This window comes from Colletotrichum costaricense (genome assembly GCF_030867565.1).
Source record: "Colletotrichum costaricense strain IMI 309622 chromosome Unknown Scaffold_5.1, whole genome shotgun sequence".
Lineage (NCBI taxonomy): Eukaryota > Fungi > Ascomycota > Sordariomycetes > Glomerellales > Glomerellaceae > Colletotrichum > Colletotrichum costaricense.
This window is the reverse complement of record NW_026848234.1, coordinates 2,193-215,873: the sequence shown is the minus strand read 5'-3', so window position 1 is coordinate 215,873 and position 213,681 is coordinate 2,193. Positions and strand designations below refer to the sequence as shown.

At 51.0% G+C, this 213,681-nt stretch overlaps 67 protein-coding genes across 67 annotated transcripts, besides 1 other annotated feature; 30 read left to right on the top strand and 37 right to left on the bottom strand.

The window, feature by feature from the left end:
* Positions 1-2,910: 2,910 nt before the first annotated feature.
* On the top strand, positions 2,911-4,795 carry CCOS01_05179 (FAD binding domain-containing protein; the record flags this gene model as incomplete). Its single annotated transcript, XM_060453359.1, has 4 exons — positions 2,911-3,108; positions 3,172-3,595; positions 3,734-3,795; positions 3,842-4,795. The coding sequence occupies 4 exons, from the start codon at positions 2,911-2,913 to the stop codon at positions 4,793-4,795; spliced, it is 1,638 nt and encodes a 545-aa protein (XP_060315131.1).
* Positions 4,796-5,037: 242 nt separating this feature from the next.
* On the bottom strand, positions 5,038-6,273 carry CCOS01_05178 (uncharacterized protein; the record flags this gene model as incomplete). Its single annotated transcript, XM_060453358.1, has 3 exons — positions 5,038-5,472; positions 5,531-5,763; positions 5,823-6,273. The coding sequence occupies 3 exons, from the start codon at positions 6,271-6,273 to the stop codon at positions 5,038-5,040; spliced, it is 1,119 nt and encodes a 372-aa protein (XP_060315130.1).
* A 533-nt stretch (positions 6,274-6,806) lies between these two features.
* On the bottom strand, positions 6,807-8,505 carry CCOS01_05177 (uncharacterized protein; the record flags this gene model as incomplete). Its single annotated transcript, XM_060453357.1, has 3 exons — positions 6,807-7,284; positions 7,337-7,384; positions 7,442-8,505. 3 exons carry the CDS (start codon positions 8,503-8,505, stop codon positions 6,807-6,809), a joined length of 1,590 nt encoding a protein of 529 aa, XP_060315129.1.
* Positions 8,506-8,894: 389 nt separating this feature from the next.
* CCOS01_05176 (uncharacterized protein) lies at positions 8,895-9,444 on the bottom strand (the record flags this gene model as incomplete). Its single annotated transcript, XM_060453356.1, has 2 exons — positions 8,895-9,077; positions 9,139-9,444. Coding segments are annotated over 2 exons (489 nt in total), but the record flags the coding sequence as incomplete, so codon positions are not given.
* Positions 9,445-9,955: 511 nt separating this feature from the next.
* On the bottom strand, positions 9,956-11,704 carry CCOS01_05175 (uncharacterized protein; the record flags this gene model as incomplete). Its single annotated transcript, XM_060453355.1, has 6 exons — positions 9,956-10,078; positions 10,143-10,364; positions 10,419-10,588; positions 10,645-10,992; positions 11,053-11,259; positions 11,311-11,704. 6 exons carry the CDS (start codon positions 11,702-11,704, stop codon positions 9,956-9,958), a joined length of 1,464 nt encoding a protein of 487 aa, XP_060315127.1.
* Positions 11,705-12,606: 902 nt separating this feature from the next.
* On the top strand, positions 12,607-13,625 carry CCOS01_05174 (3-oxoacyl-(acyl-carrier-protein) reductase; the record flags this gene model as incomplete). Its single annotated transcript, XM_060453354.1, has 3 exons — positions 12,607-12,686; positions 12,778-13,230; positions 13,298-13,625. 3 exons carry the CDS (start codon positions 12,607-12,609, stop codon positions 13,623-13,625), a joined length of 861 nt encoding a protein of 286 aa, XP_060315126.1.
* A 108-nt stretch (positions 13,626-13,733) lies between these two features.
* CCOS01_05173 (uncharacterized protein) lies at positions 13,734-15,233 on the bottom strand (the record flags this gene model as incomplete). The annotated part of the gene is made up of 1 exon (XM_060453353.1): positions 13,734-15,233. One exon carries the CDS (start codon positions 15,231-15,233, stop codon positions 13,734-13,736), a length of 1,500 nt encoding a protein of 499 aa, XP_060315125.1.
* Positions 15,234-15,958: 725 nt separating this feature from the next.
* Positions 15,959-17,412, bottom strand: CCOS01_05172 (uncharacterized protein; the record flags this gene model as incomplete). Its single annotated transcript, XM_060453352.1, has 2 exons — positions 15,959-16,791; positions 16,848-17,412. The coding sequence occupies 2 exons, from the start codon at positions 17,410-17,412 to the stop codon at positions 15,959-15,961; spliced, it is 1,398 nt and encodes a 465-aa protein (XP_060315124.1).
* Positions 17,413-17,951: 539 nt separating this feature from the next.
* Positions 17,952-18,983, bottom strand: CCOS01_05171 (uncharacterized protein; the record flags this gene model as incomplete). Its single annotated transcript, XM_060453351.1, has 1 exon — positions 17,952-18,983. One exon carries the CDS (start codon positions 18,981-18,983, stop codon positions 17,952-17,954), a length of 1,032 nt encoding a protein of 343 aa, XP_060315123.1.
* Positions 18,984-19,591: 608 nt separating this feature from the next.
* Positions 19,592-20,789, bottom strand: CCOS01_05170 (uncharacterized protein; the record flags this gene model as incomplete). Its single annotated transcript, XM_060453350.1, has 2 exons — positions 19,592-20,503; positions 20,565-20,789. The coding sequence occupies 2 exons, from the start codon at positions 20,787-20,789 to the stop codon at positions 19,592-19,594; spliced, it is 1,137 nt and encodes a 378-aa protein (XP_060315122.1).
* A 2,144-nt stretch (positions 20,790-22,933) lies between these two features.
* CCOS01_05169 (uncharacterized protein) lies at positions 22,934-23,155 on the top strand (the record flags this gene model as incomplete). The annotated part of the gene is made up of 1 exon (XM_060453349.1): positions 22,934-23,155. The coding sequence occupies one exon, from the start codon at positions 22,934-22,936 to the stop codon at positions 23,153-23,155; it is 222 nt and encodes a 73-aa protein (XP_060315121.1).
* Positions 23,156-23,552: 397 nt separating this feature from the next.
* On the top strand, positions 23,553-26,746 carry CCOS01_05168 (BZIP family transcription factor; the record flags this gene model as incomplete). Its single annotated transcript, XM_060453348.1, has 4 exons — positions 23,553-23,555; positions 23,656-24,864; positions 24,991-26,596; positions 26,655-26,746. 4 exons carry the CDS (start codon positions 23,553-23,555, stop codon positions 26,744-26,746), a joined length of 2,910 nt encoding a protein of 969 aa, XP_060315120.1.
* Positions 26,747-27,221: 475 nt separating this feature from the next.
* On the bottom strand, positions 27,222-28,502 carry CCOS01_05167 (uncharacterized protein; the record flags this gene model as incomplete). The annotated part of the gene is made up of 3 exons (XM_060453347.1): positions 27,222-27,436; positions 27,494-27,911; positions 27,993-28,502. 3 exons carry the CDS (start codon positions 28,500-28,502, stop codon positions 27,222-27,224), a joined length of 1,143 nt encoding a protein of 380 aa, XP_060315119.1.
* A 1,356-nt stretch (positions 28,503-29,858) lies between these two features.
* Positions 29,859-29,945: a sequence feature (Short protein (CCOS01_05166, KAK1530063.1) was converted to a misc_feature.).
* A 471-nt stretch (positions 29,946-30,416) lies between these two features.
* On the top strand, positions 30,417-31,728 carry CCOS01_05165 (acid phosphatase; the record flags this gene model as incomplete). The annotated part of the gene is made up of 3 exons (XM_060453346.1): positions 30,417-30,456; positions 30,511-31,337; positions 31,414-31,728. 3 exons carry the CDS (start codon positions 30,417-30,419, stop codon positions 31,726-31,728), a joined length of 1,182 nt encoding a protein of 393 aa, XP_060315118.1.
* Positions 31,729-32,571: 843 nt separating this feature from the next.
* On the top strand, positions 32,572-35,841 carry CCOS01_05164 (dihydroxyacid dehydratase; the record flags this gene model as incomplete). The annotated part of the gene is made up of 1 exon (XM_060453345.1): positions 32,572-35,841. The coding sequence occupies one exon, from the start codon at positions 32,572-32,574 to the stop codon at positions 35,839-35,841; it is 3,270 nt and encodes a 1,089-aa protein (XP_060315117.1).
* Positions 35,842-36,423: 582 nt separating this feature from the next.
* On the top strand, positions 36,424-38,617 carry CCOS01_05163 (uncharacterized protein; the record flags this gene model as incomplete). The annotated part of the gene is made up of 2 exons (XM_060453344.1): positions 36,424-37,222; positions 37,287-38,617. 2 exons carry the CDS (start codon positions 36,424-36,426, stop codon positions 38,615-38,617), a joined length of 2,130 nt encoding a protein of 709 aa, XP_060315116.1.
* A 963-nt stretch (positions 38,618-39,580) lies between these two features.
* On the bottom strand, positions 39,581-40,921 carry CCOS01_05162 (fungal Zn binuclear cluster domain-containing protein; the record flags this gene model as incomplete). Its single annotated transcript, XM_060453343.1, has 2 exons — positions 39,581-40,765; positions 40,871-40,921. The coding sequence occupies 2 exons, from the start codon at positions 40,919-40,921 to the stop codon at positions 39,581-39,583; spliced, it is 1,236 nt and encodes a 411-aa protein (XP_060315115.1).
* Positions 40,922-43,865: 2,944 nt separating this feature from the next.
* CCOS01_05161 (uncharacterized protein) lies at positions 43,866-44,891 on the top strand (the record flags this gene model as incomplete). The annotated part of the gene is made up of 3 exons (XM_060453342.1): positions 43,866-44,013; positions 44,073-44,321; positions 44,380-44,891. The coding sequence occupies 3 exons, from the start codon at positions 43,866-43,868 to the stop codon at positions 44,889-44,891; spliced, it is 909 nt and encodes a 302-aa protein (XP_060315114.1).
* A 3,586-nt stretch (positions 44,892-48,477) lies between these two features.
* On the bottom strand, positions 48,478-50,773 carry CCOS01_05160 (uncharacterized protein; the record flags this gene model as incomplete). The annotated part of the gene is made up of 3 exons (XM_060453341.1): positions 48,478-48,567; positions 48,757-50,089; positions 50,166-50,773. The coding sequence occupies 3 exons, from the start codon at positions 50,771-50,773 to the stop codon at positions 48,478-48,480; spliced, it is 2,031 nt and encodes a 676-aa protein (XP_060315113.1).
* Positions 50,774-51,519: 746 nt separating this feature from the next.
* CCOS01_05159 (uncharacterized protein) lies at positions 51,520-56,257 on the top strand (the record flags this gene model as incomplete). Its single annotated transcript, XM_060453340.1, has 3 exons — positions 51,520-51,822; positions 51,887-54,283; positions 54,356-56,257. The coding sequence occupies 3 exons, from the start codon at positions 51,520-51,522 to the stop codon at positions 56,255-56,257; spliced, it is 4,602 nt and encodes a 1,533-aa protein (XP_060315112.1).
* Positions 56,258-56,457: 200 nt separating this feature from the next.
* On the bottom strand, positions 56,458-58,881 carry CCOS01_05158 (fungalysin metallopeptidase; the record flags this gene model as incomplete). Its single annotated transcript, XM_060453339.1, has 4 exons — positions 56,458-56,644; positions 56,698-58,064; positions 58,124-58,534; positions 58,777-58,881. The coding sequence occupies 4 exons, from the start codon at positions 58,879-58,881 to the stop codon at positions 56,458-56,460; spliced, it is 2,070 nt and encodes a 689-aa protein (XP_060315111.1).
* Positions 58,882-61,085: 2,204 nt separating this feature from the next.
* On the bottom strand, positions 61,086-76,050 carry CCOS01_05157 (amino acid adenylation domain-containing protein; the record flags this gene model as incomplete). The annotated part of the gene is made up of 6 exons (XM_060453338.1): positions 61,086-61,220; positions 61,280-69,542; positions 69,598-69,668; positions 69,735-71,842; positions 71,896-75,017; positions 75,068-76,050. 6 exons carry the CDS (start codon positions 76,048-76,050, stop codon positions 61,086-61,088), a joined length of 14,682 nt encoding a protein of 4,893 aa, XP_060315110.1.
* Positions 76,051-79,288: 3,238 nt separating this feature from the next.
* Positions 79,289-79,585, bottom strand: CCOS01_05156 (uncharacterized protein; the record flags this gene model as incomplete). Its single annotated transcript, XM_060453337.1, has 1 exon — positions 79,289-79,585. A coding segment is annotated over one exon (297 nt), but the record flags the coding sequence as incomplete, so codon positions are not given.
* Positions 79,586-82,543: 2,958 nt separating this feature from the next.
* On the top strand, positions 82,544-82,819 carry CCOS01_05155 (uncharacterized protein; the record flags this gene model as incomplete). Its single annotated transcript, XM_060453336.1, has 1 exon — positions 82,544-82,819. A coding segment is annotated over one exon (276 nt), but the record flags the coding sequence as incomplete, so codon positions are not given.
* Positions 82,820-83,100: 281 nt separating this feature from the next.
* On the bottom strand, positions 83,101-83,296 carry CCOS01_05154 (uncharacterized protein; the record flags this gene model as incomplete). The annotated part of the gene is made up of 2 exons (XM_060453335.1): positions 83,101-83,173; positions 83,214-83,296. 2 exons carry the CDS (start codon positions 83,294-83,296, stop codon positions 83,101-83,103), a joined length of 156 nt encoding a protein of 51 aa, XP_060315107.1.
* A 1,119-nt stretch (positions 83,297-84,415) lies between these two features.
* CCOS01_05153 (L-ornithine 5-monooxygenase) lies at positions 84,416-86,155 on the top strand (the record flags this gene model as incomplete). Its single annotated transcript, XM_060453334.1, has 2 exons — positions 84,416-85,972; positions 86,057-86,155. 2 exons carry the CDS (start codon positions 84,416-84,418, stop codon positions 86,153-86,155), a joined length of 1,656 nt encoding a protein of 551 aa, XP_060315106.1.
* Positions 86,156-86,504: 349 nt separating this feature from the next.
* On the bottom strand, positions 86,505-89,208 carry CCOS01_05152 (fungal specific transcription factor domain-containing protein; the record flags this gene model as incomplete). The annotated part of the gene is made up of 4 exons (XM_060453333.1): positions 86,505-87,179; positions 87,352-87,610; positions 87,729-88,904; positions 89,096-89,208. The coding sequence occupies 4 exons, from the start codon at positions 89,206-89,208 to the stop codon at positions 86,505-86,507; spliced, it is 2,223 nt and encodes a 740-aa protein (XP_060315105.1).
* Positions 89,209-93,859: 4,651 nt separating this feature from the next.
* Positions 93,860-95,507, top strand: CCOS01_05151 (NUDIX domain-containing protein; the record flags this gene model as incomplete). The annotated part of the gene is made up of 2 exons (XM_060453332.1): positions 93,860-93,984; positions 94,064-95,507. The coding sequence occupies 2 exons, from the start codon at positions 93,860-93,862 to the stop codon at positions 95,505-95,507; spliced, it is 1,569 nt and encodes a 522-aa protein (XP_060315104.1).
* Positions 95,508-95,539: 32 nt separating this feature from the next.
* On the bottom strand, positions 95,540-97,517 carry CCOS01_05150 (major facilitator superfamily transporter; the record flags this gene model as incomplete). The annotated part of the gene is made up of 8 exons (XM_060453331.1): positions 95,540-95,838; positions 95,913-96,085; positions 96,139-96,206; positions 96,269-96,663; positions 96,725-96,889; positions 96,944-96,992; positions 97,059-97,201; positions 97,277-97,517. 8 exons carry the CDS (start codon positions 97,515-97,517, stop codon positions 95,540-95,542), a joined length of 1,533 nt encoding a protein of 510 aa, XP_060315103.1.
* A 5,041-nt stretch (positions 97,518-102,558) lies between these two features.
* On the bottom strand, positions 102,559-103,486 carry CCOS01_05149 (uncharacterized protein; the record flags this gene model as incomplete). The annotated part of the gene is made up of 3 exons (XM_060453330.1): positions 102,559-102,969; positions 103,032-103,390; positions 103,444-103,486. 3 exons carry the CDS (start codon positions 103,484-103,486, stop codon positions 102,559-102,561), a joined length of 813 nt encoding a protein of 270 aa, XP_060315102.1.
* A 908-nt stretch (positions 103,487-104,394) lies between these two features.
* CCOS01_05148 (WW domain-containing protein) lies at positions 104,395-106,095 on the bottom strand (the record flags this gene model as incomplete). Its single annotated transcript, XM_060453329.1, has 1 exon — positions 104,395-106,095. The coding sequence occupies one exon, from the start codon at positions 106,093-106,095 to the stop codon at positions 104,395-104,397; it is 1,701 nt and encodes a 566-aa protein (XP_060315101.1).
* A 510-nt stretch (positions 106,096-106,605) lies between these two features.
* Positions 106,606-107,713, top strand: CCOS01_05147 (PAP2 superfamily protein; the record flags this gene model as incomplete). The annotated part of the gene is made up of 4 exons (XM_060453328.1): positions 106,606-106,677; positions 106,746-106,802; positions 106,861-106,954; positions 107,013-107,713. The coding sequence occupies 4 exons, from the start codon at positions 106,606-106,608 to the stop codon at positions 107,711-107,713; spliced, it is 924 nt and encodes a 307-aa protein (XP_060315100.1).
* Positions 107,714-108,056: 343 nt separating this feature from the next.
* Positions 108,057-109,007, bottom strand: CCOS01_05146 (proteasome A-type and B-type; the record flags this gene model as incomplete). The annotated part of the gene is made up of 4 exons (XM_060453327.1): positions 108,057-108,184; positions 108,245-108,663; positions 108,721-108,905; positions 108,984-109,007. The coding sequence occupies 4 exons, from the start codon at positions 109,005-109,007 to the stop codon at positions 108,057-108,059; spliced, it is 756 nt and encodes a 251-aa protein (XP_060315099.1).
* A 1,140-nt stretch (positions 109,008-110,147) lies between these two features.
* CCOS01_05145 (SPOC domain-containing protein) lies at positions 110,148-112,699 on the top strand (the record flags this gene model as incomplete). Its single annotated transcript, XM_060453326.1, has 2 exons — positions 110,148-110,839; positions 110,908-112,699. The coding sequence occupies 2 exons, from the start codon at positions 110,148-110,150 to the stop codon at positions 112,697-112,699; spliced, it is 2,484 nt and encodes an 827-aa protein (XP_060315098.1).
* Positions 112,700-114,018: 1,319 nt separating this feature from the next.
* Positions 114,019-114,445, top strand: CCOS01_05144 (uncharacterized protein; the record flags this gene model as incomplete). The annotated part of the gene is made up of 2 exons (XM_060453325.1): positions 114,019-114,191; positions 114,397-114,445. The coding sequence occupies 2 exons, from the start codon at positions 114,019-114,021 to the stop codon at positions 114,443-114,445; spliced, it is 222 nt and encodes a 73-aa protein (XP_060315097.1).
* Positions 114,446-114,706: 261 nt separating this feature from the next.
* Positions 114,707-115,578, bottom strand: CCOS01_05143 (uncharacterized protein; the record flags this gene model as incomplete). The annotated part of the gene is made up of 3 exons (XM_060453324.1): positions 114,707-115,033; positions 115,085-115,261; positions 115,321-115,578. The coding sequence occupies 3 exons, from the start codon at positions 115,576-115,578 to the stop codon at positions 114,707-114,709; spliced, it is 762 nt and encodes a 253-aa protein (XP_060315096.1).
* Positions 115,579-116,151: 573 nt separating this feature from the next.
* On the top strand, positions 116,152-117,207 carry CCOS01_05142 (uncharacterized protein; the record flags this gene model as incomplete). Its single annotated transcript, XM_060453323.1, has 1 exon — positions 116,152-117,207. The coding sequence occupies one exon, from the start codon at positions 116,152-116,154 to the stop codon at positions 117,205-117,207; it is 1,056 nt and encodes a 351-aa protein (XP_060315095.1).
* A 327-nt stretch (positions 117,208-117,534) lies between these two features.
* CCOS01_05141 (uncharacterized protein) lies at positions 117,535-118,425 on the bottom strand (the record flags this gene model as incomplete). The annotated part of the gene is made up of 1 exon (XM_060453322.1): positions 117,535-118,425. One exon carries the CDS (start codon positions 118,423-118,425, stop codon positions 117,535-117,537), a length of 891 nt encoding a protein of 296 aa, XP_060315094.1.
* Positions 118,426-119,656: 1,231 nt separating this feature from the next.
* CCOS01_05140 (uncharacterized protein) lies at positions 119,657-120,284 on the top strand (the record flags this gene model as incomplete). The annotated part of the gene is made up of 3 exons (XM_060453321.1): positions 119,657-119,710; positions 119,774-119,919; positions 120,005-120,284. The coding sequence occupies 3 exons, from the start codon at positions 119,657-119,659 to the stop codon at positions 120,282-120,284; spliced, it is 480 nt and encodes a 159-aa protein (XP_060315093.1).
* A 753-nt stretch (positions 120,285-121,037) lies between these two features.
* CCOS01_05139 (uncharacterized protein) lies at positions 121,038-121,244 on the bottom strand (the record flags this gene model as incomplete). Its single annotated transcript, XM_060453320.1, has 1 exon — positions 121,038-121,244. One exon carries the CDS (start codon positions 121,242-121,244, stop codon positions 121,038-121,040), a length of 207 nt encoding a protein of 68 aa, XP_060315092.1.
* Positions 121,245-122,874: 1,630 nt separating this feature from the next.
* On the bottom strand, positions 122,875-123,207 carry CCOS01_05138 (uncharacterized protein; the record flags this gene model as incomplete). Its single annotated transcript, XM_060453319.1, has 1 exon — positions 122,875-123,207. The coding sequence occupies one exon, from the start codon at positions 123,205-123,207 to the stop codon at positions 122,875-122,877; it is 333 nt and encodes a 110-aa protein (XP_060315091.1).
* A 3,447-nt stretch (positions 123,208-126,654) lies between these two features.
* On the top strand, positions 126,655-127,319 carry CCOS01_05137 (uncharacterized protein; the record flags this gene model as incomplete). The annotated part of the gene is made up of 3 exons (XM_060453318.1): positions 126,655-126,824; positions 126,899-127,069; positions 127,211-127,319. Coding segments are annotated over 3 exons (450 nt in total), but the record flags the coding sequence as incomplete, so codon positions are not given.
* A 1,619-nt stretch (positions 127,320-128,938) lies between these two features.
* CCOS01_05136 (uncharacterized protein) lies at positions 128,939-129,359 on the bottom strand (the record flags this gene model as incomplete). Its single annotated transcript, XM_060453317.1, has 2 exons — positions 128,939-129,260; positions 129,307-129,359. The coding sequence occupies 2 exons, from the start codon at positions 129,357-129,359 to the stop codon at positions 128,939-128,941; spliced, it is 375 nt and encodes a 124-aa protein (XP_060315089.1).
* A 2,329-nt stretch (positions 129,360-131,688) lies between these two features.
* CCOS01_05135 (F-box domain-containing protein) lies at positions 131,689-132,731 on the top strand (the record flags this gene model as incomplete). The annotated part of the gene is made up of 2 exons (XM_060453316.1): positions 131,689-132,072; positions 132,222-132,731. The coding sequence occupies 2 exons, from the start codon at positions 131,689-131,691 to the stop codon at positions 132,729-132,731; spliced, it is 894 nt and encodes a 297-aa protein (XP_060315088.1).
* Positions 132,732-133,130: 399 nt separating this feature from the next.
* Positions 133,131-133,713, bottom strand: CCOS01_05134 (uncharacterized protein; the record flags this gene model as incomplete). Its single annotated transcript, XM_060453315.1, has 2 exons — positions 133,131-133,460; positions 133,534-133,713. The coding sequence occupies 2 exons, from the start codon at positions 133,711-133,713 to the stop codon at positions 133,131-133,133; spliced, it is 510 nt and encodes a 169-aa protein (XP_060315087.1).
* Positions 133,714-137,056: 3,343 nt separating this feature from the next.
* On the bottom strand, positions 137,057-140,292 carry CCOS01_05133 (eukaryotic membrane protein family; the record flags this gene model as incomplete). The annotated part of the gene is made up of 3 exons (XM_060453314.1): positions 137,057-137,728; positions 137,790-138,443; positions 138,490-140,292. The coding sequence occupies 3 exons, from the start codon at positions 140,290-140,292 to the stop codon at positions 137,057-137,059; spliced, it is 3,129 nt and encodes a 1,042-aa protein (XP_060315086.1).
* A 1,711-nt stretch (positions 140,293-142,003) lies between these two features.
* Positions 142,004-143,065, top strand: CCOS01_05132 (dienelactone hydrolase; the record flags this gene model as incomplete). Its single annotated transcript, XM_060453313.1, has 3 exons — positions 142,004-142,053; positions 142,285-142,672; positions 142,745-143,065. 3 exons carry the CDS (start codon positions 142,004-142,006, stop codon positions 143,063-143,065), a joined length of 759 nt encoding a protein of 252 aa, XP_060315085.1.
* Positions 143,066-143,241: 176 nt separating this feature from the next.
* Positions 143,242-145,258, bottom strand: CCOS01_05131 (choline dehydrogenase; the record flags this gene model as incomplete). The annotated part of the gene is made up of 4 exons (XM_060453312.1): positions 143,242-144,571; positions 144,626-144,674; positions 144,727-145,119; positions 145,174-145,258. The coding sequence occupies 4 exons, from the start codon at positions 145,256-145,258 to the stop codon at positions 143,242-143,244; spliced, it is 1,857 nt and encodes a 618-aa protein (XP_060315084.1).
* A 1,235-nt stretch (positions 145,259-146,493) lies between these two features.
* CCOS01_05130 (uncharacterized protein) lies at positions 146,494-146,694 on the bottom strand (the record flags this gene model as incomplete). The annotated part of the gene is made up of 1 exon (XM_060453311.1): positions 146,494-146,694. The coding sequence occupies one exon, from the start codon at positions 146,692-146,694 to the stop codon at positions 146,494-146,496; it is 201 nt and encodes a 66-aa protein (XP_060315083.1).
* A 502-nt stretch (positions 146,695-147,196) lies between these two features.
* Positions 147,197-149,334, top strand: CCOS01_05129 (modin; the record flags this gene model as incomplete). The annotated part of the gene is made up of 2 exons (XM_060453310.1): positions 147,197-148,328; positions 148,385-149,334. 2 exons carry the CDS (start codon positions 147,197-147,199, stop codon positions 149,332-149,334), a joined length of 2,082 nt encoding a protein of 693 aa, XP_060315082.1.
* Positions 149,335-151,461: 2,127 nt separating this feature from the next.
* CCOS01_05128 (uncharacterized protein) lies at positions 151,462-151,863 on the top strand (the record flags this gene model as incomplete). The annotated part of the gene is made up of 1 exon (XM_060453309.1): positions 151,462-151,863. The coding sequence occupies one exon, from the start codon at positions 151,462-151,464 to the stop codon at positions 151,861-151,863; it is 402 nt and encodes a 133-aa protein (XP_060315081.1).
* A 2,395-nt stretch (positions 151,864-154,258) lies between these two features.
* CCOS01_05127 (WD domain-containing protein) lies at positions 154,259-157,523 on the top strand (the record flags this gene model as incomplete). Its single annotated transcript, XM_060453308.1, has 3 exons — positions 154,259-154,615; positions 154,725-157,361; positions 157,416-157,523. The coding sequence occupies 3 exons, from the start codon at positions 154,259-154,261 to the stop codon at positions 157,521-157,523; spliced, it is 3,102 nt and encodes a 1,033-aa protein (XP_060315080.1).
* A 641-nt stretch (positions 157,524-158,164) lies between these two features.
* CCOS01_05126 (uncharacterized protein) lies at positions 158,165-160,696 on the bottom strand (the record flags this gene model as incomplete). The annotated part of the gene is made up of 1 exon (XM_060453307.1): positions 158,165-160,696. The coding sequence occupies one exon, from the start codon at positions 160,694-160,696 to the stop codon at positions 158,165-158,167; it is 2,532 nt and encodes an 843-aa protein (XP_060315079.1).
* A 2,141-nt stretch (positions 160,697-162,837) lies between these two features.
* On the bottom strand, positions 162,838-164,740 carry CCOS01_05125 (uncharacterized protein; the record flags this gene model as incomplete). Its single annotated transcript, XM_060453306.1, has 2 exons — positions 162,838-164,481; positions 164,684-164,740. 2 exons carry the CDS (start codon positions 164,738-164,740, stop codon positions 162,838-162,840), a joined length of 1,701 nt encoding a protein of 566 aa, XP_060315078.1.
* Positions 164,741-168,417: 3,677 nt separating this feature from the next.
* On the top strand, positions 168,418-169,654 carry CCOS01_05124 (uncharacterized protein; the record flags this gene model as incomplete). Its single annotated transcript, XM_060453305.1, has 3 exons — positions 168,418-168,514; positions 168,856-169,279; positions 169,426-169,654. The coding sequence occupies 3 exons, from the start codon at positions 168,418-168,420 to the stop codon at positions 169,652-169,654; spliced, it is 750 nt and encodes a 249-aa protein (XP_060315077.1).
* Positions 169,655-169,864: 210 nt separating this feature from the next.
* On the top strand, positions 169,865-170,047 carry CCOS01_05123 (uncharacterized protein; the record flags this gene model as incomplete). Its single annotated transcript, XM_060453304.1, has 1 exon — positions 169,865-170,047. The coding sequence occupies one exon, from the start codon at positions 169,865-169,867 to the stop codon at positions 170,045-170,047; it is 183 nt and encodes a 60-aa protein (XP_060315076.1).
* A 260-nt stretch (positions 170,048-170,307) lies between these two features.
* Positions 170,308-171,033, bottom strand: CCOS01_05122 (short-chain dehydrogenase; the record flags this gene model as incomplete). Its single annotated transcript, XM_060453303.1, has 1 exon — positions 170,308-171,033. One exon carries the CDS (start codon positions 171,031-171,033, stop codon positions 170,308-170,310), a length of 726 nt encoding a protein of 241 aa, XP_060315075.1.
* A 2,395-nt stretch (positions 171,034-173,428) lies between these two features.
* On the top strand, positions 173,429-174,707 carry CCOS01_05121 (uncharacterized protein; the record flags this gene model as incomplete). Its single annotated transcript, XM_060453302.1, has 3 exons — positions 173,429-173,527; positions 173,583-173,632; positions 173,735-174,707. The coding sequence occupies 3 exons, from the start codon at positions 173,429-173,431 to the stop codon at positions 174,705-174,707; spliced, it is 1,122 nt and encodes a 373-aa protein (XP_060315074.1).
* A 1,354-nt stretch (positions 174,708-176,061) lies between these two features.
* On the bottom strand, positions 176,062-177,320 carry CCOS01_05120 (cytochrome P450; the record flags this gene model as incomplete). Its single annotated transcript, XM_060453301.1, has 4 exons — positions 176,062-176,079; positions 176,162-176,752; positions 176,821-177,017; positions 177,110-177,320. The coding sequence occupies 4 exons, from the start codon at positions 177,318-177,320 to the stop codon at positions 176,062-176,064; spliced, it is 1,017 nt and encodes a 338-aa protein (XP_060315073.1).
* Positions 177,321-180,126: 2,806 nt separating this feature from the next.
* On the top strand, positions 180,127-181,069 carry CCOS01_05119 (metalloprotease; the record flags this gene model as incomplete). Its single annotated transcript, XM_060453300.1, has 3 exons — positions 180,127-180,718; positions 180,771-180,933; positions 180,988-181,069. The coding sequence occupies 3 exons, from the start codon at positions 180,127-180,129 to the stop codon at positions 181,067-181,069; spliced, it is 837 nt and encodes a 278-aa protein (XP_060315072.1).
* A 614-nt stretch (positions 181,070-181,683) lies between these two features.
* On the bottom strand, positions 181,684-181,930 carry CCOS01_05118 (uncharacterized protein; the record flags this gene model as incomplete). The annotated part of the gene is made up of 2 exons (XM_060453299.1): positions 181,684-181,723; positions 181,791-181,930. 2 exons carry the CDS (start codon positions 181,928-181,930, stop codon positions 181,684-181,686), a joined length of 180 nt encoding a protein of 59 aa, XP_060315071.1.
* Positions 181,931-183,887: 1,957 nt separating this feature from the next.
* On the top strand, positions 183,888-184,861 carry CCOS01_05117 (uncharacterized protein; the record flags this gene model as incomplete). Its single annotated transcript, XM_060453298.1, has 2 exons — positions 183,888-184,059; positions 184,275-184,861. The coding sequence occupies 2 exons, from the start codon at positions 183,888-183,890 to the stop codon at positions 184,859-184,861; spliced, it is 759 nt and encodes a 252-aa protein (XP_060315070.1).
* An 834-nt stretch (positions 184,862-185,695) lies between these two features.
* On the bottom strand, positions 185,696-186,004 carry CCOS01_05116 (uncharacterized protein; the record flags this gene model as incomplete). The annotated part of the gene is made up of 2 exons (XM_060453297.1): positions 185,696-185,844; positions 185,902-186,004. 2 exons carry the CDS (start codon positions 186,002-186,004, stop codon positions 185,696-185,698), a joined length of 252 nt encoding a protein of 83 aa, XP_060315069.1.
* Positions 186,005-187,276: 1,272 nt separating this feature from the next.
* Positions 187,277-194,958, bottom strand: CCOS01_05115 (mycocerosic acid synthase; the record flags this gene model as incomplete). Its single annotated transcript, XM_060453296.1, has 8 exons — positions 187,277-188,155; positions 188,214-192,601; positions 192,663-192,878; positions 192,937-193,350; positions 193,408-193,995; positions 194,068-194,254; positions 194,315-194,728; positions 194,785-194,958. 8 exons carry the CDS (start codon positions 194,956-194,958, stop codon positions 187,277-187,279), a joined length of 7,260 nt encoding a protein of 2,419 aa, XP_060315068.1.
* Positions 194,959-198,333: 3,375 nt separating this feature from the next.
* On the top strand, positions 198,334-200,005 carry CCOS01_05114 (uncharacterized protein; the record flags this gene model as incomplete). The annotated part of the gene is made up of 2 exons (XM_060453295.1): positions 198,334-198,833; positions 198,922-200,005. 2 exons carry the CDS (start codon positions 198,334-198,336, stop codon positions 200,003-200,005), a joined length of 1,584 nt encoding a protein of 527 aa, XP_060315067.1.
* A 422-nt stretch (positions 200,006-200,427) lies between these two features.
* Positions 200,428-202,119, bottom strand: CCOS01_05113 (uncharacterized protein; the record flags this gene model as incomplete). The annotated part of the gene is made up of 4 exons (XM_060453294.1): positions 200,428-200,644; positions 200,794-201,436; positions 201,507-201,920; positions 202,005-202,119. The coding sequence occupies 4 exons, from the start codon at positions 202,117-202,119 to the stop codon at positions 200,428-200,430; spliced, it is 1,389 nt and encodes a 462-aa protein (XP_060315066.1).
* Positions 202,120-202,630: 511 nt separating this feature from the next.
* Positions 202,631-206,919, top strand: CCOS01_05112 (aflatoxin B1 aldehyde reductase member 2; the record flags this gene model as incomplete). Its single annotated transcript, XM_060453293.1, has 6 exons — positions 202,631-203,211; positions 203,267-203,327; positions 203,385-203,633; positions 206,041-206,136; positions 206,198-206,455; positions 206,506-206,919. 6 exons carry the CDS (start codon positions 202,631-202,633, stop codon positions 206,917-206,919), a joined length of 1,659 nt encoding a protein of 552 aa, XP_060315065.1.
* Positions 206,920-213,681: the final 6,762 nt, after the last annotated feature.

Here is a 213,681-nt window from a genome sequence, read left to right as displayed (position 1 = left end):
CACTCGAACCACCAGACCCCAAAGCTTCCCACGTCCTTCAGCTGCTGCTATCCCAGTTCGTTTGCCCGGATCCTCGTTATTGCGATTTCTGATGCACCGAGAGATGCAGAGCCGCCCAATATCGGTCGGAGTCCCTTGGTCTTCAGTCCGATTCTAACCCGCTCAACCGCCCGAGCGTGCCGCCGTGCCGTCCAAGCCCGCCCGTTTACCTCTCGGAGTCTCTGCCACGACGCCCTTTCCCGCTTGTGCCTAGATGCCCAGATGCTTAGCCTGCGGGATGGACGATTGCTGGAGTCTTTTGCCCGGCTTGCAGATCAACGACGCATCGGTCACGCTTGCAGTGGAGGAACCCGCGCTGAGGCCCTACTCGCACGCAATCCAGATGGGTCCACGGCACCCAAATCAGCACTGCAAGAGGCACTGTAAACAGACGATCAGCGATGCGATGACAGGGATCATCTCTGTTTTCGGCCCCCTTTTTTCTCTTGTTCCTGTCTCTGCAACCTGGCTGCCGTCACTGATGATCCGGGGAAGCTGCTGGGAAAGCTATCTTGGTTCCTAGTCGATGCATACACTGAGACACAGTCGAATTGCTTAGGCACTCCTTCGACCACAAGCCTCAAGAATCGAGCCTCTATTTAGACCGTCGTCGACATATTCAATCTTCCACCATCTTCACTGACCACCCTCAGCCCTTCACGAGATCAAAAGCTCACCGTTCAAGCAACTAGCCCCGGCCCAGGGCGGGGAAGCTCCCCATAGTTTCTGCGCCTCCATGCATAGTGAACTGTCCTGGCTGGATCTGGGTCCAGCATGGCGTCACCTGGCACTTGGCCGGATCACCACTTCGGTTTTTGGGCAAAGACAACCTAATGACCTAATAAGCCTAGAAGCGCCATCGAGACATTCTTCCCTAAAGCGAGACACGCTACCCCAACCGCGTTGACAACTTCCGCCATCCCGCCCTCAACACCACGCCAATCACCATCTAGACAACTCCCTGTCCCGTGCGACTCCGCCGCCACGTCTGGCAATGCTTGGCCTCATGACCCGCCGAATATTGACCGCCAACGTCACCTTGTGTGAAGTTGAAGGGGGGCCAAGTAGCCAGGAAAGGTTGGGCAAGGCGCATCACGCGGGATCCATTCCATGGTTTTCAGACGATGCATCCTCCATGTCACAAGAGACGCGTCTGACAGCTGCCAATGAGTCAGGACGGTTCAACGTTGAGGCTTCGCACGGGTGGTCGCCACGAAGGCTGGAATGCCTTAGTGCGATCCCAATTTCGACGCCTCCCCCAGATTCTCCCACCGCTATTGGCTTGCTCCGGACATCTACCGGCTCTGTTCCAGGTGAGGTTATGAAGAGGTCCTAGTCATGATTGTAGTTTGTCTGTCCAATCGATCCTCCGATGTTCGGTCCGGCGAAGGGATGGCATGCCGCTTCGACATCTCCGACGACTGATGTCGGATGGCTTGTCGTCCTCAAACAGAAGAACATCACGTCAGAGCCGACGATACTTCTTGGCCAGTTTCTAATGATAAAAGCCACAGGATGATCGTGTGTGCTGCCAACTTCACACACGAGCGAAATAACGAACACCCTTTTTCACCACCCGAAATTCAGCATTCTATCTCAAGCGAGATCGCAGTGCTATGCTACTCCCCCAGCTGGACGACGGGGGTTATCGATGCCTTTGGCCAACCATCAATGACACCATAGATGCTCAGATGATGTCGAGCAGAATATGCTGGCTTCTCTAGTGGTACTGCGGACAGAGTTATGGCAGACGATCAGTCGTAACTCATTATGTGTATTGTATCCCACAGTCACGCTCCATCGGTCTCGTAAGCAGATACCTTCATGTATATGCTTGAATGCTAAATGCTCGCAGAGTCGAAAGAACTAGCCACTTTCATTGTATCTATGAACTATCGAGACTTCCTCCCAGCTCTGCTATACTGCTCGCATGACTTCTTCATATGGGCTTAGTTCAGTGACTGAGGATCCGTGACAGCCCATCGATTTCATACAAGGGTGTCAAGCGACACAAACGCGAGGTCTCACGTACATCCTCGTCAGCCTCGTGCTTGACAAAACTGGCGCATCAATAGGATTGGACTTCTTGCTTCTCGCACGCCCCAAATCCCTCTTATGGATGGTTGGCCGCTGATGCAAGTTGTATTTCATCCGCAAGAATGGAGGCAAGTTTCTGCTAGCGTAACTCTGACCAGTGTCAGCGATAAGAACAGTCGCATTTTCTCTGCTTTATCAACTGGATGCTTTCGGGTTTCTGTTTCTTCACGATCACACCTGCAGCGACATGGGTAATAGCGAAAAGGGCCCCCATGTATCTTGGCTCTGCATCTGTTAGCCGAGGTAGGGATGCTCTGTAACCTGTTGAGAAGCACCTCCGAAGATTCGACCACCCACCAACGACAACGATACGATTCGTTGCGAACGACAGGCAATAACACGCGAAGGAACATATCACCAAACATGGTTCATTTTATTGCTTACGTATGGCGCCTTGCAGCCTGATATTCTGCCATTCTCAATCAACTGAACGACAACATCAGCGCCCAGCCGTGAAGCAATGCCTTAATGCCTCCTCCGTGGCTGCTTACTCTCGGTCAAGGCTGAATTTGATAGGACCATGGGACTTCTGCAGGCGTCCCTTGCAGCGAGGAATGGGGGTTCGCCAGTATCGTACATGCGGTGAGATTGCAGATGATAATTCTGCAGTCAGCACGAGCTGCCTGCATGCTGCTCACGGCTTGACCGCGAACCGGTTATAAAGTCGCAGCTTGACCCGTTCAATAAAATCATAACTGTGTTTCGTGCCATCGATATCCCCGGTTCGCGCTGGAATTTGTCTCCAAGTCATCGAGGCGACGTTTAAACGAAGTCATGTTAAGTCCTAGGCTTTTTGCGACGGCTGCCTTCGCAGCTGGCCACGTTGTTCACGCCCTCGCAGCTGACATCAGCTCGACGGAGCCTGCCAACTTCAATGTTGTAGACGCACTTCATGGGCTAGGCATTGTCATTTCTGAGATTCCAAACCTGACCGGCTTCAACAAGAGGTCGGAAATAGGCTGCTCCGCTGCGGTGAGTCGTCTACCCTCCGCAACGCCACTTCCAAGGTGACTGACGTTTGGTTCTCTGTTGTAGTGTGGCACTTTGAAATTTGTCTATGGCGATGATGCTGTCGAAACGAGAAATGAACCTGCATACACTGAGTTCGTCAGCTCATACTGGTCTGGGAACCAAGCCCAGGTCAGCCCTTATTGTGTCTTCAAGCCGTCGAAGCCAGAGCAAGTATCTGTCGTGGTTCTACTGTCCCGTCTCACGCAGTGCCCATTCGCTGCCAAAAGCGGTGGCCACGCCGCAATGGCTGGTGCGTCCAACTCTCAGGACGGGATCACGATCTCATTCCAGAACATGAAGAGCATCGCGCTGTCTGCTGACAAGAAGATTGCTTCGATCCAACCTGGCAATATCTGGGGCGACGTCTACCGCGAGCTCACAAAGTCTGACTTGAATGTCATCGGTGGTCGGATATACGACATCGGTGTTGGTGGACTGACTACTGGAGGTACGTTCCCGATCAAGACACTCCAAGCCGGGACATGCATCTTTTGTGAGCTTGAACAAGGACTCTCGCGGTCTCCTTGAGGCATACGCCTGGCACAACGCGTCGATCGTAGAACGCCATGAGCTAATGCAATCATAGGTGGCATATCCTACTTCTCTAACCTCCACGGCTGGGCTTGTGATAATGTCGAGAGCTACGATGTAAGTTCACTGGGGAGAGACCCTGAGCACTAGCTGATTTTAACAGGTCGTCACTGCTACCGGTGCTATCATCCGAGCATCAGCCAACCAGTTCCCGGACCTGTACTGGGCCCTACGTGGCGGCGGCAACAACTTTGGCCTCGTAGTCAGCTTCAACCTCCGGACCATCTCGCTCCCAGGCGGTAAGATGTGGGGTGGTTCCCGTACCTATCTCCAAGACTCGTTCCCTGCGCTCTCTGAGGCTTACGCCAACTTTATTGCGAACGCGGAAAAGGACCCGAAGGCTGGCTTGTGGCACGTATACGCCTACTTCAACGGCACCAAACTCTCCCTCCCGACGCTGTATTATGCCGAGCCGGATGGCGGCGAGGCCGAAATCTTTTCCGAATGGAACGCTATTCCCGCCATTTCGGACACGACGCAGAACCGCATAATTGCTGACTGGGCTGCGGAAGGAGCTCAGGGTTCACCGCCGGGACCGCGGGAGATTTATTCCGTCATTAGCAGCAAGGCCGACAAGGGACTTGTTGATGCCGCTCAGGAAATCTACTTTGAGGAGGTTCTTGCCGTAACGGACCTGCCTGGCATTCTTCCCACTTTGGTGTTCCAGGGCATCACCATTCCGATGTTGAAGCACATGCAGCAGAACGGGGGCAACGCACTGGGCCTCAATGTCGAAGACGGCCCGTTCTACATCATTCTCCTCTCCATAATGTGGAGTAACGAAGAGGACGACGACAAGATTTACTCTTTTGCCTCAACAGTTATGGAAAGAATCAACGATGAAGCCAAGGCGCGGGGGCTGGAGAACGACTACATCTACATGAATTACGCCGCACAGTTCCAGGATGTTGTCAGTGGATACGGTGCGGATAATAAGGCTAAGCTCAAGAGCATCGCGAAGAAGTATGATCCCAAGGAGGTGTTCCAGAAACTGCAGCCTGGGTACTTCAAGCTGGATCGCGCCCCGGTGCCGGGTTCCAAGTACTTCAACTGGTAGAAACCTTCAGACATGAGATGAAGGTCCAATCCCTTCGTACAAGAAATTGAATAGAGTCTTGCCGCACATGCAGCTTTCTTCATTCGTCGGCCATGGACAAGCTAGTGTCTATCCACAGGGCGGATAATGACAATCCTCTCACTGAGATAATGTAAAGCAAAGATGATCTATAGCTGTTCTAACATGGTCGCCACTGTTCGAACCTCCCTCCATAAGCATAAGATGCTAATGGTATACCATTCTCAACGAGATTCTTGAAACGTCTGGAAAGTCATATTTGAATCCGACCGTTTCCGCAGAATCTTGAGCATCCACGGCGGGGCCCTATCCCGAAGACTCCCACCCCGAACCCTCCGCTCGAGAAGCCACTGCACCGTCATCGTAGCCATGGCGCAGTTCCACACAAACGAAACAATCATGCCCAGAGAGAATAGGAGCGACGAAGAGAGCGTATTCGTTCCGCAAATCGTCATGATGCCGAAGTCGTCGATGCCGTCGGGAAGGGCGAAGCCCGAGATGAGCAGGATGGCTTGGCAGACGAGGAAGTCGAGGGCGTTGAAGAATTTCAGGCGGCGGTACATGTAGAAGGTGAGATCTGGGCGGGAGCTGAGTCTCTTTTGGTAGAGGTAGAGGGGAACTGATATTGTGGCAAGGCCGATGGTAATGTAACCGATGATCTAGAAAAGGATCAGCGTCAGCTTCTGACTTGCAAGCGTTCAAGGAGGAATAGCTTACTCCGTGCTCTGTTCTTGCGTGATCAGAGGTTCCCATTGCGATTATGCCGGTGACTAGTCCCGCGATGGACAGGGGAGCGAAGAGGAGGACCGTGAAGATTGTCTGCCATCGTTCCAACTTTCGTTTCGTGGGCTCCTGAAGTGCGCGATCGATCATGATGCATAAGTTGGGCGCTGAAGCCAGTACCAGAATGACGGGATAACAGAAGAAAAACGCCGCAGTCATGCATACAACTAGAGCCTGTCAGATACATGGTATGATAGACTTCAGGGGGTGAAATGAGGCAACCCACGATGCACATAGGTCAATAACACAAAGTCATCCTCGTCGACCCCGTTAACCTTGTAAGAGTCATCTGAGAAGTCAATAGAGAAGGCGTTCCCTTTTGACGTAACGTTGAGTCGTATACAAGTCGGTATCGTGACGTTGAGCACGGGGTTAGCTGAGATGTTTCTCTGTAGTAGTTCGTGTAGTCCTGCTACACCCTTGATGATCCAGCAGTGATCAGTCGTTGATAAGTCGTTAAAATGCTCTTGCAGGAAGTCGGTTATGTAAAGTTCATCCCAGGGGCTAAAGGGGCAGTCTCGCCGTATGGGAACTATCGTGTCGTTGATTTGCCGACGCTGCAGTTGTACGCTTCGGGCCAGGTCTGGGTCCTCGGAGGTGCCATCTGAAGATGGCCTAGCATCTGCAAGTCCGATGCCAAAGAGAAGTATGCTAAACAACATCATGCCTGAATACATGATCTGACGGTGGTTCGACGATAGAGAAAAAGCAGACGAGGCTTCCCTCATAAAGTCTCTGAGGCAGTAGTGAATGTGACAACCTCCTCCACGGAGCCGTCGGCAGTCCTTTTCAGCGGAGGCTCTCCCGGCCGTTCCCAGAATGATGAAAACTGCGAGGCTACATCTCAGGGGCTTTGTACGGCAGAATTTTCCCCGTTGTGAGGCTTGACCAGTGATTTAAGGTTTCGTCTCATTGTGCGACGAAGTCGGACTCATCGCACACTCGGATCCGGTGGAGACTCGGGGGCCCGCGGAGGTGCTGGGGTTGCAGGGCCACCCTTGCTAGCGCGATCCATACTCTGTAGTCTATCTGTACGGCAGCGAAAAATGAACTATCAGGATATTTGGGTACTGACTTAGAGCGATTCATTTCCGTAGATATCTGCTCTATCAAGCTAGGGACTGTACAGACGCGTACTTGCTGCGCCACTGTGCTGCCCTAATCGCAAAGGTCCCGAAGATACCAGAGGCGTACCTAGATACCCGAAACATCAGAAGTCGAAGCAATCCGTCACGCCGTCGATGCCAAGCTCGCTCAAAAACAAGCCGCTTACATGAGAAGATGAGGGAAATAAGATAGGGGCCCTCGTGCTGTTCTCGGTTCTGGGCGAGTTGCTTCTCTCTTCGTCATCATCTCTTGCAGCCTTCGAGCAGTCCACATCGCGCGAAAGCGTCAAGCCGAATGGTAGAGCGACTGCTGGCGATGGTTGGCCTGGAAACTTTGGTATATCCTGCATTAACTCGGGAAATTGGGCAAAGAAATCTGGTGCCATTGTCCAAGATCGCAAGTCGTGGATCTTCTCTTTGAAGAGAGGCGAGAGACCGTATGTTCCCAGTTGCATATTCCTGATATAGCAGTCTCGAAAGTCGTACGGCCACACTATTCGCAAATGTTCTTTGAACATGTGCCAGAACAAATTGCTACAGTACCGGTGTGGCGCAATGGCAAACCGGTACCTTAAGGCTGGCCTGCATCTATAAGTCAGCATCATACCCTTTGCTAAGAATCGAGCCAACTTACCAGGCAAAGTAATCAGCTGATGGATCATGAGTAATTTCCTGCAGAGGCCTTCATAGGTTTAGCCCATGACCACATTGAGGGCTCAACAATATGCATTGCACTTACGATTTCAGATACCACATTGGTACGACTGCAGACCTCACCAATGTCGGATCCGCATATGCCCTCATAAGAAGATGGATTATGAACAGAACGGCCAAACGTTCCGCTTGTCCACATGCTGAGAAGCAAAGTTCATCGAGTTGGCGAACTTTTCTCCATAAAGGCGTCATCCTGCCTGTGTGCGCCAAGCTATCCCAGCCATGAAGCACAGCGTGGACAGGAACATCCTCGACTGTCTCTCCTTCCATTCGTATTGAAGCGTCGGGGAGAGCAAATGGCTCTTGAAGAATTTCGTTACCCGCTTTCCAGTTATTGCAACTGACTTGTGAACCATCCGAGAGTCGTCGAAGTCTGTTGGTTGACGAGCAGTGACATTTCGATGCAATTCGGCGAGTTTCTGTTGTGAACTGCTGACTTTTTCTTGATGTGGATGTGTCGAGTGATACGCCTCTCATTTGTGGCTCACTCATGTTTTTCGATGGTGCGGGTGTTGTGAAGTCTGGCTGAAACATTGAGTCACCCAAAATTTGGTTGATATCAAGAGAAGATTCGTCCATGAAACTGTCCATGTCATCCCCCATTTCTTTCTCCGGGACCTCATCGGCGGAGCTATCGAAGACAGGGACTGATGAATATGCTGGAGACGTTGATGATTCCGGGCTCGGATGTTTCGGCGGAACCTCTTTAGCTGATGGCGGCTTCGACAGAGAAGCCACGTCGCAAATCATCCCCGTTGAGCCCCATGATTCAGCCTCTTTGACATGATCGTTGAACAAAGAAGAAGTCGTTTTGAGACATCTCATGAGTTTGTTCCTCTGTTCAGTCACCCTTGACAACTCTGCCATGAGCGATGCTGTAGTAGCGGTGTCATCTTGCTGGCTCAACTTCGCGACCAAGCTCTCGAGCTGAGCTATTCGGTTCTTCGTCTTTTCTCGAGCAACTCTTTGGGCTTTGCGATCGTATTCTCTCTTCTTGAGCCTCTGAGATGTTGCAGCAGTCTGTGAAGTCCGCCCGGGTGATCGAGCAGCCGTATCTTGTGTGCAAGAAGTTGTAGGCGTGCTAGTCATTTCGACCTGTTTCTGAGTATTGAAGCTGAGTGTCATGCAGTGAGTATGCGACAAATTGAAGTTCGCCTGTTACTCAGCAGACGAAGAAGTCGCATGAAATGGTGGGTTCGGGGTGACGTGGGTGGGGTTTGTCCGACGAGTTGTGATGAGAATGCGGGGGAACAAAGATGTTAGAGGCAAATGACCTCGGATCCTCGGTAGCACGCGGTACGAGATGGTTTCCTTTTTGAAACTAATTAAATAACCAGCCACTCATTTCACTAGAACGATCGAGTAGTCACGAACTCCCTCACGCACCAGGTCTATGGTGGTATTTGTACTCAGGGGATCGTCTGCGGGGCCCCGGACTAAAGGATGATCTACATAAAGTAGGTTTATAGTCTAATTAGCTAGGCCTTGCTCTGGGTTCTTCTTCTCAGGTAAAAGTAGTATGTCCCAGAGTGCTGAAGTTCCTTGTTGTCCATAGCACCGATCACAGTGTTTTCATCCACATAACGGAATGCGTCAATGATGGGGAACTTGTCATAAACCATTGCCGCAGTCACAACACCCCTGAACTTAACCTCTCGAACCTGATATCTCTCTTAGCTATACCTTCGATAACAAGTAATTGCCCAATCTAGATGCACTCACCCGCGCGTGGCCGTAGTCAGAAAACCACGTTCGTTTGCCATCTTCTTCGTATCGCATGATTGGATCTACATCATCGACGGACCGGAAGTCTTTACCCGCCCATTTGAAGTTGCGAAGCTGCAAATGCGTGGAATGTCCAGTATCGAAGCTGCCTCCTTCCCACTGGCCAACCAGCAGCTCTGGAGCGACAGGCTTCAGCTGATCGTAGACGCTTGCGATAGTGGCCTCCTCTACATGGCCCTCGATCTTGGCGAGTTCCGCAAATTGCTGTTCGGGTCTACATGATTGGTGAGAATTTGTCAATGTCTAGTTAGGCTGGGGTCTAAGCGCAAACGTTGAAGTCATTATAAAAGTTGTCGTTTGAAAGGAGATGCGGTTCCGATTCTTTTGAGAATGATGCTTGGTTCAGTGTTCCAAGTCAAACCGCTGCGTATCATCAGTCATATTTATGCAACGAAACCAACATCATTTCGCTCCTCGGGGTTCGTGGCGCCACTGGGGACTTAACATCTACAAAGTCGTGAGCCGAGGGTGCGAGTCAAAAGCCCGTCCCCACCCCTGACTCGACTCTGCATGTCACACTTGAAGCGATTCAGTAGAGCACTACTCAGTGATTCACAGCAGAGAGCTCTCACTCCGTATGTGTTCATCGTGTAGTTATTCTTGCGCCTCACAATACTCCTTCGCACTATGAGGAATTTCAATTTGTGGACTTACGTGCACGAAATTTCGATCATGGGGCTTGGACGAAGTAGGGTATCAGTCCTACCTAGATCGAAATAAAGATCAACTCAATTTGAGAAAGACTCAATTCTCTTCACAGACAACATGATTGCTTGAAATTGCCCGAGGAAGCTACCTGGAAAAACGATTGAAAGCGCTTTTTAGGATCGTAAAGACGCCGCAACTCCACCAACTTCTCATAATGCTCCCGGTATACCTATCGAATCATCAGAGAAAATATTTTGAACCAAGAAACTCAGAGATCAGCTGAAATTACTCACCCCTTTCACGTCGTGGTAAGATGGCTCGAGGCCAGCAGGATTGACCTCCGCCCGAGTTCCTAGGCCCAAAACTTGACCAGGCGCATCGTTGGAGATTTGACGAATGATTTTCTCCTGCTCCTCTGTGCCATTCCCCGGACAGCTTATGATGAAAAGCAACAGGTGGTTCAGGTTGTTGGACCGAGGCCATGCAACCTCTGCGGTACCGCCAATTGGGGGTCGCTGTAAGTCGACTTATCAGTAGGAGGACAATGACGAGATGGAATGAGAACCTACAAGCAACAAGAACTCGAAGATCACTGAAGACATGTCGTGAATAGTCTGGTCTAGCTTCGCTATGTTGTCATAGACTTCAATCGCTCGCGCGATTGTGACACGATCCAAGTCGGACACTGCCATTGGCGCGTAGAGCGTCTTCATTGTGCCTCGCATGACATTTGCATTTCCTTGTATGGGAATCGTGTTAACGTGGTATTCTCTGGAAAACATAAGAGCGTCTTACTCTGCATGTCGAGAACGCCTTTCATGTTGGTCACTCTTGTTTGGTCGATTGCCCCGGGCTTTTCAAGAATCCAACCGAAGGTAGCTCGACCATGCTCCTCACCCAAGGCGTCGTACAAGTGGAAGATTACCGTGTCACCCAGATCGGGCTCAGGCTTCTCCAGAACGGTATGCAAGAGTTGCTGTGGCATCAAGTACATGAAGTAGTTGACCTTCGGATGGGGCGTAGAGTGATTGAACTTGACCACCTCATCAATCATCTGCGCTAAGAGGTGACGAGGTAGGAGCACAATGCCCGACCAGATTTCAGTTGGATACGGATGCGCCCGAAGAAGAACTTTGGTAATGACTGGTTTTCTGTTAGCTGAGATGATCACAAGTCTCAAGACGAGCTAGGACTTGTACTTACTACCAAAGCCGCCGCCGCCGCCGCGTAGGGACCAGAGAAGACCCGGCTCCTGAGATGCCATGACAACAGTGCCATCAAACTTGACTACTTCTGCATCAAGGAAGTTGATAGGATCGCTGATGCCGCCGTACTCGGAGGACATCCAGGAAAGGCCGCCATTGAGGATAGATCCCGTGACTCCGATGCTAGGTGTACGGGCTGCAGGAACTGGGTCTAGTTAGCTTGGATAGTGCTGTGGGTTACACACAACTGTATCACCTGAGTAATCGGGGTCAACTTGTTCCATGAACCCTACTACTTCTTCCCAAGTTGCACTCGCACCAACCGTAGCAATCTTCTTGGTCGAGTCATATTCCAGGCTCTTGAAGCTCAGCATGCTAACGATCACGTCTTTGGCGGAAGGCGATTTGAATCCATGACCGCGGATTGCAAATTCCAAGCTTGAGGAGTACAAAAACCGCACGATAGAGGACAGCTCTTCGATGGTGCTTGGAATGAGAACCACCGACGGGTAAAGCTGCTTCTGAATGGCAAACGGCTCCGAGTGAAGCTTGTATGACGGATCATCCGGTGTGATGACTGACCCCTGGCTCAAATTCTGGGTCAGAGGCTGCAATGCAGCGAGCGTTGATGATTGAGTTTCATGAGACATGGTAGTGTTGGCAATGGAGGATGATGCTTGATAATCTTCAAGTCGAATGGGGGGATATCGTTCTCTTTTGATACGAAGAACCGGGAAACTATATATACAAGTCTGATGTCATGCAAAAACTTGCATCAATTAGATAGTACCAAAGCTTTTCCCTTTCGCGTCTCGGTTTTAAGCCTAAGATGCCCCGGGTGGAACACGACAGGGAAGATCTTTGGGAGAATGACATCTGCACAGTCTATTCGAGCGTCCAATGTTTTGGGTCCTTAAGGTGTATGAATCTAATATGATGTTTTTATTCGCTAGGGTGACGAGAACCCGATGGGGGTGTCCGTACAGCGTCGACGGGGTCTCGGATTACAATGGAAAGACTTGGATTTTGGAACAAGTGTTGCCGCTACGGGGATTGCGGAATCATCACGCTATTCTACCTAGTATCTCAGATCCAATGGAGAGATTTTGCCGTCTTTGGTGTACTATAACTTGGGTAGTGAACTTACGATGGCTCGGCTCAATTGTTTATTGAAGTCCGTGACGGCCCGATTCGGCTACTAAGCGGAACGGACGTCATCAGACGAACCACGAGTAGATGTAAATACAAATCTGCAAAATAGTCAGCAATCATGCTACGTAGCCCCATAGATGAATTTTGGAGCTCTTGCATTATGAGCCGTTGAGTGGTTCTCTCGCGACTTCGTTGTCCGCTGGAATAGCGAAGAAGGTTGTCGGATTTGTAAGTGTCAGATAGTCAACTGCTCTGTTTGTAAGCTGTCTTGGAATGCTAAGGCCAAGAAATCTATAATTATGGTTCTATTGGTACCTGAAGGCATCTTTGTCCTCCGAAAAGTATTCGTCAGGTATCACAGCACCGAAGCTCCACCCAACCAAACATAAGAGTTGCCAAGATGAGCACCACAGCGCCCCAAACTAGCAAGGAGATGATTCTCCTCCCTCAGGATCTCCGAGGTCAGAATGCCCTGGTAACGTAAGCTTCAGTGCCCTCTTGTGATTCGTTTTTATGAGTCATTGCGGATTTACCTATGGACGGCCTAGGAGGTTGCTAATGATGGCGACAGAGGTGCTTCCCGCGGTATTGGCCGCGCCATAGCTATTCACCTTGCCAGTCGCGGAGCAAACGTTCTTGGTACCTGTGCAACCACTAAATCACTCAACCTATTCGAATCTCTCGAAAAGACCGTTCAACAGGGATACCACCCGAGTCAGTTCGACGCCCCAAGAGTCACGGGACTGGTTGCCAACCTTCTTTCGCCAGACTTGGCCGAGACGATTGCCAACAAAGTCCAGGATGAGTTCGATGGCAAACTCAACATCATTATCAACAACGCAACCCACTTTGAGGCGCGGCCAGTCCGTCAGCTTGATGCTGAATTCATCCAGAGGGTCTTGCTAGGCAATGTACAGTCTTTGGCGCTGACGATGGACGTGCTTCTCAGACGAGACTACATCCAGCCGGAATCCCGCGTTGTCAATATCTCAAGCGATTGGGCTCGTACCGCAGCAGCATCGTAGTAAGTCACAGTCAAATAAGAAGACCTTGGCGATCTCGGATTCCTGTGTTGATGTTAACTTTACAAGTGCCATGTTGTACGCATCGACCAAATCAGCAATGGAATCTCTGACCCGATCTTGGGCGGATATTTTGAGCCAGGACACAACGACGCTGGGAACTACGGTGAACTCCCTCTCAGTGGGTGGTACGGCGACTGATGCGCTCACTGGGAGTGCGCCGCCGGACATGCGCGAAGCCGCATTGAAGGTTCTGAGCGAGGGAAAATCAATCCATAACGGAGTCGGACTTCCAGATGATGTTGCCAAAGTCGTGGGTCTAGTCGTAAGCGATGCGGCGCGCTGGATCAATGGAAGTGTCATTGCAGCCAATGGCGGCTCAGTCAAGATTTTATAAAGCTAGTAGCCTGGAAGCTGTTTACTGGCTACGGAGCGTAGCATTACAACGAAGCTATGCTTCATAGATGAAATTAGACTGATAGAAGAATGAACAGATGCTCTGCCACTACCAAGAATTGACACGGAGCATGTCATCGACGATGGCACTGGCAGGAATGTCGAGTACCTTGAGCTGAAGGTCAAAGAAGAGGTTTCCATGATGTTTTGCCACCCCCTCCCATCCATTCAAAACATCCTGACACAGCTTCAAATCCCATGATGCACCGTGAGAGATCTCGACTGTGTGACCTGATACTTCGTAACGGAACAGAATCGCTTGATTCTTCCAGGTCTTCCACAGTTCCATGACCTTGAGATTTGGCAAGTGCATTGCGGCCGCAGCAGCTCGTTGAAGTAGACCTTGAGTGTATGCCTCGTCGAGAGTTGAATCGAGGAGGGGAGACGTGAGAGCTACCGCTTCGAGAGATGACCAGCGGTCGAAACACTCCACCATCGGCGGCATGGATAATTGAATAACTTCATCGAGGAAATGCGCGGCGTCGAGAACATTCTGAGAGCTGAAAGAAACTAGGCGAGAGCATCCCAGTACAGCCGCCCGAGCAATATCGCGGTTAGGACCGGGCTCTTCGGAAGGCCCATGTAAGTTGTCATGCCGAGCCTCCCATAACTTGACTCTCTTTACAGTAGGTGGAAGACTTTCAAGTAGAGCCACATTTGCCTTGTCTCTCCGGGATCTGTCTATTTGGTCAATGCCCCGCCAAGGTTCGTACTCAATGGTTTCCAGATTATCCAAGCTCAGAAGAAGAAAACGAATGGCGTCTGCTGATAGACTTCGATAGCATACGTCTGTAACGCTGAACTTTTTGACTACTGGAACCCTCGGAACCACAGGGCACCCAGTTTCAGCCAAGCTTGTCAAGCTCGACGTGGGGGTTGCATTTTCAAAGTCGAGCAGATTTCCCATGAGACGCTTCCGTGCTCCCAAGAGGTCAGCGGGCTCAAGATTATCATAGGGTTCATCGGGATCATCATCCCCCTTGAATGGGTGGTAATCGTCCTCGGGCGAGTCGGCAAAGAAGTGAAGGTGAATGCCGAAGTGATCTTCGTCGCCGTAGCCTAGTTGCCATTTCGAAAGCGTTCTAAGAAGTGACTTGAAGTGCTTGTCAAAAATCTCATTGTTGTGCAATATCTCTTCGTCGTCCTCTTCCTTGCAGAACTCTTCGGAAGTATATGTCGCTAAGGACACATGGAGCCAGATCTGACTGACGTACATCTGACGACGAGGACCGACGAAGTCTCTGAGTTTGTCTATATCGTGGAGCCGCTCAAGTTTTAGATTCTTGAAGTTGCGCTCCTCGAAAAATGTTTGCCATTCTGCAGAAACGGAGGCTAGACGGCTTTTCTCCTGCGGCGTGTCTTTGGACTGCATCGCAAAGATGATCCCGAGGATCATTAATCGAATCTCTTGCGGAAAGATACTCCATCTGGATGAGGGCCCTCTTTTCTCGTGTTCTCTGGGGCTGTTAAGGTCTTGTGACTGCTCGAGTTCAAGTGCAGGCGTTTGAAACGGCTTATCCAGCACGGGATGCTGGGCGTTGTTATTCATTCTATCGGGCCAAGGAATTTTTCAAAATGGTAGTTTGGCAAAACTGGAACATTGATTAGCTTCAATCAAAATTGTGATGTTGCTCAAGATTTGGATAAACTTACAAGATATCTGTGGCGATCGTCGAGGCGGAATGCGTGATCTGAAGTTCTAGGGCGATCGAAGGCTGGCCCTGGTATTCGAAGAAATGGTGATAGTCGTTGGATCAGCGGTACCCGTTGCACAATATTTTGCTTGCAGTCGTCAACAATCCGTAAGGATGCGGGACTCGATCGTTACGTATGAGGTCAAGCAGCCTGATTCATAGAAAAAACAGTGCCTGTAGCAGCAAGTATCGCATCGGGGAGATGGCTTTCCAATCCAATATTGTTGCGGCTGATGGATTGAGTGGTGTACCAGCTGTCTGCGGCGCGTTTGTCACTCGCACTGTAGCTCGGAGTGGTGATGGCGATTGATGACGTGGATGTAATGGAGGGAGATAAAATACACAAGGGCCTGCTCAAGAAGAAAGCCTGGAAGAATAAGCCTTGTTGTGCGCCAATGTAAAGCTGGTAGGCAGGCGCAGCCGCGAGGACGGGATCACCACTGATCGGGAAGGAAGGACATGGAGATTCACTGGACGTCGACTGCTGCCATCGTTGTCTTCACTTTTGAGTCAAACTCAATTCTCAAGTAAAATGAGGCTAATGTGTGTAAGCGCATTGAGTAAAAGTAGAAGAGATTCTTCACTTCAACCCGTGGAAAATCTCTGGCTTTGTGCTTCTTAATCTGTCATGAATGCCGCCGCGGCCACGAGAAGGAGTAGTGCCACCGGAAGAGCCACCGCGGCCGGCTGAAGAGCTGGAACCGGAAGTGCCTCCTCGGTCCTTCGCTTGGGGAGAAGCGCCAGGGTTGGACGGTTGACGTCCGATCGATGTCACCTCGAGTCTCTTGACGAACTTGGCCGGAAGGTTTCCCAGCTCATTCTTCTTGCCCAGCTTCGTCATGATGGTGCTACTGAAAGACAAGTACATGCTTGAGAAATCTTTCCACATGGTCTCGATGTAATCGTCTCCTGAATTCGGCCGGGGACAGTAGTGATTGGTCTCGATGAACGCCTTGACTGCCTTGTTAATGCCCGCGTCATCCATGGTCATATCATGGCAGTCATCGAAGTCAATCATCCACAATGAGGTGACTCTTCGGCCAAAGTCAGGGGGTTTGTGCGTCAGAAGTTCGTACGTGCTGGTCATTGGCTTCAGGGCCAATATATCGACAAGACGGTAGTCAGTGCGAACAACCTGCTCCGCCACTGGAGAACTTCCGATGACGAACTCAACATCGTTGCCGTCAATCTTGGCGACCCAGTGCATAACGGCAAGAGCATGAGCCATCCCCAGATACAGGTCGGCTGGCTTCATTTCCAGGTCCTTGATCTGGTTGGCGTGAAGCTTGAAGTTTCGCAGAGAGAAGAACTGGCCGCCCGTACCATACTTGATGCGGCCGAGATACGGCCGCACTAAGCTTTCTTGTTGGCCTCGCTCTTCATCAACTGCTCTCGTCCTTGAGGCGGACAGAACTTCTCAATTAGACAGTGACGAACGGGCTTCGGAAGAGGGAAGATCCTTTCCATACAGAGAATGTGATTGGGCTCGCGGGGGAATCCAGATATATCTGGAAACAGTTCAAGATTCTCCTCCCAAAAGCTGTGGGAGGTCGGCGTGGCAAACCAGAAACATCTTGGAATTTCAACCTGTCCAGGATAAAACTTAAGCGAATTGAACGCGGTCTCAATTCGCTTGTGCATGATGTAGTTATTCCACAACTTATCATCCTGCTTCGTGAGAGGCAGCTTGTAGGCGAACGTGGTGCCGGGATGCTCGAACACTTTGCCGATGGAGCCGGTACCGATCTCCCGGAAGTTTGCAGCAACGCCAACTGCTGCTTGCTGACGCTTCGCAAAAGACGAAGCCGTGGAGATTGTTGACTTGGTTGAAAGCATTCGCTTAAGACAGAACTCGATTGTTTCTCCTTGAGTTTCAGCTTCAAGCCTTTCTTCTAGGTGAAGGTTAGCTATAATGGCCTGCTCCAAGGAGACAGCTCTCGAAGAAGCCGCAGTATCGTCCGACTGATTCTGTGCACGACGCTTCTTGAAGGCCTTAGGTAGGCGGGAAGAGCCTTGTATCGAAGTATCGTCCATCTTCGCGAAGGGGGTTGAGGTGATCCCAAGTTATCTGAGTCGATAAAACTGCAGCCAGTGCTGCGTAACTACTGACAAAGTGCTATATCTCAGTAAGTAGGAGAACCTGGCAACTGATGGTGGAATAACGAATCAGAATCAGCGACAACCACCTGAGAATATAGTCCATCCTTTAAGTACATAGAAATCTGGCGAAGTACGCCGGTAAAGGCGTCATGGTGAAGAGAGAACCGCATGCAAAGAAGTCAAACTTCTTGAAGTTTTCTTTCAGCAACTTTGATTCCTCAACTCTGTGCTTGGTTCAGCCTAAGAACCGCAGGTTGGTTGCAGAATCATTGATGAGCCAACCTTGCAATGATTCTGCAACGGAATGTTTGTCGTCACGTAGTGTGTGATAGGCAGTGTGTAGCCAACAGAAAGAAAACTTGGAAACGGCAAACAAATTCTATCCAACACCTGGAGTACTAGAGGCAGTAAATACTTACTGAATCTCTGGATTCACACACGACTATGCTGCTAGGTTCTCCCAGCCCATCCGACTAGAAATCTGTTCCCTTGGTGAACCTTCCCTTTGTCTCCTCGATACACTCCATCAATCTCAGCGGCAGCCGACGCAAATCCTCCTCTTCGCCCTCCAAAATTCGCTCACTAGCCATCAGGAAGTGAGTCCGGAAGGCAGTCCAGAGTTCCTGATCCTTTGCGTTGTTGCTGCCAGGTCGCGGATAGTAAGGGTCGTTCCGCCAAAAGCTTCTACAAGCTTGCTTGATTCCGTTGTCGTCCATTGCCATCATCCTGCAACAATCAAAGTCCAGGATCCACATAGCATGAGAGCCAAACTCATCTGAATGGAAGCCTACAGGACCCAAGCTTGATGTCGTGGGGGCTTCGCATGGTGGCGATTGGCAAGTCCTTGGGTTCGCAAGCACAAACTCAACGTCATTGGCATCGACTTTTGCGGACCAGTGCAGGAATGCGAGAGCCTTTGCCATTGCTACGGCGTACCCTTCAAGATCCAGGTTGAGAGTCTCCATCTGATCGGCGTGGAGTGGGAAGTTCCTCAGACTGAAGAATCTAAGTCTAGGTCTATCTTGATTGGTGTCTGTATTCCGAAGCTTTCTGCGCCCCAAGTAAGGTCGAGCGAGACAGTGGCTATTGGTCGGGCTGTCGGCAATCTCATCCGCATCCACGTTTGGGTGAAACTTATGGGCCAACAGCTTGCGAACATCGCGAGATAGTGGCGGAATCTTCTCGCTGATGAGTGCGTTGCAACCCGTGTATCCCGCAGGAAATCTAGGGAGCATTTGATCCCAGGCAGTCGCATCGTGTTTGAGGAAGCCTTCACAGTGAGGCACATTGAGGTGGACTCTATTGGTACTATCCAAGCTCCGGATAATGTGGCGATGCATCGTGTGTTCGTTTGCGATGGAACGACCTGGGCCGCCATCCTCGCGCTTGATAGCGAGGTTGCCCGCGGACCACACAGAGCCACAGAAGCCCTTGCCGATGGCTTCAAGTGGCAGCGTCGAGTGCGCGATTGTGAACTCGAACGTGTGAGGTGTTTGCTCGTCCATGTTTGCGTCAAGACTGGTTAGATTAGTGGTTGTAATGTCTGTGTACTGTGTGTTCTTTCTGTGTGGAACACTCTTAGAGGGGGGAGAGGAACGACCGGGGGGAAGAGTTGTCTTTATAGGTAAACCCATGGATATAGTTATGGCTGAAGCCTACCCGTTGCCTACCTGCAGACGCCCAGATTTGTGGTTAAGCCTACCCTTTGAGTTGTGTGACTCAAACATTTCATCGGTACCCTTTAGTTCGCAAACTTCTTTGAAGTTGAAGGCTGAACCTAAGTCGTGTGGCTCTGGGCCGACTAGGCATCAAGGTGAGGGGTTTCTCCTATAACCACTTTGGCGAGCGATGTGGCTGACTACGGTGTACAACAGGATTGATAGACGAAAACGCCTCAGTGAAGGCTCAAGAGAAGAAATCTCATATTGGGAAAAGAGCGAAGAGGCAAGGGGGTCCATTGAAGATGGATTGTGCGCCCTTTGACATGGCTTTAACATGGTACCGATGTCGCGTAGCCATCATATGCCGCACCATTCTGTATTGGTATCATGGGGAATGTCTAAAGGTATAGTACAGTATCAATACAAACTGGTTTCTTCCAGGGGAAAGCGACTTAAACCTGGATGGGAGCAGGATTGAGGCCGACAAAATTGCTCTTTCGCGCTTTGTCCTGCCGTACCGCCCTGCGTTCAAATCTGTCCTGGCCGCCCTTCTTGCGCTTTGCGACCCGTCTCTGTTTCTTCTTATATGGTGTGTCAATCATCCACTTATAGCCCTTTTCCCGGTAATACTCATTGTCTTCCTCCAACGCCTTCTTTTCCGCCTCGCGGATGGCTAGAAACGCCCTTGCTCTCGCAGACTGATCCGCCGCATCGTCGCTCAGTCTCCTGCTGGCATCATCAAATGTAGCAGCTACACTGCTGGTGTAACTCTCTTCAAAGACATAGGGCTCGACAGTCCCTACCCTTTCGTAACTTGGTTTTTCAACCCAGTCAGGAAGGTCTGCAAGGGGCTGCTCGATTCTCTGCCGCAACCTGACCAGCCTTTCCACCACCCTCTTTTGAGATTTGATCTCGGTCTGGAGATGCCCATCCCACTGGTCCTCTTCCTTCGCAAACTGCTGTTCATCGCGCATCGAGCCGAGCAGATGTTCCATGTTCTTAATCTTGTATTTGTTCTTCTTCTGGACATAGTCGCATACGGAGCGGTGCTGCGGCTTGCCCTGGCGTAGAAAGACGACGCCATGTGCGGTCACTGCGACGTTAGGGACGTGCCGTATGCCGGAGAGGTCCCCGCGAGGCACAGGGTGGCGCTCGGAGATGTAGACGGGTGGTTCGTCGAGGGGGGAAATGCGCTTGAGGAGGGGTGGCCATTTGGGCTTTGGACGCTCGATTTTCGGCGGTGGCGGTGGTGGTTTGCCTGCTTCTGATCTTGCATCACGAAGGCTCTTTTCGCGGAGGTACGTAAGGATTTCGGAGTGCTCTTTTGACGATGGGGTCTGGGCGCCTTTGAAGAGGTTGAGAAACTTGAATTGGAGTACTGTCAGTACTAGAAGGCGCTGCGAGCAAAGTACAGGAGTATCGCACCTTGTACCCCTTCGATAGCGCAGCAAGAACAAGACGGTAGCTCGCTTCCGTCTGATTGCGCTTGAAGCCTTTCTTCACGAGCCGTGGCAGCGGGTTCTCGACACCCTTGCGGAGTACATCGTTGGGGAGTGGCACGGCGCGAGCCTCGCGGACGAGAGCACGATATAAGGCGATTGCGGCGATACGATGGCGGGAGTTCTGAGCTGGTACGAAGTGAGATGGCATCCTCGCGGAAAAGGAGGCGTCATTCCCCCGAGCTTCGGTCACATTGCTGGTGTTGGTGAAGCTTGAGCTTTGCGATCGTTATGTTCTGGAGGGGAGATGCATTGACAAATGGGTGTCTTATCTAATCGGCTCTTATCGATTCTTATCGAGGTTTACCTCAACTCAGGTACCTAAGGTAAGGTAGGTAGGTACCTTAGGTAGGTGCTTACTGTGCAGTAGGTACCTTATCTTACACCATAATTTACTGCTGGATAATACCAGAGCAAGACATTGATGTTGGCAAGATCCCTGTCAAATCATGAACAAATGCGATCACTGCTTTCCGATTCTCAAAGCAAAGATTACTTTGCTTGTTTTCGAGTCAAGCTGTTGTCCAAAGGTATCAAACCTGGCCACGTCGGTCGAATCAAATTTGGCCTCTGTCGTCGGAATCTGAAATGGCCTAGGTACCTAGGTAGATGAGGTAAGTATCTTACACGGTTAGGGTAAGGTACTTACATAGTAGGCGGGTTTTCGGATATTCTTTACGACTCTTCGAATGGTCATGAATCCCGACGCTCTATTAGCTGGACGGGAGCGCACCATCATGGAAGCCGCCGACGTACCCAGAAAGTTGCGCGGCCGAGACACCGGCCGCATACATCTATTTGGCTGAGATGATCGGTGTGTCGGTCTAGACGAGGCGGGTGGCTGACCCCTCGCGAACCACCCGAAAGGGCCGCAGTGACACGATCTCGCTGGTGTTTGACAGAATCCAGATCGGACACGCGCGGGGGTTGCCACACCCATGCTCCGTATTCGCGGTCATAATGATGAACTTGTCGCACGCTCTCCAGAACCCTGAAAACCCCTTGGGGGTCACTCCCGGGGCTGCAGACAAAGAAGGGGTCCGACAAGGATATGGGGGACGGACCGAATGGACCGTCTCTGGCCCAGGGCATGCCTACCAGCAAACCTCCTCCTTCTCTTCTCCATCTCGCTACCTTATGCCCAGCTCCCAACTATCATCAGTCCTCGAACGGTATCCTGTCTGCCTATCTTCGAGTACTTAGCTTCTAGCTCGACATGATTTTCAGCAAGCATTGGCTTGCTTTCTCAAGGTCCTGAAACCGAAAGAGGTGGAATATCACAGAAACCCAACCGCGAACAACTCTCTCAATGAAGAAGCCGTTATTTGAGTCCCTCCGGTCGAAGGAGATGCTGTGACGATCCCACATCAACCTTTAGCTGAGCCGAGATCATGAGGCTGTTGCCAATGCGAGATGGCCCAATCAATCCCGAATAATGCATGCGCCACTGCGTGCACACCACGCGTCGGCGCTTTACACCCACGTTTTGTGGTTTTTGTCAGTAATGGTAATGCAGGCTCCCAATGGTACAGGCTTGACGATCTCTCAAATTCACCCGCCAAGTTTTACCCTACCAAACAAAGCCTTCCGAGCGCCGTTTCGTCAGTGGTTCTTTGAGAAAAGGGGACAACCTCTCTCATGTTGAAAGCGGTGGTTTCTTTTTTGCTTTTTCGTCCTCATCCTACTTGACGTCTTCAGGGATGCAAAAACCTCCGGTCGGGATTATGGCGTGAGTTGATGGCGATCGTTGCCCCTCATGGAGTGAGCATGCCCCAAGAGTGAGGCTGGCAGGCGGAATACATATTCACAGGCGACCATGGTTGTAATGGATCTCGACCTGCTTCTCTGCCGTTGCTCCCCGGCCCAATCGAATGGCTTGTCAGCTGGGTACGGGTTTTAATCACTTGCAGTTTCACACGTTAGACCAGCTCGCCGGGATCTCGAACTGACATAATCCGGGTCGAGAACTCGAGGTTGGCCACCGAAGCATCACCCATGCCATGCTACCGCATTCTCGTCACTTCTTACCCGGTCGAGGCCGCGATGTTTCCTTACAGATGTGGTTTTGGCCATCCTTCACCTGCATACGTGCAGCACGCCCAGCTGCGAACCGCAGATCTCTCACACTCTAGTTCCCTTCCACGGGGTCCGCGAGGAAAATAAGGCTCACCAAAAGGCCTCTCGATTCCTTCTCGCCCCAGTCCCGCGATCCAATCATGCAGCTCTTGGCCGTCTTATTCCCTGCTTCGCGGCATTCTTCATTGTTCTCTCTCTCCGAAAGGCCCTGGCATTTCAATGACAATCCAACACACTCAACTTGCCTCACCCACAAGGCTGGCCTGGCCACAGCTGATCACCCTGTCCCACGGTGTCACCCGTATCCTTGGATTGGGGAACGAGTCGGTGTTCTACCCTCAAGGCGGGAGACTTTACCCACACCATGACCATGGCGGGCCGTGTACTCCAACGCCTCTTCACTTCTTGCTTTTTATCCTTGGTGGGTTTCGTCAGTGTTGACAAGAAGTGGCGCCAAACTGTCTTTCTTAAATCAAGTACGATCCGCCTCAGACACAACCAGACTGTGAACGTGTCATGGACATGTCTAATTTGTCTCGTCAAAGGTCGAACTGTATTGGAGAGGACTAGTCTTCTGATCTTTACCGGTCGTACCTCTATCAAAGCACCATCCACTTGTAACTTCAAGCTGTTCGATTAGCCGCAATCTGGCCAACTACGTTTTTGTAAACTTGGAGCCCCATTTGAACGGTTTTAAGTGGCTCCTTTACACATTTACCTTTTTAATCTCGTTCTGCTACCTTCTTTTGGGCCCGCCTCTACCCGGGATTTACGAGTGTTGTTGTTAAGCTCTGCATGGCTGACGGTGCCTGGCCACAGGTCCCCGGAGCCCGGCGCAATGGTGAGGCTATCTTACCCTAACAATATTCTAGGCTTATTCGGTGTACCACACTCACAAACTCGTGTATACCGAGATTGGAGGCGTTAGTCGGCATCTTTAGAGTTTATGGATCCACATCACTACCGGCGCACCCACTTTCTACTCGGCGGATATGAGTAATCATTCCCGTCCCAGCGGCCTCGATACGCCGTCCGATACGGCAGACGACCTCGACGAATCTCCTCCCTTCCGACAGACCCATCACGCAAGCGGGTCTCGTGAGCAAGGTAGACACGGCTTTTCAACTTTCTCTCGACTGCTTCCCCAACGACCTTTGGCAAGTCGTCGCTCACAAGTTATTGATCAGCAACAAGAGAAAGACTGCTCCGCTGGCGTCAGTGTCCCCAACTATCCGGGCCCGTTAATAGCAGTATCCCTCGAAGAACGTGGTTCAACCGGCGCCGAATCTACTGTCCTTTACTCAGCATCCCGCCCACCTCTCTTCTCTCACCCTTCATATACACATGCGCGCCCGCACCTGACGCAAAATCACCAGCAACTGAATGCAGAGGAACACTATGATCGTAATTTTCAAGATCAGGAGTACTTGACAATCTTTTACGAACCCCAACAACACTATCGCGTGCCCCATAATCACCAGTCCCCGCAAGACTTGAGCCAACAGCATCAATATCAGCACCAAGTATTTCCACATCCTTCGCCGGCGGACTCTATACAGTCAGCCTCCCTCGCTTCGTCTTCTCCCGACACGGCGTCTTTACTCTGCCATCCACACGACCCACGGCTTCTCCAGGCCCAGCTTCAAGCACCCACCGAAAGCGGCTTTACATCATTTGCTTACGTAGACCCCGAACTGCCCCCAAATCCTGGCGAACTAGCCCCGATCCATTTTTCGGGCCTAGAATCCGCACATCTCGCCCCGGAGCGCCCTGTGGATTTCTCTTTGTCTAGACCTGTGGCGGTACCCGCCCACCCATTCTATCACAACCACCTCAGCGACGACTTTCTTCAACATCGCCAGACTGGGGTCCTTCAATACCCCGGCGACTACCCGGCACCATTCATGCAGAACTCCGGGCTGTCCATTCTCAACGCCGAATCTTTCGACGATGGTATGTCGGGCTTTCGCGCACCAAGAAGCCTACCTCCTGGGGGGAAGCCTGCTGCCGACACCAGTGAGGAGGCAAAACGATCCTCCAAGAAACGATCAAAGACTCAGTCTGTAGAGGTTGTAGAACTAGACGAGGAGGAAAAGAAGCGGTCAAGGGGGAGACCACGCCTAGACACCAATGATGAGACCGCGAAAGACGTAAGTTGGCGAATGACTCCTGATCTTACCCCCCTTTTGCAGCTTTGCCACGGAAACTTGTTCGCATGTTATTGCCTTCCTTATCTTACACATGCTCCCTTAGTCGACCCCTTCTAACCATAGCAGCGTCGTCGAACACAAATTCGGCTCGCTCAAAGAGCCTACCGCAACCGCAAGGAGACAGCGATCCAATCGCTCGAGAAGAAAGTTGACGAGTTGAGGCGCACCAATGAAGAAATGAGCAAGGAGTTCATGAAACTCTACGACTTCGCCGTTAGTAAAGGCATGCACGAAAGCACACCCGAATTTGGTAGACAACTGCAAGCTACGACAGAAAAGTTTGTCTCTTTGGCGCGGAAGACGAGCGAGGAGCCAGAAAAGGAAGGCGACGTGCTTCCAAGCCAGGAAAATGATGGAGACGTCGAGGAAGTTGGCGGCCCTGCCGGTGGGCAAGAAAGGGGCAGCGAAAAGTCACCATCTGCCGAAATTGCTAAGCCGATTGAGCAAGTCATATACGATGTTTTGTCAAGCGAGCAGCCGCAACAGCATCAGCTACAGTCAACACCTCGGACACTTGCGATGACTGCGGTGCATACAACATCTTGGGCGCCCGATAGTCAGTCACACATGCCGCACTCGACACTATCCCAAGCCCCAATGGGCTACGAGATTGTGACGGAACCGACGCCGGATAATGCTAGTTTCCCATTCGGTATGTCCTACGAGCATAGTCTGGACCAACCAGGCACTTTCGATCTACTCGCCAACCAACCCTTTTCTGATTCCCTATTCAATATTCTCTCTTCACCGACCTCCTATGCCCACCAGGAGCGGACGTTTGGGCGGCGTCTGCAACGATCGACTCTAGAAAAGGCTTACACGTTGCTCCGCATGCCCAACCCGCCGAGCAGCCTCATCAACAGCGCTTTCGGTTTCAGTTTACTTTTCGAGCCCAAAGAGAGGATCATGGAGCGGATCGCTAACCGTCTCAGTGTCAACCAACGGGAAACAATGTTCAACTGGAAGTTTCCATTTTTACACCTAGGGGGCGGGGGAACGTGGTTCGACGAGATGAATGACTTGGATGAGATGGCGTACCCGAGCGGCCATAAACAGAGAAATCCGGTGGGGAATCAGGGGACGGCCGAGCCGTATCGGCAAAAGGTCGACTCACTCTATGGCATGGGGCCGTGGGATGCGGCGACGGAAGAGATGCGAGACCTCAGAGTGGAGCGCGCCGCTGCGAGACTTCGAATGAACGTCCCTGGCCTGCAAGGCGACTTTTACGATGCGGACGAGGTTGAATGGGTTCTTCGGAGACGAGGAGTCGATATCCCCGCCGCTGCGGATTTCGTCACGGCAGAGATCGATCCTGCAGACTTTTCAGATGAGACCGCGGTTGCTGGACGTGCTCACGGTAGCGGACTCGATAGTAACGGCAGCAGCATTAACAACGCCTCCGATATCTTGAGCAGTTACGGAACGGGCCCTGGGGACGCCGCTGCCAGGCAATGGCTCGGGCAGACTCTGAAGCCGACAAGGCCGTCTGATGTCCACTTGGGCGATACGCGGTCCGTCGGGCAGTCTAGCGACGCGGCGTCTAGTCAGATGCCCCTGGACCCGAGCCTTGCGGGCGATATGTTTGGGCTGGAGAGCACCTCTACCAACCAGACCGTAACGCCCGGGTCAAAGCGGAGGGCGGTGACGATCAATGTTGGAGTGCTCGTTCAAGGTATGTGCCCATAGTCATCTCTACGATTCTGGTACAACAATGCTAACATCAACTCTAGAAATCGGATTGAAATCGGTCTGCCTGGGACGATCACCAGGGATCCGGCCGAGAGACTTGAATGTTGCATTTTGGGCATCGCTGACCACGTGAAAAAAACGGCGGGCTTGATATTACTTGACTTCGAGAGGGGCGTATCATTGGGTATTAGACCGTGCCGGTACCAGAACGGCCAAACGCCTCGAATGGCTCATAGTTGATTCTTTTCTTTTGTTGGTTCATGAAATTCATGTTAAGATTGTGTCTCGAGGGGTACCCCAAAGAAGGGAAAAGACACTTTCTTATCTAGCGGTTGGCGCCTCGTACAAATGGGTTCACAAAACTATATGTTGTATTGTGGTAGTAGCCATTATGGAGGCTCTATCTAAGGCTTCGAGCTTATGGAGTAGAATTGAAGTTGGTTATAGTTCCTACGACACTTTTCTCGCCGGCACGAAATTGTTGCTTTCCCAAACTGCCTCATAACATCCGAACAGAAGATCTGGAATTATGTACTCGGGGATGAAGTTAAATTTAATGACTGGAAGAACATAAGTTTTTCTGTAAGGCGCGTGAAAATTACCCAACCTCACTTGGAAAAGGTTACTTTGATCACCTGGATCCTGTTGTTGTTCGTGAAAGAGATGACGAGCGTCTTGCCTGTGGGGTCCAGATACGGATGAGCGACGCCAGCGTAGACGAGCCCGCCATCAATGGCCTGAGCCTGGAAGATCTTGATGTCCGGCGTCCAGGGGCCCTCGAGTTTTGTAGCAGTGCGCAAGAAGACGGTGCCGCCACCGATGCCTTTCACAAAGTCAGTCGTAGGCCTGCATGTCAGAAACCACAGTATTAGAAACATACCAAGGTGAACAAAGATATAACACTTAAAGTGCTCATTCCACACAATCTGCCCCTGTCCCGTGCCCCACACAGTCGCCGTCTCGGAATTGAACGTCGTCAAGACGTCAGACTTCCACCCCTGCTGGCGGCCCCAGTAGTACTCATAGTTGCTCACGTTGAACGCCTGGCTGGCGTTGACCCGCGCGAGGTAGACGTAGCTGCTCTGGCCCCAGTCGGTGATTGTGGTCGGCGGGCCGCCCCAGGCGTAAATGTACTCGGAGCACGGGTCGCGGAAGGCGGCGATGTCGCCGTACCGGGGCGTGGTTTTGGCATCCCACCAGTAGCCGCGGTCGCCGTAGCGTTTGGTCACGGTGGGGGTTCCGAACAGGACGTCTACTTTGGCGATGCCCGCGCCTACTAGGCCATCTGCGTTTTGGTTCTGGGGAGTTTTGTGTAAGTCTTGTGCAGACTCTCTTTTGGGCTCTGGTTTCTAGCTTCCTGGAGGGGGATGATGACTTACAACTAGGTAAAAGACGGCCCCGGTGCGCGTCTCAGCATTAGTCTCGACCAGACTCGTCCCGCCGAAGCCGGTATCAACTTTTTCTCCCCACGACGAATTGAAGGGGATGAACTGCTTCTGGCGCCCATTCTCTCCCAGGTTGAGATCGTGCACGATCAGCGGGTTCTTCGTCATGACAGACACGGCGTCGCGCACCATACCGTGGAACCCGGGCGTGTCCTTTTCGGGATCCGTGACACCAGCATCGCACCAGAGCACATCACCCCAAACGGCGTACCATTTTCCTGCGATAGAGCCGGTGAAGCCTAGATCGCGGTGGGAGCAGCTGTTGTCGGCGTGCTGGAAACCTAGGTACTCCACTTTTGGGTTCACGATGGGGTTCGTGCCGATGGGGAGTGTGCTATCCATTCCTGCGGTGAACACTTGGAGGGGGTTTGCATGGGCGAGGTTGGTGCCGATGGCTAGAAGGGCCGTGGCCAGGGGTAGAAGGTGAGGGGTCGGGGCATGCATTTTGAGGGGAAGTGGGTGTCGATCTTTGGGGTTGCAGTTGACCTCGGCGCAGGAGAAGGTCGATGGAGGGGGATGGGCGATGCTTGTGATTGCTCGGTGTGGCTCGGTGAGGGTGTCGAGAGAAAGGAGTGTGAATGCCAGAATCGATCTGGCTGTTTGGAAATGATTGTGGGATGTAATTGGTACCTTATGTAAAGAATTAAAACCTCTTAAAGACAGTAGAGGAATGAAGGGATGGCGATGCTAGAGATCGCCTTGAGTTGAGGTGAAGACGTGATGATAACGGACGGCAAAGGGTAGTAATAAATACGTACTGGGAAGGTAGGTCCGGTACCGCGATGGCAGTTGAGCAGGCCAACGCCGAATCAGAGTGCCTAGAGATATCGACAAGCGCTTGGCCCCCTGGTTCCATGGTTGAGTTGACATGGAACGATGGATGGATGGACGGGTGATAGGCCCATCATGGTGCTGCAGGCCGGAGGGAACCACGGGCGGTCGGACTGCAGATGCACAACGCCGGAGGTGCGCCACGGCGCCGTGCGGTGGGGCCGGGCCTGGCCGGTACATTGCAGAGGGAGCGAAAGGAAGCACGGGGTGGTTTACATAAGTTGGCAGTGGACCAGTGGCCGAAACATTCTAGATTCTGGGCGGCCGGGTGTGGCTTCGCGGATGTGAGATTGAGGTGCCCTGAGGCTAATTTTGCTGCCTTGGATGGAATCGTGGCTTTCATGCGATGATGACATGGAAATGGAGCTTGGCGGTTACGTTCGTCCTTGATGTCGAGGCATTAGTCAGAGAATGGCTGATTGACGAGGAGCTGAATGACTATTGACTGGCGCGAAGGTACATTGTTGTTGTTTTCTGTCAAAATAGGATGGAAAGTGTTCCACCACGCCATCATGTCTTCATGCTCATGACGGCGCTTATCCATTAGTATCTCATCAAGACTCTTGCTGCATCGATTCGAATGACAAGTGTGAGTGAACATGAAGGTGAGTGAGTGAACATGAGGGTGAGTGAGTGAGAGGGCAGATTCCCGCCGCGAATTGGAGATAACAAGGTACCGTCACATTTCAATTATGTTTCCATGTCGCTCTTGGGAAGAAATACAGTTAATGGTAAGTCCAAGGCGTCTCTAAGTACCCAAGTGAAGTCTATGGCATTTCAGCCTCTCTACCTCAGTGTACACACTCACTCAGCATTGAACTCGGATTGGTCTGTCAAGGTCGTTGCGAAAATAAGAAGCGGCCGACGATGAGACACTACAAGCAGATCTGGACTTTACACGCTCATTTAACTCAACGTGAGAGCTACAATACAGATTCTGTCGCAATCGATGGCGAGAGCCCACGTGGATCATCTCAACGACGTTCTCATGTGCAGGGAAGCTTCAGGGAAGATGAGATGAGCTCCCAGGCACATGCTCGCCCTCAAGCCCGCCATTGGCCGACCCCTCCTTAGGCCTGCCAAGTTGGGAAGCTGTTTCCTCCAAGCAATGTGCGGGGCACAGCGGACAACGGCTTCCGGTGGTGGGGCATCTCTCATTCCGGTGCGTCCGTTTCTCCTCTGTCCTCTACTGCGTACGTCTGTCATCTGCCGTCTGCCGTTCGACCTTGTTAGTCTTGGTCTGCATCCTGTCACTCATATAACCTTTTCAGAGCTGGTCCTTCACTCAAATCCACGTGCCCTGACTTGACCCGGTTGGCTGGCACCACCGGGTGAACCCTATGCTTCACACATTACCGTCACGTCCATCGAGAGGCTTGAACGGAGCTCTCGGTCGCTCTTGGCGATCTCGAATGCAACCTTGTTCTGTATATAAGCATGAGCTCTCCTTACAATCCCCTCAATCTTTGCCTTTACTTCCTGTGCGTAGTTGTTGCTGTTGTTCTCCTCATCTCACCCCTCGTCGCCATGTCGCCTATGTCAAGCCTGGCCCTCAAGGCTGCTCTCCGTGCGTTACACCCTTTCTGGGCTCTCCTCACATACAGATTCTGACCGTGACTAGTGCTCCCTCTCGTGAGCGCCGCTTCATGCAGCAATGAGTCCTACACCCACAATGGCCTCACCTGGTCCCGTGGCATCCGGATGAACCAGGTCCAGGTCGTAGGCACGCACAACTCGTACCATCGCGAGGCGCCGCTTGAGGAGCACCCAACCCAGGCGAAGATGCTTCCCAACGTCCAGAACTACTACTACTCCCACCCGTCCCTTGATATACAGCTCAAGTACCAGTCCATCCGCAACCTTGAGCTCGACATCTTTGCCGACCCTGAGGGAGGCCACTACGCCACGCCCCTCATCCGCAAGCTTGCGAACCTCTCCACGACTCCAGACCCCGATCTCCTCGCTCCAGGAATCAAAGTCCTCCATGTTGCCGACGCAGACTATCACCCTACCTGCAAGACATTCATCGGGTGCTTGAGTATCGTCAAGAAGTGGAGCCAGGCGCACCCGGACCATGTCCCCATCCCCTTCATGATCGAGTTTAAGACCTCCGAAGCCGCCTTCGCAGCAATCGGCGGTGCGTCTCAGATCCCCTGGAACGATACGGCACTTCTCAAGGGCCTCGATGATGAGATCCGTAGTGTCTTTGCGCCCGAAGACCTTGTTACCCCGGACGACATCCGTAGGGGCAACTTGACGCTGGAGCAGTCTGTCTTGCAGTATGGGTGGCCTGACTTGGAGAGTGCCCGTGGTCGTGTGCTGTTCCTGATGGACAACGGACCCGTCAACCCAATTCGTGACTCTTACACCGAGGGCCGACCTAACCTTGAAGGCCGTATTCTCTTCACAAACTCCGCGCCCGGAAACTCTGACTGTGCGTTCCAAAAGGTTTGGTGTCCATCAACCCTTCTGAACCGAGGGTGTTCTTGATAAGAAGTGAGTCTTACTGACAACTTTCAATCAGCTCAATGACCCCACTGGCACCGAACAGGCCAACATCCAGGCGCAGGTCAAGGCGGGCTACTGGGTCCGCACACGCGCCGACATCCCGCTCGATACGCTGCTGTCCAACGACACGACGGGGATGCGTGAGGATGCGTTCTCCAGCGGTGCGCAGATCGTGTCGACCGATTTCCAGGCCTACGGCATGAGCAGCCGCTGGAACGTCGACTATGCCGTTCGCTTCGAAGGTGGTGCGGCGGTGCGATGCAACCCCATCAATGGGCCCGCCCATTGCGCGAACGAGGCGTTGGAGCCGGTTTCGTATGTCCGCAACTAGATAAACTTAGCTTCAATGTAAGTGAGACAAGGTCATTTCGAATAGTGTAATGATAATAGCATAATGAAGCAATTTTGAAGGGCTGTTATACACGGACGCTATCAATTGACTGTGGGTGGAATTGAAGAAGCTCCCCCAGCTTTTGAGCGATTTCTTCCTATCAACCAGTGCCGATTGATGCGAAAATGCCTTTTATTCTGCCTTCCCCCCAAAAAGATGTGGAATTGTCCAATCAAAACGAACTTGAATGCTTATATCTCGACCAAAGTACCATCGTTGAGGCGAAGCGCGCGGTAAGGGCTGACATGAGCGGCCGCCCCCAGCCACTTTGCGGGGGAAGAACTGAGAGCTAATTGCCAACGGGCAAGCTTTATGGGCTGAGCCACAACAATTCGGCCAACGCTGCTTCAAAGAAATGCAACAACAACTCGTCCAGTGCAGAAATTGGATCAACATCCAAGGCATCTACCATGGACTCGACCGTTGACTCAGCCGGCAAGAGTCCGCAAACCCGTGAGACGAATACGGCGAATGACGCAGGATCGGCCCTATCGTCTGACCGTTCCAACTTCCTGAGGTGAATTCCCGTCATCCAACACCGCGGCGGACCTACTGGCGGCGTGAGTCAACGCATCCCCCAATTGGCCTCATCTTCCCCTTCTTCCTTCTCACTGCCTGCAATACCTCAATTCTTCTATATAAACACGGAAAACACTCTCGATATGTTCCCAGCCATTTGATTCTTCATGCTCAAGTTGCACCTCGTCTCCCATTCTTGGAGTCTTCGCAAACAAGACGCCATAGAACGGGACAGTCTACGGACAACGACCAGCACCGCCCAGCATGGCTACCACCGACCACTATGATCTCTTGATATTGACGGACGCCACGGCGTCCATGAGCAGCTATCTGCAAGCTCTCAACAAGTCACTCCCCGAAATCATTCGTATATCAGCTTTGACCGACTGCTTCGACCGGATCGGAGTCATGGCCTACCGCGACTACTCCGCCTCCATGTTGACGGAGTGGTCGGGATGGTACTCAGCAAACTCAACCGCCGACGATACAATCACACAGGGCCAGCTGCTTCAAAAGGCCAGTCATATCAAGGCGGACTCTGGTCCTTACAGGCTGGATTGGCCCGAGGCTGCAAAGACTGGACTTGCCAGAGCCTACAGCATCATGCGTCCCGAGGCCACCACCATCATCATCCTCTACGCCGACGCTCCTCCTCACATCCCGGGAACGTCGTCCAAGTACAGAACCACCGAGATCGAGAACCTCTCCAAGCCTGACTCATTCTACGGCTGTGGAAAGTACTTTACCGATTGGATTGCCGGCGCCAAGATTCTCCGAGACGGCGAGAAGAAGGCCAAGGTCTTCTCCGTCATCCAGGGCGGCATCGATGACACCGTCGCCCCCTTCACCTTCCTCTCACACATCACGGGGGGAGTGAGCTTCAAGCTCGATAACCGACACAACGTTCCCACATCGGTCGCTATCTCGGAGTTGACCACCGGCATCCTGATGGCCTGGATGGGTGTAGGAAAGGAAGGCGGAGCAGCATCCGGCCAGCGTACCTACGCCGAAGCTTGTCAGTATCGAACGGCCTCCAGCATCGAGGACATCGTAAATGAAGAGGACGAGGCCCTTGAGTCGTACTTTGTCATCGCCAAACATATGGAGCAAACTGTCGTGAACAACATCCAGTCAACACCTACCAAGCTTGATGAACTGCGGACTGTCGTCGAAGCCCGGATAACGCCCCTTTTGGACTTTTCGAAGAGATACAAAGCTGATGAGGTCTACCGCAGCTTTGTCGTTGGCCAACTCGAAACTTTGATCGCAGCTGATGTTGGCACCATTGCCATCAACCCTGTATTCGGTAGTCTATGGCGAGCCGTCTGCAACGATCGCGACAACCCGGCTCGCGATGGTCTCATCCAGGCATTCGGGTACGCCGTCGACCGCATCCCCGAGCCTGAGAAGAAGGCTCGGATGAAAGCTTGGCTCGAAGAGTCCTACGACTACGCAGCTGAAATCTCGGAAGCCATCGGCAAGGTGCCTGAACACCAGAGATACCCCTGCGTGTTTCTCGATCCCACTGAGCAATTCCAGGCCTCCACAGATGACAAGGATGAAGACTCAAACGCTGATAAGCGTGAAGTCACAGACTTTACACGAGAGGAACTTTTGGAGATTGGTCGCTCTTGCGACAACCGTATTCTCCGGAGGCTCGGTAGAGTCCTCACACGATTGACCTATGTGGCCCGCGAAGAGGACCTGCCAGCTCACATTAGAGCCGACCCTAGTGTCGCCAGGATCCCTATGGTCCTCTCGTCTGTCGAGTATCAGCGAAAGTTTTGGAAGATTCTTTTACATCTCATACTTCCTGGGACCATGTTGGCCGCTCGCCCAGCCGCCCTGCTTGCAGCCCTTGCCCTACGCTTGGGCATCCGGCCCCTCACAGCCACCGCAGACAGGGAACTACTCACATTCACCACGAAGTGGAACAACTTGGACATCCCTGAGACCTGGAATGCCAGCTGCCTCTCGCTGCTTCTAGATGCCAACAAGGATTACGAGAGACGCGTCGCTCAAGGCATAACACAGCGTCCAGCGCCAGAAGCCTGTATTCTTCTTCAGAGCGATCAACATCTTTTTGAGACTCTGGTAGACTACAAACTCCTTGAGTTGAACCTCAACACAACCCTACAGGCCAAGATTGGATGGCACCCTGACAAGTCTAAGGTATCTCTTGGGCCCCTTGTCATATGCAGAAGATGCGAGTTTCCCCGCTCAGTCACTATAATGGGGCCGGATAATGTCTGTGGCCTCTGTCCTAAGAGCAACAAGTGTGACTGCAAGGTCTGTGAGACTGTCCCGGATCAAGAGGCCCGTCGCTGCAACAACGTGACCCGTGGCGATACCGAAGAGACGGAGGCAACGTGGGTCGAATGTTTCTCGCCAACATGCCGTGCTCAGTACGTCGTTTATAATCCTCAGGCTCTGAACGTACGGGCCAAATGCTACTACTGCCGACACCATGGATCCGTCGCGGCAAAGTACAAGATCCCGCGCGAAGCTCCCTGTGTCGACTGTTCCAAGTGTCGAAACAGGGTCATCTGGCCCGAGACATACCGTCCTTCCGACCTTGATCTTTCGGCCTTCAAGTGCCCCGCCTGTACAGCCAACAGAGTTACTGTCATCGATTTCGAAACCTCAGCCAAGACACTCAGCGGCGAGAACGGCGTCTCGTGGCTCCTGCGCAACGACGATTCGGCGATCAAGGACCCCTTCAACGGCCGTTCTCTGTTCTATACCATTTCTCAAGTAGAAGAATCGAACCGGGACTCGCTGGCAAAGAATGTTGAGATCATTCCAGTGGTTCAGCAGCAATCACAGCTCACGATTCGCGGCAAGGCTATCCAAAACCAGGACGACATTCTCGAGTCCCTTCGCAAGTGGGTGAAATCTCGGCGTACTGAGGCTGGAGTCTGCAGTTTATGCTTCTCCAACATCCGGAAGACCGATCTTCGAAACGCATGTGGTCGCTCCGGCTGCCATCAGCAGATCTGCAACGGGTGTATGAAGGATTGGTATGGGCTCAATGTCCGTGGAAGATTGCTCAACCTCGCAGCTCTCTCCTGCCCCTTCTGCCGCCGACAGCCGACCGTCAAGACTGTCTCCAACTTTGGTATATCTCACATCGGCGACCTGCAGACCGCGGCCACGGACAAAGAGTGGATATACGGCTGGTGCAGAGACTGCGGCTTTGCTAAGAAGTATGCTGAGCGGGTATGCGCTGTCGGCGCACCCGAAGTTTCGAACTGGTCATGTGATGAGTGCAAGGAGATTCAGATGGAGGGTGCCCAGAGGCTGAAGGTTCGCAACTGTCCCGGCTGCGGTACAGTTACGGAGAAGATGGGCGGATGTGACCATATCACATGCACCGTCCCGGGTTGCAATGCTCATTGGTGCTTCGCCTGCGGCGAGAACGTCGGCGAAGAGGACATCTACGATCACATGAGCGATGCTCACGGAGGTATGTGGGGAGGTTATCACGCGGATGAGGACGATTATGACTACGGTTACGACAATGAGTTCGATTAGGGGGACCAGGTTATGTATAATTTCACCGTCGCCTAAGATGATCTGGGCAAGACTCGTCTTGTTAGAATCGGGATAGAGTTCGCAGGGCTTCGTTCAAATTATGCTCTCTTAGGCTGGGTCTCTTCTTACTCGTTTGTGTTTGGTGTAGGGATAACAGCAGGGAGTTTTAGATTGGCAGAGCTTGGGGAGTGTGTTTCTGCTAATGATACTGGTGAAGTAGCGTATGAGGTTCGTAATTATGAACAAGTGTTTTGTTTTCTTACAAAGTCTTGAAAACTTTGAGGAATCGTAAGTCCACAGGGAATCGTCTTCGTGAATTCATGGAACAAGTGAGGTCGTGTGACGTCGGCTCGGTGCATCATTCGCGCGAGTTGAGGTTGTTTAGGAAATACCCCGCAGTCCGCTGGATTTCATCCGCACCATCAAGGCGGCCGATGTATTTTCTTGAAGCAAAGACCGGGGCGTGACTCGTAGATAGAACTCGTTCGACCTTCATCGACACGAAGAGTTGCAGGCTTTCATTTGACGCTAGGGAATCAATCGCATCCACTCTTTGGAAGACTCGCAGGTCGCCGATACAACATGCCTTCTCTGCCCGGTTTCTCAGACAACCCCTTTCGCACCCGCGCCGACCTCGTGCGCGCAGCGACAACTTTGATACGACCGTTGAAGCAGCACAGGTCTCCCCAGGAGGCGCGTATCAAGCTTGCGACCAACACAGCCGCGGGGTTCGATGAGGTTGCGGCACAGTTGGAAGGGTTCGCGAGACCGTTATGGGTTATCGCGGATCTCTTGAATGACGTCGAAAACGGCGGCGAGGGCGAAGAACTCGCGGGCTTGGATCTGGAGTCTTGGGCTCGGGGGATCGTGGCGGGGACAGATCCGAATTCAGAGGAGTATTGGGGGGATGTGAGTGATATCGATCAGCGGATGGTAGAGATGGAGTCCATCGCCTTTGCGATGCTTGTTGCGCCTGGCCCGTTTCTTTCGGCATGTGACGATGAGGCGAAGGAGAGACTCAGGGTTTGGCTGAGGCGGATTAATGGGAAGAGGATGCCTAAGAATAATTGGCTTTGGTTCAGAGTGTTTGTTAACCTGGCGTTGGTGAGGGCACTTGGGGTGTCAGTTGAGCAGGCTAGATCAATCATGGTCGGGGACCTGAAGGTTTTGGATACGTTTTATATGGGAGAGGGGTGGTCTAGTGATGGAGCCTGGGGTAAGGACAGGAAACAGGCGGATTATTACTCGGGCAGCTTTGCGATTCAGTTTGCGCAGTTGTTGTATGTGCGGTTCGCTGTTGGGGATGAGGAGAGGGTTGAGAAGTATAAGGTGCATGCCAAGGAGTTTGCATCGAGCTTCTGGAGGTATTTTGACACGAATGGTGAGTCTTTTGGTTTGATTCCTTGTCACTGAGATCTGAAAAGGAAGCTGACGACAAAGAAAAGGGGCCGCGATACCGTTTGGTCGAAGTCTAACATACCGCTTTGCTTTTGCTGCATTCTGGTCCGCCGCAGCAACCGCTAGCGTGGGTCTCGCACCTCCTCTCGACGATCCTGGAGTAGTCAAGGGACTGTTATTACGACATCTCCGATGGTGGGCAAAAACACCGGACATGTTTAACACGGACGGGACGTTGAGCATCGGGTTCACGTATCCCAACATGTATCTCAGCGAGGATTATAACTCGCCGCAGTCGGTGTACTGGTGCCTCAAGAGCTTCGTCATCTTAGGTCTATCTAAGGATCACGCCTTTTGGAGGTGCGAGGAGAAGCCACACCCTCTCCAAGACGTCAAGCCCCTGGGTACTGCAATGGAAAGGAGGCAGTTGGACCCGGGACGGGTGAGAGTCATCTGGCCGCCGCGGCATATACTCTGCAACGGGACAGAACACCATTTCTTACTTTCCTCGGGCCAGATGACGAAGAAGAGCTTCAAGGGACGGGAGGCAAAGTATGGCAAGTTTGCGTACTCGTCGACTTTCGGGTTTAGTGTCCCCACGGGATCACTGCTTTCGCAGATGGCGCCAGATAGTACACTGGCTGCTAGTATCGATGATGGCGAGACTTGGTGCGTAAGATGGGAACCAACTGAGGTCAGGATCGAGCTTGTGTCGGTGTCGTTTTCTGGCGTGTACAACGAGGTGCCATCCTTAGTCAGTGTCTGGAAACCATGGAAGTGGCTTGATTTGGAGGTTGAAACGGCACTAGTGCCCGTCGTGGAGAGCTTTCCCGGGTGGCACGTACGGATTCATAAGGTCCGTTGGAATCCCAAGGGGGAAATCCCGTCATGGGTTGGGAGTGTGCAGCTCGTTGATGGAGGGTTCGCCATCGATTCACATACAGCAATGGGGAAGTTTCTTCCGAAGAAGTCTGCTCACGAAGCGGATCAGCAGTGTTACACTGAGGACATTGACAGGTGTCTTGTCTACTCCTCAGCCGGGGCGAGCGGCATCTCTGATATCATCGTCGAAGGGAAAGGGCTGCGGCGAGACGTCGATCGAGGCGCGTGGGTGTTGAGACCGGATCCCAATACCAACCTGATCGTGCAGAGGTCGTTCATTCCTGTTGTCAATCATCAATTTAGCCTTCGACAGGGTAATGAGGAAGGAAACGGGGCAGCAGTAGACTCGCTCTGGATGGCTTCTGGTGTGTTTGCTGTCAGTGCTACAGCTGGGCTCGAGGCGGAGAAGATAAGAGCGATGTGGGAAAGGAGACTCCGGGTGTCTTTCAACCAGGAAGAAGGCGCTAGATGGATGATCCGAGCTCTTGAACATTGAGCGGCTTTGGATACCATCAGGCTGACAGCAACTGAGAGATCCAGTTCAAGAGAGAGTGGCAGATTTACTTCTGATCTCGTAGCGACAGGATTGAGAGGAATTCATTCCGCACTCGCGACATGGAGATTGTCGCACTTTCTAAGATTCATGCTACTCAAAGTACCAAGTCAATATCATGACTCCGCCACTCAGTAATCACGGCATGTCCTGGTGAGTGCGTCTTCTCAGAAGTCCTGTGGCGTTTAGCCAAGTGCCCGATGTAGCGTTACGGACTTACGGCACAGCCTGTGCGCTACGGGCGTTCTAGGCCAAGAACCTGGAAAACATCCCTGTGAACGACGGATTCATGTCCCATTGTCTCTCCTCTCACCCAAGGTCAAGTATTTGTCAGAGGCGAAGCTCGTCGTGGTCAGCACGTAGCTCGAATAGTAACAAGCATAGCTGAGTCTATCGTGTTGTGTCACTTACACGACTCAAGAGCTATACGCGGAGCGAAACCGATGCCGTCATCCGGAGCGGACGGCCCGCGCAGATCATCAGAAAAGTCTGTTCAGTATTGAATTTGGTGTTCATCGCACCTAGATAGCTGAAAAAACGTCGACAGGTCACAAACTTTGGACCTCGCTTTACTCCGTACAAGGTTTCAACCAAGTTTCCCTCTGGGGCTCCAGTTTCTCCAACCCGCGAAGTCCCCGCCGAAGCCGTGAACTCCAAATAACCTTTTCGCTCTCCGCGCCTGTCCGCGCTTGTCCGCGCATCCGCCGATTCCGGCTGCCTTGGCCATGTCTTCCCGTCCTAATCCAGTAACGCCCCAGCCCTTGTTAACGAAAGATGAAATCGGCTCTCTGTCAAGCGACTGCTGTCCGTAAAGATGTTCCCGTTGCGAGACGACTGACGGTCTCGGTATCATCTATAGCGTGTATCAAGTGGAAAAATAGAAGAAAGAAAGATTAAAACAACAGACTAGAGAACAGCGGGCATAGCGTGTGCCATGCGATCTAGTTGTACTTCGTAACCGCCAACTCCTATAATTTCCACGGGCCAAGCCACCAAGTCTGCCCATGGAGTTGCAGCCAAGTGCTGCGAGATGAGCGAGATCAAAGACCGGGCCCATCCGTTCAGGAACCAGCAAAACGGCTCTGCCATGTGGACGATGACGCAGTAGTGCGCCAACACCACCATAGCCGCCGGATGCCGCCGACGCAACATGTCCAGGTAGTCGCTAGTCATGAGGATGGGCCAGAGGAACACGGCGCGGAACTCGACAGGTGCCGACATGGCATTGAAGGTAGAGACCTTGGCAATGCACTCGCTCAAGGCAATCACCGCGTTAGTGATGGCATATTTCCCCTCGTGCTCGACTAGACCAATCTCCGCGAGCCTGGAGCTTAGGCGAGGAAGCCGTTCGAAGAGCGGTTGTAGAGTAGCCTCCACAGTGGACGGTGTGGTATCGCCGGACCCGCGGATGAAGATTTCTCGTAGTGGGCCCTTGCGCAGATCCTCGTCGGAGGCACGCAGGATCATGCTCATCCCGTCGGTGAGGGTAAAGATATCGAGCATACTATCGATCGGGGAGAAGGAAGGGTTGTATTTCTCGTAGCTCGGGTAGGTAGCAAAGGCGCTCAAGGTAAGAAAGATGGAGGAGGCGAAAAGGGCGTGGCAGTTCGTCGAGGAGATCGTGCCGAGGAGAGTCCCTCTCATCCCGTTGATAGCGTCATTCTGGTGCTGGGCAGCCTGCATGAGGTAGGCATGGCGGCAGTCTGGCTGAAGGTAGGCCAAGTGGTAGGCTGAGAAAGCGAGAATTTGATGAAGGAGGAAAGGGTAGGAGAGCGCCTCTCTCGGGACGTCGTATTGGAGAGTCTTCTGGGCCAAGGAGGAGTGCGAAAAGGTTCGATAAGACACCGAAGTATAATGGTGCATAAGCTCGAGATCAGAGATCCATCCGCTAGCCGTCTCTGTCTTATTGAGGTCGGTCAGGAACCTCGAGAAGTAAGGAAACGGGTCAGACTGCGACGAAGGCGAAGTTTGGCCTCCTCCGCCGGAGCTAGACGCGCTCTGTTGGCCCCCGAGTGATCCGGTGGCAGACTGTGGCGAGAGAGAAGCAGGAGACTGCGCGCTTGACCGGCGTCTCAGTGCCGATGCCGAGCCCTAAGAAACCCCAACGGCGCGTTAGTTTGCGAAAACGAGGCCCTCCCCAACACCAATAAGGCTGGTGAGGGGGGGCAAAACTGGGGGTTAGGGGAGGAAGCTTACGCGCGAACCCGACCTCTTGGTACGTTGCCCTGGCGGCGGCAGGTGAGCCATGGACTGAGAGGACGCGCCTGTTGGCGCTCCCGCGTTTTCGAGACTACATGGCAAGCCATGGCGTACACAAGCGCTGCAAGGCTTGTTCTCGTCACACTGCGTGGGGTTCATACTCGTTAGTCTCGGCCGAATGTACACAGCGCAGTGTTGAATGTGATAGAATGGAGAGGCCAGATGAAGATCAACGACTTCATCACTGGGACTTGGACTCTGATGACATACTTTGACTCTTCTCTCCTTGCATCTCAAGCACCCATTGCGTGATTTCCTGTAACCCAGTCGCTTCATTGTGATGTTGTGGCTATTGCTGCAGAGGATTCAAGACCAAGAAAACACATCGAGGCCTGATAGAGCAAGCACCCGAGAACGAAGACGGTAACGAGGTAGGGAGGAACAAGGTCCAGTAAATAAGGATGAGCCGGTGGGGTGAGGTATCTTTGCGGATCGAAGTGTGTTCCCTCTGTTTATACAGAGCAGGCCGAGGAAACCGCTGCAGTCGGCGACCCGCGGCCAAGCTGTGGGAAGTTATTCTTATGTTGAGCCTTGTTGAACGTTGTTGCGCATCCCGGCCGAGCGAGCCTAGGGCCGATGTAGAAGTCGACGGGTGCGCCCAGGATTTTCGTCCGATCTAAGGTGACCGGGGTGTAGGGGACAGGACAAGGGAACGGGGAGAACGGATACAATCAGGCACGAATAACGCGGTACTGCCGCATCATTGTCTTCTGAAGAGCGAAGCAGCGGTACGTTTCTATGTATCTGTAGATATGGATAGAATATCTGCGGGAATGCCAAGCCTCGAGTCTGCCCTTCGCACATCAACAATGAAATTCAACCCCGCCAGGACTGGGGTCCAGCTGGTGTTTAACCCAGTTACAGGATGTGTAGTGCGAAGCAGAACAAGGTAGAGGGATGTTGAAGAATCGTCAAGGGCAAAAATGGGAAGAGAAAGAAAAGAGAATGTAGAAGAGTGAAGCTTACTAGGTTCCTTGGTATCTTCGCGGTGTTTAGGGGGGGGAAAGTGACGGTGTCAGCAATGCGGAACTGAGTCGTGCCAAGACCTCCGGCGTGCGGGCGGAGATACCGCACTCTGGCCCCAGTTTACCGTACGGATACAGTAAACGTGTGAATATTTCCTCAAGAAGAAGAAGAAGAAGCTATGTTACTTTGTGTACATGTGTCCGCGGGAGGAGCGGCGGTTGCAGTCGGTATGGGCTAAGCCTTGTGTGCATGCGTCAGTGTGGGGATGCCCATCCATTACACACTTGACATCACCCCCGAGTTAGTTGTTCGGTCTTGACAACATCTAGTGCACCGTCTTCAACGTGGCACTCCCAGGCGCATTGACAGCCTTGCATGTGCTGGCTGAGAATAGAACCAGTGAAACGGCGTCTTTGGGATGTGCGACCGGCGACGGAATGGGACGAAAGGTTCACGGACGTTGGAGAGGGAGGGGACGATGGGGACCAGAAGGAAAGGTGGTGGGTTGGGGGCTCAAAGGCAACAGAAAGAATAGACGCGAATCGCCAAGACTTTGGGTAAGAGGTTGTGTGTCTGGTAGAAAGCTTTTCATGAATCCCCTCACTCGGTGAAAACACCATGGTTGAACGAGCCAAGGCCTGTTGTCGTCAGTTGACACTCTCATCCCTTTTCGCCAAGGCCTGGCTCAGCCTAATGAGTACATGTAGCATCTAAGCCTCAATCTTGCGTCGCCGGATCGCCGGCCTCTTCCAAGGTTCCATTCCCTTTCCCGCGCCCACAAGTTGCAACATTTAGAGTTATCAGGTCCTTCAGGCTTCAGGAAACGCCGTAAAAAGTCTCAAGCCGGCGGAGGCCAGCCAAGATGGGCAAGAATGAGATGGAAAAAGTGACAGGGAAACATCGGGCTACGGCAGGGTCTTGGCAGATACTCTGGTGCGTGCTGTGCCTCCCGTGGAATCCGTGGGTATTGGGTGACCGGGGGAGAAAAGCCACGACCGCGCCGCGGTCCATCTCCTTCAGATGAAGACAACCCCCGACCAGTCGCCGGCCGTATAGACCAGTCGGCGATTGGCTTGGCGAGGGTCGCCGACCAATTGTTATGGAGTCCGAAAACGAGGCTGCTCCACGCCTTTAACTGGGATCATGTCTCGTACGTCGTCGGGGAAAGACTTCTACTATCCCCTCAACCCCATCATGAGGTGTATCGATCTGATTATTCCAGTTAGTGGGCCTGATGCGATCTCACTCTAGGCCTAACTCTGACTAGCAATCCATACTGACTTTCTGGTAATGAGGTCCCTGAACCGATGCCGCAAGCTGCAACACCTGTCAATCTACGGATACTCGGCGCTAATGGCACAAGCCTCTTTAACGTAATCTAACTAGACTCTATGCGAATCCTTACAGAGGACTCATAGCTGATGGAAAAATGGGATTTCGTAAAGAACACATGCCTACTCCGTACTCCGTAGCGTAACGTGGGACTATGTCTTCCGGGCGACATAGAATGCCCGGTGCTTACATTACTCATATTATGAAACCCGGTGGTGGACTAGTCACGAAACCCGTCGCTGGCGACATAATGAGGCCGATAGCACAGCTCCCCTCGTTTTCTCTTCTCGTTCTCGTTTCAGGGTTCGTATATCGTATTCTGCGTATGAGGTACGGTTCGAGGCGAAGCAGAGATAGCTTCGTTTTGCCGTCAGCTTCAAGATTCGTAGATGCAGCGATAGGAGAAGCGAAAGCTGACTAGCATGGAGTTTGATATATCCAAGATGGCGGGTTTGGTGCTTAAAGACGTGCACATCTCGTCTAGAAATAGGGAACATGAAGAAGAAACAATGCCATCAATTATAACAAGTCTTAGCCTACTTCAACCGTCGAAGACTTCATTAATCTTCGCCTCTGGTATTTTTCGAAACCTTCACCTTCAGGTTGAAAGATCTCGCCCCGCACAGATCACAAGATGGCCAACGACTACTACAAGTACGACCCTTCGCTTCCTGCGGCAATCATCTTCACAGTCTGCTTCGGTCTGTCCGCAATTGGCCATGCCTTTCAGATCGTGAAGACGCGAACATGGTACTTCATCCCATTCTTCATCGGTTGTCTTGGTAAGAATTTGAAGTGCGCCCCTGCTTTTCTGGCATCACTAATACGTCTTACTTTGCAGTTGAGATCATCGGTTATGCTGCACGCGCGATCAATGCTACCGAGACCCCTAATTGGTCAAGAGGTCCATACATCATCCAAGCTCTACTGTTGCTTCTTGGACCTCCTTTCTATGCAGCATCAATCTACATGATTTTCGGACGATTGATTACACTGCTTGATGCCGAGAAACACTCGCTCATTCGAGTCAAGTGGATTACCAAGCTGTTTCTCCTTGGTGACATCATATCGATTGCCGCTCAAGCTATTGGTGAGAGATGAAGACTGCCTTGATGTATGAAACCTTAACGGCTAACGACTTCTCTGAGGTGGCGGCTCTCTTGCGGGTGCTGATAGGAAGGCGCAGAGAGATCGCGGGCAGATGATCATCATCATCGGCTTGGCCATTCAGATTGCCTTTTTCGGGGTTTTCATGATTGTGACCGTCTTGTTCCATTATCGTATCAAGCGTGTACCCACCTCGAGGAGCTTATCGGTCTCAACCCCTTGGCCAAAGCTACTGATGGTTCTCTATGGAACAAGCTTGCTCATCATGGTCCGATCCCTCTTCCGAGTTATTGAGTATGTCATGGGAGAAGATGGGGAACTTCAGTCGAAGGAGGTGTACCTTTACATCTTTGATGCCCTAATGATGCTGATTGTGTCGGGGGTTTTCAACTGGTTCCACCCTTCCCGGATTATCAACAAGTCACATGGCGAGATCGTTCCCAACTCGGACTCCGAGAATCAGCTCGGGAACTATTCTATGGATTACCGAGGGGGCGTGCGCAACGACAATGTTTCTCATACAACCGAGACAAGCCACTACTTGCGCAAGTAAGGCTTCTTCCAATCATCAGACGTAATAGACCTCCACTTCTGCGAGCTGATGAGATTCATCAGATTGGCTTCACGAGAAATGTGACGGGATTAATGGTGGATGGCAACATCCTCTCGGTCATCATGGGTTGGGGGAGTTTCATACCTAGACAGAGCTGAGATTCCCTGGAAAGGGAGCTGCTTGGTTTCATTTTGTTTCCGCATTGTTGAGGTCGTTCTGGTCACATCAACTTTCGATTGATCTACATAGAGATTGCATGTTAACTAGAGTATGTATTGAAGAAGTATTTGCATTTACCTTGCTAATCCTACACCCGACTTATTTCATGGTGTAATTGTTGGGTGATGTGACAAGAAACCCCCGATCTACCCAAATCCTAGCAAGCCGTCTTACTCCACCTGTTTCTTGGGGATTATCAACATGGGATGACGGTCTGGACCGCTTCGGGCCAGTGCCGGTGGCAGCTGTTCGACATGGAATAGTGAACTTTGCTCTCTCGGAGCACTATGAAAAAGAGCTCGATTATCCCCGACTTGGCATGTCAGCTCCCAATAGTTGTTTGGAGACAATGGACGTCGGACTACATACTGGGCCCTCATATTGTGTGACTTGGCATGCCAAGTATGCTCAAAGCTGCGAAAGACCCTGAGTGTTGCGGTTGTTGCTTCACCTGGATCGACAGTTGATCACTCTGCGTCAGGAAGCTTCCCGCGTGCTTATTGCTACTGGGATCATAGCTCCTCACGGCTTGGCCAACAGCTTGGTTCTGAGAAAGCTGAAGTTATGGTTGAGGAAGCTGCTCGCGATCTGCCGAATTACTAGCCCAATAAATGCATCTCACCTCCTTTGACATGCCGTGAGTCTCAGGGATGAACCTATCACGGAAGTAGACTCTTACATCTCTCGCTATGCTACAAAGCTGCCAATGAAACGTTAGACAGAACAGCTTGCTCGCCATGTTCTTCCTCGTGAAACTGCCAGTTCAGCATCGCTTGTTTATTAATAGCAGTAAGTACTGTGAGGGCATTCGGAACGGGCCGTTAAGCTTTCGAAGGTGAAACAGCCAACGGGGTGGACCCTAGAATGACGTTGCATGCCTGAAAGGCCAAGCCACCGAATAACCTAATTCCTTTGCTGGCCTCACACCAAGACAATGTGACTAATGCTGCCCGAGACCTTGAGAATGAAGACGAACCATGCTGGTGGGATGAGGCTACTATGTATGTAGGGCACTAAGGTAGAGATGCATTCGGGCCTCGATAAGACACCGCCCGGACGTGACTTCCGCTCCGTCGGAACCGATTGCAACGGAACTCCAACTTTACTATGTGCTCTCTATGTACCCACCCTTCATCGGCACATCTGAGCCGGGATAATGGCACACGGAACGTGGCGCAGGACTGACAGCTCTGACCAAGGGCCCCTTGGATTCCGCCTTGGAGAGCACTCGAAAAGTCGCCGCCCCCAAATTTGCCAAGACTTGCCATCTATCTAATTTTACACCAAAATGTTTGATTTCCCCGCAGCTGAGCGTGTAAGATTAAAAGCAGGCTCGCCTCTTCATCACATGAAGCCAACCGCCGCCGATTGTCACATCACGATGTCTTGGCATTTTTGATGCTTCTTGGCCCTCGCGCCGATTTCCCGATCAACTGACTGCGAAAGGCAAAGAGGCGCTTGGCTTGGCGCTCGCCACGTCGTTAGATTTTGCCTTTCCATGGGCTCAATCAAAGCTACAATCGCGGCTATTATCAGTCTTTCTAGGCGCTGTTTCGATTATCGTAGAAAGTTGCTGCCAAGACCATTTTGACTTGGCCACGCCAGGCCTTCAATCACAACTCACAACCTGGCAATTGACTTGGACTATTGAAGTCAGCGCGTGTAGATCAGCAACGTATATGTCATGAGATTTCTTGGCGACAAGATGAGATGTGCTAGTCAAGGCAGATTTTCAACTGAGGCAGACTACACTACGAGCCTGCTGCCTCGGCGCCGCGTGTGCAACATCTTCAGGCGGTCACCAACATGTGAGAGCCTCATGTGAGAACGTCGGGCTAGGGCAAAAGACATCGAGGTCATCCGAGGTCGACGAACCCGATGTGTGATCTGCCACGTTGCGATCGGAACCCGCCTCTGAGTACTCCTTAGCATGTTGGCTTGTTTTACTGCGAGGCTGAGAACACTTGAGTCTACTGTCTATTATCTATTGTCGATGGAGAGGCCAGCTTCTTCAATGAGCTATTAGCCAATCCCTAGCGGTCACCCAACACATCGAGGCGCGGATGTAAGCATTGTGAAAGAGATACTGAATTTACGGTCGTCTAACAGGCTAATAACGCCTTCCTAGGACGTTGTTGACAACTCCTGCTATTATGGAACAAGCACCATGCCGTCAATGATTGAATTGATAAGATACCAAGCAGTATCTTAAGTTGTTATTTAATTTCACAATCCTGGTGCTTACGTGCAGCACAATGCCTAGGTACTAACCTGAGAACAGAGGAACAAGTGACAGTGGAAAGAGTTGGCAATTGCAAGTTAATGATGAGATCATGAGCACTCCTGAAGGCAAGGGGTATGTAGTATCTACAGCGCAGATAGAGTCAACGGGTGTTGAGAAAGTCAATGGTGTTCAGCTTCACCCTTACCGGCAATAACCTTACTGCTAGCTTGCGCATGATCCTGATACAATCTGAGTATCTCCCTACAAGACTTACATGATCTTCGCATCTGAAGCTTTCGTATTCAAGCGAAAGGTCTTATGGAGTCGTCTGGCGCGATCAGGATGTCTCCATGTCTGTACAAGACTAGAAGTTACATGTACCTAGAGTGATTTCTGGAACCTGGATCAGTCAAGCAGATTTGTTGATTACCATATCATCACTAGTTCCTCAAAGGCTATCATGATCTTCAATGAGCCATTTAAGGTATGGTCAGGAGTTAGGATCACGGTATTACTGTCAGTAAGTATATGATCATTACTCTACGCGCTATTAGTGCCTGATCGAGTCCATACTCTAGACCGACCTGCGGATCATTGGTCCAATTAGTCTAAAGTCTTAGTAAGGCTTCCCGAGAATTACATCCAGGACGAGTCAAGAAAAGCACTATCTGAGACTCACCATCTCCAGTGTCACATGGACAGTCTTGAGAGCAATTTAACACGATTTCCTTAGGCAGAATTAGCCGTACGCATGGTAAACACCGATTCGCGACAAGAGTAACCGTTTTCGTCAGATTTATGCTTCTCGTTTTCGTTCTCGTGGTCCGCCATACTTGCGATCGTGCGCTCTTTCAACCACTTAAAGCACGAGGCAGGCCTCGGTCTTTTGTTGATCCATTGTCTAGGTACTAAGGATACTAAAGACAGTACCTCCGTGCTCTCCGTTGCAAAATGACGATCAAATGACTCTCGCGTCAGATATGGTTCAAATTTTGACTTCAACGGACTCTTGCCGACCAGGCTTCCCGAGCTAGCGAAGCACTTACAACAATAACTAGCTAGAGCACAGATTACTCACACCAAGCCGAAGAACGATCAGGAATACCATGGAATGAGCTCAAATTTCTAAAATGTAGCAGGACACTAATGGTTTCTGGTGTCGCTCAGTCTCAGTTCCGGACCCATCGGCGAGTCTAAAAATCGGACCTTAACACGATCAGCATGCGCGTCCATCTGCGAAATACCATCCGCAGCTCTTAGCCTCTCCCGAGATTCCGCATCGAGTCCATGGGCTAGCCCTGCCAGTGAACTTCCTCTCCAGGCAGGCAGTCCCAGCCGTCTTGTTTCGATAATGGAGAACAGGCAGAACAAACAACCGGCCAGTAATGCTGCCATTGGAAGAGACAGAAACCCCCAACGTACGCGGATATGAACCACCCATTGCAGCGTCTTGCCCTCCAAGGGCTCCTCTTCCAGAGAGAGATCACGTATGTACTTTGTCAAACCAGCTGCGGCTGCCTCAAACATTGCCGTGAAATTTTGGGATGCCCCTAAGCTTGTGATTACGTTAGGCTGTTGTTGTAGAACCTGAGGTGATCGACGTAGCGGCGGGTATACGAGCTGCTTCTTGCTCAGAGGGCTAGGTCGACGGGCGAATTGATTCGCGAATGCTCCAGTGATGCTTCCAGCCGCGTTTTGTGAGATATTGAATCGCAAGCTGTTTTCTGTGTTTAGACCGGTGGCGGCACGATACTCTTCCGGCGAAATCAACAGTTGGAGGTCGGTTCGGTTGAAGTCTGACTTGTCGTAGTTCAAAGTGTAATTCGTGTACTCGTTGTATGCCTTCGAGAGCTCAGATTCATGATGATTCAAGGAGAGAAAGGAATCAAGGTTCCTGTTCACATAGGAACCCAAAATAGTCTCCTCTAGAGCACCTTGCTTGATCGTGGTTTGGTACACATTGGCACAGAAGTACAGAGCGCATTCATGTGCTACGATGGTCGCGTCGTCCCATGCCTGCTTGCTTTCCCTGAAGTCGCTGCTGGACTTCATCATTGCAAAGGATATTATGAGGGACTTCATGTCGCGGAAGCTGATTGTTTCTGTTGGCTGGGTTGTTGCTTTTGCTGTCAATTCTGTGTTTATAATCGTCTCATTGTCTTCCCTCAAGGCCGCTACGGCCGCTCCATCAATGTTTGATATGTTCATACCGAGCGCCGGGATCTCGTACTTGATGTAGCCAGCCGTCATGTTGGGTATCAGATGTATTGAACCTGACGAGATGAAGTTTACCATTGTGAGACTCTCATCTTCAGCCTTCATCAAGTTGGCTCTGCCGGTCGATTTGACAATGTTCTTCGAGATGTCGCTGCATGAGCTGCACGTTGCTAAAGATGTGTAAGGGGCCCAGGTGCAGTTGCCTGAGGGGCAAGTGAACGCCACATTCTGGCTTTCAGCGGAATTGAGACTCGAGAAACCAGCCCACATTGCGGCGAGAGCACCAAAGTCATACTGGGAAAACATTGAGATGCCAGTGATTGCTTCTCCTGGAAAGTCGGGCACCGTCAGTGCGACTGCAGCTCCTGAGATGCTGATATGAGAGCCGATGTCAAGTCTATCAGTCTTTCCGATCGTTGCCTTGGCGATAGGATCTGAAAAAGATATTTCTTCGCCCTCGAAGTCAATTATAGCCTGTAAAAATGGCTCGAAGCCCACCAAAATGACTGTCGATAATGCCCCGAGCGCAATCCAGTGTCTGAGGTGAATGATGTGTTAGTGCAAGTTCCTTGAGGCTTGCCAAGTAGTTAAACGGAAATGATGTCCAAACCTACCTTAGCTTCGACCACCATAGGAGCCTGACGCTTCCCCAAGGACCACGGCTAGCTTCTTCGAAACGATCGAAGACCATGATTGTATCATCTCGTTTTCTATACCAGTTCCACTTTCCTTGACTGATGCATGCGCTCACAGCGAATGCCAGTGTTGCTCTTGATGTGGCTCCAAGAATTGACACCACGGTATTGAAGGAAAAGCGAAACGACCAAGATGCCAGGGGTTTGTCGTTATAGAGAGGGAGGAGGATGGCAATAGCGACGAGAGCCGAAATGCTGAGTGAGACTGCGAGAACCTCAAGTATCCAGTGATACTGACTTGTAGGCAAAATAGTAGTCGCCTTTCTCAAAAGATTTCGGCTAGATGTTTGGCTCGCATGCTCCATCATCATATTTTCGTCGGGATCTGTGGACGACGTCGACTTTAGATGTAGGAGCGGCTTTGTCTTGATGCGAGGCGGGTTTCGCGAGCCGTAAAGCCCATCAGTCGCCTCGTCGCTGATGAATAGCTGCTCCATAGGGGCGTGATATCCTGTAGACGCATCATCTTGATCCAACTCTAACGAGCCTATCTGTTGGACTGGTAAAGGTCGGTGATATGTAGACATCGTGTAATCGTGCAAGCACCAAATGTTCCCCCCCATACAATGGCACAGAGACAATTAAGCTTACAGAGAATGGGAGTTGTAGCTAAATAATAATAGTCAGAGAATGGTGGGAGATCTGCATGTCTAAAATTAAAACCTAGTTTAAGCCCAGGTACCTCTCAGCCACGATGCACGAGTGGCATGCAAGTGCTGTGCGCTGTGACGTTTCCTAACAAAGATACACCATTTGTGTGGTTCAATTTAGACAGCGACCACTAGAAAAACCAAGGCCGCCCCCAGAGACATAGGTTGTACTCCGCAGTCTCACAAGCAGAGTAAGACGTAAGAGACACTGGCTCGCTAGCGTGAGATCGACAGTCCTGCAGGCTGTAGCTGAATTGACTGGCCATCTTGCCCCTGAAGCTCATGTTCCTCAGACATGTCTCTCAGCGCAAAGGGTTGTGGTGGCACTTGGGAAACATGCTGCCTAAATACAATCAGCATCCCACTGTGACCGAATCTGACGGCGGCCAATAAAGCGGATTTCTGCAGACAGGGGTCATCGGGGAATGGATGGCAGCGTGGCATCGTAAGCGCTAATGATATGCAGCTAGATTATGGGTTTACGAATTTACTTTTCCGCTCCCTATTGTCACTTGACTCCATTTGGTGCTCGCTCCTTAAATTGGTGGACGGCTATCCTCCTCACGTCCGAGGCCAATCGTACAAGTCTTTCTTTGTTTGTATCAATAGTTGCAGGGACAACAATGACGGCCACGACAGAGAAGACCACGGTGGTCGTCCTCGCGACAACCGAGAAGAATGCCGCCGACGATGAAGTCAGTCAGATATGGCTCGAAGTACAGAACAGAGTCATCCGTATGGCTGGAGGAGACCCATCGAAGATCGACAAACAACTTGATATTGATGGAGTTATGCGATATCTGGAAGAGACTCAAGCAGCGGATCAGAAAGCAGCCGACAAACACGGCACTGTCAAGAAAGCGTTCAACAGAACTTTGAATTGCATCTCCAAAGTTGGAGGTATCATTGCTGATGGCGCTTCGTATGTAAGATTCTCTATTGGTATTCTGACTGAGATGATTCGTGCTAATCGGCGTGTTTCTTGTTTAGGCCTTCGCCCCGGCAAACACTTGTTTCAACGCTCTCACGTTTGTGATTGGGGCATGGCAGTCATACTCGGCGGTTTTCGAGAGTCTCGCGGAACTGCTTGAGAAATGTGCCCAATTTCTTGAGCGTCTACCATACTATGGTGGTATGGATGCGTCTCTGAGAAAGGTGGCTTGCTGTCAACTCAAACTTTTCATCGACGTCTGCGATCGCACTCTTCAGCTCAAGCCGAAAAGACGCAAGATCGAGATGTTTTTTCGCCAACTTTTCCTGGACGACGACTTCATCAAGGACCTCCTCGGTCAGATGGAGAACCTGACCGCCAGAGAGCATAGGCTCGTTTCTGCCCAGTCACTCAAGGCTGGCCAAGACGCTGCCAAAGCTTCCAAAGAGAGTGTCGTCAAACTTGACACTCTCATTGAGAGCAATGTGGCGCAGAAGCAAGACAAGTTGGATCAGCACTTCAAAAGCAAGGTCCAAGAAGTTTTCTTCGGCAAGAACGCAAAAGACTTCGACACATGGGATGCCGCGTTACGCAAGAATAAGAGCTTGCTTCTCAATGGCACCGGTGAATGGTTGGACGATGATACCCTATTCACCTCGTGGATGACTGGCAGTAACGAAGCAAGTCCGATCCTTGGGATCGAGGGTGGGGAAGGTTCTGGAAAGACACTCCTGGCAACTCATATCATCAGTCGACTACAGAAACACAGACTATCGAACAGTGTGAAGGCCAGATCGGCGATTGCGTACTACTTTCTCGAGGAAGATTCAAAGGACAACTCCAAGGCCACATTCAAGAAGAAGCATGTCGCCGAAGTGGTGTCGAAAGGTGTCTTGTGGCAGTTGGCTCAGATGGAGCTTCCGTACCTCAAGTCCATTGCTGGACTCTGTGACAAGGTGAACACCGAAGATCCATCGGATATCTGGAATAAACTATTGCTGGAGAACGAAGACCGCCGAGGCATCGAGAGCACGTTCTTCATCGTCATAGACGGACTGGGCGACAATATCAATGGGCTCGCTGGTCTTTTACAGAGAATTTCGGCAGACGCATCTCGTCTACGCACGCGTGTGATCATTACGGGCAACCAACATAGCTTCGACGTGCTTGAGGAAGCGGGTGACATGAGAGTCACCAGAATGAAACTCGGTTTCCGGAACTCGATTGACATTGAGCTATACATCATAGCCAGGATGGACGCAATGGAAACTTTGAATGACGCCAGTCGAGCTGGCGTTGCCGAGACTAGAACGATGATTCTATCAAGGCTCACATTTGCGACCTCCGGCGACTACTATATTACGAACTCTGCACTAAGCACCATTGAGGGTGTTGACTCCTTGTCCGAGATTGAACAATGCCTGAACGAAGTTGGCAGCGCCAGACCCAACCAGATTCTTGCTGACATCAAAAAGCTCAACATGACGCTCAAATCGGCCGAGATTGATGAAGTCAATGAAATCATCGTATGGGTGAAATGGGCAAGGAGATGGATGTCTCCTCTACAGCTGGAAGCTGCCATACGTTTGAACACAAATTTGGAGGCATCCGGTCAGATCTCACTTCGATCTTTGGAGTCTAAGATCCGGGAAAAGTATTCTCTGTTGTTCAAGATTGAAGATAACTGGGACATCTCTTTCAGTGCGGAAGAGATAGGGGATATTATACCTGTAAAAAGGTATCAGTCAAGTGGCACAGACTACGGCAGCGAAGAGCAGATTTCGCCGGCGGAGATCAAAATCGTCAAACATTACCTATCAACGGTCTGCCCATCAGATGTCTACGACAAATTTGGGTTCGAAGAGTTCTTTGCTCAAAAATTAGAACGCAAGACCAAGTACATCTGCCAGGACCCCGATAATGCTCATCTCATTCTCGCGATGAGGTGCCTGCACGGCATATTGGATGGGCAGACTAACATGACACCTGGGGCAGTCAAGTTCCGGACCTACGCAACAGATTGGCTGTTCGATCACTTGGAAGAGACTGACCTCTCCCGAGCTGACCGCAATCTCAAAGCGGAAGCCGGAGAACTTTTGGCCCGCCTGTTCACGGAGGAACCTGCCATCAAAACTCTCCTTGCAAGAGACTATGGCCCTGATAGGGATGCGTTGTGCGTAATAAGCGATGTCTTAATGCCTGGGAACTGGAGAACTTGGGTTTTCTCAAATAGGGGCGCATATCTTATGAGCAAGTGGTCCGACGATTCAATGGTTATGTCGAAGCTTCGCGACCGAGAGGATGCACCAAGCACGCTGGGCAATTTCAATGGCATTGGTGGGACGAGCTGGTACGAAGCGGCAGCAAGAGTGATTGTTAAGGAGTTGCTCGAGGTAACTCATTATCAAAACACCATGGCGGATGCGTTCAGTTTGCTTTTTGGGCTCGTTAAACGGGTAAGAACTCGCAACCTTACGAGGGATCTCGAGCCAGAAGTCATCAGGAAAGAAGAAGGCTAACGTTCGCAGTTGGAGCAACGCGAAAAGGACCCTATGGCTGCCACACAGTCCGGAATTGACGACGATGAAATCTTCCGACCTACTATGACCGAATTTGACACGGTAGAGACATGGGCGAAGGAAGAACTTGGCATTGAAGAGAATGATGCACACTGGGAGGCGCAAATGGCGAGGTTACTATACTACATCGAGATGCCGAAATATGAGTGCGAGAAGAGAGCCCGGAGAGCGGTCAAACTTAATCCTGATGATTGGTTCGCTGCTTACAACCTGACCCGCTCATTCGACGAGGATCGTGACGCCGAGGCGATCTCGGTTCTCGAAAGCATCGTTGAGAAAGTTTCGAATCGTCCTCCCGGCACACTCAACCAGTACGATCGGGAGTCATTTGCGGGTGTACTAGAAACCTTGGGCGATCGTTATTGGAACATGCCCGACAATTCCGGTACGGAAAAGGCATTTCATAGTTACCTGCAGGCCTTGGACCAAACTCAAGACCCTGCAGCCGGGAGCTACCGCCAATTCATCGCGAACAAGCTTGGACAACGCAGGGAATGGAAACTCATTATCGAGTTCTGCGAGAAGCTCCATTCATTCACATTCGGTGGCATGAATCTGGCCAGCAAAATCCTTGGCGACGGAACCGCGTACAACACTGGGGAGTTCTGGTACGCGATGTGGAACGCTTGCTATCGTACCGAGCGCTGGGATTTGCTCGCGGAGATGTGGAGAGGCATCAACAAAAAGTCCAGTGACCAAGAAAGAGACCCGTACTGGAATAACTACACAAATATGTGGTACGCTATCGGGTTGTTCCGTCGGCCTGGTCACGAGGACGAAGGTGTGATGATGTTGGAGGGTATCTTCAAGGAGAACTGTGTCATTGAGCGAGTACCAGTACCGTTCATGCAATTCGATGTCGCTTCTACTCTTCTAGTCGCGTACAACAACAAAGCTTTCGCTGAAAATACCTCCGCCGATACAAGAAAAATCTACGCCAATAAGACAGAGGGTTTGCTCAAAGGCTTAGATGAAGGTTTTCCAATGCCTGATCTCTGCCTACTCCAGCTAGCCCGATTCTTTCACCTAGACGGAAAGCAAGACCGCGCCAGAGACCTTGTTGCCAATTTCACGGCTCAAAGACTCGAGATGCTCTCCGACGAAGATGTCAGCAATGACTACGATTCGTTCCGCGATCTGGCTCTCTTATTCATCGCGTTCATCGATGAAGCTCACATAATCGCATGCTGGGAGATGATGGCTGTGTCAAGATTTGCTGAACAAGCAGAGTATGAACGCAAGATGGAGGAATGGCGCAAGCAAGAGAAGCGACAGATCCGTCTAGAGGATGCAGCCGCTGCAAAGAGAAAAGCCATCGAACTGCCGACGACCGATCAGATGACCGAGTGTCCGAAGAAAGAGAGCCCAAAGGACGGCACAGAAGAGACGGCAGTGGAAGGAGAAGAGAAAGAGCCCGGAGAAGCGACAACAAAGGAGCTGTCAGAGGAAATGGACGAGGCCGAAATCAAGCCCTGGCTCGATATGCCGGAGATGCTCGATAATTCGATCTTCATCTGCTCTGAGCAATGTGGGTTCAAGACCAATATCCCCACTGGGATTTGGCTCTGTACAACTTGTATCGTTGGCCCTAGCCTCTGCAATTCATGCTACACAGATATTGAGACCAATGGAGTCAGGGACATAACATGCGGGAAGGATCACAAGTTTTTCCAACTGCCTCCGTCCAGTAGAGACTCGATCGAAGAGATTCCGGTTGGTTATATCAGAGTTGGCGGCGAGCTTGTCGCCCTTGAGGCGTGGAAAGCAACAGTACATGCCAAATACGGACCGAATGTAGAGAAGATAGCCGTGGCGGACGAGAGATATGATGAGCAGAAGGAAGAGGAATAGAATAGCAGAGCGAGAAGGAGGAGAGAGTATAGGATGGGTAGGAGGAAGAGTGGGACAAATATTGCGAGGAAGAAGGGGGGTATCGTTTCGTAGTGCTCAATATCACGCTGCGCGTTACTTTACAGTTGTTGAGTTTAGTCTCGTTACACATTACACTAATTCTGGTATCTACGCTATCAAATTTGAACATGATTCTTCCTCTAGCAAACGCCAGTGGGGATAGTGAAGCCATCGCGACGGGCAGAAGAGCTGTAGACAGCATCGGAGCCCAGACCACGCTTGGCGAAGGCGGTCCAGAGCTCGCACAGGTTGGATCCGCCAGTGAGAGCCTTGTCGGCGTCGAGGATGGCATCACGAGCTTGGATGAAGTTGGGAGAGCAGGGTTGCCTGGTCTTGTTAGTCTATTGACCGGAACGAGTGGCAGTAATGGGGATACATACAGAGCCATACCGTCGAGGACAAGCTTCAGGGTCAAGTACTTGCCATCGGTGGGGACACCGTTGGCGTCGAACTCGGGCTTGGGGCCGTCGTTCTTGCCGTGCTTGTCGATGAGGTTCCAGAGGACCTCGTACAAAGTGGTGGCCCAGGTCTCACCGATGCGGTGGACGCTGGTGAGGCCGTTAATGGTGGAGTAGGTGTTGGGGGTGGTAGTCATGGAGGTAGAGTAGAGAACGGTGCGGATACCGGCAGGGTTGTTATAGACCCAGGCGCCCATGGCGTAGTCGGTAGCACGGGTGTCGGTGGGCTTAAGACGGATGGCCGTGGCGAAGAAGTCACCCCAGCCCTCACCCATACCACCGGACTCGACGGCGTTCAGGCAGTTGGAGTTGGCGGGACCACCGGTCAAGCGGGTGGACAGACCGTGGGTGTATTCGTGGATGACGACGCCGGCCTCGAAGCTGCAGTCGCGGCGGGGAGTCGACTGGGTCCAGAGGTACATGCGCATGCGGCCGTTGGTGCCATCGGGAGGAGTAAGGAAATTGGCATTGTTGGTTCCGGAACCATCCTGGGCGAAGAGGACGACAAAATCGTTGCCGGCACCGCCCTTGCCCTGGTTGTTGATCTGGAAGTTACCAGCAGCCTCGGTGAAGCCGAGCGTGTACAGCAGGTCGTGGTAGTGGTTGGCGGTGTAGTAGAGCTGGGTGATGGAGGCATCGATGTAGGCGGATGGGGTGGTCAAGCTGGTGGAGTACTCGTAGTCGAAGTTGTACGAGGTGCTGGTCGGGCGGTAGTTGGTAAGGTAAGCAGTGCCACCGCTGGGGTTGGACTGAGCAATGCCGTTGTTGCCACGGGTGGTGGTGTAGTTGGCAGAGCCGTCGCTGTGCCAGGTCAACGGCGAGGCAGAGAGATCCCAGGGGTCGGTGACTAGAACGCGGTCGCCCTCGGTGGGATCGTTGACACCCCACGGGTAGACGCGGTAGTTGGCAAGATCGGAGACGTAGTCGACAACACCCTGAACCTTGGAGCCGGTGGCGGCATCGACATAGGTCAACAGCCAGTTCTCAGAGATGTCGGTCTCAACACGCCAGGACAGGGAGAGAGTCCCATCGGCCTGGATGAAGTAGACAAGCTTAGCCTCGGGGTCGGAAACAGCACCAGAGGTTCCCTTGATGGCATAAACCTCCGTGCCCTCCTTAGCCTCAGCAGTAGCAGAAGTAGCCTCAACGGGGAGCTGGAGAACATCCTTGGCACCGTTGAGAGCGGCAACGGGGTCCTTGAAGTCACGCTTCGTCAGGGGGCTGGCCTCGGGGAGGTCACCCTTGAAGAAGTTGTTGCCGTAAGAGAAGACCTTTCCATCCTTGCCAATCTAGATAGAACATGTCAGTCGAGTGATACCTGCACCAAAGCAAAGGAAGTGTGTCTTACGTTGACGTTGAAGTCGGCGTTGTCAATATCAAGACCGTGAACAGTCTGCTTGAAGTTGACGTGGCCAATGCCGTTGGTTCCAACATAGTTGTCACCAACAACACGGAACTCAGCGTTGGGCGCAAGCTTCTTGACGAGCTCGGTGGCGGTGTCGACGTAGTTGGCACGCTTCAGGAGCGCAATGGGCGGGGTTGCCTCCGTCTGGGTAGCGTTGGTGTAAGAGCCAAGCTGGGGAAGACGGAAGGCCTCGATATCGACGCCGCGGCGGCCGATGTTGTGGCTGGTGGCCGGGTGGGCAAAGACCTGCGAGGTCGGGCCCAGAAGGCCGATGAGGGCCAAGCTCTTCATGGAGCGATACATGGCGGGAAGGATGAGAGAGGTGCGGGAGAGGAGGGAACGAGGGGCTGGGGACTTGAGAGTGCCTAACGAGCTCCTTTCAAAACATCGAAATCGAGGGAATCATGATCGATTTAAGTATCTCATGATCTTTGAGGCTCTAAGGGAGCTACCGTTGAACTTGAAGGGGTCGGCCTTCGTGTATCCCCTCGTGCCCCTCAACGCAGCCAAGGAGCTTCCTCTTCGGAGTTGCATGTTACCGAGTGCCCTGCTGCAGAGGCTGAGTTGCAATCAAGCAGTAAGACCAGGCAGGATACGATATGGGGCCTCATGATCGCTAGCTCTTGGTCAAAAGGACCACTCCACGAGACAATTGGGGCTCTATCCGGGAGGTTGTTGGCGATACGGGGTCCACGATACATGGCGAGCGCGACTCGATATGCTTGCGTGATCCGCCAGTGGTCCGGGGGCCGCATCTCCAATACCAAAGCTCGCGTTTATCGGATCTCTTCGTGAGAGAAGAGGGAAGGTCGTTTTCTTGCCATCCTTGATACTAGGCAGCGGGAGGGTTACATTAATGCTTCGTTTGCGCCGTTGGCGTCTTGGCGACGGCTTAGCTTGCAGTTGTTTCTTGGCGATATGGGGGATTCGGCACTGAGCAGCAGGTGTTCGGGTTGAATTTCTCCATGCTCTCTGCGAAGCCAGAGCGCCACCGTTCTAGAAATGTGCAACGGCGTAGACAAGACCGAACTTCAAGGGTCCAAGGATATTGGATGAACTATTCATCATTGGCAGGTGGTTAGTAAGCTTCTCCTCCAACGTACAATCAATGCGGCTCAGAGATGGACGTCAAACTAACTAAAAGATAGAAACGAAAGCTTAAGCATAAACCGACTCGTGGTCATGCACAGCGTTGCACCGCGGGGGGGCCTCTCTCATCGCGTGCCTCTCACAAGCGCGGTGAGCGCAAAGGGCTCTATCACGTAACGAATAAACTCTGCAAATCATGTCGGAGAAAGGCCCCGCAGAGCCCGCAACGGGATCGATACCTTAAACTGCAGTTCAATGTGCGCCGCTAGCAGATATTCTCCAGGAAACTAACCATGGTCCTTTTGTCTGGTCGAGTCAGACTCAATACCGCTCTTTTTCAGGAACCGCCGTTGATGCAACGCTTAGCTTAGGTAGGTGAGATTGGGAATGGATTAAGAACGAGTGGCTTGCGATTTTCCCCCGACTCTCCGAGTGACTCGCTATGACCAAAATAACTAACGCTTGCTGTACTCTGAGTGAGTGGGGGATGAGGGGAAACATGATCCCGGGCCTGTCAGCAATCGAACAATTATGTTGTCATGACAAGACCTCAGCTGCCAACTCTGGTCAATTCTGCATCACATCTCAACGCAGAAGGTCGGAAGCGCAAGGCAGACAAGATATCCGTACATTGTAACAAATTAACATGCTGTAGCAAAAGAACTTGTTCGTCGCAAGGGGTCAATAAGCTTCCATTCGCCAAAATAATCACTACGAATAGAGGAGGTAGTAATCTCAAAGCTTTACGCCTTGCCCGTGTCACTTTCTTCATGGAGGAGCACATGGCCAGAGCTTGCTGCACAATGGCGGATACGGGAATGGGAAAATCGGGCAGATGAAGTGATCATCCCGCCGGCTGAGACATTTCGCCATTCTGGTTCATTCTTCTGTATTCGTACGAGATACGAGATATCGATTATCAACAGACTCGACTTTCTCAATCCTCCAGACCTACCATTTGCTACAGCGTTCAACCCCAAAGTTGACGGAGTCCAATGGACCAACTCTTCCCCCCGGTCCGCGTGATGGTCTCGGCAGATGATGCCTGTATTCCCTGTCAGCATTAACCGCAGACCTGCCTGTTCGGGGATCGCTCCGCTAGTGCAATGGGACGACCTTATCGATCTGGTCTTCATATCCGGGCGTGCCTTGCATGGACCACCGCTCGAACCCCCAAAATCCCCTATTCCCGCATCAGCGCAGTGAGGCAACTTTCGGCTACCTGACTTGGGCAAGTGGAAGAAGGAGAATGTCAGGCTGTCAGCGCACCAGTCGGGGTTAAGACGACTAATGACACTTTCTGCTTAAAGAAGGCTACAGGATTCGTAGACTGCCATTCGACTAACGTGGTACCAAGCCATTAGCCAACAGTCGCCAAGAGGCTTAGACACTCGCTGTTGGTGTGAATCCGAACTCCTTCAAGAAGGCGGTTCGACGTGTCGCGGGAAGGCTCAGCCACTCAGCTGAGCGGTTCGGTCCATGCCGAAGTGATCCATGATGCGTTGATTAAATGACAGCTTGGGTGCAACGTATTGGGTGGTACGTGAAGTGTTGCTTGCGATCACGACGACACGGCTTGGCATTAGAGATGAAGCCATCGTATCCTGAAAAGGCACGTTGGAGATGGAAAAGGTAAATGTTTGGGTTGCTTACGATTGCACAAAACAATGTCATGCGAATAATTCTTCAAATAAGAGGTAATAACCCCCAATAATCCCGTTGGCAATTACCATCCTAGCAGAAAGCAAAGCAAAACTATACGTATCAAATAGCACATGAAATCTGGATGTACAAGACCTAACGCCCCTATCGAACCTTACAAATCCTTCAGTAAACCACCGAGTAGTCCAATCAACCCTTCGGCAGTATCTTCAGACACCTTCGTCGATGCTCCGAAGACTCCGATGTCCATTGCACCCGCATTGATCGAGGCTTCAACATCGAGTGCGTCCTGTAAAACGTTAGATACTATGTTTTGTGATTAAGTTCTAGCCAAATGGGGGCACATACTGGAAAGACGTCTTTGACCGCATTGTTCTTCAGCCAGCGTACGGAACACTCTTCGGCATCATTGCTGCTGCTGCTGCTGGCTTCATCTGTCTCGCCGAGATTGTGAATTGGCTCCAGCGAAACGTTGCCGATCTCCGGCATCTCACTGCTGTCTTCACCGAGGTGGAGGAAGTTGACAAAACAATCGATCTCGAGCCCAGTCCAATCCTTGATCTCCCAAAGTCCGACACCTGCATGAGAAGAAATGTGATGCAAGTCCTCTTGAACATACTTGGCAATCTGGAGGATGTCAAGATCTGCTGTCAGAGACACCTTGAGCGGCACCAAGTTGAGCGTGGGGAACGTGCTGGCCAATTCCTTGGTCGATGATCTGTTAGCATAGTAGATACCAAAGACAATGTCTCTCGTTCCCTGACTTCTGAACTTTTGCAGTGCTTTTGCTGTGGCGGCGAAGAAAAGCGCCGGTAGTCCAACGCCGGCTTGGGCAGAACGTTTCTGGAGACGGCCAACTTCCGGGACAACCGAGCGTTTGAGAAGAGCAACTCGGCTCAATGAGACAGACTGATTTGCGTGACCATCGCTCGTCGACTGGTCAACACCGTTCAGATACTTGGACCAGAACGCCTTATTGTTCTGCTTGACTTCAGTCGCATGGCTCGAAGCAAGGAATGCCCTCCATGAACCCAGATCAACTACTATATCAGAAGCTTCAGACTGAATTGTTGCCTGCAACTTCTGCATGAGAGCCGGCAAGCTGAAGCCGTCGTAAAGAGAATGGTGAATACGTAACTTCAGTGCCCACGACTCGTTGTCTTCTTGCTTCGTACTGAGTTGCACTTGCGGGTAGCATTGTCTTGTTTCCGCGGTTGAACGTTGTCCATCAATGACAATCCGCTTGTGGGGTCCGTCAATATCAGTCTGCAGTATGATCTGGACGAAGGGCAGTGATCTTTCGCCAGTAGCGACCAAGCAAGTTCGGAGAATTGGCTCAGAGTCCACCACAGCAGCCCATGCTGACTGCAGTTGGTCAATCTTGACAGACCCCTTGAGGCGATAAAAGAATTCGGGATAGAAAACACGACCATTTGCGTTCTGCCACGCGGAGACCATGTAGACTTGCATCGGGAGTGGTGCCAAAATATCCTCGACACACGACTCGGACAAGGCAGCACTGGAAAGCAGCGCTTGCGTGTTGATAGAAGTGGGTAGCTTGTATCTGGATGCAATACCCTGCGTTTCTGGTGCAGCATCAAAACTGGTGGGAGTAGCTTGGGCATGCCGGGCCATCTCCTTGATTGAGCTGGAAGTTAAGAGCGCGCGAACGCCAAGGTTGATACCCTCTTTGCGCAGAAGCGCCGCCACTTTGATGGCGCTGATAGAGTCTAGACCCAGGTTGTAAAGGGTGTGGTTTTTGCTGATTGACTGGACTTCTACATTCGCTGCTCGCGAGAGTACTCTTCGTATAGCGCTCTCATCTGGTGTCCACTCAGTATCATCTCCAGATGGCCTCGTTGTTGGCGTCGATCCCGAAGACGAGGGCGTCGTTGCTTTGGAGTGGAATTTTGGCAGTTGACAGATAGAAACCTGGTCACCCTCAAAGCGGAGAAGATTGTCTTCAGGTGTATTGACAATGAACATCAAAGATCTGTCAAGCTGATGAAGTAGCTGCTGCGTCATCTTTTCAGACACAAAGGCATTCTGTCCAGCAATGCGCCAAACAAGTGTATTGGGGGTGACCTCCAACTCAGCACAGACAGCGAAGTCGGTTGCGGAAGACCCCTGAATAGACTTCATGATCTGGACGTCGTCTGGTCCTGAGTTGGGGCTCTTCTGGAGGATGAAAAGAGTGTTGAAGAGACGCCCGCCCGCAGCGCTCTGGGCTTTTCGCAGAGGGTAGTTCTGGAACTCCGTGATATCGCTCATCGTCTCTTGAAGGTAGCGCAAGAAGCTCGTAGTAGAGCCGTGGAGGAAGCAACGGACTGCTACAGTGTTCATTGTCGGGAACATCAGAGCTTGCGATTGTTCAGAGTCTCGGCCAGCAAGAACCACACCGAAAGTGACCTCAAGAGACTGGATCAGAGTCGCAACTACCGATGCCCAACACGCTTGACCCAAAACCTGCAAGCTGACAGCATAACGCTTGCAGAATGCAGTAACTTGTTCCTGCTTGATGCTAGAGATAGCTTCCGTACGGTGAGTGACGTCCCTTGATAGATCGTCAGAAGATTGCCTCTTGGGCAGCACAGACGGCTGAGTGTTTGCGAGATATTGAGACCAAAACTTTCTTGACTGGTCAGTTGGTGTTTTTATCAGGTTTCGCAGGAACGGCTCAGTTGGCGGGCGATCAACCGACTGGCCTCGATAGGCGGCAGCAATGTCTTGGTGTAGCAAGGCCAATGACCAGCCATCGTACAGAGCATGTGAAATCGATAGAATGAGCAGAGACCTCGAGCCCGTAGATAGGAGGGATAATTGAAGTAAGTTGCCTTGCCCGTTCGCGGCTTGTGCAGTCTCCTTGTGGTGTTGGATGATGGTCTGCGGCTCGTTCTGACCATTTGCTTCATACTTGCACAAGGCCAGTAAGCAAGAATCTGGCTTTAACACAACCTGAGCAAAAGTCTGCTTCACGTCCGGATCCTCAATCTGGACGAAAACGGTTCGCAGTATTGGTGAGCGTTCCACGGTCTGCTTCCAGGCCCTTTCAAATCTGTCAAGGTCTAGTCCATCGGCCAGCTCCAAGATGTCATGATTGAAGTACTGGAGAAAGTCTGACTGTAGCATGTCTCCCATCATAGACTCCTGCAGAGGGGTAGGAGGCAAGACAGCCTCCACGTTGTCTAGGTTGAATTGAGTTGCTTCCACTGCTCTCCATAAGTGACGCTTGAGCTCATCGAAGCCCGACTGGCAATCGACCTCAGTTTCAGTTGCCTTCTTATCCTTCAAAATTTTGGACATCGCAGCGATCGTTTGCGCACGCATAAGTTGAGATAAAGTGAGCTCATAGCCGATGTGTTTGAGTCTTGCGGAGAGCTTGACGAGATCAATGCTGTCAAGACCTAATTGAAGCAGCGCCATGTTCTCTGTGATGCTGTCTTCGGAAGCACCAGCCAGGGCGGCAATCTCCTTCCTCAAAGCCAAGGCAGTTGAGTTCCACTCAAAATCTGACAGGCTCAAGTCGAGCTGGTAACCTTTCGAGATCTCCCCATCAACGGACTCCGGTCTTGAAGTCAGTGGTGTGCGGGGAGATGCCGCTGTTGAAGCCTCCCTGGAAGGATTCGCGGTAACAGGCAAGGAATGAGTGGCCCTGGATGTCACGTCGACCATGGCGTCATCAATCTCTTCAAACAAAGAGCTCATCGTCAATTCGTCGGCTACATCTCTGTGCGCGACAATCTGGATGCGCAACTGGCCGTCTGGGGTCGCGGATGCTTCGAAGGCCAGGGGGTAGTCAGAAACACTGTAGTCGTCCATGACGGACCACATGCCAGATGGCTCTGTGGATGGAGGTGTCTGGATCTGGAACACGAACAGATTCTCGAAGATGGGACGGCCTCTAGACTTTGTGCACCATTTTTGAATGTTGCGTAGCGGCACGTGCTGGAATTGCAGCACGGAAGTGTTGAACTCATGACATTTCTGGATAAGGGATAACCAAGTGTCACCCTCTTTGAGGCCAGCATAGAATAATAGTGTGTTGAACAACGGGCCGATGGTATTCTCAATCTGTTCCAGATCAATAGAACGGCCAGAAACAATGACTCCAGTAGCAGCGTTGCCTGGAAAGTGCTTTTTGATGACAGAGGTCCATAGTGCAAGCACAACCGACTGCAGGGTGACGTTCAGAGATCTACGCAACGTCTCCAGATTGCGTGCCGAGTAAGTCTTGGTCTTTGTGATGATACCAGCAGCATCTTCTGAGCGCAACCTAGGAAGGGTATCGAAGGAGCAGTCACTCAGATGCTCAACCCAGAACTGGCGGCTAGAATCGTAATTTGCCAAAGGACCATGAGCGAGGGTGTCCAGAAAAGATGGAGGTGTCTCGTGTTCTTGGTTCAAATACTCAGCAGACACCCATCGAAGCATGGATTCGAAGCTTGAGCCGTCGTACAGCGCATGGAAGATGTGAACAACAAGGACAGTCTCCTCGCCCAATTGAGTAACAATCAGCTCCAGAGGATTTGAAACATTCCTGCTGTTCTGATGTATTAGGTCTGGAAGAGCACTGGAGAGTAGTGACTCGAGCTCGGCGGGGCTACGATCACGGAAATCTTTCCATGAGAGCTGAGATGACTTGACTGCGACTTGAGCAAAACCAGCAGGTGTTTGGATGAAGCTAGTTCGTAAGATCGCATGCGCTTTCACCATGTTCTCACAGGCGCTCTTGAGCTTGGCAATGGATACTGCTGGCGCAAGCTTGAGGCGGAACGCAGTGAAGTAGGCACCTTCGTCCTGATCTGACATGAAGCGCGAAAGCATTCCTTCTTGAAGAGGCGTGCATGGTGCAACGTACTCGATGTCTCGATCATCCGTCAATCCAAGCTCTTGGACGGCCAAGGACCGGTATCTGTGTTCAAATGCGTGAATGAGCTGGCGTGCCTCTTGGACACCACTGCTTTCATTCGAAGACTGACTCTCTTGCAGAGTTTCGGCCAGATCTCCCAGACCTGGGTTTCGAAGAACGACCTGGGGCGACGCTCCAATAAGACCATTCTTGCGCAACTGGCGTGACAACCTTAGGGCTGAGATAGAGTCCACGCCGAGGTCAAAAATATTGCTCGATAGAGATATGTTCGTGTCATCTCCCAGGAACTCTCTCGTCGTTGATAGGACCAGGCGCTGAGTGTCATTGACTGGCTCAGAAGCTGCGCTTGAAGACGGTGACAGTCGCACCAATTTCTCAGGGGTGAGCGTGCGGAAAAGTTGGTTGAGCTGCTTGATGTCTGCCTTATTGTTTGGAGAAAGAGGTATTCTTGGAACCTGGAAGATGTATGAAGGAACCATGTATCCCGGTAGAGTGTCTCTGCAGGCTTTCCGGACAGAACGGACGAGGGCTGCGGTATCTGTTCCACTCAAGACCTGCAGTTCGTTCTTCGAAGCACTCGTTGACTTGCAGCTGAAAAACGTGACCAAGAGATCCTTGTCGAGACTGCCGTGCTTGGTCACCAAAGTAGCGACATCGCTAACCTGACGAACCCGAGTTCGAATCGAGTGGTTAATCTCCCCTATTTCCAGGCGTTGACCTCTCAGCTTGACTTGGTCATCAGCACGGCCAAGGAAGTCAAAACAGCCATCGTGTAGTACTCTGACCAGGTCTCCGGTGCGGTAGACACGTTCACCATGTCTTTCCAGGAAGGGGAATCGTTCCTGAGTCAATTGCGGTCGCTTCAAATAACCCTTGCCAACAAGTTTTCCGGAAACACAGAGCTCTCCAACACCGCCTTTCATGACCGGAATGTCCGTGCCTGGATGCAACACGTATGATCCAACGTTGTCGAACTGTTTGCCAATATTCAATGCCCTGCCGTTCTGTGGTACACGTTGATACATGGTGACCCCGATTGTTGCCTCAGTCGGACCATATGCGTTGTAGATCACACCAATAGGGCCCCAAACATCAAGAATTTCCTGTTTGAGAGCCTCTCCTCCAGTGATGAAGACTCCTCTTGACAGACTTGGGACCTCAACTGGATCAAGAAGACGAGCCAAGCTAGGCGTCAAGTCAATGTGCGTAATGCCGAGGCGCTGAATCGTACCGGCAAGGTCGTCAAGAATCAGATCTCTAGGCGCTCCGACCAGAGTCATCCCCACCGACCAACTCCAGTACTGTTCTAAAACAGACACATCGAAGTGGAACGATGCGAACTGCAACCATTTGGACGTCTCATCCCAGTGTCCATCAAACAGCCTCTGGAATGCCTTCATGGCCTGGACTGCGTTCTCGTGAGTTATCTCGCATCCTTTGGGTGTCCCAGTGGTGCCAGAGGTGTACAGACAATAAGAATTGTCTTGCACGCTCAAACCTTTTGGGGGATTGAATTGTCTTGGCTGGTGACTCAGTGCAGTGTCGTCTATATGAATGATAGGCTGCTCGACGGCAAAGTCGATATCAACATTAGTCAATAATACCAAAGCGCCAGAGTCTTTGAGAATGAATTCCTTTCTCGCTTTGGGAGCCGACGGGTCCAAGGCTAGAAAAGCGCAGCCTGATTTGAGAATTCCAAGAATCGCAAAGCAGGCCTCCGGGCACTTATCAAAGTGGATTGCGATAGTCTCGCCGACTTTTGCGTGAGGTAACAAAACATGCGCGACCTGGTTTCCCTTCTCATTGAGTTCCCGGAAAGACCATTGTCTAGAGATAGGAGTTTCGCCATTGAAACCGGTCACAAATTCCAGGGCAATCTTGTCAGGATGAGTCTCAGCCTTGGTCTCGACAAAGCTGTGGAGGAAAGGTTCGTTGGAATGAATCGTAGGCTCCAGGGGAGGTATGATGGAGAAAATCGACGGATCAGTGGTCCATAGGTCATCTGCTGTCTGCTCGGGGCACTGGACGAGATGCCTTAGCACTGCGTCGAATTGGTCCAGCAAATGAATTGCTTGAGTCTTGGGCAAAATATCGGTTTTGAAGGACAGACGCAGTTGGATCTTGCCTTCGGGAAGCGGTTCGACTTCAAACGAAACTGAATAATCCAAGTTGCCCTCATCGCTGACAACTTCCCATGGGAAACCGGGAGCGTCGTCAGTTGGCATTCGTTGATACACAAGTAGGGTATCAAATACTCTCGTGTTTGGATATCCAAGCCATCTCTGAACTTGTGCCAAAGGGGCATTCTGATGCTTCAGAAGCTGATTGTTGTAGTCAAGCATCTGTTGAACAAGCTCAGAATTTGATGATCTATTGTGCGCGATGACAGGCAGAGTAGTGATGCATGGGAGAACGATGTTCTTTGTCTCATCGCTCAGGCGACCAGACAAGACGATGCCGAACACTACATCTTCTTCGCCTAGATATGCGGACAAGATACGAGTCCAGGTGGCTTGCAGGACACCCTGAATTGATACACCGAGCCTCTTCGCGTTTGCGGACAGTTGGGTGAAGTCCACACTGGAAAATCTCTTTACAACCATCGATTCCGGAGACTTTTCCGTCAGGGGCGTCAAGGTAGGGAAACGGTTGACGACAACTTGAGCAGTCTTTTGCTTCCAAAAAGTTTCTGCTTCACTAGTATCAAGAGAAGCCTGAAGGATTTCCGAGAGACCATTCTCAATAGACAAGTGTTGGACCATGGGTCTTCCGGAGATGTATGATGACAGATCCCGAAGAAGCAGCTGCAATGAGTATGCATCATAGAGCGCATGGTGAATAATCAGATGCATTGTCACGCCCGAGGTCGCCGCTTCGAGAGCTAAGGCCCAAGGGGGTTGCTCCATTGAGCTCAAAATTTCGTGCGCAGTGTCTAGTTTCCACTTTGTGACACTGAACGACTCGGGTGCATTATTGTAAACCGTGAGACGAAGGTGGCAGCGTGTGGACGGGATCTGCACCATTGCAAAAGAGGCATCTCGATGTTGTGTGGAGATGAACCCTGTCCTCAGGATCTCATGGTGGTCGAGCAAAGCAGTCCACGCCTTCTGAAGTAAATCAACGGAAATGTCTTCGTTGAGCGCAAAAGACATGTAATTGAGGTAGTCTTTACCCTCTGACTGGATGAAGTCGTTCAGCATAGCGGATTGTAAAGGCGAACATGGTAGGATCTTGTCGAATTCACCAGCCGAAGAGTCCCTGACTTCTCGGTCGAATTTCGTAAAGTTATATTGACGGGTATTTTGCGCGGGTACAACGTGTAGTCGAGTGGCCAGTCTCGCACAAGTAGGGAATTCGATGACATCCAAGGCAGACAACCCCAGACCTCTCTTGCGCATCATGGTTGCAAGTTGTACTGCATTGATGCTGTCAAGGCCTAGCTGGAAGATGGTTGTGTTTCTGCGAATGTTTGAGGCTGGAACCTGCGAGAGCTCGGAGATGATCGATCGGAGCTGGTCTTCATCTTGGCTCCACTCTTCGGTGACGGAAGCTACGTCTGCGTCTGATTTCTCAGTTGTCTCTGAAATCTTATCGACTTTGAGACGTTCAAGGGCCCGCCTTGTCCCTGGCGCCAAATGATCTCGCGTAGGAATACTGGAAGCAGGGTGGGTCGCTATGTGCTGAGCAACAAACAAAAACGTGTCGAGCAGTGCAACGGCTGCTTCTTCTGTCATGAAAGGACTACACTTGAGGTTAGTCCCCCCTTCTTTATGCCAGCTGACGGTCCGGAACATACCTGTTAGAGTGAAGTGTAACGATCATTAGGTCACGGACCGGAGACGGGACCAATTCGCAAACGAGAGGTACCTGTACATTTTTCATTAGCTCTTTCTTCCCTCGCAAAACTTCGATCATCCAAAAATTAAGACTTACATCCATGGTTCCATTATCCTCAACTAGTTCCCAAATACCAGAAGAACGATCTGGTTTCGGTTGCTGAAGGAGGAGAAGAGAGTCAAATAGCTGTCTACCACTCTTCGAAACCTGGCTTTGAATTGAACGCAAGGGGGTAAACTGATGCTCCAATAGACGAGGATTGATGTTCTGGAATGTCTTGAGAAGCGCCGCGCTTTCCGTTGATAGGGGGACTTCAACTCTGACAGGCAAAGTATTGAAACAGGGAGCGACTAAACGGTCAATGCCATCCACTGCCAAAGCCCTGCCGCTCATGACATTTCCAAAGCAAATATCTGACTCCTCATATACCAGAGTCAGAAATACAGACCATGCTGTTTGGAAGTAGGATAGCACTGAAACACCCAAAGTCTTGCACATAGCTTGCATTTGGCCGAGGGACATGACAAGCGGCTTCGACGTGACAATAGTCGTGGATGATCCAGGAAGTTGAGAGCCCCCAGCTGAGAGAATGTGCTGAGTGGGCTTGAAGGCTTCGAAGTGGCTCTTCCAGAAACTGCTTGTTCCGTCGGGTGATTGAAGAATCTCTGCAAGAACAGGCTCGTACTCCAATGGAGCCGGGAGAGTCTTGCCGGCTGCGAGCAGCTCAACCTCCGCAAGAAGTGCCTCCATTGCCACGCCGTCATAAAGAGCATGGTGGCATGCAAATGAGAGATAGACATCTCCTGCTACCCTGAGGATAGCGAGTGAAAGTGGTGGGATTTTTGAGTCCACTGCACCGGGCAACCCTTCCACGTGTTGACTGGCTGCTTCTTCTAGACTGTCTACCTCGATCAGGCCCCACGTCATGGGCACAGAGTATAACACAACTTGCGCAACGGCACGTTTTGAGTCTCTAGTCGACACAAAACAGGTCCGAAGAATGCCATGCCGGTGGTGCATATGCTCCCAGTGCCCCTTCATGTCTGTATCAGGAATATGTAGTCTGAAGATCATCTGGTTTGAGTAGGATGACCCCGTCGTTGACGAAAGCATGGCCTCTTGAAGCGGGGTGCACGGTAGAACTGAAGAAACCTGTTTTCCCTCTTTCGCGAAGTCTCGCTTTACTTCGTTAACGAATTCCCGAGGTAACGGCGTGGAGACACTAGAAATTGTGCTTGAGGAGGTAATTGGTGTATTGGCAAGTATCTCCTGGGCCAAGCGAGCTATGCAGCCTGTCCGAAGGATCATCGAAACCGGCACCCTTCGGCTGAAAGAAGCTTGTAGAGACCTAGCGAGTGAAATTGCGAATATAGAGTCTAGCCCAAGAGCAGAAAAAGGCTGCCATCGAGCAATTTCACTTGCAGCTACATTGGTTGTCTGGGACACCGCCGCTCTGATTGTTCGTTCCTCATCAGACCAGAACTTTTCATCTTCCTTCTGCTGGAGAGAGCCTGCAGCGCGGCCGACGTAGTTCCGGTCTAAGCCGCGGAAAATTGCTTGAAGCCTGGCTTTGTCGACCTTGCCACTAGACGTCAACGGCACAGAACTTATTGGGACCAGGTAGCTCGGGACCATGTAGGCGGGTACGCGTGATCTAAGGAGGCTGAAAAGGGTGTTGTTTGCTTGGAACAGTCCTTCGTCGATAGGCAAAGTCCTAAAGTCAGCATGGGATTGTTGCGCGGGTACATAGAACACAGCTAATTGAGACGCGGTTGTAGTTGCGTTGCTGACGATGACTACTGCGCTTGACGTAGCAATGCTTGAATTCGTGAGGATGCTGCCAATTTCGCCAGTGTCAATCCGCTGTCCGCGTAGTTTAAGTTGGTCATCCATTCGTCCAAGTACCATCAAAGATCCATCTGCAAGCATCCGTCCCATGTCGCCTGATCGGTAGATTCTACCGAACTGCGGGTGCTCGAGGAACTTGGACTCAGTGAGACTCTTCATCCCTAGATAGCCAGCTGCAACTTGGTCTCCTCCAAAGCAGAGCTCGCCGACACAGCCAATGGGAACTGCTGCGTTCGCTGTAGAGCCGAGAACAAAGGTTGAAGTGTTGTCAAATGAGAACCCAAGGTGGTCGATGAAGTCTCCAGGCTTCATCCTCTTGACGGTGCAAATGTTTGTGGTTTCAGCTGGGCCATATCCTATAAAAGTGATTAGCTCAAGGTCAAAGCCTTCAAAGCAGTGTGAAGCATACCTTGATATAGGAAGCCGGTCCATTTCTCTGCAACATGTGCAGTCATGGGTTCGCCGGCAGTAGCGAGGAAATTAACTGCGGGCACATTGCGAGGGTTGACTAAAGACGCAACCGTCGGGGTCATGCTGAGATGAGTGCATCCCAAAAACTGGATGGCACGCTCCAAGTCCCCAAAAAGGGTATCGTTGGTACCAGAGCACAAACATGCTCCAACCTTCCAAGTAAAGAAAATCTCAAAGACTGAGACATCAAACGCCTGTGAACATGCTTGCAGGAAACGAGAAGCGTTGCTATGGGGGTATATCCTGGACAAAACATCCAGGTTGCTCATGATGTTCTTCTGTGTGACTACCACGCCCTTGGGTGTGCCTGTGGTTCCAGACGTATAGATGACATACGCTGGTCGCGAAGGGTCTGCCGACAGGCTCAAATTATTCTCCGTGGTGCCAGCCGAGTCGATTGACAGGGCGTCCACAAATTGACAATTGGAGAGATCGTCTAAAGTTGATGAGACGCCCGCATCGGCAACACAGACTGTAACCTCTGCTTGCGTCAAAATGAGCCGGATTCTGTCATTCGGGGTGGTAGGCAGGAGAGGCAAGTATGCGCAGCCAGCCTTAAGAATACCCAGGATGGCGGCATACAAGCAGATTGATTTTTCCATAATTATGCCCACAATGTCGCCCTCTCTCGCGCCTAGCTTATGAAGATGCCTCGCGATCTTGTTAGCCGAGGTATTCAGGCTACTGTACGATATGGTGTCAAAATCTCCTTCGTCAAGAGATCTTGCGAATCGGATGGCTGTGGCATCGGGTGTGACAATTGCTGTGTGCTCAAACATTGCCGCTAGGTCCGGGACCGTGGAGAGAGTTGCAGGATGGACGTTGAAGATGGAAGTGAGCCCTGGGGACAGTGATTTTCCGATAGTTTCCACTTGGCTTTGAGGCTCTAGTATCAGGTGTGAAACCACCGAGTCCAATTGTTCCATCAAAATCTTGGCGTGTTCTGTGGTAAATGCGGAGGTGTGGTATGTCAGGCGACAAACCAAGCTCTCGGCGGAAGGCTCAACTTCAACCAGAAGGCTGGTCTCTAGAAAGTCCTGATGAGATATTTCCCGAACATGACCATGTTTTGCTTGCTGACTGTAGAGAGACTCTTGGTAGACGAACAGCACATCGAAGAGGGCATCTCCGAGGTTCACGCCTGCGATTCTCTTGATGTCTGCCAACGGTAACACGCCGTGTTGTAGCGCGCCACGGTTCATACCCTGGATGTGGCGAACGAGGTCGACAATTGTCGCAATCCCGGCGAAGTTGACTCTCAAAGGCGTTGTCATGATACAAGGTCCCATGATGCGCTCAATGCTAGTTACCGGAATGGTCCTGCCTGACGAGACTGAGCCAATTACAACATCCGTCTGTCCTTGCAACCCGGCCCAAAGCCATAACGTAGCAGCTTGAAAGAAAACTTGAGGGTGGCATTGAAGCCGTGTTGCGGTCTCCTCTAGGGCGCTTTGCGAAATGTGCATCGCTCTAACTGCAGTCTGAGTCTCGACGGTATCAGCAGGGCGACCCATTAGACGCGGTAGATTATGTCGTTGCCAACCAAGCAGATGATCCGCCCAGAATTCACGCGCCTCATCCATGCGGCCTCTGTTAGCAGGTTCCGCGTAAAATCTGGAAACGTCTTGGAACTGCGGTCTGATTTCGGGTATTCCACCGTCGGCTATTGTGGAAAAGTCTTTGATCAACATGTCGGCTGACCATCCGTCGTAGAGGGCGTGATGCATATGGAAGAGCACAGTTGGCCCAAGACCTTGTTGACTTTCCAGAATTTGGACTCTGAGAGGACGCAGGTAATTCTCATCAGAAGCTAGACAATAACTCTCGCCCAGTTGGGGGACAACTTGAACAGAAGACTGAGGAAGCTTTCTGTAGACGATTTGTGCGAACTTATCATCACACAATACGAACCCTGACCGTAAGATCTCATTGTTCTGTGCAATCTCGTACGTCCACTGCAAAATTTCCTCCGTCGTAGTCTTTGCCGGAAATCCAAGCTTGATCCAGTTGCAATAGGCCTGTGGATTGACATTGGTCTCTGCTAGCATTGAGTTTTGCAGAGGTGTGCACATTTGAAAGCGTGCGATGTCGTCTCTCAGGGAAGTCAGGTCCGCTCGTTGCTCCAGCACCTGGTCGATGTGTATCTCACAGGGATCCTTGAGGCCGAGCACGCGGTCTTCTTGGTCTGCTGTCGAGGTTGATCCCGATGCTTGTACAGAGGTGAACAGGGCTGAAAGAGTCTTAGAACTGAGGATGTCCGTTGCTGATGTTCGAAAACCGCCTTCCCGTAAAGCTGAAGCAAGTCTGATAGCCTTCAGAGAATCAATGCCTAGGGATGCAGGCGAAGCCGACGGAGAAATTTGAGAATCAAGAAAGTTTGATACAATTGACAAAACTTCCTGTTCTAGTGGGCTGGCCGCTTCGAAGTGGCCTTTGGGTTGCGATGGTGTCGGTATCGTCGTTGTATACTCGTTCTTGAGTTGTTTCCGGTCCACTTTGCCTGAGGGCAACCTTGGGAAGCATGTCTTGATGACGATGTCACCGGGGACCATGAAAGACGGGAGCCATGTACGGCAAGTGTTGAGAATGTCTTCCACATAGTCACCCGGGGTAAATCCTTCATCAATGGCGCAAAAAGCAACTAGAATCCCACCGAGGACCATGGCAACAGCACTGTGGCAACCGGTGGTCCGCATTGCCGCTTGCTCCACTTCGCCGAGCTCAATTCTCTGGCCGCGCAGCTTGACTTGCCCGTCTGATATCCTCCCAAGGCAATCCATAGTTCCATCTGAATTTACAATGGCTTTGTCTCCGGTGCGGTAAACGCGGCCGTAAGGAGTGTCGATAAATGCCGCATCCGTCTGTTCTTGCCTGTTGAGATAACCGTTGGCGAGTTGATATCCTCCTACGACAAGCTCCCCGAGTTCCCCCTTCGGAAGTATGCTGAAGTTGAAAGGGGCGCCGTCTTCGGGGATAGCGACGACAAAGCACGAGACTGAATCCAGAGGAAATCCGATATTCGAAGAAGAACAAGCCGTAGGGTATCTTGGTCTAAGTGTGCTACGAAGCGTTAGTTTTCACGGCGCCAATACAGACATGCAATGACTTACCAGTGAATTGCAGCCTCGGTTGGGCCATACATGCCCCATAGCATGCTGTCCGAAACGTCGCCGCCGCCAAACTCGCGAATAACGGACTCTGTCAACATCTCACCAATCGTCAGAAGGAGCTTTAGACAAGGAGCGTTCTGACGCGAGCGAAGGAGACTGCCAGCGACTGTAGGCGTCAACTCGCATGCATCGACCTGCAAAGTCCTGATGACATCAGGAAGATCGTTAAGCATGCGACCACGATCGCACGTAACTAGTGTTGATCCACGAAGAAGAGGGAAGAAGATTTCGAATACTGATACATCGAACGTCGGCGAGGCAAATTGAAGGAAGCGCCTGAATCTGGGAATATGCCGATCATGGGCGAGAAGACTCTGTGTTGCAGCGTCGTGCGAGACTCCGACGCCTTTTGGCGTGCCGGTTGACCCAGAAGTGTACATGACATAGGAAAGATGTTGAGGCTCAACATGCCTGATTGGGAGACTCGGCGATGAATTCGGATCATCAGTGACCTCTTCGTCGACGACTAAGACAACCCTCTCTGGATCGTCTCGGGGGATCTTTGATGCCAAGTCCCGTGTGACAAGAACAACTTTCGCCGATACGTCTTGAAGAATGAATCTGACTCTCTCGGGAGGTGCATCTAGATGCAAAGGGCAAAAAGCACCGCCGACTTTGAGGATAGCCAGCATCGCGATATAGAGATGTGAGCATTGGGGGATGAGTATCGGTATAACAAAATCATCCGACACGGAGGATATCGCAGCCAAACGAGAGATCCGAGCTGCTAGGGCATCCGCGGCATTATGGAACTGAGCGTAGGAGAGAGTCGACTCTTCTCCATGGCTATTGAGTGAGTGAATCGCTGGCAGCGATTCATCTGATGTAAGCTGCACAAGCTGGTGAAGGAGGCGAGGTCCCGGGGCCCGAGTTGGATGAGGATTTAGGATAGAGAGCTGAGGCTCCAGCTCAGCGTCGGTCATGTTGGCCTCGTCGTCTTTCAACAAGAAAAGATGCTATTCCCAAAGTGATGAGAAATTCTCAGTAGCTCTTCTACAAAGCTATGGGAAGTGGTTCGATGCACAAAGCCCTTGGTAAACCATAGCATTACAAAGGGTATCCAGGTATTAGTCGGGGCCCTCTTTTCAACGGGAAGGGCACGACGGTCAATGCGCCCGAGTCCAGATCAAGATGGACCTGCAGCTAGAGGTCCAAGAGACCACGCGCTGGGACAGGTCTTCGTCCAATAAGACAAGTGATGATTCACAGATCCGGTCATGTAACGGCGTGGTTCCTCAGTTGGGTGCTGGGCAACATGCCATGGGGGTAATGCGAGGGGTTGACACGGGGTCGGCTGCAGGTCTCTTGGCCTGTAAGATTGCAGCAATTACTCAGCCTGTGGGAAACGTCGAGCGATTCTGCAGCACAATCCAGAAAGGTCGCCAGAGCTTCGTGTGTCGATGATGAAATATGGAATCGTTCATTCGTGGATGATGACGGCGTGTTGGCGCGAGCTGCCTAGCTCAAGACGGCTCGGCCCTGTGCGTAGGGCTATCTGTGACCTGTGCGTATGTCGGGCGTGTGACAACTCCCGGTGCGACGGTAGACTGACAAGGAGATACCGGAGATGAGGAGCGCTGCAGAATAAAGAGATGGATTGTTGGTAATCTATGTACCACTGCTTGTCTCTGTGTATGGGCGTATATGCGTGTGTGTGCGTACCTATGTGCGTGTGTGTCCGCTGGCTGAAGAGCTTTATCAGAAGCGCAGACTAGACAAGCTACCGCGCTTGCAGCACACAAAGGAAACGACCAAGAGACTCCCCCGCCCACCCCCAGCGGATCCTGATGTGGCTGACGGGGGGCAGCGTCAGGTGTGTTGGTCGCTTTGGGCGGCTTACACACAAGTTCCTGGTCACCATCCGTAAGCTTGAATGGTTATGACTTGTGAGATATTCATCCCACGCTCCTCTCCAGGTTTGTGGCAGGATGGACAGGTTTGAGGCCAGGCATCGGCCCTCCAAATAACTGAAAGGGAGGACCCAGATGACGGGGGGCATTTCCGGCGCTTATGGCGTCATGGCTTAATGGAGCTCGCCGCGCTGCCCGAGGGCGAAAAGCCGCTCTTTGCTACGATTTAAGCTTCGACGGCCCGTTCAGTGCTCTCTGGCTGCCTCAACTTGGACGGCGTTTACTCGGATGTGTAACGTAAGACCGGAAGTCTGCAGACACGACTACCGCTGCAGTGGCGAGCCTGCACGGCATGCCGATGGCCGGCAGCCTTATCCGATCTTGTGGTCAGGCAAAGCTCTTGACAGCTGCTGTGCACTACGGAACCCGTTGTTCGACATGCATCCCCGTCCGCATTTGAATCAAGCGGGAGTCATGTTGCCGCTTCCGAGGAACTGGTTCTGGCGGGAAAAACGGGTTTCGAGCTTGGCCGGCCGGCGGCCGTCTCCGGTCAGAAACGTCGAAGCCTCATGGCTTGTAGCTGCTCATGTATCACGCTTCACTTCCAACAATCCACGACGGAACTTCCAACGTCGGATGAAGGCACGGCAGGCTCGGATTAAACATGTGCTGGGGTTCTGCAGAGATGCACAAGCATGGCGCGAGATCTGACGGCGCATCCAGAACAGGCCATTTTCCCCCAGACGCCACGCCATGATCCGCGTCGATGCTCGGCCATGTTCGCGGCTGCTGGCCGATCTCGTCTGACTGCCGGACAACGGTTTCTACAAGCGGCAAACTCTCCGGGCACTTGCCTCTGGAATTCGTCAAGAGGGCGGTACGGAGGACGATGGCGCGGGGCTCTTTTGGGGAACCACTCAACCACCATATCACTGGTGACTGGCCGAGACGACAAGATGGTGGTGGGAAGAAGGCATCTGGCTGGTCAGATTTTGTCCACACATAGTGGTTTTATCTGGATCGCTTCGTCTGGTGTGGTATCCACAGGTAGGCATGAGCCGGCGGGATGGTATGTACTGTGATCAGGAAGCATATGTTATTAATTAGGTTCGTTCCATATGCGCGCTCAGGCAAGTCGGAGCAACAAGCTGCAATAGTGGCCTAGTATGTTTGTGTCTCGATCTTTGGATGCGACAGATGGATTTGGAGAAAGACCCTGGCCAAACATAGGCGCCAGAAAGAGAGGCCAATGGAGAAAGAGTTGCCATCTGGCCGTGGGGTCACTGCCAGTCTGTCACAGGTTTGCGGTCGTGTCACGTCCCTGGCCCGTCTGCGCGGAGGGGCGATGTATCGCTGCAAGAGCCAAAGACGCGAAGTGTGGCCCAGATGTGGGGGTAGACTGAGTCGAAGGCAGTACGTAATTCGGCATCGGAAAAGAACGGCCAGTGCCTTTGAAGACCGGATTAGAGGGAAAGGAGATATCCTACTCAGGGCCTGCAAGAAGGTCTCAAGAGGCCAGCGCTGAAGTGAGTACGCGTCCATCGATGGTGAGGACAGGGTGAGGCAGTCTCGAGAATGCGGTCAAAAACTGGCGGTGGTCAGCATACTGATCTTGGGAATGTCCTGGGAGGCAACGGTTGGGGTTCAGGTTCGAAAGAGTCAGAAGGAGCCGGTCAGACGTCACAGGAGGCTGTCTGGATTCTGCAGCTTGGTGGGCATCCAGCGTTCAGGTCCCAGCGGCGATGCCCCAATACCCGTCGTATCCCTCCTTCGGAAACATGGCGACTCGGCGGGCTAGGGGATGGGACGGACACTTGGATGATGTCGGTGGAGGTCCCCAGCGCGTCGTGGTGGATGGATTGGACGGGCCCAGGGAAGAGAAAGTGTGGGTGGATAGGTGGATGAATGCCGCAGGACACGGCGAAAGGAAGTCCAGGTTGACTTCCTACTCAGGTATGGACTGGATGGTATTCTCGGGTGCGAGAGAGGCGGCGGGATTGAGCCATACCCGGTGGTTCTTGGTCGGCAGTCAGCGGTGTTTGTGGTATTGAAGAACTGAGGTTGGAACCTTGGTATTCCGCATACCTCAAGATGGCGAGAGTCTGTCTGAGTGAGGAGTAGCTGCTCTGGTGCAGAGTGAAAGCGAGGCATAATGACTAAGTGTAAAGTCGGTTATGCAGTGTGCGTGCGAGATGCCCCGTCAGGCTGGGGAATACCTAAGATACCTATCCGTACGAATACTCCGTACTCCTGGCGTATTCCGTACCGTACCTACCTACACAAGAATAAGAACAAGAACAAGAAGGCACAATCATGCAGAACTGCTGAATAGACTAAGGTGCCTGGTGAATGCTGCGGGCGAGTGTCGGCAGGCGGGCGGGTGGGAATCCATGTGAAGAGATTTTCCCACCTTCCCTGTCTTGACACTTCTTGCCCGGTTCAGACGATTTCGGAGGGACATCCCAGAGTGACTTCCTGCTTTCCCAGTTCCCACCCAAGGTACTCCGTAGCACGGTAGGTATCTTCTCTGGTTTGGCGAGTGCTCCTGCTGGCTACTGCTGCTCCTGCTCGGGGTTGCTTGTTGTCGGGTCCCCGTTTGCCCCGACGGCACTTTCCCATTCGCAGCCAACTGCGGTCGGGTAAGGTACGACTCGCAAGTCTGCACCTGCGGGCCTGCTCAGATTCGTGGTGACCTCGGAGAAGTGAGGTAACGTACCCAAGTTAAGGTACATGTGCATCCAGCGTGCCATGGAACGCCCACCTCGTGCTCATGCCCATGCCGCTTGTCGAATTTTTCTTCAGGTGCCGTTCCCCTGCCTGCCTGTCACTGTCTGCCTGCCTGCCCGCTGCCCCCTCCCTGCGTCCGTCGTTTCTTGTCATTGTCACTACCCTACTTTGGAGAGGTAGTTTACTGTGTACGGATACATACCAGGTAGTCGACGGATACCCGTGCTTAATTTACCACTCACAGATGCAGGAAAAGGCTGTGGATGATCGCCAGTGGGTGCGTGGTGGGTTTGACGCTAAATACGCCATGGATTTTGCGGATTCCTCATCCATGGGGTGGCTCTCAAGTCCCGTCCTGGCAGGGAAAAAGCCTCGTCAGGACCAGGGCTTAGGTTCATCGAGGGTCGGACGGGGGCCATCGTGGCATCGTCACTGGGCCCAATACAGCAGGTACGTACGCCTTACCTAATTAGACCCGGATCTTATCAGATTTAGATAATCAGATCATCAGATAACTCGGGCAAAATGATGCCAACCGCGCCAAAAATTCCCGCAAAGCCAGCAAAACCGCACAACCACCTACCTTACCTTACACTCAGCACACCCACCTAATGTGCCAATCTTGAATGAGGTGGTCCCGTCCCAGGCTAAAAACCCCACTGCCGCAAACTCCGACGAGGCGACATATCCTCGGTTGACTGCTCTCAGCCATTCGTCTCTTTCTTCCCCTTCCTCTCGATTTTTTTTTTTTTTCTTTTTTCCCCCCCCGTTTCCAATTCTCTGTGCGGCTCATTGGCATATCGTGCCACAAATCTAATACACTTCCCAGCCGCTGCAAAGCCATGAATCACCTCAACGCTCGCCAATGGATCCGGGGGGCTCTTGCGAGAAACCTCCAGTGTTTCCCCATATTCCCATCGCCCACGTTGTCGCCCGCAAATCTGGCTGTCCAGAGCTGCCCAATCTCCGCCTCGACTCCGGTCTCCGGCCCGCGTTCTTCGTGATACGCCGGAACAGGATGTTGCCTTCCCGCTTCGCTTACCCGTACTTGACGTTGTGCACTACATCCTGAAAGAGGCAAATTGATAGTCCTCTAGCAAACTAGCTAGGTATCACCATGCTGTGGGTGGCTGTCTCCCCCAAGAACAGAGTCTTCACGTTAATGATAGTGGCTGTAAGTCACTGCATGCTGTGTGGCATGGATAGCTCCAGGAGAGAGAGGTACGTACTGCAACGGATTCTTTCCACATCTTGTCAGATTAGATCCATCACCAAGTGCGTCTTGGAAGGGAGGCAAAGTACCTCATTCTGCATAATGCCAGGGCTCACACTACTGCGAGTGTGAGTATTCATTCATTCATTCACTCTCTCCTCTGCGCTAAGGCAAGGTCCTCTCCCAATACTACGCAATGGGCTTATGGATGCATTCTAATAGCCTCGTACTCTGTACAAGTGCGCATCTCCAGTCCTCGGGGTTGATGCCGACACACCCTCCGGGGCCCAGCAATGGCACACCTTGGAACCTCAATCCCGAGGTCTTCTCGTGAACCCCCCGGTCTCACTGCCCGCTCTCGGAGCAAAGCTTTGCACCATCTCAATCGCCCGACTCATGTTTTCTTGGTGATCCTGCCGCCTCCACAGCGCGCATTGGATCGCATGTGCCCCGGTTTTTCCACATTCCACAACCCGTCAAGTCTCTAGGTGACCATCTGCGACACAACCTGCATCTTGGCTCCCTTCTTTTCGAGCTTCGAGACTTGTTCGACAGACACGCCGCAGCCCTGTGGTACAGATCAATTGAATGAACAAGAAGCCGGTTTGCAAAAGAATACCTTGAGTAGGGAAGAACTTTTGACAATGGTACGCCGTTCTTGCCTAGGATGGTCCTCCAACCTGTAACAGTTTCGCGCATAAGGTGACTTCCGGGGCACCTAAAGTTGATTGTCCTTTCTTTCATGTTCCATTCCCAAAAAAAGAGAAGCCTTCACCGATACATGAGTTTCCATGATTCTACCTTACCTCAGTGCAAGGAGGGATAGAACAGACCAGGCAGGTAAGGTAAGGTAAGGTATACGTACTCAGTAGACACTTCCAAATAAAACAACTAAAAGTTCCAGGTTTTGCGTGTACGAATACGTAGGCATACGTACCTGAGGCATGCAGCTAGAAAAGACACAGGTACCGTGGAGGTACGTATGGAAGGTTCGCGACGTCAGGAAGGCGGCATAGGCCCGTTCTTAGCCTCCCTCCCTCCTACCTGGGACGGCCTTGAACCGAAGGAAGGAAGGAGGGACCTGAGAGATTTGATCTTATCAGATCCGAAGATAACCCCGAAATCGCATCATGACCCCTCCCCCGACTCCACTTGGTCGTGCAAACTGTTCATCATCGATTTTTTTCTCTCCTCTTGACCTGTCATCGTCTCACCCCTCCCTCCCTGTTCACTAACGCATTTTTTTTTTTGTATGTACTTCGTCCCCTTCGCTTCCCACATCTTCGTCTCTCCTGCATCTAGGTCCCCCGTCCGATTTCTGCATCGCGACCAATTTGGAGTGGGTCTTACTGGCACCATCGATCTGCAACATCTAGGAAAGCGTCGCCGACAAGTTTCTCGTAAACCGACGGCTTTGGCCTGGCCTACTGCACGGAGCATGGCTACTTTGCCCGTGAAGTTTCTTCAAGCCACGCCTCGATGTCATCGCCCTTGTCCGGCGGCTTCTAGTCTCAACGGCCAGTGCCCGAGCAACCCAAGTACTTCACCGACGTGAAGCATTCCAGTACACGAAAGAGACTCGAGACAATATCATAACAAGAGAGATAACAAATACTATATGACGAACAGACAAGCTCTCGGCGAGGCGAGGACTCGAAAAAGTCCCAGATACCAGGAATTACGGTTGAAATCGGACAGAAGAAAAGCATCGATCGATACCTTGATTGCCTCAGACAAGCATCAGCTGAGCCTTTCCAGGGTCCAGTCAACGTCGTTGTCATCCCCGCGTTGGGAAAACTGTTCGTTCGTCGGGTCGCCTATGGTCCATCGTCGTCGCTAGGCGCTCGCTTTAACGCTCAACCCGTCGTCAGGCCTTCAATCGCTTCGGTATTTTCATTCTAGCTTCTGTGCCTCCGGTCCATCCCTCCCGTCCGCTCCACTCCTGTGGCCCGGCACATGCAAACGAGCCAGCGACGCCAAGGCGTGCGACCGCCGCTCGCCGCCGCTGATGCTGGACACCATCTCAGACGGATTGGTTCAATGGTTATGGGGTCCTGTTCTTCATTGCTTTTTCCGTCCTCGTGCAATCGACAATGCAGTGCTGCTCTCGACCTTACCTTAATCTTCTCCGTCAACCGAAGCGCATTTCCCACTCTTGTCTGTGTGTACATACATACAACCCTTCATTGCACCCATCCATCATCCACTCGCCCACTCAAGAAGTTCCTCCATTCACCAAAGGACCACTTACACCACCTACAAGTATGTACGGACACAAAGTACCATGGACATGAACTTGGCATGGGTTCCAGTCTGCGAGACCCAGACCAAGACCCAGGACCCAGACCCTCCCAGGGCATCCCTTACTAGCGAGCCCATCTCTGGAGTCAGCCCGTTGCGACTCTGTCCCTGGCCCTAACCCCTGGATGTGGAAAGGCGTCCGTTGTGGATGGCTTCTTGCTTTGAGCCGAGCTGGCGCTTCACTCTTTGCGCCCACGAGGTACGCCAATACCTATGGCAACCACCTATACTACTCCGTACCGTCACTACCCACGGCATTCTGCGCAGCTCTTCTCCCAAGAGAGATGGGCCAGCCAGGGTCCTGTCCTGTCCTCTATAGGCTTTCTCCGGCAGAATGACAGGATCGCGGCATCGACGTTGCCCCATTCGCGCGAAGAACCGAATGTTGCAATTTGAGTAGGCTCCTCCAAATACGTCTAGTCCCTAGCCTCTGGGGCGTGTAACCAAACGATAATGTACAGAGTACGGATACCCCCTACCCAGTCCCAATCTCCATCTGCTCGTTCGTGAGCTCCGAGGCGAGGGTCCAGCGGTCCAGCTTCGAACTTGTCGGTCGATCACGCCGCCTCAATGGGACGCGGGCATCCATCGACGTCTGCCCGTTTTGCATATTAGCCCCTCGGTGCCCCTCCTCTCCTTCCCATGCGTCTCTTGATTCTTCTTCACCAGCTCCCATTTCTCTCCTCAAGCCTTCTCTCAACCGCCCATTCAACCGGTGGCCCAGCTTCATTATACCCAAAGGCTTCAACCAGATACGCCACTCTTTGAGAGTCGATGACGAACAGTGTGGCTTGAGACTACTTTGGATCAATCACAAGGAAAACGCCAGGATTAGACGAAAAAAAAAAGTTCTAACCACTCCCAAAAATACCCCGCGTAGTTTCGCACCCGCATCCCACTTTTACACCGGGCTTTTATTCAAACCGTCTCAAAATCGAAAAGTAACGCCCTCAAGGTCAGTTGATGTGCTCCCACTCTTCCGAAAGAGTGAGATTTCAAAGGTCATGAAGCTGATGGTTTTAAAGCCCCTGCTCTTCCCGCTCAGTTGCATTGTCACTGGCACATTGATCGACCCATTCGCTCGTCAAATAATACCCCCAGCCGCTGTTTGCGACTTGTCTATATACCCAGCACACGCATACTTACACCAAACCACGTAATTTGAAACCCCCACCACCACCACCACTACCTATCACCATGTCTCCTCACTGCGACTCGCCGACCAACGGCTCCGATGCCGGCAGCGGCTTTTCTTCCTACAATGGTAACGGCAATGGCTACGCCAACGGCAACGGAGCCGCCTACCAGAACGGCAACGGTGTGAATGGCCACCAGAACGGTGCCTCCCGCATCCAAAAGTCCCAGTACCTCCAGCCCACCGACCACAGCGATATCCACGACCTCATCTGCGTTGGCTTCGGCCCCGCCAGTTTGTCTGTTGCCGTCTCCATGCACGACTTCCAGGAGGCCGGCCGCCAGCTCACTCCCGGCTCAGCTGCCGCCAAGGTGCTCTTCCTCGAGAAGCAGCCGGCCTTCGCATGGCACCCGGGCATGCTTCTTTCCGGCGCCCGCATGCAAATCTCCTTCATCAAGGACATGGCCTCCCTGCGCAACCCTCGTTCTCAGTTCACCTTCCTCAACTACCTCCACAGCAACGACCGCCTAGTTGAATTCACCAACCTGGACACTTTCCTGCCCGCCCGCGCCGAGTACGAGGACTACCTGCGCTGGTGTGCTCGCCACTTTGACGATGTTGTTGAGTACGGCCGTGAGGTTGTCTCCGTCTCCCCCGACCCTCAGACTGCTGGCAGCATCAAGACCTGGACCGTCAAGTCCCGCAACATCAAGACCGGCCAGGTCAGCTCCTACCAGACCCGCAACGTCCTGATCGCCAACGGCGGCCAGCCGCGCATCCCCAAGGTCATGCCCGCCAACCACCCGAAGATCATCCACTCCTCCCAGTACGCCCAGCTCGTGCCGCAGCTTCTCAAGGACAACTCGAGACCCTACAGAGTCGCCGTCATCGGTGCCGGCCAGTCTGCTGCCGAGATCTTCCGCGACGTCCAGCGCGCGTACCCTAACGCCAAGACGTGGATGGTGATGCGCTCCGAGTTCCTCAAGCCCGCTGACGACTCGCCGTTTGTCAACTCCATTTTCAACCCCTCTTACGTCGACGAGCTGTACCCCAAGTCTCAAAGCTACCGCCGCTCTCTCATCAAGGAGGCCAAGGCGACCAATTACGGCGTCGTGAGACTCCAGCTCATCGAGGCCCTGTACGAGATGCTTTACCACCAGAAGCGCACCCTCGGCTACGACGAGCGCAAGTGGCCCCACCGTATGCTCTTCGGCCGTGACATCACTCAGGTCACCGAGAGCAAGGAGACCGACCGCCTGCAGATCCACGTCCGCCGCCTCGAGGACGCCGCCGGCGACAGCCTTGAGGATGGCTTCGTCAACCAGCTGCCCGGTGACGAGGTCCTCGACGTCGATCTGATTGTTGCGGCGACTGGATACCAGCGCAACGCCCACATCGACATGCTCCGCGACAGCTGGAACCTGCTTCCTGAGATCACCCCCGCCGGCAATGCCAGCGAGCGCGAGCTTGTTGATGGATGGGAAATTGCCGGCCCTGACGCGACCTCGGGATCGAGGAAGCTTGAGGTTGGACGCGACTACCGTGTGCGATATGCCCCTGGCGCTGTGGCGCCTGATGCTGGTGTTTTCTTGCAGGGATGCTGCGAAGCGACCCACGGAGTAAGTTGAACCCCGCCAACTCATTTTTCCCTCATCACCCCATTACATCTGGGACATTGTGACTGACGAGCTTCCTCCCAACAGCTGAGTGATACCCTGTTGTCAATTCTCGCCGTGAGATCGGCCGAGGTTGTCGACTCCATCTTCCCCTCTGCTCCGAGGGCCAAGACCGTTTCCAACTAGACGTGATTTTTTAGCGACTTTATTCTTATTAGAGAGAGGGATGGGAAAGACATTTCATGAGTCTCTTTTGGATTGGCCATTGGCATGGGACATGTGTACCTGATGACATCTCTTTGTGTATGTGCCCTTGGGCAGGGTTCTTTCTCAACATCTCTTCGGAACTTGTGAAGAACTAAAAAAGACATGGCGCGGAGTTTTATCTGTTTTTAATTTTTCACACGAATTCCATTATTCCTGCTTCAATAAATCTTCAACTCTTTTTTTCCCCCCTCTCGAGACGTCACTGATCCCCATCCAGAGAAACTGCTCTTACATTTATGTGATATCTGGCTCTTGTTTATATGATGGTTTATATGGAATAGTTATTACTGTACAATTGCGCGTCGTTGTGTTCAACCCAAGCCACAAGTTCTTCATATATCGGGCCATCCTCCGTCGTCATGGGATATAATAATACATGGCTTGGGCCGGGCGGGAAGGTTTGATGCTGAGAATATGATGTGGATGGCGTGTTGATGCTGCTGCTAACGTTCGTTACGTCGTCCGACGTTAGGCCAGGGGTAGAAGGACCTCCACTGACACCACCAGCGCGGGCGGTATAGACAGCTTGGCTGTCCAGTCGCAACCGCTGAACTATAGACTGGAGGTCTTTCAGGACGGTAGCGCAGTCCCGAGCGTAGTTGCTTTCTGTCTTGGCCTCTTCTTCAAAGACGCTGATGGCAAAGTTGACGTTGATGTCGTCGGGCTCCGTGGCTGGCGAGAAGACGAGAAGCTCTTCCAGCATGAGAATAATGGCGGCGTTGAATATGTAGTGCAACCCTGCTTGCAAAAACTTGCGAGTGCCACCGTTGAGACGCATCAGCCAACGAGCGAGGTACAAGTTTGCATGCGCCGCCTTTGAGCAGGAGCTTATGCGGTCTGCGTGGTGTGAGAATTCCCAACGACGGTCTGAGGTGATGTAGCGCTCGGCAAAGGTCTTTTTAACAGCAGCGAAGAAGATGGGGCGGACGACAAGGATGAGAAGCTGCAGATTCGGGAAGACTTTGAGTTAGTACGGGGTTGCGACTGTCCTCTATATTCCCAGACTGGGAGAGGGGTGTCATGAGGTGGTAGGAGGGGGAAACGTATAACCCCATCCTTATTCGGAGACGCAACGCAAGGATGGAAAGGAAGGCGGTGGGGCAAATCAAGCTTACCTGGTTGTATGCCATATGCAGGAGACAGCATGAGGGATCGCTACTTGGATGAGACGTAGACATTTGCAGGGTGGGCGGCAGTGATGACTGCCAGCTCCCGAGCAACTGCAGCGCTCGGTCGATGTGCCGCGCCGCACCTCCGGGACCACGATCCCAGGGGGCGACTCTATACGTGTTGCAGACAATGTGGCCCGAAATGCGGGCCAGCTCGACGTGGGCTCGAAGGCCGGCTGCAGGGGGTAAAGATCCTGGCTTTTCACTACACGGGGGTTGACCATTGCGTTAGACGAGTGCCTTATTGCTTCGACGGGAATCCATCATCGGAGATCTCCGTCAAGTAGGATGCCAGAGGACTGGGACAGGGAAAGGGAACTTACAGATCATCGCAAGGCAGTGGTAGCCGGATAGCATCGTCCATGATAATGGGAGGACGGCCCATAAGACAGCTCAACCAGCGATCGAGAATATAAAGAGTCCAGAAAACGCGTTTCCCACGCTCGTCGACCCAGCCACGGTGGGCGCCGTGCATAATGGATATATGCATGGCATTGCTTACGTAGACGTAGGCTGCATCGCGGCGGTTCATCTCGATAAGGTAGAAGCCCATCAGTGCTAGAACAGCAACGTCGCTGATGGTATACCGGGTGATATCGAGAGGGTTACCTAGGAGAAGGCGGGCGCGGGCGAAGTAAATCTGGCTCAAATCTTTTGGGACCAGCATCGAACTCGCCGTGGTATTGGCTTGACAGGCGACGGCAAAGGCGGTATGGTAGAATGCAAGATGACGATAGTTGTCGGAGACGACCTGTTGAGAGGTCCCGGACGGAAACACCTCGGGCTTCACGTCGCCAGACACGGTGGGCGCTGGCGGTGGTTGGCTGAGATCGCCCCACCAGTAGATGCCGCCGCACGGGAATTCGCTGTTGCCGTCTTGGATGAAGTTTCGGAGGTCGGCAAGCATACCAGCCATTTCGTCCCGAGAAGGCAGTGAAAGAGGGTCCACGTTCGACTCAACCTCAATCGGACGAGAGTCGTATGTCTGATAACTGCCAAGGGAAGAAAGAAATGTCAAACCGCTAGTTGGCGTCGGTGACAGCCATTGCGGGTTGTAAGCAAGTGGCAAGACGGTGGACATGAACTCCTTGAGGTAGTCAAGGAATGTTGCGCCAGAGGTCTCGCCAAGAAAACGGGCTCTTCCATCCTGGTCGTGCAGTGTGCGTCCATCAGCGGTCTCAGCGACAATCTCGTTACTGGCTTCCCCGTAAGAATCATGGGGCTCTGGGGGTGTAAGGGACGGAGCCGAGCCGGCACGAGACCCCTTCACGTCGACATCCTGTTGCAACAGTTGCCGTCTCGCAACGTCGTCGGGTACGGCAATCTGCAGAGCCCGTTCTGCAATCTCAAGCTTCCTCCTCAGATCATCTAGATCGTTCCGAGCCACGGAGACTTTCTCGATCACGGTGGGATACTGGCATTCTCGTGATGAGCTGCGGCATTGGCGGCACGGTCTCTCACCGGAGCATTTGATGCGGCGGACATTGCAGCTATTGCACCTGTGGAAGAAGTTCAGTACGTTGATTGTAGGGTAAAAATGAGACAGCGATGAGAGTAACATGTGCTGGGTAAGAAATGCTGCTTAACGGAGGGAACGTGGTTGGTAGGAAAGAAGGACGAATGTATACAGCGAATCAAAGGCTAAGAACAGTAGAAGATGAAGATATTAGTAATTCCACAAGCGACTTACGCTGTTGCAACACGCTTCCGTTGCTCTGGCGCTACCTTGTGCCGTCGCGGGTTGACAGGCAAACGAGATGCACGGCTGGAGTTTTCGATTTGTTCTGGCTGCTGCTGCTGCATCCTGGTTCTGCGGGAGAGTGAGGCCGCATGTCACCGCTCCGCCGGACCTCAAGTTCGGAGTTGGATATGAGAGGCGAAATGTGCGAAGTGCGGTATTGCAGGCTAGTGAGGTTTTGGTGAGGTGTCGCCGTCGGTCAAGGATGAAAGGTAGGCTTGTCGTCGGTGATGGTGATGGTGACGGTGACGGACACGGCGATGGATCTGGACCGGTTGGTAGCTCAGTGTACCCCGGAAATCGGTAGCCAGGCAGCGGCAGATATGTCCCGTCCGAGTTCGAGACTTCCGGTGGGATTGGAGAGTGGGCGCTAGGGCCTTGGAGGCGAAGGGAATCAAGGGAGTGACGCTTAAGGGGGTGAGACTTGTTGGTCTATGGTGTGCGTGCTAGATGGTTTGATAGTGGGCGGCTGTATCCGAAGTGCGTTTGCGGGTGAAGGTCAAGGCACTAGGTCGACATTCTTTGGTCCTTGGGGATTCTTTTCAGGCGGACGTTGGCGACCAGAAGCAGTTGAACCGGATTGATGTGTGGAACGTTAGATTTACTCGCTGGGAAGATGTCCCGGAAGGATGTTGACATGGACATGGCGTGGAGAATGGAGATTTTTGAACAGCCGTTGTGGTCGCGAGACGAGGAAAAGGGTCCAGTGGTGGTCCGGGAAGGGAGGACGAGCCTGAGGAGGTGGAGGGGAGGGGAGGGTGGTAGCATTTTGGGGACCGGAAGTGGCTCCGCGTTAGTCATTTGCATGTGACGATGCCCACTTCCTTAACAGCATCGTTCCCTGCGCGACCTTCCAAAGACCTTGGAGCTTCCCAAAGCCCCAGGGATGCGCTGAGCGGGTGCGTGCCTACCCGACCAGGTCATGGAAGGTCAAGCAAACACCGACCAAACCAACCTGGCGGGTAATGAATTATTAAGGTAAGGCGCCATAATTAGTTGCCTTCCTTCCTTCCTGGGCGCCGCACACTCACAGACTTCACAGTCCACTCGCCCACTCTCACACAATCACTCACTCACTCACTCACTCGCACACTTACTCACCCTCACTTTCACTCCCATGCCCATGCTCACTCGTTCTCACACTCACACGCAATCCACGGGTCCATCATCGAGCTGAAGCAGAAAAACTGCGAGGAAAGGCACACTCTAGCGACCCCTTCCTCCCCTCCCCTCCCCACCCCTCTCAAGCGCTGCTGTGAGGTGCGCTTGACGAACCTGCAAGTCTCCCTGCTTAAATCACACATCTGGGTAGTCACAAGTGATTGCCATGCTGTACACGCGCGCGTTGACGGAGCATCTCTTCCCCTCCTCTTTTCTCCTCCTGGGCTCCTCCTCCTCCCCGGTCATGTTTCGACCCCCAAGGATTCGGGGACCGTTGATCATTGATTCGAACCCCTGACAACCGGCCTGGGCTGTGTGCCTAACGTACCCGGGGCCTTAGCTTGCCCTGCCCCGAGACGAGAGAAGAGGGCGAGGAGGACACTTCATGTCCAAGCCTTGCTTTGCCTTGCTAAGCCTGCTTAACGGTAGATTCTGTGCTGCAACAATCCCAACCGTTCACTGTCCAGTACGGTACCCCGAGTCCAGCCGCCAGTAAACATGGATCGGAAGCCCCAAAAACGGCTTAGGAGGGCGCCACTAACGTCCCGTCTTACGTCGCCATTGACTCGTTTCACGGCCCACGCGGGAGACGGGAGGCGGGAGGCGGGATGAGCTTGGGGCACATCTTCGCCGATAGCCAAATCAACTCCCGTCCGTTGCTCATCTCGATTCTCATCCCAGGCGTGCCAGGTTATTCACTATACATCCAAGATATTCATTTTAATCAACTCACATCTCATCTACATACCCGTCGTATCCACGTCCCATACCCTGCCTCTCAAAAACATGCACCTGCAGATACTCAGCGGCTACCATACCCCGACAAACTTGCCAGGAATCCTCGCTTAGGCACGGATAGACCACTTAATTGACCTGTCAGAGACGTCCAACCTGCACAATCGTGACCTCGGCCGATTGCTTTCGGATCGGTGGAGAAATATGCCCACCAAGCCCCCGGCACACCGCGATGATTGTCGCTGCAACTTTTTCATACCGGCCAGTCTCACTTATTAGGTCTCACACGGCTCGCAGTGAAAGGGAAGAAATACCTAGATATGCACAAATTGACATGCAGCCTCATGGTTCACTACCTACGAGCTAGGCGCTCACTGCCCTCCTAATTTGGTCCACGCGCCGGGATATTCACTCATTGCGGCGGAACGGCTCGTCTTGGCGCTCCATCCCTGTGTTCCTCTTATGGCCTTCGCCCGGAGAAGTTTGCGTCTTTCATGCCTCAATATTTCACCAAGCACCCGGGGTCTTTCCTACGCCAGCCACTCATCCCACTGCCTTGCCTCTTAGGCTCATGTTTTTGAGCCACATGATTCAAATCGTAGCTGAGAGTCTGGTGATGGCGATTTAAACTTCATTAGACTTGTCCCACTCAACCCATAGGTCAACGACGACTTCCACCCGCCGTGGAGGTCGTTGAGAATGCCTCAACGAATCGGCATAGCAAATCTTACATTCTGTGAAGCGCCCCCGCGGTCAGATGAAGGGCCAAAGGAATAGCTTGTTGGTTTGCAATCTCCTCTTGTGGCACATTTCCCGCCGGTTACCCTGCAGCGTCTACAGATACCAACACGACTGACGGGGGCCGAAGCTTTCGTCGCGCGTGGCCCCCAGATGATTGTCTCTGTCCTCAGGCAAGCGCAAGTCAGACGCCACTTCACGTTGCTATTATATCACATTATAGCTGGTGAGTCCTAGCTCATGTCCGGCCAGTGTGGTGAGAGCTCATCTCCTCGTATCGCCGGTCGTGGAATTTTTTCCCGTGATTGCTGATGATCCTGGTTCGGCTTCGTCCGACACCACCATGCTCGTACGGAGTACATTCTTCATAAGATAAGTATGTAATCACGTTGCCCGGGGTCCCAGTTGCGCCTTGATAAACATAAACTTTGGAAAAGTTGGTCATGTGCGGAGGGAGCTCCGGTCCGCGAACCCTTTGGCATAAAGCCGACCTCTCTCCAGAGAAGGGGTGTCACAGACATGAGTATGAAGAACTTCTCTCGCATATTACGTACAGAGAACTCGTTCTAATTTATGAAATTCTGCCAGCACTAATTGTTATGACGGCTGCCTCACTCATTGCGCGTTCCCTATGGTCGCGGATCGGCCGATTCATCGGATTCGAGACAGCCGGCTTGCCCGTTAGAACAACCATGTCCGCTATTTGCGATTGCGCCAGCCTTGCACTGCCAGCAGCACCGCTAAATGCAATCTATGTGTGCTCTGATCTTTGTTCAGTACGCATCTTAGGCTTATTGAGGCAGCGACTGCATTGTTCAAGCCTCAGCCGATACGAACCTCACTGCCACGTTGCTCAGTAATGAGCGTTTGGGGCCCCCTGCCAATGCATCAAGGCCGGCACCCGATGCAAATACCTTCCTAGCCACCGGCTGCTGTCTACTTGGCATGCGGTTCTTAAGGCTGAACGTCACATGCAGCTGGTCGCGCCAGGACTGATGCTCACATGAGCAACGCCAGAAGTGGCGGTCACGGCCCGGTCGGATAAGAGGCCCCTCGCGGCTTCCTTCTATCGTCAGCTGTTCTCTCACGGTTTTGCATTGAGTTCACTACAAGAACACTATCTAGATAATCTGGGATTTGGTGGCCATTGGGTTTCCTATGAGTTCCAAAGCATCCTTTTCTCCGAGGCTGGTGAAATCGGCCATCTCATGTATTGAGCGAAAGGTCTCAAGGTTCATCGGTCACCTCTCAGGGTCCCATTTCGTTGGGTCTCAAAGCATTGCCAATCTTTCCAGACACTATCAATTCAGAAACGAAGGGGTTTGTCAATCGGGGGTGTACCCTTCGGAGCTTACCTGGAAGTGAATGCCAACGAGTCTGCACCCGTCAGCGACTGGAACTCGTGATGATCGCCTTCTGACAATTTCGAGTCCATCTAAAGGATCAGAAGATGCATTCGACTCATTTCCGTACTTTCTGGCGGCAATCGCCGAGACCTCATACGGCCTACCATCACCTGTCTTGTCCGCTGTGCCCTTCTCTCATCGCTAAGCCCAATCTTCACGATCTAAGTGACGAATGTGACTACTTAGAAGGTGTCACAAGAATGAGATGATTCCATAGATAGCCATTCTTGATTCCAAGTATCGAGTCAAAGTCTCTGAACTTGAGTATCGTATGGCCCTCGTAGAGGTCTTAATAAAGTGAGTGAGATGTCGCTTGAGTAGGCTGGGGCTCCATGATCTTGCCCTGAGCATCGTAAATAACACGCAGCCAATTAGTGAACATTGACTACTCTTTGCGTCTCTTCACCTCACACACGCCTATGCCATAGAAATAACACCATTCACTATCGATGCGGAAGACCAAGGGTCAATTCTCGCTCAGCTGGGACCCCGCGTGAAAAAGTATGGAACTGTGCTGCCGGCTGTCACCAGCTGCGATTCTTGTCATGTTTTCCTCCTCGTGATGACCTCATTCTCTTGGTCACGTCCTACCAGTACAAGGTTCACATGAGGTCCGCAACAGCCGCAGAAGGCCACTTGTGAAGCAGATTTTCTCTCAGAAGCCAGACTTCATCTGATGGAACCATCAAAAAAGACCATGGTTCGCCGCGCAGTCGTCTCATCCTTTATCTTCAAGTTCCCGCCCAATCGGGGGCCGCAGGTCGCTCTATTCCGGAGAAGTGACAGCGTGCGAACTTATCCGTGAGCTCATGCCCCAACCTTCACAAATACAGGTTGCGATGACGCTTGTATATCTATGCGACTGACTAGAATTCTGAAGCAATCATCTCGCGCCGGTATCGGGCAGCATAGAGCAGGACGACCCCTCACCCCTGGATGCTGCCTGGAGAGAGATCCGCGAAGAGACAACGCTTACGCCTGCGACCTTAACGTTACTCCGCCAGGGGAAGGATTACGTCTTCGCCGACAAGAGGATTGGCCGCGAGTGGACTATCCATCCCTTCGCCTTCCGCCTCAAGTCCCACGAGGATGAGTCCCGCATTCAGATCGATTGGGAGCATAAGGGGTTCCAGTGGTTCGACCCCCACGAGGTCCGCGACGTCGATGAATTTGGTGGCGTGCCACGACTTGCCGAGAGTCTAAGACGCATCTGGTTCGAGATTGAACTCGGCGAGAGGAGAGGAAAGCTTCTAAGTGAGGGGCTGCTCGCGTTGCAGAAGGATCACCAAAGCGGAGCGCGGCAGCTGGCGGGCAAGGCGCTTCAGGTTCTTCTTTCCGTAATTGGGGAGAAGGCCAGCGCAGAGAAAGATGGCTCTGTGGAAAAGTGGTGGCGCAATGCTCGACTCGCCGCTTGGCATCTCTGGAAGAATGGCAGAGAGAGCATGGGAGCCGCAATTCTGAACAACATTGTGCGATCGCTGTCCGTCATAGAGAAGGAGGTACAGCAGGCCAAGGATGCAAACGTCTCCCAGGCCTTCCTTGACTCCGTGACAAAGAAGGTAGGCGATTTTGCAACATCGAGGGACTCTTCTATCGATGGCATCTCGAAATCCTTTGAGGCTTCCTTACGAACACATCACGGCTCCGGTCAGCCCATCCGGATTCTCACGTTATCGTCGAGTTCCACCATCCTCGAGTGTCTTAAGAGGGCTATCGCAGGCCTAGACTCATCATTTGATATCCGCGTACTCGAGTCTCGTCCCTTGTTTGAGGGGGTTTCAATGGCGTCTAGCCTGGTCAACCACCTCCAAGAGTCAGGGCAAAGGGAGAAGAGAGTCAACGTCTCAATCTATACCGACGCCGCCGCCGCAATCGCTAGTAAGGAAGTGGACATGGTCCTCATCGGTGCGGATATCATTGACGGATATGGGACAACGAGCAACAAGACAGGCTCACTACCAGCAATTCTCTCTGCTAAGCACAGCTCACCTCAAGCTAAGGTATTCGTTCTGGCTGAAAGTGAGAAGATTCTGCCGTATGATCCACCTGGTTTCGAAGAGAACGATGTCAATGAGGTCGCTGCTTCATGGAAGCACAGCTACTTGGCACAACAGGATACCTCGAAGGCCATCGATAGCTCGCTTGGGGCAGGGTCTGGCGAGGAAATGGTAAAAGCGAATGTCAGGAACGTGTACTTTGAATGGGTACCATCAGGTCTCATCGACGGATACATGCTCGAGGACGGGGAGAAGAGCTCGACTGATATCTCGGACATCGCCGAGCGGATACGCCGCGAAGCAGATGCGTTCTTCTCTGATGTTTAGGTACAACGTGGTTGTTCCGTAACCTATCATGCTCAAAGACCATATATGAACGTCCACTTCTTGTCAGCGTAACGCGTGTTGTCCAGCCGCTCTCTCTCGATCTCATCTGCAGTCTTTTGTCTCATGATTTCCAACTTTCTTCGGTTGACCGCGGCGAGAGTCAATCTATACGAAAGGTATCCAAGTAACGAGACTGCAACGAACCCTAGGGTTACGTAAAATGGGATCTTGTAGCCTGGCTTGTAGCGATCGCGGTATAGCTGCGCACCGATGACGCCTGACAGATTCCCGAAACCGTTGAGACCGAGGATAAGGGAGCGTTTTCCGGGTTCTATGTGAGAGAAGTCAGCAATGTTCCCTGATACTCCGCTTGCATCTAGTCGCCTAGCCATCTCCGTTGCTTACCTGGGGTATTCCCGCTCAACCACGCGACTGTTAATGGAGCAGCAACGTAACTACCGAGAAGAAGAACGCATAGCGCAGCGTACTTCCCGCCGTTCGATTCGACAGTAACGGTAGCTACCAGGCCTACAACGGCAATGACGATGCCCCCCAAGATGTGATAACCTCGTTCCTTGCTTGAAAGATATCAGATCTAAACATGGCCCTATCGAGGCTTCTAGGGACCTACCGATAATCGGAGCTGAGGGTAAAGAGGTATAATCCAAGCGCACCACACGCGTATGGAGGAACAGACATCTGCACAATCTCTGTCAGTCTTTCTGTACGCTCTTGTCTCTTAGATTTACTCCTCTTCTTACCAAATTTGCTTGAATTGATGAATATCCCAACCCTTGCACAACTAGTGGTAGAAAGACGGAGAAAGCCTGCCCGGGGACGCTGGCGCAAATGTTGAATACCAGAACATACCAAAACTTCCAATCTCTCACAGTCTCAATGAAGTCCCGTTGGGTCAGACGATCTGTCTCTACTCCATGGGCGTCATAGGCATGCTCGGTAAATGAAACGCTGTCGGCTTTGATCCTATCTGCAGCAAAGCGTCGTTCTTCATGGGTCAGAAACCATGCCGAGCCGGGACCTGTCGGGAGGAAGACCCAGGCGATGAGACCGAAAAGAATCGTCAGCGTCCCTTCAATGATGAAGAGGTATTGCCAATTTTTCAGAGGTCCATCTCTGAGGTGGAAAACACCGTATGCTGTCCCCATGTCAGCATTCTCCCAAGGGTACGAATGCATGTCTGATGTTCGCGGTTTTACCAATTGCCCCGGAAAATGCGCCAGCCACAGCATATTGTCCGTAGAATAAGCCAACTCTCACAGCAAGATCGTATCGGCAGTAAAAGAAAGAGAGGTAAGCGACTGCAGTCGGGTAGAAGCCAGCTTCGAAGGCGCCTATCAGGAGGCGAGTGGCGATCAAAGAACCTGAAGAACAGATTAAGCTCAGAGAACGTGCAAGACTCTTTGAAGAGAACGAACCTCTGCCCCTGATGAAGGCCTGACAGATGGTCACGAATCCCCATCCAAGCTTTGTGGGGGGTCAGCATGGATTCATTTATCTTGTTGGCGTGGCGCTTGGACGAAACCTCCTTACCATCATAATCGGGATCCAGTACTTAGCCCCAAGCCATCGGCCAACAGCCGCAGAGGGAGGCTGAAACAAAACGAAAGTAATGAAAAACAGAGACACGGCGAGGTTTAGATCGTCCGGCGCGGCGCCAATGTCGTTTGTAAATCCTGCTTCAGCTGTTAGTATTGTACGACATCGATGAACTTAGGCACACAGCTAGCCAAGCGTAAAGTATTCGTGACCTTGGGTCTGAGCGTTTCCCACGTTGCCCCTATCCAGACCGTTGAATAGGTACAACAGAGACAACAGCGGGAGAAGAGCAATGTCTAATTTTCTGTTCACTCGCCGGTCCATCGCAGTCTTGTCGACACTGTGGACGTCATCATTTCCGTCGTGATCTCGCAAAGGTTTAGCCACTGAGATGAATGATCTGGAGGCTACCCCCTCAGTTTCGGCGCTCTGCGATTGGCGGTTGATTTTCATTTTTTCCCCTTCCTTTTCAAAATTTTCCCGGCGTGTTGGTCCTTGTCTTCCGAGGAATTGGTCTAGCAACTTGCTTTGGAAACCCCGGCATCCGGCATTGCGCTTCGACTTTCTTATATGGAGCGCTCTCATCGATAATCTGGCCGGTAAAAGTGCCGATCTGGCACGGTGAAGCTAGTTTGGCAGATTCTGAGCCTCATTAGTCTGTTCTGGTATGATTGAGCGATGATTTGCTGCCATGGTAGTAGGCACAGGTGGCAGCTGCAGTCATTCACTTCCGCTCCGGCCGTAAATTAGGGGCCAATAAGCTTGACCAGCAAGTAAATACACGAATGGTAGAAAGTGGGTGGTGCCATTGACAAAAGAAGAGTAAGCCAGGTCAGTGTATGCCGTTGGCGTTGACGTTATCTTATTTTTTCTTCGTCTTGAGTGGAGGGAATGTGAGCGATTCTAGGAGTGGAATGGGGCCCTCCTTGTCCACCACGCTTGTCAACTCCGGGTTCCGGTCTCCCGCATCGCGTCAGTCGATGCCCGTTTTCCGAGGTTGACGGCCAGCCCTCTCTATTCTTCATACAGCACTTATCATCCCACCAATCTCCTTGACCCTGTCATCTTTGATCTACCAAGGATCTTGGCTCTTGCACGAGGCGGCCAGGTGTGTTTTCGGCCCCCAGCGGCACCTAGCGAGGACTGGAACCAGAACCCCAGCTCCGAAAGAGGGCATTAGGTTCACAGGATGTTTTCACTTCAGACTCTCAACGGGCTAGGCCCAGACCGTTCTAGGGATAGTGGGACAGGGAGCGAGGGGAACCCAGGAAAAGGCAACGATGGATACTTTGGTAAGTGGAGGATCACATCAGTTCAAAATTTGGCATTCATGGGTCAGGGTAGTGCTGGGACAGAGCGGGAGTTTCGTGGTTTAATAACTCAAAGTTCGACTGGTTGAGATGAAGATAGGGGATGGGAGGGGTAGCGGGGATATTTCGATCAATAAATTCATTCAGAAGGAAGGATGATCCGCACCTAGCCGTCATACACAGGGGCTCGTTGGTTCTAGTGGGCAGTGGACTGGCTCAAGATGTGGAAAGTTTCCAGGGTCACAATTCGATGCGTGGGCACAAGAAGTCAGGTGGTATCATCTGTATGCATGCTGAGCGGCATGCGGGCATGTCTAGACAAGCGGACCCAACCCACACACGAGCTGACAGTGCTAATGTGCAGCACAAGATCCATTGCGGTGCCGACGGCCTGGGTCTAGAGGAACTTGGTGTGATGTCGCACAGAGACGGTCAGCCCTGTTCTCTGTCCCAGATCCTAGCTTGTCGATTGGCGCTGCTCTGGGGTGTCTCACTCATATTTCCTAGGCTTGGTGGCTTCGTCTAGCTCACGATCTAAGCCAAGTGCCAAGGGAGGCATTGTCTCCTCCAGGCTAAAAGCGAAACGCGTTTTCGTCCCTCCCGGGTGAGGTACCCAGGTCATTTGATTTCACGATGGACTTAAGGTAGGAAAAAACTGAAATGCTTCGGAGGTCTCAGGATGAACACACTAGTCGCTTGACAGACTCCTCCCTTGGGTCTTTCTCTGCAATATCTGACCCGATACGCAGCCGCGTTGCGGAAAGCATGCTTTCAGCTCAGCTATGAGAGGGAGCCACGGGTACCGGCCCCGGATCTCGACTAATCTCGCTCAAACGCCCTGCGTTCATTCTTCTGGACCGAGGTAAAAGTGTGGTCAAAGAGTCGAGTTCTTAACTTCTTTCATCCAGGCTGACAAAAGGGCGCAAAGAGCAGTCTCATTTTGAACAACATGAATCTCCATGCTGATTGCTTCAAGGTTCTTATCTTCTTCTTTTCCATTTCTCAGAGAATCATTACTATCTTTTCGAGCCAAGTCGTATGATCCGTCTTTTATGTCGCGTTGGTTGAGTAACACACGTGTCATGAAGTCCACCCCGTCAACGATCCACGCGGTATGTATAGAGTATTGATCTCTCCTCGAATAACATTCATCAACCCCTGAGAGAAGTCCTCCCCTTGTCCAAAAAAGCGAGAGCGCCCCATGTTCGGAAGGCCGGGTCTTGTTGGTTGGGGCTGTTGGAACTGTGTAACCTCGGCCTCCTGAACGCAATGCACCGGGATGTCGGGGTTGTTCCGATACCCTGACAAGACGGAGACAAAATCCTGTTTTGGCAGGATGGCAGACACGAGAGTCGTTCCTGTTGGTTTTCCATGTACATTGACGCAATATCTTTCTTGGTTACTTCAGCAAGAACCAAGTATCCCCCATCGTGTGTTCCCATTTTTGGATCTGTAGGTCCAGTTCTTTTTTATTGTGATTTTTTGCGGCTTGCGCGGCGTAACACGTACAGATCTCAAGATAGTGCGTTGGTCATACAGCCATGACGCATATCATCAAGTTAAAATCTACTTATCTGTTGAAAGACGGGCCACCCCTTCACATTATGTTTCCCAGGTTTTGCACATCATGTCGCAAGCGCTTTTCTCCCATTCTTGCCATCTCTTACGTGTGCCCTTTTGCGTGGCTTGGTCCACCCAGCCTACGCTGTCCACAATATCAGCGGATTGACGTCGAAACAAAGACTGGCTCCTTCCATAATCGGAATCTCAACATATTTCTATTCCAGAGAAACTAGCTTGGCATTGAGCGAAATTAAGCCCCAGAAATGCATGGGTTCTCTGAGCTAGATGGCCAGTAATTTGCGCTTGGAAGGTGCTTAGGGTTGTGAGAAACACTCTTCCGGATCGAAACTGAGCACTCAGCCCGTGGCCTCCCCGAATTTCAGCGCGCTGCCTTTTACACCTCTGTCCGCCATTCGAGAAAGGTTTTGTTGTTTCAATTTGCCTCTACCCTTTTACCTTCACTTCAGTTTTGAGAAATCTCTTTTCTGGCCAAGAGAAGACGAAATGGAAGAATCGTTCATCATAATGAAGTCAGATTGATTTAATTCAATGTGGTCTTCAATACAGCGATGTTGTAGTAGCTCTACGTACAAGCTGGTCTAATTTCAACTTGGCCTCTGAGGTGCATCCTTTCTTGTCTCTCCTGGATTGGTTATTTGGGCAGCTCCGCAACAAGGTCCACGAGGCACTTTCTAGCAGAGACAAAAAAGTCCTGATTCTTCGTGTGCCCTTTGTTTGGCCCGTACTTGCAACATCTTTGGTGATTCCTGCCTCGAATGATTCTTGGCGTATCTCGATACGGTTCTATGATGACAAGAAAATATACGATTGAGCGGCGCATCGACTTGAAAGTCCTCTTGCCTCAAATACATCCCGTTGCCTCCCAATGTTTTCACAGAAAACTGCACCTGGGCTCCTGCCCGGACCCCAACTCGACCAAAGGCACTAACTATGTATTGGCACACCAGTTTGCGTCAATTTAGGGCACTTCTTCTCCTTTTTCTCTCTCCCCTGATCCATGTTCTTTTTACTTTGCCTCGCCGTTGTAGCGTCACATTCAAAAAGTTACTGTGATGCCCTACTTTGGACAATGACTCTTTGGAGAAATACTCGCTCTCATTTTCCCCGAGGGGGCATTCGAAGATGAAAGCTCTTGTTCTTGGAGGCCAGGCTTCCGTCTATTGAGTTTACGTTTAAGGGGTTCCCGATGAGGCGAGAGCAACGAAGTTCTAGGACTTCGGCCTCCCACTGTGACTTCCCAGATTCGGCATGCCGGCCACCTGAGTGCTCTAAGCACTGCCGAGAGATCGAACAGACACTCGGTTTTGTCTTCGACGGTCATTCGAGACCATTGAATCTTCGTGCAGCTTTCAAAAGTTGACTGAAAGTAATGCAAAAGTTGAATCAGGAGAGACCCCTCACCCTCACGCCTTCGGTAATTTCAAAATTGTTCAGATTTGTTGAAATACTCAAGTTTGCCATTCCATCCACGATTATGGCTGTAGGCGACAGAACACATCAACTTCCAGGCACTCTGATAATCCGATATAAGATGTCGACAAGTCGATTAAAGAGCCTCATGCCTTGTTTTTTTGTTTAACAGTTGCTCTACGGGGTGAAGTTTTACGTCCTAAGTCCTTGAGGGGATCATTCTATTCACTTGGTAGAAGGATGATTCTCCCAACTTCAATTAGGCTTCCGTTGTACCTACCCTCGTTTTGCTTTCAAATATTGAGTATCTCAGATGTTTTTGTGTGGGTGTTTTCAGATGTTAATGAAATCCGCCTAGTTGTAGCATTATGACAATTGGGCAAGAACTTCTCCTTGCAACAGTCCCGATCACCACCAAGTGAGGCATGATGCAGTTGTAAGGAAGGTATAGCGTGCATCACTGTACTCCAAGCTGCACCATGTCCCGGTGTCTTGGATAGGAAACTGTATATTGCAAAGTTCTTCAAGGACTTGATGTGCGAAATGATCTCGAGCCCTCTGTTGTAGATGCTCATTGCGGTTGGAATCGACGATCATCCTCGAAAGGAACATACTTACCAGCATTTTCCAATTGAAGTCTATTCAACGGCGCGTGTCACGGTACCAGCAACTTGTAAACATCCAAAAGCCGCGCATTTCATTCTCATACCGTGCCTAGCGACGCTTCCCAGTCGTTTCTGACACGACTATCTTCATTGTACATTACCCAAAGCTTTAGCCACATTGGTCTAAGTGGATTGGTGGTCTGTTGCCTTGGAGCATTCCCATAGACAAGGGCTATGCCACCATTTACATAATCTGTGATACCAGAAAGGTCTTGTTCAGATTCCATGTGATCCCACAAGGCGACAGCGTAAGGCCGAGAAGGTTGAAGGTAGCGTTAGGAGTTGAAGACTTGTAGTCACAAGATAGTCGGCCAGTTCCAAAGGCAACTTCTGGCATGTGATATGCATACTCTCTGTCAAGATAAAGACATTCGAAACGCCAGTCCTTTGCTTTCTCGCCAACTACAAAAAAAGTTCGCTTCGGTAGCTCGTCCGATCGCCACCATGAGTCAACCTGCTGCGACCGATGTGGCACGTTTATCCTAAATAGGTTTCTCATAACTCATAAACCGTCAGTTCAGCCATTCAAATCTTCGGGTCCGAATCCGACGAGCCCCGGCTTCCGCTGTTGCGACCATGGGACCGTTTCCTGAGCTTGTGTTCCTCGACGACCACCACGGCCGGTTGGCGGCTGCGACGGCTCTCGCTGATAACCGAGACGAAGATCCATGTAATGCCAAATACGGCAGCGAGAATGGCGTAGGCGATCTTGAACTCTTTGGGAGAGTTAGAGATGTATAGGCCAAGACCGCCGTTGATGATGCCGAGCGGAATGAGGAGGCGGCCAATGATCAGGTGGATGTGTGACCAGATTTGACGGATGCCGTACCTCTTGAATTGAACATGATGGATGTAGCCGAAAATAGGTTGAAAGAAGAAGATGGCCAGGAGGACAAGGCCGATAATTGGGTGGAAGTTAATGGTGCTGATCTCATACTAACGGAATGCATTAGCGGGAAACCCTCGGGATATTTGACGCAGAGCGGATTGTAATTTACCAAACTTGTTCCACCAAATGTGACTTGCTGCGTCAACTTGATACCCAGTGCGGCAGCAGCGATGTAGAGAACGAAGCCGGCCATCTGGATGAGACCGTGGATAAGCCAGCTGAAGCGTCCGGGAATGATCCTCATGGCGATCGAGCCGATGGGAAACACGATGACGAAGGCGATTGTTCCTAATATGCCGTGGATTCTTCTTGTGTGCATCGCCTCCTGAATGTTGAAGCCGACAAAATTGTTGAAGTTTCCTCCGAAACCGTTGCCGCCGTTGCCATTTCCAAACCCATTTCCGTTGCCGTTGCCGTTGCCATTGCCAGGGAAATTTCCGGGAAATTGTTGCGCTAGTACCATCGAAGCTGAGTCCCTCGTCAGTCATGTTCGTCTAGACGAATAACTATTCGCTACTTACCCAAGGCGATGACGCCAAATACTGTGAGTGTTGTTGCGCCCATGATGTGTGTAATTGCGCTGACGTATTGGTTCGAAAAGCAGACACTCGGAACACCAAAGTCAGCGAAACGAACAGAGGAATGGCTTATACTAAAAGACACGAGGCCGGGCCCTCAAGGAAAAGTCCAAGGGCGGCTGTCATTCAGGACACTAATTGACATGGCATTATGCTCCATCGCCTGGTACTTCGTCTGACAACGGAGTGCGCTTGGGGATGTGCGAGCACGGTCAGCCTGCTGTGACCGAGATGACCGACGTGGCCGACGAGCCAATGGGCGCGCCGCCGATTTTCAGTCGATCCTGCGCACGAACACACCAGATGGTGTCATTAGTGCCGTGGCAGGAACAGCGAGAGGTATCAATCCGAACTGATTTCCCACGAGTCTCAAAGTATGTTTCTGCTCGCGGTAAAAAGGGATGGCGGAGCAGGGAATGACGCTGAAGTGTGGCTGGGTGGTCAAGCAACTAGATCATGGTGTTTCGACCGCAGACCGCAGGCAGCACGTTCCTACGATGACTGCGCTGACTGTATTGTGAAGCATCAGGAGCATGAAGGAGTAAAGAGTTTCAACTCAACCCATGGATGATGGTTCCGTCCAAGACTGTTGGTCTGCATCCGTTGGGAGGTCTGCATGACGCGTCTGCGAGGCTCGAGTCAAGTTGGATATGATGAGAGGCTTGGATGGTGAGAAAGACCTCATTGTGGTCGTGCATGAAACCCGGTTCCTGCAGCAGTCGGCGGAGCGATACATCAACGGGCTGACTGCGTTGTTAGTGCCAAGACCGGGCTATTGCAGGACGACCCTATCACAAGAGACACGAAAGATTGACGTTGATTTTAAAAAGCACGCCGTCTGGTTTGCTGGAATTCCAAGTCTGTCTATTATCAGTCAACCCAGCCACGTTGATTTTATGCATCAGGCTGATCGTTCTTCTGGGCACTGGCCAGCTGGCTCTGTAAACCTCGCTTGCCAACCTGCATTGCTCGTTCGATTTCACGCTCTTCCTCTCGAAGTCGGGCCTTGCCCATTTCGAGGCTTCGCTGCTGTCTCCTCTTTTGCTCTGCGACCTTTTCTTCGTGCTCATGCAGTGCCTTTTCTCTCCGATCTCTAGCTTCCCGAGCCTTGCGCGTCGCTTCATCCTCTTGCTCGGCCGCGTCACCCTCTGGAGGTGGTCCCAGAGTCTGTATGTAGGTCGCGATCATAGGATCCCGCACTTGTGGCTGCAGAGAGATGTATCTGATGTCGACGAGCAGCTGCGGTGGTAGGTGCGACATGTTCGTTTTGTTGTTCAGTGCAGAAAGTGGCAGTGACTTCAGAAGCGTGGCGAGATCTGCCTTGAGTGTGGCTTGGGGCATTTTGAGACGGTTGATGTGTTCGCGATACCACTTCTCACGGTCCTTGTCTTTGATGTAGGGGTCCGTCATGGATGGTTCTTTCCGATGTTTCCTCTTGAACTCTTGCCAAAAGAGCTTGGGTGACGCTTTCTCCTGCAGTAGCGTCATGTACGGTATCCGCGGATCCTTCTTCTCTTCTTTGGCCCGACGTTCCTTGATTTCCTTGATCTTGTCCTTGGTCCACTCCGACCAGGTCTCCTTGCGTGCCTTCATCGTATTGAGAATTGTGTATCTCGGATCCTCAATGATATGTCCATCCTCAATCAGTTTCTCCCACGTGCTGTAGGGACTGATGTTGAAGTCTTCTAGTAAATCTCGGAACAACGCGGCGGCGTCTTCTTGTGAGAACTCGACCCCCTCTGCACCTTCAGGCCACTCGTCCATATTCCCGTCGTCATATTCTCCGGGGTCTAGTCCGTAGGCATCGCCCATTGCTTGCAGTTGAAATGCGATGTCCGCTTCGCTGAATTCTACAGGCGCGTCATCGGCCGGATCTTCTGTACGCTGGCGCTTGGAAGCAGGTCCGTCCTCCCCATCTTGGTCCTCTACTTCGTCATCCGTAACCTCAACCTCCTCGTACTCTGAGCTGTCCTCGTTGTTGTCGTAGGTCGTGGGTTCCGTAGCATCTAGTGTTGGTCGAGCTTGGGCTGTCGGTGGTCCCTCCTTGTCTGTCTCTGCGACACTTCTGATCCCAGCTTTCTCGCGGATTCTGGCCTTGTCCACCTCCAAGATACCAGCCGTAAGCTTTTCTGGAATGCGCCAGTAGCTAGCATTTTTCTCGGGATTATAGACAAAGCGGCGCCCGTACTTTGTGTCGACTAGTAACCAGGGCTCGCATCCGGGGATCGGCACCTTAGATTTCGGTTTGTCCACCGGCTCGGGACGCGGGCGTACATCCCTACCTCCCCTGCCTCCGTGACCGAAACCTCCTCGCTGAGGCAGAGGCTGGTTTTGCGCATTGTATTGTGCAAGATATGCGTTTGCGACGTTGGGATCGGAGAGTTGGGGAACGGTCTGATATTGGAAGAAGCTCGTCGAAGCCGTTGAAGGTGCAGCAGCAGCGTCCGGGGCACTGGGTCTTGTGTATGTCGATTCTTGTGTTTGGCTGTTGTGGTAGTACTTATGTCCGCTTGGCGCAGTGTGCTCTGTCCATCCGGGAAGCAGAGGAAGAGGTGTCGCAGTATTTGCGGTCGGCTTGTACGTTGACTTGAGCATACTGAGCAAGGTTAAGAAATGGTGCGCTCGTAGTGTCTGTGATGCTAACCGTCAGATCACGATCACGATAAAGTTGTTGATTTTCGGGGGCGTTGATGCAAGGAGCGGAATTGAGACGGAGAATCTTCGGGCATCCGATAAGATAAGGCAGCTTCCAGAGGTTCCCGCGTCTGCAGCCAGCTCGGGACCTAAAGCGTCACAGCTCACGAGCTCGAATCCCCCAATCAAAACGCCACATACACCGGAAGACATTTAAGGTGGAAGGCTCGCCCTAGGGACAATTGGCCGGAGGATCTGCATGTTGATCAAGTGACTGCGGCTAGTCGTTGGCGCTTGTTCAACTTTCATTGTCTGCCGTCGCTCCTTTTGATTCTTATAGACTCGGCTCACGTTGGGTGTTTGAGCTCTCTCATCACTACCGCTCCCTCGATCAACACCCACCGTCGCAGCAAGAAGTCGTCGATGTTTCAAGCAGCCTTTCGTGCAACTCGACGACGGTGACTGCTCAAGATGGCCCCAGCCCGTCGGGACAGTGGTTCAAGCGGAAATGCTGTCGCATCCGCATTCACCAGGTTTTGGAAGGTAGCGTACTCGCTCGGGTTCTTCTCATACAAGCAAGGCTGCGAGATCGTCTGACAGAGTACCTGTAGAGAACTCATGCGCCAGACTACCTCGGATTTGCGATTCTCCTTACTGGGTGGGTCGTGGTAGGTTCTTCACGATGCATGTTCATGGCATAGCTCCCAGTGCTGATGACTTCTTTAGATGCTGTTATTTATTGAGCCATTCCACCGCATGTTCTTCATCAACGATCTGCATATCTCATACCCTCATGCCGAGGTCGAGCGCGTACCTGTTTGTTAGTGCACAGATGGAGCCTTGGAGCCTTCTTGAGAATATGACTGATACCTTCTTAGACATGAACTTTGTATACGCCCTCTTCATACCGCTGGGCGTGTTGGTTGCGTATAATGTTGTCACAAAAGCATCGCCTCACAAGCACGAGGTCACCTACCTGTCCTTTGCCATCGCCATCATCATGGGCTCCTTTCTCACGGACCTCGTCAAGAATACTGTCGGCCGACCGCGTCCCGATTTGTTGGCCAGATGTAAGCCGGCGACTGGCACCAAGCCTGACGTGCTTGTTACCATCGATGTCTGCACTGAGACTGCGCACCATCTCCTCCATGATGGTTGGCGGTCCTTCCCGTCGGGCCATTCGTCTTTCTCTTTCTCTGGACTTGGCTTCTTGAGCTTATTCTTGGCTGGCCAGCTGCACATTTTCCGACACAACAGTGGAGGCCGAGACCTTAGCCGCGCCCTCATTTGCCTTCTGCCGCTGCTGGGGGCTGCGCTCATCGCCATCAGCCGGTGTGAGGACTATAGACACGACGTATATGATGTTTCCGTGGGCTCTTTGCTTGGTTACGTGGTTGCGTACTGGAGTTATCGACGACACTGGCCGAAGTTGACCGCCAAGGAATGTCATGAACCCCATCCATATCCTGGATCGGACCCCAAGACTGGGTGGAACCGCCTGCGAGACGAGGAGGAAGCTGGGGACTCGCGACCCGACGTAGGCTACGAGATGACCCAGCTAAATAGCCAGAGACACTAATCACTGTCAGTAGGGTCCTTCATAGAGTACGAATGCAACAAACCAACCACCGACTTAGCCATCTACACACGTAAGACTAATCACTACATTGTTTCTCGTGTTTACTGCATTCTTGCCTTGCTTTCTTCTGCTTCATCTTGAGCCTGGTTTATCACCTCTGCATTACATGCCATTATAGAGCTCACCCTGGGAAACCGCAGCATCGCATTTGCATCTTGGCAGCAACCTATCAGGGTTTTGGGGGTCTGAGATTCTGGAAATTTGGGGGCATCAATTCTATTGGTACATCAGGGTTAAGGGCAATCATCACGCCCCATCTATGTTTTTGAATTCATCCATGCCATTATTTGTCCTCCGTGGACTCGTCCTTTGCCAAATCATGCTCCTTCAGCAATTCCTTGATCTCCTCTGCGGTCCAGAGTCTGTGGTAGATCTTGCCGTCGCTCGTCTGGCCAACGGTGGCGAATTCGACTGTTTACATTCGGTTAGTATTAATTCGCAGATCGAAGGGGGGCCATGGCAATAACGTACGCTTCTCCGCGCTCAGCTTCGTTGAGTCCATGGTCTTGCTAAGAACCTTGACCGCCATGCCACAAGCCTCCTTGAGAGTGCAATCTTCCTTGTAGTCCTGCTTCAACAAGCTCTCTGCGCTAGCTCTGTTGGCACCGACAGCCGTCGCCTTCCATCCGCCGTAGTTGCCTGAAGGGTTGCTCTGGTACAGCTGGAACTGTCTACGAGGGTCCCATCCGGCGTAGATGAAGGAGACGCCAAACGGTCTCAGACCACCGTGTTGTGTGTATCCTTGCTTCAGATCGCATAGTCTCCGGACGAGCTGCTCGCATGGAATGTCTTCGTTGTAGGTGAGGAGGTATCTTTGGGCGGCCTGACGGGCATAGTTGATGAGGATGTTGGCGTCAGCCGTCATACCTGCAACGGCGGCAAGCATGTTGCTAGGAGGCAAGAGCGTTAGAGTCTAGAGATATAGTGCTGAGCCCACAACTACGTACTCGTTGACGATGTACAGCTTCTCCGCAGAAGTGTCTTGCTCCAACAGCTTCGAAGTCACCTTGCGCTCGGCGGCCAAAACGATGCCATCCTTGGCGAGGATGCCAATGGCAGTTCCAGCGTGAGAGATAGCCTCAAGGGCATATTCAACCTGGTAGAGACGGCCCTCGGGGGAGAAGATTGTTGTCTAACACAAAGTGTGAGCTTGCTGCCCTACTAGGATGGAGGGGACGTAGAGCAAGGGAAGAGCGGGGAGGGACCTTACGCGGGAATCGTATCTGCGTGACATGATGGGCGAGCAATCGAGTTGCACTTGACTGTGACTGAGGATTCGATTGCGGTACTGATCTCGTTTGTGAAGCCGACGATCGGATTCGTGTGAAGTTGCGGCAAGATGGTTTGTTGGTCGTCTGCAGGGAAGGCTACGACTTTAGGTGCAGCTCGATGAGGCAAGCTCCAGGCAATCGACGCACGCGTTAGCTCCTTGCGCTGCTAGCCAGCCTGGGGGAGCAACCGGGGGAGGGCTGAGCCGCTGAGGTAAGGATGGTCCGAGCTTTTGCCGGGAGGCTCTTACCTCATCGTTTTGCTTTCCCACCTCAGACGGGGGCCAGAGGTTCTCTCTCCCCTATCTCACCGAAAATAGGTAATCAGGCATCAAGGCCACAACAATGCATCCCCCGCCTCCCCGGCATCCGTGCACTTCTCACCGAGCGATGGGCCCAAGATCGTGGTTAACGACGCTTACCTAATGACAGGATGTGGAGGCGGTTCGGCATTTTCCCTCCAACCTCGCGCCGTTTTATCGCAGCGCACCGCACCGCAACCCACTCCATCACCTCCACCTTTGCGCAAGCTCCCTTCTGCTCCTCTCCCACACAACCCAAAAAGCGGCACGCGAACATCGCTCCCACCACGATCGACCTTGATTTCGTTGTCGCAAACTGTGTCGCGCGACGTTATACTTCTTATCTGTGTTGGAACTCACTCGAGAGGGACGATTGGAAGGGTTCCCGCGCGGTCTGCGCTCTTCGCATCAAGCCTGTGGTGTCGCGCGCGTATCTTGGATGGGTCACATATCATAGTCTTTTTTTTTTCCTCTGCTCTGCCGTAAAATCCAATGCATGCTTGAGAAAGACAGAGGACACCGGACCTTCCTGAATCGACAACTGGAGTAGATCCCGTACCTTCCCCCAAAGGTGCACCCTCGCGCTCCTTCCCAACAAAGGGAGACGGACGTTTGAACGCTTCCACCTCTCCTTCCTGCCACCGCTGGCAACAAAGCCATTATGTCTGGTAAGTGTCGCAACCACCTTCACGCTGCCCCGCAGCCAGCCACCCCTCGTCTTTCCCCCCAAAAACATACACACAAGCACAAGCACGCACACATACCTTACACTGCCGCATTCTTTACCAACAAGATCTAACCAGTATGGTTCGTAAAGGAGAACCGGAGCCTCGCCGCTCTGTGCGCGCAACCAAAGGTCAGCATACAAAGGCCTTCGACGACCAACCTATCGAACCGCCCAAGAAACGAGGAAGGAAGAAGAAGCAAGAGGAGGAACCAGAAGAAGAGATTATCCGCTGCGTCTGCGGCGCAACTGAGCAGGATGGCGACTCAGAGGAGCCTTGGATCGCTTGCGACAAATGCACGGCATGGCAGCACAACGTTTGCATGGGTATGAGTGTCTTTACGGAAGATCTCCCTAAAAACTACTACTGTGAGCAATGTGCTCCTCAGGATCACAAGGAATTACTGGCTCTCATGGAGCAAGGCGAGCGCCCGTGGGAGTCTCGCCGCAAGGCTTACGAAGACGAACAGAACGAGAAGAAGAAGAAAAAGAAGAAGGGCGGCAGAGCTGGAAAGCGCGCCAGCGACCCCAAAGAAGAGTTGTCGCAAGACACGAGGAGTAACAAGGCCGAGGATTCACCCGCTCCCTCAGAACCCGCCAAGGAGAAGAAGGACAAGAAGGACGCCGCATCCAAGGCCGCCACTGGCAAGCGCAAGACGCGAGAGGAGACTGGAGAAAAGGAAGCAAAGGCAAGCCTTCTGTCTTCCCGAAGCCTCGCGCGAAGCATTGCTAACTCTACGCTTTCTAGACGCCTGCGCCAAAGCAACGCAAAGTCTCGGATCCAGAAGCATCCCCTGTCGTCAATTACACCGCACCGGCCGACCTAGATGCAAAGGTCAGCGATCTCCCCGAGGATCGCAAGGGACCCGCCCAACTCCTGCAAAAGGCTGTCGGCGGCAGCCTCACTGCTGGTGTCAAGGACAAGACCATCAGTCTCCCAAAAGACACCACTATTGCAGCTAAAGCGGAGCGTATGGCACTCGAGATTGAACGCGCGGTTCACGATGCACACCCGGACCGGAGCCAGTACGCAATGCAGGCGCGGATCCTATATGCGAATATGAAGCTGAACGGCGACTTGACCAAACGCTTATTGAAGCGCACTCTGTCGCCAACTATGCTAGCCACAATGTCTGCCGACGAGCTGGCTACCAAGGAGAGGCAGGAGGCCAACGCTCAGCTGAAGGCCATCTCTGAGAAGCAGTCGATCCTTATCACCGAAGATGGTCCTCGTATGAGGAGAACACACAAAGGCGAAGAGATCGTCGAGAACGAGTCCTTCCATCAGAATGACGAACGCAGGTCTTTCATAAGACGACCAAGTGGCCGAGAGGGGCAGGCTGGCATCAAATCCGACGGAGAATCGCACTATGAGAACTCAGTGGAGCTTCCTGCCCATGCTGGTCTACACATCGATACCCGTGGAGCCCGACACTCTCCCAAGCATCCCGACTTCGACATCAACAAGGTTTACGCAACCGTCAAATCTCCCACGGGCACACACAATCGCCGGCCGTCGGCGCCAAACCATGGCCCCGGTGTTGACGCAGACGTGGATAGACTTCTGCAGGAAGAGACGGACTCTCCACCCTATTCGCCAACTGATGAGACAGATCCTGATGTCATTTGGCGTGGCCACTTGGTAATGAGCTCGATTGCCGACTTCCCGGCTGCCGCCAGGTTTGTTGGTGGCGCCAACCTCTCTACCACCATTGCATTGCCCTGGACCAGGCTCATCCCAAAGAAACTCACGGTTGCCGGACGCATAGACGAACAGAAGGCGATAGAGTATCTCTGCGGCTTGCGCTACGCTGACCAGACCGACATTGTCGTCGTGGCAATAACGCCGTCGTCCGAGGTTTATAGACGGGAGTTCCAGGCCCTCATTGACTATTTCGTCTCGAAAAAGCGCTACGCTGTTGTTGGAGATAAGGGCGTGGGCAATGTGAGGGACACCTACTTGGTTCCTGTCCTTCCGGGGGACAGCAACATGCCAGAGTTCATGCTCAACTTTTCGGATAACCTTGTCCCTCAGAAGAGGACGGAGCCTATGCTATTGGCTGTCTTCGTGTACCGCAATACCCCCAGACAGCCTCAGTTGGGCGGCACCACATCTCAATCACCCGTCACCAATGTGCCAACTCCCCCACAGAGCGGCGTCCCTCCACGACACCCCTCGATATCTGGCCCGGCATTCTCGCCAACGGTTGCCCAGGGCCCCTTCCAGCAACCGGGCCATCCTGTTGGCAACACTGCCCACACTTTACAGGAATATCCAGCACAAGGGGCACATCAGGCTGTTCCGTCTAACCAGCCTCCCACGGGCTATACGGCCGCTCGCGGCGCTGAACTCGAAAATCAACAACGTCAACAACAAGGCCAGGCGCTGGCACAAGAAGTTCTGGGCCCTTTGATCAACAGTCCTACGATGAAGTTCTTGCTGCCTCAAGCCTACCAGATGTCGCGGACAGAGTGGGAGGTCGTTCGAGGCATCTTGGAGAGAGACCTGCGGGCGCGAAATGACCTGACCCATCTAAGCCTCCTGTTGGAGAAACAACCGCCAGCTGCTAAGGGCAGCGATATTGCCTCTCCGGCTCCGCAAGGCGCGCAGGGGGTTGCGCCATCGGCGTGATCATGGGTTGTTATTGGATGGGCAAACCAGTAAAGTTTGCTTGCAAAAGCGTATATCCTCTCATTCGCGGTACATAGGTAGCTGTTTATTGGGTTTCACGCGAGGTCTTGGGACTGAGAGACGGAGATACCGCTCCCTCGTAGGGGGCATTTGGGCCTTTGCTAAATGGGGATTTGCTATGGAGTTCATTGTCTAGCTGTATTGAAATAGGGCAATCAAAGCTATTCTCTCATGTTCCTTTTGTGTAGCTGTATCGTGATTTGGTTTAGTAGCTGTTGTCGGCAACAATCAGTCTTAGTCTAAAGTCGACCTTTGTTCGCAAGAGCTGTTGGAAGAAGGACATTGATCCTGGCCGACTACTTTGTCCTCCCTCTCTATCGTACAGATAGATACTACTGTATAGTTGAGTTCTTTATGGATAATTAGGCTTCTCCTAGCTTCATATTCACGTTTCCCGGAACACGGCAATTCGTTGATTCTTGGCCTTTGTGGTGGAACTCGGTCAAAGCGATGCCGCCAACGAGTCCAAAGGGCAAACTAAACTCGCCAAGATCTCTCATCTCGGTCATTTCCAGTGCTGGGTCTGTCGCGAGTCAACAGCCCGGGCTGTCATCCTCTGCGACCCATTAAAGTGCTGAAACGGCTGTCAACAGGCAGTAAGTCAGAGACAGCACTTGCTTTTTTCGACGGGAACCAATCCCCCACCTCCCGTCCGGTTTATCTACCTATCTTCCACCGTCGGGTGCATTCAGTGTACAACGAATAGTAAGACGGCAAACACTCCTACCTATACTTAACGGCACAGCAAGGTAGGTATCGGGAACACACCCCGGCCCCGGGAGCCCGGTTCGCACTGCCACTGGTTGGCTGAGCAGGCCAACGAATCGAAGACGGTTCAGCCACAGCATTTTGCCGGGTTTATGCCTTGCACCCCACCACGCCATGACGACAACCTTGCTGGATTTAGAAACACGGGAAGCATTGGGTTGAGGGGGCATGGGGGGTGGTGCATTTTATTTAAGGCTGGCTGAGACTGGGTCTGGACCGCCTTTTCCCTTTGTGAGAGTAGACATCCATTGTTCAATCTAAAACTGCTTGAACCGTTTCAACCTTCTTTCGACATCTAAGCTCAACTGTTCATCAGTCCAACCGTTGCTTCAGTTGCTACGTAGTCATCTGTAAGTATCTGTAGGAGAGCTCCAGCCGTGACGTCACATGCGTATCTATCTGAGCAACAGTCAAGATCTTTAGCAACTAACAACAACGTAGGATTCCCATCTACACACTACCAAGCTCTTCCATCACCAACCACAATCACAATGGCTTGCGGCTCAGCTTCCTCCGGCCTTATCAACCGCAACGGCCCCGGCAGCGCCGCCACTTCCATCATCGACAGCATCGTCAAGCCCGCCGAGGCCACGGGCGGCAAGACGAAGTGCATCGAGTGCGACGGATACGAGTGCTGCTGCATCCCCATTCCCTGCACCGTCATGTAAAGGGGATTCCGCTGTGGCAGGTGAGAAGTACAATTTGGCTTGGATTTGGGGCCTTCCTGGGGGGCGGAATGTAGCGACGCTGTGGAGGATTGATACCGTTTGTTGCTTTTGATATCTTTGACGCTGGTGCTATACGAGTTTAGCATGAATTCATGATTTGCCTTTGTGGCTATTCTATCGTCTACGTCGTTGACTCCAAAGCTGTTTGCCCCTTGCAAACCCCGTGAAGAGCACCTACGTCGTCGTCTGATTCAATATCATGTTGCGGGACCATCTCCTTCTGCATTGCCTTGTCTTGTCGACGCCCGTTTCTCGTGGCTCATCCCTAGTCTAGTCGGGTATGAAATTGGGTATCAATGCTTGCCGAAAACACTACGAAACTTTTGCTCATCACCGCCGCCACCACTCTGCCGACCAATCCGTGTATTCAAACCCCAGGATGCTCAAAGACCCGTGGAAAGAGGGCCCTCAAGCTATCTTCACATGTAGCAGCTGATATGTCATTCCCTTGCTAAAGGAACAAAGCATCCGCCTCTCCCCATACTTCTTGTTCTCTTGTCTTGGCAAAAGTCTCCGCTTCTTTACTAGTCAGCTCGCCGTCAACGACTGAGCTGATGATATCCGGTACTTTCGGTGTATCAATGCTTCCTAAGCCCTCGAGAACTCGCTTGGCCGTGTCAACCTGTGCTCGAATCGCAGCTGTTTCCGCTCTGGTACGATCGAGATTGGATTGCATCAGCGCAATGGCCGATTCGCGAGCTTGATGGGGTCGATATTCGTTCAGGACGTGGTGGAAGTTGATGAAGATGGTGCGCAAATCTTCAATTTTCGCAGCAGCCTTCGACTGGTTAGTTTGAGGGGAAACGGGGAAAGGCCGCGGTTCACTTACGTCGTCTGGCACCGTAGCCATGACGGCAACGAGCTCGAGAAAGTTAAGCAGCAGAGACTTGGCCATTTTCTTGAGCTCGAATGCTCGATCGAGATGCTTTCCGTCCTTCTCCTCCGAATGCGCCGGTACCAATCGCTTGATTTCACCTTCCTCGAGAGAAGGAAGCTTATCGTCGAGCTACGCGGATCATCAGCGTCCCCGGTTCAAATCAACCGTCACGAGCCGAAAAGACATACCGTATAGTTTCCGCCCAAGACTTTCCATGTTCCTGCTGGCGGCTCAGCCGGAGGTTGGAGATTCATGAGGCTTTCGGGAACATCTGGTATGCGGGCTGGCAAGTTCTTGACAGCAACGCCATCCTTTTCTGCTTGCGCTTTTCGCAGCTCTTCTATCCTGGCGACGTTTTCCGGGGTAAAGTCTCTCCAGAACGGCGGCGGGTTGGGGAACGTCGAGGCCAGCGCATTTTGCGATGGCTCTTCCGGATTGTCGGCCATGCGTATGGCGAGGGTATCGTCGCTGAGAGCCGCTGGATAATCTCAGGTCGGTTAAGGGTTGCAATCGTTCCCTAGTTGTTCGTGTGATGATATTCCTGGAGTGTATTTGTCTCGGTAGCGTCGAAATGGTGGAATGTGGGTGAGAGTTTAATGCAACTACGAATTGCGCGACGGGACCTTGAAGGCACGGACAGCTGAAGATCGGCCTTGTCGAGGCAGCAGGAGTCAGGCCCGTCAGCAAGGTCGGTTGGAAAGCTATGGGCACCCGGGGTAGCGTCGGCAGGCCTTTCGCGCTCTGCTAACCCCGCTGTGCTTGAATCGAACTGGCGCCAACTTTGCCCACCTGGCACCTACACCTTGTCACCTCCACTTTCCAGGCCAGAGCAAAGGTACGGCTTCGCTACCACGCTACGTCGTTTGCGTTGCTTCCATTCAAATCTTAGCCCGAATACAAGTTCGCCCGGCTTTCCGACTTTCGACGCCTCCTCGCCATTGAGCATAGTCCTCGCCATATCTGAATCTGCGGAGCATCCGCGCACATTTAGGTATCGTCAAAACGCGTTCATACCTGCCATGGCCGACGTACGATCCCTCCTCCGTCAACAACGTGCTGCCAGACGAATCGAGCATCCTCACGCCGCCTACTCTGATGCGGGCAAGCTCCTCTGCACCCTCTGCCACGAGGCGATCAAGTCTGAGTCTCTTTGGGACAGCCATATCCGTGGATCCGGGCATACGGCCAAGGTCAAGGTGGTGCAACAAGCGTCCACGGGCGCGAGCGGATCGGCGGCCGCGAACGGAGTCTCCTCAAACAAGCGGAAACACGACTCGGATGAGGACATGGAAGATGACGACGCAGCCGATGCGGTGCGGAAGAAGCGAAGCAAGGGGAATATGGGCACTCCTGCTCGCCTGTCCGCTGGCGAGTCAGACCACGATCGCAAGGACGTGACACTCACACCACCTTCGCTGAACCGCCGAACGTCCACCACACCAGTACAGGGGGTGGAGATTCAGATGCCGTCGCGCCCGCATACTCCTGCGCATAGAGATGCGACTTCTTCAAATTCGACACCCATTGTGCAGCCCGTCGGTCCCTCGCCATTGATCCCACAAGAGGAGTTGCCGACGAAGCCGGTCACTGCTGGCCCGGCAACACAACAGAATGGCACGACTGGGAAGACTGCTGGAGGAACTGTTGACGAGGACGAGTGGGCAGCGTTCGAGGCCGATATTGCTGCGACAACAGCACCGTATTCGGAGGACGCCGTCATTGCTGCACCAGCCATGACGGCTGAGGAGACTGCAGCAGCAGCGAAGACAGAGGAGGAGGAACAAGCAAAACGACGTCTGCTTGCGGAGAAAGACCTACTTGATGAGAAAGAGGAGGCTACTCGGGCACTGGAAACGGAGTTTGAGGATATGGAGGAGCTTGAGGCTCGGGTTCGGAGATTAAAGGAAAAGCGGGAGGCTTTGAGGAAGCAGAGCTTTACGGGCACCACTGCGCCTGTCGAAAAGCCGGCTGAAGCCAGTGGCAAAGAAAATGTGGAAGTCAATGACGACGAGGAAGAGGATGACGAAGACGACGAGGACGAGGACGATTTCATGGGCTTCCGATACCGCTCATGACAATCGCCTTGTTCAGTCGAGCGTTCTTTTGTCTTTATTCCAAGCCCCCGATCATTTTACAATGGGAACCCCAGACGTTTTATGTTGTATAAATACTGTAATTTTACACTTTCACTTCTGGTTAGTAAATTCAACGTCCCCAGGCAATCCCTTTCAGTCACTTATACATCTCAAAGCTTGACATAAACATCTTGATATTATTGAAATCCTTCCTAACTACAGTAGACATTACTTTTTCACCATTAACACCCTTACTAAGGGAGAAATATGTCGTCCCCATAAACTTCCATCGATACATCACAACCGAAACCCATGCAGGCAATCAAACTACCAGGCGGCCAATGCTGTTGGCGCGCGAGGCTTGTGTACAGGAGCTGTGCCGGTCTGGTAGACAGTCGCGGTAACCGTATTATAGACGGTAACGAGAGCCACAGAGACGGAGCAGACCGAGTAGGTCGGCAAAGCGTTATCGGTTGTCGTGCCCGTCGCCGTTGCGGTTGCCGTGGCCGTGGCAGTGAGAGTAACGGCGGAGTCGCTGGGGACATCGGTCGGCTTGACGCACTTGCTGCCGTTCCAGTGGTTGCAGTGGTGGGCTGAAGTCGGGTTGGAACCATTGCCATTGTCATCATCATCGCCGCCGTCGCCGCCATCACCGCCGTGTGGAGGCTTGTTGGTCGGCTTACCGCCGTTCGAGCCGGTGTGCGTTGCCGTTGCCGTTGCAGAGGCGGAAACCGAGTCTGTCTGGGTGGCTTGCTCATCGTCATCATGGCCCGGTGCAGTCGTCTCAGAGCCCCCATGGCCAGTGCGCGTCTTCGTCTTGGTGTGTTCGTGGTCTCCGGGCGGCTTGGTCTTGGTAGTTGCTGAGCCATCAGGGCCTTCGCTGATGACTTCGGTGCAGGTGACGGTGACTTGTTCCTGCTCCTCGGCGGTCTTGGTCTTGGTAACGTGGACGGTTCGGGTCTCGGTCTGAGTTACTGGTTGGCGCGTGACTGTGAGGGTAGCCGTGACGGTCTCCTGGACGAAAGAAGCGGAAGCGGTCTGGTAGACTGTGGAATGGGCGGTCTCGGTCTTGGTGATGACGCTCAGTGTGCCCTCCGGCAGACAGGGACAGGTGTTGGGGTTTGGCGGCGTTCGTGCTCTCAGGTTATCGGGGCGGGCCGCCGCGATTGTCGCCAAGGAGAGGACTGACAAAGTCAGGAAGCTACGTTGATGGACCATGGTGACGACGGTTCCCTGGTACTTGAACAGATCAATCGAGAATATGAGAAGTAGAGAAGCTCGGAGAGTATTTGCTATTGCTGGTGGGAGTGGGAAGCTGAGCAGTGTAAATGTGTTAGCTGAAGCTGATGATCAAGAAACACATCATCTTGTCTGGAAAGATGGCAGAGTTATATGCTCGTCATCTATACTGCGCGAGTATCTATTAGACAGTTTGCTTGCTGTAAGGCTTCTGGTGAACTTCAGGTTTGCGCTGCTGCCGTAGGAATGTCGTTTCCCTGTATTGCGACTTATTGCTCCACGAAGAACAATAGAGCCTGCCGAGGGTACGGAAAACCGGAGACAACTGCCTCTACAAATCTTTGGAGGGGGTTTCCATATTGTATAGCATTTCCCATGGCCATGAAGCCGTCTTCCGCTTGGATGGTCTTCAACCGAAAATGGACTGTGATCATGCCGTATTTGGCGATGAAGGGGGTTTCCCAAGTCAATAGTCCGCAGTTGAGCCCGGTTTTAGGGACCAGGGAGATGTGAGGAGGGAAAGAAGTGACACAGGGCTCAATATTGACGTCTGTGTCCCCAAGGGAGAGAGCTCTTGACTTCAACCCTTTCGCTGATAAGATAATCCGTCAAGCGTAAGCTTTGCGCGAGTCAAAAAGCAATGAAAGCCATTGGATATCATGCATTATGCGGTGGATACGCCGCAAAGATGTCGGGCAGGACGCATCACAACTGCGACGGAACGAATTGCCCCCATTGGGTGTTCGGCGATTACCCGTGGAATTTAAGTGAGGAAGAAGCCGCCAGGTCGGGTCAGTGCAAGGTCCAGGTTTCGAACACACTGCCGGGTCCTCCAGCTTTTTTTTCGTCCCAAAACACCAGAAAACCGCTGCGTGGAGCTCGGGCCTGGCCGTCCCGTCCCGCTGTGGGGAAATCTCGCGGACAAGATGATATTCCGGCACCGAGTCCGACCGCCTGCCGGAATGAGAACGTCATTCCATCGTCGCAATCTTACGCTTTCTGCCACCAGCATCATAATCCAAACACGCGCCATCAACCAGACCCTCACGCCATCGTCTTGCCAAACACTGCTTGGTAGCAAAGCTCCGTCCACTCTTTTATGCTATCTTAGTTCTGATATTCACCGCCCACGACCGGCACTGGCCTCAAGATTTGCCGAGGGCAGCGCATCGCACGACTAGGGACCGACCCGCCGATTTCTCGATTCGCGATGGGCATTTGTGCGTCATGCCTCGGGCGGGGAAACAAGGACGTCTATGACGAGGTGGGTGACGTTGCGGGCTGGCGCACTCGCAGCGTAGCATGCAGCGGCTGACGGGCTTTCCAGGACGAGGAATCGCGACTTCTCTACGACGATCCAAACAATGTGCACTACGGCAGCTTCGGAGAGCAGAGTGTTAATGGACAGGAGGACCCGATGGAGGTGCAGCGAGAGACTGAGGCTCTGCAGCGAGTCGTAGCGAAAACGTCCGAGTACGTACTGACTCTCGACCCAAGCTCCGGGACGGCGGGCTTGTTCTCGTGTCAGGACCGGGAGTGCTAACATCGGACTTCCTAGCAATATGGTCGACATCTTCGAGATTGCCCCGCAGGATCACGCACATCGCTCTGCGCCGACTACATTTGCGTATGCGGGGCAAGAAGCCCGCATCGTGCGGTACCAGCATCTCCTTTCAAAGCTGGCGTCCAAGGACGACGCCCCAACCGGTGTTCAAGTGGATTGGCTTCCCCAGGAAGATGACACCATCGAAATGCGACACGGCGTACCAGCAGTCAAGACCGAGTTGGACAAGCCCCTTGTCGGTACATTCGCCGATGCAGCAGCGGCAATGGCTTGAAACTCTTGGTCATGAATCATTCTCCTGGTTTCTGCCCACCCGAGCTCACGGGCAGGGCGGCTAGGCTATGCTCCTTATTCTTGCGCTGTCTTTCTATCGAACATTCGTATTGGTCGACGCATGGTCAGGGTCCCGTCGGATTACGGCAACATGGGACGGAATGGCATGGAGTGACGACATCTTTTTCTCTTTTCCCTCGATACCCCTCCAAACACAGTTCGCAGACACACGCTTCTCGAAATTCCACCCACACAAAATCAGAGCAAGCACAATCGCACAACCGAGAAGCATCCACATTCACTCACATATCGCATTTTCTGTTTGTTTGTTTTTCTCCCCCTTCTTCCATTTTCTATTTCAAAACCCTGTACTTGGTTCGAAACCCTTGTATAAAACGTCTGGGCAACAACGAGGTTATGAGAAAGGTGGACACGATGGGCCCCAAAGACCACGAATTATCCGTAATCAATGAAAAATTCCCTCCATCCCACTTTGGAGCCCCCCTGGTTCGTACCATGGCGGGCCAATGACTGTGTCTCGAATATTCTTCAGCGGCAGGCCATGGGTTGCCTAGTCCATTGAAAGATGGCCACGTGCACCTCCGGCTGATGTTTACCTTTTCTAGTGTGGACCCTTTGGCAAGGAATGTTGCATCCTAGTTCGGGCCATGTTTGGAAGCGACACCTTTAGCTTGGATTTCGGCCGACCTTTCGGGGCGGACGAGCACATCAACACTGGACAGGAGGGAAGCATTTAGAGGCTCATATTAAGACTCTGATGCCCGCCATTCAGGGTTGTGCGGGAGTCTGTGCGGTTCCCGTGGCTCATTGGCGGAGACGAGTCCAAGAAATGGTACCTTGAATGTGAAGTGGGATGGACGGCATAAGGAGGGGTGGTGTGCTGCGGCCAGATGGGGCGGCCTCCCAGTCCCATCTCATGAAGCCCGACACAACCCACCATTCTTCTCGTCCCTCTTCTGTCCCCAGTCTCTCCTACGCCAAGCCCTTCTTTCTGCTCCTCCCGCTCCTCCCACCACTTTGGCCTCAGGTCAGATGACAGGTACGCTTGTCAGTGTGCTGTGCTTACAGGGACCCTGGGGAGGGGCACTCGCGGGAGTCTTTGAGGGGGCTCATCCCAAAGCCGCGGGGTCTCGCCTCACTTGCTAGACAGCGACACGTGAGAACGGATGACGTGCCTTGAGGAACATAAACTTTACAAGCTCGCTATAGAAACACGAAATAACAAAAGGAGCAGGAGCGAAGAGGGGCTGGATGTTTGCTTGAGGGCCGCTGCTCGTCGTACCTGTGCTGTACCTAGACCAGATCGACGCAATACCGCCTCCTGTCCCTTCGCCATCGACTATCGCGTGCCACTCTCATTCGCCGGCAGAGTCTGCTTTCTGCAACTTACTTACCTGATAAGCACGCCAAAAACCTGCTGGATGGGCAGCCGTGCAGGAAGGAAAAAGTGGGAGAGCTTTTCTTCATCAATCCCTCCTTAGTCATGTGTGCCCTGGAGAAGGAAGCATGACTGCCACGCTTGGCGTTGCCATCATTCGGCTCCCAAAATTCAATAGTCTCTAGGTCCGAGCCGTTCGAGCTGGGCTTGCCAAAATGCGTGTCTGTATGGCCAAGGCCTTTTAGGCAGGGGACAGAAGAGTCAATTCGAAATGACGGAAGGGACTCCGAGGACAGCTTGAGATGAGCATACGAACTAAGCAAGGTGCTGCTGAGGGGCCCATCATTCGAGTCCCTGTCGCCGTCTAAGCGGCGGACCAGGTTCGCGACGAAGCATCCTACACGAAGCGGTCTCTTGCGGGCACCAAACGCACACAACACTTTGACTGCCAACAAGGGCTGAAATTAAGTATATCGAGATGCTCTCCGGGTGAAGAAATAAAACTGTACAGGATCCTGTAGCCTCCGGTCTGGGAAATTTAAACCTTCGCCCGCCCAACCTGAGCAGAAGTGACCATGAATAAAGTGAAGAAGAGGAAGAAGAAGAAAAAGAAAGAAGAACAAAAGAGACCAAAAATGATGCAGAATCAGCGAATGAACGGCCGTTACGTGGTTCAACTTGGAAATTCCCCCCAAAGCCAGGGTCCGACAGGAAACCTCTCCAGTCCCGCAGTGTGTCAAAGACTTGCTTGTCGCTTTTCCCTCAATCTTTCTTCGTCAATCGATTTTCCGCACCATTGTTTCCGCGCACATTCCATTCCGTTTCGTCATATCGTCGTCCCCTCTAGATGCGAGGGAGGCTCGAGAGCCACTGATAGTAGAAGCCAAGTCAGCAAACGACAGTCCTGTAGCTGTGGCACACACACACTCTCGCAGCATGCACACACACCACACCCCCGACTCGGCTTACCCCTGAGCAGCAAATCCGCCACTCCCACCATGCCGCACAAAACAGGTCCAGCAAACGAGGGGCATTCGTTTATGGAGAAAAATTCGGAGAGGGAGGTGAGGGGAAAAGGGAAGAGCCGAACCAAAGAAAAAAAAAAGTTGCAACATACCCATATAGGAGCCCCTCCATGGACCATGATCAAATCGTCCAGCAGCAAAGCAGCAGCCAGGCAGTAGACGATCCATCAGGCCAACAGATTCACCCGTGTCCAATGCTGATTGTTCATTTCTTGGATCTGGCGGTTGACTTCCTGAATCTCGAGGTTTGTCCGCTCGATCGTCGCCTTGCGATTCCCTTCGCGGCACCACCGAGCGACGTCTCCTTGCATTTTGGTTAACCGACGATATTTCTTGTCCATATCGTAGCACAGCTTGCATCGGTCCTCGTTTGTGATGGTTTCGTACACCAGCTTCAGTCCGCATGTTTCGCCCGTTCGGTACTCTTTGTTGCATTGCTGTTTGAACTGACCCCATCTCCAATATCCGCAGGACCAACGTGTTTGATAAAAGTAACACATTGTTCCTCTTGATTCTCGATCACCCCCTAAGGTCTTCTTCTTCTCTCTTGTCTCTTTCTTTTCTTCTTCCCTTCCGGTTGTCTCTTTCCTCTCTTTCGGTATTTTCTTTTTCGATGTTGTTTGTCCCCGTCCCCTGGCGGGCCGGTCCGTCTGGCTAGCTAGAGAAGGCAACTAGCTTGTCGATGCGTAATGTGGTGGAGAATAGAATGGAGGAGACAAGGAGGAAGAGGAGGAGCGGTGGCAGCAGAACCAAGAGAGGAGTAGAAGTGGTTCGTTTCGTTTCGGGGGTTTCGGGTAGGATATGAAGTCACGGATGCCAGGTTTGGTACTGGACTGTTCAGACTCTGTTCAGCCAGACAAAAGGTTTGTTAGCCATCTTTTATTTATGTTTTTTTTTTTCCTGTTCTCTCATTCCCATCTTTGCAAGTTGGCCGCCCCCCTTCTTTCCTTGCCCCCTCCCCCTACAACATGCAATACCATGCTGTACACAATGATGCTTCTTTGGTCACTTGTGTCCAATGATGGTCCATCTTCTTCAGGGATAGCCTTTTTGGCTTGGGGGCTTTTTACCATGGGGGTAAAATGCGTGGGATGAACAGAAATTGAATGCCATGGACCATGGTAAAGGAGGGGCGTGTGAAAAGAAAATCCAAAAGAAAATGGTTCAAAACGGAACTGACCAGGCAGACTGTAGTATTATTGAGAAATGGCCGCAGCAGTCGCAGCAGTAGACAGCAGCAAGAATCCAGCCAGCTACAAGTGGCAGTGGTGTGCCTGGCAGCCCGTTTCGGCAGAGACAAAGGATGTCGTTCGCAACCGCGATCGAGAAGTCTCTTTTTTTTGGCTGTTCGGCGCAATGGCCGTTGGGCAGCAGTGGTCTCTTTTTGCTGGCCCGGCTCGGGGGTGTGGGTAACGGGGGTACGTTTTCTCGATGTTGCTTGACCGGAAATACACCAAGGTGAGGTTGTTCGTTCCTTTTTTGGCCGTTTCGAGGTTTAACAGTTTTTTGATACTCGTTTTCTGATTTTCCCCGGCAGCGATGTTTCCGTATCAGGCGTATACAAAGCGGATTTCGACATCGATGTACCTGTGAAAACGCTTTTTTCTTGCAGGTTCTTGTCTCATAGTAGCATGTTTTTAGTCTGAGGGGCAACTGAGCTAACTTATACTTTGTCAAATAGTTCGAGGTCGTTGATTGGGACCCGCACGATGTGTTGTCACGACTGGCACACATAATGCCTCCATACAGATACAATTCACCACACTGCGCTACACTACACACGTACGTTCGCGCATGTATACCTACATGATGCATATTCAACAGGCCGCCGCCATGGCCATGTTCAACTTGTTTTCTATTCGAGGCGTGGGAGCAATCATCAATTGTCCACTAGCCGCTGCCTCCACTTACACAACGCTCGTGTCCAAAAGAACGACGACGACCGACCCATACCGGCTTAATCGACTTTGATACTTCTCAGAAAAGCGGAAATGACGTACATTACATCTGTCAACTTTCATGGTGGGTATCATGGCTTTCCAAATTCCGTCTCGGATCCGCCCCGTATGGTACATCGAGTCTCGTCGCCGAGATCTTCGTCGTTATTCCCCTGTCGATGATACGAACCTTGAAACGCATATATTAGCCTGTCACCCGCCAGCTTGCATCTCGAGGCTGAGGCTGGCGGTCATCGGAGGATATCTGCTTGCCACGTTTATCGTAGCTTCGAAAATGTCCTCGCAGGGCCCAGGGGACCTTGCTCGACGCTTTGCACTCCACTCTTCAGCATTGGAGATGTTCTGATATGTTACGACTTGCAAGGGGGCATGGAATTGAGAACAACAATCTAGCCTGGCTCCAAATATGAACGATGCAGGGAATGAAGAATGCCTCGAAATTGGTGTGGGTGGACATGATGAGGCGTTGGTAGGAGAAACACAAAATGAACGCCTATTGTGTGCCTGAGCTGCCAAATTTCAGGTACGAATTGGGGTGGCATATCTCCTCCATCTTTCTCTGTATCATTAGCCATTCATTTCAGTGTTCAAGCAGCTGCCCGCCTCTCACCTTCGTCCTGTGTGGTACATTCGTTCATCAGGCGCGATTCCTTTATCCTACCGCAAAATCATTCCTCTTTCCTGTGGCTCAATGCCCAGTTGGTGTTCTTCCCTGGCCCCTTGGATGTGACAGTCACAAACATAAGGCGGAATTTCTCCACTTTCAACGAGCTTTTCTTGTATGTATGTGGACGGATATGATGCTGCAGAAGACTTGCAGATTTCATCTCCCAGGTAAAACCTTGAACAGCACCCTTGGGGGTTCTTTGAAGTGGGTGTTCCCGCTACGGGCTGCGACCTGCAAGTATTAGAGCGACGGGGTGGTATCTAGCCTCCCGCTCAAGGTAAGGCTGTCTTCTGCCCGCTCTGCTTGCGGCCGCTGTGGGGTTCTCTATTTCATACGTGCTTAATCCCTGATTGCGGTTTTGTTTCTTGTTTCCTTGCACACGGGCCATGGTTCGTCCCGCCAGCAAGAGATAATTGTCAGCTTGACGTGGAGGGTAGGGATATTTGGCCATTTCCCCTGGAGGGGCCTTGGCAAAGGAGGGGAGGATGGATGGTAGCCGGCATGAACCATCGAGCCATTGTCTATTTTCTGCGGCATTCCTTTGGAAACTATTGGCTCCCCCACACTACTGGCATATGGATAGAGAATTATGGTGAAGGCCGTGTCTAAGGTCGGAAGGCAAGGGCTTTTCAACGGCGCCAGGGTCGGTTGACCGAGGGCCGCTCCGTGAGACCACCTGGGCATTGCCTGCCGCACATAATGGAACGTCATCGAGGTGACATGGATGCAAGGTTGACATTTTCATCGCCACCTTCCTATCCCCTACTTCCGTCGCCGCCGGTCTACTTGAGCCTAAACACGCCCGAGAACGCTAATAAGTACACTTGAAAACCCCAGACGAGACACAATGATTAAGGCAGGAGAACTGTCATTGCAACCTCAGGGACCCTTGCAGCCACTTGGGCAGGGACAGGCAAAGAAACCCCGGACAAGGCCAGCTCAACATGCAGGCGACATCGATCTCAACATGTCAGGAAGAAAGCCTTGTCACTCAGGGCCAGACCTCTCTGAGCCGGATGCCCGTTTCCTGAGTCCGTCGACCTGGTCATTGACGAATAATCGGTCGTCTCATCCACCCCTGTCTTGTATGGTCTGCTTCTATGGAGGGGGAAGGGGGGGGGGGGGTGGTTGATTATGTCTCGCCTTATGATGTAGGTCTTATGCTACCCCCCAGTGGTAGGCTAAACCAGCTCACCGGCCATGCGGGCTAATAACCGTCTAGGTGTACCGTCGAAGAGATTGAGAAAGTCCGCAGACCCATCCCCTCACATGAACTATCTGGCTTGTCCGAATACGGACGGCCCGTTTGCTTCGTCTACTAGATACCCTTGGATTACGGCGGACCTTGCGACGAGCAAGTTGAGAACGGTCCTCACGAAGGCCTTCGGGCGTTGGTTAGGGCCCTGGGCAGGACAACGTGGCGGCCGGCTGCTGGCCATGGCCGATGTTCCACACTACATTGCGTTCGATCTGCATCAGAGCCCCAACGAAGGTGCATGTGCCTAGACCCAAGCTACGTTAAAGGTATCTCCTGATGAGAGGCATTGTACTCACTCCCTCTTCTAGTTTGGGCTGGCAATGTGCGTCGGTTGCCGATCAAAGATGCAGCATCACGGCTCCAGTCCGCCCCTTCACCTATTTCACCTTAGTGGGTGACGTGTGGCTTGCCGAGTCCACCGGACGAAGTTCCCCGGTGACACCTCATTCACCAGATGTAGCTCTTGTTACAGTCCGCAGGTAACGATTAATCAGTGTTGACTCTCATTGGAATAAACGGCACCGCCTATTCCTTCAACCGAGTCTGTCCCTTGACTTACTCGATGACTTGCTCGCGAACGTTGTCAGCAACTGACGCGGGCTTCCTATGATTGGGTCTAGGCTAGAAAAGAACCGCGCTTGCAGTGGTTTGTCCAATCTACTCGAGCTGCAACAATCAAAACGAGGCTCCGGTGCTCTGTGCAGGTTGGGGGCAAATCACCGAGTTTGATCGAGCCTCCTCCCACTTGGCTTGGCACACATGACAGATGAAAGTTGAGTGGTCGAGCGGGGCCACGAACACCTCTCCCGACATTGACACACCTCCTGCAACTGTTCAAGGTTCACAAGTAGGGAGTCCCTTGTGAAAGACGGCGATGCGCTGTCAACTAGAAGACCGTTTATGGAAAGGCTTGCGTTCGTGTACATCAAAAGGCTCGAAAGACTACAGCGGAGAATGCCACCATTACATAGACACGGCCGTTATTTGACTGGGAACAATAGCTGAACGACCAGCCGCGCCACTCGAGACTGACCTGGTCACGACTGCCGCCGGCGAGGGCATCATACTTTGTCAGGGGGAGGAGGGTGGCTGTAAAGAGGGGAGGCCAGAGATGCGGCCAGTCCATTCTCGAGGCCGGGTGATCCGTGTTCGGCGCCGAGACGACTGTCGGTGAGGTTGTCGCTCTCGCGCGGGCACGTCGTGAACCGTAACCTTGAGTGGGAGCTGATGGGCAAACGGGACGGCCCGTTTGCCGTAGGAAGGATGTTGAGCACGTCCTCACCTCGGATGTTCTAACGGTGGAAAAGCTCTCTACACGAAGCGAGGTAGCACTGGAAAAACTCCACTAAGAGTGCTTTAAACCGTCTACCTATCATGAGCTGTTGGGGTGTTGCAACTAAGGAACACCTCTAGACCTTGATTTTGACAGGACGAAGCTAAAGAAACACGAAGCATTAAGGCCAATGATTATCCCGGGCTTCCAGGAGACGCCTGCAGGCCACCCGAACTCTTGGGATTTTGCGAATCATGCGCTGAAGAAACGATGCACCGTTATTTGCTACGTGATTGGGTGCATCTGGTGAAAAGAGACGACAAATAAAGGCCAATGACGGGCAGAAGAAACGCACGTCAGCACGCTACTCGTGGTTGCCACGAGACGGTAGGGCACGAACGTGTAGACAAGCTGAAAGCCTACTTTGGTGGAGAAGCTGTGATCAGCTGCATTGCGTTCCAGGACCAGCAATGATTCCGACATGGACTTCCACGGGATTCCTTGTCTGCTGGCCCTGCTACGTCGATGCTCGATTGAGGGGCACCGGGAAAGAAGGCAATCTGCCAATGAGTGGGACACCAAACGGGAACAGACGACGTTGAGACAAACGAAGTATTTCGATGTGACCAGGATGCGCTTGACGTTGGTCGCCTAGGACAGACGCGTTTCTGTTGCAGCCGCAAGGAAGGCCACCCAAGAGCGTGATTGGACGAGGCCAAATTCGAATTGGTTGGGCCGGGAAAATCGGTCTCACCACCACATCAGGAGCCAAAATCCTTCTGACAGTACGCGGTCTGCCTCAATTACCAGACATCTCGAAAGACAGCGCGGTTCAAGCACGGGGCCGAGGCCAAAACTAACAATGCAGACGGATGGTGGCAGAATCTGGTGTCCGTGTCGTGGGAAAAGCCGCTTGGCTGCTGATTCCTGCCCGATGCCAATGCGAGAGCCCATCTTGCTCGTTCATGCCGTGTGACGGGGTGTGATTGATATCGTTCGATGCATTTCGAACTCCGGCTGGTTGATGACAACGAAGGCGTTGACAAGGCGTAGTCAAGACTGCAGCCTCGTTCATCTAGGGGCTGCATACTGTATGCCGTTTGCTGTATGCTTTGACCGGTTCGTAAGAAGCCTGCCCTTGCAGGTTTGATGGCGGTTCCCTGCGGCATGCAGCAGGTGGTACAGTTATGCCTAGAATAGATGCGCCAGGGTCTGCGTTGTCCATTGTCGTTGCAACTGCTAAGATGGCGGGAACCGGGGGTAGCTGCGGGCGTCCGTTGCGGGTGGGTTCGAGGGCACAGAATGGAAGGTCTTGACAGCAGTTCGTGGAGAATCCAGCTGTACAAGGGCAAGGTGAAAGGCAGGTGAAGTAGCCAGGGTCAGGGCTCTTGCTCAGGCTGTAGCAGATATCAGTCGGTTGAAGCCCAAAGCTCGATGTGTCAAAGTAAGGCACCTTGGAGAGCATGGGTAGAAGCGAGCTTCTCTGTTCGGATCATTCTGTGTCTTGGGGATGATCATGAACAGGTGCAAGTCGTGCCGGCCCGTTATGAGGCCAGGTCCAGGTTGTCCGTGAACACGGCCTAGCCCTTATTCAGGGGTTCTTGGTAAGAAACTAGGCCGGTACCGCTGGCGGCTTAGGGTAGGATGTGGGATAACGATTTTGCTTCCGACTTGAAAGCAAGTAGTTGAGCCTCTAAGCTGAGACGCGTTCGTTGGAATTGTCCAATTAATCAAGGCAGTTGTCCGGTGAGTGAATGGCAGGGCGTTGGGTTGTGGCTTGACGACGGGTGTGGATGTTGGACGTTGGAAGGCAAGGAGGAAAGCGCCGGTGGAAAGCGTAGACCCGGAGCTGTTTGAAAAGTGGGTCTCTCGGAGCAAGGGGTGTCACAGCCGACTGCATCAAATGCAGTCGGATGATGGCCATTTGGTGGCCCATTGGCGGTGTTGGGTGACTGCCCCATTTCGGCTAGATCTTTTGACAGAAGGCACTACCCGTGGCGACCGGCACGAGGAATGAGGTGGCCGAAATCTGCGGAGAGAAGAGAGACGGGGAAGCTAAAAGCCCCTCCCGTGAGCTTCCTCTTTCTGTAGATCTCTGGAATCCCAAGCCCACCTGGGTGATGAAGGTATCTAGGTATCTGAGGTAGGTACCTTACTTTCCCCCATTTCATTCTTGCTAAGGGACGGATAAGGTACCTTTAATTTTCCAAAGAAGCTGACTTCCTGCCTCAGTACTCCGCACCTCAAGGCACCTATACCCCAAGGTACCTTATCTTGAGCTACAGAAGAAGCGACTGAGATTTTGGATTGATATTGAGATACCTAAGCCTGAAGGATACGCGGTGGCGGCGTTAGCGTCCGCTCCAATTCAGCGCCGGTTTCTATTTTCAACGTCTTCTTTGTGGAAAATAAGGTGCCTTATGCAACGTGGACACAATGATTAAACGATTGAGGAGAACGCATCGGAGCTGTTGTGCTGGGGAGAGTCGATGGTGGCTTGGGAAAGTGCGTGTTCGTTCCGGCGCTAGGTACAGTGCCAGCTCCTGCCGTTTGATGAAGAAGCACCTTGAGCTCCTGCCGATTACCTATCAAGAGGCATCGTTGCGCACTGTGAGTCGCACCTGCCGCCAATACCCCTGTTCCTGGTTTCTGCCTGGACCGTGTGACGCAGCCTGGAACGATGGAGGCGCAAGCTGTATCCGTACAGTACCTTACCTAGTTAGATGCACCAACCTTAAGGTGAAGGTGCGTCAGGCCCCATTCCTTCCCCTCCATACTGTCACGCTCCTTCCCAGTTCAATGCCCGTCGTCAACGCGTCTGCAGCCTCAGTATCAACCGCATGCTCATGATTCAAGTTTCCGCCGGATGAAAGGTGCGCCTGTCAACTCACTCATCATCAACCTTCGTCATCGGCCTCAACTCTGGCCTCGACTTTGACCGCGAATTAGACCCCATCTCCTCGGCCCGCCAGCTCGCTTGACCACTGTCTCTTCTCCGTATCCTACTTACCCGAGCACCCCTCATCCGTCCCGATCATCCCTTCCTCGCGCCTTTGCTTCGCATTCTATCTTTGCCCGATGGTTCCCCCGATCTTTGCCAGCATCGAATAGGACAGTCGATCCCGAGTGGACGCGTTAAGCATTTCGTCGCATTACTCTTGAGCTGGAGTCTTCATGCTCCTCTCGTCACATCAACGAGACTAGTTCCGCGCCGCGGATTTCCTCCAAGCGTTAAGTCTGCCGGTCGCTGGCCGGGCCTCCAACGACCAGTCTCTCCACGGCACGCGCGCGCAAAGCGCAAAAACATCTACTTACCCGACCTTTTCTGTTTCACTTTGACGCGCGCGGTACTCTCCTCGACTCGTCTAATCTTCTCGACTTCAGCGCATCTTTCTCTGTTCCCATCCTACTATCCACACAAGGTTACCAACCTATCGCGAGGCTTGCCGTGCCATGGTACCCAGCATATCTGCCCATGGTCTCATCTGAAGCACTTGGCTCTATCCCGCACTCCCTCATAGCGACCTCGTCGGTCCCCGCGCCCCTTCCTTGCTTCCTACGCAACTTATCCACGCAATTTCGTGCTTAGCGCCTACCCGGGCTCCGGACCATACTCCGAACCGAAGAATTCCCATTTCATTATTACTCCGAAGTAACGGGCAACCACCTTATTGACCACGACTGGACTTGAACAGCTACTCCAGCTGTACCAACCGTTCGTACAGCTCCCTATCTTTGTCTCATCTGTGCTTGTGCTCTTTGGAGACCAGAACAATTCAATTGGTGTCATCACCATCTCGTCGCTTGCAGGCGACTGACTCAGCCATGGACGCAATGCACGACGAGATGGCCCCAGATCAGCTCCTCTCTTCGACCCGCCAGCTTGCTATATCACATTCTTCTCCCGCATTGTCTGTACCCGCCGGCGATCATGGCCCGGGCTACGCCGTTTCCTCCACTCAGCTCGACTCCACGTATCCGGCGGTCACTGATGTCCGACCATGGCCCCAAGCAGCCGATGGGGTTCGTGACGATGATTACTACTACCATCATCACGAACAGTACCTTCTCGAGGCCTCGTCAGCGTCTTGTCTGGCGTTGTTTCGGCCTCCATATCAGCCTACAGGCGCCATTTCAGAAATTCCAAACGAGATCATGCTGCACATCCTTGGCTATTTGGATGTGAATGATCTCTTGTCAACTTCGAGGGTAGGCGTTCCCCACACACAAGTGACTGTCTATTCTCTTTTGCCTTGGAACTCACTCGCTTCATCCTCCCTTATGCGAAATTCCCACCTGTGCTTGCTGTCCCCTCCGTTGACCGACCCCGTTGTTGCTGAACTCTGCTGATGACATAGACCAATCATCACCTGCGTCACCTGTCCCTCTCGCCTATTCTCCATCACTATCGGCTCCGTCACACGCGTGCCATCCTGCCGCCGTTGTTATCTTCCCCTTCCCGCCCTTCTCTAGCGGAGCTCATCGCCCGCTCCATCTTTCTGAATCACACATCGGTCGTCTCGCGACGCCTTGCTCGCTCTCTGGTCTCCATCCGACTGTCCCGCCGACTGGCCTCGCGGCCCTCGGCCGAAGCCCTCGTCAAGCGGGCTGTGCTCCCGCCGGAATGTGTCCCCGGAATGAGTTTGGTGCAAGTCGCGCCCGCTCTCGTTGCGAAGCGCCGCGCTATTGAAAAGGAGAAGGTCAAGGATGGCTTGAGAAAGTGGGTAGAGGGCGTGTGGAAGGGCGAGGTACGTCAGCGAGAAGAGGGTATCAAGAAGTGGGAGGAGACCAAGGGCGTGGGTAGGGTCTGGCGGCTCCGACGATTCTGGGAGCGTGTGTCGAGGGGCGACGGTGCCGATCTCCGGTAGGCCAGTGAGGCACTCTGTACGACTCTAAACTGAACTGGGTATCGAATTGGGCATTGAGTTGCGGCTCTGGGAGCCGCCAACGGCGTTACTGGGCAAGGATCACGATGTATTCATAATGTCGGTCATAATGAGCCAAATGTGCACTAGCAAGCAACTGTGAATTCCGTTGCCGTCTGTCTGTCTTCGCGCAATGTGGCACCTTTGCATGTCACTATGGAACACACATAGGATAGCATCCTGTCCTAGGTTGCGAAAAGTTGTGGATGTAATAGTCGTCAGGTTTGTTAATGCTACAAGTAATCATAATCCACCGCGCTCAGCCGTCCTACAAACCAGTCTGGCCAACAAAGCAGTGCGAAGCACCGGCCTCGATAAGTATTCCCTTATGAATCTTATACCTTAATCCGACCGTTTGCTCGTTTCAAGAATAATAGCAATAATGCAAAGAATGCCTACGAGGACAGAAGCCCAGAAAGAACAGAGCGAGACGTAGTAGATTGTACGGATTCGACTGTCGATTCTCTTTTGGAAGATAGGGTCAAAAAGGCCGTCTTCGGAGGGATACGTGGTCTTTGGGGGTTTCTTCCAAAGTGAAAAAAATCCAAAAGTTAGCAAATTGTCGATACAGAATGCAAACGGTAGCAGGATTGCACTCACTTCGATAGAAGGCTTGGGAGACACAACGGGGCGGCGATTACACTCGGGGCATTGATGATGAGGGCCGGCGCACTGTAAATTGCCATCGTCAGCGAGTCTGCTCTGGAAATCATTGACGGATCGAGAGTCCCGCGATCGTGCATACCTCGTCGCAAAAGACATGGCCGCACCCGAGGGGTTGGCAGAAGGAAGCGCGACATTGTCTGCACTGGTGGGCGGGTGCTACACCAGGAGACGCTGAGCCTGATGCCGGAGTCGACGTCGGTGTTCTTGGCTCCGTCCCGGCAGCCGAGACATTGGTGTCATTCGCAGCAGCAGCAGCCATTGTGAGCTTGTGATAGCCGTAGTCTAGCGACGGGTGATGGGTCTGGCTGTTCGATTTTCCAGATGGAGCAACACGTTGATAAACGGAAAGACGACGGCGTTCGCGTGAAAGAAATTGCTCTCAAGATGAATTATCTCAGTGGCGGCCGGCGCGGAAAAGAGAAGATTTGGAGAACGATGTCTGGGGTTTGGCTGCTACCGGAAGGGAATAAGGACAGAGCTGTGATGAGATGATTGATGCCATGTAGTTCGGAGATTGGGACATCATGTTAGCACTCAAGACTCGAACCTGCCAACTGCCATCCATGGAGGTGTAAAAGATGGAAGGAAGGAATTACAGAGGTACATAATGATGCTAGGTACCTAGGTAGCTCCCAAAACTGACATGAACCCAGCCTGATGTTTCTGCTTGACGAGCAGGTGCATACTTCAAGGAGGACCGGTGTGTGCTGCGGTGTTGCTGACGTGCCACGAAAACCTGAAGCACTAACTCAGTCCCAGAAGGATGCCCCTGAACCTTCTCGTAAATGCTTCCTGAGAATCAAGCGTCACGGCCGCTTCTGAATGATGGCACCTTCCCAAGGAAAACCTGCCCCTGATGTTGTGGAAGGTACTCATCGCGACAAGGAAGATTCCGTGTTCAATGACTCTCGAGGCTATTTCTACCTACCTAGGTACCTTCAACATTCCAGATCTTGCCCGAGCAGTCATTTAATGACGGGAATTGGAGGTAAGCGGACGTCAAGTCAGTTTTCCTTTTACGAAAGAGTTGGAAATGCGTCAGTATCACCGCTAACCAACATGATGCCGAACATCCACCTCACATACTCGTTTTCAAGTTGCGGATGCCATTGACGGGCAATTACGAGCATTTGGAGACCCAAATTCCTCTAAGAAACATGAAGTCGTCTTATTTACTATAGCGGTTGAGCACTGAGCGCGGAAGGATTGGTCGACACCCTACAGGAGATCGCCGCCAGCAACTCACTCCAAACTTTGCGCGCCACAGTGCATGATCATTCCCAGGGCGACTTTCAGTCTCCTTGGTCCGGCTATCCCAATACTTTATAAAGCACCATATAGCGAATTAGCTGCATCTCAACCTTTTGTAACTACGTGCGAATACACTTTCCGAATATTTGACACGCCATGGACCTACGGGAGAAAGTGGAATGGACAAACTAGCCCAGAAGCCTAGGTATTTGCGACCTCTACGGGCCCGAAAGACAGCCTGAGTAGACATTTTAGGGTCAGTGATAGGAATTCCGCTTGATTTTTGCAATGCAGAAGCACCTCAAGTCTGACTTACACCTACATCTCTTATCCTACCAGGCGCCGAGACACTACACATCGTCTGCAAGACTGCAACACGAGTTTTCCATCAGGTCCGTATTAACGGACACTGATTTCAGTACCTCTTACGTATCCAAACGATCAGTTGCACCGTCTGACTTGGTGTGGGGCACCAGATCTTCAACAACTTACTTTTGCGTCAGGGGTATGTCGTCTGGCTGCCCAGTGCAGATAATGATATCGCCGAAATTATGCCCTCCGTTCTGCTTTCTTTTTCTAATTTTTCATCCGCTGCAGATATGTAAGATGACCGAGAATGAAGTGCCGCAGGACGAGTCAGACGTACAAGGTGATAGCTAATTCGATCACTTCTGCACGTGTACGGTCCACGGATCGAAGTCACCTCGGACATAGTGGCAGTGTTCTGCCTGCGTAATCTCCTCAAGCCTGTGATAAAAGTTTCCACCTACACACCATCTTCTGGAGGCAGTACGCAAGTCGGCTCTGCCGAAAACCCAAACAGAAGACCGGTCATACTATTTCGGAACACTCTAGAGCCTAGACAAACTTTGTTGTGTTCGACTGCTGTCGTCTTTGGGGCCGAAATCAGTCTCAGATAGGGGCTACTTAGTTGTGCAGGTAGGTATCTAGCCAAAGCTAAGGGACATTACCGGGGCCGAAAGCACGGGTTCACACCTCACCCTTCGACCCACGCGTTCCCAACGGCCGTATGTATCTGCGGCGGAGGGAGACTTCTGTCACGTCGTCAAGCCTTGCAGCCCGCTGCACCCTGTACCCCTTATCTTCAGTTCCATACTAGTGGCTTTGGCTAGAAATGTAGGGCCTCATAACTCGCTCAGATACTCAGCCTTGTTGATTTAGTATAGAATTGTGCACAACTGTGCCTAGCCATACAGTATTCGAGTTTATTCCCATGGCAATATGTGTAATCGATCTTGGACCCATCTCCAAGCTACGGAGATTCTGCGCTAGCGAAAAAGGAAGTCGAGTTTCGAGCCCATAATGTACTCTTTGATGTTCGCTTTCGAATGCGAGGTTTTCAAGTCTAATCGCAGCGTCCGTCATAAATGTTATAGGGCGGCATGTAGTCCTCATGCCAAAATAGTACATAGGATATTCATACCCTTCTTCATCATCATCATTAAAATAATAATAATAATAATGATAATACACATGCCAGTCAGCACGCCGAGTGTCTCTCAGTCAAAGTCATGCCGAAACATGTATGGAAATGGTGGATATGTTTGCTTTTGAGAAGTCTCTTTCAGCTTTGGAAAAGGAGGTGTGTATCACATGCTGGATGAATTCGCAATGCACCCAGAATACCTCGTATACTTATATCCCCAACTTTGAAAGGAGATTCTCAAAGTAGAAGTAAAATATCAAAAAACATAGAGAACTTTGCATCTCATGCCATCCGTAGAACGTGGTTTGACTCGGATTCCTCGTCGTTCACTAAGGTAAGTCATCAGACAGCTACAACTCAAATAAATACTCATCACTCTCCCCACTATCCTCATTATTAAGTCATATTTTCCAAAGAAAGTAGCCTTTGATAAGCAAGACGAACTTTTCTCGGCAATTGGTTCTTGATGCCTCGTCTAGGTCCGTATTATTTGGCGAGCATTCGATGTCTCATTTGGCATACTAATACTTGACTCAGGTGAACATAAAGGTCTCAAAAATTCTTCAGCACATTTTTTAGTACTCGCCAAGAGTCATGGTATACATGGGAACATTAATAACCTGGAGCTTGGGGATGATCTTTGTGTAAGCTCGAAGCGGTTCCATCTGAGCAAGTAGGGTGTCAAACTGGGAATCCCCTTGGGTCGTTGTTATAATAGGTAGAGCCAATAGCCACGGTTCACGACACTGCCTTGGCGAATGGAAGAGACACGCGGCAGCCTCATATTTGAAAAACGTATCAATTCCCAGTATCAGAAAAGCAAGGGAAGCGAAGCGTTTTCTGAGGTGCCCTGGGCTCCCCTATGCAACGCTACACGATAGATGCTAGACGCCAGAAAACTCCATCACCAAATCCTCTTTGCGACCATTTCGTACCGTTGAACTCCGTTATAGTCGCCTTGTTGTGGCCTTTCCGGTTTCTGAACCCTTCCCTTGCCCCCCTTCAGGCCCTCCTTGTCATCAGCGTGAATCCATCTTCGTCGGTCTTCCGTGACCTCGATCTGACCGTAACCTCCAACTCTCTTCCCGGTAGCATCATAGACCTCGCGCTCCTCCTGACCAGTTGCCACCATGTGCTCCTTATGCTTCATCCTGGCGTACCTGTTTCGGGAGTATCGCAGCAGAACCATGCCCAGTAGCAGCTTGACAATAAGAAGGACCAAGAAGGCGATGAAGAAGACGACAATCATGGTAACTGCCGCAATTACATCGTCACTAGTCCACGTCCACCATGCTCTGCTCTGGACACTTGGCTCTCCGTAAGGATAACCGTAAACGGCCCGGCCTAAGGCATCCCTAAGTAATGTGTCGAGACGGTCCAGCGCTGCCACCATTGCTGGCGACGAGGGTGTCGCAGACTCGACGGATAGGGATGTCTGAGTTGACTCTGCGATGGGCGTAGCTATACGTGTCGAAAGAAACATGTGATACGTTTGGACAGAGGCTCGAATGAACAGGCACGACAGCGGGATGACAGCCAGACCAAGTCGTCTCGTCAGCGAAGGAGAGACAAATGCCTACAAGAAAAATTAGTCTCCAGCAACGAAATGGAAAAGGACCTCTTCCGGAGTTGCTTACATTAGTGTAGTAGTCCTTGCACAAGATGTCGAGGATGCGGCTGTAGAATGTCGGCTTGATGTTATTGAACTTGTTTACGTAGGCGTGTTTGATCGTGTCGACCAGCATCTCACTGCCAATGACAATGAGAAAGGGGGACAGCACCTCGCCAGACCAAACCCAAGACGGAAGAATCGTGAAGCTGAACGGCAGGATTGAAGGGCTGTGAAGAGGCATAGCGCCAGAACCTCCCAGGTCGCTGTTTTCGGACCCTGCCCCAGGTACGGAGAGCCCACCAACCTCCACAATATTGCGCATGCCGATAATGAACAGCATGATCCAGAGTTGGAAGCGCTCCACAATGTCCGCACAAGTCAGCTGGAACAGGTTGTCTTTTTCGAATCTCTTGAACACTGTGCTCTTGATCTCAACGAATTGGTTGGAGATCATGAGAGTCAACAGAGCATTTGAATAGGAGTTGACAGCCACATTCAGCGTGATGACTTGGTAGTAGAGCGCCACAGAATGGATGACATTGTAAATCAGTGCGAGTCCGAACATACCCAGCGGAAGAAGCACCTTGGACCGACCGGAGCTATTTCTAGACAATGTTTCGGAGCTGAAAAGACACTCAAATATGTCCTGACCAAGCGCTGAAAGGAGGCGATCCCCGACCTAGCTAGATTAGCGACAATTTCTCCAATGCTAAGAAGGAACTTACCTCGAGGACGTTGTAGATGACATAGAGCTTGATGCCATCCTGTGCTCGAATGAAGTGATACATTCGGCTAGCGTCCAGCTTCATGAGGAATAGCGAGCTGAAAAGAATTACGGCGCCTTGTAAGAGATCCGCCTTGTGAAAGGAAGACAGATTAGAGGGTATCGATTTCGTCCTACGATGTCGATGCACTCTAGAGGCAGAAGGGTGTGGAGGGTGATGGCTCGAAGGTCCATTCATCTTATGAGTGATATGCCCGTTCCCATTCAATCTGACCTCATGTTCAATGACTCCATTGCCGTTCGCTTTGACATCTGAGTCGACATGGACAGCTGGGATGTTGTCAGGGAACCTCATATCCGTGGCTGGGGTAGATGATCTGCGCCCCGGCGGCCGACTCTGGCTTCTGTCGCGGCTGACAAGGTGGTCGTTGTCTCCTTTTTGAGCGGATAGCGCACTTCTTGCCCTAGGTCTCCGTGCTCTGGCCCATACTCTGCCCAGCCCGTACCAAACGAAACCAACCATGAACCGTGCCTCCTTGATAGCCATATAGCCCCACCATCTGAACAATACCCCGAGGGCAATGGTAAATCTCATGGGCAGGATCGTAAAGTTATAGAGCCAGGCATCGAGACATGCCAGAGCTCCGAAATAGAGCGTTCTCTCCAGAAACGTCGGCAGTAGTAGAACATTTTTGAGTCTTTCCCATTTGACGACGTAGGACTCATAGGGTATGTCGTTGGTGTGCGAGTGGTGTATGTACAGAGGGCTCGGTCGTTGGGCTGCTAGTTCCAACTGAAGGTGCGTGGGTATAGACATAGGCGGGAGGGGTATCGAAGGAGGGAGGGGCGATGGCGGAAAAGGGTCATTTCGCTGTGACTTTGTTGGCGGCGGTACTTGGAGCTGCGGTGGTGGTTGTTTGTTCAGACTTGTCGGCAGAGGGTTGATTGCGTTGAAGTGGCTGGTGGCATCAAGGTTGAGAGGCGGTGGCCTGGCAACAGAGTAGAAGGAATTTCGGCGGGGCGACGTGGTTTGTGACTGTGATTGTCGTCGATTCGTGGGAGGCGTCGAGAGCGTTCTGCCTGAGACAGGTCGTCTTGGCTCGTCTTGATATCGCGACCTATTTCCGCCGTCCGTCACGGGGCCGTTTCGTCGCAGAGAGTCGGGCTGACTGAGTATCGACTGTCGAATTGCCTCGAGCTGATCTGCGAGAGGAGAGCGAACCAGCTGTTCTTGACCGTCAGGGGTTTGGTCGGGAACTACTGCGACAGGGAGAGCTTCGGGGGCGGTGAGTTGTTGTATCCCTGCGACAGATAATCTCCTAACATTATCGTGGCTTTGATTCTTCTTCATGGATGCGGAGCTCGATCCGGCCCTGGCCCTTGACTTTGGTGCCACGTCGTCCTTATTCTCAGCCTCCTTCTTCTCGGTAGCAGTCGCAGGCTCGGACGTGGACGAAGAGTTGGACGATTCTTGCTTCTCGGGCTTACTATGCGTGGATGAGGCATCGGAAGACTGTTCCTCATCGGAGTGGCCACCGGGAATGGTAGGGAGGGTCGAGGTAGGGGGTGCGCTCGCAGACACGTTTGGTAAGGGAGGGAGAGGTATGTGCGACACTTTGATATCGTTCTCGGCATTCGGAATGCCCTCGTCGTACGCCGCATTTTCGGGAGCGAAAGTAGGCATAGGCGGGAACACCTCGACCGGGTCTATGGGCAAGACATCGGGGCGTGCAGAAGTCTCGTCATGGTTGTAATGGTTGTCGTCGTCGGCCCCTCGATCATTGTGGTGTTCGCTCGCCGCCATTCCCAAACCCTTCACTGTCTTTTTTGGATGGGAGGTATCGCCGCCATTCGCACACGGATATGGAGGCTGTGATTGGTACCGTGGAACGCAAAGGACTCTATGAATTGCAGATTGGAAGGAAACGTAATGCGCCAGGGTTTTCTAGGCACGTTTTGCGATAGCATCTGGCGCAGCGAGTGGTTCAAGCAATTAGCTCTGCAGTCTGCAGTTCTTCAGGTCGCGTGGGGGGGAAATGTTGCCGAGCGGGCGATCTCCAGGAACGGCTGGATTGGTGACCGGACAGGGAAACCTGGCGGCACAGCGCGGCAGAAGACAATGAGACCGCTGTGGAGACGCTAAACTGGGTCTCTAAACGCGCATGGTCCAGTGGACTCGGGACGGAGACGGAGGGGAGGCATCATGGCAGTGACGTACTGGGATGGGACGTGCGCTCGCTTTCGATTTGCGGTGAGTTTTTGGGATCAAAGGTGTGACTAAACCATCTGTCGCAAGGTGTGTTCACCGAAGTATCAGTATTGTTCTCTGAGGTTGTTCACCACTCGGCTACTCTATCAAGTTATCCAACTATTCATTCAGAGTCCCAAAATTCTGCCGAGATGATTCTTCATGGATCCGAGGTTCTCCAGCACCTACAAGATTGTCGATATTGCATATGTCCAGTAAAACATGCAAACGACCTTCATCTCGGGTCGTCACCAGAAGAGACGCCTTTCACGACAAGAATATGATGGATTTGGCTGGGATTTCTGGCCATTAAAGGGATATTTGGTGCGAAGACCAGTTGCTAGATTTCTCAATGTGCCGAGGGAAGAGACTGAGGTAAGGTATCCGTAAATTGCGATGTTCGGGTTTAACCCCGGCCGTTGAAGACATCAGGTGTCGGGCCGCACACCGAATCGGCAAATCACCCTAAGAAAGACGAGGGCGATTTCCCGACCATGGCATCCACCACCCGCACCCGTCGGGCCCAAATCACTTTGCGCCGGGACCATTTACCGGCACTGTTCTGTGTCCATGATAGTACGATTCTGTGAAAAGTATGAGAAGAAGACCAAGACCAGAATCAAGGTACCTGGACGTTCCACCACCTTAATTCCGCTACTGCCGCCGCTCAGATTGCCGTTTCGGAACCGCACCGCTCGACTCCTTGGATTCCAAAACTCCATGGACTAGCAAGACTAGGAGCACGACGGGAGGGCATTCGGCTTATGTCCAGCTAAAAACCGAGTCACCGCAGCTCGGCGAAGTGGGGGCTGAGAGAGACCGGCACCGGTGCCCGAAAGAGTTTGTGTTTTCATCAGGGTGGCATTTTGTCTCATCGAGAGGGGGGGGGGGGGGCACAGCGTCCGAGTTACCAGTTGAATCTTCCTCTTGATGGATCGGAACGGATCTCGGCCCACCCAAAGTAAGGAAAGGAGGTACGAGTAGTCTCCGTTTTGGAGATCCAGTTGCTTGGGTGCTTGGTAATTCCTCACGTCAACGGGCCCAACTTGTCCAAACCCCCCCCCCCCCCCGGCGCTGAACATCCGTGGGCCCCTCCAAGGTCAATGACGCCCCTCCCACGTCCTGCTTGAGCTTCAGACTCTTTAAGGTCGATGGGGCCCTCTTCTTCGTCCGACCCTGCCATCCGTCTCTCCCGTCCTCTGTGATATCGTCTTCTTACAAACATCAAGTACTTACACTTATAAACTCAAGAAAATCAACAGTCAACATGGCATCCAACCCTCCCGGACAATGCTGCACCGTCGGTGTCAAGCACGAGTAAGACACCCCAAGATCCCATTGAGCGACACACACTGCGTAAAGAGCTACCCCGCCCCCCACTCTTCCAAAGCTTGATTGAGTGAATCCTGCCTGCACCTGTCACCAAGAAACCCGTTCCAAAGTCCCAAACAGCAGCCTTATGGCATGTCTGTCGGCTGATGTGATACGCCAATCTCTCAATTACTCGCACAATAAGAGTTCTCGCTAATCGCTTTCCGACCAACATAGAGGCACTCCTCAGGGCAAGAAGATCACCGTCGCCGGCAAGTATGAGGGCTACCTCGCCGAGGCTCCTGCCGACAAGGCACACAAGAACACCGGTCTTCTCTACGTTGCCGACGTCTTTGGCATCTGGAATAACTCCCAGCTGCTTGCCGATCAGTTCGCTGCTAATGGCTACACCACCTTGATCGTTGACCTCTTCAACAAGGACCAGCTTTCTGTCCCCATGCCTGCTGGCTTTGACGTTATGAAGTGGATCGCCGAGGGCAGCGATGGCAAGAACCCCCATAACAAGGAGGCCATCGACCCCATCATTGTCGATTCCCTCAAGTACATGCAGACCGAGCTCGGTCTCACCAACATCGGTGGTCTCGGCTACTGCTTTGGCGCCAAGGTATGCTTCTCCCCTACCCTCCCTGTTCTGTAGCTGCTACGACCGTCGGTTTCTGACATGATCACTTGACAGTACGTTGTCCGCCACTACAAGGACGGCATCAAGGTCGGCTTCGTGGCACACCCTAGCTTCGTCGACGAGGATGAGCTCGCCGCCATCACCGGCCCCTTCTCCATCGCCGCCGCCGAAACGGACAGCATCTTCCCCGCCGAAAAGCGTCACAAGTCCGAGGAGATTCTGCAAAAGACCGGCCTGGCATACCAGATCAACTTGTACTCTGGCGTCGAGCACGGCTTTGCTGTCCGCTGCGACGTGAGCAAGAAGGTTCAAAAGTATGCAAAGGAGCAAGCCTTTTACCAAGCTGTCGCTTGGTTCGATGAGCACCTTTTGTGACTAGCGGTTAGCCGTGAGGGAGAAGCCAAGTTATGAATGATGGGCGCCGCAGCTGATACCAGAACGATGGGCGGCGGGTTTAAGAATACCAATTGATTATTGCGCGATATGATGTCGTTCCACACCTTGATATCTCGGTCTCCTGAATGCTCTTAAGCTCTTAAACAATGACCGCATCAAGCCCTCTCGGCCCAGTCTCGCTTGATAAAGTCGGCACATCGCTCTGCCACCATATAAGTTGGCGCTACAGTGTGAGCACTCGTCACCTTTGGGAAAACGCTTGCATCAGCAACGCGCAAGTTTCGGAACCCGTGGACCTTCAAATTCTGGCCGACCACACCTTTATCGACCACGGTACCCATGCGGCACGTTGAAGTTGCGTGGTAGATGTTGACCAAACGCTCCCTGATGTAAGCGTCAATCTGTTCATCCGTCACATCCCGCCACCCACCTTCGACCGTACCGGCCTTGACTCCGGGGGCGAGATGCCAGGTAGCGTTGAAGGGGTACTGTGTCTGACGGAAGCGCTCTACAAAGCTCATCGAGAAACGAGCGGCCTTGCGCGCTGCCGCCCAGTCGCGGGGATCTGTGATGTAGTGATGGAACACTTTGGGATGCGCCAGAGGATCTGAAGACGCGAGCTCGATTCTACCCCTAGAGAATGGCTGCACTAGTGTTGTCTGGAATGCGCAGTACCCCTTGCCCTTCTCATAGTCATACGAAGCATTAGTGAACAGGAGCTCAATATCAGGTACGTTCTCAGGCCTTAGCGCATCCGTGTTGTCGTGTTTCTCGTCGATGCCATTTCCGTGGTGTCTCACAGTCATTGTGGTCTCGTCAACGGTGCTTGTGTGAAACCAAGCACACAATCTGGTTCCAGAAGTCGCCAATAAGCCAGTCTTGAAGAAGAGAAAGAGGACAAAGTGCCAAATGCCAATAAGTGGACTGAACAACCGGAGATATGAATCGATGAGACGGGTGCGGAAGGCGATGCCGAAAGTTATGTGATCTTGAAGGTCAGCACCAACTCCCGGCATATCTCGCACGAGTGGGATGTTGTGTTTTTCAAGATGTTTCTTTGGTCCTATACCGCTGCGAAGAGTCAGCGACGATCGAACGTGCTGGAGGGTCTCAGAGAAATGATACCTCAACATCAGAAGCTGCGGTGAGAAGTGAGTTCCACAACAAACGATGACCTCTCTCTCGGCCTTCACGAAGCATTGCCTGACAGGGCTCTTGTCAAGATGATCCAAAATGTGAACACCCGTTACTTCTGTCCCATCGTCGTTCGTCTGAAGCTTTGTGGCTACAACACCAGTGCAGAGTGTGAGTCTCTCCCTTCGCTCATCAGCCGTTGACTTTGGAAGGTAAGCTGCCAATGAAGAATGACGATAGCCAAACTTGTCTATCATGATGTCGGTCGTGAAGAGGCCCATGGCCGGGGCATTTGGGTTATTGCCGTCATTCTGGACAGGGAGGTTCATGTCGCCTGCAGCTTTTTGGATGCTGTTCGAGGCACAAGTTAGCAAGGATTTGGGGAATGCGGTCACTACAACATACTATTGGTCTATCGGGAAGTTCAAGGGATTCTGTCGAAGGTAGAGCGGCCCTATCTAAAGTCAGCTCGATCTTGAGAGGAAGAATTGGATGACACCAAATACCTTCATGACCGCGGTAGGGAGCATCGGGGTGGCAAGCAGCGTTCTCAATCTTCCTGAAGTATGGCTCGCACTTATCCCAGCTCCATTCATCATTACCAAGCGCAGCCCATTGGTTGTAGTTACCCGGCGCGCCGCGCGTGAGCATCAGCCCGTTGACTCTGGTGGCGCCGCCGAGTGCTTGAGTATTGAATGTCCGAGTCTTGCACCCCGTCCATCGCTCGTCGGGCTCAGACCAGAATGTCTCGATCTGAGAACCCTTGCCGTCGCTCGCATTCCCAACGATAGGAATACGATCAAGCCAATTGTCCTTCACCTTGCCTTTGCAGACAACGAGGACGCTGGTGCTTGGGTCTTCGCTCAGTCGGGAGGCGAGGGCGCATGCTGCTGTACCGCCTGCGTAATGTCAACTTGGGGGGACTTGGCCTCCTCGCCAACAACGACACCTACCGCCTACGATAACATAGTCAAAGGTTTTCCCGTCGACGTCAACCGCTTTGCGCTCCGGATAAGAACGAGAAAAAGGCCAGGCCATGGTTACCTGATTGAAAGAAGCGTTATGGGACGATTTGGAAAACGGACTGGACTGTCCTGACGAGTAAGAGACCTCATTCGAACTATCTACTCCGAGTAGTATCTTGGGGGCTGCTGTCAGATGAGGGGTTCCTTCTTATATTTTCGAAGGATCATCACTCGTCTTAAATCCATAGACTAGTCTTACACCAAGGATCAATCGCAATCTACAGGAACACCAGAAAGTGCGATCTCTCCAATCGCTGGCTGATCCTTCGCCGGCTAAGGCAACGCAGGCACTTGTTTAAACCTTGGCTTCCGTTACCTACTCACACGGCGGTCCCGGGAACTCATGTTAGAAGGAAGAACAAGAGGATATCTAGAGGACAAGGACAAGAGTCTGAGACCTTTTCATCATGGGCGATATTTCTATGAGAACCCCTCTTCATTCATTTGCGGCCCCCAGTGACCCCGGATCTGTGGCATCTCAGCATCAGCTCACCGCCAGCAATACTTTCATGCCAACCGACTTTGCATGCTGTAGCACACCAATGTCGACCAACTATCATCAGAGAAAGACCAATACCGATAGGCAGGCCGCAGGAACGGCCAAGAATGCGTGCGAGTCGAACGGTCCACGTTCAACAGCAGTGAAACTTGGCTGCTTGTCGATTGACATCGGAAGCACTCAATGGTGCCCCACTGCCTCCACTACCCAAGGTACTTTACTGTGTATGGCTTGTCACTAAACAATAAGACACTCAAGTATCCGTAACCTGAGGTAAGGATGAGTTCGGATACCTAACAGGGTGTTACGAGGATCAGATGGAAACTCCCATTGACTTTGAATTGACTCGTCTATTCGATTAAGGTACCTTACTGGGGGCATTGGCGGGGAAGAGGGAAAATAAGCACTGAAAACAGGGCACGACTCGTCTTTTTCGTGCCTGCCGTTTCTCATTCTGGGGTTCCTACCTTACTGTGTAGGCCGAGGTGCTCTTTCCTTCCATTTGCACCGACCAGTGGTTCGAAGTTCGAACGGCGGCCCGCTCCTAGCCTCAGTGATGGAGGAAGGCGCAAGACGCGAGCTTAGCCACGCTGTTCGCGCTCTTTTTGAACGTCTGCACTGCACTGCCCCCAGAATGGACGATAGTCACCTAAGCTTCATCAGTCGATGATTTCCCCCTCCCACAACGACGTCGCCCATCTTCCACGTCAACATACATCGCATCGCCTTGCCTTACATCTGCATCTCCATCAACAACAGCGGAGCCACCACCGTCCTCGTCCCCAGAATCCCGCTGCCTGTTGCACAGCAAAGTAGCGCAGTATCAGCCACGAGCTAGCAACTGATAGGGCTATTGGGAAAGACATGGGTGTAAATGCTGACACAGGGGAGGGGTTGGGTTGGGAATGGGGCCGGGCCGGTATAAGCAGGCAGGCAATCAACGATTCCATGATTGGAGATGGCTGGTGAGACGAGCTGAAGCTGCTATGGAGTACCAAGTACTGGGGCGAGCATTCGCTTCTCGACACTGACCTGGCCTGGTCGTACATCCCATGGCATCCCACCTGCACTCTTCTTCCGTTTCCCGGTCGCGGCTGTGCCGCCATCGCGCGCTAGCCAAACGTGCAGCCTCGTCCTGTCTCGTCGACATTCTTTTTCGACTTCGACTCGACACACGTCACGGCTCCCTTCTGCCGCGTTTCTCCTCCTGAGCTGAGCCTGCTTGTCTGCTCCAAACTCGGGTTGCCTCACGCCACCCATGGCTTCCTTCAATTTCATCAAATCTGCCCCCATGACCGACGTAGACCGCTCTTGAGCACCTCGATACCACCCACATCCGAGAGAGCACCAAGTCCCGAGCACCATTAGCTGTGCAGCTCCGAATAGCCAATTCGCAAGGCTCGGTAAACAACGGCAAACAGAAGTCCATAACGAACCCATTGGTCCGAGACAATGGCCATGGAGGGCATGAGCGAAGCACAGTTCAACCAGACTCTTCAGCAGATTAACGACAATATCAACGACGACGACAAAGAATTGTTTGTTGCCATTGTCGCTCTCGTCATCTCCATCGTCGCCTTGCTTGCATCCCTCCTGCAGGTCGCACAACAATATTTCGCTTCCGCCGCTGGCTATTCAAGTTGTGGCAGCAAGGTGATAGGAAAATGGTCCGAATCCAAGCAGCGCAAAATCAAGTTCACCGAGTTCCGATTCGAGGTCCTTTTCGAAGCTCCCGTTATTTTCCTATGCCCTCCGACTAATAAGAAGGGCCCCGTCAAAGACGAGCCCATTATATTCATCGACGGCTCGGAAAAGAGCTTGCTGGACAGCCGGTCCGAACTTCAAGATCAGAAGGATGTTTCCGACAAGGAGCTTGCGAAACAGTCAGTCCATACGGCTGACAATGAGCGAGCTTCGTGGGTGGCGCTCCTCTCTGCCCTGCAAAAAATGGAACATGAATCTAGGGAATGGCAAGAAAGACAATACACCGAAAAAGTCTACCAAAAGCCACCCAAAGGATCTGACCAGCTCGAGAGCCAGGAAAACGTTGCCAGCGTCCTTAAAGAAGTCAGTGACAAGTATACTCTAACGGTCGCCATTCAGAAGAAGCGTAGGAGCTGGGATACGATGCCCACCAACGTCAAGAAGCCATACGCCACAACGACGTGGTGCCATATGGTCGAAATGCTGGCCATGCTCGGCGTTTACTGGGTCGAATTCAATAGGACCAACGATAGATACCGTGCAGAAGGCAATGGCTACACCATCACGGGGGAGAAGGTCAGCGATCTTGGTATCATGTTCACATTCCAGGTTTATGGACGCAGTCGATTTGAGAACAACCGTGTCATACCCGTGGACGAGACCAAGGAGCTTTGCTTTGGCTTTCTCCCAACTATTTACCGGGCGACGTCGGACAATCGACGTTTGAAGTTTCCCAACGATGAGCCCCGCGACCTGTCGACCCTTAACTTCGCCAGTAACCATGAAATCGCTGAAACGCTGGTTTTGATCGGCTGTAATACCAATACCGTCAACTACTTTTCCACCACATCGACAGCCAGGGTTGGCCATTTGTTTCCTGGTAAGCTGAGGTCGTACAGTTCTTACTGTTTCCCAGCGCTAACATTTTCCTGGCAGTTGCTTTCGAGATCGTAGGCATGCTTGGACGTACACTCCACATTGAGAAAAGCGCATTCCGTTTACTTCCCAATCCTACTCACTATCGATGGGATACGAAAAACTTCTCCTTAACCAAACTACTGGAAGCGTACACCATGCAAATGAATAAACTCAAGTCGGATCAGCCAACTCCTAGCCTTGTCGGCAGAGCCATTCGGAGGAACATCCGAAAGATTAACGGGCTGATCAAGACGCACACTGCCGCCTCTGGCAACTGGTTGAGCCTGCCCCTCATGGATGCTCTGCACGAGGCTCTTGACGACACCGATGAGATTTTGACGGCAAGGGCGAAGGTATCTCGGCCAACAGCGCCTCCACGGGTCGACTCAATGATGACCGCAAAGCCCTCGGTTTTTGAGGGCAACCCTGAAGGCGCAGTTGAGAGCGCACGACGTGAGATGGTGCAAGATGTGTTACGCAGTCATATTCAAGAGGTCCTAGGAGGGTTCAACGAGAAGCCGGAAAAGACGGCACCGAAACCTACAGGTACCGCCGCCACAATGGAAAACAGAGTGAGAAGTCAGCTTCGATTTGAGGATATCGATGCGGCACCACCAGAACTAAAGCAAGAGAAACTCATGGAGGTTTACTTCCGCTTGGTGCGGAGAAAGGTCATCGAAGTGTCTCGAGAATCGTCAGATAGGCGCGAGCAGCCTACTGTGGGCTTTGGCGGTCTCAAAAAACGGAACCAAACCAACTTCAGTACCCGGACCGTCGAGACAATAGACGATGAAGAACCAATACTGCTGCACGAGTTGGGCGAGGAGCACGTCACCCACGAGGATATCTGGTGCACTCTCGTTTTCCGGATGATTTGTTGGCTCATGCTACACGATTTCCACAAGAAAGATGTCCAGGTATCGAAGAGCGAACTTTTGGGCAGCCGCTTGCCGGTATATATCTCATAGTCGAAAGATATGACGAGGAGGATGACGATCATTTCAAGCATTTTGGAAGAAAGAAATTGCATTAATAGGATATGGATGGATATGGACGAATTATGAGCATGAGAGCGAGTAGTTTGATGTCCCCCGAAAGCCCCAATTGGAGCTAGACATGAAACAACTTCGGTCTTCAGGGTAGCTTACGAATGATGACAATGACAATCAAACGATTATCTTAAAAATCAGAAATCTCCTGTGTGAGAAGACGGGAGTTTAGGCCCGTACGCTCTGGCTGAGAAGGGCTGGCGGCAGCAACGCTTATACCTGTCAGCGCTTCGTCAACTTGTCATGCGATTGATCCCCTGACCAAGGTCTGGGACAAGAGTCTGGAAGGTTGGCCTGGACAGAGCCAGCCGGCCGATGGGCTAGTGAATTCATGGAGAGGCAACCCGAGGCCCGGGAACGATGATGGAGCCCGACTGAGGGATGCGGAGCCCGTCACTGGCTTGTCACCGAGGCTCCAAGCGACCTTTTTGCGATTCCAGAACTCTAGCACGGTACTCCATCAACGCCTAGCGGCCCAGAAAGTTCCCAAGCTGCAAAGTGATTGCAGTCCTCACATTCCAAGGTCCTCTGGGCGTACCGGTACTCATGGGACCGGGGACGCGCGAGAGCGCTAGGCCGGATGAGGGCGAACGGCGGCAAACAGGGGGGAAAGAACCTTGGTTCGGCAAGAGTGGAGAAGCCTACGATTGGGAGCCTGTATCCGTAAAGGAGCATGGTTCACCGAGGCTCTGGGAAGACGATACCTACCTAGCTGGCCATGCTGCCGAATCGTGAAATGCTTCGAGGACTATTTGTTATCCTTTGCCTCAAAATACTAGCCGAGAGATACGTGGGATGAGCGTATGTGATGTGTATGGGGACCCAAGATTGATACGAATGCTAATAGCACAGCACAGCGCCTTGACACTGTAGGGGCTCTTGATGTCACGTAGTGGAACCTGTAGTCCGCCAGAACGACTTCATCGACGTGTTCCGTATTCAATTCCTTAACGTTGGAAAGCAATGTTACATGCGATGCTTCGGCTTCCCTGGGCGCACGCACGCTTAAGGTGAGGTGCTGCACTCACTCAATGCGAGAAGGATGCGCGGGGAAGGGCATTTGACTTTATCGGTGCATATTCAAGACGGAAGCAGACGGATGAGGCCAGTGGTTTGATGCAGGCCGCAGCTCACCATGGTTGTTGGTCTCTCTAGACGCCGGTTAGTGTGATGTCGTCCAATGCCTCGCAGCGCAGAAGACGCATCTGTGCGGCGGCTTTCAGGGCTGGGTGCGAGCCAACGAGCCTCGCGAACGAGTCTGGTGTTTGCTGGTTATTTCATCCATGGTTGGCAGACATGGCTCAGACAATGGCTCTGTCGGTTCGTAAGTGGCTTGCTGCTGGCGTCCTTCTTCTCCCCGTTCTCGAGGCGTGTGTGTCAGCGGCTTTGCAACGGAATGTCTTGGGCGTTGGTCCCTTGATTAAGAGAGAAAAATGCGTCTATAGGGTGGTGACTCTGGCGAGAGTGCTGCGCGCTTGAAGCACTTCTCGGGGTTGGGGGTCCAATTGCATTCTCGAAACAGAATCGCGGTGTGGGAGGGCGGTATGAGACGAGACACTGCTTCACGGGCGACGACGGATAACGCGTTTACAGAGTCTGTATTACCAGAGGGTGCGTGAGTACTAGTTAGGTATACGCGACCAGCCTATTCATGGTCCCCTTGGCGTGAGATCAGCGGATGATGGGCAGGCGAAGCAGTTTACATAGAACCTTTGGTACGGTAGGCGAATGTGCAACCCTGCGACGTGGTGGCAGCGTGCCACTGCCCAAGTTGACGCGAGAATTGGACGAGCCCAACGTGAATGTCACTGGGGAACCGTGGCCGCCGTGACTGGCACGACTGGCATCTGCGAGAATGTGACTGGGGACCATGGTGAGTGCAGTGCAGGGAAGGGAAGGGGAACTAGGGCCAGCCGCCAGCGGACCGAGGGATTGGGTTTGACATGGTCCTGAGTTCGGCCGGCAACGGCCATGACAAGGGGAACAATTCACAGTGACGACTGAGGACTGGCAGCGGCAGAGGGCCTTGGTCTGGTGTTTGTTGGAATGGAGATTGATCATTGTATGCTCGGAGGTCTCTTGCTGGCTGACCTCGTCTCAAAGGCAGCAAAAAGAGTCGAGAACCAAGACAGGGAATTCCAGCCATTCTGCCGATGGCGTACAAACAAGGAACCTGAGGTGAGAGACCTGTCCGAGAATAGACAGAGACAAAGACGGCATCTGCATAGGTATGTAAGCGCAACAACATTGGTAGACAAGCCATGGGCGCAGCAACAGCCAAGATTCAGGACCAACAAGAGCAACGAAACCGCTTGCGAAGTTATGGATAGCAACTTGCCTAGCTTTGTGCTTCTGAGGCAATCGTTCCAGAAGCAGGAGCAATATCTGTCTACCTTACTTACCTTACCTGGCTGCCTTCCATCGCTCCGAACATATCGTCAAGTCTAAGATGCGTGAAGTAAGGTGAGATGGATGACAAACAATCTGTTGCGATGCTGAGTGCCTTGTACGCTTGAAACACCGGGTCAAATACCTCTTCAACTAACAGGGGAGGGGGGCCCCGCTTGATCGAATTAGAAGGGCTCCATCAATGGTTGCAGTCAATCATGTACTGTCGTTACAGAAGGTACTGCAGACTGCACACCTCCCTCCAAAGGCTAAGAGTCAGGTGACCGAGGCAGCAAGGCTCAAGGCAGCCAGGTACCTATGTACGCTTGCCGGTCGCTGAGGTCGACCATCAAGCGAATCTAGAAAGAGAGCACAGGCTCCAGAATCCCACTTTTCCTCACTTTGACCAGACCTGGAGCGCACGTGTTGCTTCTCCACTTTGCCATGGGACAGGTACGGAGTACTCCGTACCTTTGGCGTGGACATCTGCTGTGTATCCGTTAGACTAGATGGTGGACGAAAGTAATCCAGGGTTGGTAATCCAAACATTTGAGGCCAACATACTTCGAAGAAACAAGCAAAGCAGAGCAGAGACAGAGAAAGCAAGAACATGCCCCTATTTCAGTGTTGGCTGGTGATTTTGGCTGGACAAGGTCAGGCAGGTATGAAACCCTGGGTTGCTCGCTGTAGCCGCTCCCGAACCAACACACCGGCCAAGTGGCCCAGTGACGCTCGTCGTCCTGAGTGAGTGGAGGCCACTAAAGGAGGAGCCTGGCAAGCCTGGAACTTGGAAGCAAGGAGCGATCGAACCAAAGTACCTTTTCTGCCAGCTGTCCACCTCAAGATACCTCTCTCTTACTACATATCTAAGGATAGGCACTTTGATGCGAGCTGCGAGCGGACCACAAACCCGCAACGAAAAAAGATTCTGTTTTTATTTCTTTTCCTTGCTGCCATTCCGCCATCTCATTTCATCTTGTCGCTTGAGCGTTGCCCGCCTGCCTGATCCACTTTCCATGCTTAAGAGTCTAGACTCGAGATCCGGACGGCACCTACCTAGCCTGCTTGTGCCTGCTAGGTATTGATGAATCAATCGAGTCTGTTCTCGTTCAGTCGAGATTCCCGACATTGGGCCCTTGTTCTATGCTCTCATTGCCTCGATAACCTGTCGCCCACCCAGCGCTACGCTCAAGTCTCAAAGGAGAGGAGAGGCTGCTTTGATATCATCTACCTCGAATTATGACAAAGACGCAAACAAGCCCGGACCCAAGCCTGACCTGATCCACATAAGAAAGTAAGAAAGGCGAAGACGCCTTCTTCCCTCTTGTTTTCCCTCGCCGCTTTCACTATCTCGTTGCTTGAAGCCAACTTTATTCCCCGCAGCTTGGAAACCTTCCATTCTCTCCCACAATCCTTCCAGGTTACGTCTTTGGCACCTACTCGACATTCTTCCATGCCCGGCATTTTGCTGTGCGAACAATTGATAGAACCCTTCTTCATTCCTGCCTGTCACCATTTACCGCTCCCGAGGTAACTTGGCGGCGGGAGTATCTTTCCTCGATACTCCGTACATTACCTACCTACCTTAGTACCCAGCTTAACTTCCCTGACGTCCGGCCGCCGACAGTCGTCTCACCGCGTTATTGACCGACGCCTGCTTTTTCGGCTTGCCTTGCATCGCCCCCGTCTTTCCTTCCACTGCGGCATTGCTTCTGCGCTTTCATTCCATTCCGATCCGTTGCGGTGTGAGCAGCGGGCTTCTGTTGTGCCGTGCACCTACTAATTGGGTACCGTATTGCTTTACTCAAGGCCTCCCAAGGTTGGGTACCTACTTTGAGTAGATACTGAGAGTGGTACCTTATATTTGGTGTTTTGTAGGCGAATCTACAAGTACCTCCCGCCAGGTACTTTTTCTTCAGGGGTGCCCATCCACCTGGGGGCAGGCAGTGAAAACCTGGAACGAACCTCCCCGTGCTGTTTCTCCTCCGCGGTACTGAGGTACCTTCCATTACCTTCATTGCCCCCCAAAACCGACAAGGACCACGCCGCATCACCAACGAGTCGCTCTTTCCGCCGTGGCCCGCGACACCCTATCCGTACGTACCTAAAGTTCCCAAGGCTCCTGCCCGCCCTCACACCCTCGCGGTTCGCCCTCCCCTCCCGCCTTGGTTGTCCACGGTGCTGCCACCAAAAAAACTCCACCTCCACATCCACAGTACCCGCACCCGTAAGCCGTGCCTGCAACCTGCGACCTGCGACCGTAATCCCGCCCGCCACCTTCGAAATCCCCAACCCTCACTCACACCCGATTCCGATCCCAAACCTTACATTTCCTCTCCTCTTCGACACCTCCCCTCTCTTTTCCGACACTCTCACGACAAACACTCCTCGCCTCACATCGCATCTTGCAGCAGTCGAGATTTCGAACTAGACCGCATACCACGCGAGAGGCAATATGACGCCCTCGCCCGGTCCTCAGATCAATACCACGGAGGTGAGGCGGCCTCGTTCTAGCCAGACCGTCTCCTTCTCTGTCGACGAAGGCAATAATTCTATTCACGGATCCGACTCGACAAGCCTCCAGTTGGCCGTTTCTGAGTGCATAGAAACCACAACTACAACCACTACCACCACCACTAAGCGCACCTTTCCACCCGTCTACCTGCGCGAAGTTCGTCCTCTCCATGAACTCGACTCTAAGGAGTATCCTCTCGCCTCGAATCCTCTACCCCCCGAACTCGCGAACTTCTCTTTCAGTGTCTCTGGCTCTTCTTCCGATGGCACGGTCGACAACCCTTTTGCTGCCAAAACAGTAAGCCCCCTCACGACTTCCCACCCCGTCTATCTTTTTTCTTCCTTTTTTTCTTTGCTCTTCTCCTTTCCTTGCCATCCATCGCATTTGCTGACAATGTCTATCTCAGCAGCGCAAAGCACCGATCGCAGCCGAAAGGCAGCCAGCAGGCCTCCTGAAAGATGACGAGTCGAGTCAAGAGCCCCCAAGACGCACATCAAAGTCGCCCTCAGATGCCAGCCAAAGAAAGTCTCGTCGTTCGAATCCCCGCGAAGCATCGCCGTCCTACAACGCGTCGCCAGTCCTGCCTTCGAGACCCTCCAGGAACCCCAGACCCACTGGGCTCTCCATACCCGAGGATGCTTCGCAACGTCTTAGACGCCAACTCACGAGGGGCAGACCGTCCGGCTACCTGGCCACTCCAGATACCTCCGAAGTCGCTGGTGCAAGCTCAGAGCGTGTGACGCGACCCCGATCCCTTCACCCTCACCGCTCCAGTCATACTCCCCCAGAGTCGGGACCGAGTCAAACGAACTTGCAGGAAGCGGCCAGCCCCATCGGAAGCGATGCACTCACTGTCTTCAGCAGTAACGTTGCCACTCCGCCCATCACCGACGCTGACCCTGAGCCATTTGTTGATACCGACGAGTCGCTCCAACAATCTCTCAGAGCCGTTGGCCACAGACCCTCCATCGATGCCGTGGCTGCACAGGATGCAAGCCTACCTAGTCCGAGACTTTCGCCTACCCTGGCAGCCGCTCAACTGAATTCGAGAGACTCCGATGACGAAGATGGAGAGTCACCCCAGAGCAGTGCTGTTGCCCGACGAAATGTCAGCTTCCGCAACCAGGCCTGGCTGCATGAATCACAGACGACCGAGGAGGGCGGCTACGCTTCCGACATGTCCATCGTTGTGGATGACAGCTCCTTCCAAGCGGACGACCTCGACGCCCACACCGCCATGCTCGACACCCGCAACATGATGGAAAGATTCGATGCCATGCCCAACGAGATGAAGAGCTTTTTGATGTATAATCTTCTCCGCCGATGCCCGAGAAAAACCCTTCGTCTTGTAGCCGATGTCGTCACCCCTGCGCTGAAGTGCGACTTCTTCAAACAGCTTCCTCTCGAGTTGAGCTTCCACGTCTTGTCGTTCCTCGATCACCGCGACTTGTGTCGAGCTGCGCAGGTCTCCAAGCATTGGCGAAATATCGTGGACACGAACGAAACTGGGTGGAAGGAGCTGTTCGATCGCGATGGTTTCACACTGCCTCCGGGTGAACTCGACAAGGCCATTATCCAGGGCTGGGGTTGGCAAGATCCCGTTGGAGTCACTGGGGCCGAGGTTGACTTGCGACCTCTGAGCAGACTGGACTCGGCCGACAACGAACTCACCAAATCCGTTGTCAAGACCGATTCGACGAGCAGGCTTCGCAGTTCCAAGCGAAAGAGGGCTCTCAACTTATCTAGCGCCGATAGATCGAAGCGTAGAGCTAGCGGCCAGGATGTAGCCCGGCTGGATGCGATACAGTCCGAGGTGAAGCAACACAAGTCCGAGGGACCACTTTCAGCAGCCAACGCGGCGGCCGCTGCTGTGCCCAATCCCAAGACCAGCATCCCGGGACTCCAGAAGTTGCATCTGTTCAAGTCCCTTTACCGACGCCATTACATGATTCGGCAAAGTTGGACGAGCGGCAAAGTCAAGCCTGGACACGTTGCTTTTGCTGCCCACCCCCGCCATGTCATAACATGCCTGCAATTCGATGAAGACAAAATCATCACCGGTAGCGACGATACCTTGATTCATGTCTACGACACCAACACCGGAAAGCTGCGGAAGAAGCTCGAAGGCCACGAAGGCGGTGTCTGGGCCTTGCAATACGAAGGGAACATGCTCGTCTCTGGATCTACCGATCGATCTGTTCGTGTCTGGGATATCGAGAAGGGCCTTTGCACACAGGTCTTCTATGGACACACTAGTACCGTTCGATGCCTGCAGATCCTTATGCCTACTGAGAACGGGAAGGGCCACGATGGAAAACCCATCATGATGCCGCCAAAGCCGCTCATCATTACGGGGTCCCGTGACAGTCAGCTTCGTGTCTGGCGCCTGCCTGAGGTCGGCTCTCGCAGATACATCCAGACTGGCCCTCCAGCCAATGATGCCGACTGTCCCTACTTCATCCGAACGCTTTCTGGACACACGCATTCTGTGCGTGCCATTTCTGCACACGGTGACACCCTCGTCAGTGGTAGCTACGACAGTACTGTCCGCGTCTGGCGGATCAGCACCGGCGAGTCTCTGCACGTTCTGCATGGTCACTCCCAGAAGGTCTACAGCGTCGTACTCGACCACGAACGTAATCGTTGTATTTCAGGGTCCATGGACTCTCTGGTGAAGATTTGGGACCTGAACACCGGCGCTTGTCTCCACACCCTAGAAGGCCACAGCTTACTCGTCGGACTGCTCGACTTACGGGACGAAAGACTCGTGTCAGCTGCTGCCGACAGCACCCTTCGCATTTGGGACCCAGAGAATGGCAAATGCAAGAATGTACTCACAGCCCATACTGGCGCAATTACATGTTTCCAGCATGATGGCCGAAAGGTCATTTCTGGAAGCGAGAAGACGGTCAAGATGTGGGACATTCGTACTGGCGAGTGTGTTCAAGATCTCTTGACCGACCTGAGCGGTGTTTGGCAGGTCAAGTTCGACCAGAGGCGTTGTGTTGCAGCTGTTCAGCGAGACAGCTTGACCTATGTCGAGGTAAGTTTCACCCTTAGAGATTCATCAGACAATTTGCTAACCAACACATGATAGATTCTCGACTTCGGCGCTGTCCGTGATGGCAAACCTCTCTCCGAGCTTGGCGAACGCAAGCTCCTCAACGAGCCAGAAGTCCGCGCCCTTTTGGCCGAAGACTTATAATGACGAAGGAATATCAAGATAGGACAACAGGAGTTTTCACGAACAAGCATATTACGACGGGCAAAACAGCATCCACCAAGGGGGAAACCGCATGATGGCATAATGACATTGGTAGGGCGGGGTTGGATGGGCTTCTTCTACCCTCACATTCTCGGAGTTTTTAACGGCCACAGGCGGGGCTTGAAAACAAAAAAGGCGGGCGTTTGCATGATTTCTGGGCCGCGCAGAGCGCATATACCACTTCACTGTATGGGATAATGTAGATATCAGGCAAAAGCCGCACGAAATGAAACGGTTCATGGTACATCAATTATCACATAGTGGTTCGCGTCTTTTTCTTGCAGTAGACAGTTTATACATTGTGATTATGAGCCCATTCAACGCTACACTTGACACAGAAAGACAACTGTGGAGGACTCTCTAGCCTGTGCTTTAGCCCTTCTTTCCCGTGCTTTTGTCCGTCTCTTGTTCTCTGTCGCATTGCTCATTACAAAGACTGAATAAAGTCATTCATTCTTGTCCTTTTATGTGGATTTTCAACAGCAAAGAAGCACGAAGTAACAAAAACAAACGCTAAATCAAGCATGGACTACGCTCACGGCACAGCCTGGATATCTAGATAGTAAAAGAAGCACTAGATCTTACGGTTGACCACTCAGTTTAGACCACCTCCGATTGAACGGCCCCCTTTGAAAGGGACTACCCAACCTCGATGGTGTCCGGCCCGAGTCGTCACGTTGCTCACGCTCCCTCTGCGGTTGCTTGACGTCTCCCTCCAGCCCGAACCCGTACGTCTCGACGCCTCCCGCGTGCGGATCCTTGGGTACGAGGCCGTAGCCGACCTTGGCGCCGGCGACGGGTCGATGGTCGCTGTTGGGCGTCGTTGCCCAAGGGAGCTTCTCGAGGCCCGGGCCGCGGGTTGCCGCGACGATGCTGCTGAAGCGCGTATTGCGGACGAGGCCCTCTTCGCGGACGGCGGCAAGACCAAAGGCCACGCCAACGATGGCGAGGAGTATAGCGACGGAGTAGACGGCCCAGAGGTCGCGGGCGTGGTACTTGTAGCGGAGGTCGGTCCGCTCGCGGGTGCAGGGGTAGGTGTGGTTGTCACCGAGACGGGTGCCCGTCTTCTCGCTCGTGTCGTTGGCCCAGACGACGGCGAGGAGGCGTGGCTGAGAGAACATGGAGATGAGGATGTCTTCGTAGAGGCTCTGGACCTGGAACATAAAGTCCTTGACGACGAGGTAGTTGTGCTGGTCGAGGATGCGCGTTTGCAGGATTTTGGTGTTGGCGTCGGTGTTGGGTTGGAAGATTGTCCCGTTGATGTATTGGCGGAATTGGTATCCGATGGAGTGGTATGCCATCGTTCTACGGTAACGAGCCACGTCCTGCGGGAAGATGTAGTTCGATTCCGGGGTGCCTGTGGTGTTGTCCGCTGTTCCATCTTGAGCGTCGACGCCGGGGAGGTAGCGGGTATCGACGATGCGGTCGAAGAACGTTCGCTTCCGGACAGTGGTCTTTTGAGTGAGACCCGTGTAGTTGAAGTCGACCTCATACTCCGTCTCACGATGCTCGCAGCCAAACACCTTTGGGGTGTAGGCCGTTTGCCATTCGGGTAAGGTGGGGTCCATCGGCTGGGGATCGGATGGCTCGTCGACCTCAGCGATGCCGAACCAGAGCACCGGCTCCACACGGAGCGCGCCGAGGTTTTGCGGATATGGCGGTGGCGTGTTGATGACGCCTGCGGAGCCAGTGTCGTTCATCTGAGGGTTCTGGTACTCGCCAGCGGTGGCATGAGCAATGTAGGTATGATTGCCCACCGGGGCAAGCATGCTCATGTTGAAGGGCATCTCGGCGCCGTTGAGCTTCTTCGGTGTCGACCCGACGCCGCTGGCAAGCTCTTCGCACTTGTATCCGGGGCCCTTGAACTGAATGGTGAATGAACAGTTCCAGCCCATGCCGCAAACATCAAGACTTGCATTCGTCCGCGAGAGCGGTTTCTTGCCTAGAATTGCTGAAGTAGATATCTCCTCGAATTGCCAGCTCGTTCCGATCCAATAGTCAAAGAAGTCTTCGCTGGACTGATTCAAGGTAGTTGTGTTCCATAAGGAAGTGGAAAGCTCAAAAAGGTTGTTAATCTTCGTCCCTGTACGAAAGTCATTGGTTTCTTCTTGAGCAAAGTTGAGAGTGCGAATGGATGGGCACGTCGTGGTCTGGCGTGTCGTCGCAGGTTGAGCAGTTAGAGTGTCTGAGGTGAGAACCACGACAAGAGGGGTACACCACACATAGATGGCCAAGATCATGGCGATCCTAGCTTGGCGGAAGACTTCAATGTTGAAAATGGCAGTCATATCTTCCGCCGCGGCAAAGAGCGAATCCACGGCAGCGAGGGTGAGCATCTTTCGGCGGACCGTCATCCATACTCTTTGTCGGAAGGCTAGGATCACAGCCGATCCAAGACTTGCCTTGCTGAGGAATGACAATGCAGCGCCGTAGCGCAGCATGCGAATCTGGCCGTTGGCCTCTGTTCCGTCAAGGCCGGCATAGAAAAAATGGTGGCCGAGGGCAAATGCAATCCCGGCGAAGAGGAAAAAATACATATTCCATGACGGGTGCCAGTACTTGTTGAAAAGCCGAATTTGCTCCGGGGGATAATACATCGACTGCGGTCGATTAGGCGGAGGACCATGCCACGGTGGTGAGAGTAGACCAGTTGCCGAGGACTGAGAATCGACTCGAGCGCTTCTATGTCGTTTTGGTGGAAGCCCTCCAGTAGAAAGTCCGCCCGTATACGGCGTGCTTAGGCTGGAGTAAGAGGCAGAATAGTTTGAATACTCGTGCCCATCCATTTGTAATGGCGCCGGCCTCGGTCGCTGAGAAGACGCATTATTTCCGCTCGCCGGTGCTGGGAAATACGCTGCGGCGCCGGCAGCTCGTTCGGAAAAGGACGGTTGTGGTGATTTGGCGGAAGGCGTCGGTGGGCTTCTTCCGAAAGGCCCGTACGGGCTGCCGATGGGTGCCGGCGTTGTTGGAGTCTGTGGCCCGTTGATCGGCTTCCGAGCAAATTGGCGAGTGGGATGCCACTCAGCCGACGGCGTCATCTGAATATCATTTTGATCTTGAATGTCCCTTTCCCGCAGGCCTAGCCCTTCGTCGCCGGGTTTGCCCTCCATCATGGCTGGTTAACCCAGGCGGATGAGGCCCAGGGATAGAAGATGATGTGGTGTTGGTGGTGGTTTGAGGGAATGCGACAACCAGACAGTGACGTTAGTCGGCGTGGCACAAAGCCTTGGCTATTGGGTGGTCGCACTAGGCACATTTGACGATTGAAATCGCCAGCGAGGTCAATCTGAAAGATCGCAGAAGTTGGATCCTCTGAGTCTCAACAACTTGTTGGGCTGGATGGCTAAGTTGTGTGGATTGCCATTCGAAGTATTCTGGGCAAGCGACATCCAACGAGGAGGGAGGGCACCGCTGCTGAAGAACAAAATCTCTGGAGAACAATAGAGTGAGAGGGGAAGTACGAATTGAGGGGAATTAATGAGAGAAAGACAACTGATAAGACAGCTTGCATGTTGTCTCGTAAGGCTTGCGGAAACACAGCTACCAACACTTGCCGGAGGTGATGGATGCATGTGGCTCCTCCCGCCCTCCATCTCCGGACGTACGAATAACGAACAAGGGGAGGGGCGATGCGACTTGCGTCGAGCTGCACTTGACTTTACGAATACCTTGCCTGGTCACTACTTTGGGGCTGGCCACTGCAGCCAAGTTGGCTCAGCTCGAGGTGATGGCGCACCACTGGCGTTCCCGACCAACATTGGGGGTAACTGATGTGCGTGATTGGTGATGGCTGCATGTGGCGGCCGGGATATGTCTCGAGAGAAACCCGGGAGCCTTGTTGGTCCCTTCATATTCTGACATCTGGGCTTGACCATATGCTGCTGCCTTTGATCGCCTTTGCAACCGTGAATGGCTCTGTTTGATGAGGTGGGACGAGGTTCTCCGTCATCATCTAGACGCAGCTGAGGTTACATTCCCCTTCTCATCGGGAGGATTCAAAGAGTTTTCCATGGGTGACACCGCCTCGTGGGGCCGAAGAGGATGACAGTGAGATGAGAGATGGGACGTAAGTTGTGGTAGTTCCAACGCAACCTGCAGGGTTGATGATGAGGTGAGATGACGGAAAATGAGAGTTTGGGGGCTGTGACTGAGTCTGCGTCGTTTCCCACACCAACGGACACTGAGCTATTGAAGGATGCCTCCTCGTGGACAGTATCAAGCGAAGGAGGATGCTCTCGAATTCAAGGGTCGAGGATTTCAGACATTTTGAAAAAGTCTCAGTGTCCATACACTCAAGGTAGTCATCCGACCATGAAGCAAGATATCTTGCCAACTTCCATACCCTGGCCACCCAAGTATACGGTTGATGGTAACCTTGTGGATAGGTTATAGCCAAATTCAGCATGAGAACTAGGTAGCATAGGCCCGTCCGCCACCGGGGTTGGGTGAAGAACGACATGAGTGACCGACGCAAAGTGGGCAACGGCTGTGCGATATGAGAATCCCGAGAATTGTGTGCCGCCGCTGCTGCGATACCCAAGGGCGGCGTTCAGTTGGTCAAGGGGACTGACAACATAAAGCTGACATGCATCTTCAGCGTGCCATCTCGTACCCGGAAGAGACCGTTGTGTTTTTTGGCTTTTCTAGTCCTCCTGTAACTCAGGTGCCACCCTTCGCTGGTGAGCCTTGCGCCGTTCAGCTGACGAAAAAACTTGCTTTTGGCAGTCTGACTTTGTTTCCGATCTCGTCCATCTCCGGTTCAGCCCTACGCCTCTTCGCTGCTCCCGGCCACAACTGCGACAGCATCAAAGTATGCCATGCCTCTCCCACTATATTAGCGGAGACTAGATCGATTGAGCTTCTTCAATTTGCTGACTGACAATTACCGTATGCGACTGGCATCGTTCGCTTTTCATAACGCCGTCCCTGCACGTAGCCCGCCCAGTGCGATGGAAATTCGAGTACAGAAAATATGTTTCTTGCGTGTAAATTGCGATACTATCTACTGTTCTGAAATAGAAAAGTTTTGATCGCTCAAAGATGATGTAACAATAATCGTCAGTATGTTTCCCTCTTGGATGAATAATGTATTCCCGACAACAATGCAAAGTGAGGGCCGATTCTAAGCCGCGTCCTCCCTTATGCGTACCAATTATAATCCCAACTCCGTCCAGGCTGGGAAACCGCCCAAGCCATATGCATCATTTCCATTCTTCATTGTCCTCATCTGCAGCGTCTTCTTCATGGTCACATCCTAGAACACCAGAGCAGAAACCCTTTCATCTCTATCTCTGTGCTCCTTCTCCTTCTTCTTGAACAGGGACTTGAGCATGTTGTTTTTCTTGGGTCGGAGAACCGCTTCGATAGCCTCGTCTTCCTTCTGGCGACTGCCGTCCTCAATTGCTAGTGTCGGCGCGCGTGTACTGCGCTTGGAAGTAGAGCTGCGGTGACTTCGGTGGCTGCTGGCGACACTCTCGGCGTCTCTTTCAGATCTCGCAGCCTCGGACCTTGCAACACTGCTCTTGCGTTCGGGCACCTCGGACTCGCGGATGCTGCGATGCGACCTGGATGAGTGGTGCGACCTCTCCGACCTCTCCGTCCTCGAGCTGCGGTGCGTCTTGGAACTGCGTTGTGTCCGGAAACTCCGCTCAGTACGGGTGTCGTCTCCAAGCATCGAACGCGCGGCCTCAGGGCTGATGAGCTCCATATCAACACTCTCATCATCACCTGCAGGGGCGATCCCGCGGCGCCAACTCTCGATGGAGCTAAGCTCCTCGTCAAGTCGAGGATCAAGAACATATGCCTCGTCGTAGGCAACGCTCCCCTCGCGGACGCTCCCTTCCCGCACGCTCCCCTCCCGTGGCTGCTGGTAGGGGTCATACTGGTCGTACTGGTCGTACTGATCGTGCTGTGCATACTCGATGGCCTGTGGTGCGGGTTGTGCCTCGAAGGCCATTGCGTTGGCGATAGCTGCCTGTTTCTGGGCCTGGGCGTCCTTTATCTGCTTCACAATTTTCCACCCGCCGAACATGACTACCGTGAGGCCGATACTTGCACCGGCGGCAATGAGAAATTGAGGCGATGCCAAAAGCGCAAACACGGCCGGCGAGCCTCCCTTGATCACAGATAAGAAGGCAGGCGACATTTGTTTCAAGAGCGTGGACAATTCCGCTAGCGTCAAGGCAACAGCGGCGGCGGCATCGGGATTTCCTTGCAGATGAGCGATGGTAGCGGTCGCGGAGTGGTGTGCGCATTTGGCTTCGTCGAGGAGTCCCTCGACCCTGGAGATGAGTGTCTTAGCCTCCTTCTCCTTGGTCAGGGGATCCAGATCAGTGCGATCCTTCAGATCGGGAGGAATGTTGCCGTATGCGAGGTCCATATCGATTTCCTTCTCTTTGCGACCCTTGGGTATAACAGGCGCGGACATGGTACGGGGAACCATGGATCCACGGATTGTTGCCGAGTCTGCGAGACTGTCGCTGCAAGACGGGGCGGTGGTGTAATGCGGCAAGGTCGGGCGGCTCAAAGCCACATCGCGGGGAGCCGTTTCGGCATAAGGAGTACGGTATGCAGAGGGAGGCGCTCTTGATGGCGTGACGCTGGAGACTTCGGAATGTGTCTTGAGGTTATTCTCGGTCAGAGCAGGTCTCGAACGTGGATAGTACTCGACATCGCGGTGGCTTGACTGGGAGCGTCTCGATCGATGACTTCTCCTGGAGCTGGCGACAGAGCGGCCATCGTCGTGCGAGTAGCGGCGATCAAAGGCTTCGGGAGGGAGATCGCGAGAAGTATCAAAGGTCTGGGCGCGCTTCAGAACCTCCCGGTCGGCCTTGATGGCCGCCTTTTTCTCCTGGTAGGAAGCCTTGGCTTCTTTGAAGATACCGGCCAGGTGTTTTCCCTGCAGAAGCGAAGATGATACGTCAGCTATTGGGCTTCATCGCTCGGCTGAGAGTTGTAGTGCGTATGCATTGTTTGCATGTCGAATGTTGTTGCGCGCAGTTCTGACGGCCGAATTCAAGGGCTGGATCGAGTGGGCATGGAGTCTGATGAGGGGCGGTGGGGGGGAATGCAACGGGTGTGAGCCAGAGAAAGAGACTTACGGTACTTATAATCTTGCCCGAATTGTTGATGATAGTGACTGTCTGCGTGAGGGCCATGATGATATATCTCAGTTCACCTGCTCGGCGTCTTTCACCGAGCAAGTGATGTGTATGTGTGAGAGAGTGTGCGAGTGCGTCAAGGCAGAGGAAGAGTGTGTGAGAGACACACACACAGGCGGTGACCTAGTATGGTGGTGTTGGTGCGGGCGGTACTAGTCGATTTTGAAGCTTTCCCTTCTTTTAAGTGACGACAGGCTCCAGGGTACTACGAGACGGGCTTGGCTTGGCCAAGAAGGTTCCGTCAGGACTCTGAGAGGAAGAGGGAGGCTGGTCTCAGAGGGAGCCCAGTCCACCGCCAAAATTGAACCCGTCTTGTTCGTTGTCGCGGGGAGCCACTTGAAGGGCACTCGGGGCACTTCTGGGCGCTTTTGGGGGCAGGGTCCCTCGCTGTTGACGATGCGGTGAAGGAAAGGAGGCCCCTAACAATACTCCACCGTCACAGTTCCAAACGGAAGCGAGTACCGACTTGGGTGACAAGGGGTGGAGGACACCGAGGACGGGTTTGCAAATCGGCCCCCACAAAGTCACAGAAACGGGTCAAGACTCAAGACCCCCCCCAGAGATGCTGTGGCACTCGTGGCAGTGGCACTGAGAAGATCGCGGTCCGTGGGAGGTTTAGCCGTTGATGTTAAAGTGGACGACGAACAACGGCTGGCAGCCGGACAAAAGCGATGTGGGGATACAGAGGCTGGGAAACGTCCAGGTCTCTTTCTTGCCTGGTATCTGTAGAGGGGACGTCGATGGAGATGTTCTGTCGTTTTCTGTCAACGGTATGGGAGATTCCGATATGACGGTGTGAGATGCAGGTGAGCGTTTGGTATGTGTTTGTACGGATATCCCGGTCTCTCTCTCTTTCTTTCTCTCACTTGCGATGCGTAGTGAGATGGAATGCGAGGCCACGATATGTTGGCTGATATGAGAGGAAAAGAGCGGGGAGGGTAGGGAGGGAGGTCGCAAGAGAAATCGAGAAACGGGGGACGATGCGGCATGAGAGGGGCTCTTCGACATGAAATACAACGGCGGACAGCATCGGCTCACAATTACACGCCATGACTGGTTTCCAATCTTTGGGAAAACATTGGAGGTGAGCCAGTGAGAAGGTAGAAGCCAAATGCCCAGCCGAATTAATGAGTGAAAGCCCAGTGATGGGAGCGCAAGTCTGCCCCTTTCGCACCTATGTCTACGGATAGAATACCCTGCTTCTCATCACGGTCGCATTCGCAGTCCCAGTCAGTCACGGTGACAAGTCCACGTCTTCTTTTTTCGTCACACTCCCTGAAAACCGGGAGGGAAAAAAACCACCCCCTCCCCTGTCTTCATAGGGGCGACAAGGCCAGCCCAGGCCGCTCAGGGTGAGGCGACATCCCGGCGATTGGCAGCGGAAGAAGCTCTGAGCGCCTTTTTTGTGCATTTGGGCCTCGTTGCAGGTTGCAACTTGCAGCTGGCCATTCCAAAGGAGACAAGACGGATGGAATGGGGATGGAACAGGCCAAACGGAAAGGGTGATTCGTGACTTTGGGAGCTGAGAGCCTGAGACTAGCCGGGGCCGGTCGGATGAGGAGCCACCTAAGTCACTGAACGCTCCCAGGCCTCCCAGTCTGATCCTCGATCTGTCTACTCCGTACATTCAAGTAGGTAGCGTCAAGTTTTTAACCTCTCACACCAAGAACGCGTGGGAGGGGGAGCGGGGAGAGAAAACTGTCAGCTCGGCCAGGCCCACCTCTCTCCCTCGTCTCGTCTCTCACCAGTTATCCGTGAGCTGAGCTCTCACCTCGCGTCTCTCACTCAGACTCAGTCACTCTCACAGTCTCACCTCAACCACAGGCCTTGTCCCTGCCCATCTTCTCTCCGGCTTCTTTCCGCCTTTCCGATCCTTCATCCCCTGGGGCCCAGGGGCGGATAACGTGCCTGGAAGTGGCTCCCTTTCTCTCCGCCTTTCCAGCTCCCTTCCTTCTTTCCAGCCCTCCTCACCGCATCGCAGCCAACAACCGGTCAAGGACCGTACAAGCTTGAAGTGAACTGTGAGGGCCGCTGCTCTTACTCCAAATCGCAATGCTCATTCTTGATCCCCGGTCAATCCTAACCTCCGATGCTGCCTCTCTTCAGTCACGCCATTACAATGTTTTAATGTTCCTCTTCTTGTTCCCGAGTCACGCCAGTCCTGCTTTTGATGTCTGTCCTTGCCACGATGCTGCTGCTTCAGCTTGCTGTTGCATGACGCACGCACGATGAGGCTGTACAGCTTCACTTTCAAATGGCCCCAGTCTTCCCATTTGATGTTCCTGTATTGCTACCCAGCACCGACACAACGTTCCTGACGTCGTTTGTCCAACACCGACAGCTTGGCCGAGAGCCGTTAGCCGCTATTCGTCGTCATGGTGGATTGACATGAACATAAAAATGTGACTTTCTGACAGAGCACTCCGTACTATCTGCCTTGCGTATGAGGGTCTGGACGGGCGGGTGATTGCAGGGCTCCAGATCGGTCAAGTCTCCTCACTATGAGTGAGCTCACATTGATACATCGGTGACTCTGTACGTTTTGCCCCAAACAGCAAAAGAACGTCGTCTTTTCGGGTTGCCGCTTCCGACGGGGCCCTCAACTTACTCGCACTCGGGCAATGCAGTTTTACAGAATCCGTGCCACTGTACTTAAGTATTCATCTGTCTAACAATCACCTATCACCGTCCGAGGCCAATGTGCCCTCATCTGCGGCTCTTCCCATTGGGTTCTACTTGCCCCTGTCAATCCTTACTCTCGTCAACACCATCAAGTGCAGCCGCCGATCCTGCCACACACTTCTCGGGCTCTTCTACCACCCCCATTGGGCTGCCATGCACCTCTTGACATTCGTGCGCTCCAAGCTTCGAAACAGTGCTTCCACCCGTGGTCTCGGTCATGGCAGATCGCCTTCCCGCCGCCCGGTGCTCCCGTCAATCTGGCTGCTCAGAAAGCGACACGACAGTAGGTGGCGACTGTCACTCCGGGCTCTAGCGCACTGTTGAACTCAAACCGCTCCTTGGCTTTGACCCAGGGTCCCGCCTTGAAGCAATCCGTGTGACTGAGTTACTTGGCAATTTTCTAGACTATCGTCGGCTGTCTCGCTTATCGCTTTATTTGGACCCCATACATAGCTCACCCCTCTAAGCGATGGATAGACACTTTTGTCCCTTGGCACTTGTTCGTCGCGCTTTTAGACCATGATATCTTTACTGAGACCCATCACCTCATGCTATCAGTCGAGGTCGCCTGGCTTATGTCAAAATCAAGCCATACCCAGCCTCTTTGCTTTACGGCGTTGGTTCGGTGTACGGATACTGTGGAGACGGAAGCTTCCCGCACTGCCCTAGTAGTGATATTATCGAGGTTCACCGAGATTCTCACCATGAAAGATAATTTTGAGGCTGCGACGACAATTATTCGCATATCAGGTGCTACAGATTGAAGAATTGGTGTGACATCTGATTGGGCTTCTCGACCCGGAATTTGAGCTTATCTCCGCAGGATCTTTGTCGGGTCAGTCTCCAAGCTAGTTGCTGACAAAAGAACTGCTTGAATTTATTGGAGTCATTCCGTCAAGGAAATAACTGTCTAAAACCCATAGTTGACTAGATCAGCCCGTGTCTATAGAGCTCCAAGCGAGAACAGTACTCATCAGGTGTGTTGACCAAACATGAGCGGCTCTGAATTTCTTGACACAATCTTTCCGACGAACAGCCTATCAGCTGGCGTGTTCTTCTGTGGGATATGTAGCAAGCCCTTCAACCAAGGTCTGTCTTCAGCTACTGCGTCTGCCTCTTATTTCAACGTGAGAACTAACTCAACATCCCCAAATTAGAGACTGCACTGAAGCGACATGTGTCTTACTGTCGACGAACAAAAGACCGACTCCGAAGCCGACCGAAGCCTTGTCGAGAATGCAGCGCAGCCAAACATAAGTGTAGCTTACAAGCCCGCTGTACGCGTTGCACAAAGAAAGGATTAGACTGCATCTACGCAGAAAACAGAAGTCAAGGGCCGACAGCCAGCACAGAGGCCCTTAGCGCACAAGTTTGGGCGCCGAGTCTTCTGGGCTTGGATCCAGCTAATCCTGAGTCTACTTTCATACCAGAGGCTTCGACTTTTGATCATCAAGTACAATGGGATGCATTCTCGCAAATAGTTGAGCTGCCGGATGAAGTCGCTTTTGGCCACTTCCCTCTGGCGGAACCTGGACTTGGTCACATAACCGAGGACCTGATGGTCGGTGACACCGATTTGTCTCCATCACCAGAACCATACCGGCAGATACTGCCACATTCGATGAACTTTGGCAGGCGCGTGATATCAAACACATCTGGGATCGTCTTTCCACTTCAATTCATCAAAGAACCAAAGCCGGCGGCGAATGGCAGTGCGAACATGATCAAACGGGCACTGCGCTCATATCCTGAAATGATGCTGCGAAGGTCAACATTCCCTCCCTTCATACACCAATATCAGGACAAGAGCCATCTTCCCGAGCCACTAGCAAACTGTATGGGCATTGCGATTTTGTTCGTATCTCGAAACCCAGACACTAGTTCGTTCTTATGGCAATCAATTCGAAAAGAGCAGGACAGAAACCTCAGCGAAGTTGGAATAGTGCACTCCACCCTGCCAGATGACTTGAGAATGCTGACTTCTCTCAACAGATGGTTAGATATAGCAAAAGAGATATCTTCGCCTCAATACAAGCAGAGCTGATATATATCATCATGCGTGTCGTTGCCGGCGGTGGAAGCACTCTTGTAGACCGTGACTACAACACCCACATGCTGTTGGCTTATGAGGTATCTTCTGCTACCGAAGATTATGAGTTCTTGATGGAACGCGTCGCAGCTGACAATATTTGGCTAGGCGCTTTGGAAACAGTTCATGGCCTTGACTGATACACCATGCAGTGTAAAGTCTAAGAGTTCGATTTCATGGGAAGATTGGATCTTAGACGAGTCCCGAATAAGGTAAGTAGATTTCGGTTCCATTCTGAAATCAATGTTAAACGAACTGACAAGAAGACGCGCCAGAATTGCTTGCGTGTGGTTCTTGGTAGCGCAAGTAGCCACCGTTAAGGTAGGCATATCTTGCGGCGTTCTTGACACATGGAGAGAATTGACACTACCATGTCACAAAGTACAATGGGGTGCTACAACGCCAGAATCATGGGACGAAGAAACAAAAGCGTTGAGAAGTCTTCCCAAGCGGGGTCAGGATCTGGCATACTTTGGGGAGCTTCTGGAAAGTCATCAACATGCCAACGATGCAGTTCATGCAGAAACGCTTGATAGATGGAATTCAGGAGTCGATAACATCGGGTTGCTCCTGAATTTAGTGACGGCGATGATGTAAATTAAGAGACTAATACGTAAGATGAGCATCATAGATTGTACTACTGGTTTCGCGTGTATTCTAGGACGCGCGGTCTGGTCGGTGTCTCATGCAATTAAAATCGAGAAGGCTAGAACAGGTCCAAGGCTGCCATTCGCGTTCCCTCTTTCCACTGAGGCGGCCTAAACCGATACACTGATGAGCCCGAACACCTTTTCTACCACGCGAGCGGACCCTCCCTGTTAGAGAACGTGCCAGTCGGTCCACCCGGACTTGCAATTGCCAACTCCACAATTCTTTCCGCACCAACAGAAGTCGGTGCTCCGGCGTCCATCCATCCAGTTAGTTTCGTTCTGACCAAGCCGGGGCAAACAGCATTTGAAGCCCCGCCAACATCCTTGAGAATACGGGCATAGTTGGCAGCCAAGATGTTGACAGCTGCCTTGCTGCCATCGTATGCTTTGTAGTCGACGTTGTAGAAGGGCGTACTCTCGTCCAAAGTCGACTCCAGAGAACCCATCTGGGACGACACGAAGATGATGCGCGGGTACTCAGATTTGCGTAAGAGAGGAAGAGCTGCTTCACTTAGAACGGCTGTTCCGAAGACGTTGGTTTCATAGGTCTTTCTGAAAAGATCTCGAGTGGAGCTAAAAGAATCGGGGTATGTATCGATCAAAATGCCTGCATTATTGATGAGGACATCAAGTTTTCCGTGAGTCTTCTGAATGGACTCGATGGCCTTGAAGATCGATTCGTCAGAGGTAATATCGAGCTGAATAGAAGAAACTGAGCAGTTCTCGGTTTTGAGAGATTCGGCGAGCCTAGAGCCATACTCGAGATTGCGAGATCCTATGATAACATGAAAGCCCGGGATTCTGGCGAGCTGTTGAACGACAGCCTCACCAATGCCGGTGTTACCTCCAGTGACGAGAGCGATGGACATCTTGAAGAAGGGGGTTTCAAAGTCAGGTGAAGTAAAGTAGTCTGAGTGATGTTTTGTAATAGTGATAAGAAAATGCGTGTGCTGGATATGACTTACTCCAAATTTCAAGATGTAATAAGCAGGCAAGGAAATATCTCACTTTATATGATCTCCAGTAGTGTCTTGTATTGAATAGTCACAGATTAGAAAGCCGCTTATTGACCGAGAGTGGCTCAAAGAGAACCGCATTCTCATTCCGTGCAAAGAGCGTGTAATTGGGCCAATTTCGCCGCCCGCTGAACATCCAAATTGGGCGGGGAGAGGTGAGTCCCGGCCAATTTCGCCGGTGTATTGAGTCTTAGTAGGGTACCTAGTCAGGTAAGGCCTACCCTGCGTAACAGACCAAGGCCAGATTTGGAGAAGGCAGTAAAACATCATTGAATTCAGAAGGATGTACGCGACTGAAAATCTAGCCTAAGAAAATGAAGTGTTACGGTGGAGAGCAGCCATATGATATGTTGAGAGCAGGACCGAGAAGTGCAAAACTCGTCGTCAACTGGGTAGGTAGGTACCCAAGGTGGGCACCACCTACCAATGCGTTCGATGAATTGTAGTGATCCATAGTTCCACTGACTATCTGCGGCGTCAACTCGTCTTGGTTGCTTACCAGCTAGTGAAGTTTAGGAGTCCTATGGCATCAATGGGGGTACATCGACATGTATTACCTGAATCATTAAATACGTTTGTCTCAAGCTTAGCGTAGTTAGGTTGTCAGGGCATCGAGACCTGCAGCATCGGCAATGAGTTTTTCTACACATCCAAATACTACATGTCCATATCAAAGGGGAAAATTGATGTGTTATTTCCACGAGGAAAGAGCGATGAAGCAATGTTTCTTTGAGCGTTATTGTTGTCCCGGCTTCCAGGCAAAGCTACGTGCGAAATACCAAAAGTAAGTAGTGCCCCGCCCTTTAAAAGGTGTTTGGGCAACCCTGTAGTCTCCGAACCCCGTAAATTACTCTCTTCTGCCTGTCCACGTACGAGATACCAACAGTTTGGCACGATGTCTATTCAACTGCGACAGTGAACTGGGCAAGAAACATTGACGTAGTAAAACTGGCATAGTTGGCAGGACAATATAGCCAGGGAACACGATTTAGCCTCGGGGGATTCTTTCAATGGCCGTGCCACAGACCGACCAGGTGACCTGAACGAATACCTGACTTTAGTCACTATCCACCTCAACTTGCATTTAACACACAGACAGAGAGCAGCTATGGCCGCCAACCCAATGGCGCAGTAGATAAGGCACACGAGCAATGTTGTGTCGGTCAGTAAGTTCATTCTGGCTTCCTAGAATGCGACCGGCGCGTGAAATTTCCTACAATCACTGTGGTGGTGTGCACCTTGCATCTGTGTAAGTCTACATGTACTTGCTAAGTACCCTGATAATTGGGTCTACGTCCTGAGCTTATCAAGTAACCTTCATAGAAAGATCTGAAATCCAGTACAGATTTTATCATGTGAGAACTGATCGAATTTCATGATAGACGGAAGCAATCAGGAACATTGTGTTTAGTCTTGTACAGTTACCTAGTTGGCTGCACGGTAAATCGGGCATCCGAGCAGAATTCACGTCGGAAGTAGTCCTAAAGTTCGCCAACAGAGCATGCTACTTAGCGTGACTAAGTAAAGTATTGAGACCTAGTGGCCATTGAGTATTTGATGGCATGCAAGAGAAACACGAGGTCTAACACCACGGCAGGCTGAGATTGACAAATGTTAGCATTGCCACAAATGGTGTGACAGGCACTGACATTTCGTTAATGGGATGAGACGTCCATGCAAGGGCGCATTTTCAGGTTCGACAAGGGAAGTCAAAGAGGCGCATGTGTTCATAGCTTTAGCCCCAAGGGATGAAGAAATTTGTAAAGCACTTCAGATGAACGCTTCTCCATCTTAAAAGAGTTTGCCGACTCACCTTGACTGCTGTCTGGGGCCAGGGACGGACCCTTCGCCCACACCAAAACTGTCGTCGGAATTTTGATACCTTGCACGGCCACTGATTTAATAAGAATGCGGGACACTCTCCGGTCAAACGATTCTTGAGACGTTTGGAAGGTACGCCTCGAGTCTTTGAGGGTGAGGACAGCACATGTTGACACCGAAGACTGCCTCGGCTTTGAAGCAGGTAGAAAATTGGGTTTTGCTCTTCAGCTGGTGAATGAGATGACCTGCAGGAGGAAATCTGAAGCCATGGCTCTTCGTCTATAAAATTCGGGAAGCACCCCTAATGCGACCTTTTCGTGTTCGCAAACCGTCACACAAAGCTACCAGCCTCTTCCAGAACTCAAAGGGGACTATACACATTCTTTCTGCAAATCCATATCAAGTACAACTCCATCACTAGTTCACCATGCGTGCGCTTGCTGTTGTAACGTCTGCTCTGTTGGCCACATATGTCTCAGCACAGCAAGGGGCAGTCTGCTTCGATGACTTGGACTGTTTGCTCTCAGTAAGAAACCTCCAAGGGACCAATCAAGATCAGTATATTGACTGACTTCATGGAGGGAGGACAAAATGCCAAATGCGTGAGGGCACAGGCTGGCGGTATCACAGGGTGAGTACTTTAGGATTACAGTCTGGCCACGTCCCACGACAAAACAAGACGTCAAGGCATGCACTACATTTGTATTAGGACATTAAACTTACCTGGCTCTAGGAATTGCGCTGGTGGTAAGGCTGCCGGAGCCGCTGGCGCCGCAGCGGGAGCGGGAGCGGGAGCTGCCCAGCCTGCTGGCCAGCAAGCCGCTGCCGCCGACCCCATCGGCTCTTTGTTGGGAGGGCTTACGGGTAAGAAAGCTACAGGGAAGACTACTGGCGGTGCTGTAGCACCGGCAAAGGCGAAAACTGCCAAGAAAGCAAAAGCTCCAGCATTAGGGGCTCGGCAAGCTGCTGCTCCCGCAGCATCTGCGGCTCCTGCCGCCGACCCTATTGGAGCCGTGCTCGGAACGGCAGCAGGCCTGCTGAAAGGAAAGGGAGGTCAACCGGCTGGCGCTGCTGCCCCAGCTGGGTCTCAAGCCGCTGACCCGATCGGGCAAGTCTTGGGAACCGCCGCCGGAGTTCTCAAGGGTAAAGGAGCCCCTGCAGCCGGAGCTGCCGCTCCCGCAGGACAACAGGCAAACCCCCTTAACGCCGTACTTGGAGCTGCAGCAGGAGTATTAAAAGGAAAAGGAGGCGCTCAGCCAGCTGCTGCAGCTCCCGCAGCAGGCGTGGCAGCTCCTCCGGCAGCCGCAGCTCCCGCAGCACCCGCTCCATCGAAACCGGCAGCTGCGGCTCCGGCCCCGCCAGCAGCTTCTAAGCCCGCTGGTTCCACTCCCGCCGCTCCTCCAGCTGCCGCCCCGCCTGCCGGAGGAAAGCCGAACTCTGCACCCGCCCCACCCGCTGCAGCTCCGGCAGCTCCAGCCGCTGGGAAGCCCGCCCCTCCGCCCGCCGCAGCTCCCGCGGCCCCAGCTGCAAGCAAACCCGCCCCTCCACCTGCTGCAGCCCCCCCAAAGACTCCAGCTGAGGGAAAACCGGCCAAGCCTCCTGCTGTTGCTCCTCCGCCAGCCCCTGCCGGTGGAAAGCCAGTTCCAGCTGCTCCCGCCGCGCCGGCAGCACCTGCAGGCAAGCTTATTCGCCGCGTCGAGTTCTAGAGTCAGCGGCAACTTTATTTGGAATTTGGAGCACGTCTTTCTTTCTTTTACCCCACTGTTTGACTTTTACACACTGGTGTGAGAAAGCAAATAGCGCGGGAACTGCCAGCAAAACTAGGTAGACTACAATACATGGCCTGCAATGGGCATTGAACTTGGCAAAAAGAGGCCACATACTTGCGGTATCTCGAACATTTTGCGCAAAATCAGGGCCCCTCAAAATGTAACATCAAGTCATCTCACAATCTCGAATTTCTAAGCCCACTTGTATTGCACGGGGGCGAATCTCTTTCTCTTTCAAATTGTGATATCAAGCGACGTCTTAAGCGTAAGCCCACCACACAATTGAATTCTTTTGGCTCGGAATCTTGAGAAATTCTCATTCGATTTTGAAAACATCGCATTGAGCCCCTGCCTCCCCCTCCCTTGTAGCAAGCGAATCGTCACATGATATCGTCAGTTCCGAGTAGACTCAACTGAGGTGTGCAGCGTGTAACAATGCGTTCTCGTTTCCTCATTACGTAGTCTAAAGTTTGTACGGCATGAAGAGGAGTCTCCTTTTAGCCTGTCTAAGGATTTAACATGTATTGTGTTTCATTCCTGAAAACCAGACGCAATCGGACGATAGACATCGCAACGACGATATAGCAAAGTCATCACAGTATTAATCTAATCGTTCTCATTCAAGCAACCTTCTGCAGAACAAATAGATTATCTGCGTCATGGCCAAATCTGAAACATCTGTAATGACAGGCAGACTTGAGGATCTCATTGAGAAACACGATAGACCGAGGAAATACTCAGACAGTAACCGCATATTTGAAAATTCTTTTTTTCCTTGGAGCCACCGTCAGTGGTCATGCCCTTTCCGTTACTTGAACCCACATATCCGAAATCACGAATAGCCCCATGCAATTCTTTGCCCGCCATGGACGCGCAGGATCATTCGACGCTAGTTCGAAATTGCGCAACAACTTGACAAAGTCAATACTGTAACTTCACAGCCGAAAGAACAACGACGTGCTCCAGAGTCTGCAACGCACCTCGAAAATAGTTTTAGAAAGTTCCATCTGAGCCACGGGCCTCCCGAGACACATGAACTTACCGTGACCAAAAATCAGGTCATTAGTTTGGATCATTGATGCGAGCTTGTCCGGGTCTGTCTCAAACCATCTCTCTGGTCGGAATGCCTTAGAGTCGACGCCGTATGTTACTTGACTTCGATGCATGGCATACCCAGAATAGCCCACACAAACACCACCAGGTAAAAGATAAGTTTCCCCTTTCACTTCAATAGCATCACCTCCAGGGGGAACATCTCGAGAAAAGATATTGAGAACCGGCGGTCGGATTCTCAGAGACTCTCGGATGACTGCTTGCAGGTACGGCAGCTTCTTCGCTTGGCCAAGAGTTATAATTCCCTCGCCGAGTTTTGGGGCATTCCCAACACGTACTGCCTCGTCAATTTCATGCTGTAGTTTGGCATAAACCCTGGGATTGGTCATGATTTGCAAGAGTGTCCCTCGTATGGCAGCTGCGGTCGTATCCGATCCGGCGATAATCTGCTCCAGTGCCTCAGTCTTCAGCTCATCGCCATTTAGCCCATGGCGTATGAATGATGCAAGCATGTCCGACCTTTCGTCCGTTGGCTTTTCAGTGCGTTCGTCAACATAGCGGAAGCATGCTGCGATCATTTTACCAAAACCGTTCTGGTCAGTAGGTGAAGGAGCTATGAATTTGCCAATGACAGGTGACTGAGCCATCCAGCTAATGCCGATAGCACAAGCCACACTAATAGCAGACAAGCCCTCCTCAGTAGATTTCAGGTAGTCATCCACATCACTGTCAGTCCGCAGCATGCCGAACGCTTTCCCAAGCCCGACAGAACTGATTACATCGAGAGTAAAGTACTGTATCTTTTTGGCCAAATCCATTGGTGTGACTTTGCTGTCAGTTGAAAGATATTTGGATCTCATGAGCCCGAGAAGCTCCTCAAGGCGTTGATCAATCGTAGGTTCGAGGTCTAGATTCTCTCTGCCGGAGTACTGGTTACCAAGGATCAGATTAGCCGTGCTGTTTGGCCAGAAAATTGTGATTACTCATGATATCATACCCCCGGCGCCATTTGCTTCCTTCTCTTTTCGTGTTTCTCATTGTCCGTTTGAGAGAATACGTTGTCACGCTGGTACTCAATTCGACAAGCGTGATAATACCAATCGGAGCGCTTGTATCCAGGATGTCTATTGACATGGGCCCAAACTTCAGGAGAAGAGGTCACCAAAATTCCCGGAGCGATGCGGGCAATGAGACCTTTGAGAGAGTTAGCTTCCAGGAAGTGATGTGCATTATCAATGTATATGCGATCGTCAGTCAATAGGTGAGCTGGAAGTAGTTGTGCGTACCATATCTTTCATTTATATCGGCGTACCACTCGTGGCAATTGGGGCTAATGATTGCCTTGCTGTGAGGCCAGTGTGTGAGGCCACTCCACCAAGGACCGCCAAGATGTCGAAGTTTGACATAAAGCGCGGCCCTCCGGACGACGCACCAGCAAAGCAAGAAGGCAAGAGCTGGCGCGGCAGCTTTGCTAAGGAGAGTGCCGAAGATACCCATCGCGATTTCCAGAAGATTGTTGATGAGTTGGGCCAAACGTACAATGCAGTCAAAGTTATACTCCTGACAAAAGTAAAAGATTTTGTATCCCCGCACTTTGGGAAACAGAGGCAATATGTTGCATTGCCAAAGGTGCTTTCCAACGCCCCAATCACACCCTGGACATATCCAAGCAACCCACCTCCAACGCCTTGCCCTCTTGCCATTCGATCGCTTGCATGCAGATGATGCATTATTAGTAAGACTAGAAATAGATTTATGGCACGTCGTTAGAAACTTTCCCCCTCGCTTTTAAGAAATGCTGCCGGGAAACCGCGCGCTACTTGTTCAACCTGCCAACTCGTTCTTGAATAGAAAAGATAAAAGTTTAAGCTCCTGAGCAGCGGTAAGTTTGCACTATCTGCAATAAGCCAAAGAGGGCCGTATGTTGACTGTTGAGACACTAATGAAAGCTGCTGATAATGCTGATGTTCAGAAAAGATTACATACATCTCTTATAAATTATGAATGAGAACTTGGGACTTGAAAGGAGTTCGAAAGGTAACATGTAAAGTGGGTAGAGATCGCCAAGAGCTGATTGCCCAGATGAGGGAGTTGAAGAATCTTACAAGGAGTGGAAGCTATTCAAGGGGGAAAAGAAAGAAAGAAATCAGTAATAAGATCTTCTAACATGGCTGATTTCGATTTGGTGTAATGAGCTTCTATATGAGTGACTAGCACTCAAATAAATAATAATAGAACTAAGTTGAAAGAAGTATGATGATTATTGATTGCTTGGTATGTGAGTAGGAATCATCCCCCAAAGTCCAATTGCTAATGTGTGGGCGATGGTGCGACTATGCCAAAGGCTTCCGCCGAAATTTACGCTTTATATGCAATTCTTCCGTCTTTACTGTTATTTCAGTAAAGTGTAAACTATCGTTATTGATTTCACCCACTACGTCCATGTGAATAAGATGTCGTAAGACGATCGTCATATATCAGCTAAGTGTAAAGATACTCTAAGTACTTAGGTGAACTAGAGGGACCAGGACATTTGCTGATATGAATAGTAAGTGAACGTAGATTTGAGTATATTGAACTAGCCAGGAAGAAGTAATGAAATCACACCCTAGATCGTTCTTTAATCCGACATTATGAACTTTCGCCCAGCAAAGCTCAATGACGTCCCACAAGTACATATTGCGGACAGCGGATAGTTTGGGGTGTTCATGCCTTTGCAAAGGTATCGACAGAGTGGACAAAGTCCCATGAAGTTGCTCAGTGGTTGGAGGAAGGGCAAGGGGCAGAGGGTTAACACGACTACTAGTGGTATGATAATGATTGTGACTCTGGAGCATAACTGCTATTACATATTGCGCGAACAGATGATTTTGCCACCGAGGCACGATACCCTACTGCCTGCCTTATAATCTTCAAATGAGAAACATTGATGAATTGACCACTTGAGCAACAGTGCAAGAGCATCTTTCTACCTATGAGAACCCATTTCAAAGTTGACAGATGAAGTACCCACCAGATTTAGTTATCTCGCGAACAACTACGCGCAACCTTCTGAATCAGTCCTGACTGCGAGGTGCAGTGTCATATTTGAACAGCACCAGGTAGAGGCGATTCTCTCTTATATGATAGCTTTTCACCGTGGTCAATTTTTTGGCTTCCCGCGCAGTCTCAAGTCTTAGCTGTGTTGGTTACAAAAGCATTTGAGTAATCAGAAGATGGAACATTGGGAGAAAGAGAATTGATCTACCTCACGGTCCTCACCGAGGTGATGGATGGTTAGAGCCGAGCCATAGCTCGATCACCGAATGGTGGACGTAATGGGCCATAACAGATAAGACGGCGGTCGGAAAACAATTGCAGCGGGCGGAATTCAGCGGGACTTAGCGGGAGGAACAATCGGCAGATCGAGATACCCCCGGAGATGTGGGGACATAGGCGGTGCTCAACTCCCGGGATGTGGGCGGAGCAGCGCGGGGTTTTTCGAAGGATTTCCTCGCATCCGGGGTGGAACAGACGTCAAATTAAGGAAGGTAACATCCTCGTTGGTCGGCAACGCCCGATACTCATAAATATAAGCTTGAATCGGCCAATCCCCATCGTAAGAAAGAACAATGGTAGTCAACCGCCAAGGCTGCCAAGAGAGCCAAGAGCTGGCAGTGGGAACTGCAATGACCGCAATTGAGCCCAGCTTTACGCGTTGTCCGCCAATGATTTGTTCACGATTGGCGTAAGAGGCAACTCGATCAACGGCATCTGCTAGGTTCAATCACACCGTTGCACAAGATACGAACGGGACTCAGGACTTGGTGCCTTTCTTGGCTACAGTCACCGTCTTGGCATTGCCTGTTAGATGGCGAAATCCGCAATTCATCTTGGCAACTCGAGATATGCCGCCCAACCGGCTTATCACGCAAGGCCGTTTGGTCCTGTCGTCAATTTCAACGGTCTGCAACTGGACAAACTCAGCAGGTGGCTAACTTCTGAGCATGAATCAACATTCCAGTGATGGAGCCACATTCGAGACCACTAGCCAAAAGAGCGTTGAACAGTCCCCAGTTGACGTACGACGAGCCTGGCCATGATGTTGCTAGACTTTCGGTCTCTTCCATTTGAGGAAGGTTGAAGTCGAGATACTCAGTCGCTCGTGATATGAACCTTGGGAAGGTATGTGAACTCAACAGCAGACAGTAGACGGCAAAGAACTTATATAAAGTGTCGAAACATCAGCCATCAAGGTGTTCTTTCATCCTCATCCCACCCCAGCCAAGCCAAATCCAGTCAGGTGTCCGGTCTCTTTTTCAATATGCAGTTCAAGACTCTCTTCGTCTCCGCCCTTGCGGCCGCCTCCACTGCTCTTGCCCAGCGTTCCTGCGGCACCCCTTCCCCCACGGAAGAGCAGATTGAGGTTGCTCAGCGCCTTCAGCTTAAGGAGGACAACGCTCGCGTCGAGGGTAACGCTACTCGCCTTGCTCCCATAACGGTCAATGTCTACTGGCACGTCATTGCCACTTCCAACTCGGTCAGCGGTGGTTACCTTACCCAGGCCACCCTGAATGCTCAGTTGGATGTCCTCAACGAGGCTTACGCTCCTCACGATGTCTCTTTCGCCCAGGCCGGTGTCGACTGGACCATCAACAGCCAGTGGGCTTCCGACAGCGCCGAGCTCGCCATGAAGAGATCGCTCCGCAAGGGCACCTACGCCGATCTGAACGTCTACTTCCTCCCCGGTACCCCCTACCTCGGATACGCCTACTTCCCCCAGACTGTTACCACCGGTTCCTCTGCTTTCTACTACGACGGTGTTGTCATCCGCTCTACTTCTGTCCCCGGCGGTAGCCTGCCCCAGTACAACCTTGGTCACACTGCCACCCACGAGGTTGGCCACTGGCTTGGACGTAAGGTTTTCCAACTCTGGCAGATATTGAATGAAGCTGACTTCCCCATTAGTCTACCACACCTTCGAGGGATACCAGTGCGGCGGTAACGGTGACTACGTCTCTGATACCCCCTTCGAGGCTGAGGAGGCCTACAACTGCGAGATTGGCCGTGACACCTGCCCCACTCTGGCTGGCACCGACCCTGTCACCAACTACATGGACTACTCTGACGAGTAAGCTTCTATCTATACGATCGATGATGAACCTCCATGCTGACTACTACATAGTGACTGCTTCACCCACTTCACGGATGGCCAGGAGACTCGCATGCACAGCTACTGGGACACCTACCGCGCTTCTTACCAGTAAATGGTTAAGTCGGTAATGTCAAGCCACTGATGCAGCTAGCATCATTGTTGCGTCTCGAGTCGAAAACATCAGCTTGGCCAGATCAATCGATGTCAAGGGAAGACTCCGCCAACGTGATACCGGTCGTCGGATAAGAATCAACTGGGAGAAGAAGATGAGGTGCAATTCCAGTACATACTTTACTACTTAAAATCAAGTGTATATCCATTATGAACTCTGTCAGAAGCAAAGTTTGCCTTGCCAAGTGAACGCCCTGCCTAGGTGTATTGCCTGTAAACACGTGCAAGTTCAGAAGGACGGTATTGCCCACTTTGGAACGCCCAGTTCAGATTCCAATTGCCTTGTTCCACCCCGAGTTCTCTCATTGAGGTGAATATTTCATCAGCACACCCCCTCTGTTCCTGAGCCCATTCCCTGTTACCCGTCTCACGAGACCAGTAGGCCATCATGCGTCGGATCTGTAAGGCCCTTGTTTGGCAATCCCGATCGCCGTTTCGCAGCTTCTCGGCGAGAGGAGTTAGACAACCATGCTAGAGGTCAATGTTTCCCTTCTCCTTATCAATCCTTGCCAGTAGCTTGGAGGCAAGCACGAAGCCATATGCCCCCCCCCCCCCCTAACCCCCATTGTGGAACGGGCCCCAGTTCCTCAGATCTCTGACAAAGGTCAGAAGCCAACTGATATGTCAAGGTGATATTATGCCCATGATAGTACGCAACGTACATGTACTCAGTCAGAAAGAAAATTGTACGCTCATCAGAAGACCCAAACTCAGTTCCGGAGCGGGCCACGAGGGTCCCGTAATTCGGCAATACATTATCAGCAAGCGCTGCGGGCCAGTATCTCATAAATCGAGCGACCATGATGAGAACCACTGGATGCGATCCGCCGGGTAGCTTTGGAAATGAGTCCGTGTAGAACTTAAAGACCCGTTGATTAGCTAGCTTCATTCTATCGAGCGAGAAGACGCGTAACGAGTTGAGACAGTCTACCATCATACTGGATCCTTTGCGAATGATGAAGAGTCCTGCTAAGCTGGAAATTACATGGCGGACCAGGTGATCGTTTTGAGGTTTAAGACGTGTGGATGGAAGGCCCACTTTCTTATTCTCGATACGGTATGAAATTCCTCGCAAGTATAGTATGATCCTCCATAGGTAGATCAACATCCAGGGATCCTCCTGTTGTGCAAGCTGGTCGATGCTTTTGAAAATGTTCAGAAGAGTTGTTTGACAGTTCTTCTGTGTGCCATTTCCCTGACTGATCAAAGTTGAAGCGCCATGGCATTGATCGGCAATCGCTTTCCATTCTGTCGAGTTGTCCTCATGACCCTGTGGGGGCGTCAAACCAAATGAGTTCACTTTCCATCCAGATGAAGTCTCTCCTGGACGGCTCTGATCGAAGAGGCCCATGAGATACTTGCCTATCGAATAGAGCGTGCAGGCCAAAGCTTTCAGCTCTGCAGTTGGCCAGTCCAGCACCAGATCATGCGTACGCCATGAGAATGCGGCCCCCGATTGGTAATCTGCTAGTATCCGGCCGGGGCTTTGCCCCAGCCCATCGTCGTCGCTTGACGAGTGGCGTATTCAGACCGTCCATGCGACTTTGAGGTTGACTCGATGATTCATGATTGAAAACATGCCATTCCTTGAGCTTTTTCTTGTACATGGAGTTTCTACGGTCACAAATTAAAATGAGTCAACAACTCTGAATAGATGGAGGAGATTGACCGACGAAGCGTCGAAGCCAAACACCACATGCATACACCCCTCAACCATACTCAACGGCCAGTTTCCAAGAATATAAAGAGAAACGATGATCTCTTTTTTTGCATCCCACTCTGCAATAGTATACTTGGGTTGCTTGGTCACTTGAGGCTTACTCCTCGTGCGCGTGACAGCGGACGTCGCCTGTTCATCGTGTGCATTTAGCGACATGTTGAGCTACGTAGAAGTGAGCCGATGATTATGGGAGAAGGTGAATTTCAATGTAAGGCTTCTTGCCTGGAATTTTGTAGCCTTGCAACAAGAATAGATGACGGAAGAAGGAGAGTTGAAGGCATCCCCCGATGGATAGCGGGAAGAGGGGAAGGCGGGCGTCGTAATCGTAAATAGGATGGCAGGCAAATATGTTGGCGTGGAAAGGCATCAACGTCATCGTGTCTAACGCTGCATGCGTTTGACTGATCACTGTATCGAGGCCATGAGGAAATACCTCGTAGCTAGCTGCTATGGGATTGCGTGAAAAGCTCCAGGCTCCTCATAAATTGAAGTATGACACACAGCTAAGAACTTAACTCCGCGATTAGTCCACCTTGCATTAAAATTCCTCAGAGTGATTGGCTAACCTTGCATGAAAGTGCCTTGCAGGGTGATTGGCTTAGAAATTGGTTGTGTTTGTGACAAGCCGCATTGTGGCACTTTCTTACGACCTAATGAGTGCTCGAAGCCGATCATCTGGGGATAGATAGCGTAGTACAATAGTAATTAGGTGACAGATGGCTCCACGCTGTTTTACCCGAGTCGAAAGTGCTCCTGAGCTTTGAAATAGTGTGTCTGGGGGAGGAACACGTCTGGATACCTTAGCGGAGGAGGGACTATTCCAAAGGATGAGGAAGTATATGGGTATGAGTAAGCGCGATGTTCTCGAGAGGGAGAGCAGCCCCTTTCCTAACGATTCTTCCATCAAACAACTTCCGAGATACTCTTTGATATTGATGGGCCGCCTAAGGTCTGGCAACTCCATTCTTATACAGTCAGAGCTGAGTGCATGTTCGGTCCATGGTCCAATCCTTTTCAGCAACATCGAAGCTTGGCCATCATGTATTGGAATCGGTCTGAAACTGATGTGCTGTCTACTGCCACCGATCTGACGACTTCTTTCGATAACATTGGCGACGATTTCAACCGTGAAGTCAATGCGTTATTCGACTTAATCAAAGTCGACATGAAGAAGTTCAAGAAGTCCTCTGAGGGATTTAAACGGGCATTGGGTAGGCCCCAGGCAGCAAGAGACCGAGCCTTTGTGGTCGTTTGTGGTCAACGCGATGCAACTCGGCTCAACAAGAAGTTGAAAAGCGAAGAGGCATCCTCTGAAATTCTGGCAAAAGAGATTCTGGATTGGTGAGTCGACTCAAATCCCCTTTCAATAGCTCGTGTTCGTCGCGTCTCCTTCAACAGGATTTCTGACCCTCTATCACCATGAAAGGAACTTCAAAGATGATTGTGGCCACCGACATTACACTTGAATATGAGCTCCGAGTTCTTGGAAACATGGACGAGATACGAGAACTCGTGCTGGTCGTCAGCAGTCAGTTCGATGACGTAAACTTCAAGATACCACTCAATGTTAAGTTGCTAATGGTGCTGCGGGCCGAGACTTGCTTCAGTACAGGCGGCCAACTTTGCATCAATGGAAGTTCGACATTCAGAGACACTAAGCTTGACGACTGGCAATCTATACCACACAAGGGTAGGTTGTTCTTCGGCCCTGATGTTGGAATCCCTATCGATCCAAGAGGTGAATGTTGGACAAAGGCTAAAAGGACCTTCGAACGGGACTTCACCGATGACGAAAAGAAAAAGCTGCGAAGACAGTTCGAGAAGATGAGAAGTCAGCCTATGGAGGGTAACGGATGGCTGAAAGAGTGGAAAGGCATAATTGCTTCCGTTATGGGCGTACTTGCCGGTGGCTCGAAGCTGGTGGCCGCCATCACGGCTTCGTACCTATTTCCTATTTCCAATAGACAACCGTTCTCTTTTACTTACGTCGATGCCCCTATGGTGACTATATGACAAAGTTCAAACATTTAGTTACCATCTATATTACAACGACTACTCAAAACATTTGCATTATGTTATCTCTTTCCTCGCCTCTAATGCTTTAAGCTGTTCCAACCGCATACATGTAGCAAGGTGCAGCCTAATACCAGAATAGTATCAGGCCACGCGCCCCCAGGCGCTGCGGCCAGGCAGCCTTAGAGATTGTCCTGAACCCAGATTAAAAAGCAGGGCTGCAATCAAGCTGCTTGTGAATACTGATCTGCAAAAGTATCTGATTACCTAATGACCGGACTAGAATATACGGCCCCCGTGCAAGCTACCTTAGGATAGTGATTGAGGGTATTAGGGATAGAACCGAAGTACCTCGGGTTGGGACATAGATATAGGTTTGTTTATCCTTAAACCCAAGGTCATAGCGGACTCTCCAAGACATCTGTCTTAAGATGTCACAAAAAGCGGGCCCACTCAATGTGGGCAGCATTAACCACATCCATATCTCGTGACATAAGACGACTACATTCTTCAATAAGTAGATGTGTACGATATAATTAAGAATACTCCTCCATCTATTGATAATCTAGCAATTTTTATTCGTGACTGGCAAGGTAAACCTCTTGTGGAGTGGCTCGTGAAGTACTTAAAAAGACCTTGTTTCCTTCCTCATAGTAAACAAATACCCGCCAAGTCCGCCGAGGCATATCATATGATCGGCAGCGTTCTCGTATCAAGTAGTTGTATATTTAGAACCTAATTGGTTTGCCAAAATACCACAAAAATACCGGATTCAGAAGTAATCCCCAGCCTTATCTTATGGCAATCCCGCTTATCTCGACACGTAGTAGCTGTCTAGAGGCACGTGGGGTTGGATGATGCACCAGGAGCACGAGACACGCAACGGTTATCACCGCATTTGGGGACGTAGCTACAAGCAACTGGTGCAGGGCCGCAGCAGTCGCTGCTCTTATTGCATTTGGCTAACTCTGCCTCGCATCGCTCTGTATCTCATTGAGTCAATAATAACGTAGCGCGGATTCAGTGAGGGTTTCACTGACTTTCGACTACGAAAAGATTACCGTCGTCATTATTAGAGGTAGGTGGCACTGCGGCAACCAGGGTGGCGAAGGCTAGAAGAGCGATCTTTAGAGTCGAAGGCATCTTAATAGTGTCAAGGGGGGTAGTATTGAATGATTGCTTGCAGGATAGTAAAGAAGCACGATAACAAGGTAACACATAGGGATTGTACACGAACGTATTTATTGAGGTATATGTAGTTGACCGAGATTTGTTTGACCGGAGTGCTCGGTAACTCTCAATTAATTACTTTAATCCTATTGTCAAGTGAAGTGGGTTATCGAGCAACCTAAGCCACCAAACCAAGGCTGACTTTAACTTCGGTGTTACCGAATTCTTGAGTTCAAGCTGGAATAGGTCGTCTGAAAACTTCTTATATTAAAGCAATTCATTCATCTCCCCAAGCCCACTACTTAAGCTTATCCCGTCGGTCGTGGGCCAACGTCAGTACAAATCAGTACAAACTCCTCCAGTTTTTCTCCAGCTCGGAGACAATCCTCGATTTTTAGTCTGCGGGAACAAGGAATATCAAGTCGGATTATCTTATAGTTCGCTCAATTCCCTCACGGAGATACGTACCTTGGTACTGACGTCGACCCGAGACCGGTGGGATACGGGACGACCGGAGACTTAACCTTTAGCTTAATGTTGTACGTAGCCATATATAGGATGCTATGTCGATAATCTTGTGCCGTGCGTCTAAGTCTATCCGTGGCGCCCTGACTGGAGCCGGAGCAGCGATACGTCTAGGTAGAAGCTCACCTGCCCAGGTACTTTCCACGTCTATGGTGCCGTGCTCCCCTCGCCCCCCGTACAGTCTGCTGCCATCGTCGACTACACTAGTAGCAGCGCAGCCAGATCAACAACGCTATAGAGTATGTCCAACAGCTAGTCCGTAGTGACCCTTGCGCGCCAATACAGAACGCGGTCGCCTACCCAGTCAACTACGCCGTTAGCAGCCTTAGGGGCTCCGGACGTACGGGTAATAAACCTCTGCTCCATACCCAGGACATAACCAAAAAGACTCCGTACATCGTCGGCCTCGAATACGACCAGAATAATGCCGTCTCTCGACACATGCCTTATACACAACAAGCATACGTGCAGCTTAGATAATGGCTGAGTACTTTGCCGTGTAGTCCGGAATATCCCCCTAGCCACCGCGAATAAATCTATTTTTCTTTTTTGCATCTCAGTATTCTTTAATAATTGCCTGAAGCTTTGAGCAATTTATGCTCTTATGGTACATTGCGCCTAGTGATTGATTATTTCCGTCTATCTATATATTTGATTCTGGTTAGCTAGTAACAAAGTCCCTTTTACCAAAACGACTGCTGCCTTTAAGGACAAACAGGCTTACTTCCCAGTAGCATTGTGCCGAAACCTTGAAGTTGCTGCGGCCTTTCCGGCAAGCTGTTTGATGCCCTGCCCGCCAGTAATGTCAAAGACTGAAATGTCCGCGCCAACCTCCTTGGTCATCCATACTCGAAGTTCTACAGCCACTAAAGAATCTACACCATACGAATTCAAGGGCTTTGAGGGGTCAAGATCTGCCAGCTCGTAACTGAGAATCTTGGCCAATTGTCCCAGCAAAGCATCAAGCACGGCTTCCTCAGCATCTTCCAGGGACTCGGCGGCAGCGATGAGATCGCCAACTGAGCGCTTAGCAGAGCTTTGCTTGCCGGGCATGGAACCGCCATTGTGAGCGCCGTGAAGAACTAAGTGGTTATACATCGGCTCATGCTGCCATTTAGGCTGTTCAGCGCCCTCATCCGCCGAGTATTTGGGCAACCAGAGCCTGGGAATGACTTGAGCACCCTTTACCTTGAGCTCTGCGCTCTCGGACCTGGGGCGACAGTGATAATCCAGCGCATTGACAAGCTCTTCCACAGACATGCTAGCCCAGCCGATCGAAAGAAGATACTCCCTCAACATTGGTCTCGCAGCGACCATACCAGCATCGGTCAACACTGGGGCGTCGAGGGCGATTACGTTGTGGCCTTGAGATGACAAGAAGCGCGCCATGGCGTCTTGGTACGAGTTGCCCGCGCTATAATTCGCTTGGCCGTTGTTGCCGGTGACGCTGGTGAGAGACGACAACATGACGAAGAAGTCGAGTGTTGAATCGTCGTTTTTAGTGGCAATGAGGACTTCCCACAAGTTCCTACTTCCCGCTACCTTGACGTTGACTGCTGCATTCCACTCCTCGAGGGTCATTTCAGCGAAGACGTTGTCCTATCAAGAGGTATTAGTAGTGTCGGCGAGAAATGCTGCCAGAGGGACGATTACTTACACTGAGAACCGTAGAAGCCTGGATGCATCCACGCACTGGCGGCAGATAAGATAGCGCCGAAGTGATGGCCTGCTCAAGTTCCTTCTTATCGGTAATATCACAACAAGGAGCAACAACCTTGATGCCATCGCTTTGAAGACTTCTGATGAGATCCTTGGCAGCTTCGTCGTCGGGCCCCTTTCGTGAAGTAATGACAAGATTGCGCGCGCCCTGGCTAACCATCCAACGGATAATTTCCAGGCCAAGACCACCAAAGCCGCCAGAGATAATGTAGGTAGCATCCGACGCGAACTTGGCACGGGGTCTCCGTGGCTCAACCACTCGGACCAGGTCCTCAGAGTGGAACTCAATGAGAATCTTTCCAATGTGCTTGCCAGACTGCATCAACCGCATGGCATCTTGGATCTTGGAAATGGGGTATTTCGTGATTGGTGTGGGACGCTCGAGATTGCGGCCAACGACACTGTCCATGGCGCGTGCAAAGAGCCCATCTAGTCGTTCCGGGTCCGTTTGTCGCATGTAATTCAACTCAAGGGACTCAAACCTCACGCCTCGGGCAAAGGTACCCATAGAGATACGAGATCTGGACTCAATATCGGCCAGACCAATCTCGGCAAAGCATCCAAACGGCGCAACAATCTCCCAGGTGGCACGAAGCGTGTCACCGGAAAGACTGTTGATGACAATGTCGACTCCCCGGCCTCCAGTCAATCTCTGAATGCCATCCTTGAAGGTCAGATCACGGCTCGAGAAGATGTGATCTCGAGGTATCTGATATGTCTCCTCGAGAAAGTCTCGCTTCGCGATGCTGCCAACTGTTGCAAAGATCTCAACACCCTCACGTTTAGCCATCTGAATGGCAGCTTGACCAACACCGCCAGCCGCCGCATGAACCAGCAAGCTAGGCTTCTGGACGCGTCTCACCCGCTTCTCTAGTTCTCCAATGTCGTAGAGACAGGCATATGCCGTTGTGTACACAATGGGAATGACCGCGGCTTCGGCAAAGGAATGGTCTTCGGGTACCTTGGCCAGAGTGCCCTCAGCACCTCTGCCGTACGTAGAATATGCACCGTTAAAAGTGAAGCCAAACACACGATCGCCAGGCTTGAAGCGCGTTACTCCCGAGCCGACTCGGGTGACGATTCCCGCGGCCTCGAGACCCACAGGTGTCTCTTGGATCTTTCCGAGCATGACGGCCAAGTCCTTGAAGTTGACGGCAGTAGCCATAGTCTGAAATTCGACCTCGAGGTTGTCTAGGGGAGTAGTGTGCAGGTGGTCGTTGGCGAAATGGAGCGAACTCAATAGACCAACGGTTTGGACCTGAAGTCGTAGTGGTCGACTCGGATTCGCGCCAAAAGCAGCCTCAGATGTGTCGCCAGCAAAAGCCTGCTTGATGTGCCTAGTGATTGTGGAGACCTCGACGAGGCGTGGAACAGTGACCAGGCCATCGGCAACCCTGTACATGGTTTCCACAGAACCCTTGCTGCTCGAAAGGTGTGCGTCTACTATGGCGACCCTGTCTGAGATGACGCCGTTGCTCTCTTGTGGATCGAAGGTGAGAGTGACAAACTGAAGTTCGGGTTTCTCCAATCGGATACTCGCAGCAAAGCCGTTGACGAGGGCGGTGTCTGGAGAGAACTCTTTGTTGACCCAGAGCAGGCGCTTTCCAGTAATCATGACTTTCATAGCCCTCAGGATCTCGTTGTTGGCTGAAACAAGTAGAGGCGTGTCCAGTTCCGTAAGTACGATACAGGTGCTCTGAGAGATCTCTTCCTTAGACGCTGCTTCTGTGAGCTGAGCGTATTGTGGGATCGTAGCGGTCTTGACCGACAAGCCCTTTGACTGCAAAGAGGATGCCAGCTCCTCAGCCACGTCGCGCTGGACTGGCGAAGAGAGATCTCCTACGATATAGTAGTTTCCAGATGGCGGTTCAATATCAGTTCCATGAGACGACGGGGTGCTCGCTACTAGGGTGGTCGTCACCAAGACTGATGAACCCTGATCACAAAGCACCGCGTCGATGCTAGCAAGCCCGGTCTCGCCAAGATACTCGCCCCAGCTCCTTGCCACGATCGGACTGCTCGCCGCCGTCAAGATGAACTTACCACCAGGTCTCACGAGACTGAGGCACATGTTTAAGAACCCATCGATGAGCGTATTGGGTATCAAAGACACCGGTACAAGTAAAAGATCATATGACGCCAAATCGAAGCCCTGGGAAGTTGGATCCTCCGTGATATCAAAAGTCTTATATCGCACATAATCTTCCGAAATGGGCTTCTTTGATTCATCCACCAAGGAAGACGAAGTTGCGGCAAAGTCATACTGCGCGCAACGCCGAGACAACGTGGACAGAATATCTCCCGTGAAAGAAGAAGCTTGTTTGTTAATGTCGAGGAACTTCATCGAAGGATTCTTGTGAGCCAGGACACTGAGATACTTCTGGAACCCTCCAGGCCCCGAAAAAGCTCTCTCTGTCTGTTCTGTATCGAGGAACTCGGGATCCAGAGCCCAATCGATGCTCCATGCTCTGTGTCTAGGGTCCTGCTCTGAAATCGAGTCGTCATTGTTTCCGTCAATCTCTGTCACAATACATCCCGAAACTCGAATCATGGGCGTTTTTGAAACGGAATCGACAGCGGTGCAGGACATGTGATGTTTCTTGCGGCCGTGGGCTACAGAGTCCGCAATAACGAGATAGCCATCTTCCGAGTGCTCCGCAGTAGAAACCCAAAGTTCTTCCATGAAAGACAAGACAATGGCGTTTTTTTGCTTATGGGAAGGGTTGGAAACGAGTGGCACCAGGCATGCTTGAAGCGCACCATCCAACGTCGTAGGGTGAATCAAGTGCGGTTGCAAGTAGCCGCAAGGTGTCAGAGCCTTCAGGAGAGGTGTCGTAGGTTTGACTCTGGCCAGGGTGACGCCGGCTTCATGGTCAACAATGGCGTGCTCAAGGGTCTGGAAGGTTGGGCCGAAGACCAAGCCGACATTCTCCCAAGACTTATAAATCTTTTCAGACGAAACACGCCGCGTGAAGTTACGCAGACTCCGGTCAATCCTGGCTTCGCAATGAGCCTTAAAAGCACGCTCTTCGAGACCGCCATCAACAGCCGTAGGCGCCTCGTCGTATTCCACGAGAACTTGACCGCAGCAATGCTCCCGCCATTCGTCATCATCCTGGGCTGTGCAGACCTGGAACTCGCGCCACGCTGAAGGCTTGGTCTCCATGGCAGCTTGCTTAACAGGGCGGAGATAGAGGTGGGACTCGACGCCCAAAGCACCCTCTGGAACTTGCAAGGCCGAATGGAAAGAGACTTCGCGGAACCGGATGCCTTTTATCGGCTTTCCTGGGTTCGAACGCTCCGACAGTTGCTTGCAGCCCTCGATGGCCATAACAAGCATACCGGCAGCAGGATACAGCACAGATCCCGAGATGGTGTGGTGTTCCACCCATGGATTCTCAGACAGACGGATCCAGTTGCGCCAGATGGCATCATGCTTTCCATCCCAATCGTTGACTGGCGCTCCAAGTAGCTCGTGTCGTGGGTACGGCCGGAAGCGGAAATTTCTGCTTAGTCGGCATTCGTTCCAATACTCTCGCGTGTGGTTGAAAGGGTACCGAGGGAGGTCAATCATCATTGACGGCTGGGCACCGAGGGTGTAGTTGACCTTGAGCAAGTCAATTTGAATGCCGCGAGAGAACAACGATCCAATTGCTCCCATGAGAACCTCCAAGTCAGAGTCGCCCCGTTTGAGCAGGTGGTGGTACTTCACACTACTGTTGACCCTGACATCCTGGATAATATTTCGGAGAGGGCCCCGCAAAGCGCAATGAGGACCAACTTCAACAATGTCTGTAATGAGCTGGGATGAACCACCATCGCCCTTGAGACTGTTAAGAGCTTGAAGCATGGTCGTCACGGATTCATTGAACCGCACCGGGGAGGTTAGATTTTTGGTCCAGTAGTTCGCGTCTTGCAACTTAGCATGTTGTATCTGTATCCCGTATGCTGACGAGAAGAAAAGCACGTCGGAAGAATGGTTCGCGGGGGAACTTGGAGGCCGGATCCTTCCGATACACTCGACGTACTCTTGCGAAATGGGTTCCAGGAATCTCGAATGGTATGCCATTTCTACTGCAAGCTTCCGCGCAAAGATCTTGTCCTCGTTGAGCTTGTCGATGAGTGCCTCAACCTCTGCAACACTACCACTCACAGTGTGGCTAGTATTACTGTTCATGCAAGCGACGGTAAGCGTTCCGGCAGATTCGAGCCCGGACTGGTTGAGTCGGTCAATAGCCTCCAAGGTCTTGTCCAGAGTCAATCCGACTGCAGCCATCGTGCCCTTCGGTTGCGTTGGAGAGTTTGCCAATCTAGCAGAGAGTTTTCCTGTGGTGAGGTCGATTAGCTACATGCTATATTGGTTCATTGCAAAAATGCTGCCACCTACCCCTCCAATACGCGATACGCCAAGCACACTCCATAGAGATAGCACCCGCACAGTACGCGGCCGCGATCTCGCCCGAGGAGTGGCCGACAACAGCATCAACTCTGAGTCCCCAATCGCGGAGAAGCTCAACCAAAGCAACCTGCAGAGCCGTGCACAAAGTCTGCGAATACTCGGCGCCGCTGATGAGAGACATGTTGGAAATCTTAGAAAGCTCGTCTGTCGTTCAACGTTAGTTCGACTTGTGACTGACGGAAAGACTTGGGAGAAAACTCACCGATGACAGACCACTGACATCCCAAGGTCTTCATATACGCATCGGCGCACTCAAGACTCGTTCTATAAGGCTCATAGGACATGAGACCGTTGCCCATCTGGGCCCACTGCGCTCCCTGACCGGTGAACACGAGAGCGACGCCGGGCTGGGAAACAACGCGAGTTGCTCGTGGGCCCTGAGATAGCGCATGTTTCAGTTCCACGGAAGAGTTGGCGACAACTGCGGTGCGCCAGTTGAAGGTAGACCTCTTCGCCGCTAGAGTGTAGCTGAGATTGTAGAGAGGTTCCGTCATGTTCGGCAGATAATCCTTGTAGGCAGCGGAGAGTCGGGCGATACCATCGTGATCATGGCTGCTAAAGACAAACAGCTGGGGATGGTATAGAGTTCCATTGATGACCGGAGGTGCTTGGCTTGCTGGTATTATACTTCAGTATTTGTATTTTGGATCACCAAAAGGGAAGTTAGCCTTACGAGTTGTCATTGGCAGCCGGGGTACCTCAATAGTACGGTGGGGCGCGGCGTGTCCATGCTCCCTTAGGAAATGAAGCGCATCTTCCAGCACAACGTGGGCATTGGTGCCCGAAACTCCAAAAGAGTTGATCGAGACTCTGCGAACGCCTCTCTTGGTCTTGGGCCAGGGAATCGAGGTAGTTGGAAACTCAAGATGCCATCCGACCGGGATCTTGTGGTTTCTTTCCTGAAACCACGCGTTCGCTGGAATGATACCTCTCTCCACGCACAAGACGCCTTTGATGAAAGACGCAATGCCCGAGTTGCCTTCAGTATGGCCAATGTTGCTCTTCAGGGCGCCGATGTACAGAGGCTCTTTCGCCGATCGATACCGCGTGAACATCTCACTAATGGCAGCAGCCTCTGTTGGATCGCCAACATTCGTACCCGTTCCATGAGCCTCAAAGAAGCGTGTGTCTGAGGGGTCAAGCTTGGCTTGCTCATAAGTCAATCGCATGATCTCAGCCTGGGCCTCCTTGGCAGGTGCTGTAAGACCAGGAGAGTGTCCATCATGGTTGCACCCGGTATTGCGAATAACGGCGCGAATTGCTAGCGAAACCGCACGTGTCAGAATTTTCAAGTCGCGCTCAACTTTCTGGCAACTAGAAAGGGTGTACTTACTGTCTCCGTCCCGTAGAGCATCGGACATCCTTTTCAGGACGACAGCTGCGATGCCTTCACCTCTCCCGTATCCGTTTGCCCTGCTGTCAAAACTGTAAGATGTACTAGATGGGTCCAGAACACCAAGACCATTCAGCTCCAAGCCCATCTCAGGGGAAAGCAACACATTTGTGCCACAGGCAATGGCCTTTCGCGATCCGTATCAGCATAAGTTGGGAGGGAGGAAGCTATGAGATCTGGCACTGACGATGTTACAGTCGCGTGATTTCAAGCCAATGACAGCTTGATGAAGGGCAACCATGCTGCTCGAACAAGCAGTGTCAACACTCAGGGCTGGACCTCGGAGATCATAGAACCATGATACACGCCCAGCTAGGGTACTGGCAATGGTGCCACACGCCGTGTATGTCATGGGAGTGTCCACGTCCTTGATCAAGAGATCTCGGTAGTCCCACATGAACGCTCCCGCATAGACGCCAGTGGGCGAGCCCTGCATGTCAGACATGGTGTACCCAGCGTTTTCCATCGCTGTGTAGACGCATTCAAGCAGCATTCGCTGCTGCGGGTCCAGATTCGCAGCCTCTGCTGGAGTCATGGCGAAGAATGGTGCATCAAACGCCTTCACGTTGGCTTGCATGAAATGCCCTTCTTTTCCGCCGATCTGTTTTCGTGTCAATCAAGCTTGAGATAATCAGAGAGAAATGCTGGCTATCTTACAACTCCATCTCTGTGATTATCGGGGTGCCAGAATGCTTCCGCGTTGTAGCGATCTGCAGGAACAGGAGCTCGCGCAGATCTTCCGGCAATCAAAAAATCAAAGAACTTCTCGACGCTGTCTCCATCGCATGGAAGCTTGGCATCCAGGCCAATGACGGCAATAGGCTCAGCCATGGTTTCTGACAGGGAAGAGAAGACGAAGTCGGATTGTTGTTAGCGAGTTGGGAGTGAGTATTGTTCACTACCTTACCTTAACAAGAATTCGAACTCAACGGCAATGACCTTAAACGACTAGAACCTTGTAACACAAAGGATTAAGGGCTGCTTTCTTAATGAAGGAATACATATACATATATATAGACATGTGTCTGGATATATGCTGTTTGGACTCTAACAGAAGACTGGCTAGATGTTGCCCAATCCCTCATCATGCTTATCCACGTCGCACTTTTGTTGTGGTGAGCCCATTTCCTGAATGCCCAGAATTCGGACAATGCAGGGAGGCTTGTTCCCCATTAACAATAACTCACTGGAACCTTGCGAAGAATCCCCGAGTTCTAGGGAACTTTTGTTTCCTGGGCATCGGAGGCCGCGGACACGACACTGCGTTCCGAGCGTTTGCGTGATCTTTACTGGAGGGCACACTCTGTATGAGTCAAAGCATCATCCGGGCGAGAAGGGGTAAAAATACGGTCGCAAGTATAGAGCAGGTCGCAAATAAAGCTAATAACGTCAAGAAGAAAGTTACAAAAGTACAAATGAAAGACTTATATCGTGCTTGTATTGAGATAATACTAGTACGAGCCAGATAGTGGACGTAGTTATAAACCTATCACATTACAGCAAGACTAGAAATAATATGTATGGGATCCCGCTCGGACACCCTGTTGAAGGATTAAGCCACTCCGAATATCATACGATTGAGTCCTTTGGATATGGCTTGGTGTTGTAGTCGCAGTTCTACACTCACCTGGGAGCAAATGATTTGGCTGGTACATAGTAAGTACTAACGAACATCCGATCTAAGCGGAGGTGTACAATGATCTTAGCTGCACTTTATGTTTGGTAGTGAGGTTTTCAGCCTTCCGCCATCTTTGTTTACACAATTCATTTTCAAGCACTCTCAGTGATTGCCAGGACGTGAGCAAGCCAGAACAGGGTTTGCATGTTGCAACTATGATGGTAGATGTTTCATCATCCCGTAGTTGCTGCTCGGCATTGTGAACGCGGCAGCAATTCTGTCGTAGTCCTCTGTCGTATTCGACCCTAGAGACAAACATTGTTCTAGTTCGATTTTGTGCTAAGACGACACTTTTGTGGGGCACCGAAGCAGTCGTGAAAGTAAAAGCTTAAACAGGCTAGCGTCGCAGATAAGGAATAGTATATGACCTTACATGCTGACTTGACATCATGTCCTTACATCATGACCGTACATTGTGTAGCCTCATTGAGACACAATTACCCAGCCCAAACACAAGGCAAAATTCGTTTACTATGTACAGCCCGTACTTTAATATATCCCCTGATATTCAAAGTACACATCCAATTCCGATTCTTGCACGAGGCCTTTCCCTATCGTAATCGTAGGTACATATCGGCCATCGGCGTTCACTTCAATTTCAGAGCATTGCCCCAATGTTAGTCAAGTCATCTCCCAAATCCCGGTGTGTAAGGGGGTTTACAAACCTAAAATAAAAGCCGTTAACGTCGTCTGGACAATGGTCTACTACAAACTTGTTCGTGGGCGGGTGGGCATCAAAGCGTGGGGTTATGGTGCAATTGTGTCTGATTTAGGCTTTCATGCCAAGAATAAGCTCCAAATGCTGCTAGACGCAGCTTACAGTGAACGGCGAATGTAGCCCACAAGTTCCGACAGAGGTGAGTCTTCGCCGACATCGGCAACAATCAAAGCCGAGACGGGTGCAGTGTCCGAGAAGGTGACTATGAGAGCATTGCACATATTTCGCTCTGGAACAGAAGGATTTATGGGACTAGACCGCATGTTCACAACCCCTTCTCACCAAAGAGATGAAGAGGAATTAGGTATATAGAGGGAAGCGCCAATTTGGACAGCATGTGTCAGGCGTGTGAGTGCATGAAATGTAACCCAACATCTGGTGAGCGTCAGGCTTCGGCTTTACACTTCGGCGAATGGAAAAGCATGGCTTACGGCGCTAGGTGATTGGGATGCTTTTGCAGAATGGCTGGTCCATACATGATGCTGGCTGGCGGTATCTCCTTGATGAAACGCGAGGCGTCGATGCATACAGGAATCCACGTTTGTAAACCAGTCGAGTTGGCAATCGTGTAGCAGTCATCCCCAATTCGGCGTACAAAGTCACCTTACACCATGACATCGCAGGAATAATGATTGGTTAGGATACTGTTCATCAGACAATGCTCCTTTACGTTGAGCTGCGTCGCTGACATTGCTGAACTGTTGTCCGGATCGGCCTCTGGCTTTTCGCCTCAGGTCATTTCAGGGCTACCTACATGTCGATAGTGCTACGGTACCTTAGTTCATATTAGGTTCTGTGTAGGAATTGACTTTCTCCACTTCTCAATATCTTACAGACTACATTCGGACAAGTGAGAGACATCGCTAGCGTCCGAAGATGGATAATTGCCATTGAGATTTGAGCGATGGACAAGACATCATACGGCCAATACATCTCTTTTCCAGAAAATGATAGCCATCATCAGGATCACGTTCGTTGGTGACATATGTATGCAATACTTGCTGGACTTAGGGGAATTGAAAGCAGCCTCCTCGTTCCATTATCCTAGGCGCTTTTAGAGTATGGAATTAATATAGATAGTTTGTATTTCTCTTGTTCGGGGTCGTTGTCCCAGCCTGAGGGTCGAAGTTAGAAGACTTCCTGCAATGATATGATAATACCTTGAAATACAGAAAAGTTGGAGATGAAAAGACGTGAAAAAATAACAGGCCGAAATTTATGAGAGCGAGTAGCTGAGCAAAGAGATTCGTCGGCGGATTTGTGTTCTGGCCATGATAACCCTTGGAGTGATAATAATTGCCATAAGTGGAAATAATGACGGTCTAAAGTCTAAGTCATAGTTGTACTACCATCCAAACACTCGGAAGTACAAGATCCAACTTGAACAGGGTTGGTTCAGGTGGGATGGGAATAAACCATGCATGGTCCGGGGATTCATACGTTCCAAGAAGCAAAAGTTCCAGTCGGATGGCTGTCTTCTCACTGCTCATTGAAAAAACACTGGGCAGAATTATAATATCCCATGACAGTTGCCTCTCTTGTCACCCACCCCTGTTTCTAACAAGTTGTCATAAAGTGGATTTGCTCCACATATAACCACAGTAGGTTTCACCACGAATGCGAAATTCCCCGCCATGTCCACCAAAGAGCGGTGCTGTCGATGTAAAAGGCCCAAAGGCCCAAAGTCTGAGTGAATACGCGACAATTATAAGGCAGCACGGTCACTGGGGGATTCTTGGGCTGTACCACACAACCGCATCTCGCTTGAAATCATCTTTTTGCTTTATTGTATCGGAATCCTAAGAACAGTATGATATCGGCCGCCATTATCGTGTCTGCTCTATTCTATTGCTTCTATAGTTGCAGAAAGAGAAGCTACAATCTCCCCCCTGGGCCTAAGCCTTTCCCTATCCTTGGAAATGTCAGAGATCTGCCTCCGACCGGCATTCCCGAGTATAAGCATTGGCTCAAATTCAAAGACATCTATGGTCCCATCAGTTCCATTCATATCTTGGGGCAGAGGATCGTACTTCTTCACGATCGTCAGGCTGCGCACGACTTGCTGACCAAGTCCTCGACAAAGACCTCGGGTCGTCCTTATATGCGGTTTGCGGACATGTGCGGATTCGCATCGCTCCTCAATCTTCAACAATACGATGGAACATTTCGACGGCATCGCAAATTGGTTCACCAGCAATTTGGGACGAAGGCAATGGCAGCACGATTTCGGGACAATATCGAGCCAGAGTCACATCGATTTCTTCTCCGAGTTCTGGATGATCCAGCCAACTTGGCGCAGCACATCAAGACGTAAGTTCACATAGCCTGAATGGACGCGGAGACACCGACTCGATATCCATCACTATGCTTTAGATTGTCCCTAACTGAATTCGTATAGTGAGGCGAGCGCCATCATTCTCAAGATAACCTATGGCTATTCTATTTCGCATAGCGGAACCGACCCTTTGGTTCATCTGATTGAGCGCACGATGGACGTGTTTGCACTTGCAACTGTCCTGCTCGCTTGGGCTGTGGATATCATGCCCATACTGCAGCATCTTCCAGAAGGCCTTCCAGCAACGTCCTTTAAGAAGCAGGGTCGAGAATGGAGAAGGCTTCTGCAGACGACACAAGACGTCCCCTACTTATTCGTACAGGAAAAGATGTCCAAAGGAACCCATGAACACTCATTCGTCTCGTCACTTCTTAAAGAAGACAGTATTGTCGACTGCGGGACCAAGAACGACTATTCCGAGGATGACATCAAGAAGACAGCCTTGGTCATGTACGGCGGGGGAGCCGACACCACTGCGTCAGCCCTTCACAGCTTCATCCTAGCCATGATCCTATTCCCAGATGTCCAGAAGAAAGCACAGGCGGAAATTGATGGTATTGTCGGCAGAGAGAGGTTGCCTGACTTTGGAGACCGAGATCGCTTGCCATATATCAATGGCGTAGTGAAGGAAGCTTTGCGATGGCTCCACGTGGCGCCATTAGGCGTTGCCCATCGGACCGATGAAGACATCAGCTACCGAGGCTTTGAAATTCCCAAAGGGACGTATTTGCTGCCGTCGATATGGTGGTTCTTACATGATCCTCATACATATTTGGATCCCTCTTCCTTTGACCCTGCCCGATATTCGGCACCTCGTAATGAGCCAGATCCCACGGATGAAGCCTTTGGGTACGGTCGGAGGATTTGTCCCGGCCGATTTCTGGCGGATGAGAGTCTTTTCATTACCATTGCGCGTTTCTTGGCGACATTTGATATCAACATGGCTGTTGATGACTCGGGTAATAAAATTGCGCCCCAGATCGCTACTACGAGTGGCTTGATTTGTCGTCCAGTCGACTTCCCATACAGCATCACACCAAGAAGTGAGCAATCCGTGCATCTAGTCAGGTCAGCCCATGAGAAATATTCTTCGGAAGACGAAGATGCGAATCTTGTTCGGGACAAGTTCCCAAAAGTATTTGACTAATGAGCATTCGTGGTGGTAAACCCAAAGGTAGAGCAAGATTAAAGTCGTTGAATTTGGAAATAGAAAGGAGCTACACTAGGACTTGTTTTCAAACACGAAACAAGACAATGCCTGCCATTCATAAATCCACTTCCGTCTGAAGTAGTGGTTCGTTACATCACTGCGGGATTCCAGTCTCTTTTGATGTCTCGAAAGGATGGAAGCCGCCGCATATCAGAAAGATCGAGAGTTGAACAGGATCATGACATAATCAAGCAGGCTTTAAGTTTTATGGCTTCCACTGTTGACCACTAGTAGGCTCAAGCTCTCGTTCAAAAAATCAGAGCAGGAACAAAGTAGTACTCTGGTGGTTGATGATCCAGATAAAGAACCTTTCCACATGCATACGACTTAAAACCAAAATTTATCCAGCCCATGATTAGTCAAATTCCTTTAGCAGCGAGTCGGGCAATTTCGTCTGCGGCGATATCTCTGCCCGGACGGCGAAGCGTCTGCTGTATTGCCCTCGCATTGTCTCTTTTGGCGACGCTTTCGGGCCCTCCATCCACGAGCCGCAAGAGGGCTTCACTAAGCTCGTCAAGAGAGAAGCCAGGGGCTGATTTTCTGTTGCCCCATATTCCAATCCCGACTTGCTCAACCCTAGCGGCGTAGTTATACAAGTCGCCAGAATGAGATGCGGCACGCCAGTCCTAGTATGCCTCGCATTAGCACCCATCCGCCAAGAGATACCAGATTGTTCGCAATGGCATAGGCCATGACGAATGTCTCGAGACAGTGTTAACACTCACGCGAGAGCTTCGTGATAGCAATTAGCCCCGCCATGGTGGACGGAAGCAATGATATCGCCCGTCTCGAGAAGAGCAGCTGGATCCACCGTCAACCACTTCAGTACCCTGAGCCTATCGTTCGCAATGAACTCCTCCACCAAGGGCCTCCATTCCTTATCATCGAGACGAGTGTTCATCTTCCACAGAACCTGCACACTCGTGCGTCTCAGGACAGCCTCTAATGCGCCGGCCATGCTGCTTGCTCTGTCGGCATCGTATTCAAACAAACTACCAAGGTTGATAAGCACCGTCGGAGCCCTCCTTAGCCATAACGTTAAATCAATGTCTTGTTCTGCGGCCGAGGCGACCGAAATCACAATAGGACCCGTTGTGGTGACGTTGGCTGGAACTGAGCTGAGCGGAATGGAGGCAGCAGCTGTGTCTTGGGAGATGAACACGCCGTTTCCAGGCTGGTGAATGGTGAAAAAGCCGATTGGGTCCTCGAGATTGTGGCTGGCTAGGAACTTACGCTTCTCGACGAGCTCCGGATTAAATAGCATGGCCCATGCAAAACTACCCATCTGGTAGATATTTGAGGGAATGTCTCGCCACGGAACAGGGAAGTCATGGCCGGAGCCAAGGCTGCTTTCTTCAGTACGATTCTCTACTTGGAGGAGGAAAGTTAGCTTACGCCGGGAATTGCCAAAAACCTCTGAGCCAGGGCTGTGCGCCACCGAACACGTCGGCCAGAACGTTCGGCGACAAGATGGCGTGCAAGCGATTATCGCCTCGGGTCGCGTCCATCCCCGGCCGGTGGAACATATCGAGTACAACGACAGCGGGATCGATGTCTCTAATGAGTTTTTGTACATAGTTGTGGATCATGAGGTGGTCTTCTCCCGTCCACCGTGAGACGAACATAGCCATGTCATCATTAAGTCCTTTTAGTCCCTGGATCCCAGGTGGGCGTATCCAATTTGGTGTGAAGTTGAACCCAGAGGCGTCGGAGGACTTTGGAGCGGGCAATTGATGAAAGATGGCGGGACGAGATGACGGAGATTTTATGCGGGCGTGGGCGGACATCCTGGCGATCTTGGGCTCGATCTTGGGCCATGATGCAAAATGTACTATGATCTCTGGGTGACGTTCTAACAGAGAATAGACTGTCGCAACGTGAACGTTCGAGAGCCCATGCTCAACATTGGTAACAAACAACACAGTGTTGTTCTTACCGATGACTGGAGGCTGTTGTTCGGTCTTAGTGCTGCGAAGGGAAAGGGCGGCGGCCAGAAGGGCGATGATCAGGGCCCCGAAAACCTGAACAGGTTTGTTTGAGAAAACGATCATTTTGAGGCTACGACAAGACGATTTACTTGGATATTTCGCAGCCACTTGCTAACCTGCATGGCCAAATTATATGTATAGTACTTAGTTTTACCTCTCAAACTCAACTCTGTGCATGCGTTCTTCCAATTCCATTGTGGTGGAGTCGCATCACTATATCGGCGATCAGCTCGTACGGGGACTTGTGGTCGCATGGTCATCATCTGCATAGCAAGATGACCGTGCATCGACCGAATCCAACAGCTCCTTGCCCTGGTCATTCTGTCGGACTTTCGGTCAAGCGGAGGCTAAATTGCCTCCGAAAGCACACCGCAAGAATTCGCCGTGAACCTAAGCATAAAACGGTCCATCAGACTCCTGCTTATCCCCCAGTACTGGTGCTGCTCACTATAAGCTGAGTTGTCTGGCCTCGAACTTCTTTAGGCATTGTTCGCTTCCCATGATGACTTTCACATTGCCTCCCACGATTATACTCGGAACACACAGTGTGGGCACTCTTCATGTTGCTAACTGAATGCCGCTGATACGTCACCAGGTTGGAGACTCCATTGTCGACCCCGAAACCTCTCACTTTGATGCCGAGCAAGATGTCCAATCTCTTCTAGATGGCTTCTATGGCCGTGGATACAGCCACCTCGACACAGCTCGCGATTACTCTCCGAATGTACCAGGTGCATCCGAGTCACGTCTCGGCAGGGCTAAAGGCGCCTCTCGGTTCACAATCCACACAAAAGTCCACAGCGCAGACCCGGGAGATCATCTACCCACAAAGCTCGGACTTAGCATTGATCAATCGCTGGAGGATCTCCAAACACCCAATGTCGAGACCATGTTTCTGCATTTTCCGGACCGCCATACTCCCTTTGAGGAAACAATCAAAGCGATGGACACCGCTCTGAAACAAGGAAAATTCAAAAGGTACGGTCTTTCAAACTATTCAGCTACTGAGGTGCAACGAATACTCGATATTTGCGAGCGACATGGGTATAGGAAGCCTGGTGTGTATGAGGGACATTATAACGCCATTGTGAGAGGAGCGGAGAAGGAGTTGTTTCCCCTTTTGCGTAAGCATAATATGGCCTTCTACGCGTATAGGTACGTCTGTAACCCTGGTGATTCGAGAGCTGAATGCGAGTTAACTTTGGTGTAGTCCCGCGGCTGGCGGTCTTTTCTCAGGCCATACTGCTTCTTCGGGACGATGGAAACGGGATGTAGGTCAAGAGGCTGGTGTTCTAAGTTGAGTCATTAATCTAACTCAAAGAACACAGAACTTCCTAGGCAACGTTTACACTTACCTTTATCGGAAACCCCCGGTCCGCATTGCAGTAGCTACAATACTTGAGCTTGCAGAAAACCACGGCATCAATGGACACGCTGCAGCATTGCGATGGACAGCATTTCATAGTAACCTAGATGGAAAGCATAGCGATGCTGTTATCTTTGGTGTTTCTAAGATGGAACAGCTTCATGAAACGCTCGATGCCCTTGAGGCTGGTCCTCTTCCCGAGGATCTTGCGGTTGCCATAAACTCTATTTATAGTACAGTAGAAGGCGCCGAGCCTCCTTACTACTTATAAACAAGTGAAAAGGAGCAATTCAATAACGAGATCAGGGAGAAGTATCATCGGAAGATGTCGAGACGGAAAGGGGTGGGATGATAAGGGCCAACAAGGCGTTGGAGGTGGCGAGACTAGGCACAGTAGGTAAAGAGGCGGAGGCCATTTTCAATCGGTATAAGTACGATATGTTGTTAAAGGAACTAGAGGTGAAGAGCGAGTCGAACTAAATAAACGGGGATTGAAAAGAACCTACGAGGGAACGAGGCTAAGAAAGGTAAACTTTAGGAAGAACTTGAAGAAAGGAAGTAAGACAGAGCAAAGTGACCTTATGACTATTCTTTTTGAGCCACGCGATTGCCACAGCTACAAATGTAGTAGCACAAGTCCTCGTTACTTACTAATATCTTATACTTGTATTGTGCTATTAAGAATTATCGAAAGACAAGTATAAAGTAGATGTTTATATTGAGGATAAAGCCTAGGCCTTACTTGGAAATCATCCCATTGCACCATCAGCCATTGCACCATCGCTCATACAAATCCGATGCAGTTGATAATCTATGACTCCTCGTATCCTGAGGTCGAACTATCTCTATTACTAAAGATATTCTCGTAAGCCGGCACTGGTCCACGCGTTCCGTCATACGCCGGAAGCTCCTCCGCAGCACCAGCGGATAGCAGTAGTGACTGTGAGTCTGCAGCTGCCGCCCTCTCAACAGCCGGCGACACGACAACCTTTTGAGACCCGCTACACTCCCATAACTCCCCTGCAACGACAAGGTAGAACTTCCACTTGAATGTGTGAGCAAACAAAAAGCAGTACGTTATGTAGTCCGGCCCCAGTGGAAAATGATGTTTCTGCTCGCGCGGTGTCGAGCGAATGCGCGCATCCAAAGGTGTGCCCAACTCCAATGCCCTCTCTCCCGCAACTAATAGAACCAGGAGCGAGCCAGTCTTAACCGCGATAGCCTAATCAAGGTGCAATGTCATTGTTCCGGTACATTTACCTTCGTGCGCTTCACCTATCCCTGGGCATGATACACCCACTATCGTCAATAGATTAATCACCGCGTTCGTCAGATAAGCCTTTTGCAGGACATCGCGAAGTAGCTTGGAGCTCTTCGCACGGTCGGGTCTTTGGTTTCACTACAGGGAGCGAAGTACCGGCTTAACAAGCCAATGGCCCCAAACAGGCTTCAGTGGTATTGGGCGTTGCTTTATTAGAACCTCGATTTCTGAGCCCCGGACATTTCGCCTGCGAATGTCTGGTCGATAGCTTGATATGCATTCGATTCATGAGCCATCAGATGTCGATTAGGGACGTCTCTGAGATCCCTGAGAGACTGAAATTTGCTGTATCCATGATCAAATTGAGGCCCGCCATGCTTTAGAGAGAAAGCTTTGAGCCCAACAGTGTCTTGGAACGGTTTCGATCCTAAATGATGTCGTACTTGGCGGTTGAGATGCTCCTTCCCCTTGAACGCCTCATTATAACACCTGCGGCGCGGGCCGCGCGCACCCTTAGTGTTGTCAATGCTTGCGGGGGATTATGTGGAGACGAAGAAGAAACAAGCAGTTTCCAACGTCTTTACAACTGCGCGAAGCGACCAGTCAATTATAAAACCCACCTAGTCCCGGTTATCGCGAGCAATCATCCACTTTCCACTCGGTGTGGTGGAGGTTAGCTTCGCAAAGCTCGATTGTTATTGACGGCCGGCTAAGAAGAGACGGACTCCGACTTCGATCCGCCCGCCGCGCGACTTGTTTCATGCATACGATCCAGTCATCGGACAGGAGATAGATCCCTCAGACCAATCAGGGCTCCAATGACTCTCAGCCTGTTTGTCAACGAGTTATGCAAGTACGGCTTCAGGAGAGTTGTGGGTCTGGGGACGCAGTGCACCGCGCTTGCGGCATCCCGTCGGAATGGGTGGGGGTGAGTGCCGACGCCGAGATCTGCCCATAATCTCTCCCCAGATCATCACACAAATCTTTCCGGCTGTAATGGCCTCGAGTTTTGGATGGCTGATATAAAAGCTTCTGCCAGCCGCTATCTTTCGTCTGGAAGCTCATACATTATTGTAATTACATCCGAACCAAAACTTACACCATGATTCTGCCGTTATGGTGGGCGATTCCTTCTGTGGTGTTCACCATCTTTCTTTGCCAGATTGTCTCTGCCGTCCGAGATCCTCTGAGACACATTCCGGGTCCCTTCCTTGCGAGATTCACTCGGCTATGGCTGTTCCGCCAATACTGCCGCGCCGATTATGAGAAGACGGACAGAGATCTGCACAATAAATATAGTTTCTAGACACTGGATCAGTGCCACTGGGAACGAACCGCTGATTAGTACAACGCCTAGACAGGTCGTATTGTCCGGATAGCCCCTAGACAATACAGCATCGACAGTCTCGACGCAGCCAGAACTATCTACGGTCACGGCAGCCATTTTACCAAGGTGAATTCTTTGTACCATGGCAATAGAATCTTCCAACAGGGCTAATCTGGAACCTGTCTAGAATGAATGGTACGTCCCATGGGGTAATCCTGCCCTGAACAACCTTTTCAACGAGTTGAATCCGAGAGTACACTCCGACATGCGCCGACAAGTCGCCAGCGTATATTCCATGTCCAACATGGTCTCGTACGAGCCCTACGTGGATGAGTGCACTGATATTTTTGCTCAACGCTTGTCTGAATTTTCTGATGAGGGCCGTGTGATTGATCTGGGGCATTGGTTCCAGTGTTATGCTCTCGATGTCATTGGCAAAGTCACGGTGAGGCATTTTCACCACAGTGTCGTAGGGCTGTACTAACGAAGGTGTAGTTCTCCAAGCGATTTGGTTGTCTCGACGCCGGGAACGACCCTCAGGGAGTCCTTGAGGCTTTGGACGAAGCCCTGGCAATCAGCACTATAATCGGTATTTATCCACGCGTGTATCCCTCTCTATTCCGCATCTCCAAGTACCTCGGGTCTGGTAAAGAGCCACGGGGAAACGCATATATAGTCAAATTTGCAACAGAACAGGTCGCAGCCAGCCGGGTGGAAGAGAAGCCTAAAGATAGACCTCAGGACTTTATTTCCAAACTACTCCAGATTCAAGCAGAACGACCGGAGACCATTAATGAGGCAACGATTGAGACTGCTGGAAACACTAATGTTGCTACTAGATCAGACACCACGGCGATTTCCCTTAGTGCCATCGTATACTACCTCTACAGAAATCCGAGAACATTATAAAAGCTACGGGAAGAATTAGATAATGCTAATGCGAAGGGTTTAATTTCGAATCTAATTACTTTTAGAGAAGCTTAGGCATTGCCATATCTTTAGGCTATAATCAAGGAGAGTCTTAGACTATATCCAGCTACCGGACTTACTATACCTCGTATAATACCTAGCGTATACGATTCTTAGGATTTTAACTAGTTCTAGTCGAAGCGCGGGTTTTTATTAATTATACGTTAAGGCTATATAGACCTTTTTTACTTAAAAAAAGATATAATACTAAAAAACTAGTCGTTATATAAAAAAACTAGTTAACGCTCCTTATAAATTCAAATTAAGTAACTTCTATTTTCTAAAATCGGTATATTATACTTTAACTACTTTTTTACTATAAAAACCGCTTTTCGTAACTTTAATACTATCTTTTTAAAAAAAGTTTAGTATATTTTCTATTACTCTCCCTTAGTATTATTCTTATTAATATATTCTTATCGAGTGCATTTAATCATTTCTCGTTTAAATATTATATATTTTTTTTATTTTATTAAAAGACTTATTACTAAGTAGTTCTATTTCTTTAGATTTTTTTTTTTTACTTAGTATAAATATATTTTATATCGCTCCCTTAATTATTCTTAATTAGTATATTTTTTAAGTACTTAATATATACCCTTTAAATATAAAAACTAATCGCTTATATAAAAACTACTCTTTTATATAAAAACTACTCTCCTATATAAAAACTAGTTACCTATATAAAACTAGTTACTTATATAAAACTAATCGCTTATATAAAAACTAGTTACCTATATAAAACTAATCTCCTATATAAAAACTACTCTCTTATATAAAAACTACTCTCTTATATAAAAACTACTCTCTTATATAAAAACTACTCTCTTATATAAAAGCTAGTCTCTTATATAAAAACTAGTTACTTATATAAAACTAGTTACCTATATAAAATTAATCTCCTATATAAAAACTACTTTTTTATATAAAAACTAGTCTCTTATATAAAAACTAGTCTCCTATATAAAAACTAGTTATTTATATAAAACTAGTTATTTATATAAAAACTACTTTCTTATATAAAAACTAGTTTCCTATATAAAAACTAGTTTCCTATATAAAAACTAGTTACCTATATAAAATTAGTTTCTTATATAAAAACTACTCTCTTATATAAAAACTAGTCTCCTATATAAAAACTAGTTACCTATATAAAACTAGTTACTTATATAAAAACTAGTCTTTTATATAAAAACTACTTTTCTATATAAAAACTACTCTTTTATAAAAAAACTAGTTACTTATATAAAACTAGTTGCCTATATAAAGATCGGTTAGTTAGTACTCTTTTAATAAATTTCCTAAAACCTAACTCCTATATAAATACTTAACGTATCCCTAAGCTTTTATTTAAAGTCCTCTTTATTTATTTTACTCTCTATTTTATTATATTTTATATACTCCGACTTCTATAACTTTTTATACTATTTCTATAGTATTTAATATTTCCTTAATAACTATTACTTTTTTATTATATTTATTTAAAAAGTCTTACTTTTTATACCTTCTTTCTTTTATTTTTATTAGCTACTTTTTATATTATAAATAAAAAAATAAATAATTAATTCCCTTTATTAAAACTACGTTAATAAATATTTTTATAATTATAATATTTATTTTATTTATACCTCTAGTATTAGTATTACTTAATAAATTTTACTAATTCTCTTAGTACTACGTAATCCTCCTATTAACTAACCTTAAGCTTTAATTAAAATAATACCTTAATATATTACTAAGTTATTTTTATTAGGGACGTTTAGCTTAACTATACTTAGTAATCCGATTAATAACTATAGAAGATTACTAAGTTTAACGAGGTATATTTAATAAAAAAATCGGATCTTATTATTATTATTAAAGAGGTAAAAAGAACCGAAGTTAGAGAGAACTATAAGAAGTATATTTCTAAGATCGCTTTAATATAGTAATTCCTTATTAAAGTAAATCGTTAATCTCTTTTTCTATTTTTAATAAAGAAGTAAAATCTTTTACCTAATTACTTTAAGCTTATTAACTTTACTTCGTCTTATCCTGCTATATTTATAACTACTTTATTATCTAACTCCGAACCCCCTCGTATTTTAAAACGTAAATACTAATAATTATATACCTAAGCGTCCTAGATTCTAGTACTTCCGTCCTTTTTTAAGTATATAAAATATTACTCTTATAAACGGTTTAATAAATATATTTTTACTTATTTTTATTTAGTTTTGCTATAAGTTTAAAATTTTTTATTATTTATTATTAATATACTATATAACCTAGATATAGTTAATTATATAGAAGTTTATAAATCTTATTATAATTTTATTTAAATAAGCTCGTTATAGTAGTTATTATTAAATACTTAGTCCCCTTCTCTTTTTACCGCGGCCTAGTTTTAATAAAATGACTATTTTAAGTACGCTTTTAGTTTTTTATTACCCCTAATACTACTTATATTCCGTTTTTTTTTTTTAGATTTAATATCCCCCTTAGACCTTTTATTAGCTATTATTCTCTAGTTTCCGTTTTTAAAAAGCTTATTACTATCCTCTATCTCTTTTCTAACTTTATCCTAACTTTAATATATTATTAAATCTTACTTAGAATTATTAAAATTAAATAATATTATCCCTATTACTAATTACGATAACCTAACTATAGTATTTATAATATCACTACTTAATAACTTATAACTTAAGGTATTTATTTTAAAGTTTATACTTTTTTATTCGTACTTAAAAAAATTCTTTTTAAGTTCGCTATATTTACTAATTTAAAATTATAATACCTTATACTTAACCGTATTTTAGGACGCGGGCTTATATTTTAATTTAAAGTATTATTCTCGGTTATTTTTATTATTACCTCGCCCTAACCCTAAATTCTTATTAAATAAGACCGAATTTTTTTAATATCGTTTTAATAAGTATTTACTATTTAGTTTTTTAATACTTATAAGCCCGGATATAATTATTTATAATAAACCCGAGGCTATAAGCTTATAAAACTCTCTTATTAAATCTTTATTATCCTAATCCCCTTTTCCCACTCTCTATATTTTAAATATATTTTTTATTCTTAGCTTATATTATAACTATATCGTTCCTAAACTACGTTATTTTTTAATCTTATCCCTATCGATTCCTTTTTTTACTTTATTTCTACTTTTTATAATTTTTATTACTTAGCCCTCTACCCTAAATACTAATTACTATTTCTAAACTTAGTTTATTAAACTTTTAATTACTAAGTATTTATCCTTTTACTTATACTAAGCGAATAATTATAGCTCTATTAAAAGTATTTAAGTCGTTAATAATAAATCCCTCTTTTATTATTTTCTTAATTTACTTTTACTAACGTTTAGTACTCTTTTATCTTATTTACCTAAATCTTTTTTTAATTTATCTCCTCGTTTATAACCCCCCGATATTTAACTTAAAAACTATTTAAATAATACTTTATACTATTCCCCTTTTTTAAATCCCTTTTAATAAAAAAATCCGGCTTTATTTAACTTCGTTATCCCCCCCTCTTTTTTATCCTAACTTATTACTACCCTTTTTTAGCTTTTTAAAGGCCTAAGTTAGGATAAATATTATTATAGACGTCCTAATAGCCCTCCTTTTCTAGCTTAATAAAAATCTAACTATTTTCCCTCCTCTAATAAAGTTTTATTTACTATTATTATTTAAGTTATTATATATTATTAATATAATACGTATTTTAAAGTCTTCTTTATATAGCCCTTATATAATAATTTATTTACTATTTTAGTTAATTACGTAATATACCTTTAAGTTTCTTAATTCTTTAAAACATAGCTATTATTATTTTATAATTAAGAAATTCTTATAATATAAAGTATTACTCATCCTTCCTTCTCTCTTATATTATTTAATAATAGTAAATTAACTTAAATTAAGAGTACTATCCTTAATCCTAAATATTTGTTTATAATACCCTTATATTCTATTAATAACGTTTACCCTTATTAAAAATTATTTTTACTTAATATCGTTTTAAGAGCTTATTTTTTTTTATATTATTAACTAATATATCCTATTTATATTACTTATTTATAAACCGCTTTATGATTATAGTTCTACTTAGTATACCTTTTCTTTTTAGTATTATAATACCTTATTATATCCTTATTATTACTTTTTATATCTTTTTAACTTTACTCGTTTACTTCTTAATATTATGTACTTATCGTAACGATACCTTATTAAATATCTTCCTAGTTAGAAAGATATTTAACGTACCTTATTATAAATATATTTTACCCCTTAATACTTTTTATTTACGTTTATTATATAATACTCGTTTATTCTTAGCTAGTTTATAAATACCCTATTTACCCTCTTATTTATTAATACTTAATAACTTATATTATAAAACTTTTTTATTATTTAATCTTCCCTTTTTTTTTATTTACTATTAGTTTATAGTTTTATATAATATAGTCCTTATCTAACCTCGGCTTATACTCTCGTTACTATTTTTCTTTCCCTAACGAACTAGTTTTTATAATAATAAATCTCGTATTTAAGGACCCCTATATACTTTATTATTTTATATTTAGTTCTAAGGCTCTATATAGCTATGCTATACCTATCCTACTCTAAAAATATTTATTTTTAAACTCCGTTATATAGATTTATTATCGTTTACTTTTTATATACTATACGAGCTCTTTTTTTAATACTATAAAGCTATATAAAATTAACCTTATTATATCGTTTTTATTATATATCGCCCGCTTCTATGCCCTTAATAAGTTATTATTTATTCCTATTTACTATTAAATAATACCCTATATTATTTTACTAAATACTTTTAACTAGATCCGGATAGATACGGTATATTTTTATAGGGATATCCTATTTTTTTTTATTATCTCGGCCCTAAGACTCGATTTTATTATTAAAGTTATTTTATAAAACGGGGGGAATCCTAACCCCGTTATTATAACTAAAGGTTATTATATAATAAGTTATAATAGCTACGACGGCCGCTATATAAAACTATACTCTTTATTTTTTATAGCGCTTTTATATAGTTATAAAACGACGATATTTATCCTAACTAAAGCCGGTATTATAGTATTACTAAATATTTAAAAATTTGTTCTTATTAAAATAAAGCTTACTATTATTATTAATTTCGTTATAAAGTACCCTCTTCTCCCTAAATAGCCTATCCGTATTAGCTATTATAAAAATATCTATTTTATTAACTTTACTACTTTATTACGCTATACGGACGTTATTCTTATTTTATAACTTCTTATTTAATATAAATCTCCCTTAATAAGCTAGTCCTTTATATATAATCCTATAACTATACTATTTAGGATCGCTTTAAAATATAACTCGAATAATATAGTACGATTCCTTACTTAATACGCTATTATTAATAACCTCGTATTATTATATACTAATTATCGATTCTTATTATTACTTCTTTTTTTTTATTAAGGTTCTTTCTATATATAAGAACGTAATAATAACTATTTAAATAATTATTTAAAAATTATGTACCTCGCCGGCCTTCGTTTCCTAAGTTATTTTATTATTAATAAGTTATATAAAGACCTCTATACCTGGATCTTTTTTCTTTTTAACCCCGAGGACGTTATATTAGATAGCCTTATTATTTATTATACTCTTAGCTTATAGGAGGCGTCCTTAAAGCTAATATAAATTTAAAAAAGCCTTAACCCTCTACTTTTTATACTATTCTTTATTAAATAAAAATATTATTTCCCCCGCTATATACTACTATATTTCTTAATACTATTATATTTAAAGCCCGCGTCCGTTATATATATTATATTATATATTTATTATATTTAGGCCGCTAACGTTATAATACTAATAATATTAAAAATAAAAAATATAATTAACCTTTCTTACTATATTTACTCCTAAAAAACTCCGCTTTACGTTATGCTAATATCTCGTTATAATAACTAGTTCCTAAACGTTTTTAAACTACTCTTTAAAAGTAAGTTACTAAAGAATAGTTAGTAACCTCTAAACTAGTCCCTCTTCGAGATTTTATTAATCTCTTAAGCTACGTAAATTTTCTAAAGTATATTTTATTAAAAACGAGTATTAAGTTAAAAAATAAATATTAACGCTTTTAGCTAATACGTTTATTAACTAATCCTTATCTAGGTCTTTTTTTTAAGGGAGTATCCTAGAGATTTTAAAATATTATTTATTATTTTATAATTAGTCCCCTTTTACGTTACTATAGCCTACTTAAAGAGCGTCTAAATCCTCCCTTTTACTATTTTTAAATATTAACTAAATACCTACTATTTTTTAATAATCGTAGCTTTACTCCTTAGTATCCTTTAGTAAATATTTTTTATAATATAAAGTATATTCTATTTATTATAATCCGCGCTCCTACTTTATATAATAAGCACTTTTAGTACCCGCCCCGCTTTTTAATACTTACCCCGCTTTTTTTTAAAATACGTGCGCGGGCGCGCGGGTATATAAGCTTAATATTAAAAAAAAGGCTATGCGTACGTAAGTATAAGTATAAATAAGTATACGTATAGTTTACTATTTTTATAGTTATAAAGCGCGGGCTACCCCTTACCCCCCTAGTTAATTAACGGCTTATAGTTATAAAAACTAAAGACCCTTAACCCCCTCCCCCCCTCTTAATAATATATAATAGTAGCCCGGG